Source organism: Hoplias malabaricus, chromosome 13, assembly GCF_029633855.1.
Source record: "Hoplias malabaricus isolate fHopMal1 chromosome 13, fHopMal1.hap1, whole genome shotgun sequence".
In the NCBI taxonomy this organism is placed as follows: domain Eukaryota; kingdom Metazoa; phylum Chordata; class Actinopteri; order Characiformes; family Erythrinidae; genus Hoplias; species Hoplias malabaricus.
The window spans coordinates 34,618,403-34,896,263 of NC_089812.1; the positions used below are offsets into that span (position 1 = coordinate 34,618,403).

Here is a 277,861-nt window from a genome sequence, read left to right on the forward strand (position 1 = left end):
CACTTTGCACCGTGGAACGTTTCTCAGTGCACGAGTTCCAGGCGTACAGATTATAACGACGCACAATGTGATGAACATGATGGAGAAGATGGAAGGGACTACGCTGGTGAATGGGAAATTTAAATACAAGAAACTTCCAGATGGAAGTACAAACAAAAATGTTGTTATTTGTACTTTATGCAGGAAGGAGTTTGTTTATCACAGGAGCACTTCCATCGTTCGTTACCAACTCAACGCAAAACATGTTGGGGCTAGCGCACAGGTCAGTAATGCTAACCTAGCTGCTAAATGTGATAGCGTTCCTAGTACGAGCAAAGAGTGTCGCCAGTCAACACTCGACCACATGTCGGGGTTCACATTCAGAAATGAAATGTCAAAGTCCACGTCAGACAAACTGACCAATATTTCTTAGGCTAAATATTGAACTGTGATTAAAATGTGATTAATTTTGATTAATTAACTACAAAGCTTCTAATTAATTTGGTTAATTTTTAAAATCAAGTCCCACCCCTAATATATATATATATATATATATATATATATATGTACACAGTGGAACCTCTACTAATGAACGCCTATACTAACGAACTTTCCAAGATACGAACCGGGCATTTGAATATTTTTGCCTCCACCAATGAACCACGACTCTAGAAACGAACCTGAGCCTCCTCCGAGCCGGTGGCTGGAAATGGCCACTGACCCCAATAGGAGCGTCTCCCAGCGCCCAGACTTGAGTGAGCTTTTAAGATTAGCACATTGTAGCTTTAGCAATTTAGCATTAGTGTAAATAGCAGACATGGAAATTCGTGCTAAGTTAAACCGTATCTACGCTTCGTCTCCCCACATTCACCGCCTACTCTCCGTTATTCCACCCACCCCCCACCTCCCGTCATACAGCCAGTGCCTGTGTTACTCCTCCAGCCAGTCGTCACGTCTCCAAGGTAGCGATGTGTAACCACTTACAACTTTATTATTTCTTTTTTATTACTGTTTCCACTGTATTTCTCTTTTATTTTTAGTAACGCTACATGTATTTATTTACTAATTTGAGAGTGTTGTAAACATATATCAGTGCAAAAAGGGTGACTTTCGGGGTGGGGGCTGGAACACATTAATTGCATTTCCATTATTTTAAATGGGGAAAACTGACTCGAGAATCGAACTTTCCACTTACGAATTTTATATATATATAATTTTTTAATTAATTAATTGAGTACATTATTGAAATAAAGAAAAATGAGAAAATTGGTACATTCTCTACAAAGAAGAAATTTCTATAAACTTTAGTCCAGATTTACTGTTTTTTCTGAACCAAAACACATCATAAAAAGCGATGGCACATTTTAAATGTACGACTTAATTTTTGTCCCAGTATGTTATTATTTAACAATTTTCAAATGTAGGCTAAAATGAGCAGGATGATGTCATGTTTAAATTTAAGTCTGGGGTCTTTCTTACCGTAATGACAACACACAAGTACACGTATCTACTCAAACATCATCTGTACGACCGCAAATGACTTTATTGCATTTTCCGTGAACGTTCACTCACTATTGTGGAATCCTGCCTGAGGCACCTCACCCCAGTCTGAGGCCCATCTGCCAGACTTCCCACCTCGGAGGCAGCGGTTTGAGTGGGGGTCTCGGGCCAGGGGTCTCAGGGGAGAGCTGAGCCCTCGGCACTTCTCCCAGCAGGCCCAGTAATTGGTTTAAAGCACTGCCTGCCAAGCTTTCCCATGTGGGCCACTGCTGTGCAGCTGCACAATATGGAACAGCATGATACCCAGCACTCTACACAGCACTATACACTCACTGCTCTCCCTCCACACATCAGCCTCAGACACACAAAAGCCAAATCTGATACTGCCTTCCACTGCTCTAAACCAAAAATGCCTCTTTTCTCCTCTCTCCTTCCTTTTGTAATTGAGTTTTGGTGCAACTTCACTGACACATTTTTATTCGTCCAATTCATAAGGTAATGAGGAGTGCAATTCAGCAAATAAACACAGCACAGAACGTCTGCTGTTCTTGTTGGACGCACCTGGTTCTGTTTTCAGTTACAGGGCACTGGCTCCCATGCCATTTTAGTAGCTACTTTTAATCCATCAAACACTTTAATGCCGTTATCTGAATTGATCTATTCCACAGTTTCAGACTCAGAGCATTGTCAAAGCACCCAGGCTTCAAAACCCTTTCACTCCAAACAATGTGGACAAAAGCTGAGCAGATGAATTGTAATATATGGCCCTAGCTCATCAGGATTAGCCAACAAACTCAATTAAGCTGCCTTTTCATGCTGTGAGTGTTGTGGACATCATAAGGAATAAAGCAGATGTGTGCACACACAGTTACTGCTATCGAAGCAATTGTACTCAATTGTACTTTGTGTATTGACACATCTTTCGACCAAACAGTAACCGTATAGAGCTGGTCATGCGCTTGTTTCAGGTGAAGAAATGCAGCAAATCATCCCAGACAGCCAAGAAATGATCGCGCTGTGATAGCACAGCTTGGTAAGGACTGTTTGGGGATGTGGGAATGCAAATTAGTTCCCTGCATTCCCTGGTCCCCCATTGAATAAAAGACATTTTGTTGTTTATTGTTGTTTGGTGTTGTTTTTGCTGTTTTAGTGTAGTGTGTGTAATTTAGGTATGTACTCATTCAAGACCAAAACATGAGTTTCTTAAAAACTCAAAAATAATTACATTCTTGTTAGGTACTGATCAAGACGTAAGAGCAAGTCTTTGTTAATTGATATAAAACCCAATTCAGGTTAAATCACACACACAGGAGCCACACCTTCTGATCTTCAAGCAGTTTATTAACCTTCTCTGTGCCTTTTATTCATTCATTCATTCATTATCTGTAACGCTTATCCAATTCAGGGTCGCGGTGGGTCCAGATCCTACCTGGAATCATTGGGCGCAAGGTGGGAATACACCCTGTAGGTGGCGGCAGTCCTTCACAGGGCAACACAGACCCACACACACACACACATTCGGACAATTTTGAGTCGCGAATCCACCTACCAACGTGTGTTTTTGGACTGTGGGAGGAAACCGGAGCACCCGGAGGAAACCCACGCAGACACAGGGAGAACACACCACACTCCTCACAGACAGTCACCCGGAGGAAACCCACGTGGACACGGGGAGAACACACTACACTCCTCACAGACAGTCACCCGGAGGAAACCCACGCGGACACAGGGAGAACACACCACACTCCTCACAGACAGTCACCCGGAGGAAACCCACGCGGACACAGGGAGAACACACCACACTCCTCACAGACAGTCGCCCGGAGGAAACCCACGTGGACACAGGGAGAACACCACACTCCTCACAGACAGTCGCCCGGAGGAAACCCACGTGGACACAGGGAGAACACCACACTCCTCACAGACAGTCACCCGGAGCGGGAATTAAACCCACAACCTCCTGGCCCCTGGAGCTGTGTGACTGCGACACCTACCTTGCCCTACACCGTGCCGCCCCAGTGCCTTTTATATATCAGAGAAATAAATGTTAAACAACCTGGTGATTATGACTTATATATTTGTTATTATTGTTTTTATGTTTATATATTTACCTTATTACGTTATTATGAAATACTTATGAAATGAAATCAACTCCTATAACCAATTTTGGACCATAAATAAATAACTAGATAAATATAAAATATGCATTTTTTTTGTGCAGGCCACATTTCTTTTAATTACATTTTTCCTGTATTTAATATTCAGTAAATAAGCATTAACAGAAGGTTAAAATGTGCTCTCTGATCAGTACTTATTCCTTATGAAAATGAACAAAACTGACATTTGACCTGTGACACCCAAACTATGACCAAATATATAAATAAAGAACCCAGAGAACTTATTCTGTGATAGGGTGACCAGACCAGACCTTTACCCGGACATGTCCTCTTGTTTAGACTTAAAAAAAATGTCCGGGTGGAATTTCACAAACGTCCGGCATTTTGTTTTTCTAGCGCTTACATAGAACTTCGAGAAGTTTCGTTCACAAACTAGTCCCGCCCTCCCCTACTCCGATTGGTTCGCTTGAGTGAGAAGGGGGCGTGGTGAAAGTAGCCTAAAATCTTCTGATTGGACGGTCTAACTGTAGCGCTACCGTTATTGGTCGATAACCTTCCCTGTAAACATTTAATTGGTCAGTCTGCACGTCAGTAGTCCTTGTTTACCTCAGGCAAAGCTCATGTACCCACTTTCATCTCGAGCAGCTGTGCCAAAACGCAAATGTAAGTTCTCAGATGAATTAAAAAAGAAATGCTAATGTTTTCCCATGTGTAGCAAATATAGACCTAAAAGCCTAAAAGAGACGTGTGTCCTCTTTTTCACCATCTCAGATCTGGTCACCCTATTCTGTGAGTACATTAGTACACACCAACAGCAGTACCGTGGCGATAAAGCAGGTCATTATCTCCCCAATGAGAGCTCTCAACAACTGATCATCTGACCACAAGACAGCAGACACTGCCCCTTCAGCTCAGCCGTACTTCTCTTAGCCTTCTGATAAATTAGCTCATAAGGGCTCTGAATATTTGTATTGTCTATGGCCATAACTGTGTGTTGTTCACACACATTACGCTGTGTTTTTGCCTCTTTTTCCCCTACTATCCCAGCAAGCTGTTTTAACAACAGTTACTCAGTAAATTAAAAATGAAAGGTACAGACATGTTTCATTGTAAATGTTGTCAACTGTATAATTACAGCATATGCATATATTTTGCTGTCTTATAAACATTATGGGGCGGCACCGTGGTGCAGCAGGTTCGTGTCGCAGTCACACAGCTCCAGGGGCCTGGAGGTTGTGGGTTTGATTCCCACTCCGGGTGACTGTCTGTGAGGAGTTGGTGTGTTCTCCCCGTGTCCGCGTGGGTTTCCTCCGGGTGCTCCGGTTTCCTCCCACAGTCCAAAAACACACGTTGCAGGTGGATTGGCGACTCGAAAGTGTCCGTAGGTGTGAGTGAATGTGTGTGTGTCTGTGTTGCCCTGTGAAGGACTGGCGTCCCCTCCAGGGTGTATTCCCGCCTTGCGCCCAATGATTCCAGGTGGGCTCTGGACCCCCCGCGACCCTAAATTGGATAAGCGGTTACAGATAATGGATGGATGGATGGATAAACATTATGGAAAATTCTAACAGCCAAAATGACCTCTGTGGATATTCTCTAAGTCATTGCTATTTTAGTTGCCATCACTGTTCCAAAAGTCATGCAGTTCTGGCCTTTTAAGTGTTAAGCTAATGGTAACAGATGAGTTCAGACTGGGTTTACAGAGCTTTACAAGGCTGATCATTTTCTCTTTACAGCCACGGGCTCCTCACACTGCCTCGTGCCCCTGCTCTGTTACATGGGGCTGTAATCTGTTTTATTGCTCTATTGACACAAGGAACTGAGGCTTGTGGACTCGCAGCAGTCATACAAACCCGCAGAAGTCTCACCTTTGCCATAACGGCACCAAGCATGCCTCCAGTTGCCTCCATATTTATGGACTTGTTCAGGTCTCTCACATCGTCTGTCCTGGTTTGGTTCATTGTCTCCTTGTTGCTGATCTCAGGCTTTTTCTCTGCTATTGTGTTCTAACCGTGGCAACAGTCTTAGGAACTATGGGAAAAATCAGCTGTTTTGTTTCCCTGGTGGAGAATATACAGCGCAGCAGGTTAGAGTCGCAGTCACACGGCTCCAAAGACCAGGAGGTTGTGGGTTCGAGTCCCGCTTCAGGTGACTGTCTGTGAGGAGTGTGGTGTGTTCTCCCTGTGTCTGCATGGGTTTCCTCCGGGTGACTGTCTGTGAGGAGTGTGGTGTGTTCTCCCTGTGTCTGCATGGGTTTCCTCCGGGTGACTGTCTGTGAGGAGTGTGGTGTGTTCTCCCTGTGTCTGCGTCGGTTTCCTCCGGGTGACAGTCTGTGAGGAGTGTGGTGTGTTCTCCCTGTGTCTGCGTGGGTTTCCTCCGGGTGACTGTCTGTGAGGAGTGTGGTGTGTTCTCCCTGTGTCTGCGTGGGTTTCCTCCGGGTGACTGTCTGTGAGGAGTGTGGTGTGTTCTCCCTGTGTCTGCGTCGGTTTCCTCCGGGTGACAGTCTGTGAGGAGTGTGGTGTGTTCTCCCTGTGTCTGCGTGGGTTTCCTCCGGGTGACTGTCTGTGAGGAGTGTGGTGTGTTCTCCCTGTGTCTGTGTGGGTTTCCTCCGGGTGACTGTCTGTAAGGAGTGTGGTGTGTTCTCCCTCTGTCTGTGTGGGTTTCCTCCGGGTGACAGTCTGTGAGGAGTGTGGTGTGTTCTCCCTGTGTCTGTGTAGGTTTCCTCCGGGTGACTGTCTGTGAGGAGTGTGGTGTGTTCTCCCTATGTCTGCGTGGGTTTCCTCCGGGTGACTGTCTGTGAGGAGTGTGGTGTGTTCTCCCTGTGTCTGTGTGGGTTTCCTCCGGGTGACAGTCTGTAAGGAGTGTGGTGTGTTCTCCCTGTGCCTGCGTGGGTTTCCTCCGGGTGACAGTCTGTGAGGAGTGTGGTGTGTTCTCCCTGTGTCTGCGTGGGTTTCTTCCGGGTATTCCGGTTTCCTCCCACAGTCCAAAAACACATGTTGGTAGGTGGATTGAAGACTCAAATGTGTCCTTAGGTGTGAATGTGTGAGTGTGTGTCACCCTGTGAAGGACCGGTGCCCCCACCAGAGTGTGATCGCGCCTTGCGCCCAGTGATTCCGGGTAGGCTCCGGACCCACCGCGACCCTGAAGTGGATAAGCGTTTACAAACAATGGATGATTGAATAAATGTAAGTTTGTGTGCGAATCACTGAATGGCAAATTCTCAGTATAAGGATATTATAAAAAAAAACATAACTCAAAATTTACTGACATAATGAAAAAATGACTGATCAGAAACCATCAAAAACATGAAGGCTGTGTTTATTATATACAAAAGAAGCAATATAAAAACGTCCTTAAAATAAATCTGTTACATAAGATTATAATCACAAAGTCAGTGTTCCTAATGAACCAATTCTCATTATTTATCCCACATTATAACATCGATAAAGAAGCTATAAATGTAAGGATTTAATATTGTGTTTTGTGAAGCACAAGAGGCATTAGACACTTAAACTAAAGTACGCCCACTACACCAGTCTGTATTTGACATATATAAATCTCATTCTGATTATATGCCATGTTCATAAAAGCAGATAATCATAAACTAAATGCATATTATATTTTACAAAACTGGAAGTCTTCATAATTTTAACAGTTAAATAATATGATTGTGCAAGGTGAATGGATATATCAGCAGCAAATGAACGCATGGAACATAAAAGAAAACACTGCAGGTGGCATCACATAGTGGGCAACAACCCTTATCTCCATGTAGCATTCCAGACCCAGGAAAACACACCACACTACACCAGCAAGGGTTCTTAGGCAAGACTTTCAACAAAAGATAGCTATTTCTCTCTTTAACACGATTTAAATAGCTTCTTACACATTCCATGAGATAAACCAAAGCAAAAGAGCCATAAAAGGGCTCTAGATCTGAGAATGTCATGTGCTTTCATGTACATTACCTACAATATTCACATATTACATTTTAATTTCTCACTTGAACAATGGCAAGCAGCGTCACTTCAGTAGAAGTCTAATCTTCTCATCACCTAGCATCAACCTGGACAGAACATGAGAAAATACAGTGAAATATATACTGCAGCCCTGCAATTTATTTCTTTTAATATATACTCAATCCATGAATGTATTTACCTAATGAGAGCTCCAGTGAGCAGGGCTCCAGCCATAGGCCCAACCCAGTAGATCCAGTGGTAGGTCCAGTAATGAGCCACTGCTGCTGGTCCAAACGCTCGTGCTGGGTTCATACACGCTCCAGAGATCGCGCCACTGAGCAACAAATATCAGTAAAGTCAGTCCGGGCTAGCACCGAATACTAAACCCTAATTAATGAGCAAATGCTAGCAACAATAGTTAGCATAACAGCTCTCATTAGCCGCCACTGCCCATTTGTTCCCTGCAGAAGAGGTGTTAACGTATTTCCATTTAGATAATAATTCAATCATGATTTGACTACTTTTGCTTGTGAATAAATAAACTTTCTTCTTATGAAAAGCTAAAATCAACACACCGCAATATGCACCAATAAAAAATATAAGACAAATAACCAAACCAGGCTGAATAAATAAACTGATTTAAAGCATAACAAATTGGAATGTGATTGTACCTCATAGTATATACAAGTGTATATGTACAGAGTGCCACTGTGGATGTGTGTATGTATGACATGTGGGTGTGTAAGGTCTGTGCGTGTGTGCTATAAGGGTGTAACACGACTCAGTACTCTGTATAAATGGTGGGTAAATTTAAAGATGGATTTTTTATGAGTACCTCTAATCTTATCAGTAATTGTATAATCTATAACATTATATAACTACTGAGATATTATGAGCTTACGTTTGATTTTCAGCTTTATATTATTAATATATAAGAACCGTAGGGGATAGTTGGACAGTTCAACACACTTGGAGGAGAATGCTACTACCACGTTATTTATGCTTTCTTGGGCTCCGGTCTATGGAACAATACGACTGATGTTTAGATGTTTAAAGTTCTCATGTTTGTTCAGGTTTTTGGGAAATAGAAATTGTGAACGGACACAAATTACTGAAGCTATAGTCTCGATTGACTACTGTTTTTTTTCTGGGCCAATTAAAGAATTCCAAACAAGTAAATTATTCCCTCAGTTTATCCAAGGTGTGTATCCAATAATACATCCCCTCAGGTTGTCAACCGGAATGACACAAAGTGCTAGGGCTACTGAATTTAACTGTTTTCCAGGGAGGAGAATTATAGAAAGTAATGTTAAATTGAGGGCAATGTTTATTAAACTAAAGCAGCGTTTTAAGCCATGAAATATTATTTTTTCTACACCGACAGTTTATTTTATTCCTAATCTGAGGAGCTTGCATGGCCCCTGCTTTACATTGTTCCTATTCAAACAATGCCTCTGCCATGTAAAAGACTAATAAAGCGAAGCAGAAGAAAAACAGGAGGAGGTATTATGATGCAGATGATTCGTTATGCAACATAAACATATGCATCTGTTATGCAACACTGTTAAACATTCATTCATCCATTCATTGTAACAGCTCATACAGTTCAGGGCTGCTGTGGATCTGGAATCTAACTGGGATCACTGGGCGCGAGGCAGGAAAACACCATGAGCAGGATGTCAGTACATCACAGGGCACCACACACACATTCAGACACGGTTGTATGGACAATCTAACAACCCAGTTTTTGGACTGTAGGAGGAAACCAGAGCACCAGGAGGAAACCCACACAGACACAGGGAGAACACACCACACTCCTCACAGACAGTCACCCGGAGGAAACCCACGCAGACACAGGGAGAACACACCACACTCCTCACAAACAGTCACCCGGAGGAAACCCACGCAGACACAGGGAGAACACACCACACTCCTCACAGACAGTCACCCGGAGGAAACCCACGCAGACGCAGGGAGAACACACCACACTCCTCACAGACAGTCACCCGGAGGAAACCCACGCAGACACAGGGAGAAAACACCACACTCCTCACAGACAGTCACCCGGAGGAAACCCACACAGACACAGGGAGAACACACCACACTCCTGACAGACAGTCACCCGGAGGAAACCCACGCAGACACAGGGAGAACACACCACACTCCTGACAGACAGTCACCCGGAGGAAACCCACGCAGACACAGGGAGAACACACCACACTCCTCACAGACAGTCACCCGGAGGAAACCCACGCAGACACAGGGAGAATACACCACACTCCTCACAGACAGTCACCCGGAGGAAACCCACGCAGACACGGAGAACACACCACACTCCTCACAGACAAGCCACTCGGAGCGGCAATCGAACCCACAACCTCCATGTCCCTGGAGCTGTGTGACTGAGACACTATCTGCTGCGCCACCGTGCCACCCATTTATTCTATTACCTGTTATAAATAAATTATATTTATTTTGATTAACACCTGCATAATCAAAGATGTTTAGGCGGTAGAACAGTGGAAATATATTCTGTGGAGTATTTAACACCACATTATAGTCTTTTAATCATTAAAAATATTCAGTAGTCCTCGGCCTCTTCATTTATCTCTGTACATTCAAAAATCTTATCACAACCACCGTCTCGGAGTGAAGTTCTGATAAATGTACATAGGTTCGTTGCAGTGGTGCATTTCAGCATCAGGATCCACAGCAGCCTCTCAGGCCTTTGGATAAACGGACAAAGCTATCAGTGAGTAGAACGCACGCACAGCTGATAGGGTCAAAGCCCTCAGTGCATAAAGCTATCAGCGGGTGTCGGCCTCTGCGGCCAATAGAATCAAAGCCTTTTGTGCTGGGTGTTTGTGTATTTGTATGTAGGTACAAAAGAACAACATGGCCATTTTAAACACTAAGGTCAGCCACCACCACAAAGGTGATGAGTCAGTTGTGACATGGCCATTCTCAATGCACGGAATCAACTCCCTCCGCAGTGACATAACACTTTCCCTTTTGCTCTGGGCTTGTTTCAGATACGCACTTGATGCTGATACTAAGACACTAAATGGCCACCTGCTCATGTACAGTTAGGTACAGATGAGTGTTTTTGGATCATAAACGCTGTCTGTAGTTATCTATTATGTTTCAAACCAATTCATCACCTCCTTAATGGATTTTTCAGTTCCACCTTAAATGAAGAAGCAGTTACATTCTGATGAGTCTGAGGTTGACTCTGAGGTTCTCGCTAAGTTCTTATTCCACCTTCAATGGTGCAGAAGGTGCTAAACGAAATGCAGCTGCTGCTCTATGGTTAATAAACCGATGATCAATACAAATAAGATTTTAGAATAAACACATTTTAAAGAATCATCCAGTTAAATGTTACTGAGGGAATAAAGCAAACGTACATTTGAAATGTGTGTTTTTGAGAAAGAGACTGATCTCCTGCTTGTGCCGTGCACTGATGGTGTGAGAGATAATGGAGATAATGAAATAACTATTAGTGCTGAACGGCACAGTTTATCTGATGCACTCAGTGGCTTATTTAGTCATGCACACAATGAGTCATCTGTGATTATATAACGACCATCATGTGAAACACTATCCACTTGCTTGTAGTTTAAATATTTATTCTGGCTATTTCCCATGCATTAAAATCAATAAACATCATATTAATCCAAATCTATGCTTCTGTTTATACGTTTAAATACAGAGCTGAAAAAGGATGCTGTCAATAAATTGTCACTAATTAAAGATTATTGCTTATTACAGGTGTGTAGTTATTATAAACACCTAAACACATAATTTTATGTTAGAAATAAATATATTTATCAGAATCAAATAATGCAAGTAGATGTTGAGGTGCACTGGCAATACCAAGGGCCCCATGTGAGACCAGGAGGCAAAATAAGAGCATGAATATATTGAGGTAATGGAAGAACGATAAATATACATGTGACTTGTTAGGAGTGGAAGGCTGATGTGTTTATTATACTCTATAACGCCCAAAGGGTTGTGGAAACCTACTCAACCAATATTTTGAATCTAAAATCAAGGAACTAACAGGTTTTATAAAATAGTAATATAAACGGAATACTAAAAAAATTATCAAATTAAATTGACTTTGCGACGTCATGATGCAAGAATTTCCTGTGGGTGCTTAGAGGGTGATACAGATATTTATCAGCATGTGAGCACTGGAGAGGTTACTAATCACACAGCTTTTTTGGTTTAGATATAAATCATGTGACTGCTGATTCAAGCACCAAAACACCATGGCTGACTTGTCAAGTGCTGTGTAGGTCAGAGTAGATATGAAAGCCGCCAAAAGGAACAGACGCTAGAACAAACATCCTACAAGGTGAAGTGGGTTCCACTCTGTCTCCAAATACAACACGGTTTCCTTTCAATTGAATTCAAGGACTTCATTCACTCATTCAGTCTCTGCCCCCACCCACGGCTACAACAGTCGAAACCTTTACATTACCTACTTGTTTCTACACTCACCGTCCATTTTAATCAGCTTCACTCATTCATTCATTCATTATCTGTAAGCCTTATTCAGTTCAGGGTCGCGGTGGGTCCAGAGCCTACCTGGAATCATTGGGCGCAAGGCAGGAATACACCCTGGAGGGGGCGCCAGTCCTTCACAGGGAAACACATTCAACGTGTGTTTTTGGACTATAAGAGGAAACCGGAGCACCTGGAGGAAACCCATGCAGACACAGGGAGAACACACCACACTCCTCACAGACAGTCACCCGGAGGAAACCCACGCAGGCACAGAGAGAACACGCCACACTCCTCACAGACAGTCACCCGGAGGAAACCAACGCAGACACAGGGAGAACACGCCACACTCCTCACAGACAGTCACCCGGAGGAAACCCACGCAGACACAGGGAGAACACGCCACACTCCTCACAGACAGTCACCCGGAGGAAACCCACACAGACACAGAGAGAACACACCACACTCCTCACAGACAGTCACCCGGAGGAAACCCACGCAGACACAGAGAGAACACGCCACACTCCTCACAGACAGTCACCCGGAGGAAACCCACGCAGACACAGGGAGAACACGCCACACTCCTCACAGACAGTCACCCGGAGGAAACCCACACAGACACAGGGAGAACACACCACACTCCTCACAGACAGTCACCCAGAGGAAACCCACACAGACACAGAGAGAACACACCACACTCCTCACAGACAGTCACCCGGAGGAAACCCACACAAACACAGAGAGAACACACCACACTCCTCACAGTCACCTGGAGCAGGACTCGAATCCACAACCTCCAGGTCCCTGGAGCTGTGTGACTGCGACACTAACCTGCTGCACCACCGTGCTGACCCCTTATTCAGCTTCATTTACCATATAAATGTAACTGACAATTCTACATTTACAGACTGTAGTGAATCTGTTGCCCTGCAAATTACTAGCTCCCTTTCACCCTTTTCAGGGCTTCAACAGAGCTGTAGCACTTGTAGCAGTACAACACGCACTAACACACCACCACCGCCACATCAGTGGATGTATACTGTCACTGTGCAATAAAAAAACATGCATCTCCCAAAAGAAACTTTACAGAAGATGAAAAAACCTTTGTAACTTTGAGTGGAAGTCAATATAAAAAGGAAGGAACACAGAAGAATATAGTAAAAGTACATCTTTCAATAAGGTGAATGTAAAAAGATTTAATTTCCAAGTAATTTTGGAGCATTTCTATTGGTTCATTCATCGTGAAAATGTTCGTACAATGTGAAGAACTGTTGCTGTGTTTGAATGATGTAGTTCGAATGCATGTTTTTAATTGGACTTCGACAATATGCTCATCAGAGCTAATCTAATATTGATTAGTGTGTGTCTGTGTGTGTGTGTGTGTGTGTGCGCATGTGCACATATCTTGCTGAACATACTCACCCTGCTAGGACATCGGCTGTAATGGTCAGTCCGATGCAAAATGGAGCCAGCAGGGTGCGGGTTTTGCCATTCACAGCCCCCATACACACCGACATGGTCAGGAACAGTGTCATCACCAGCTCAGCCACAATAGCAGGCCCGATCTGACTATTGTCTTTCACCGTGTTAAACGCACCCCCAGACGTGTTGTAGTAATTATGGGGCGGAGAGATAGCCTGAGAAAGTAGAGAGGGTCATGAATGCTTCAGTTCTATTACCACGTAAAGGAGGGATCTGTCATTTGTAGTGGTATTTTATCTGATGTCAACAGCACTTTAGAGAAAACAAAATGTAATGCTTTATGATGCTATTGCTACGTTTTTTTGGCAAAAATTATTTATTACTACTTCAACTCAGTCGTTGTGATATAAAAAGATGAAAAACTCAAAGCGCCGCGTGTAGTTCCATAATCTAATAAATTTCCTGTGGAACATGATGCATGCTGGAGCAGTGTGTGTGTACAGGACAAACAAATACGAGATAAATCAAAGATAAACTTAGACACACTAAGGTAAATGTTCGACAGCAGTAATGATTTGTATTTTAAAACTTAGTAACATAGTAACAATAATAATAATAACGCAGTTTTACCCACCTTGGCCAGACTTGCTCCAATGAGTCCACCACAAAGCTGCGCTGTTATATAAGGCAGCAACAGTAAGATATTGAGCCCCCCGATCAGACACACAGACACAGACACGGCAGGGTTGAAGTGGCCTCCACTGAAGAGAAGCGAAGAGTTTACATTGTAATATCATAAAACCATTTCTAAGATCAGATTGCAATAAATACGTGTATTTTATGAATAGTGGGTCGTTCTCACCGCTGCGGTGACACTGATGTCGTGGTAAAGTGGATCAGACATATCAGCGCTGCTGGAGGGTTTTATACTCTTTGCCCATTCGCTGTCCACGCTTTCAGGCACCTTTTGCTGCAAATTTGCGTTGATGTTCCTTTAGTCTGACCCTGAATCAGTAATCAGTGGCTGCTGACCACAAGTCACTGTTCACTAGATATTTCTCATTAGTGAACTATTCTCAGAACATCTCTGATACTGGGTTTAAAAACTCCAGCAGCACTGCTGTGTCTGATCCATGTGTACCAGTGCAATACACACGCACATGCCAGTACCATGTCACTGTAGCACTGGGAATGATAGACCACTCTGTAATACCGGTTCTGTCATTGTTGTGTGAGGGTCCTGAGCAAAGTGCACCTATATGGCAAGTGTAGCTGAGTACTTTAACATTATAGTAAAGCAACTAAATTAAGGAATCTGTAGCCTCTAATATGGGCTGGAGCTTCATCGCTTCTAGACAGTGTTAGGCCTAGAGTATGGCGAACTAAACCTCATTCACAGCTGCTCCTGAACGTTTGATTTCTATATGACTATCCCTGTCGTTTATTCTTGAATTATGCCTTTGACCACAACAGGCACACTTTAAAGAAGCTGAATTTATAAGGGATATACAAACCTTGATGTAGTATATATCATCTGAAGCCTTACCTGATCTCTCCAAACAGAGCGATAACGATGCCAAGGGCCAGGCCGTGTGCTAGAGCCGGCTGCAGACTACCAGTGTCCAGTGGGTTCTCGATGACAGACATGCAGCCAGTGAAGATGAAGAGTGCTGAGCCCACCAGCTCGGCCAGCCAGGGCTGGACATAGCACTGGAACACACTGACTGCTCTGTGCACCTTGGTCTCTTCCTCCTCTGTGGACTCTGTGATTGACAGACTCCGGGAGTTCCACAACCACAGCTCAGACTTCATTGAGCTCTTGGACTCGGGTGTATTCATGGTGGTTGGTGTAGGATGGAGAGTGCAGTGTGGACGAGGAGGCCCACGCAGGCTTGATAAAACTTTAGAAAGGAGGAGGAGAGAGGGAGGAAACCTCTTCTATGCTGGGGTCCATGCTGATTGGTTTGTAGCTGGACTTTCGGCATTCAACCAAAGGGAGGCAAGAAAGTTGCCTTGGAAACATATTATTAGGTCATAGTGCACCTTTGACTATTGTGAAATACTGGGGCGGCCATAATAATGGAAACCCTACTTGAGGATTTAAGTTCCTAAATATTCAAAAACCTTCATGTGCAATTGCTCCTCACCCTCATAACTACATCATGTTAATAATTCTGTAACACAAGCACAACAAGCCTTAACTACATAACCAGTTAATAACTAAATAATTAGTCTGGAGTTTACAGTATCACAAATAATTTCATAGGTACACCACTGAGTCACATAACACTGAAATGCAAATCAGAAACTTGTATAAGCTGCCAATCAATTCCCTGTTAATGGAGATTTTCAAAGCAATCATTGTGTGTTGTTTATTGGCTAAAAATCCATTTGAAATAAGTTTAGTTTTTAAGAAAAAAAAAAAAGGAGTGTGGTGTGTTCTCCCTGTGTCTGCGTGCGTTTCCTCCGGGTGACTGTCTGTGAGGAGTGTGTTGTGTTCTCCCTGTGTCTGCATGGGTTTCCTCCGGGTGACTGTCTGTGAGGAGTGTGGTGTGTTCTCTCTGTGTCTGCGTGGGTTTCCTCCGGGTGACTGTCTGTGAGGAGTGTGTTGTGTTCTCCCTGTGTCTGCGTGGGTTTCCTCCGGGTGACTGTCTATGAGGAGTGTGTTGTGTTCTCCCTGTGTCTGCGTGGGTTTCCTCCGGGTGACTGTCTGTGAGGAGTGTGGCTTGTTCTCCCTGTGTTTGCGTGGGTTTCCTCCAGGTGACTGTCTGTGAGGAGTGTGGCGTGTTCTCCCTGTGTCTGCGTGGGTTTCCTCCGGGTGACTGTCTGTGAGGAGTGTGGCGTGTTCTCCCTGTGTCCGCGTGGGTTTCCTCCGGGTGACGGTCTGTGAGGAGTGTGGTGTGTTCTCTCAGTGTCCGTGTGGGTTTCCTCCCGGTGTTTCAGTTTCCCCCACAGTCCAAAAACACACGTTAGTAGGCCGATTGGCGACTCAAATGTGCCCGTAGGTGTGAGTGAATGTTTGAGTGTGTGTCACCCTCCGAAAGACTGGCGCCCAGTCTTACAGTAATTTATTCAGTAATATACTGTAATGTGATTCTGATTCTACATACACTTCTACAAATCAGTTATTGCAAGGAATGATGATTACACAGCGACCACTCCGTGCTGAATTTTCCTATTCTTAAAGCATGTGGAACTGGTTTTTATCCCTGGATGTTTTCTGTTGTAATCTTTCAAATTACAAACCAAAGTCCATAGTTGAAACTAAAAGAATTGTAACATGATAGAGGACAAACAGAAGGGAATGAAAGAATGTTATAAAATACACGACGTATGTTTAATAGACAGCACAACACTTTAAGAAAAACCTCCAATAGCACCGTTCAAACAACCGCCTGACCCAAATGTCTGGAATAATGGATGTTTCTGTGTATGTATGCTTATAACATGTATTCAGGTGTACTTTCTTGAAGGGGGAAACTGACTTCTGTTATCATTAGATGAAGATAAGATAACTTTATTTGCCAAATACTTATCTCATTCAGACACTGCTTATGTCATTTGTAATCCATATTATGTATTAACCACGAACAAACACTAGTAGATATATGACTGCAGGCCTTTGCTGGTCATGTAGCCAGGCTTTTTGGAAGGTGACTGTTTGATTTTCCAGCTGTTTGCTTTTAAAATTCGGCTGTGTTGACATTCGGTGTATATTATGTTACGTTTGTACTTTTATTCGCTCCAATAGAACCCAGAGTGTCATATTTAAATAATAAGCTTGAGTAAATAGTTCTTTCTGCCATTTATTAACAGAGATAAATAACCTGGTTAATCCATGGACAGACAGCTGAAATAGAGAAGAGTAATAAGGACAATATCTCTTTATCATTGTGATAAATGATGTCATGATAACGCTGTCTTAGGTAGAAGGCTATCGTGAAAAGTTCAAGAACACTAATCAGCTTCAAACAAGATAAACATTCCGTGTGCTGTGCCTGCACGGTCCACCCAGGGGCAAGCAGCTCATTGGCTGTCAGGCCATTGTGACATCATATAATTTTACTAATTTTGGGAGAGGATATGCACGCTCGCACATCAAGATTCTGATGTTTTTCTGTCTTCACCAAGGTTCAGATTTTTGTCAAGTATATAATATAAACACCAGGTGATACAAAAGGTTTAATTTCAAAGGTTTATTTTGTTCTTTCTAATGAATGTCTGCCTCTATTGGATAGTCTTAAGGATATCTGCTAGGGAAACCTAGAGGAAAATACTGATCAAGATATTTGGCTTTCTACTAATTTGTATCTTATAAGTACACATGACTTATGACTTATGGGTGGCACCGTGGTGCAGCAGGTTCGTGTCGCAGTCACACAGCTCCAGGGTCCTGGAGGTTGTGGGTTCGATTCCCGCTCCGGGTGACTGTCTGTGAGGAGTGTGGTGTGTTCTCCCTGTGTCTGTGTGGGTTTCCTCCGGGTGACTGTCTGTGAGGAGTGTGGTGTGTTCTCCCTGTGTCTGCGTGGGTTTCCTCCGGGTGACTGTCTGTGAGGTGTGTGGTGTGTTCTCTCTGTGTCTGCGTGGGTTTTCTCCGGGTGACTGTCTGTGAGGAGTGTGATGTGTTCTCCCTGTGTCTGCGTGGGTTTCCTCCGTAGGTGTGAGTGTGTGAGTGAATGGGTGACTGTGTGTGTTTCCCTGTGAAGGACTGGTGCCCCCTCCAGGGTGTATTCCTGCCTTGCGCCCAATGATTCCAGGTAGGTTCTGGACCCCCGCGACCCTGAACTGGATAAGTGCTTACAGACAATGAATGAATGAATAAAACTTGAAAGGATGTTTATGCTTGTATTGGATGTCTGCTATGCCCCTATTGGATATATTATTTTGTATCGGGTTTTTTGGACGTCAATACTGATCAAAATGCCTTGCCTATAGTTTTAATGTTGTGAGCATTTTCTAATTTGTGGTAAGTACTGCAGGACCCTGTTAGAGTTTGCCTCTTTCCTGAATTAATTTTAACACTGTATTTCTCCACAAACAATACTGTCAGAGAATAAGTGATAGTGGATTTCATCAAAAACAATTGAATTTATAAAATTCTAATTTACAGCAATGTTCTGCATTTGTATTCTAACTTATGGGTTTAATTATATATTATTTTTCAGGAATGTTCTTTTGTTTCAGTGACCACTGCACTACACAAGCAGATTCTAAACTATGTGTCTGAGACAAACAGTTGATGCTGTAAAAAGTACATGACACGCCTTCATCTCAGAGCACGCCTTGCTGTTGCTCAGACCCCGCGTCAAAACAGGGTCAAAAATAACGCCCAAAGAACAATGTGTGTGAGTGCAGCAGAAAAAATAGAAAAAGCTGAAAAAAGAAGTGTATAGCAAAAATAAGTGTAAACATAAAACAAAAGTATTTTTTATATAATTTCTTACCCATATTTGGCTCCAAAGGCAGAAATATAGGTGTAGCTCCTTTTATTTTATAATCAGCAGAACCAGTGGGCTTTTAGCTCAGAAAACTACAGCTAAAGATGTAGCAACTGAAGCTAGTTTGTTGGGCTCCACTTTTACTCTGTAGTGCCCTCTCTGTCTAGTCCCCTGCAGCCTGAAAGGAAATGAAGTGTGTTAAACAACACACACACACACACACACACACACACACACACACGTAATGGACGCCACTAATCAACCAGCACCAAGTCTTTGTCTCTAGGACGTCACTCAGTCACGCACCCACTTTTAACTCAGATCACTCCTTCATTCTCTGGCATTTATATGTTTCCAAAAAAAACATTAATACCAACAGTGACATTAAAAACCTTTAATATAAACTCCATAACAATTCAACAACAGCATTCCAGACACTGACACACAACTTGCTAACAGGAAGCTACATATGTGTGGCGTTGGTTGGGGGTGTTTGAAAATAAGACAAAATGATATATAAAATTATATAAGTACTGTTAATAAAATGTAAACTAAAAAATAAATGTGACAAAATGAACAAAAAGTTGTTAATGAAAATGTTTAATGGATTCTATTTAAGTTTTTAAAACATACAGTAAACACCACAGTTGAAATATACGCAAAGAGCCATTGTTTCTTAAGAAAACAAGAGTTTCTTAAAATAGATATTTTTGAATGGTTTAGTTCCACAGAATTCCTGATGAACAATGAACTTTTATCATTGGAATGCCATAAAAATACACACACACACACACACAAACACACATATATATGTATGTATGTATGTATGTGTAAGGTTAACTAAGGGTGGTTGAAAAGTAAGGAGATCAACCTAGCATACAATGCTCATGAACCTTAATTGAACCTTCAGTGACCTTGAGGTTCTGCCATAAAAGTCCTGGTGCTCTAAATGATAACTCGTTAAGAAGCTGGAAATCTGTTAAATAAATCCATAAAAAAAATTAACTGAACGTTTAAAAAAAACACCCAAATTAATTAATGTCTAAGTGTGTCTCACTGACCTGCGTTTAGCTCTTATTTTGTGTCGAGAAGCCTGCAGGACCGACAGTGCCCACCAGGCGGAAGCATATTACACCGATTGTTATGCGCAGAGAACAGTTAGCTGAGTTTTAAAGCGAAAGTTAGCGAAATGATCATAGCTTTTTCATCAGAGGAGATTACGGAAACCTGAAACATGTTTCAACACTTGAGGTTGCCAGGTATGAGACGTGATAGCAGCAGGTAAACAATGTAATGCCCAAATTACAGGTGCATCTCAATAAATTATAATATCATCAAAATGTTTATTTATTTAAGTAATTCAATTTAAAAAAGTGAAACACATTATATAGGTTCATTACAAACAGAGTAATCTATTTCAAGTGTTTATTTATTTTAATGTTATTATGGCTTAAAGGCAGTGGAGGACAGTAATGAAGTAAATGTAATTTGTTACTGTGATTAAGTAGGTTTTTCGTGTACCTGTATTTTACTGAAGTATCTCAATTTTGGGTGACATTTTACTTTAACTCCACTACATTATGAGAATCTACAGTTGAATAAAATCATAACGTGAACAGACAGCAGACTCTTTTTTAATCAACTGTTGTGCGAATTTGAGACTGTATCACTCTTAGTTCTTAGAACCGTTATGAATTAACAATGATTTGTCCTGTTTAGTCATCGTCATCATCTTCTTTTCCATTTCAGGGTCGCAGTGGCAACAGGGCGAGTAAAGAAGCCCATCTCTGTCCCTCGCAACATCCACCAATTGCTCCTGGGGGATCCCAAGGCGTTCCTAGGCCAGCCGGGACATATAATCCCTCCAGTGTGTCCTGGGTCTACCCCAGGGCCTCCTCCCAGTTGGACGTGCCTGGTATACCTCCAGTGGGAGGCGTCCAGGAGGCATACTGAAAAGTTCCTCAATGCCAGGGGCCCCTTCGCCCCCACTCTGTGCCCAATGGGCATTGCACCGCACCCTGGATCTTGCGGTTGGTGAGCCCACATGATCCTCCCATGTTGCCATTTCAGGCTGAGCCCGGCCGGGTTACGTGGGCTGCCCGGCCACCAGGCGCTCGCCGCCGGACACTACCCCCGGGCCTGGCTCCAGGGGTAGGTCCTGGTAACCCTCTCCTGGGCAGGGTACACTGCGTTTTAATGGGTGTAAGGGATGCTCATAGGTATGCTTTTGTATCATGTTTGTCTGGATTTTCACTCCAGACTTGTTCGCCATGGGAGACCCTACTGGGAGCTAACAGCTCCCGACGACATAGCCCTGGAGGTCATGAGACCACACAAGCCCTTCCGCCACGACAAGGCCCTGATCCAGGAAGGGTACTGTTTAGTATTTGGCTATATTTAAGTCATCAGTAGCTACTATTCATAAGGTTTACTGATCTGTAGATGTCACAACTCACTGACTGAGGGCGCGAGTCAAATTTGGAAATTTATTAAACACAAAATACTGTGTTCAGAGGGATAAACAAGTCCAAAAGACAAAGAGTCAGAAAAACAAAACCGTAGCCTGTTTAAGAAACAGGTGTTTCAGATTTGCAGAAATAGCTCAAACTATACTCTGCAATTATGCAGCAAAACAGAGCTTAAAGAAGCACTATGTAATATTTCTACCTTGAAATTTACAACTTCAAAATCACTGTGATGCTTCACTGACCTGTAAGAGGAAGAATAGAGCCTCTGTCATCACTACTCTTCGCTCAGCACTGCAGAAACTGCACTATGTAATTTTGACAGATGGGAAAAAAGCACCCCTTTCCTCTCACTCCCTACCAATTTCAGTACAGTGCTATAAAAGTTAATTGCACTAGGGGGAGCCCTAGGAGCAGAAAAAAATTAATCCCAAATCTTATGTAGTGTTCCTAAATGAGTAAAAACTATGTTCTGGTGAAGAGAACTCACTAAAGGCCAATCTATAATTTTGCGTTGATATAACACAGAGCCCATGCCATAGCCTGCACAAGTGTCCTATGCCAATGTTAAAGTTTATACTTGTGCTTTGCCTTCTGTGTCGCTCTGCATTTACACCACCAAACCACTAGGGCTGAATTTCAAACATCTTCTTCACAATGTAGTGGTGTGTTATTAGTTTTAAGAACTTTTGAAATGCACAATTTAAGGTGTGTAGTGTAGAGGTGTTTATTTTTCTCGACTTATTACTTTTGTGGTCGCAATGAGTAACATTTCGGGAGAGGTGCACATCAAACCGCGCTGCCTATGGCATAAGTTCATCACAGAAGCATAAACTGGGCTTTATAGGGTGTACTTTGTCATCCACTGCCAAAACACATGCAAAGGTTTCCTAAGCCTTTAAAACGGTCCTTTAGTCTGGTTCAGTAGGCCACACAATCATGGTGAAGACTGCTGACTTGACAGAGGTCCAGAAGGCAGTCATTGACATCCTCTTGCTGTATCCAAGCACATTAATGGAGGTTTGAGTGGAAGGAAAAAGTGTGGTAGAAAAAGGTACACAAACAACAGGGCAAACCGCATCCTTGAAAGGATTGTCAAGAAAAGGCCATTCAATAGATTTGGGGGTGATTCACAAGGAGTGGACTGCTGCTGGAGTCAGGGCTTCAAGAGCCACAACACAGAGACGTGTCCAGGACATGGTCCACAACTGTCGCATTCTTTGTGTAAAGCCACTCATGACCCAAAGACAACACCAGAAGAAGTCTTACCTGGGGCCAAGGAGAAAAAGTACTGAATTGTTGCTCAGGGGTCCAAAGTCTTGTTTTTGGATGAAAGTTAATCTTGCATTTTATTTGGAAATCAAGGTCCTGGAGTCTGGAGGAAGAGTGGAGAGGCACACAATCCAAGCTGCTTGAGTCTAATGTGAGTTTTCCACAATCAGTGATGGTTTGGGGAGTCATCATCTGCTGGTGTTGGTCCACTGTGTCAAAAGCCAGCACAGCTCTCTACCATGAAATTTTAAAGAACTTCATGCTTCCATCTGCTGGCAAGCTTTGTGGAGATGTGGATTTAATTTTCTAGCAAGGCTTTGCACCTGTTCACACTACCAAAAGTACCAATACCTGGTTTAATGACCACAGTATCACTGTGCTTGATTGGCCAGCAAACTTGCCCGACCTAAACCCCATAGAGAATCTATGGAGTATTGTCGAGAGGAAGATGAGAGACACCAGACCCAACCATGCAGACGGGCTGAAGGCCGCTATCAGCAGTGCCACAGGTGGATCGCCTCCATGCCACACTGCATTGATGATGTGATAACTCCAGCACAAGTGCCTCTGAGTTCCCCTTCCCTGCCCTGCTCACATCAGAAGTGATCCACACTTCGCAAACAACTTAATGGCAACCATGTTGTGGGATATTAGACAACACAATGCAGTATTTTTAATTTGGACTGCTGTCGGTTTTACAGATTGTTCCTTTAAGTGGATGTTGCAAAGCCTTGATGTGTGTTTGTTTGGCACTTTAAAGAGTAAATACCCCCTAAGTCCTAACACTATAATTGCTTTTTGATTTACAGTAATCCCCCGTTTTTCGCGGGGGATGCGTTCCAAGACCACCCGCAAAAACGAATTTCCGCGAAGTAGAGGAAAGATATTTTTTATGTATTTAACAAGTATTTGGACTTTAAACCCCTCCCTGTTGCTGTTAACAACCCCCTCTTTGAACAGTCATTCTATAATGTTTTTCAGCTGGAACTACATGTGATATCCTACCAGTTTCTTTAATAGAGTCATTCCTAAGCTGTGATTTAGCGTCAGTAAATTTCACTCGGATGTGGACATGAACAATAAATGTACTGTACGTAAGAAACACTTGTAAATGATATACTGTGTCACCTACAGCCCTCGTCTAATACATTTAAATAATAAAAAGCCCCCTTGAAAAACCCCGCGAAGTAGCTAATCCACGAAAGATGAACCGCAAAGTAGCGAGGGATTACTGTACTATAATCTAGTCTAATTTTGTTAGTGTGTTTGTATATATAATTGTATTAGACTTGTCACTGTGAAATTTTAGTCTTCGCTACATAGCTATTTACATTCATGATTCAGTGTAATGTGATAGTTTACCCAGGGATGGGTTAAAGGAAAAGACAACTAAACAGGCAAAGATGCCAAACCAAAAGATTTCAGAAAAGAAGAAACGCAATAAGTTTAGAAACCTTTTCACAGGAAAGAGACCCAGGAGAACACTCTAGAGACTTTCCATCTAGGCTTGTGTGGCACTCTTGAAAAGAGAAACCCAAGACTGAGCACTGAGGTGTGTGTTGGTTTTCCTTAAGTAGGAGACAAACAGGTGCTGCTGATTTCCCTAAACTAAGGTGTGTTGGATCCATGTCTCCCTCTGCTGGCTGGGGTTGGCCTAGTGGGCAACTGGGCCCCTGTCTTAGGGTGACCAGACGTCTTCTTTTACCCGGACATGTCCTCTTTTTTAGACTTAAAAAATGTCCGGGCAGAATTTCACAAATGTCCGGGATTTTGTTTTTCTAGAGTTTACATAGAACTTCGAGAAGCATTTCGTTCACAAACTAGCCCCGCCCTCCCCTACTCCGATTGGTTCGCTTGAGTGAGAAGGGGGCGTGGTGAAGTAGCCTAAAATCTTCTGATTGGACGGTCTGACTGTAGAGCTACCGTTATTGGTCGATAACCTTCTCTGCAAACATTTAATTGGTCAGTCTGCACGTCAGTAGTCCTTGTTTACCTCAGGCAAAGCTCATGTACCCACCCTCATCTCAAGCAGCTATGCCGAAACGTAAATGTAAGTTCTCGGATGAATTAAAAAAGAAATTAAAGAAATAAAGGTGTAAAGGACCTAAAAGCACAGCATACAACGGCAGCGAGGGGTGAGAGCTCATCACTCCATCACCACCCCCCCACCGAGACGTGTCCACTTTGTCTGCATCTCAGATCTGGTCGCCCTACACTGTCTGAACCCTTACATTTAGTCTCTTAGGTTTTGTCTTTTGAATATATCAACATTTTGTTCTTTTATCTCTTCAAACCCTTTTTTTAACAGTTGCACACTGCCTCACTAAATCAGGCCAGTAATACTCCACCTACTCCTAACCTGCTGTGGCGTGTGTACCGCACTAGAGTGTGGTCTGAGATGCACCGAAGTCCTAGACCTGAGGGTTTTTTCATCACACATTCAGTGCAAATTTAGCACAAATGTAGGCTGCAACATTACTTCATTTTCTATTTTTAAATTCTCATCTAATTTTACATGTGGAATAAACAAGAAAACCTACTATTAAAATGATAAGAATAAACTACAACATAAAATTTGCATTTCATACTTCAGCACTTGACATTTCCTGTTTTTGTTTTTTTAATGAAATCACTAAAAGCAAAACATTTGTTAAATTACATGTTTATTTACTGTTAACCGACTAAAGCTGATGCTGAACACACAACAAAAAGGAATATTAAACCCTGGAACTAAAGCCTAGGCTATTACCTATTTTCAATTGGAAATAAACTATTAGAAGATTTAATTCACATTCGTTATTTAAATGGTTTTAAAAACAGGCTTTTGACAATACGCTTAAACAGAGACAGTGGTTAACCTGAGCTTCCCCTCCTTAAACCTCCACTCGTCCACAGGCCTGTGAGTTATGTTGGGGCTAGGATGTGGGATGGGATGAGGACACTGACTCACTCATTTGCATAACTTTAGTCTCATAGTCCTTCATTGCAGAGACACTTTATCTATGCCCGTCGAGCTAAACCTGAGCCGTGCTGCAAAAGTGGAACTGACCAAAATCTAAATAAAGTTGTTTTGGCTGTTTGAACATCCATCCATCCATCCATTATCTGTAACCGCTTATCCAATTTAGGGTCGCGGGGGGTCCAGAGCCCACCTGGAATCATTGGGCGCAAGGCGGGAATACACCCTGGAGGGGACGCCAGTCCTTCACAGGGCAACACAGACACACACACATTCACTCACACCTACGGACACTTTCGAGTCGCCAATCCACCTGCAACGTGTGTTTTTGGACTGTGGGAGGAAACCGGAGCACCCGGAGGAAACCCACGCGGACACGGGGAGAACACACCAACTGACAGACAGTCACCCGGAGCGGGAATTGAACCCACAGCCTCCAGGCCCCTGGAGCTGTGTGACCGCGACACTACCTGCTGCGTCACCGTGCCGCCCCTGTTTGAACATATATTTTCATATTTTATTAGTACAAAGCGATACAACTCCTCTGTCAATGACAAAGAAAGTTCGATATTTTTATAATTGTTTTCAGGTTCCTTACAGTCAGTGTGGTTTATATTTTTCTAATGGTATGGGCTGAGAATGAAGAACCTTTACTCCACACCCCATTGAAAAGTGGCTTTATGCTCCTCCAGACAGCCTTACACAGCTGTTACAGGTTCATGCTTTTCTGTGGAGAATGTACAAGTTGTGTGCGCATACTAATAATAATAATGTAGGTTTGTATTCTCTGACTGGGAATCTAAAGAAGTAAAAAAGAAGAAGCTATGTGGAAGTGCCCCAAAAAATTGTGTTCAATATGCTCTGAGGTAAAAGTTAAATGTAACGTTTAGAAACATATGGTGACACACGCAAAACAGGTGGAAATAAAAGTGGTGATTTTGTTGATAATGTTTAACATGCCCTGAAAACCTTTTAAGTTTTGTCGCTTCGACACCTAATACAGGCCATGATGTGCTTGATAACCCTGTAGCCCAGTGAAGCAGGGAATGGTAGACACTATGAGTCAATGAACAGAAGGAGGTCTAATAACTCACTTTGTTAATGTTCATTCATTCATTATCTGTAACCCTTATCCAGTTCAGGGTCGAGGTGGGTCCAGAGCCTACCTGGAGTCATTGGGCACAAGCCGGGAATACACCCTGGAGGGGGCGCCAGTCCTTCACAGGGCAACACACACCACACAGACAGTCACCCGGAGGAAACCTACGCAGACACAGGGAGAACACACCACACTCCTCACAGACAGTCACCCGGAGGAAACCCACGCGGACACAGGGAGAACACACCACACTCCTCACAGACAGTCACCCGGAGGAAACCCACGCAGACACAGAGAGAACACACCACACTCCTCACAGACAGTCACCCGGAGCGGGAATCGAACCCACAACCTGTGGGTGCATTTTTATACCAGTGCCATATTTTAAAAAGTATACATCCTTAAAATAAATACGTTTAATGACATTTGGTGGCCTCTAACGCATTGGAGTGTAATGTAAAGTAATGTGTACAAAGTGTACCGTTGTAAGAGTTGTAGCAGAAAGGTGTCGTTGTGGCCCTGCCCATTTCAAGAGCCGTTCACTTACAGCGGGGAAGGGAGCAGCACTTCCTCCTTCCACAGCGCTCTTCAAGCTCTGTCTGAGGCCACAGGGGAATGGAGTAGAGGAAGCCGAAGAGGGGGGCTGTAGTTGAAGCTGTTTCAGTCGTACGTTGTACTTTTCGATACGCGCAGAAGGGGAATGAGCATTCAGAGAGAGCGCGACGAGCTCCACACGGCGTAGTGGGCCACAATGGCAGCGGCATGAGGGATTTTACTGATTTTACACGGCCCTCGAAACTTCTCAAAGTTGAACACCGCGAGGAAACGGAGTAAAGGCGTCGAGATGAAGAAGCAGTTCAACCGCATGAAGCAGCTCGCCAACCAAACGGTTGGAAGGTGAGTGTGTGTTGGTGAGAGGGAAGTGTTTTGCCTGTGACTAGCTGTGATACTCACCCCTGGGAGTGCCATTCCAGTCTAAGTTCATGTGAACCGTTGATGTACAGCTCTGTGGTGACTAAAAAGTGTTCTGTGTTTCGCTTTGAAGTCATTTAATTCGCCTTTAAAGCAGCTAACGTTTTAGTATGTAATATACTGAGCTCTTGCATAGCCTTTAAATGAGGTGTGGTCTAGTTCACTGTATACAACACAGGTCCAAATACAGGCCTCTTGTATGTTTCTGTCACCTCACTTCAATGGAAATAGAGTCTTATGATGTCACAATAGAAATAAAGGCATATTGAAGACCTACAGGACATTACCGTAGAAACAATATATATGACTTTGTATTGTTACTTCCTTCATTAATAACTCCACTTTTAAAATAAACCTCATGTAAATTAGTGATTTAACCCTTCCAGAGTAGAACCACTTTGGGTTCCCTAACCATCTAATCAAGAAATGCTTTTCTAGAGAGCTCTAGATAGCTGTGCACAAGGCCTGTACATTTTTTTTCATTCCTTCATTCTAAATTCTCAAATTGTTTTTGTTCTTCTAAACAATGATTGTGACACTCCTGAAATCTCACTCTCTCAGTGTTGTGTAATGGAACTGAAGTAATAAATTCGTTACTGTGTTGCTCACACACATTAAAGTTTTCCATTTTAGTTACATCCTTTGTCTTGGACACACATCTACAATGGCTGGGTCTTGAAGTGAACGTAGACGCCTCACCTCTGACACCATGAGGTTTCTTAATGGAAACCATACCGATGTATTTCTGGTGGCTTCCACCATAAGGTGCTGCCGAACCTGTTTTTATTAGTCGCCAATGTAAAGACGCTTAGTCTTTCGAAGGGAGCCCAAATCTTGGGGGCGTACCCCCTTTTTAAGTACTCCACAAGGTCTTCCCTCAGACTCATGCACAGATCTCTTTTCATTTTGGCTCATGACAAAGGTTTTGTTCTTTTTCCTCTTGTATGCCTGGGAAGTTTTGGCTGTATGATAAATAATCTGGGAAAATGTGGAAAAGCCTGTTCTTATCTTTGCTCAAAAGTCAAGAGAACCACTAGCATACTCCGGTACATTTAAGGGACATCATGTGGTTCCTGCAAGGTTGGAATTGCCAGAAAAGCCTGATCAGAGCTTTTTATTTTTTTACAAACTGGTGTAAATGTACTTGCTAGCACTCCTCTGTTTGACAGACTGAGGATTGTGAAGAATCATAGTCAAGATTATACCATAGACACGAAATAACAGTAGGCATAAATTATGTAACAGGGCTGTATAAACAGGAAAGTGAGGTGAACAGGGTATGTGTGTGTGTGTGTGTGCACAGATGTCTGTTTGTTCGGGTTGGTATTTCCCACGGCAGATGCATGTTTGGGTGGATTAAGGAAATCTCTGAACTAGTCAATCAAAAATAGCACGGAGGAACTTGAGAAGGAAGATGACTGAAGTCTCTCTTCTGGCTTTTTGAAGCGACAGTTAGATAAACACACACCTACCTGTGTTCAAGGGAAGGAAAGGCGATTGCTGAGCTGCTGTGCTATTGACCGGCCGTAGAGCCGTGTGTTGTTGTTGTTGTTATTGTGATTAATTTCAAGACAACTGAGCTAATATATCAGATTCAGACCAACACTGTACAGAAAGCACATTTTTATGGCTAGCAGACTGTATTGTTATTGTCTTATTGTATAAACTTACTCTGATTTGTGTTTGATTATTTTCTTCCAGTTAACTTTCATCTTCAACACTTTATTATTACAAATTTTTAAATCATTGAATTTAAAAAAAGGAAAAAAAAGTGTGTATCTACACACAGTAGAACCCCGGAAGTCGACTGTAATCCATTCCGGAACTCGCGTCAACAAACTGATGCGGTCGAGTTCCGAATCGAATTTCTGAAAAATAACTAATAACCGATTAATTTGTTCTTGACCGCCAATTTTTTTACCATTAAATAAAGTCACAAAAACAGGTAAAATACGTAAAATCTTGGAGCACAACCTCAAAAAGCTTGCAACCTTGCGGAACGACGCCGTAAACTGACGTCAAGTTCAGAAACGGTCGACTTCCGAGGTTCTACTGTGTATTATTTTTAGTAATACACATTCAAAATCACCTTAAAATGTCCTGGGGCTATAAGTCAATTAGCCTTATATTATGGATAAGTATTTATTTTTTTAATTACATTCCTTTAATTTATTATAAATATTCATTTATTTTTTGTGACATTTAAGTCTAGTTCCAGTTCTAGTTTTACCCACCCTTTATTCTGTTCCAGTGCTTCAGAAAACCCCAGTCAGTCCACATTTTTGCAGCAGAAAATAACAGAGCATGTCCCTTTTTTTTTAAATTCCAACAGAAGAGCCTACTCATCACATGGTGAATAGCTCCTGTTGCTAAAGACATTCGGGGTTACTACAGGGCAGTTTACAACAGTAGATAGTGGAATGTATGTGTATATGTTCTAGTACAAACCAGAAAATTACCTTACAGGCATTAGCAGTTTTTCTAAAAACATCTAATACAGAGGTTTTTTTTCTCTCCTGGAGTTCGTCTGTAAAGCGCCTCTAATAAACGTGTGGTGGTCGAGTGACTGCTGGTAGACTCATCACATCTTTGATACAGTAAATCAGAGAGTGTAATGCAGAATGCAGACCTGGGCTGCCTTAGGGTCTTAGCTCTTACAACAGCTTCCAATGCTGGAGCTCACTGCCACGTCTCGATACGGTCAGGTGAGTTAGGTCCTGAATTAATTTACGAGGTGCTACAGGGCAAACACTGAAAGAATTTACTGTGATTATTCTTTATTTCAGGAGGTGTGGATGTTTTAATATAGATACGAATACATGTTTCTTCAACAAGTGCATGAACGAGATTTAAAGGAATAGTTTGGGGAAGCTTTGTTGGGTTGGTTTGTTTTTAAGCAGAGTTATCATGTGTGACAGTGGCGGATGCTGATCTTTCAAGGAGGGGAAGCTCAATTTCGGCCTACATCATAAAATGTGTCGGTTTATTTATACGTAAATTCTACCCTCCGTTCCTTTTTAAGAAAATGATCTGTGACCCTGTCGTACCAACAAGGCGTCTTTTCCAGGGACTTGACTAGTGTCCTCTCAATGGCCAGCAGAGCTAGGCTGCTTAAACGGCCTTGGCCCATGTGAAGTGTGTCCACCTGTGCTCCCACGGATCTTTACACCAAAGGTTCGCTGATTCGCTCATTTTGCTGTCAATCAAAAAGGGATTCAGCCTCAGACAGATCATCCAATCATCATGCAGAAGCTGAGCGTCCGGGCCAGCCGAGGCCAGCCCACTGCCCCATAGACCCCCAGAGACGCTGAGCGTCCGATGGGCGGGACAAAGCCCAGCATTTATCCAATGACTCGTCTCGTTTCACTGCACTTCGCTACTTCTCTATTGAACTCTGTGGACGCTGTTTAAAGCACTGTGAAACTGCGGGTATGATTGAGAGGAAAGCCGCGTCTTTACCAGTGATAAGAAGCTGATTCTGAACAAAAGTTGAGCGCGTTGTAGTGCATATTTATTCAATGACACGTACACACAACAGTATATATTTGATCACTTATTTTTTTACATTTTAGGGGAAGCTGAGCTTCACTTGCAGTCTTAGAGCAGTCGCCACTGATGTGTGATTAAATGGTAACAATGTTATTTGTTTGGAAATAGATGCTCACTGGAATGGCCAGAGTCCAGCATGGGTTGCTCATTTCCCTGCTCAAACACACTTACCAGGCCAGGGAATTACCACATCAGTTATGAATTAATTAAAGGGCCTTTGCTCTAAACACTTTATTCTATAAAAATGAACTTTATTAAAAATAAAAGTTTCATTGACCACTTGAGTAAAAAAAAAAAAAAAATTTTGGTGCCCACTTTTTTTTTTCTCTGCCATAGTATCACGTCTATCTTATATACACTGACAAAAACAGTGGAGGTCAAGTAAATGCTGGGCCAGTAATTCATACAAATGGACAGAGGTTAAATTAATTAGAACCTTGTGATTAGAACTCTGCGCATCTCAGACTGTTCCCTTTGTCTAGGCCAGACATGGTCTAAAAATGATTCCAAAGCTGACATGCTTTGGCCTGCCGTAGATAGTTTTAGTTTAATTCTGGTCCAGGAGCCTGGCTTGGAGATCAGTGATAAAGCTGTGAATTCGCAGCAGTTTGACAGAAGTGTTCTGCACCTCATCCAAAAGAACAGAGTGATTATTTGGCACATTTAAGGCTGGCTGCCTGTGCCCTTTCCAACACACTGATGACCATAGCATTTCCAAGCAGTAGTTTCCAATAAAAGAGGCTTTTCCAGAAACCGAGAACAAAAAAGATGTTCGAAAGCTCAATGTGTGGATCAAATGAAGGCGAGGCAGTGAGGCGCATGTCTGCAGCGCTCAATTACATTCGGTCTGACCATCAGAGCCTTGCAGCGGATCCAAGACCAGCTCTCCAGACTGTTTGTAATGAAATTAGGATTTGGAAAAGGCAAACTTGTCCCAGATTAGTGTAATGGATTCTTTTTAAGCACAGCACAATTAATTCTGCAGAAATGGCACTGTTTCTTGAAGCTTGCTTTGCTTCTTGAATTACAGTCTGTTAAACCATTATCCATCCATTTAGTCATTTATTGTAATGTTCTGAAATCTGGCTTGGAACAGACTGGCTCAACTCTTGTGTTGCTATGGGAATGAACCCTAAGAAGCACTACAGGCTGGATGTGATTTTACTGATTGGGATTAATCATACTCATATGGAATGCCCCTGTGTAAAGCAGCACTCTATGGCAGTGGCATATGTAGCTGGAGCTTTGGAATGTTTCTGAAGGCCTGCTTAAAGCCTAGCATCCATTTTGCTGTACACTAAATCAATGCTAATTTAATATTGATGGGAATCTAAAAATTCTCTCTCTCGTGAAGTGATGCTGCTTGCTGTGTAACAGGATCTTGTGGATACTTTTTTTTCTTGTTGCTCTCTACGTGTGACTATCAGTTTCAGCTTTTGTGGCTTATTGCCTTGGTGCCTATACATGGATCTTTATCTGGTAGCTTTTACCTTTTTGTCATCTTCATTTTTAGAACAGCTGTGCTCACAGAACACAGTAAAGTGCGCGTGTAATACATACACTGTGTATAAACGTAGACGTTTTGTATAAATATTTCTGTCAGTTTATTGCCCTCGATTTTAAAATTAGTTTAAAAAGATTAATATTGACAATGCCAAGAGGTTTACGTCATATTTCTTGGCAGTTTTTTCTATGGCTTTTATATTCTTCATATCAATATATGTATTATATCAAAGAGACCAAGATAAGAAATATATTGTAAGGTAAATTTTGGCCAAACTGTCACTCTAATCCAAACGGTAATTCAAAAATATTCTGGAGTTTAACCGGAGGAGCTGTATGTGTGAGCGCGACCACCTGCAACTTTGGTCGCCGAGATTATCCAGACTTCATCCTGGTAGCGTCTAGTAAAAACTCCAGGTAAACTCTGCACTTGTTTTGCTCTTGAGAACAGTGTGGGAAATGTTCCGGAGGTTCCCCTGTACATATTGCACAGGCACTGCGCCACACCTAAAGCATGTGTTTAATTATTTCTGCTGTGAGTGCGAATCTGACCCTGAAAATCTCCCGCTGTGAGCTGCATGTTTGAAAGACACTTCCAGGGCATCTCCAGACCTAATGCTCTAGAGTTTCTCTAGACGTTCTCTGGAGTTTGTGTGTGAAAGAGGCATAGCATGACTCACACAGCCGAAGGGAATTCTGAGCTGCTTCAACCTCTGTTAGTGGCGCATCATTTTGTTGGAGTTTAACCAGTTCAGTGGTGATTTAGCTACTCAACAGATAGCAAAACATAACCAATTTTGTTATGTCATATGAGAATATGTATTATTATAACCTCTATATTAGTGTTTTGTTTATACCTCTGGTCTATAGTAGTGTGAGCTGTCAGGCTCTCATTCACTCTCGACATTTCCAGGCCTTGCTCTGATCTGTTAGGTTAATATTAGATAATGGCTTTACATTGATCTGGACCACACAGGAATGTGTGCAAAAATAGAGGCCTAATGGTGAAGCTGACAGTAAGGACAAGATGTTTCAAAACTATTGCATTGCACTTACTACAGCCCTAGCACAACTCATCCAGCCCAATGTTATGCATCCAATTTACTGCCTGCCAATACAGCCAAGGCCTGCAGACAGCTCCATTATCAGACGGGGAAATTGATTGGTAATATGGGGACAGTAAAATGGAGCTGACTTTTAAACACACAAGCAGTTTCTCACACACTGGAGCCCAGAATAACAATGTACATAGGGCTGTGCGCTTGTTGTGGTGAAAACAGATATAAATGGCCCCTGTTTTTGCTGCTGTGAGTTGTGTGTTAGATGTGGTTTGTTGGCACGTCATTGGTGTGCTTAAATGTGTTCTTTGAACTGATGCAATTTCATGGAAGTTTCTTTTAAAAACATTAATATAATGGTCTTTTTAAATGTAAATTGTGCTCTGTATTAGGGTTAAACATAATACATAAATCATATATAAAGGTTTAGTTTTTCTGGTTATGCTGAAACAACAGATAACCCAGTGCTATTTTAAAATGTCTACTTTATGTCAAGAGTTTTACATTTGCAGTATTTGTTTTTTTAACATTTAAAATGTAGTTCAGTGTATTAAATGCAACTACACAGATTTAATGATACTCTTTGCCATAAAAGCTGTTGCTTTAAGTTCTGTAAGCATCCTCAATGTGGAGGAAATCCCTTTTAGGAACCATGTATCCAAACCTAGCACCTGTTAGGAGATTTATTTCAAGTGTTAAATGAGTCTGTTTATTAATACTTTTAAATTAATGTCTAAATATGTCTTCATAGTTGCACATCCCTTTACAGGCACCATGCACCTAAAGGTTCTAAAAATGTACTCAAAATGGCTCATTTAAACACTTTGTGGTGGTTTCCCATACAAGGATTAAGCCTAGTTCTAGTCCCAGGAATATTGACAGGGTGGTAGATAACCTATCTCAACCACTGTGTTTGTCAGTTGTTTACCTTATTTCTCTGTTCTTTTGTTGCTCACGGTGCTCAAATATTATTTTGTGATAGTCTTCCTTCAGATCCTCTCTAAAGTTCCCTCATTCTAATGTGAATCCTAAGACGTCCACTCTTTTTCTCCATGTTGCCATAACAAACAGTGTGGAATGCCGAAAGCAGGAAGTGATGATTATTTTTTTTTTTTTTTTTTTTTTTTGTCCCTGACAGGAGTATGTTTTAAGTGGAGTTTATCTTTGAGCTATAGTCACAAATATGGTTTGCACTGCCTAAACTGTGCAATCTAAATACCTTGCTTTGTGATCAGTTTGAAATATACCACAGAAACATTCCTATATAATTCCAAACAGTGATGTGGACAATTTGGGACATTTTGTAAAATGCAATAGACACAAGAAATTATGATTTGTTGATTCTCTTGAAGCTATATTTAAGTGATAGATGTGCAAAGAAAAATATCCAATCCATACTAGACCACTTGATATTGTAAACATAAACATTATATATTTATTTGACATCTGCATTACACTCCAAGTTCACTCCAACATGCTCAAAGTTGGGACAGAGGCATGTTTAACAGTGTTACATCACCTTTCTTTTTATTACAGTGTTTAATCATTTGGGAACTGAGGATACCAATTGTTGCAAGAGAAGTTTTGTGCATTGTTGCTTGAGACTTTAGCTGCTCAGCTGTCTGTGTTTGCCTTTACCTTATTCTCTTCTTTATTATATCTTTATTATAAACCATAGGAGACAGTTCTGAACTGCAGATAGACCAGTGAAGCACATGCATTTTGTGACTATGAAGCCATGTTGTTGTAGCACATGCAGACTGAGGCTTGGCATAATCATGTCATCTTGACTACAGCCTATGTCTCTCTGTAAAAACATCACCTCCACATCAATGGCATCTTCTCACACATGAAATTCACACATCAGATGGTCGCCGATTTAAAAACCCATGGCATCTATACCATGAGAGATGTTGGTTTTGCACTTATCGCCGATAACAGTCGAGATGATCACTTTTGTAATTAACATGGAAAACTTTTTTTTTTATGAAAACAATCTGAAACTTTGGCTGCTCTGACCACACTACACATTTTCTACTTTTTCTGGACCATATGTGATGAGCCTGGGCCCGGAGAAGTGCTTCCACATACAACTGCTGGTTTTTCAAATGCTCCCAACCCCATTTGTCTCTGTTTATCATGGTAGTATGACAGGTTCTCATGCCATGCTATCTGAGGGCTTAAAGTTCATGTACACCAACAGTGTTGCCCTACACAGATTTCTTTTTAGTACCTCAATCTATATTTGTACACTACATGAGATATATGAAAATATCTGACCATTTAATGTCACTAACTGTTGATGTCTTTTTCCCTAGGGCAGAGAAAACAGAGGTTCTTAGTGATGATCTTCTACAGGTGAGTATTCTTGTCTTTTTGCATATTGTTTTATTAACATGGCACCCTGTCACTGTGAACGAATTTCATAGAAAATCTTCTTCATTTTTTGAAGAAAAAAAATCGATAGTATGCAAACATTGTTTTCTAAGCTTACACAAAAAATATTGCATTTGCATATGTTTGCTTTAAAAATAATTTCAGCCTGGACGGCCATTTCAGTGAGGATAGTATGGTGCTATTTGATCGCTGTCACTGTCTGATGATGCTTTCTTTACTGGTGTCAGTAAATTGTCCAGATCTTTTTTCAATCCAGTCTACTCACCCCTCTCTGTAAGTCATCCGCTGATCCTCCTGCAGCTGACATTTGTCTGTAGTTTTTTTCTTTTTCACCCCTTTAGTCTTCAACGTTCAATGTGCAGATATTGTTAGAGTAGTCTAAATTCTCTTTTTCACTGCAGGGCCACGTTTAAATTATTTGTTTAAAAAAACAAACAAGATAATAAACAATTTCAGAAAATATTGTGTTAAACATAAGGCAAAATTTCATATTTTTTCTATGTGTAAAACTCAACCAAGAAAAATGAATCAGAGTTAAATTGGAAAAATTATTATTGAAACTAATGTTTAAAGGGGATGTCTATGAGTATAATGCTGTTTTCTCTGGTTTATTTATGTTCAGAAGCGCTACGTCTTTTATGGTGGAAAAGTATGTTTGAGGGAAAGAAATTACTGTTGTTTGTACCTGGCTGAAGGTTAACTTGTCTGTAAATCTAGAAGCAATCTAGAAGTCTGTCAATTGTCAAAGTGAAACTTGTACAGGGAAATTTTGTAATGGAAGGGGAAATGATCCCTACAGTGCTGGAGAGACCAGTGAAGAGTTTAGGTAGATGGTATAGTGCAGCACTAAATGATACCGACCACATTTTGGGAATAAAAGCTGATTTGGTGAAGGATATTAATAGCATAGGTAGATCATGTCTGCCAGGGAAGTTGAAATTGTGGTGTCTGCATTTTGGTTTACTGCTTCGTATTAGATGGCCGTTTACAGTTTATGATATTTCGATCACAGCAGTAGAGCGGATGGAAAGGGTTATGAACAAGGCCATAAGGAAATGCATGGCATGGTATAGGAGAGGGGTACTGTAGTTAACACTCAAGTTTAGTTGAGAAATTTAAATGCGCAAAGGCGAGTCATGATATGATTTTGTCAGAATCAAAGGATGCAGTGGTTAAAGCTGCAGTGCCAGTTACAAAAGAAGGAAGGAAGTGGAACCCACAAGTGGCAGTTAAGGTAGCCAGGAGCTCATTAGTGCTAAGGGATGTGATTGGCCAAGTGCAATGTGTGGCCTTGGGTCAGGTGATACATGGAAATCTTTTAGTAAGGCCACATCACCAGAAAGAAGGTAAATGGTGCGCAACAGCAGCATCACAGGCAAAACGAGGCCAATGGCTTCACTGGGAGAATTTAGAAAAGCGGAAGATCACAAGAACTGTGGGCAGTGGAGGCAAGTCGTATTGAGTTTTTGCTTGAAGCAACTTATGACATCCTTCCAACTCTTGGACAGTAGGTGAAGACCCTAGTTGTAGATTATGTACAGGTACAGCCTTAGTCACCAGGGAGGCCAGTGTGGATTTATGTTTGTTGATGATTAAGGGTATGAAATGACTGTAAAGCTAGCTTGGAGGGGGTTGGGCCTGGGACACCAGATTTCACTGTTGGGTCTTCTGGAGGTGTTGTGGGCTTAATTCAGCAAAACACTGAGGTGGGGAGTTCCCTACCTGATGACCCCTGTGAAGAGCTAGTGATACAGTGGGTGGTTTGGGTACTCATGTGATGAGCTCAATGATTAACCATAGATGTTAAGGGTACCTGGTTGCTGATCGGATCATAAAGGGCCATAGCAAGCATAGGGTGTAGCTGTAGGATTGGAACAATTGAAATTGTGTGGCTACTGGTAGGAAGAGACTGGGGTGGGCCCTATGAGAAACTCTTGAGTTGTTTAGTTTTGTAGGGCTTTCGGTAATGCAGTCAGCTGTCTCACAAGGCATTCCACCTTAAGTAATATGAAAAAGCAAACAAAATTCAATAGTACCCACCTATAGAGAAGAAATAGAGCGATATCCTCACCTCGGTTTGTGCTTTTCAATGTTTGAATTTCTCTCTGTTGTTTAGAAACCCCAGCTACATTATAGAGAGAGATAGAGATTTACTGTGACTGTGCAGATGTTTTAGCCACCCAAGATAATTATATATATTTTAACTAATGCCTTCTCAGTAAGTTAGGTGTTTGTATAAAGTTATACATAATCACAGTAAATACAATATATATATATATGTATATGTGTGTGTATACACACACATACACACACACACAAATAAGAAATATAATTTTCTTTCTATAAAGTAGTAGGTGTGAGTGAGTTTGAAGAAAAATGTATTGTTTAGATTCTCCTTGATTTGCATGAATTTGTTAAATCAAAGTACACATTATTTAAAGTCATTATTTATTAACCAGGGCGGCACGGTGGCGCAGCAGGTAGTGTCGCAGTCATACAGCTCCAGGGGCCTGGAGGTTGTGGGTTCGATTCCCGCTCCGGGTGACTGTCTGTGAGGAGTTGGTGTGTTCTCCCCGTGTCCGCGTGGGTTTCCTCCGGGTGCTCCGGTTTCCTCCCACAGTCCAAAAACACACGTTGCAGGTGGATTGGCGACTCGAAAGTGTCCGTAGGTGTGAGTGTGTGTGTGTCTGTGTTGCCCTGTGAAGGACTGGCGTCCCCTCCAGGGTGTATTCCCGCCTTGCGCCCAATGATTCCAGGTAGGCTCTGGACCCCCCGCGACCCTAAATTGGATAAGCGGTTACAGATAATGGATGGATAATGGATGGATTTATTAACCAGTGAAACTAGGTATTGGGTGATAACCTCAAATAATAGTCCACGAGGCGAGATTAGGAAAATGTTAAACCAACACATTCACACACAATTCCACACTTACTTACTCACTCACTTAATTGTTATTAGTTTTGTTTTTTTCTAATATTGGGCTTTGTTTGTTGTGTTTGTTTGTTTTTAGCAAATAAATGCTGCTCAGATTTAAAAAAATAAAATACCCAAGTATTTGTAAATTGTTGGAAATGTTACAGCAACTGCCATGGTTAAAGAAACGCCGTGGTTAATCTATTTCTGTAATCAAACTTTGTCATTCACCCTAGACTGTAAGACTGACTTTAAAACAAGTATTCATACCTGTCACTTCAAACCCAACAGCCTTTTTAAAAGGCCTTCAGGTTTAAACATGCCAGCTGGTAACGAAGAATGAAGGCTGTTCAGCCTTTTTTCCCCCCTCAATAAGAGGGAAAGTAACAGTTCCTGCCAAACCCCAGAGTGCAGCCAAGCCTTCTACAGCATGCTCCAGCTCAGCGTATGCATTCCATGTCAAAGGGTCAAAGTTTAACTGCCTACCGGCTCTTCGTTTCAAGTTGACTCTACTGCACCAATGACAAAAGGCAGGGCGATAATAGCCCCATAAACTTAGGCTTTCAAGACAGGTCACACAGAACAGTGGGAGTAGTAAGTTACAAACCATATTTATGAAAGTGCTTATTTATAGTTTTACTTTTATATGTGTTCTGCGAAGTGTTGCTTGCATGAGAACCAGATTGCTTTGTAGTACTTGGGAAAAAAAATCTGTGTATACTCTATGGAGCAGGTCCCCACTTGAATCTATGGGACATCCAGGATGCTAGGAGTCAGTATGATATTTCATAACTTGAAGAATCTCTGCAGAAAATGACTGGTTGCTCGTCTTAAGTAGGACCTATCACGTAGGCTAGTTTTGTCACTGATACTGTTTTAAGGAAGTAACACTAACTGATAACATCAGCTGTTGGATTTAAAATTTTAATATGATAATATGAAGAGAAACGTTTAACCAGCGTTTTACTGGCTCCTTATATTTCTTCAAATCAAATACACAGCCCAAACTCACAAAGACTTAAAGTAATATAAATTCAAAACATGCCAAGTTCAAGTAATTGTATATTGCTTACACCCCCCCCCCCCCCCAAACGTTATATTGGCATCATCTCACATTGAAGGCTTTACTGGGAAACTGACCCTAGATCAGCTTGTTTTCAGGTGTGTTCAGTAATAAATTGTCACTCTATGATGAATGTTGTGAGTTTGACCCTTGCACGGACAGTGCGGCCCCAGGCAGCTTTAGCCTCATCATCATTTCCCCTCCTTGTGGAAAATCTGCTTAGACTGGAACAATGTTCTTTCCACTTTATTTTCTTTAACATGTACACGCCCTTTTATTAGGCCATACACTGAATGCACAACACAGTTGGAAGTTTGGGTAATAACCAATTGTTCTTTCTCGCAAACAGTTTATTTAATTACATGTCCCTCAAGTGGGACATGGCTTTTAGCAGAAAGCAGAACTAGAAGCCCTGAAGAGAAAAAAAAAACAATTCACGTGTTAAGTTTCACTTCCACTACAGATTGACGGAGTCTGCTTGTACAATTACTGGGCACTGTATGGGAATTTAATGTGTGCGCCTTCAAAATGTGCAAGACATGTCCTGCTTTCTGTGCCAACTGTATTCATGAAGAGACTTTTATTGCTTTTACTGGCCGCTCACTACCAGAGCAGATTCAGACTTACGCAGCAGATCCTAGATCATGACTGAAGCCTCCTGGCAGCTGTGCACTGCACACAATAAACCACCAGACAGGAGGAAAGCCCCGGGCAAATTAGAGCCTGGGATTAATACAGATATTAAACCACAGTTCAGCCAAATAAAACCCCTCAAATATACATGTTGTTATAACCCCAAATGAAATTGATCATTTTATAAAAGCTTAATGTCTGAAGGCAGAATCTTATTATTATACCTAACCAATTGGCATGAGGCATTGTAATTGATTGGGCATGATATTTGCATCATGTTAATTTGCAATTATAACTCCATCTCACATTTTCTGTATCAACATAGAAAGGTATTAAATATATTCATTGTGTTTGTATATATGTGACAAAAGCTGAGGGGTGAACACTGACAGTTTTATTACAGATGTTACCGTGCACAAAAATTTGCTTTCAGTTGTGGTCGTAGAAAAACATCACCTTTGCACCACTACCCACCCTTTTCTTTTAGCTGTCTATCACCAGTGCAAAACCCAAGAAGCAAAACAAGTCATGTTTAATCAAAAACATTTTGGGGAAGTGGATATATGTATAAATCTTAATTTATAAGTACTCTGACTACAATCTATCACTACAGAGTGCCAGCTGAAAGCAGACAGGGTGTAGCAGCTGCTGGCTTTGAGGAACAGTCAGTTTTGCTCAAACCAAGAGTAGGAAGAACTATACTGGAGTGTATAAAACTAAAACACTGCAAGAGAAATGTGAATTGAAAATGTACCGTGCAACACCAGTCAAACTGAAACCCTTTTGCACTGTCTGCAGTAAAGGTCCTGCTTGGAGGGCATTCCCTGAGAGTATTTACATTCCAGAGAGTAAATGTCATTTATAATTCAATAACCATGAACTGGAGAGTTTATACAAAAAATGCTGTTACTACTACTACTACTACTAATAATAATAATAATAATTAATAAATTAGCAATAATAAAATGTATTGCGTATGTTTTCATTACATTTATGGTATTTTATAAAAATTAGACTGCACATTATTTTACTTACATTTTCTTTCCAGTTATAACAGCTGTTAATATACAAGTTCATATTTTGCAATTAATTTAAGGGCTAAACCTTTATTCTGTTGTTTACAGATTGAGCGCCGCCTGGAGACAGTGCGGTTTGTCTCACATAATGCGCACAAGAAGTTGGTCTCCTGTCTGCAGGGTCACGTGGGCACTGATGTGGACAAGAGACATGTAAGTAAACAGTGGTCACAAGACTGCAGGACCTTTTGGGTTTATAACTTCGTAAACCCTTTTGGGGGCCCACTCTCCTGTAGTGGTGAAAGTAATTCCGATGTCAATATGAACAATATAAGATCCACGGTAAAAACTTCCAAGAACAAATTAGAAACATGACAAATATTGGTAAATATTAATATTTTTAAACTCAATTTAAAACGGAGTGAGCTGAACTGACGGCAGTGCCCTTCGTCAATCAGTGAGAGATGTCGCAAATAATGTATATTGAAAATGTGATTAAGAATCATATCATTATTAAAACATTTTATATTGTGATATATATTGATTATTATATATTGAATTATTCTCCAGACATAGTTTTAATATAATTACCAAATCTTCCGTAGTAGTCATTCAATAATAAGTCAGAAGGTGAGTAACTAAGGCTTGGTTTATTGTGCACTTCTGTGCACTTCACTCAGACAGTGCTTATTCTATAACATGGTTCTTGTTTGTATGTTTGTTCACTTTCAGAAAAAGCTACCCTTGACAGGTCTTTCTCAGGCCATGCTGGAGGGAGGGATCCAGTTAGGAGAAGAATCTATGACTGGGTAGGTTTACCTGAAAGGTGTTTCTCTATAGTGGAGGCTGTACATATGTTCAAACATATTGGGACACAAAAATACAAGTAACTACCCTAGCCATGCCTTTATGGACCTTGCTTTGTGCACTGGGGCACAGTCTTGCTGAAAAAAGGTTTCCTTTCATTGGAGCTTAGGGGCTCTGGCTATCCCATGAAAAACAACCCTATTTCGTTACCGCTGAGTTTACAGCTGGCACAATGTTCCCCTGGTGTTCACCAAACCCCAAGTCATATGCCAGACTGCCAGAAGCGTGATTCATCACTCAACAGAACATGTTCCACTGCTCAAGAGTGCAGTGGTGGCGTGCATTAGACCACTCAATTTAATGCTTGGCAGTGCGCTTGGTGATATAAGTCTTGCATCCAGTTGCTCAGGCATGGAAACCAATTCCACAAAGCTCCTGATGAACAGATTTTGTGTTGATGTAAATGCCAGGGTTGGTTTGGAACTCTGCAGTTATTGAGCCAGCAAAGCATTGGTGACTTTTACACACGGTATGCCTCAGCACTCAGTGACCCCAATCTGTAATTTTTAAGTGGTCTACCATTTGTGGCTGAGTTGCTGTGGTTCAAAAGCACTTGCACTTTTAATACTTGTATGGTAGTACCACCAACAGTTGGTAGGATATTGAATATTAAGAATATTTTGCAAATACAAAGTACCACACTTGAATTCTTAGTTTTTAAGACTACCCATTTTTTCACAAATGTTTGTAAAGACAGACTGCATGATAGGGGTTTGATTTTTATACAGCTGTGGCAATAGGGTTGAATGAAACGCCTGTATTCTATCAGATGTATCCCAATATTTTTGTACACAGAGTGTACCTTTTGGTTTTCTAAGTGAAAAAATAAACACCACATTCTGTGAAGAGAACACACATGTATATTTTAATGGAAAATGACTTATTTGCACAATTTAAAATAGATTAAAAAAATGTAGTCTGTGGAAAAGAGCATGTTTCCAATTTAAATGTCAAGAAAACATCATCTGACAGGTATGTCCAAACATTTGCATTTGACTTATCGCGTATTCCACAGATTAAGGGAAGGTAACATATGGACTGAATTTGATTTGGCATGAAATGCTTTAGACTTGACAGTTCCACCTAAAAAAAATTGAAAGAAAGAAGCCCAGTAACACAAGAACTCTTTTTTAAATGTAAATCACTTTTAATAAATAGATATTATTTAAAACAATGCATTTCTCATTCATTTGCTTAAACAGTTTGATTAGAATCAGATGGGTCACACCACAGTTCCGTTTTCCCTCATTATTTGCATGTGGCTGAATGTCAAGCAGCCATAGCAGCAGTCTCTTGGTCCGTTTTTGAACATGATGATACGTAGTGTGATTACCTATCATTGTAAGCGGGTGGTATGTTTACTATAACACTTAACTTGCTGCACTTAACATGGGTAAATGTAATAATATGGACCAATAGAAATGCTCCTAAATAATTTGGAGTTAAAAAATATACGTTTTTAATGTAAAAAATGTAGATAATATACATTTTTAAAAAATATTTTAACGATTGGTTGGATTACCTTTTCAGGAACGGGTGTTCCAGATGATCAGGAATTATTTTTTTTTACTCTAGTTGTTGCGAGTCAAATGGGAGTCTAATATTCCACATTCCAAAAGTATTTACTTCCCATTTAATCAGCATTGTATGTACATGTTATTGTGTGTGTATATACAGGAAGATGATGGAGTTGTGTGGGGAAGCTGAAAGTAAACTTGCCTATGTGCAGAGCCAACACGAGGTCCAGCTAGAGAAAGACATCCTGGATCCACTCAATCAGCTCGCGGAGGTGAACGGCTCACAGATTAGACATAAAGAGTTTTTAGTAATTGATATGGTGCAGATTTTACATTATTTACATTTCTGCAAACAGGTTGACATTCCCAATATCCTGAAGCAGAGAAAGCAGCTAGCTAAGCTTGTACTGGATTATGATTCTGCAAGAGCAAGGTGGGCACAAGGATGAGAAGACTCAAGTTTTTGCTCAATACATTTTGTATAATGTCATTTGTGCGTTGTCACACTTCTGGATACAGCATTAAATTACATTAAATATTACCTTAAATGACCTTACATTACATTAAATACATTGTATCATGTTGTTTATTTGTTGACGGCCATTTCACATCAACCTCTGTCTAATCCAGATATCTTCAGGCCAACAAAGCTATTCTGACAGCTACAAACAATCAGGCGATGACTGCCAAAGCAGACTTACTGAAGGAAGAGATGGACGAAGCCCATAATAAAGTAGAGATATGTAAGGTATGGTGGTGGATTCTTGTGCTATCTTTCTTTTGAGGGAAGGTCTCAATATCTGAACATGAGTCACAGCACGTTCTTCTGCTGCCCTTATAATCAAGGCAAGAATATGACTGAAGTGGACCGAAGGTACCGTAGGTTTCTCCTAAAACAACAACACATACATAGGCAGGCATGCTAATACGACGATATGGCTATGTTGTTTAAAACGTGATAGTTTTACAGGAATATTTCAGTGAAATGAGTGCAGTAATGTTGAGCTTGAACTGGTTAATAAATAGCGTGCATACAGCGAACAGAAAACGGAAGTGCCAAAATAAAGAATGCTTTAATAAGTGCAATATATCTTCATATTCGTATTTTTGGCTCAGCAAACTATTGAGAGTACTATAATTGTTGAAAATATATACAATTATTACCATCGTGGACTGATTTGATCATAATAGGGTTTCAGTAAGTTCCTTAATACTATGCAGTTAAAACACACGGATTATTGTTGTTTACAGGGTCTTTTTAACTAGTTTGGATGAGTCTTGTGTTGTGTATGATGATTAATAATCACAATAACATATCAATATTGTAATAAATCACAGTGACATATCAATGTTTACAATTTATCACAATGTGTGAATATTGTTTCAAAAGGGAACATTTTCCTGAGTCAAATGGTTTCAAAATGATTAATAAGTAATGTTTTTATTAATAATATTTTTTATTACTGATTCTGCTGTGATGCTTCAAAACTTACGCGTCCAGATATATTTTGTACCGACTGTATATACAATACATTAAGTTTTGTAGTACTTTTTTTCCTGCTGAATAAGTGAGCTCATCTGTTCTGTGTAGGATCAGCTGGCTGCTGACATGTATAGTTTCTCCTCCAAAGAGGGAGAATATGCTCTGTATTATGTCATGGTGAGTTTCTTCCTGCGCTTTCTAAAGATCCGCAGTAATTTGCTTCAATCAAAAATATTCAGCTGATACTTTAACATTCTTTTGGTGACATTTGTGTGCATTGAAGCTTTATTTCACTTGTCAGTTGTTAGAGGCCCAAGCTGAATACCACAGGAGGTCTCTGGCTTCTATTGAAAGCCTTCTGCCCACCATCCGATCACAGCAAGGTATGAAATTCCTTTCGTGTCATCATCATCATCATCAGACTTCTTTCAGTCCTGAGTTGTCATTGAAGATTTTATTAACAATTGGGATGTTAAACATTTAAAACATGAAAATTATTTGTAGTTATATATTTTTAAAAGTAATTTGATTATTATGTACATCAGAGCTTGTCTTTGCTACTCCACACTTCAGAAACCACACTATGTACATTTTTGGAGGAGTGTAGGAAACCAACATTCAGTTTGTAACTGATCAGTACACACCCTTCGTGATTAGGCAGCTTTTAAATGCTTCAAATTTTGTTCCTTTTGATTCCTTTTTTACCTTTTAGTAAAAAGTAAAAAAATTCATTGTTTTCATGCAAATTTGTAATTGTAAATTTTTTTGACGGCTGTGTTTAATCTCTTTATAATGTTACTTTTCACTTTAATTCTCTACCTGAAAATATAACATGCAGAATGTCTGTTAAAAATAACAATTAAAAAGAAAATGAAAAGTGACACAGCTTGAGGAGGGAGGGAGTTATATTTTGGCAGCTGTAAACAGACACACTTTTATCCATCTGTTCCTGAAGTTTCTTTTCAGCTTGAATTACTTGGAGTCAGAGTTAAGCAGTGGTGAATGTCGTCATGGTGCTGCCATGAGTGTAACTCATTTCATTCAGTCACTGGAGGCTTGGTGAACAGTTGGCTGATCAGACTCTATTCGGGTGGTATCTGTCTCGTACTGAGTGTAAATCAGCTCACACAGTGAAGCCATTAGTATCTTTATGGATATACCTGTCTGCTTTTGATTTCTGATGGTTTCCTGTCATAACTCAAATTCCAAAACCTCTGCTGGCAGACAGTAAAACCGTACCTGATCTTGTTCTTTCTCTCTCTCTCTCCCTCGCTGTGTCTCTCTCTCTCTCTCTCTCTCTTGTACAGACACATGGATGGAGAAGCCAGCATTTGGCACAGCTTTGGAGGAGCATTTGAAACGCAGTAACAGGGAGATTGCTCTTCCTGTAGAGGCATGCGTAATGATGTTGTTGGAGACTGGTATGAAAGAGGAGGTACAGAACACTACTAAGCAATTAAAACATAGTTATATATTATAGGGCATGTACAATAAAGTTTAAAATTAGGGATTAAACATATTACCATTATGTGTAATCCCTAATTCCATGAGTTATTTAATGCCTTGTTTGAGTCGCAGCCAATAACTGGTATAAATAACTGTTTGGAATTATACAAAAAAAAAATTATATATACACATACACAGCCATCTTGACCTTTCTTTTGTATTTTCTTGCTAAAATAACTAAGTCCAAATTGTGCATGATCTGCAAAAGCATGGCACTGTAGCGCTTGACTTGTCCAAACCTGTCATCAACTGGAAAAAAAAAACTGCTGCATTTTGAAAGGAAAATCACTTACAATGGAAACCCTGATGTGTTAAACAGCTGAAATACTACAGCGAGCAAGAATGGGGAACTACAGCAATTGGTCTCCTTAGGTCCCAAATAAAACACTCCCAGAGTTTTGTTTAAAGAATAGATAATGCAACACAATGGTAAACATAATATTATTCCAAACTTGTTGGGATGTGTCGCTGGAGTCGCACACACATGGGGTATAAATAAAATAAGAGCAATACATTTGTGTTTAGGTACTGTTGAGTACAGATGGACAGTTAGCATGTCCCACCAATCTGTTGAGATGCTGTGTTCGAAAAGAAGCGGTGTTTGTCTTCATGTGTAGGAGGAAGCATGTGCTCTCAGACCCTGGTTGGGAGCATTGGTTGTGACTGAGGAGAAGTTGCTCACACGCTGCTTACCAAATTGGGTGTTAATTATGCATGGATTAAGAATTAATATTTTCTAAATAATACTGAATAATCCTTAACCACATCATAGTGAGGCTTCCCTTTTTCTTCCTGCTTATTACGATATGTAGCAATGTAAGTAATTGATGTTGTTTTTGTCTACATTCCTGTGTCACATTCCTCCAATTTCCCAATAACACCCTTCTATATTGATTTTCCTGGAAAACTTTCTTTAGATGTTAATGTATACTTCAGTTCTCCTTTAAACTTTTCAACCCAGCCACTGGGTCCAGTTATAGTACAGAAATAAGACAGCTACTCCTTTCTAGATCTTTCTTGTCTTTTAGAAAATTCCTACCATGAGAAAACAGACCCTGACACATGGTTTGACAAACGATCTCTCAGCCTTTTGCCTCGACATGCAGTTTCAGCGTGTATGCAAATATATAAAGAGTATATTTTATGATTCTCTTGTTGCAGGGATTATTCCGTATTGCTGCAGGAGCCTCCAAACTGAAGAAGCTCAAGGCAGCACTAGACTGTTCCACTTCCCAGTTGGAGGAGTTTTACTCTGACCCCCATGCTGTAGCTGGTATGTTTCTGTTCTGCTGCCGTGCTCTTTTTCAAAGAGGAAATCAAAAATCATGAGATGCCATCAGTTTGTAGATTGGTTCTTGCTTCCAAATTAGTGCAATTTAAAAAAACGGTGCAGTTTCTTCCTGGTAGGTCACTGAAAAAGGCAAAATATGAAGATAGACGTCACTTACAGTTTAAAAACGTTGAGAAATATGTCGACTGTAAGGGGGTTTCAAACTAAACTATGGAACATTACTGTGGCACGTGGTCACTTTTAATTACTAATTTGACTCGCATCTCATTTGTAATCACTTGGTCATAGTTTGGGAACTATTTGTTTGTATTAGAACATACACTCATTTATGCCATATTTGAATTTTATTTCAAATCAAACACATTTAAAAGAAAGTGTAGCTTGACACTGTCTCTCTGTTGGTGCTGTAAGATAAAGAAGTAAAGAAAAAGGGCTCTAATCACAGTATCAGTGTTTTTTTCCATTCCTTATTTACACACATCTGCTCTTTCCCCACAAAACCAGACAAACCTGATTTCACTGTTAAAACTGCAGCTTGCCATATTGCTGCGAGCACTGTTGCGTAGTTCAGTCTTGCCACGAGAATCACAGACTCCATGTTTATCTTTCTTTGTTTTCCCATCGTTAGGAGCCCTGAAGTCGTACCTGAGAGAACTGCCAGAACCTCTAATGTCATTCCTGCTTTACGACGAGTGGATTAAAGCATCAAAGTAAATATCACAATCCATGCAAAGTTTGAACACTTAAATAGTAATTCAGATATTTTTTAATGTAGAAAACACATTGAGTTTGTGTTTATTGGTGCAGACTCATACTGCAACTCTGTGTGTTTCTGTACTAAAACCTCTCTTCCCTTGTCTGTCTGTTACCCTCTGTACAGCATTTCTGACCCAGATAAACGACTGCAGGCTCTTTGGGTGACATGTGACAGTTTGCCAAAGGCCAACAAGGCTAATTTAAGGTACAGAAACTCGCCTCATTTTGTTAGATAGTTTAGCACCCGATTAGTAAATAATAATAAAGCACCCCTTATGTTCTTAAAGGTATTTGGTGAAGTTTCTTGCCAAACTAGCTCAGGAGAGTGAGGTCAATAAGATGACCCCGAGCAACATTGCCATTGTACTGGGACCCAACTTGCTGTGGGCAAAGACTGAAGGGTGAGTTAGCTGAACTGATAACTCTGAAGTTGATAATGCAGCATTAACTGACCGCCAGATTTGTGTGTTGTTATCTATAGAACACTTGCTGAAATGGCAGCTGCTACCTCTGTCCATGTGGTGGCCATAATTGAACCCATCATCCAACATGCAGATTGGTTCTTTCCAGATGGTAAGTCCGAGACCTTTATTTAAAGGCTAAGCACCACTTAATGGACCTCCATGAATATTTCACATTATTGTAGTTACTGACAGATATAAGTATGAATTAAAATGAAAATAGCAGCTTAATTTGCTTTAAAACTGACAATGTTATTAAATTGACGGAAAAACCCGAGCTCGCTACAGAAATTCTTGAACGCAACCGTGACGTCACTGGTGGACAACAGCTGAACAACGCCGCGGTAAAACACCGTTATGACTGACTGTTATGACAGTATCTAGCTAAATAACCAACATTATTCATGACAATAGCCTAGCAATAAGCTAAACTCAAATTTAGAGGTACCGTTATTCTTGTAAATGTGATCGAAGTCGAACTCGAATTCATCCGACACTAGAAACCTCCGTAATGCAGCTACGTAGCCGAGTATAATCTGAGACACCGAGTTTAGCGAGTCAAGCTAACGTTAACTAACACCAACTAAAACAGGCGAAGTGAGTGTCCTTACCCTGTTTACCTCCATGTTACAGAGGCTCTTGAACACCTTTCGTTGGTGTCCTTACATGCCCATATTGTTGGAAAAGCGCCAGTGAAATGAGCTACAGATAACGGAGTGAGCGGAGGGTCCTTTCCAAAGTGTCCGTTTAAAGTGGACAAATGTAGTCCATTTTCTGGATATTTTGGGATCTTTGGGCCATTTGTTCACAGATGTCCCACTGTACATTGAATGATTGCAGCCAAAAACAACACACCTTTTCCTCATTTTGCATTAAATTAAGTGCAGCTTCTAGAGTTGTTGTCCACCATCTACGTCACAGGCAAGACGCCTATTAGAGTTTCCCAACACCGTTGGGGGTGGGGGGGGGGACCAACGGTCTTTTAAACCTTATTCCTTGAATTAGTAAGAAATAACATGTTTTCTGACTATCAATAAACACAAGTTAGGAACTCAAACTCCACTGTATTTATTTGTTTGACACTTTCATATCGCTGGTGCTTAGCCTTTAAAGACACTTACAATGATGTTAAATTACAGGTGTAAGCAGATTTGTGTCGAGTTCTTGCCTAAGAACTTCTATTAACTTAACATGGAGTGTTAGCCAGAGTGGGGAATTTGAATGAATTATAGCAGAACATGTCAAAACAATGGTGTACAGCTCAAGACAAAACACTGTTTAGAACTAAAGCAACATTTGTGTGACGTTAGCAGTTGGAAACCTGGAAAATGGCTCAAAAAGACAAGTCAGATGTGTTGGGGAAAAAATGACAGCATAGTGGATGATCTATTTGCTTCAATTTAAGATCCGTCTCTTTTTTTGGTCATCCTTCAGATGTAGACTTCAATGTTTCCGGCATGTTTGCCATGCCCACTGCCCCCATGCACCAGCTTAGTTACCCAGGCACTCCTGAGCCTGAGCCGCCCATGATTGACAGAAGACGCCCAGGCAGCCAGAGCGGGCTGGAGGCTGAGACCCCCCGAAAAGACAGGTACCCATCCCACCCTCGCCTTCACAGACAAGACTCCAGAACCACGGCTGTGTCTGCTTTCTATGTAGTGGCCAATGAGTCTGTCACAGTCCAAGCAGACAGCCAGTCTCCGCCACAAGAGATTGTGTAGTTACTCACTCATGGTCCATTTCTAAGGGTGTTCTGTCTTATCGTCATGTGTGTGATTAATGCAATCAATAAAATTTGTTTTCCCTCCTGGTCTGACATGATAAACCGAGTGATATCATGTGGTTATTATGGGTCTTTGTGAGTAATAGTTATTTAGCAGAGGACTTACCTGAGCTGGCTCCTTGGTAACTTGTGTCTAAGTGAAGTTATCTATTAACTGTTAAATAGAATACAGCTTACAAAGTATCCCAGCGAGAGCCAGGCTTCTCAGGACTGTGTGAGGTATTTACTGGCATTGCACCACACCCTCAGGCACTCCTCTCCTGTTGACTAAATGCAAGTTCAAAGGTCGAAAAGCTATGGTTATGAGGTATTGTGCTGCAGAGTGCTCCTTTAGTAGAGCTTTAAAAGGACATTGCTAAGTTTGCTAAATGAAGCTAATGCTTCTCTGCATTTCTCGACATGAAGTGGAATATTAAGAAGTGCTCAAATTGCACAGAATTGTTTACAGACCTTTGAAATGGTTATAATATTAATAATAACAATCCAGCTTGTGTAAAGCTTTTTAATGACTAATCTATAATTTATAATGCCTTAAAACAGCCACATTCTCACATCTACACTTTTACAGTGTGCCAGTTGCTAGTGGATCCATTTCTAAGCGGCTAAGAGAGTTTGCCAGTGGTAGCATCTGGATTTAGTTAGGGGATTCTATGTAAAGAAGTTCTTAACCTCTTATAAAACATTATAAACAAACATATACAGTGTGTTGTGTGATTATGAGAGTGAAGTATTTGAGGGCTAAAGCACTGAATTATTTTTTTTCCTGGTTTAAATTGTCTAGCTGTGTTTACTGTTTTTACACTGCCCTCTATTTGCCCTGGTGTGTGTGTTTGGGGCGTGTGTCCTCTTACTTTACTCTGGGCTCTAATGGTACTCTATCACCACAGGTGGAGCTGTGTCAGGTGTATGTATTTCACCCTCTCTCCCCTCTCCCCTTCATAGCCCCACTAGCAAACAACCGGAGTACACACCTCGTAGAACGGCCACTATAAATAGAAAGCAGCACTCCTCCCCCTCCTTCCAGCCACCTCTACCTCCAGTAGAGGTGGGGGATGCCCCACCTCCATCACCCGTAGGGGGTTCAGAGGCTGGCCTGGCAGGTGCTATAGTCGCTCAGACCCAGCAGCCTTTAAACCAGCAGCAATCTGCTGAGGACAGCAGGTAAGGACCGTTCGCAAAAAAAAAAAAAGGCCCATCTTTTTGCCACACTGAAGCTGCCAAAAAATCAGGAGCATTTTCCAATTCTCCAACCTTTACCTGTCTGATGATTCTGCACTAGGATACAGTCTGTCATTGCAACTCTAATCTCAAGTTGTCCTTTATGAGTAGTTCTCTTAAATTCGTGGTCACCAGCCACCCTCCTGAAGATCTGCATTCCTGCAGGTTTCACCGTCAACATAACCACTGTCCTACAGCCTCCCAGAACACAGCCAACATCCTTGGTCTTCGGTGTCTGACGTTATCCAAGCCATAATCTAACACACAGCAGCTAAGTAATTACGTATTCCTGTAGGAAGTCTTTAGCGTGATCATATGAGCTAGAATAGTAACGTCAGACGACTGGAGGCAGGGTTGGCCATGGTCCTAAACCCCAGAAAATACGTCGAATTGATCAGAAATGAATAACTTACCAAGTAGCTACCAACCGTACTTTGGGAGAATTGACATTCTCCCAATTTAGCAGTTAGCACTTAATCTATCACGCACCATGCTAACAACCATAGATGATAAGTGTCTAGATATGAAAAAAAAATGCAATTCAGTCTTGGGGAAATGAAACCTAATAGCACTGAGCATGTGAACATGCATTCTCCCCAAATCAGTACATTTAGCTGGATCTGCTTTGATAGATAAAGGCTACAACTGGACTGGAGGCAAGTAGTCAATGTCAGATGTGGTGATAAGAGTTGAAGCTAAAGTCTGTAGAGAGGTAGATCTCTAGGAGCAGGGTTGGTGACCACTATCCAAAATCATCATTAAATCTCCTACAAGTAAGTAAAAAAATCTCTTAGGAAACAGTCATTTACCTTATGGCTTCAGAGGTCTGGTTGAAGCTTCTCAATTTAGATATTCAGGCGTATTCCGGGCTTCCAGATTCCTGTCCGAGTCTGGAAGCTTCTTAGTCAGCTGTCTGCTCAGACTGATCACGCTCTCACTGTGGCTCTTTACAGCCTTCCCTCCATCCTTCCTGGTGTTTCTTCTTTTAGTCCTCTCTGATTCACTGTCACCGCTGTTGTCTGGACTAACTGTGACTTTCCTGCACAGACAGAATGCCTTATTAATGCGTTTCTGCTTTTCAGAAGAATGTAGTGCATGGCATGTTGTGTTATGGTCTGGTCATGTTGTTAATAGAAGCTGTGATCTTTTTTTTTTATTTTTATTTATTTATTTATTTTTTTTTTGGAGAGTGTATACGTTTTTCCACTTACCACCAACCTGAAAGATGCATGTTCTTCCATAGCATGGGAAATGGAATGCAGCCTTGCGTATTTTTAAAAATGCCTCTTTTGTCCACCTGCAGAGTTGTCCAAGACCCAGCTTCCACTCCACCAACTCTGAGGAATGGGCCAGGAGGTCCACTTGGATCACCTGCACAGCTCACTGTGGGGACACCAGCGTCGGCCTCCAAAGGCCCCAGTCCAAATTTGCTACGCAGAGGTGTGTCAACGATATCTTAACTATCTTAGTAGCTTTTTTGTTATTAAAGTGATAATTTTCAAAATTTAATTTATTTCTCAAATGATTGGTTTGGTGTATTTTTGAAATCCTCAAACTTGTATTCGAAGCAAAGACTTGAAACATAGACAGTTGCTGCCTTGGTTCACTAGGTCAGTGGTAATGTTTGTGGTGTAGCATAGTGCTAACTTTGACGCCCTCCATTGGCCAGTGTAGGGTTCGGTTTCCCACTTGCACTGTAAGAGCCCCTAAGCTAAACTCCTAACAACGTTTGACCTACAACAGTGGACTGTAAGCTGCTCTATATAAGGACATCGACTGAATGCAGAAATGTAAACGAGAAGTTTGTCTATTCATCAACCGCAGCATAAATCATGAACTTTAGCTAGGTTTAGCGTTGTGGGAAATAATGTTAGACGTGATATACTTCTGTGTATTTATTACACTGAAAATATATTGTTATAAGATAATTGTCCATTTCTCCCAGCTTTAATTTTATATATAAAGTAACCCTGGGCAATGATTTGTGATCAACTATGAACCCCTGTGCTTTTATATTTTAAGGTACAAAGAAGCAGGCCCCAGCACCACCAAAAATGACAAACAGCCCCTCTGCCTCCTTAGCCCAGACCCCTAAAGCAGCACCCAGCCCCTCCACTTTGGGCCCGGTCCCAGTGTCCATTACAGCATCTCCTCAACCTACAATTGCACCACGGCGTCACTCCAACAACCAGTTACCCTTCCAAGCCCCCAGTCACCCCCCTCCACAGCCCCCTCCACCCAGCGCAACAGAACTAGAGCCATCCCCTCCCAGCACCCCGACCCCTCCAGACACACCTCCACACGACAATATCCAGACCACCCCACATCCTTCCTTTAACTCAGGCTCTCTCACTCGCCCTCGACCTGTACCCAGACCCCGACCTCGACCCAGCGTCCCCCCGCCTCCTCAGCCTGTCGGTGATGGTTCTAATGGAGTCTGCACCTCTGCATCCAAGATCATCACTGGTAAGAGCTTTTATTCTTCAAATGAACCCTCTAGCATAATTTGTATACGTTTAATGAAAAATAAGCCAATCTAAATCATTTATATATATACAGTATATATTATTTAACATGGAAGATATGGGGTAGTATGTGTCAAAATAAGAGTTCCTTCAAAAATTCTAATGTTGATAATAAGGTGCAAAAAGACATGACCACCAATATTATATACAGGAGGTCCTCGGGTTACGTCAGTCCCGAGTTACGGTGTTTCGTGGTTACGACACATCTCCCATTTTACTGTATAAAGCCTGGTTTAGACTTAAGTGGTTTTGCGCCGTAAACGTCGTACTTTGGTGTGCGCGGCGGAAGAATACTTCGTGTTTGGTGTGCGCGGCGGAAGAATACACGGTTACGCGGCTCGGGACTGAGGAGGATAGGTGTTAGGTTAGGATAAGTGCTTACCGTACGTTATTTACGTACAGTATGTACGTATGTTCCGTCTTACGCCGAAAATCGGTTTACGACGCGACGTAGGAACGGATCAACGTCGTAAGTCGAGGACCCCCTGTATACTTTAAATATTTTTGATCGTTTAAAATTATATTCTGAATAATATAAAATTGAGGAAGGCTCCCTTCTATTAATTTGAGCCACATTCAGTTGTTGAAGCCTGTGCCCATTTGCTTAAAGCATCTTAAATTAATTTTCCTTTAGGTTTTCCCTTTGCTTTTTTTGTGAGTTCTCTCCAGGATTTTTTATTTTAATTAATTTTAAGCTTTTGATAGTTACAAAGTTTATTTTTTTAATGTATAGCTTTAAATTTGATCTTTTCTGCGAGTTATTTTCCTAGTGTGTAATTCTTGATTGTGGAGCCGAGCTGTCGTCTTCACATAAATGTGGCTTGAACTAAATCCAAATAATGTATTGTTGTCCCGACCCAAAGACATCCTCTTTTCTTGATTGCCAACAAAATAAATTCAGGAAGGAAATGACTCTTAAAATAAAAAACACAGACATTCCTTTTTTTTCCTTATAGTATGAAAAAGAAAGTTAGTAACAATGAGCAAAGCAGAGAACATTGAGCTCGAATAAGAGCTGAGAGGGTTTAGTTTCTGATTATTGAAAATCATCAAGGTCATTAAATATCTCATAAGTCAGAGTGAAGCCCAACTCCAGCCCTGAATCTTTCCCCACATTGTGATGTAAATGGATGGAAAGTCGCAAATGTTGTGGAGAGAGAGTTGTTCCATCTTTATTCAGAGCAGAGCAGAACGGTTAAGATGATGTGTTACTGACTAGTGTTCGCATACTTTCACAGGTTGAGGACCGTTATGAGGTAGTAACCTGAAAACTTGTTCTAATATTAACATGAAACTCTTGGGGTCGTCTTCATCGCATCATAACCCACTTTTGATGTTCACTTTCCATCTTTCAATGCATTTTATTTCCATCTCACAATGTGATGAGTTACATAGTTTAAATCTATACTGGAGGTGTTGGACAGTTGGTTTTTTAACGTGATGTCAGTAGCAGTGGGAGCTGTAGGAAGATGCTAGACCCATCTTAAAAATGAACTCAGAAATAAAGGTGTGGAAAACAAACCTATTTCCCAAGAGAGTTCAAATGCAAATCTGTCTCACAGCTGGGACTTGACAGCTCCTTCTGCTTTTTGTTAAACGTATCTAAAGAAATCACTTGGGCTTGAAAAACCTAGTCTGGCCGTGGCACAAAAGAAGCTAAGGCCTAAATGACCTTTCATTTACTGCTGTTTAGTTCCTTTAAGGCAGAGATGATGATGGGCAAATGGAAAGACCCTTTTACAGCCTTTCACTTTATCACTCGGTGCCTGTGCCCCTTGTGGTCTCAACTGTTAAAACCATCATAACATCAGTCTAATAAAATGCATTAGACAATACGAACCACTTCTGATTAGTTGACGTTGTAATTGTTTCAAACGTCAGACAGTGGCCCTCAGCTCACTCCTTTAACAACGGTTCAACTGGAATAAGTTTTCTTGACATAATAATGCATGTAAACGGTGAAATGCAGTAGTGCAGCGATCTTCAAAGATTACATAAAGCATTGCAAAGGGAAACATTCCAGGGACTTGGCCTGGACACTTAGGCCGTTCGTTTTGAATGCAGCCAAGGCAAGGCCAGCAGCTGCAGGAAGCATATGGATTGCTGTGGCTAGTAGTAAAGAGGCACTGGAGAATTCTCGATAATGGATGGAATATTCTTGTCATTTTATAATGATCTGATGTATCATGATCCCCCAGTAACCTTTCAGCTCATGGTCTCATTTCAGTGCACGCCACGGCCATAGCGCTGATCCTATGAGAAGAAACTAGCGTATGTTTTACCGAATGGGGCCTCCTAATAATAGTAGAACCATTTACTAAATGGGGGTGTAGTAAAGCTGTAAATGTATGAGTTTGACACACGGTGTAAGCGGAGGTCAGAGTGAGCGGGGCTTGGAAATATCTTTATCTACTACAAAAAGGAGGTACTGCAGAGAAAGTTTGATAACCACTGCGTTAAAGAAGAATGGGTAGGGTGTGTTTAGCTTTGTAACCCCCGGTGAAACACTAACAAACAAGAACAAACGTCTTGGCAAAAAAAAGTTGAGGTAATATCCTATAAATTATACATTTAACCCATATTTCTTATTCAACGTAACAATCGTTAGTGGAAATGTGGTGCTCTGTGTAACTGCATGCTGCTTGAATGTGAGGATGTTCTAAGAACTGCCCAGTTGCTGCCCACCACCCAAAACTGACTTAGCATCATCACCATCGTCTCGGGCTCTCTCCGCCTGCATGTGCACAAGCTCCATGGTTCAGTTCCAGCCTCAAATCCATCACCACCTCCTCTTTGAGCTTGCATCATTTACTCTTTCACTGTTCGGGGTGCGGTCTTTTATTTTTTGAATGGTTAATTGTGAATGTTATAGTGCTTGCTGTAATAAATGACTATTCGTATGAGCCTTGCTTGAGGAACAGTTGATGAATGATTAATGACTGAATGAATTGGGTATCTTTTGATGCATGATTTGGCCTTGTGAAACTATTCCAGATGTGTGACCTCCTGCCTGTGAACTGAGTTGAAAGGCAGGCTATGGTAAGAACGCCAGGACTACAAGCTAACTTAGTTAACTATTAACCCTGTTTTCTGTTGCTAACAGCTAGCTAACCTGCATGTGGAGTAAATGTAATATTAGCATGCTTGCTTCTTAAAATGCTTCCCCACACCCACTTAGGGAATCTTTATGGGATAAATACGATTCACACCACGGATACTGTCTGAAGATGCTACGATTAGATTCACGTGTTAAGTTAATAACGCCTATGCATTGATGTCTATGGTCAAGAATTCGTATTAAATGCATCTACAGGACAGATACTTGGTGTGATCAGTGCTGACTTGCTTACAAACCAGTTCTGTGTTTTGGCTTCATATACACTGCTGGTCAAAGGTTTGTGGACTGCAAGAAATGAGCATGTTTAATTGTCCATTTGTGATCAGATTTAAATTGAGGACACGACATCCCATGAATAGCACTATATTTAAGTGTTGCATATTTTTACACCAAGACAGATCTGCAATTTCCACGTGGTAATAATAAACATTAGATCATTTCTTCATTATTTACTGTTTTATTGCAGCGATTGTTTTCCTCAAAATGAATCTGTAAGTCATTACTTCGTGTGTCAGTTTCCCAGATTTGATTCAACACTGAACCACACTTGAAACTAAGCTTTATCTGTGTCTGGGGAATTGAAAACAAGACGTTAAAAGTTGCAAATGGACAAATAAAACAAGCTAAATGTCCTGAGACCTTTGAAGGGCAGTGTTAAAAACTAGTTACTAGACTTGGTTGCAGTTTGACCCTATGTCCTTATTTCGCAGATGGGGGCGTGTCTTTGAAGGGGCCAGGGCGGGCCCTTGTCCCTGAGATTGCTGTTGAACAGCCTGAGGCCACACCCCCTGAAGCCGAGTACCATTCCGAGAGCACAATGCTGTGATGAAGCTGAAAGTCTTCCTCACTCACTCCTTCACTCTGTTTGATCACATTTTGGAGCATACAGTGACAATCTGATTTTTTTTTTATTTTCTTTTGGGACGGGACCAGACTCTTATCTTCTGTGCACTGATGGAGCTTCTTGGAGGCTGTTGCTGTTTTCCTTCTCATCAGGACAGTATCATAAATCTGTCAAAGACATGCTGTAAACTGTATACCATATAAACTCCTGACCAGAAAGAGTCACTTCTATCTTGTGCCAGATTTTCAGTGGCTTAGGCTTTTTCTTTCAAATAGAAACGTTTGTGTTCTGAATTTTTATTTTTTAAGCGCTATACCCATGTTTGTATTATTACTTGTGCCTTTAAAAGTGTTTTTACTGCACAGACTGTAAGGGAAGGGAGGAAACCAAAGCAGGCTGAGCTTTAAAGGGGATGTTAACAGAATGGTTATAGTTTATAGTTTCTGCGGACTTATATAATCAGGGTTCATTCCATGTGGTTTGATGTGCAGTGCCTCATTGTACAGAAACCTTACAGTGGTGGTGATAGGAAAACAAAAATACTCAGACTTTTATGTGGAATGATAAAGAAAATATAGAAATCTGAAGAGGGAATGGTACAAGTCTTGCTTTAAAATGCACAGCATTGAATATCACCCTTTTGTTGAACACTTCATTAAATTAATGCGAGTGGAACTAACTGTTAAAAGCCAGTTCCATGTAACCATTTCATGTACTAATTTTCCCTAAAGCTTTCAGAGGTGGACGTCTGGTTCCATTCACCACCGCTGTGGATACATCTGACGTGGCAAGTTCAGACATGTTCACGTACGAACCACCCCAGGTAACTTTTACGTTTTAGATTCAGTGACTAAACCGAAATTTTAAATTAATGGTATTTTCCCACTTTTCTAAATGTCCTTTTACACTCTAATTCTGAGTGTAGTGTATTATAGGTTACGTTTTGTTTCTCTCTTATTCCCAACTGCCAAAACATTATTTTACCACCCGAGTGCAGCATTCAAGTCTCAGTGCCTGAGAGATTATGGTGGATTGAGACTAAAGCCACACAGAAAGTGAATAACCTGATTATATGGAAACATTAGATTTCAAAAGGCAACAAACCCATACATTTTCAATGTAAAATGTATTTATGCCTGGGGTGCAATATTGCATTTAATTTGTTTATGCATTTAAGCTTTAGACAATCACTTTTATATACTTGGGTTTTAATAGGAATCATTTCAAACTATATATATATATATATATATCAGGGTTTAATTAATGGACCAAAGAATACAGCAATAAAACAAATCAAATGCAAAATAAAATGACCAAATCTTTGCTGGAATGTGTTATATAAGTGTGAATCTATTTCACCCCCCCACCCCCTTTTTTCCCTATTTTATTACCTCAGTTTGAGATGCTGTTCATCTGTTTGTTTTAAAAAGAATTTAGAAGGAAGAATGCTGCACAATTTCGTTTCCTACCAAAAAGACAATGCTACTACTAACAAAACTGTCAAGGAATACGTTTCCTCTCTATCACACTATGATGTAATTATTTAAATATAATTTGTCTTGCAGAGCAAATGGCTTCAGCTCTGAACCTAAAAATGTAGCTCCAACACAAATGTGGACGAATGCTATGGTTCAGTTAAACTCAGGAAATAGTCGGAAAACCCATTCAGCTCATTACAGTTTTAGCAGATCCCTGTTTCTGCGACATACTGCCCCCCAAAGGACCTTTACCAGGCTTGTCGTTTTTTTATTTTTTATTTTTAAAACAAACATTTCTACTTTGTTTGCACATTATTCTGCAGCAGAGCACCACACCCCTTTCCAGTGAACAAAGTTACTCAATGTATTTTACTAATCTGCTGTTGTTCTTAAACAGCAAATTTATTGATAATGCCAATAATTAATAAAATGCCAGGCAATAATACAATAAAGTTGAAATCAAAACATTTGTCTGGACAATGATGATTACACTCGGGGTTTGTGTTTTTTATATTCTGAAGGGGTTAATTTTGCCACTGTTACCATGGTAATGGTCATGACTAGGACCCAGATTTAGGTAGTTCTGTCATCTGCCATTTTAAAAGTGCTTTACAAATAAAATCTAATTAAAATATATATTTTTGAAGTAAAATCTTTCCCCAAAATCCAAGTTAAAGAACACTTCATTCTAATTAATAATCAGTTGAACACAGCATAACATTGAGTTGTTAAAAAAAAGTGGTCATTTTAAATAACTAAAACCATACGGATCCATCTTCACATTCCTGCTTCGAATTAATTCCTGAACCGAATTCAAACACGGAATCAACACGTGTGAAAGAAACTTGTGCTCGGAAATAAGTTAAAACCCTAGAATCCTCAAAGCAGCTAAAAGACCAACCGCTCATTTTCCCCAGTCAAAACGTAAATGACACTAAATGCATTTTAGAAAATGGCTGCCACCTTGTGTTCAACTAGGGTGACCAGACATCCTGTTTTCGGGACCTAAAAATGCGTCTGGCCGTCCACTGTCTTCCCCCTTGTCCCTATTCTTACAAAAAGCGCTAACCCATTTCTTGAAGTGTGCACTTCGATGATGTATGATGACGAGTTAATCCAGTTACATCTGCGCAGTTTTTCTGTTCAACATTAACTTAAGAAAACAGGCCATTCACTCATTAAAGCCAGAATATGGTACTGAATTATAGCTCTCACACGCAGCACGTTTGATCAGCTAGACCTTATAAAACATGAAATAAGTATTTTAATATAAATGCCTGGATCCTAGCGATGCTCTGGCCATTTATCAAGTCTTTATTCCTTCTGGTTGATAAAATGCGGTGCTTGCTTTTAGTAAAATTTAAAAAAACAGTTAAAAGGTAAACTCACGAGTTTTCTGGCGTAAACAAGTCGCTTTAAAAATGGGCTTCAATTTTTAAGTTTGGTATGAACAGAAAGTAACTGGTTTCAATGATAATAAAGAGTCAAGGAAATGACAAAAATATTATTTTATTGTTTTTGTTCAGGGCCAAACGTTGAATCTGTTCAAAAAGGCATTTGTTATTTATCTTGTTAAAGAATATCTGTTTGTGTATTAAATGTCAGCAGCATGGTTGCATGGTTATGGAAGCATTTGTTCTACCAACCTGCTCCATATGTCCTCCTTTTTGAAAACACAGCTAAGGTCGCCCTAGTTCAACCCACACTATGGGGAATAAACTGGTTCACTCAGTGGCTGCAAACAACCTAACTGCTCATCTCACTGTTATTGAGAGGAAAAAAAAGATAAAATAATTGCGTTCATAAACAGTGTTTGGTACTTACTGGTAGATACAACTTATATCTCCTTTAATATTAACTGATTATTTGGTCTATAACCATTAAATATTAAAGTCTTTAAAGCGCCAATCCATCAGTGCTGTTGTTCCAGTGATATAAAGGCAGTACGTTAGGACCTGTTAGGCCCAGTAAGCGAAGAGAAACACTGCAACGGACATACAGACAATAAGGTTGACATTGACCACATGCTTCATGTTGGGGTCTTCCTCCAGAGAAAACACCATAGCCTCGGGAGGAGGGGGAGGGGCTTTTTCTTCAGATCCCTGATCCATTCCACACAGCCACAGCAGTATGGACTTAAACTTCGACTGAGTCTTTTCAACAGGCCTCGTACTGTTTGTGTCTGAGAACAGAATGGCATTGTGTAATGTTCAAAGAAAATAACTGAGCAGTAAAATGAGGTGTATGTGTTTGAGATGAACAGCTAATCATCTAACATCAGACGCAGGCCTCTGTACTTTTTCTCATTCCTGAATGAATTCAAACCCACAAATGGTGGGGAGAGGGTGGTTTGGGGGGCAAAGGGCGCAGGAATACTAGGTTTAATGGGTGTATTATTTATACAATATGACACTGGCTCCCCCTGCTGGCTCAACAGCAAGTTACAAGTATTCATGTCTAAATAATCAGCACTTGTAAGCCGTGTAACAAAACATCAAGTTTGGCAAAGATCAAACCTAAAATGATTTCAGTCCTGAGTTCACTGTGCATTTGAAAGCCCACCTTTAGGGACCTCTATATGTCCGCTGCTCTTCTCGTGTTCTGGTTGTACCCTTTTGTCGAGTGAGAAGACCCCAGCTTCTTGACCGCTCTGCACAGGATCAAACCTTGTGAACCACGTCAGGCGACTTATCTGTGAAAAAAAAAAAAAAAATTATGTGCTGCACTGGATTGCACAAATATTTCATTAAAGTTTGATTTGAGGAAGTGTTAGCATTTTTATCGCATTTCACACATGCACCAAATTTCCTGCTTCAGTTCAGGCCTACACTTTCCACTAATATAGAAACACAAGACACAAAGGAAATGCTGATAATAGCTGTGGTAATCAACCCAAAATACATCATATAGATCATTCTCAAACAGAAACACCTCAGTATGTCTAAGAGAACACTGACTTCATTGTAAAGCTTGACATGGACCTCTGAATATTATTGGATTATTTTGAGTTTTAGCAAAAAAAATTAATAAACAGTGGCTCATTCTGAGGTAGCGTCGGTACCGGCTACTTGTAAATACAACATCAGAAATCTTAGCTAACTGTAAATAGAAGGACTTTAATCTACACACATTTGACTCCTGAAAAATGTTGATTTGAGTAAGTAATGTCCAAGACTTGCTTGACCTTGAAAGAAAATATGTTTTTAGATAAAAACGCTTTTGTTTAAGTAGGTGCTAATACTGCTAAGATTATTAGCGCCCCCCAACTTCGGCCACCTCCCCTGCTTGTGACAGTCAAACGAGACAGTTGCTACCACATTCAGTGGTTTTGAGAGGTTCACAATGAGATCATGTTTGTCCTGTGTTGGTATCCGTACTCTACATGTAAGGACAATGGCGGTAGATTGTCCCCTCAGAGAAAAGGAAGCTAACCGCTAAGCTAACTTTTACACTGAGGTAAATATCTGTTGTGAAATGGAAATGTGTTGTGTTCCACATGCAGTTTTGCACACAAAGAATTACAACACTGTTAGAGATACTTAAATATTGTTTAGATGTGTGATTTGTTGCAAAACTTATGTTTAAATGTCCTACTAGGGCTTGAACTTATGTTTTATTGTTTTACCCACTGCAATTGGTGAAGAGAGAGAGCGGAATTACACCATATACGGCAGTGGCCGGAAATAGGTTGAAGGCCGGAATAAGGAGGAAGACTGCTACATAACTTAAAGTTAATTTTAAGTCCTCTACATGGCATACAACGTACACTGCTTCATAGCTCATTCATTTTCTCGCTGTGTGTGTGTGTGAGGGAGAGAGAAAGAGTGTGAGACCTTTTCCTCTGTGGGTTTCTCAGTAGCCAGGCTCACACACACCACCACAGCAAGTGTGATCAGAGAGAGGATGATGGAGAAATACAGGTAATGAACGTATTTGATCACGTCAGGTCTGGTGTCTGTTTCGTAGCACTGAGGGACAGGATACACGAAATCCAGAATCATCCGCACAACTCCCACCAGCAGCCCCAGAACTAGACCCCAGAATGCTCCCTACACACACAAACAGGAAATTAAACATGGTTTAATGTCACAAAATGTAAGCCATAAATACAAGTCCCTTTACCTCAAATGTAGTCCATTTTCTGGCGTTACTGTTTCTTTTAGGCTAATGTACATAATTTATGCTTGTAGTGCACCTGTTTGTGATTGCCAATGCCAATCAATAGTGGATCAGTCTGATAATATCAGATTCATTCATTCATTGTCTGTAAGCGTTTATCCAGTTCAGGGTTGCAGTGGGTCCGGAGCCTACCCGGAATCACTGAGCGCAAGGCAGGAACACTGCCCTGTAGGGGGCACCCATCCTTCACAGGGTGACAATATCTGGTTGATATAATCAAAAATAACTTGAGATTTACAAGTTTGTGAAGAGGTTCTAATACACTTTGTAACAGTACATTCATACAAGTCAAAGCCAACAAAAAGTTTATTAAAAACACAGAGGCAACAAAATATTTTGTCATGCCACATGAGTAGTGCTGACAGAATATGAAAACTTCAGAGTGTAATACTTATTATATTAATACCTAATATAAAGGGTGAAAAAGTCGCAGGACACCTTTGAATCTGACTAACCCAGTAATGGGTGAGGGGGCCTATATTTTAATCTTATGTTTGGAAAATGGCCGCCATCTTGAAAGCCACCATATTAGATCAAGGGCAAGTTTTTCCCAATGGGAAGGTGGTCATGTAGCACATAAAAAAGAAGAAAAGATTTGACTCACCCTTTGTTGTTATTTAAAATTACATTGTTACATACCCTATTTACAGTCATGCCATGATATTAATTCTTTCTTTGTAAGCCTACCCAGAATCACTGGGCACAAGGCGGGAACACACACTGAAGGGGCACCCAAGTAGACACAGAGAGAACACACCACACTCCTCACAGACAGTCACCCGGAGAAAACCCACGCAGACACGGGGAGAACACACCACACTCCTCACAGACAGTCACCCGGAGGAAACCCACGCAGACACAGGGAGAACACACCACACTCCTCACAGTCACCCGGAGGAAACCCACGCAGACACGGGGAGAACACACCACAGTCCTCACAGACAGTCACCCGGAGGAAACCCACGCAGACACAGGGAGAACACACCACACTCCTCACAGACAGTCACCCGGAGGAAACCCACACAGACACAGGGAGAACACACCACACTCCTCACAGACAGTCACGCGGAGGAAACCCACACAGACACAGGGAGAACACACCACACTCCTCACAGACAGTCACCCGGAGGAAACCCACGCAGACACAGAGAGAACACACCACACTCCTCACAGACAGTCACCCTGAGGAAACCCACACAGACACAGGGAGAACACACCACACTCCTCACAGACAGTCACCCGGAGCGGGGCTCGAACCCACAACCTCTAGTCCCCTGGAGCTGTGTGACAGAGACACTACCTGCTGCGCCACCGTGCTGTGATATGATTGATACAAATAATGAAAATCAACACAAAAAAGTCACCGATTATATTCAGAGTACCTTTTCATTTGTTCTTCTCCAGAAGCAGCCAGCGATAAACACCACAGAGACGGGTGGCTGCAGGTAGATACTGATGGACTGTATGTATATGAAGAGCTGACCGCCCTGACTGGACTGAACCAGTGGGATCCATAACACTGACACCACCACTAATGCCAGAACAAATACTCTGAGCACAAACACACACACACACACATCGGTCACATCCGATGTTGGTCACATCGGTTAAAAAAATAAATATATGGGGTTTAGAATGGTTTCATTTACTACAAGGTGGATAGCTACCAGTCAGACAAAACATTCAAATGACCTCTTTGTTTATGCAATCATTGTCCATTTTATCAGCTCCACTTACCATAAAGTGGCACTTTATTGGTCCATAATTAATTTGGCTTGTCAAAGTCAAATTAAAGTTCTTCAAAATCTTATTACTCCGTTTTTTTTCTTCTTCTTACTATTCTATTAGCAACATGTAAAATGCTACTCCTCCTAGACCAGGGGTCGGTAACATTTACCTCTCAAAGAGCCATTTGGACCCGTTTCACACAGTAAAGAAAACACTGAGTGCCACAAAACCCCTTTGAAATTTTACATGAAATAACACTGCGCATAATTTTTTTTTTGCCTCTGTGCTGTGTTACATTTATAAAATCAATGAACGACTGCAGAGAAAATGAAATAACATTTCTGCATTCAACAAAACATTTTTAACTCTGAAAAAAGACGTTGTGTTGACGGTTAAGTATAATACTCAATGTCTATTTGAGTCCTTGTAGTAATGGGGGGAAAAAACGCTGAACTTAAATTAACAGTCAGCGGTCAGAAAGTTCCAGAAACCGCACACTGACGGGTGTCGCACGTTGGAAGTTGTGACGTGTATTAAGAGCGACAAAATATGTTAAATATTAAAATATTTTAGCTGTTACAAGATCGTCATGAACTTCATAGAATTACATTTTGAAAATGAACGAACCAAAATAAAATACATTTTAATTAAACACTCATTAATTATTTTCAAAAGCTGAGCCGCAACGGAGGGATCAAAGAGGTTGCCGACCCCTGCTCTAGGGTTTTCATGCTACAGCCGCGAAACTTCACACGGTCATAGATCCTATGCCAACTCAGGTTGCTTGTGCTTTTTGGAGCGATAGACTTCTATAAAATTAAGCAGCATATAAGCTAATGTGGCAACAATGCTAGCAATACATGACAAGCCAAATTCACCCTCTAGTTACAGACTGTAGTCCATCTGGTGCACTGCATACTTAAAAATATTTTTCAGTAGGGCCCCACAGCACTGCAGCGACTGATATAAATGGATCATATTCACAGTGTCCAAACTATTACCACATCCACATTGCTGTTCCACTTTTTAGATGTAAAGTCAGAGACAGTGGCTCATCTGTTGCTACACAGTGTGTGTTGGTCGTCCTCTAGTCCTTCATCAATGACACAGGACGCTGTCGGCTGGATGTTTAAGGGCTGACATTAAGGGGTTTAAAAACTCCAGCTGAGAACGATTTACCAGTAAAACCATTCCCGTTCTCTGGTGGTCCTTTGGAGGTACTGACTATTGAAAAACAGGATGATAGAGGGCTTGCTAAGTATGCAGAGCAACAGATGAACTGCTACCTGTTTTTGCCGAATTACAAAGGGCTCCGGTATGGTCAGTGGAGCTAACAACGTGTCTCACCGGCCCACAATCATGAGCTCCCACTCAGATGCAGCTCTGCGGAAGTGTCTCCACAGATCCATGGTGAAGAGGGTGCTGGAGCTGTTGAAGATGGATGTGAGAGATGACATAAGGGCAGCCAACATAACAGCCATCATCAGACCCCGCAAACCTGCATGTGGACGGACACACACACACACACACACAGACACACACACAGACAGACACACACACAGACGGACAGACACACAGACAGACACACACACAGACAGACACACACACAGACAGACACACACACAGACAGACACACACACAGACAGACACACACACAGACACTTTGGTTCAGTTTATGGACATTTCTCTTAACTGCAAAAATGTGGGATGGCAAAAGACCAAACTTTCAAACTTCACCTGAAGGAAGGAGCTCCATGACCAGTTTGGGGTAAGCAATGTCTGAGCAGCCCACAGAATTTCCACAAACCTCTTTACATACTGCAGGGTCCGCACACCCCACCTCATCTACGCAGTCAGACAGACGAAAATAGAGACAATTCATTACCGTCGTTAAGCCTGACATTTAATAATTCCCAGTTTTCCACATGAAAACTTGTGTCCAATACTTTTTGAAGAATACGTCCTTAACACAGACATCAGAATACCAATGTTGTTTTATATAAATACAGAAATATTTAAATCTTCTTTTTCAGGAGCTATACATCTCCAACCACTCCAATCTGAACCAGGTGAAGTCCAGATTGCACGCGTCTGATTGGTTAAATACAATACAGCAGCTGCATTAGTTTGCATGTAGTTTAACTGCTGTTTACATGTGCTATCTGTTAACAAGACAAAACAGTAAATGTAATAAACACACATCAGCACAGAATCACAGACATATGAACATATCCCCACATCTGACTACGTTAAGAAATCATCTGTTTGAGCCAGATTTCAACCTTTTAATTACAATATTTAACCCAGTAAACAGGAGAGAACATAGTTTAAAACGATTCAAATTTAAATAGAAGTATCCTAGTTATAAAACCAATGGGAAGAAGTCAGAAATGCTGCCTCGATTCCTTCAGTAGAGAATGTAGTGTTTCTGAAAACGTTGTTTAAATAAACCTTGATGTAAATTGTAAAAATGTACTAATAACAAACAAAAAGAAGTTGTGTCTGGGTCTTGGCCGATTCATTCGTCTTGATTAATGCTGGGATCAGAATACACGAATTTAGCCCGATTTTGGCCCCCTTTTTTTGTGTATCTGACAAATTTCCAATATCTGAACCAATATGAGCGGTGGAGATGGGTAACATCTAGTATCGTGTAGTGTAACTGTGTCTGTTGCAGGGTTCTGTTGCCTGACACATGGAAGCTTTTTTCGCACGACAGTTTTGCCCGTTTCATTACCATGAACCTACGAACCTTTCATTCATTCATTATCTGTAAGCGCTTATCTAGTTCAGGGTCACGGTGGGTCCAGAACCTACCTGGAATCATTGGGTGCAAGGCGGGAATACACCCTGGAGGGGGCGCCAGTCCTTCACAGGGCAACACACACTCACACACAAGGTGTGTTTTTGGACTGTGGGAGGAAACCGCAGCACCCGGAGGAAACCCACACAGACACAGGGAGAACACACGACACTCCTCACAGACAGTCACCCGGAGGAAACCCACGCAGACACAGGGAGAACACACGACACTCCTCACAGACAGTCACCCGGAGGAAACCCACGCAGACACAGGGAGAACACACCACACTCCTCACAGACAGTCACCCGGAGGAAACCCACGCAGACACAAGGAGAACACACCACACTCCTCATAGACAGTCACCCGGAGGAAACCCACGCAGACACAGAGAGAACACACCACACTCCTCACAGACAGTCACCTGGAGGAAACCCACGCAGACACAGGGAGAACACACCACACTCCTCACAGACAGTCACCCGGAGGAAACCCACGCAGACACAGGGAGAACACACCACACTCCTCACAGACAGTCACCCGGAGGAAACCCACGCAGACACAGGGAGAACACACGACACTCCTCACAGACAGTCACCCGGAGGAAACCCACGCAGACACAGGGAGAACACACCACACTCCTCACAGACAGTCACCCGGAGGAAACCCACGCAGACACAAGGAGAACACACCACACTCCTCATAGACAGTCACCCGGAGGAAACCCACGCAGACACAGAGAGAACACACCACACTCCTCACAGACAGTCACCTGGAGGAAACCCACGCAGACACAGGGAGAACACACCACACTCCTCACAGACAGTCACCCGGAGGAAACCCACGCAGACACAGAGAGAACACACCACACTCCTCACAGACAGTCACCCGGAGGAAACCCACGCAGACACAGAGAGAACACACCACACTCCTCACAGACAGTCACCCGGAGGAAACCCACGCAGACACAGAGAGAACACACCACACTCCTCACAGACAGTCACCCGGAGGAAACCCACGCAGACACAGAGAGAACACACCACACTCCTCACAGACAGTCACCCGGAGCGGGAATCGAACCCACAACCTCCAGGTACTTGGGGCTGTGTGACTGTGACACTACCTGCTGCGCCGCTCTAACCTCTGTATTTTTATTTGTTCCCTTTGTCTGGTTTTCTTTCTCCTGTCTCTCTCATGCTTTGAGACGTCCTGATGCTCTCCAGGTGTTGCCCTGATCCAGCCCCTGTGTCCTGTACAAGATCCTGGCCTTGTCTCATCTACACTATCACACCTGGCCATGCTGTTTTATCTCAAATTAACTCTGCACCTACTTTTAACTCACACAGAATCACTGATCACCTCCTCCTTCCTTAGACTCATACATCAGTAATATACTACATTCACATTACTGTAACCCCTTCATCTGTCATCAGTTCACTTTTACTTCTGTTCTGTTCTCTGTTGTGTCTCCGGTGTCGACCCGAGGAGGATGGGTTCCCCGTATGAGTCTTGGTTTCTTCCTCGTGTGCTGAGGGAGTTTTCCTTGCCACTGTTGCCCCTGGCTCGCTCATAGGAGGCTTGGACCCGGATCTCTGTAAAACTGCTTTGTGACGACTTTTTGTTGTGAAAAGCGCTATATAAATAAAATTTGATTGATTGATTGACATAATCAAAGATCAGCGATGTGGCGTCCGGGACGGCTGACGAACTTTCTAGAATGTTAGACTTTTTTGGATCTTTTCACCTAGTGTGACATGTCCTACTGCGTGTTCCTTGACAATGACCAATGAGAGGACAGAACACTGAATGGCGCACATTTAAACAGAAAAAGGGAGGCTGCTTTCGGGTGGAAAAATGAAACTGAGGAAATGCTCTTGATGTGTTAGAAACACCCAAGAATGGGTCCACAATCGTTTTTTCTTCTTCTTTTTGGAACACAAAACCACTAACATCACACACAGTGCTTCAGTAGCCACAGTTTCTTATCTGGCCTCCCTGGGGACCTCTAGAAGAATGGTCCGTGTCAAACGTGTAGTGCTGCCAGCCTCCCGACCAAATTTATAGAGCTAATCTGATAGAGTAAACATTGTGAAATATGGTGTAAGTCTGTGTAAGTCTTGACCTACCATAATCTTGGACCTTGTCCAGGACGCAACACTGGGATCTTAGCTCTACACCCGTGAGCTTGTGTTATTTCAGGATAAGATTATTACAGGAATACACTTGTTTCAGCATTTTCTGCTGAAATTAACGTCGTGGTGATTCCTGGTTTCTCTAGATGTAACAATATCCCTTGCTAAAGCAGCTTGCTGGATTTTGAATGAATACCTGGATACAGTATCCTGCTGATCATGCCTGGCAGCACCATCATGAAAAAGGGCAGGACTTTGAGATACGAAGCCAGAAGAGAGCCTCCTTTAGCATGCAGCAGGTTTTTAGCAGCCAGAGAACGCTGTACTATCACCTGTACACACACACACACACACACACACACACACAAACAATACAACAGGCTGTGAACCAAACAATATTATATTCAAAGAATGTGAACAGGGAAGAAGAAACAGTTTCGTCAAAATAATACAAATATTAAACATGTTTGGAAATCTAACTTTTAGGGAAAAAAAACTTAGCAGCGTCTTATTCGTTCCTCATTCTAATTCTAATGACATTTATTGTGTCCATGTCAAGATTCATTCATTCATTCATTATCTGTAACCCTTAACCAGTTCAGGGTCGCGGTGGGTCCAGAGCCTACCTGGAATCATTGGGCGCAAGGCGGGAATACACCCTGGAGGGGGCGCCAGTCCTTCACAGGGCAACACACACACACACACATACGGACACTTTTGAGTCGCCAATCCACCTACCAACGTGTGTTTTTGGATTGTGGGAGGAAACCGGAGCACCCGGAGGAAACCCACACAGACACAAGGAGAACACACCACACTCCTCACAGACAGTCACCCGGAGGAAACCCACGCAGACACAGGGAGAACACACCACACTCCTCACAGACAGTCACCCGGAGGAAACCCACGCAGACACAGGGAGAACACGCCACACTCCTCACAGAAAGTCACCTGGAGGAAACCCACGCAGACACAGGGAGAACACGCCACACTCCTCACAGAAAGTCACCTGGAGGAAACCCACGCAGACACAGGGAGAACACACCACACTCCTCACAGACAGTCACCCGGAGGAAACCCACACAGACACAGGGAGAACACACCACACTCCTCACAGACAGTCACCCGGAGGAAACCCACGCAGACACAGAGAGAACACACCACACTCCTCACAGACAGTCACCCGGAGGAAACCCACGCAGACACAGAGAGAACACACCACACTCCTCACAGACAGTCACCCGGAGGAAACCCACGCAGACACAGGGAGAACACACCACACTCCTCACAGAAAGTCACCCGGAGGAAACCCACACAGAGACAAGGAGAACACACCACACTCCTCACAGAAAGTCACCCGGAGGAAACCCACGCAGACACAGGGAGAACACACCACACTCCTCACAGGCAGTCACCCGGAGGAAACCCACGCAGACACAGGGAGAACACACCACACTCCTCACAGACAGTCACCCAGAGGAAACCCACGCAGACACAGAGAGAACACACCACACTCCTCACAGACAGTCACCCGGAGTGGGACTCGAACCCACAACCTCCAAGTCACTGGAGCTGTGTTACTGCGACACTAACCTGCTGCGCCACCGTGCCACCCATATCAAGATTCAGTATATTGTTCTTAAGAATGGTCCATTTCTCTGACTCACCTGGTCAGAACACCAGTACCACATGGAGGGGATGGACATACCCAGCAGCACGCCAGGCCAGGGCAAGTCAGAGGTCACAGGATCACGGAACAGGTGGAAAGCGTCCTCACGGGGGATCCCACAGGTAGTGTTCTGGTCTCGGACAGAGGGGATGGCATTACTGTAGCCATCAAAAACAGCCTGCCAACCACCAACCTCCACAAAACCTGCACAAATACAAGAGTGAGGATAACAATACATGAAAACTAAAGGGCCAGAATGCATCTTTTATTATTGTTTCATGAAAACATGCCAAAAATAAATTTAAATTACCTATGGAACAGTTTGTTCACTTTTTTCAGAAGTCTGTTCCTCCTTTGCTGCTGTAACAGCTTTAGACTAAATGTTTGAACATTGCTGTGAGCATATGATGGCATTCAGTGATCTTTTACAAGAGCATTAAGACAATGACAGGCTGAAGCTATTTCTCCAGAGAACACAGTTCTAATGCTCCACAGCAGAAGCACGGCAGGCTTTTTATCCGCTCTCACTGATAACTGGTATTGGGAATGGTATTGGATTTGGCCACTCCTCAGTGTCTTTTCCTCTTAGCATTGGTTTAATATGGAGATTACACAGGCTGTTTGTGCAATTAAACACTTATATAAGTGATGGGTGCACCTTAAAAATGAACAAATTAATAATAAAAAAAAAAAACCTAAGTTGTACTTACTGAAGCCCATGAGGGTCAGGGCTCCCATCAACATTATTAGAGTCTGAGCTGCATCAGTGTAGATGACTGCTGCAAGACCCCCTGAAACAACACGTCATTGACCTTAAGAGTGATAGCATTACCATGTTAAATACATATTACATCAACTGCATGTGTGTACTTCCATTATACAGCACAGAGTAATTCACTGTATTAATATTGTTTTGTTAATCTGACAAATGCAAAATTAACTTATACAATACACAATTAGCCAAAATGACAAATACATTTTTGCACACATCCCAACTGTCCTTGCAGCACAGAGCCATAGCAGTGTTTAGAGTAGAGCTGTACCATATCGTATCGTATCATAATATTGTAATCATTTTTAAAACTATATAAAACCTCTACATCGTGATAATAGTGATATTTTGACTTATAGTAATATAACGTTTATTTTGTTGTAATAATGTGTTTTTGAAAAGTTTTTTTCAGAATATCATTATCGCAAAACTACCCTGAAATATCATGATATTATTTTATGGCAATATCGCCCACCCCTAGTTTAGAATGAGTCCGATTCCTTCTATGAATTTTATGGGTGGATTTATTCTTCTCTGTTCTTCTTCTGCACTAGCAGCCAGAATCAATTCATAGCTTTATGAGTATTTCAAGTGATCTATGACATACTGACATGTTTTATGTGTGTTTTTAGACCGGGGGGGGGGGCTGAGCACCCGGAGGAAACCCACGCAGACACAGAGTACACACCACACTCCTCACAGACAGTCACCCGGAGGAAACCCACCCAGACACAGGGAGAACACACCACACTCCTCACAGACAGTCACCCGGAGTGGGGCTCAAACCCACAACCTCCAGAACCCTGGAGCTGTGTGACAGTGACACCTACCTGCTGCACCAGTAAACAATAAATTATTAAATAATTGAAAATACACGGTAATAATTTATATTCTGAATATTAAATGTATTATAACTTTGTATTTTTTCTAATTATGAGATGGTGAAGCACTTGCACCATATTTTAACAACTTTATACAGATATCTGCAACAGATTTGGTATTTTTGAAATAACTTTTGTTAAACATTTGAGAGACAGTGTGCATGACGGCTCTTAATTTAAAAGCACAAAGATAATGGTCTTCTCACCAGCTACTGTGTAGAGAGCAGTAATGACGAGGAGAAGAATTACAGCAAGATAAATGTCCCAGCCCAGAGCCTGCTGAATGAACACCGCTCCAGCATACATATCTACCTGCAGAAACATACCCATACAGTCTCCACACTGAGGATTAGAATGAATATGAGTTCATTTAGTTTACTCTTTTTTAACAAGGAGACCCTAAATCATTAAATAGGTACAACCCATGGACATTTTACAGCCTGTGAAAATACATCTCTGTTTTTCAAACGTTTTTTGACGACATTTCTGTGTCAAATTCAAGACAAACCTACATTTAAATTCACAGCTGATATGTAAAGGTTAATGTTTACTAAGGCTTTAACTGCACTGAGGACTGAAATCAGAGAACATCAAGTTAAACAACAAAACACTTACTGAGATTTTTGTGAATATGTAAATAAATAAATACAACACAGCAATAAATATCTGTATTCTTATCCCTCCAAATCTTCTTTGGAGATATTCAGGCATAGTCGTCACCTAGAGAAGTAATAAAAGAGCTGTGGTCAGCAAAAACCTGCAGTATGTACATAGCCTGCTATATAAAGTCAGTTATTTTGTTTTATAATGTGTCTCACCCCGGAAGCCATGTAAATGGGAAGGAAAAGCCAGCCCAGGAGCAAAACCATCAGCATGCCCTACGAGAGACAGTGAGAAGTGAGGCATTAATGATCTTCAGTAAAGTTAAATTCCCATCAATCTACAGTAAGTGTTCAATCGTGAAGGAAGCCTGACAGCATCATGTTTATTATATATAATGAATGACTCATTATTTCTTTGTCTGTATCCTGTCATCTTGTTGCTGGCTGTGCTCTTTTACCTTCAACTCTTAAGCATCACTGACTTTTCAAAAAAAACAAAGAAAAAACAAATAATGGTTCTTCTCTTAAAGTTTGTAAAATAAAAGATGGGATAAATGGGTTTCTAGTCAAAACTGAAGCTTCTTTTGGTTTCATTTAGTTGTCTTTTTTGCAGTCCAAGGTACTCTCTTCTACAACACCAAATTTCAAAGACATTGATACACTTCCTGTCCTGGTTGTTTTTTTTTTTGCTGTCCCGCGTTCACATCCATAAAGAACAACAGAAAAGACCATTGTCTGGACAGTTATGATCTTTTTTTGGAGAGAGACATTCATTCATTCATTCATTCATTATCTGTAACCCTTATCCAGTTCAGGGTCGTGGTGGGTCCAGAGCCTACCTGGAATAATTGGGCACAAGGAGGGAATACACCATGGAGGGGGCACCAGTCCTTCACAGGGCAACACACACTCTCACATTCACTCACACACACAGACAGTTTAGAGTCACCAATCAATCTACCAATGTGTGTTTTTGGAGCGTGGGTGGAAACCGGAGCACCCGGAGGAAACCCACGCGGACACAGGGAGAACACACCACACTCCTCACAGACAGTCACCCGGAGGAAACCCACGCAGACACAGGGAGAACACACCACACTCCTCACAGACAGTCACCCGGAGGAAACCCACGCAGACACAGGGAGAACACACCACACTCCTCACAGACAGTCACCCGGAGGAAACCCACGCAGACACAGAGAGAACACACCACACTCCTCACAGACAGTCACCCGCAGGAAACCCACGCAGACACAGGGAGAACACACCACACTCCTCACAGACAGTCACCCGCAGGAAACCCACGCAGACACAGGTAACGTAGTGTGGTATGGCTAAATGCCTAATAGTTCTGTATAGGAAAAGCATGGACTCTTGCAGCTTTTTAAAGACAAGTAGCGGTCTTATAGGGACACACCCACTGTAGAGTGGGTGGAACCCAGGTAGGGAGCATGTGATCCCTAGGGGAAGATAAAAGGGAGCGCAGCTTAGTTGACTTCCACTTTGTCTAAACGACGGGACGGCGGGAGTTGTCTGGTGCGTTGCGGCCGCTACTAGGAGATCTTGGTCTGAGTACATGTGCTGGTGCCTGGAGCCAATCGCTTGAGAACTAGAGAAGCGCAGGTAGCTGAATCAACGGTCGGAGGCGTTCGTGTTGCTTGACTGGGGTCTGGGGTGTGGTCCACCACCCACCATAACGTAGCGCCCTGAGAAGAGCCGACCCTGGCACAGTAGCCACAAACAGACAACATAAAGCATGCTTTAAGTAGTGCATGTAGTTTCTATGTAGTATATGCTATAGTATTTGTCCCAAAAACATTTTTTAAAATTAAACACTCCTTTACTATTGCTCTGTTTGACAGAATTTTCTTCAAATAACTATTTTACATTAAAGAAACTGAATGACAGATTGCATGTTAAAAACATTTGGTGGAATTCATCTTTAAAGGATCACTAGGTAAGATTTGGGTTTTGTGCTTCTGGGGCTCCCCCTATTGTAATTCATTTTTACATCACTGTATTGAAATCAATGGACCAGGGGAGGTAAGGGGGTGGTTTCCTACCCTCCTCCAAAAGTTACATGGTGCAGTTTCTGCAGTGCTGAGCACAAATTAGCAATGAACAAAGGCACTATTCTCCCTATTACAGGTCAGTGAAGCATCACAATGATTTTGAAGCTGTAATTCTAAGGTAAAAATATTATGTATTGTCCCTTTAAGTCTGCACAAATGTGACTTTAACTCATGCCTGCTCATTCCGTAAAATATAAAAACACAGCACAGTTTCCCAAGTTCAAAATGAAAAGAATCTTACATTCCACTCGTACGCGACGGGGCCGATTCCGGATGCAGCCCCTGACCCTGCCAGACCAATGAAGTGACCACTACCCACATTACTGGCAAACAGAGATGCCCCCACCTGCAGACAAAACACAGCAAATCAGGAACCAAAGGCCCATAGGATGAACTCCATGAAGAGATCCTGCCATCGTATTATAGTGATTAGGACTCACCGGCCACCAGGACATGTTCTTGCCTGCGAGGAAATATCCATTCACTGTGCTTCTCTTGGTTTTCCACATAGACTTTAAACATAAAAGGGATTATAAAACAAGAACGATACCCATCAGACTCTTTGTAAATGTTTAGATCTAAAATGACAAGCAAATGTAACATCTTAACGATCAAGGACTTAATAAACATGCATTTACTCAAGTTACATGAATGAATGAATATATATATATAACACAAATATAATAAACAACATTCATAAACATAAATAGAGGAATAACAACTTGCCAAAAATTATTATTATTTTATTATTATTATTATTTTAATTTGAAATGTTTTTAAGGCTTCATTAGAAAATATAGTGGGGTCACATTGAGCAGAATTGTGTGTTCATCATTAGATCAGTTCCCTGTGACAGGACAAATTCACCTATTCACTGGAATGATATGTGTATCTTGTACCTTGTAGAAACTTACCCATAATCCTACTGCTAGAATCAAAATGAAATACACAACGAGCACCGCTATATCAGCAGCAGGCAGGGTCTGTGTTGGTTTGGGAACATCAGTGGGCACAGGGGAGACACTGGGCATCTCTGTGATAGACATTATCTCAAATGTGTCGCGGTTCACGAAGCAACACACTACAGTAAAAAACAAAGTGGTTATTCTCATTTTCTCTCTCTCTTTCTCTCTCTCTCTCACACTCTCTCACACGCACGCACGCGAGAAGCAATAATGCATTAATGCCAGTCAAATATATCAGAAACGGACATGGTAAAGTTATGAAATAATATACAACTAACCAATTGTTTACAGTAATACACACACACACACACACATACACACACAGTTCCTGAAGTTACACGGAGATTAGAATGAGTCTAAATCTATGATTGCAAACTGCTTTTCTCTAGCAGTGGTGTTCCTGCTTCTGATACAGAACCAAGCTGGTTTCAGGACTGATCCAGGGATAGGGAGTGTCGAGATTTACTTCTTAAAAAAGTTAGAACTTTATTAGCAGAGCCCACATTAGATGCTCTGTAGATGCTTATGTTCAATAAGTACTTTAGAATATATTTATATAATTTACACTTAATGAAATATGTACTTAATCCAGTCCTAAATCAACAGATTACTATGAAGAATCAGATTAATGCATTAATTACAGATTTATTCATGAGTGACAGCTAGTGCCATAGAGGAAAAACTGGCCGCCTTTATTCAAAACTGAAGACTAAAAAACAAACTCAGAACAGCAGGATGTTTAAGATGAAGGCTAGGGTTAGCATTAAACATCATTAAACTGACCATCACAGAAACATTCTACACACACAATCTAAATCCTTACAAACTTCTCAGGGCTTGATTGATCACTCAAGGTGGGGTCCTCTTTGCCCCTCCCAAATATTCCATACCCCTTGATTTGAATTTGAATCTTTCCAAGTTACATAATCACATTAATTGAATACCATTACTTTCAAACCTCCCTTTAGAATGCACTGGTTCCTTCACGCCATTATTTCTGTCACTATTGTCTCACCAACATTTCTTCCATTATTTCCAAACTGCGAGGAAACCCACGCAGACACAGGGAGAACACACCACACTCCTCACAGACAGTCACCCGGAGGAAACCCACGCAGACACAGGGAGAACACACCACACTCCTCGCAGACAGTCACCCGGAGGAAACCCATGCAGACACAGGGAGAACACACCACACTCCTCACAGACAGTCACCCGGAGGAAACCCACGCAGACACAGGGAGAACACACCACACTCCTCGCAGACCCCACAACCTCCAGGTCCTTGGAGCTGTGTGACTGCGACACCTACCTGCTGCGCCACCGTGCCACCTACAAGCAAGTTGTTTCTTTAAAAAAGTCCTATAAAAGAACGTGTTCAAAAACAATACTTGATTTTTATAAACACATACTAATATTAACATGTTTACTGCAGCAAAACAATAAAATCTACTTGGCCACAATTTCCTAACAAAATAAAAACTTATAAGCCATATCTGTGAGAATATACGTCAGAATAGATCAGAAATTCAATTTTAAAATAAATCAGCATAACGACTTGGAACCATTCTGTCCCTCTGTAAAGCGTAAAGGTATTTAAAGAATATTTCTGCTGTCTTTTCACATCTACAGAATGTCAGTCTACACGCATTTACACCATGTCTTCCACGTGATATGATGATCATATCATTAATATCAAGTGTCTCCATGAGGAGAGGTGTCAGCTCGGACACTCTCTAGCCTTAAGGCAGTCTCCCAAGTGGGTTTGCACAACATGTGGCATTCATCAGTAAATTCAATGAAGGGAAAAGAAGGGATACACTCACCAGCTTTGATGGTCACAGAGGGAGAATAAATATTTCGTCCTGGGGCACACTGATGGGTCTACGCAGCAAGCGTCTTACCCTTTCGGACACTCAGAAATTACATATTATACAGCTTTCTAGAATCTGGTGAAGGGATCAAACTCCAGCTTTCTCTCGCTCCTTTTATAATACCACACACAAGCTGGTTAAAATGTAAGGAGGTTTTATTACCAAAATGTAACACAACAATGTTGCAATAGCAAATACCTACAGTTACAGACAGCAGCATAAAAATATCATAAGCAGAAACCAAATAAACCAAGGCATGAACTCTCTCAAACCAGTGGCAATGTATAAAGCTTTAGAGTGAAATGGCTATTGCTATTCTTTTGAATACCATTATCCTGTTGAAATGTCCGCGTATTGGACAGCTCTTTAAACTGCATGTTATCGCAGCACATTAATCATTGCCAGCTCCAAGGCATCAACTACTACTTATCATTCACAAATCAAAACATTCAGGTTCTCAGGGCCACGTCGACATAAACACGGCTCTCAGAAGTATCTAGAGTTTACATCCGAACAGAAAAGAAGGCCTAGATGTTACTTTCATAAACAGAAATCAAAAAAAGGGTGTGTAAACTAATTACAGATCAATGTATAAGACATTGTTTGGCAATAAATAAATATATAAATAAATAAAAAAGAGACTGAAACGGTGGCGGCACTTCAGTGTGTGCTGTGTGAGTGGATCAGACACAGCAGTGGTACCAGAGTTTTTAAACACAGTGCCCACACACTGGCTACTGCTTTATGCAAATTAACAATTAACCTGGTTAGCACAACTAGTAAAGTCAGAGACACAAGGTCATCTGTTGCTGGGCAGACCAGTAAGGACAATGAGGTGTTTAAAAACCCTAGGAGCACTGCTGTATATGATCCACTTGTGGTGGGTGATGGGGAGCCAATAAATGATATGGATTAATCGCTTGGTTACAGTCTGTAATTGTGGAACTACAACGCGCACCAACATGTTATAAGTGGAGCTGATAAAATGGACATTTAGTGCAGAAACATGGAGGTCATTCTGATCGGTGTAATATATATAACTCCAAGTAACATTTAAGAGATTGTTCTGAATATAATTAAATCACAAATGTATTATTAATAGCTAAAATAAATAATAAATGTTCTATTATTGCAACCCCCTGGGCCCCTACTTCTGGTTGTAAACAGATCCAAACAAGATCACATTTCATTATGAGATGGAGGCAAACACATTTATCTAAATGAGTCTAATAAAATAAAGACTACTGTTTTAGCAGAAATAACACTGGGAATGAATGAACAAATGTCACACAGATATAGCTACATTTGTTTTTCATATATTGGGATTTCCACGGTGGTTACGGCATTAAGGGAATCTGAGATAGACTCAGTGGGATCATGGAGGGAAAAAATACAGAATGAATTAAATAAATAAATAAATAGATTTGGATAGATGCCATTTCTCACTGCAAATCAACAACCCTTAAAACACTTGATAACCTTCATTCTCATTCATTACCCAAAGAATGCCCAAAAATTCCAGAATGAAAAAAAACTAAAAAGATGCAATCTTCTTGTGATCACACTAAAATAGATCTATACAAACTACAACCTCTTTATCATATGATTCAGAATATATTTTATTATTGTATTGCATCTAAACATCCTGCACTGGAGGAAACACTTTATTAATTAAGACGTTAATTTGAATAATCAGCAGTAAATTTCTATAACATCCTACGGTCTATCGGAAGTGTCCATATTCTACAGAAGTACATTCTAAAAGAATCTGTTTAAAGAAACAGAGCCCTCATGGATCCTCGTTGCAAAAGGAATGTCCACACTCTCAACAGTGTTCTAAAATATTATCCTCCGAAGTTTTATATACGTAAGATTTCATTCACAGTTTTGTTCATTTTCACTCCATTCACATACTGTTTACATTTTACATTTGATTTAATTATCACACTTAAATGCATATGTACATTAACACAGTTCTGTAAAATTCTTAAAAGGATTAATCGGCCATTTTCTACAATGATACTTCTTCGTGTTTTGTAACCGCCATTATACTGACACCTAGTGGTCTGGTTGTATTACAGATACTGTATTAAACATATTTGAAACGTGGCTGACCCAGTCTATAAAGCATTAATTGGTTCCTTGAAGGACTACAAAGCAATTGGAATTTTCATTCTGGTCAGTTACACCTTATATAAAATGTGTTTTAAAAAAACAAACAAACATGAATCATTTTCATAAATATTGTTTGCTACGTTTTGTTGGTATAAATGACTAACTCTAACCTTAAACCTAGCTTCTTATAATGTGTCTGTGCCACATAGGACAGGCAGTCACATGGTATCTTCAGACATGGGCCAATCATTCACACTGAACCTATACTTGACTTGTTTCTAAACGTCCATGCTTCCTGTCCTGTAGCCTCCACGTGTGCCATAGCACAGAACTGCATATTTGTGTGTACGGTATCCATTAAGAACAGTTTGTATATTGTCTGCATTGATGTGCTGTTGTTGTGAGTGTCATATTTATTTAAAATGCCATTATATGTGTATAATGTCTCCTCACCACGCCAGTGGAGAAGCCATGCGAGGGCTCCTCGGGCTGCGTGGAGGCTGCTCCAAGGCCTGATTATCAATTAGAGCTCTCTGTAAAACACACACATACATATACAGATGTTAGTATTGAAAATATTGTATGACAACATCTATACTATTTGAATCAAGAGCCTCTAAAATGATCGTAACTCAGAGCATTACCCAATGCTGACTTACAAGGATTATCACAGAAATAGATGTCTACAGAGACAACACAAGACATTGCTTTTAATCTCCATACTGTAGGAGCTACTCACGTCAAACTTGGCAATAAATTCTGCAAAAATGCCAAAGAAAGCCTCAGTCGTGGTGGCCTTGCCGTCTTCACCAAAGAAAGAGGCCACCTTACAGAACTCCTCCATAGATCTCTGCTGTAGTGACTCCAGAGACTGCACTGCAGGGTGGCTATTCTCCAGAAAACCCTACACACCACACGGTTAAGGCTAAAGACACACACACCCTGTTTAGTGGAACAAAACCATGTAACACTCCAAAACGTTTTTCTTGAAATTGTGGTGCAGCAGGTTAGTGTCGCAGTCACACAGCTCCAGGGACCTGGAGGTTGTGGGTTCGATTCCCGCTCCGGGTGACTGTCTGTGAGGAGTGTGGTGTGTTCTCCCTGTGTCTGCGTGGGTTTCCTCCGGGTGACTGTCTGTGAGGAGTTGGTGTGTTCTCCCCGTGTCTGCGTAGGTTTCCTCCGGGTGACTGTCTGTGAGGAGTTGGTGTGTTCTCCCCGTGTCTGCGTAGGTTTCCTCCGGGTGCTCCGGTTTCCTCCCACAATCCAAAAACACATGTTAGTAGGTTGATTGGTAACTCCAAAGTGTCCGTAGGTGTGTGTGTGAGTGAATGAATGTGTGTGTGTCTGTGTTGCCCTGTAAAGGACTGGCGCCCCCTCCAGGATGTTTTCCCACCATGCGCCCAATGATTCCAGGTAGGCTCTGGACCCACCGCGACCCTGAATTGGATAAGCACTTACAGATAATGAATGAATGAATGAATGAATGAAAACAGAGTTTTTGACTCCTGACTAATGAGGAGAGCCTTTCGTCTACATGCAGTGTGAAAAAAAGAAAAACTAGAAAATCAAAATCACAGGAACAGCTTCATCTTGTGAATTAAGTCAGAACTACATTTTGCAATTATTTATCTATTTATTTACTGGTCATTAGAAATGGTAAGAATATTCAATGTCCAGTGTCCCTGAACATTGATAGCGTATTTGTAACTGATATGCAGCTATGAATAAACATGTGAGCACTGCTTTACTGTAAAGTAAAACCTACTGAGGCAACAGTGCCCTTATTCTCCTACAAATTCACTACCTATGAGGTTTACTTTTGACAGCAATGATGTCCACAAACAAAAACAAGGCACTATATACACTTCTATACCACTGCTTTATGCGGTGCCTCCATTTTTTTTGTGTGTTGGAAGGATACACTCATAACCACCGCAAATCGGTCCTCAGCAGTGGCCGGCATCTTTTGGCAGGCGGAGCGGATGTCTTGGATGGTGTTGTGCAGGTCGTTCAGATCTGAGGTGATGTGCCTCTGATTCACTGCAGACAAACAGGAAAGAGAAAAACGATAAGCCTCCTCTCTGTAGCAGTGCCAAAGCCTCCTTCTCTATACTAGTGCCAGAGAGTCTGGCCATTCAGTCTCCAGATTACGTACTCATTGAGTTTGACTTAATATAGATATATTTATTAGTGAGAACAAGTTCAAGAACATGATGTACATAAACAAAAATGTTTTTATCCCCCCCCCCGCCTTCTTCCACTTGTACCTCATCCAACACTGCAGACTTACGAATACAGAAAGAGTAAAAAGGAAATAAGAATTATCGAATAATCACATATTATTTAATCAATTAACTCTTTTCTATTTGTATAAACACCACATGATTGTAACCACTTCTCCTTTCTGAACATGAGCATTTCCAATTAATTTGACTTTGATTCAGATACTTGCTCACCTTTGGCTGCAAGCGGTACAGTAGTGAGCTCTTTGGAAAAGTCCAATACCTCAGGAAAGTGCTGGCACAATGATTTGACGAGGATATGTAGGAAAGTAGATTTTCCATCCACTGTTTTGGTGGTGGCAAGCTAGAGAGTGAAAAATGTACATACACATTGGATCATTTCACTCAAGTCACTCAAGAACATAATTATCAATCTGTGCAGTGTGATTTCAGTGTGTTTCAGTGGATGAAAAGGGGCATCTCCTAGACAATGTTTTCCCACCATTTTCTTCCATTTTAATTAATCATGAGACATAAAAATAATGCATAAAAATGAATAAACACACTTACTTCCGTGAGGAAATTGATCTTGAAGCCAGTGGTTTTACTACCTTTGGGTTGGCCATTGTTCAAATAATTCCCCATGGCAAGGACAAACTGGGAAAAGAAAGATATGAAGAAAATGCAGAGTTGCTTTATCAACATATAAACTTGTAAAGGACATGATAACGAGTCTTGTGCTGTGATGAGAGTCTGAAGACTAGGGGCATTCAGCCAGGAAAGTGCAAATGAATTTTAAAGCACAGACACAAGGAAACCTTTAATCAGTCTTATCTCACTCTAATGATGTGTGAAGTGTTGTGTTTTGGTTGCCACTTCCCAACAGAGCATTAAAAGAGACTGAGATGTCTACTGAGGAGTACCTCTAGGATCTTTGCAAGCTTTTTGCTGTTCTTCAGCTCCAGTGAGGCCTTGTAGACGCAGTCATAGCCTCCTCTCATCTCTTCGGTTTTCTCCTGCAGCGTGCTCTTAAAATGTAGACTCTTCAATCTGGTCTTATACTCAGGAACTGATAGCATCTGGGATAATACACACCCACAGTATTCACTTCAGAAGTGCACTCATAAATGGAAATGTTTAAAAAAAAAAAAAAAAAAAGACAAACAAAAAAAAAACCAACAAACATAGGCAATGAAGATGGTATGCTATGAGGAATTGGTCAAAATTAGAAAATAATTCTGCAAATCTTATAAATTCATGCTGTAGATGTCAAAATAAATATAGAACAGTGGCTATGCATCAACAAAATCTCAATAAATAGATAAATTATTAAAAAATGTCTTTAATTTTTAAAAAGATATTTATAAATACATATTTTTTTGTGTAAAGGGTGGGCCATTTATATGGACACACCTTAATAAAATGGGAATGGTTGGTGATATTAACTTCCTGTTTGTGGCACATTAGTATATGGGAAACTTTTCAATATGGGAGGTGGCCATTTTGAAGTCGGCCATTTTGGATCCAACTTTTGTTTTTTCAGTTTTTTCAGAAGAGGGTCATGTGACACATCAAACTTATTGGGAATTTCACAAAAAAACAATGGTGTGCTTGTTTTTAACGTAACTTTATTCTTTCATTAGTTATTTACAAGTTTCTGACCACTTATAAAATGTGTTCAAAGTGCTGCCCATCAGTGTGCCCACTCCTCACACACTGATAGCAAAACCGCAGGAGAAATGCTAGCAAAGGCTTCCAGTATCTGTAGTTTCAGGTGCTAGCATTTCTCCTGCGGCATTGCTATCAGTGGGTGAAGAGTGGAGAAGAAGGTTGCATTGACAATCCAACACAATGGGCAGCACTTTGAACACATTTTATAAGTGGTCAGAAACTTGTAAATAACTCATGAAAGAATAATTTTTTAATTTTTGTTTTTCTTGTGAAATTCCCAATAAGTTTGATGTGTCACATGACCCTCTTCCCATTGAAAAAACAAAAGTTAGATCCAAAATGGCAGACTTCAAAATGGCCACCATGGTCACCACCCATCTTGAAAAGTTTCCCCCCTCCAATATACTAATGTGCTACAAACAGGAAGTTAATATCACCAACCATTCCCATTTTCTTAAGGTGTATCCATATAAATGGCCCACCCTGTACATTCATAGGAACAACATCAAACAAATCAAACCAATTTTGGAAAATGCATTGGAATTATATTAAATTACAAAGCAGTATACATCCAAATTAGTTCTATGTATACAGCTACCTGTAGAACGAACTGATCAGGCTCACTGAGCTTGCTTGGATCATCTCTGTACTGTTCATACTGTCTGACCTCATCCTCGTCTGGCGCGTACAGGAGCAGCTGTTTAATGTGTGCCGGCTCCAAACGGTCAGTTGACATGGTCATCAGCACCTGTCGCAACTCACCTGGAGATAGCTTCAGATGGGCAATCAGGATGGCTGCAGGAAGAGTGGTCAGAGGTGGACATGTTTCAGCATACCAGACCCGCAAGAAGAGGATAGCAGACCTTAACCTTTGCTCAAGACATTCAAGCTGGCACAACAACATTAGATGCAGAGATTACATTAGATACAGATCAGCGAAGCTAATATACACTCTCAGAATTACTATCACTGTGCTGAGGCAGTTCAGTAAGGAAAAATTAGTGTGCCATTGTCTATATTAAATATAGATTTTTTTTTTGTTATTGAACTCAAACACCCCATTTCAGCTCCAGGACTTTTATTTTGTTTTATATTATATAATTCCATAATGAAAGCTTACAAATATTCACCTTTTTCTTCTATAGAAGAGAAAGAAATGTATATTTAGGGAACACAAGTGGACTTTAAAACTACTTTTTAAGTTTTTAAAGGTACATTTAAATGATTATTTTAGTGAACATTAATATATCTGTACAGTGTCTTTTTTCCTGAGAGTTTAGCCTAGCAGGTTTATGATAATGTTGGTCATAAAGTAGAGGTAACATATAATCCGTTTCAATGCTGCTTTTAACATGCCCCTGTCAACATAACCTCACAATTTGAAGTGCATAGCGACTTGCCAAAGGACAAAATAGACAACGAGAAGAGACTTTTCTAGAACATTTTTCTGTCAGTGTTGTAGATTGGACCAGAACTATTACAGTTTCATATAAAGAGGACAAATTATGAAAATAAAATGACCCATTAATTAGGGTATCTGGAGCCTACCAACCAACAAACTGTGAAAGAAACCAACCCAGTTAAGGCTTTGTTGGCTGCCTAAGTCAGAAACCAAAGCATAGCTCAAGCATCAAGATTTTGTATTGGTCCTAACTTAGAGGGAAGACATCCTAGTCTTGTCCCATCTCCAATCACAGCGATGGACTGCTTTATGTGAGGGCGCAAAGACCAGCTAAAACGGAACAAAACAAACACAATGAGCGCAGAGAGATTAGTATACCGATTTAAAACCCCAGGGAAAGGGGTAGAATGTCCCCTTTAAGTGTGGTATTTTATGACGACAGGAAACATTTTGTCTTGTTGACCTCTAACAGTCAAAAGATACAATTTTCAAAGCACCTATTCTTAGTTTACAAGATGCTTTTTTTCATAGTTTTCATAGTCAGATAATATCAGACGTATGTTTTTGAACCCTAATATAACACATGCACACTGAACAAATGCTTTGTCTTCAGGTTTAGTATAGTGCTATACTGTCCTAATTTTGGTAGTCGTGAGCTACACAAAGCCTTGTTTAAACATAAATATAATAAACTACGGATACTGGAAGCCTGTGCGAGCATTTCTCCTGTGGTGTTGCTATCAGTGTGTGAAGAGTGGGAGAAGAGGGTTGACATTTTAAACACATTTTATAAGTGGTCAGAAACTTGTAAATAACTCATGAAAGAATAAAGTTACGTTAAAACCAAGCAAACCATTGTTTTCCTTGTGAAATTCCCAATAAGTTTGATGTGTCACATGACCCTCTTCCCATTGAAAAAAACAAAAATTGGATCCAAAATGGCTGACTTCAAAATGGCCGCCATGGTCACCATCCATCTTGAAAAGTTTCCCCCCTCCCATATACTAATGTGCCACAAACAGGAAGTAAATATCACCAACCATTCCCATTTTAATAAGGTGTATCCATATAATATAAGTCTTGTGAAAACTTGGAGGTCAAGTTGACTGGGCATGGTAAAAAACCGAACTGAAACACAGTGTGACAACCTTAAACAGATCTAACTCAAGCTCAGCACCACAAAGCACAGCTCAACACAAAAAGACGACTTCCTTATATGTTGCCTAACCTACTCACAGGCGTTGTAGGCTTTCTTATGGGAAAGTATCTCAACCACATCTTTCTTTTTGAATGTCTCAGGCTGAGGTGTGGGTTCTGGAACAGAGACTGACACACGTAATCAAAGAGTGAGGGAGTGTTCTCCATGCCAAAGAATGATGTGAATTGGTGGATGCATGGATTGAATGCGTGGGTAGATGGATGGTGCAACAGAGAAACAATGTGCCTTGCATGTAGGTGATCTGAAAAAGAAACAAAAAAACAAATCCAAAAATAAACAAGATACAGCAAATAGCATAGAAAATACCATCTAGTTATAACCCAATAACTTACAGTGGGACCAATTTACACTGTGAAACACTGAACCGTCAAGAATTAGCCAGCAGGAATATGATGAGATGATATGAAAACATGGAAAAAAAAAGTTGAAAAACAAAAGTGTGTCATGCTGTTGCCTCTAGCAGCACCAAAGCTGTGACTGGTCTCCAGCCGCATAAATCAAAGGCTTTTTAAAGCAGCATGAAGCTACACTGTACCCTAGGTGGCTCCCACAATGAGTTCATCACCAGGGGTTTTTGAGTATTGTGAATGCATTAACACATCCTCTTTTTCTTTTTTTTAAATCCCAACAAGACGGCGAAAACTTGAAATGCTTTCATAATTCATCAGATGGAGATGAAATACCTTTCTCTGTTGCATACATTCACACTATATACTCACTGGGACTCTTTTGTGTACCAAAATGCAACTCCAGGTCCAGGTATTTCACCATGTCACTCAGCTTGTCGTAATCAGAGTCCTCTCCCAGCTGCAATAAAGAAGGCAAAGCACTGCTAGCACACGCAAAACCTATATCAACGCACATGCACAGGCCTGGTGGTTAAACACAGAGTCCTGAAAGGCCTACGCTCATTAGGAGTTCTGAACTTGCTGTTGTTCTGCAGCTATTGTAGATGTAACATCGATGCAGGTGTCTCAACAGGCTCAGAACTTCACAGAATCCAAAACTCGTGAACACAGAGGAAAGATGTAGGCTCTGTTTCTCCTAGCATGACACTTTCAGTACTGACAGATCTGTGAAATTATATATTTTTTGGGCTTCTATTATCTGCTTGTTACCTCTTCAAGCAGCAAGGACCAACTGTTTTTAACTGTGAATATTCCTGTCTTTATTTTGAGTGAATAAAAAGAGGAGGGAGTTGGAACATTACATTTTTTGTATACACTCATTATTTTCAAACACCAGCTACATAGTATACAGCATTACTGCCATACTGCACAACCCCAGTCGGCTGCATTTTCCACTTTTTCCACAGTCAGGGATGTTAAAGTCTGGGCTCTGGGCCAATGCATTGTCCATTGTCTTCTCACAGTGAAGGGAAGGATCAAAATCCCCCCACTGGATCCTTACAGAACTGAAGCCAAGAATTCAACTTTGTTTTCCTCTCTCTCAGTGGTGAAAGTTTTAAGAACTGTGTATTTGACGGTAAAAGTTTTGATGGTCTACAAGGTCTTTTTCTATATCTATGTCTTTTTTCCTGCCCCATATTTTCCATGGGTTTTCCTCTACCATAGGTAACTATATAATGTTACATCCACACACTTTAGAAATATCCCTGGAGTAATCGCCAATTTAACTGGAAATGTTAGTAATAAATGAAAAGTATTGCAACATATTCCGTGTTTAAAAGGAAGTTGTTATGTTTGCTATAATAATCTCCGGTGGGTTCTCCCTGTGTCTGTGTGGGTTTCCTCCAGGTGACCGTCTGTGAGGAGTGTGGTGTGTTCTCCCTGTGTCTGCGTGGGTTTCCTCCGGGTGACTGTCTGTGAGGAGTGTGGTGTGTTCTCCCTGTGTCTGCGTGGGTTTCCTCCAGGTGACTGTCTGTGAGGAGTGTGGGGTGTTCTCCCTGTGTCTGCGTGGGTTTCCTCCGGGTGACTGTCTGTGAGGAGTGTGGTGTGTTCTCCCTGTGTCTGCGTGGGTTTCCTCCAGGTGACTGTCTGTGAGGAGTGTGGGGTGTTCTCCCTGTGTCTGCGTGGGTTTCCTCCGGGTGACTGTCTGTGAGGAGTGTGGTGTGTTCTCCCTGTGTCTGCGTGGGTTTCCTCCAGGTGACTGTCTGTGAGGAGTGTGGGGTGTTCTCCCTGTGTCTGCGTGGGTTTCCTCCGGGTGACTGTCTGTGAGGAGTGTGATGTGTTCTCTCTGTATCTGCGTGGGTTTCCTCCAGGTGACTGTCAGTGAGGAGTGTGGGGTGTTCTCCCTGTGTCTGCGAGGGTTTCCTCCGGTTGACTGTCTGTGTGGAGTGTGGTGTGTTCTCTCTGTGTCTGCGTGGGTTTCCTTCGGGTGACTGTCTGTGAGGAGTGTGGTGTGTTTTCTCTGTGTCTGCGTGGGTTTCCTCCGGGTGACTGTCTGTGAGGAGTGTGGTGTGTTCTCCCTGTGTCTGCGTGGGTTTCCTCCGGGTGACTGTCTGTGAGGAGTGTGGTGTGTTCTCCTTGTGTCTGCGTGGGTTTCCTCCGGGTGACTGTCTGTGAGGAGTGTGGTGTGTTCTCCCTGTGTCTGCATGGGTTTCCTCACACAGTCCAAAAACACACGTTGGTAGGTGGATTGGCGACTCAAAAGTGTCCATAGGTGTGAGTGAATGTGTGAGTGTGTGTTGCCCTGTGAAGGACTGGTGCCCCCTCCAGGTTGTATTCCCGCCTTGCACCCAATGATTCCAGGTAGGCTCTGGACCCACCGCCGCCCTGAACTGGATAAGGGTTACAGATAATGAATGAATGAATGATAATAATCTCCTAAATATTTGTATGTGCAGGGTTTTAATGGTTTTATTCTGTCCAATATAAATTATGTAAATACATTTATAAATGTATTTGTGTGTGTGTGAGAGAGAGAGAGTGTGAGTGTGAGAGAGAAAGTAAAAGAGAGAGAGAAAAAGAGATCATTTCCTCACCTGCCCCCAGATTGTTCCTTCAGAATTCTCCACCTGTTCCCAGCGCAGTCTCTTCACACTCATGTGGCTGGAGTCTGACTTCTGTGGTGAAGATCGGGGCAGCGGAGGAGGCACACATGGAGGAGGTAAGGGTGGAGGTGGAGGGGGCTCCACAGGGGATATATCCTCACGGTGGGTCTGAGGCTGAGATTGGGCGTGAGGAGCAGGGTGAGGCTGTGGTTGAGGTCTGGTTTCATGGTGATGCTGCTGGTGGTGGTGGTGGTGGTGGTGGTGATGCATGGGGTGAGGACTTTGCCTGGCTTGTGTAGAGGGCTGGTCCTGGTGGTGTTGCTGCTGTGAATGTTGCTGCTGTTGCTTGTGCTGCTGCTGTGATGGTTGCTGAGGTGGTGGTTGGGGTGGAGGCTGAGGCTGGAAGGTGGAGAGAATCTGGTGGGGTTGGTGAGGCTGGTGGGGTTGGTGGATGATGTGATATTGAGGGGAAGACTGCACAGGCTGGGTTTGCTGGATGTGGTGGATCTGATGGATGTGATGAGCCTGGTGAGCTGGTGGAGGAGGCTGAGTGGGAGGATACACTTGGTAAGTCTGGTGGACTTGGTGGTGCTTATGGCTGGGATGAACGTTCTGAGGCTGATTCACCTGATGGTGCTGTTGCACTTGGTGGATAGATTGAGAAGGTGGTTGAGACAGGTCAGTCTGATGCAGTTGCCTGTCACCTCTCTCCAACCTTTCAATACGCTGCAGCCTATCCATCCGTTCCAAACGCTCCAGTTTCTCAAGTCTGTCCAGCCTGTCCATTGAGCTAGAGAGGTGGGCTTGGTGGCCTTGATGATGATGAGTGTGGTGGGCCTGCTGGCCTGGATGTATGGGTTGAGGCTGATGAATTTCATAGATGTTCCTATCAGACAGTTCCATTCTTTCAATCCTATCAAGTCTGTCCATGGAACTGGAGAGCTGAGTCTGATGAGTATGGTGAGTCTGATGATGACTAGGATGCATCTGATGGCTCTGCTGAGCCTGTTGAACCTGTTGAGCCTGTGGAACGTGATGATGACCATGCTGAGATTGGTGACTTTGTTGAATCTTATAACCATGCTGAGTCTGCTGGTGAGTCTGACGAGCCTGGTGGTGCATTTGGTAGAGCATATGGCTAGTAACTGAAGATGGAGACAAGTCTGGTGATGGCAAAGGGGGCAGGGACTGGTGCATCTGCTGAAAAGGGTGTTGGCCGTGGCTAATGGGATTTGTGGGCTGAGCCGGTAGTGACTGGTGCTCCTGGAGAACCTGGTGAGCCATGACCTCCTCCCGAGTAGGAAGCACCTTGTGTATAGACTGCCGCTTAGTGGGAGGATTAGCCCTGGGAGGAGGAGGAGGAGGAGGTCCTGGGTGACGGCGGAAAGTGAGAGGTCGCGGGGCATGATCGGGGGTGAAACCGGGTGGTGGTGGAGGGTCATTAAACTGGACGGGTGGTGGGGGAGGAGGTGTGAGAGGCGGAGGAGGGATGTGCTCAGAACTGGATGAATAAGTAAGGGAACTTGCATCCTCACTGCTGCTGTGCATCTCGCTGGCACTGCTCAGTTCAGGAGGGATGTATGGGCCTTCATCTTCTTCATCATCTTCCTCTTCCACTTCCTCTTCTTCATCCTCATCCTGAAGGGTCATCTGGACGACATCCTGGTGTCACCATTAAGCACATGAGCTGTTTGTTCATACCACTGCCCTGTGTTAACCTCACACCGAGAACAATGCGTGTTTAATAAGCCCTACAGGGTTAAACTGAAACTAATATAACTCTGCGGGTGTAACTTTAACCATTCCAAACTGAGCCACTCTCAACTCTAAAAGGACAACTAGGACTGTAGGGCCCCCTCCACATGGATCTGTTTATTATTTAAAAAGGTTTTTGAATATATCTCAGTCCAGACAGATACAAAAAAGGTTGCATTATCATGCCAGCCCTCCAGTCCAGTAGGGGGCAATAGTACCTCTTTAGGAGAGACATCCAAACACCACAAAGCATGAGAGAAACAATGGTTTACAGTAATCCCTCACTACTTTGTGGTTCATCTTTCGCGGATTCGCTACTTTGCGGGTTTTTTCAAGGGGGGCTTATGGCCGCAATATCGCGGATATTGAGGGAAAACCGTGAAAGATGAATAGCCAAAATATTTCATTTATTATTTACATGTATTAGACTGGGCCTGTAGGTGACAAAATATATCGTTTACAAGTGTTTCTTACGTACAGTACATGTATTGTTCACATCCACATCCGAGTGAAATTTACTGACGCTAAATCACAGCTTAGGAATGACTCTATTAAAGAAACTGGTAGGATATCACATGTAGTTCCAGCTGAAAAACATTATAGAACGACTGTTTAATGCAAAGGGTGGGGTGTTAACAGTAACAGGGAGGGGTTTAAAAGTCCAAATACTCGTTAAATACATAAAAAAACTACTACTTCGCGGAAATTCGTTTTTCGTGGGTGGTCTTGGAACCCATCCCCCACCAAAACCGAGGGATCACTGTAATCCCAAGTCACTCCATACTCCCCTATGTAGTGCACTAAGCAAGTAATGAAATTAAGGAATCTAGATCTTAACAGTGCATTATATATTTCTAAAACAACATAATTGAGATTTATTCATATGTGGGAATTTGAAATCTAGTGATATCTGAATGTACACATTGTAGTTTTATGACTTACCTAATTCACTATATAGGGAGAGAGGAGCTGTTCGAATGTAAGCCAGAGACAGGCACGTTGTGCCGTGAGCATTTCCAAAAACCTCCATTTGCTTCTGTCCACACGAGAACACTGAAATTTTTGTTTTTAAAAATCTTTGGAAAATTTCCGATTTCAGTTATTTAAAACACCGTTTTCATGGGGACGGGAGGCCAAAATGCAGACAAAAATGTTTGTTTTTAAAAATAAACTGAACCCTGTGGATGGGGCCTTACTGTCTACCTTCTCAAGTTGGTGAAATAGGTTTCAAGTAGAATTATAAGATTTGGTATTTTAGCTCCTGGGCTCCCCCTACAGCTGCAGAATATAATTCACTTTTACCGAACTATCCTGCAATCAAAGGGGAGAGAGAGGAATTGGGGTGGTTTCCTACACTCAAAAGTCACATACCCAGTAAACAAGGAACTTCCCTGGACGTTCAAAATAGGTCTAAAAGTAGTCTGTCCGTCAAGGACATATTTTAAACTTCAATGGACGTCCAAAATACGTCTAATAGTCGTCTTTTCAATGTCGGTGTTTGGGCGTCTTTTCAACTTTCATTTTCAACCTTAAGAGAATGTTGATTAGACAGCAGTCATTACGTTATTTCAACGTTGAATCAATGGCTAATTGTTTACTGGGTAGTACAGTTTCTACAGCACTTACAGAGCCCAAAGTAGCAAAGCAGAATTTCTGTTTTCCTTATTATTAAACATCATTGATGCATCACCTTGATTTTGAAGCTGTAATTTTAAAGTCAACATATTACATAGTGTTCTTTTAATGAAACAGCCAATGAAACATGATAAACATGAATGTAAACTTAAACTTGAGTGCAAGACTGATATCTCTGATACATACCTCCTCATAGTCATTCTCGGGAGACAGGAAGTCATCCACCGACAGTTGCTGGCCCAGCTGCTCAGTTAGGGCCTCCATGAAGAGGTCTGTGTCAGCACTGCGAGGGGGACGTGAGAATGTGTAACGCTTCTTACGTAGAGGAGGGCTGGGTGGGTAGTCTGGGGGACTCGGTGGGTACTCTGGGGGAGAGGGAGGTGAGAGTGGGGGGCTGTCCACGCTCATGTACGGGTTGGATTCTGCACTCCCTTGGGATGGAAGCTCTGGAGGGTAGCAAGGGCACTGTGGACTGGGCAAGGGCTCAGCCCAGAGTACAGGCTGTGGGGGTGGGGGTGGAGGAGGAGGAGGAGGAGGGGGAGGCTGGATTGACGTAGTGATCTTACGGCTGCCTGTGAGGTGATGGAGGACAGTGTCTATGTAATTCATCCATTATGTTAAAGAAATATATTAATCAAAGAAAAATCACATTGGTGTAATTTGCCTCAACTCTCCACTCCAAATGTAGCCGTGCTTGGTGTCAAAAGGTTGTATCTTTAGGTTGGCACTGTGGTTATTTATTCTATATGCATCGTTGTGTCAGCTGCAGCATTAATTGTCAGGTTACCAACTTGTGCTTTTAAAATTGTTTGCTAGCTGCCAGCCGTGCTTTAATCTAAAAACAATTCTGTCATCACTCCAGTCGTTTGAGGTATGTGTAAGATGTGTAAAACTTTGAACCAAACTTCAGACACCAAAGTATTAATGCTTTTCCACTGCATGGTACCTACTCTGCTCAACACGGCTCTACTCGTTTTTTTCTTTTCCATTAGACAAATTTGGTACCTGGTACATTTTTTAGTACTTGCTCGCTTGTGGTTCCAAGGAGCCGAGTAGGGACTAAACCTGACGTGTAAACCTTGCAGAGACCTGTCAATAACGATAAAATGCAGACACTCAGCACACTCTAGCTGTTTGCTAGAAGCTACAGTAGTGATCACATTGGTTTTTTATCTTACTCACAATGGCAGCTCATGTCTTTTGCCGACAAAAGTATCCAGTGACGGCGCAACAAGGAATGAAAAACTGATCCATCTGAACTGATCCATGGAGTTGCGTTCAGTCCCCAAAACCAAAACGACACGGGAATACACAACGAGTAAACAACGCTTAACATTACTGCTACAATATTGTGGTTTCAAAAGCCTGCAGTTCCTGTTAGTGACTGCGACAAATTCACAAAGGAGCCATTGTAGTGGAAAACCAACCAGAGACCAACAAAGTGAGTAGAGCAGAATAGAGTCGAGTAGAGTATGTACCGTGCAGTGGAAAAGCACCATTTAACTGAAGGATAATAAGAGAGGAATTGTGTGCATATGATTTTATTCCTTTAACTATTAATACGTCCTGTATGATGGAGGGTTGGATTTTATTTGGCAGTTGAATGTACCTGAAGTAGCCCGTACAGAAGGAGAGGAGGAGTGAGCTCTGACAGACTGGCTGGACGAGTGGGGATAGGCATCCAAAAGTGTTTCGGGAGCAGGAGGAGGGCGGCTCTTCAGGGACTTGGATCTCTTCCCTGCATACACGTTCTCCAGCTCAGCATACACAGCCGACAGCTACAGAGAGGAAAGGAATGGGACATGCCAAACAAACAGGAACCCAATGAAACTAAAATCATCTCAAGAGTCAGCTTTCATCTGTGGGAAAATTTTCAAAGCAATTTCTTTTGTAAATTAATATGAGCCAAGGGTCAGTAGGATCATGTTGGAGAGGTTTCAGCTCAGTTATTTACTGGGATACGCGTCCTTATTTTTCTTCTTTTGTGCTTCTTTCCACTTAACTCACATTAGTTAGGTTGTTGGGTGTCTCCGGGAGAGAGGTCCCGTCTCCAGATTGTCTTTCTCCAGGAGCAAGTCGCATAGGGGCCACTTCCACAGGCTCAGTACGGATCCCTCATACAGACAAGAAACACTCAACTACTCAGTTCCATATAAAGATATAGCTTAGGAGTATTTTGAAGTAAGGGTTAGTGTAGTACCCATTCCGAGATGAGTGCCGATGACCAGGTCATCTGAGCTGCGTCCTCTTACACTGCTTCGGTAGGTGGTGCCTGTCACCTTCATAGAGCTACTGCGGCGGTGGGGTTCTGGAGCTGGGGGTTCTTGCTCGGCTACTGGCACTTGAGAACACACACAAATGGCGATTTAAACTTTCCAAGACAGTGACGGAGAACTTCAGAACTCCTAAAAAATGATGTAAGGAATTTTGGAATGGGCATTTTTTTGTAAGCACTTAGTCCGACAAATAAGGCGTGACTTACACGTGACTTTGTACCCAAGGAAGCGTGAAATCTTGTTCTGGCAGTGCTCCTGCTCCTCATAGGTAAGCAGCTGGTAAATAAACTGCCAGATCACCTGTTTAGCTGGAGTATCCAACACTGGGAAGACATCCACGATTAAAGTATCCACATTCCTGTAAAAAGAAAACAACACTTTCAGTATTGCTATACTATTAACTATACCATGGAGTATGCTTGTCTAGTGGATGTGCACTTGTTTCTACACTCATGTAAGCTTTTCCTCCTTAGTCAGCTATTTACGTGACACATTTGGTGCGTTACTGCAATAAAATCTAGCATAAATTGTGATTCACACAGTTTCTAGAGTCTACTAGAGTGAAGAAGACCCACCCATCTCACCTGTGCTGGAAGAAGGCCTCCAGTGCTTTGCAGATTGTGTATCTCTCTTGCAGAGTGAGCAGATGTTCCAGCTGTTGGCTGAAGGTGCGGCCCTGCACGCGAATGCTGGGAGGGAGGATCTCTGCGATCCACTGCAGGGAGCTGAGAACAGGAGAGCGAGAGCGTGGCGAAGCGTCCAGAGGCTCAGGTTCGGTCAGAGTGAAGGCCGGCGGTCCGTCCTCCACCACCAGCGAAGGCATGGCCCCACTGCCCTGTAGCATGGACACCACCTTCTCGTGGGAGCAACTCCTAAAAAGAAACAAAGAGCTTCTGTATGTCCTCCATTCAAATCCCTTGTTATAAAGTATGCTTAAAAATAGGAATATAGATTAGACTTCAATACACAGCATTTAACATACGATGAAACAGTTGCTGTGCAACAGTAAACCATAAAATACACAATGAAGAAGAAATCACTCATATTCTAGAAAAGGTGCCAAAGAAATTCTAATAAAATTGCACAGCACATTAGACATGGAGGAGAATGCTAACTGCCAGTTGTGTTATGCTAGCTAATATGTGCACCACCGGCTACCATTCTACTGAGGCGGGAAAGGAAGTTTATGCTAATAACCCTGAGAGAGCACAGACAATTAAGGTCTTACGCAAATCATCATCAAACAGTGACAACATTCAGTAGAATCTTAACTACCCACCTCATGTCCAGCCCGTTGAGAAACAGGATGCGATCTCCAGGTTTGAGGCCTGCTTTCTCAGCAGGGCTACCTGAAAACGAACATTCAAATGTTTCGCAAATGATTCAACACTGAAATAACGTACTGACTGCCATCTAATCAACGTCTTCATAAGGTTGAAAAGGAAAGTTGAAAGAATGCCATTAACTGGTCCTGACTTAGCTGACTTTTTAAGATGGATTTTAGACAGCGACTGATGTTTAAAATATGCCCTGGACGAACTATTTTTAAACCTATTTCGCACATCCAGGGATGTTCCTTGTTTACTGGGAGGTCACAGGTTATAATCACAGACAAGCCCACGTTTAATATAAACCAGTGTAAATAAGAGAGTCTTCTCTCTGAGGACAGTAAAAATGACGTGAAAATAAAGCCTGAGCTGGTAGTTGTTAAACCACTCATGCTGTACCTAGGGTGACCAGATCTGAGATGGTGAAAAAGAGCTACACAAAACATGGGAATTTCTTTTTTAATTCATCCGAGAACTTATATTTACGTTTCGGCATAGCTGCTCGAGATGAGGGTGGGTACATGAGCTTTGCCTGACGTAAACAAGGACCACTGACGTGCAGACTGACCAATTAAATGTTTACAGAGAAGGTTATCGACCAATAACGGTAGCTCTACAGTCAGACCGTCCAATCAGAAGATTTTAAGCTACTTCACCACGCCCCCTTCTCACTCAAGCGAACCAATCGGAGTAGGGGAGGGCGGGACTAGTTTGTGAAGGAAACTTCTCGAAGTTCTATGCAAGCGCTAGAAAAACAAAATGCCGGACCTTTGTGAAATTCCGCCCGGACATTTTTTTTTAAGTCTAAACAAGAGGACATGTCCGGGTAAAAGAGGACGTCTGGTCACCCTGCTGTACCTGGACACACTGTTGTGCTTAGTCTACAATCTGAGGATAAAACAGTAGCAAAATGTTCACGCAAATTTATGAATGGGTGATATTATTTATTAATTTTAAGATATAACATGTGAAGCAGCATGGTTTGTTGTGGAAAAGGGGTTACGTGCGATGGAATGGAGAAGAGAAAACCATGGTAAAATTAACACAGCAAATCTGCACAAGAACTAGGACAACACCCAGGAAATTAAGGAGGGCTAATAAGCGAACAGAATCCAGTCTATTGCCAAAAATATGGAGACGTCTAGAGCTGGCGAGGCTGACATTGACACTTTTTTACAGCTGAGATTTTTAGTTTCAAATACCAGAAAAGTATATTTTGTAGTCTGGAAAGAAACAGGAAGTGGCACAGCATTGCCAACAGAGTAGAAACGTTGCATTTGTTGTTTTTTTTGTACTTGACTGAGAAAAGAAGCAGCTGTTGTTTCTCAACATTATACTAATGTTGTGGATGTCATCTCCTATTTACATAGAACGTATGAATTTTAATGAAATGTATGAATGTTTGCATCCCGGTAAATTACTATTTAAAGACTGCATTGTAAATGACGCAAACCCTGAACAATACCAGCAACAGCATTTCCATAACGTCCCTGGTTCAGCCTGTGACAGGGACAGGAGAGAGGCGTTGGTGTCTCAGCATGAGAGCATTGCACACATCCTGTTGGCATTTCATACACTTTTTTCCTTCTTCTTACCACTCTGTCTTGTTTCCTTTTTTCTCTCCCTCCTCGTGAAGGGTGCTTATTTGAGGACTGTGGGAAGTGTAAATCGAGAAGCACTAACATTTGACGAGTTTAGAAATCCACCACCTGTGCCCCTCTGACTCAACACGGCTGTTGACTGCTCCAGGGTTTGTACTATGTTCACACCCACAAACAAAATGACAGAAGAATGCCAGGAACGGTTAACAGCCTTAATGTTCAGTTGGAACAGCACTGGGACCAGCAAGGCAAAATTCATTCACGGCTGAAGTGCCCTAACCCTCAAACTGCTCCCCGGGTGCTGGGGTGGTTGGCAGCCCCCTGCTGCAATTGTGCGTTCACTGCACCGAGTGTTTGTGAATAATTGCTCACTAGTGTGTGTTCACTACCACGGATGCAAAGAAACAATTTCCCTAAGGGGATCAATAAAGGTGCTTCTTCTTCTTATTGTTCTTCTACAAAGTCCATACCTGTTTAAAATATGATTATTAATGGTTATTAAATGTGCTGTTAACGCATTTAAAACCAGTTAGGACTCAGAGACTGAAAGGGAAACAGTGACCTGTTGTTTGCCAAATAGTGAACCCAGATCTATCTACGCTGTTAGACCTCAGATCTTGCCAGAAACTGATCTTACTTTGTCTTCCCCATCAGTCGACAGGAAGCCTGTCAGATTGATCACATAATCGTTAATATGTTTAACCTTTTAACCACCAATTTTACTAAAATAGTGTCTTTTTCTTACATTAATGATAATGTGGTTTAGATCTTAGCTTATTCCTTTTTTGTAAGTTCTGTAAGGTCACTTTTATCTCTTTTACAAATTATAATAAATGACTTTTACAGGGCGGCACGGTGGCTTAGTGGTGAGCACGTTCTCCTCCCAGCGCTGGGATCTTGGGTTCAAGTCCCATCTGGGTGGAGTTTCCATGTTCTCCCCGTGTCTGCGTGGGTTTCCTCCGGGGCTCCGGTTTCCTCCCACAGTCCAAACACATGGAGGGTAGTTGAATTGGCTTCTGTCTAATAACTGTCCTGGTGTGTATGTGAATAAATGTGTGAGTGAATGTGTGTGAGCCCAGATATGGATTGGCACTCTGTCCTGGGTTATACCCTAGTGTCCGATGCAGTCCTCCAGGTGGACGGTCGTGCCTGGTCAAGAGTACGCTGTGCAAGTTTGACTGCCACTTCTCGCCAGTGTGTGTGTGGATTGAGTGTTCTGAGCAGTGTGTGGATTGTAAAGCATCCTTGGGTGTCTAGAAAGGCGCTATATAAGCGTAACGATAGATAGACAGTGTTTAAAGCCTAATTAATAACATTAAATAAACAGATTTATGCCATTTATAAACCGTTTTGAATGTAGTCTTATTTTAAAGTGGCAGGAGTGGAGCTGGATTGTCTATTGTTTCTTTAAATTATCTGATGGTAACAGTTGGTTGTCTACCAGTCGTTTCAATTCTTTAAATTACACTTTTAACTTTAAAATTAAAGACATAAGAATTGTCAGTCAGTCATAATTTAAAACTATACAAATGATCAAAATCTATCAACACTATCCCCCCGCAAAAAAAATCAAACTGCATATCCTAGCACACTGATCTTAACTGCTAATTGAGTGTGCACTTCTATGAGATGTCTTAGATTTTGGTGACAGCGCTGCTGGAACTGATATAAATATTTAATGTCACTCCCACGCAATTCACCCAAATTTCAAAAGGAGCTGAATAATGGCCACTTTAATATTTTAAAGGAAATCTTCAGAAATTTCTCACGGTGTCATACATTAATTTGCCTTGAAATAAGCTGGTCACCTCCCAGAAAAGTATGGTATGCATCTCTCGGGGTAAACGGCAAGAACCTACCCCAAATGGAGGAGTTTCACAAGTGGTGTGAAGAGGTTTTGTGAAATCGACCATAGTTCAGATGGTGAAAATTGAGCCGAGCAAAGCTCTACATTTTCCAGTTGATCTACAGGGGTTTGACAAAGTGAAACACCTGGTTTTAGACCACAGTAATTTATTAGTGTGGTGTAGGGCCTCCTTTTGCGGCCGATACAGCGTCAGTTCGTCTTGGGAATGACATACACAAGTCCTGCACAGTGGTCAGAGGGATTTGAAGCCATTCTTCTTGCAGGATAGTGGCCAGGTCTCTACGTGATGCTGGTGGAGGAAAACGTTTCCTGACTCGCTCCCCCAAAACACCCCAAAGTGGCTCAATAATATTTAGATCTGGTGACTGTGCAGGCCATGGGAGATGTTCAACTTCACTTTCATGTTCATCAAACCAATCTTTCACCAGTCTTGCTGTGTGTATCGGTGCATTGTCGTCCTGATACACGGCACCGCCTTCAGGACACAGTGTTTGAACCATTGGATGCACATGGTCTCACTGGTGCAGTGTGGAATTAATGAAGATTGACCACCAGGCTGCTCCAGTTTAGCCCTGACACCTCCCACACTACAATGACAGGTGTTTCACATTCATTGTCTAACCCCTGTATGTCCAAACATTTACCTGGTCATGAGATTTGGGTACTGGCCGAATGAACGAAGCTGCAAATTCAAGCTTCTCCATCAGATAACTCGGCTCAAACTCTGTGACAGGGAGAGGAACACTAAGATCTGAGAGAAGCTCAGAGTATAGCCACTGCTCCCTAATGTTTAGAGGAGTCAGTTAAGGTGGATATACCTATCGGAGGCACAAATCAGGCACAAACGAGTCTCAAACAAGGGGAGGCTCCAGTGTAGACCCAGGTCTTGTTGAATGAATTATATTTCCCAGTACGCCTTGCCACACCTGGGGATATTCCAGGAACGGCTGGTGGAAAAGGCTGAAGGCACTTGTCTTATTGCCACCAATGACCACAAAATTAGACTGAACCGAAAACATGATGTTGATAATGGTAACAATGATGTTGATGATGGTAACAATGATGTTGATGATGGTGGTGACCATCAAGTCCTTCGTTAAAAAGCCTTCATTACATAATTCTGAAGCAAGATCTGCCCTAAATATCAGACAGACGTGAAAAAATAGCCTGATGATACATTTAAAATATCAGGCACAACAAACTGTACATATCTCATGAGTAAAACTAAGGAACGGAAGTGAAACTGTGGATATGTGGAAAATGAAGCAAAAAAATACAACAACAGTCCAAACAGTGACGCACTGCTGCTAGTCTGTTCCTACCTGGGATGACTGAGTCAATCCAAACAGGAGCATGGCCACGGAGAGTGAAACCAAAGCTCTGGTTCCCTTTGTAGACCCGCACTGTCCTATAAATTCACAGAAAAAGAGAGGAAGATTAGCTCCCAGATGAAACCTCAGAATGTATTTGAGGAATCATTCACATCACACACAAAGACCAAAAATCGTTTTTATCCTCATTTAATCCCCTCCTCTCTATATCTTCGTTACCACAGTAACACACATTACACAAGTAAAAAGCTATAGGTTAATGGTAATCAATACAGCCTTCTAAAGAAAATAAATGGTTTGGTCTGCAAGTGGAAAATGTTGGAAATAAATAGAAAGAACAAAAAAGAAGTCACTTTTTGACCCATATTTGGACTATAGAATAATACAAAGACCATATATTTATTTTACCTTATTCCCACCTCACTTGCATTTGGAAATATGTGCTGATTTTGAAACTGGATCGGAAATTTAAAGACTTGGAGTGTTGTAAAATGTTCAGGATGCATCTTAAAGGCTAAGCACCACTTAATGGACCTCCATGAATATTCCACATTATTGTAGTTACTGACAGATATAAGTATGAATTAAAATGAAAATAGCAGCTTAATTTGCTTTAAAACTGACAATTTTATTAAATTGACGGAAAAGCCCGAGCTCCCTACGGAAATTCTTGAACGCGACCGTGGCGTCACTGGTGGACAACAGCTGAACAACGCCGCGGTAAAACACCGTTATGACTGACTGTTATGACAGTATCTAGCTAAATAACCAACATTATTCACGACAATAGCCTAGCAATAAGCTAAACTCAAATGTAGAGGTACCGTTATTCTTGTAAATGTGATCGAAGTCCAACTCGAATTCATCCGACACTATAAACCTCCGTAATGCAGCTACGTAGCCGAGTATAATCTGAGCCACCGAGTTTAGCGAGTCAAGCTAACGTTAACTAACACCAACTAAAACAGGCGAAGTGAGTGTCCTCACCCTGTTTACCTCCATGTTACAGAGGCTCTTGAACACCTTTCGTTGGTGTCCTTACATGCCCATATTGTTGGAAAAGCGCCAGTGAAATGAGCTACAGATAACGGAGTGAGCGGATGGTCCTTTCCAAAGTGCCCGTTTAAAGTGGACAAATGTAGTCCATTTTCTGGATATTTTGGGATCTTTGGGTCATTTGTTCACAGATGTCCCACTGTACATTGAATGATTGCAGCCAAAAACAACACACCTTTTCGTCATTTTGCATTAAATTAAGTGCAGCTTCTAGAGTTGTTGTCCACCATCTACGTCACAGGCAAGACGCCTATTAGAGTTTCCCAACACCGCTGGGGGGGGGACCAACGGTCTTTTAAACCTTATTCCTTGAATTAGTAAGAAATAACATGTTTTCTGACTCTCAATAAACACAAGTTAGGAACTCAAACTCCACTGAATTTGTTTGACACTTACTTAGAGCTGCTGCTTAGCCTTTAAATAGGTAACTCAATCATTTTTGTGTGTAAAAGGAGCCTGAAGCTCTTCTGAAATGAATGAAACTGCTCCAGAGTGAAAATAGGTACTTTGGTCTGATAAGTTCCTTTAGAATTTTTATGGAAATAATGAATGTTGAGTTCTCTTGGCCAAGGAACAAAACTATCTTTCAAATTATTAGAAGCATGAAGTCAAGAGCCGGGTGCTCCAGTTTCCTCCCACAGTCCAAAATAACACACGTTGGTAGGTGGATTGGCGTCTCAAAAGTGTCCATATGTGTGTCACCCTGTGAAGGATTGGCGCCCCCTCCAGGATGGGTTCCCACTTTACTCCCAGTGATTCCGGGTAGGCTCTGGACCCACCACAACCCTGAACTGGATAAGCGCTTACAATGAATGAATGAAGTCAAGAGTCTGACAATCTGCAATTTACAAACCATCTAAACTGACCTTTAGACAACTATTCTCCAAGGATATTCAAGCTCATTCCAACATGTCAATGCCAAGACCACATGCTGTATGTGTTAGAACGGTACGTTTGATTAATAATAGATTACAGGTGCTAGACGAGCCTGCCTGCGTCCCAGACCTCTTTCCTACAGACAACGTGCATCACACACAGTGTAAAATTCAGCAATGAAGGGGCCATACAGATATGCATTTAAAGACTACTTTAAAGGAACAATGGAGGGGGGGCTTAGACCTACTCTAAAGGACTATAATAATATTTCTTCTTTTTTTAAAATTGTCATTCAATCCTGGGACTAACAGAATCCTCACTTTCCACAAATTACACAAGCACTGTAGAACAAGCTGATGTTATTTTACGTCTTTAATACTTTAACAGGGATAATTCCCTTCATTCTAGTGGTCTGTCAGAACTGAGTAATTGCATATGACACTACGAGTGTAACACTGAGAGCAATAAAACGTGTCATTTCTGAGAAAAAGATTTCAAACGAGTCTAAACGTAACACAGGGAACACACAGAACTGTCAGCTGCATTTCTGTTCACAGTGGAACAATGACAGCATTCACAGCTGTTGCTTTCCTCACCTCGCCGTTAAATTATGGTTGTTATTTAGGTTTTGTCCTTGTTTTTCCACATTTTTAATCTGTACTTGCCCGACAGACTCGTCAATCCACATTTGATGTTACATTCTGAGCATTTAGGAGCAGCGTATTTGAGGATTGTGTGTGAAATCTGGAAAGTATGCAGCACATTTTAACTTTCACTTAGAAAACAATAATCTACATAAACATGTCATCTGATTGGAGGATGCCCAAACTTTAGCATATGACTGTTTTAAGACACGCCTTCAAGTTACAAGAGAGACTAAGTAAAGTTGTGACTGGCCTGCGGTTGGTGACAGCACCGGAGTGCCCTGCGATGAGGGAGGTGGTTTTGCGGAGTCCTCTGGAGGGGGGCAGGACGTTCTCCTCGTTGGCAGCACGGGGCACGGAGCTGGCTCTGGTGGACACCAGCAGACGCTCGGGGTGGTCCTCGCTCCGGCTGCGGCGCAGACGGTTGTGCCGGTGCTCGCTGAAGCTGCGGCCCCTTAGACGACTGATCAGGCTCTGAGAAACCACCTCGTCAAAACGCTGCCGGTGCTTCTTAGGGATGAATATCCTGACAAACATGACACAAACCAAGCAGCAGAGTCAGGGACCAGGCAAGTGAGAGGAGACACCGGGGACGGAGGGAAGCACAGGCATTTTGGCTGAAGCTGAGAGAGAAAGTGTGAGCGTGAGAGAGAGAGAGAGAGACTCAGACACCCAGAGAGTGGCTTGACACATACTTTCACACACAGGAGGAGGAGCAGTAGGAGGGGTGTTGATATGATATAGTGTAGAGAAATGATAAATTCCAGCCTGTAATCAAGTCTAAACAATAGGACTAGATAATAAAGGTGAATAAATGACTAAACATGGCCGACTGATAACAAAAATGCGAGTTAAATACAAGTTTCTGTACCAATAATTATGTGTAAACAACGTCTGCTTTGACTGATCCAACTGAAGTGTAGCTCATTCAAAACGTCTGTGGAAAAACACACTTTGACTTGGTTAACGTCTACAACGTCACTCTCTAGTCTTCAGTCGTAAACAAAAACAATCATTTCAGGAGTTTTACGTGTGTACCACATAAAGACTACAGGTAACGTTATTGTCCGTGATACGTACGTCACTCCATTTCATCTGAAAAGCTCCATCCCTCACAGATATAGAGAGGGAGTCTGAGTAAGTGACTAAGCTGTGAAAAGGCACAGACTGATTAAGCGGTAGGGGGCTCTCCCCAAACCTCAGGATTAGAGTGTTCTGCATCTTCAGTGTAGGCAGATGACAAATGAAAGAAGCGTTATTCTGGTAAATCAGCACCGAGGCTAAGTGGATTTTAGCTAAAGGCTCCAGATTAAGAACAGTTTAGAGGAGGGAGAGAGATGTGGAAATGAAACAACCGGTCGCTGCACTGGAAGCAATATGTAGTCTAGGGGCTACTGAGGGAATTTGTATCACTACAAGAAAACATTATGGAACAGTTACAAAAAATAGACTTTCTCGTTATTCGTAGCCCCTAGAGTATTCGGTCAGATTGAAATTCATAATTACGTAGGTATGACGAACTAGAAGAATAAATGTATTTCATATATCATCACACTCCAATTAAAAACATGTATCTCCATTTTGTCAGTTTTTAGTTTACTACATCATTTGAACACAGCAGTTGTCCTTCACACTGTGGGAAAATTTCACGATGAATGGACCAATAAAAATGCTCCAAAGTGACTTGGAATTAAATCTTTTTATATTCATCTCATTGAAAGTTACTATATTGAGAAATATCCATTCATTCATTCATTATCCGTAACCCTTATCCAGTTCAGGGTCGCGGTGGGTCCAGAGCCTACCTGGAATCATTGGGCGCAAGGCAGGAATACACCCTGGAGGAGGCGCCAGTCCTTAACAGGGCAACACACACACTCACACCTACGGACACTTTTGAGTCGCCAGTCCACCTACCAACGTGTGTTTTTGGACTGTGGGAGGAAACTGGAGCACCCGGAGGAAACCCACACAGACACAGGAAGAACACACCACACTCCTCACAGACAGTCACCCGGAGGAAACCCACGCAGACACAGGGGGAACACACCACACTCCTCACAGACAGTCACCCGGAGGAAACCCACACAGACACAGGGAGAACACACCACACTCCTCACAGACAGTCACCTGGAGGAAACCCACGCGGACACAGAGAGAACACACCAGTCACCCGGAGGAAACCCACACAGACACAGGGAGAACACACCACACTCCTCACAGACAGTCACCTGGAGGAAACCCACGCGGACACAGAGAGAACACACCAGTCACCCGGAGGAAACCCACACAGACACAGGGAGAACACACCACACTCCTCACAGACAGTCACCCGGTGGAAACCCACGCGGACACAGAGAGAACACACCAGTCACCCGGAGGAAACCCACGCAGACACAGGGAGAACACACCACACTCCTCACAGACAGTCACCTGGAGGAAACCCACGCAGACACAGGGAGAACACACCACACTCCTCACAGACAGTCACCCAGAGGAAACCCACGCAGACACAGGGAGAACACACCACACTCCTCACAGACAGTCACCCAGAGGAAACCCACGCAGACACAGGGAGAACACACCACACTCCTCACAGACAGTCACCCAGAGGAAACCCACACAGACACAGAGAGAACACACCACACTCCTCACAGACAGTGACCCGGAGCGGAGATCGAACCCACAACCTCCAGGTCCCTGGAGCTGTGCGACTGCGACACTACCTGCTGCACCACCGTGCTGCCTCTGAATTCATATTAATTCAATGCAAATTATTTGCATGCCGTACTCCCACTAATTTTTTAGTCGTCCAATGTCATCCAGTATCAGACTTAATAATCTTGGGTATGAGAGCACCAGCACTCCTTCCACTACAGAAAACATCTGCAATGGCTCAGTCAGAGGGTGATGCTATGAAAGGAGGATACACCCGTGGCTTCATACTGAGACAAACTTCTCGCTACAGCGTACCAAAAACAAGCGTTATATCAAGTGCTGAGTTCATGATCAACCTACAAAAGTGGATGTTTCAACCTACAAGAAATCAACATCCAACTTGACAAGAACATGTTGGGGTAATAACGACGTGAGTTCATTCTGCAAAGTAATAAATGACATTTTGTAACTGAGAAAACTGTCATTAATATTGAGACTTATAATAAACAGGTTTGTAAACAGAATATTTCTGTATATAATCATCTATTCTGAGTTTAATATTCTTCTGTTTTTGCTTTCATTCCGCCTTTTCTCAGTTGCACTTCTCAGTCTCGCTGCCGCCTCCAGAAGTTTCTCGCTTCAGACGGGGGCGGGATCTAGACAGTCACTGGCTGCTGAAGTTAAGCCCCGCCCCACGCAGCCCATTCTGCACACCTCTCTAGGTCAGCGAGAGTGCACCAATCTTACCCTGTTTGGAAAATGGCCGACCGGCAAACACAGGTAAGCCAAATCAACTATATTTAACGATTACGTCTTTTAGTAATGCACAGTTCGTCGTAGAGGCTTTGAGTCAGAATACTAACTGGTTAAACTAGGATGTGTAGAATGCAGTGGCGGATGCTGGTCTTTCAAGGAGGGGAAGCTCAGTTGCAGCCTACATCATAAAATGTGTCGGTTTATTTATACGTAAATTCTACCCTCCGTTCCTTTTTAAGAAAATGATCTGTGACCCTGTCGTACCAACAAGGCGTCTTTTCCAGGGACTTGACTAGTGTCCTCTCAATGGCCAGCAGAGCTAGGCTGCTTAAACGGACTTGGCCCATGTGAAGTGTGTCCGTCTGTGAGTGCTTTGTGACGGTGGAGGGGCTCAGCAGCACCCGCTGGACAGAAACTGCGATAGAAGTCAGAAAGAGTGATAGAAGTCAGTCTCCAAACACAAGCAGCTACAAAAAACCCACCAGAAACAGAAGCTCGATTTGTCGCTAGTCGCTTTTAACAAAGAAAATGCCACTAAGAGGTTTAAGAAAGTCTGGTTCAACTCAGAAAAGAATGAAAATGTAATGCTCCCACGGATCTTTACACCAAAGGATCGCTGATTCGCTCATTTCGCTGTCAATCAAAAAGGGATTCAGCCTCAGACAGATCATCCAATCATCATGCAGAAGCTGAGCGTCCGGGCCAGCCGAGGCCAGCCCACTGCCCCATAGACCCCCAGAGATGCTGAGCGTCCGATGGGCGGGACAAAGCCCAGCATTTATCCAATGACTCGTCTCGTTTCACTGCACTTCGCTGCTTCGCTATTGAACTCTGTGGACACTGTTTAAAGCACTGTGAAGCTGCGGGAATGATTGAGAGGAAAGCCGCATCTTTACCAGTGATAAGAAGCTGATTCTGAACAAAAGTTGAGCGCGTTGTAGTGCATATTTATTCAATGACACGTACACACAACAGTATATATTTGATCACTTGTTTTTTTACATTTTAGGGGAAGCTGAGCTTCCCTTGCAGTCTTAGAGCAGTCGCCTCTGGTAGAATGGGTCAGAGAATGCCGTGGCCCTAAAATTCCGTCGTACAAAAATAGATAAAATTGTTGCGTGATTTTGTTAGTGAGGGCACACAAGCATTTTCTGTGTTTGAGCTACCGTTACTTAAATATATGACAGCAACTTTGCAGCCATGGTACACTGTAATGACAAGAAAAACACTTTATTTGAAAATGCCAGGAGCTGCTAAGGACGCGAAGATTGACCCAGCTTATAAGTTCTTCCAGTTCCTAAAAAGAGAATGTGCTGTATTCATGATGCATCCACCAAACGAATCAGAAAGAAAAGGCAATTTGCAATATACACAAGGCATTGAAAATAAAAATGTGAGGTTGTTATGTTTTGTTACAGAATGATACAATGGTTTAGTTGTACCGAGTTGGTAATTGCTGTTACCAACAAACAGAATTCTTTTTTAATGTACACTCCATAAGTGGTCATTAATTGGCCTTCACATGGACTCCTCTGATTAAACCTCTACTGTATTCTCTCCAGCTGTTCTTATGACAAGGTTGCTCACTCAGCTGCTAGTGGTACATAGGCTACAGCCCAAATATGCAACACTTTGTGGTCTTATCTTCTTAAGCTCAACCAAAAGACACCATCAGCATATTTCCTTTTGAATCAGTTAACACTTTTCCAATGGCTGTATGCCTCATAGGGCCACAAAGTCCAGCCGGACGCCAAACAGTTTAACGGTGACTCACTCTTACTGGGCACAAGTTAGAGCCAATAGCCCAGCTGGCCACTTCAGGTGCTGTTTCCATGGAAGCAGAGCAATACATTCAGAAGTGGGAGGTGGGGTTCATGTTTATGAATTGCTGCACTTCTATTGTTTTGATATTCATACACAACCAAAAAAAAAGGGGTTTCTACAAATAGACCTAATTCTAATAAAAGCAACAAAGCTCTTATGACTGCCACCTACAGGTGTCTGTGAGAAAAAAAACACTAAAACAAACCAGTACAGCTGCAAATGATTTGTGAGTGATGTGATGTGGAGCATGTCCAGTTTCAGGACAGGCAGATACTACAAGCTGATTGTATACCAGTAACTGCTTCAGAAACACAGTGCTCAGAAACATTTTTTTTAACACTAGTGCTCTCTTCAGTGATCCAAATGAAAAACCTGTAAGAGCCAACTGATCAAAACCCTATAAAGATGGAGGTGGGTCAAAGGGAACAAATGAGAAAAATCTTCAATCTGGCTCACTGTGCAACAACAAAACAACCAGTGAATATAGTTTGGTAATTTAGCATGTTTATTCATTCTAAATGTAATACACATGATGAACAAGTTTTTAAAAATTGTGACCTATATTCTTAATTTTGACTAGAAGGCCCAAGTGGCCAGTGAAACTTTCATATTTTTTTTCTAATCCTATTTTCAATGAAGATATCTTCTGAAGTTTTCATAATAGCTCACTCAGACAATAGGATAGAATCTATTGAAAGTGCAGATTGGAAAAACTGGCCATGTCTAAATTCCACTTGCCATTGTCTGAAACCGCTTATCTAGTTGGGTCCAGAGCCTGCCAGGAATACACCCTGGAGGGGGCGCCAGTCATTTGCAGGGTGACACACATTCACACAAACCTACGGACCTATTTTTGAGTCGCCAATCCACCTACCAAATTGTGTTTTTGGAGCGTGGAAGGAAACCAGAGCACCCGGAGGAAACCCACGCGGACACAGGGAAAACACACCAGCTCCTCACAGACAGTCACCTGGAGGAAACCCACGCAGACACAGGGAGAACACACCAGCTCCACACAGACAGTCACCTGGAGGAAACCCACGCAGACACAGGGAGAACACACCAGCTCCACACAGACAGTCACCTGGAGGAAACCCACACAGACACAGGGAGAACACACCACACTCCTCACAGACAGTCACCTGGAGGAAACCCACACAGACACAGGGAGAACACACCACACTCCTCACACAGTCACCCGGAGGAAACCCACGCAGACACAGGGAGAACACACCACACTCCTCACAGACAGTCAACATGATTTATTTTGTATTTTTTGGGGGTGACGTTTTTGTCATTTCTACAACTGCTGTATTTGAACTAAATTTTAAAAATAATTTTTCAAAAAAAGATGAATATCCTTAATTCTAAATTCTAATTCAGAATTCTGAAGCCTTAGAATAATACTTGGGGACTATTTCTAAGTAAAAATCATTCAAAGAGTAACGCTTATTCTACAGTAAGCATGTTCTTCATTCTGAACCATCCGTCTCACATGGATTCACGATTTCGCACTTCTTCTCACTCTGCATTCCAATTTCCTCCTGATCACAGAGCGTTAGCTTGGCTTGCTTCCAAGGAGCAGAGAGAGCCCTCACCCTCAGCAGAGTGTGAGAAGTCACATCTCAAAACTGTCACCTGGGCTCATGCGGGGCCTGCTGACGGTGTCAAAACCTGCGTTTTATTACACTGATGAAGGCAGGGAGTTTATTTAATTTTGAGAAACATCTGTTAGCTACTAACTACTTGTGGCAGTGGTCAAGAAGATGACTGTGACCCTTGGATGAAATTTCAGGTAAAAGACCTGCAGACATCAGTAAAAATCAGCAAACTTCTACTGCAAAAAATCTTCAGACAGAATATGTAAATACATTTAACAGCAAACCACAAGAATGAAAATTACTCAAGTCACCAAAGGTAAAACCCAGCGTAGCAAAAAACACAAATGAATTTGGAAAAATAGGAAAATATGCTGGGCAGCACGGTGGTGCAGCAGGTATGTGTCGCAGTCACACAGCTCCAGGGACCTGGAGGTTGTTGGTTCAATTCCCACTCCAGGTGACTGTCTGTGAGGAGTGTGGTGTGTTCTCCCTGTGTCTGCGTGGGTTTCCTCCGGGTGACTGTCTGTGAGGAGTGTGGTGTGTTCTCCCTGTGTCTTCGTGGGTTTCCTCCAGGTGACTGTCTGTGAGGAGTGTGGCGTGTTCTCTCTGTGTCTGCGTGGGTTTCCTCCGGGTGACTGTCTGTGAGGAGTGTGGTGTGTTCTCCCCGTGTCTGCGTGGGTTTCCTCCGGGTGACTGTCTGTGAGGAGTGTGGTGTGTTCTCCCTGTGTCTGCGTGGGTTTCCTCCGGGTGACTGTCTGTGACGAGTGTGGTGTGTTCTCCCCGTGTCTGCGTGGGTTTCCTCCGGGTGACTGTCTGTGAGGAGTGTGGTGTGTTCTCCCTGTGTCTGCGTGGGTTTCCTCCGGGTGACTGTCTGTGAGGAGTGTGGTGTGTTCTCCCTGTGTCTGCGTGGGTTTCCTCCGGGTGACTGTCTGTGAGGAGTGTGGTGTGTTCTCCCTGTGTCTGCGTGGGTTTCCTCCGGGTGACTGTCTGTGAGGAGAGTGGTGTGTTCTCCCTGTGTCTGCGTGGGTTTCCTCCGGGTGACTGTCTGTGAGGAGAGTGGTGTGTTCTCCATGTGTCTGCGTGGGTTTCCTCCGGGTGACTCTCTGTGAGTAGTGTGGTGTGTTCTCCCTGTGTCTGTGTGGGTTTCCTCCAGGTGACTGTCTGTGAGTAGTGTGGTGTGTTCTCCCCGTGTCTGTGTGGGTTTCCTCCGGGTGACTGTCTGTGAGGAGTGTGGTGTGATCTCCCCGTGTCTGCGTGGGTTTCCTCCGGGTGACTGTCTGTGAGGAGTGTGGTGTGTTCTCCCCGTGTCTGCGTGGGTTTCCTCCGGGTGACTGTCTGTGAGGAGTGTGGTGTGTTCTCCCCGTGTCTGCGTGGGTTTCCTCCGGGTGACTGTCTGTGAGGAGTGTGGTGTGTTCTCCCTGTGTCTGCGTGGGTTTCCTCCGGGTGACTGTCTGTGAGGAGTGTGGTGTGTTCTCCCTGTGTCTGCGTGGGTTTCCTCCGGGTGACTGTCTGTGAGGAGTGTGGTGTGTTCTCCCTGTGTCTGCGTGGGTTTCCTCCGGGTGACTGTCTGTGAGTAGTGTGGTGTGTTCTCCCTGTGTCTGTGTGGGTTTCCTCCGGGTGACTGTCTGTGAGTAGTGTGGTGTGTTCTCCCTGTGTCTGTGTGGGTTTCCTCCAGGTGACTGTCTGTGAGGAGTGTGGTGTGTTCTCCCTGTGTCTGCGTGGGTTTCCTCCGGGTGACTGTCTGTGAGTAGTGTGGTGTGTTCTCCCTGTGTCTGTGTGGGTTTCCTCCAAGTGACTGTCTGTGAGGAGTGTGGTGTGTTCTCCCTGTGTCCGCGTGGGTTTCCTCCGGGTGCTCCGGTTTCCTCCCACAGTCCAAAAACACACGTTGGTAGGTGGATTGGTGACTCAAAAGTGTCTGTAGGTGTGAGTGAATGTGAGTGTGTGTGTCTCTCTGTGAAGGACTAGCACCCCCTCCAGGGTGTATTCCTGCCTTGCGCCCAATGATTCCAGGACCCACCGTGACCCTGAATTGGATAAGCAGTTACAGATAATGGATGAATGGATGAAGGAAAGGATGTCAAAAAAAGTAGTAAATAAATAAAAAATATAAAACGAGTCTTGTGGTCGTGGGTACTTTTGCTTCAGGTCAAATTAGGTGACGTTTAAAAGGCACAGAAGTCGAGAATCTGGTCGGCCTGAGTGATCACAAAATAAGACACTGAGTTGTTTAACCTTCATTCTGAAAAATACCCAGTAGAAGGAAGTTAATGCTTATATTTCAGAATACAAACAGTGACAATATCTAAACCACTGAAAAAAAACATGCGGTATCGTTTATATTCAACAAGTAATTCATGAACCCAACAAGAGTCACCAATCAATATCATATCATTCGTTTTAACAGATAATCTGCATAATAACTCAGTTCTGCTGATGAGTGAATACCACTGGAATCTGATTCACAGATGATGACAATGTCAGATAAAGCCTTTGTAACTCAATTATTCTTTTCAGTGAAATATTCCTAAATCATTATTGAGATACGTTAAGCCCAGATTATTCTTGTTTGAGTTGGATTTAGACTGGAATGCCCTCAATTAAAAGGAGGTCGTGAGAAGACTAAAATAAAACCAGAGTGTGTGTGAGGGTGGGGGGGGGGGGGTGTTTCAGATCAAGGACACGCTACTCAAAGGAGTGAACTATGTATGTGATGTGCAACTTATTAAAGAGAAACCTCAATCTTCTTGGAGTCTTATTCGCCCAAGGAACGTGTGAAGAGTGGTTACTTATTCATAGTGTTCTGAGCTCATAAAAACAGATCACACATGGAAGAAGGTAAAAGCGGAAAACATCTGTACTGTAGACTGTATAAATATGTTCAATAAACCTAGCCATTTCAGCGAATAGGGACGGTTAGTTTTTCACGCTAATGTGTTTACTGTGGTTGTTTATCCCACGGTATCCCAATCCAGTCCACGGTTTAGCTCTATCCCAACACACTATTGATTGCTGGGTTTAAGTGTGCTGGGACAGTGCAAAAATATGGTCTAGAGGTCTCGAGGGAGTGGACTATTAAACCCTAGACTATTTACTATATCTCTAAACTATTCACGTATTCTTGTACTTTCACGTAACACGTTTTTCCTAAAATGGCTGCAGGCGGAATTGCAAAAATCAGTATGTTCACTGAAAAATAAGATAAAGCATAATGGAACAACTTACCTAAAATGCTTGGAGAAGCTCTTGTCCCTCCCCATTGCTTCTCAAATTATTGCCTAGCTCCGGACCAGAAGGACAACAGTGTTGCTGCACGTGTAGGTCTCCATTAATAATTAATTACAGAGCATAGACACCACATGAAGAGCCAGATGTTGCAAATCTCTCATGCCTAAGAGTGCCAAGAATCTTGCTCCGGGCATGAAAATCAGCAGCATGTTGACAACTGTTCGCTGGAAAATTCTTAAAGCTTCAGAGTCAAGCTCAGGTCAAGTCAACTCTGACACACATTTAAGCTCAGCCTGTCCATATCCCGCTCCTAGGGGAGTCCAAGGCATGCCGATGGTCTCCAACCCGTATTTCGCACATCATCTGCCACCCACAGACCAACGGCGGAGAGGGGTGTTTTTGCGACCGCTTTAGAAGAGGAGAGAGAGAAGAGCCGGTGAGGAGGGAGAGTGTGGAGTGTGAGGAAGTGGAGGGAACTCCCTCTGGAATTTCACAGGCAGGTCAGCACGTGGGAGATCCGAAAAACGGGACCCAAAAATAAAAAAAAAAGCTTCATAACCAAGAATGACGGACAGCTATCACTGAGAAACGTCCCACTAGCTTCGCACGGCAGATGTCCTCCTTGACGCTTGCAAGAGCTTGATGATGTGAAACAAGTGCCAGGTCTTCAGCTTCCGCAGCCAGCCAAAGCAAACAAACCCCATTCAAACCTTTCACAACCGCTGTACAGAAGCCTAGGCTGAAAATACAGGTGAGATCCACAATACTGTACCGACAGTCCTCACGCAAAACTCTAACTTCAGGTTCCATAAGTTAAGACGAGGATTTTGTGCAAACTTCTAGTGCGTCATGAACCTAAAAGCACTTATTATAAGAAGTAGGCTGCTTAAAAATAGAGTGCACCCGGAGGGAGAGCTGTGCAGATTTGCAGGGACAGAACAGAGCACAGCTGGTCAAGTTTGTAGGCGAGTTAGAGGACAGTTAACATGAAGTAATGGACTTCCAATCGCTGACTGAAATGGGCAAATGAGGACCACTGGGTCATTATTTTTACTCTGTTTCTCTTTGCAAAATGCTTTTACTCTGTTTTACACTATTTAAAAGCAGTAACAGGGTACAGTCCCCTAATTTACAGCTTGCTTGACAAAGTCCATAAGAACATGAGGGTAATCCTCCTCCTCTGGGCCACACCACACAGTCGGTGAAATGGTGGGAGGCTACAGAAAGGAGCAGATGTGGTGCCACTAAACCAATGGTGGTGACCTCTCCAATATTACAGTGTGGTCTTTGGGAAAAATCTAAGCAGAGGATGGATGGCGGCATGTTGGTTTTAAACTATTATGGTGCCTTCAAAGATTTACAAGTCACCCATGCCATGTACACAACGCACCCTCATACCATCTTGGATGCTGGCTATTGAACTTATAACAAGCCGTCCCACTCCTCCTCAGCCTAGAGGATGCCACAACTATGAATTCCAGAAAGGTTTTCAATTTTGGATTTCTCAGACCGTAGTGCGCACTTTTCCACGTCACCACAGTCCATCTCATGGCGTATCCACACTAGGCATCGGTACCATGCCCAGCAACGTTTGACCCCCAACGTCCAGTTCGTTTGAAAAGTGCGAGTGCTCCGTATTGTACCCAGGCACAGACTTTGAATGTGGTGTCAAAGCTCTGATACTCACTGTAAACACACTCATTGGCAAAAGGATCAGTCTGGCGACTACATGGTGACTGGTGGCTGTAGACATATACAGGGGTGTATACAGTTTGTTGGAGTTTCCATGTTCTCCCTGTGTCTGTGTGGGTTTCTTCCGGGTGACTGTCTGTGAGGAGTGTGGTGTGTTCTCCCTGTGTCTGCGTGGGTTTCCTCCGGGTGACTGTCTGTGAGGAGTGTGGTGTGTTCTCCCTGTGTCTGCGAGGGTTTCCTCCGGGTGACTGTCTGTGAGGAGTGTGGTGTGTTCTCCCTGTGTCTGCGAGGGTTTCCTCCGGGTGACTGTCTGTGAGGAGTGCGGTGTGTTCTCTCTGTGTCTGCGTGGGTTTCCTCCAGGTGACTGTCTGTGAGGAGTGTGGTGTGTTCTCCCTGTGTCTGCGTGGGTTTCCTCCGGGTGACTGTCTGTGAGGAGTGTGGTGTGTTCTCCCTGTGTCTGCGTGGGTTTCCTCCGGGTGACTGTCTGTGAGGAGTGTGGTGTGTTCTCCCTGTGTCTGCGTGGGTTTCCTCCGGGTGACTGTCTGTGAGGAGTGTGGTGTGTTCTCCCTGTGTCTGCGTGGGTTTCCTCCGGGTGACTGTCTGAGGAGTGTGGTGTGTTCTCCCTGTGTCTGCGTGGGTTTCCTCCGAGGTCTCCGGTTTCCTCCCACAGTCCAAAAACATAGAGGGTAGGTGAATTGGCTTCTCTAATAAATGTCCTGGTGTGTGAGTGGATGAGTGTGTATGTGAATGAATGTCTGTTTGTGTGAGTGAATGTGTGTGAGCCCAGATATGGATTGGCGCTCTGTCCCGGGTTAAACCCTAGTGCCCGATGCAGTCCTCCAGGTGGACGGTCGTTCCTGGTCAAGAGTACGCTGTGCGCGTTTGGCTGCCGCTTCTCACCAGTGAGTATGTGGATTGAGTGTTCTGAGCAGTGTGGACTGTAAAGCGTCCTTGGGTGTCTAGAAAGGCACTATATAAGTGTAAAGATCGATAGATAGTCACTGCTGAGAAAACAACTCCAAATACGCCATAAAGTACAATCCTGCAAATTTCAAATGTGCTTTTCATCCTGTAAAAAGCACATTTATTCAAAATAAAAGCAACTGTCTGATGACCCAGTCATCCTCAGGTTCCGAACATTACACAATAAGCATTACACAACATTCCTTGCCCCGTCCCACCTTTTTTTTGGAAAAAAGCACCAGCTTTTCAGCTTTCCAGCACCAACTAAAAATGGCCATTATATTTTTCCAAAAACAATGACATTTCTCACTTTCAACATTTGAAATATTGTCTTTGCACCATTTTCAATTACACAAGTTTTAAACGGTTTGCACATCACTGCACTGTGTATTTATTTACACAGTATGTTTCTGGAAATGGGGTTGGCATGAATTTGCATATTTTGTTGACTGCTGCCTGATTTAATGACTAGTGCCGTAAGCCCCTGAAGGCAAAACTGGTGGGCACACGTTCCCTGCCGTCTCTCGGGCTTTGCTAAGGTTCTGACATGACTGTGACTGTATCAAACGTTGCAGATGTGATGAACTATTTCAAGACACATGTGAGGAGTTCTAGCAGGGGTTGCTAGTCATTAAACTAATTAAAGATTGGTGACAGAAGTCAGAGCCGGGTTTGACAACACCGACTACTCATTAAAATCTCTGGAACTGTTTTTTATTTGTATTGTGTTGTGTTTTTTTGTCCTATTCTAAGCGAATCTGTTGAGTGAATACCTTGACAGTATTACATTCACTTCAAGAACCATTCTGCAGACGGGGCCTTTGTAGCTTGCAATAAAGCCGTTCCCTAGAGTGCTGCTTTCACTGCCTGGAACAACTGAAAAGAAACCGATGTAATGATAAAAGAACTGAGCATCCACAATGACAGGGCAATGAAATAAACATTCACGGCTGATAGAAACGGCATACAGCGTGGTTATGTAACACATTAGTCAAGCACTTTCAGGGGCTTAACATAAAAATCTGGATGATGAGCGTGAATCTAGGTATTTGGAGCATGCTGCTCTACTTCCTACTTTACTTGCTCTGAAGGTAAGAGACTCAGAGGTGCTTCATAAGGTGATCCATTTCTGCAGTTTTGAAGCCAACCGTATCCATGGCATCACGTTAAAGTCACCTCTTCCTCCTCCTTCGCGGGGCTTGGATAAATGCAGTTAAATACTTAATGAGACATAATGTTTTATTAATGAGACAAAATATGTCTAATTCTTCTCCCATTACCACAGGCTACTGCTCGCACCACTCTAACCGCTCTGTGGAAGATTGCCAATGCCTGCAGCAGTAAGACACCTCCAAATCCCCTGAGATCCAACCTAATCAGCAGCCATTAGACCTAGAGAGCTACGTCTGGCTGAGCAGAACTGGGGCTCCTTTTATGGAGCTTTTAAGGATGTGAGCTAAAGCTTTTAAAAATCTAATGAAAATGTATCTGCAGATGTCTCTGCATGGAAACTCCATACAGTGATTCGATTCAAATACAGTCAATGCAAAAGCTTCTGCTAAGGCCATGTTTTGTTTTGTATTTACTGTCGTTGTAGTGTGGGAGGTTTCATGGCTAAACTGGAGCAGCCTGGTGGACAATCTTCATTAACTCCACACTGCACCAGTAAGACCATGTGCATCCAATGTGTCCTGAAGGCGGTGCCGTGTATCAGGACGACAATGCACCAATACACACAGCGAGACTGGTGAAAGACTGGTTTGATGAACATGAAAGTGAAGTTGAACATCTCCCATGGCCTGCACAGTCACCAGATCTAAATATTATTGAGCCACTTTGGGGTGTTGTGGAGGAGGAGCGAGTCAGGAAACGTTTTCCTCCACCAGCATCACGTAGAGACCTGGCCACTATCCTGCAAGAAGAATGGCTTCAAATCCCTCTGACCACTGTGCAGGACTTGTGTATGTCATTCCCAAGACGAACTGACGCTGTATTGGCCACAAAAGGAGGCCCTACACCACACTAATAAACTATTGTGGTCTAAAACCAGGTGTTTCACTTTCATTGTCCAACCCCTGTATGTCAACAAGACTTTATTGCACGGTGCTATTTATACATGAGCACATACAGTGGTCACAAAACCTCCTCCTGAAGATCCACTACTTTTGCTGAATTTATTGGTTTATGTTTAATTTGACATTGAATTAGAAATGTATTAGAAACAGTAGCTCAGCTCCACCTCAGCTTCACGAAATCTAAAGGCTCTGAAGCTCCAAATAGCGTGGCCCATTTTTAAAATTATGCATTCACTATAATCCTCAGTGGACGAGGGGTTCTCAAGCGCAGCCCCTAAATCGTAATGTGCTAACACAACCCTGCTCACCCTTGTTTCAATCATATTATAATTAACTGTGTAGTTATTCAGTCTAATCTCAGTTTCCGTTCTCATCTTCTCTGCTGAGTTTGACAGGATCTGTAGAGTCATGTTTTTTTTTGGGCATTCAAAGCTGTCATGCTGGTGCTGGGTGAGGTTTCCAATTTCCACTCTGAAGAGGGGGTTCTGATATTTGCAGCACAGATGCTGCTGGGCTGAAAGCAGTTTTAATTTCCCAATTATCATGAACAAATCCTGCAATGAATTTGGAGAAGAAAAGGAAACATGTTTAATAGGCAAAGATATTTAAATCGAATGCAATCAGAGACAGCTGTAACTGGCGGCTCCATCCCACAGTGTAGATGAACACGAACGCAAAAGCGATGAAAAGAACACGGCTGCTCCGTATTGGTAACTATTTCATGCTGTAAATAAAAGCCCCATTAGAATGCCTTGTTCCACAGTGAGTAGTCAAGACTGATGGAGTGTGTGTTGTGTGATAAGCAGCTTGTTCACAGAAGCATAAGCAGCCTCTAATGAAGGCTTGATGTGGAAAACATCTTTGCTAGTTACTGGCTGGCCTCAGATGCCTGAAATGTACAAGGGACTAGAAAGTAAGCTGTAATTGATCCTTCGCTCTGCTTGTTTTAGAGTTCCAAAGTAAAGATATGAAACAGCAGTGTATTCTGATAACACTTCCATACTACGGTATTGCTACAGTGCTACTGAAATTAAACGCCATACCACTGTGACATCATAACTGCGTCTGGTCACCAGATCCACTCCAGACAACTCAACTTAAAGGAACACAAGGTACGATCTGGTACTTTTGCTCCCGGGCTCCCCCTACAGTTGCAGTTGCAGGGGGTGGAGGTGGTTTCCTACCCTCCTCCAAAAGTTACACAGTGCAGTTTCTGCAGTGCTGAGCCCAGAGTAGCAATGATAGTGGTTCTATTCTCTCTGTTACATGTCAATGGAGCATCACATTGATTTTGAAGCTGAAGGTCTTTTCAAGAACTGACAACCTGTTTAGTTTTTTCCTGCAATCATTTTTCTACTAAACATGACTCCAAAAATACAAAGGTTTTTTACCAGCGATCTTCCGCTCCTACACGCTGAATAAACATCAAATAAAGTCACCTTCTATTACACTTAAACAGGACTATGTAAGAACGTTATCTAATCAGACTGCATCTTACTGAACTACTGAATTACCACACATCTGACAATTGAGAACGATGACAAAACTATAGGGTTAGGATTATATCTAGTGTCACATCTAACGTATAGCTATCAACACCCTACATTTGATCTGATTGGTCAACACAGGGAAAAATGATCATGACCACAACCTCAACCACAGTGAACACCTCTGAGTCTCCAAACCACTGAACTAAACCGACTGGACATAACTGCACTGAACAGGACACTTTACTCACTTGCACTATGCTATTTTGCACAGCTGTACAGAAGTTCTATTTCTGTAACTTCTACAACAATATATAATATAACCTACTTTAGGAATATCTGGAAACATTTATATTCATACGCATATCTGTACAGTATAGATTTTATATTTTATGTTGTCTAATTTATGTCTTAACGCTCTTTTTTTTCTAGTACTTAACTGTATTTTTTTAGTCTATTTATTGTACCTCTTTTAAAGTTTTGTTAACAGTCTGTGTACGTGTTACATGTCATACATGTGTTGCTGTCACCAAGACAAATTCCTAGTATGTCTAACATACCTGGCGAAATAAAGAGATTCTGATTCTGATTCTGACGATGCTTCACATTATTTCAATGTATGTCCCTGGGTGCACTCACACCAGAGGGTGTATAAAACACAGAGTAGACAGTGCACCGAAAACCTGATTGCCACCTAATGTGAGCGCAATTTCTTCTGCCCAATTCTGGCAAAAACAAAAACATGACCAATGATATTCATTCATTATCTGTAGCCCTTATCCAATTCAGGGTCGCGGTGGGTCCAGAGCCTACCTGGAATCATTGGGCGCAAGGCAGGAACAAACCTTGGAGGGGGCGCCAGTCCTTCACAGGGCAACACAGTCACTCACACACGTTCACTCACACCTACGGACACTTTTGAGTCGCCAATCCACCTACCAACGTGTGTTTTTGGACTGTGGGAGGAAACCGGAGCACCCGGAGGAAACCCACGCAGACACAGAGAGAACACACCACACTCCTCACAGACAGTCACCCGGAGGAAACCCACGCAGACATAGAGAGAACACACCACACTCCTCACAGACAGTCACCCGGAGGAAACCCACGCAGACATAGAGAGAACACACCACACTCCTCACAGACAGTCACCCGGAGGAAACCCATGCAGACACAGGGAGAACACACCACACTCCTCACAGACAGTCACCCGGAGGAAACCCACGCAGACACAGGGAGAACACACCACACTCCTCACAAACAGTCACCTGGAGGAAACCCATGCAGACACAGAGAGAACACACTACACTCCTCACAAACAGTCACCTGGAGGAAACCCACGCAGACACAGGGAGAACACACCACACTTCTCACAGACAGTCACCCGGAGCAGGAATCGAACCCATAACCTCCAGGTCTCTGGGGCTGTGTGACTGCGACACTACCTGTGATATTATTTAATTAATTTAAAAGCTTTCAGGGAAATTTGGAACTGTAAATTTAACGTAACACTTAGCCACCTACTCGCTGTTCTTAAGTTAAGAACATTGTTCTACATGTATATACTCTGTCACATCTTAGATTTACTGCCTTAGTGGGAAATATCATATTCTGAGACACTTCCAAACTAATTTCTTCAATTACCAAGTGACAAAATGTACACTGGTACCAGCCTGATACAACACACCTCTACTAATAATGATCGGTTTCATCCTTCTTCACACGCTCCAGATGGTGCACCTCAATCATGTCACATTCTACTGCTCAAGGGACAGAAGGAAACAAAAAGCATTATCAAAAACACGAAAAACTCACTGCAGCTCAGTTCTGTGCATCAAAATATTCAGCTACATATCGTCGGAGATCCTGACCCAAATAACATCACAAATGAGATGCCACAGCAAAGCACCACTTTCCACAGCACACAGCTTCCAGCAGGAGAGTGAGTACAGTAAAGAATTACTCACCTACAGCAATTCATCACTCTGAGAACAGTCAGCTGTACTCCCAGACACTGAAACTTCACAGCTTTGTGCAGGAAACATAGAACACACCCCCTTCCAGTGACTCCATACAGTACAGTAAGGGTAAGCAGAGGCAGTGAGCAAAGGAGCTGGGAAGCTGTACTTCCCAACGCTGCCAGCAGCAACATTTGGAAGCGCAATAAATAAATAAATAAATAAATAACGCCAACAAGAGCTTAGAGCTGGATAAAGAGAGGGGAGGGGATGTGATAGCCAACTAAGGGAATGTGGAGGGGGTGAGGGAGAGAAGGAGAGAGGGAGAAGGTGAAAGATAAATAGATAGAGATAGAAACAAGAAGGAAAGAGATGAAGTGAGATTTAATGATTAAGAGTATTCCAGCATTTTTCAACTCCATAACATACTTATTGGATACAACTGACAATTATTTGCCGGTATTTAGAAGATTAACAATAAAAATAAGTAGAAAAAAACAATGGTAACAGAAGCTGGTCAGCAGCTGTTTATAATGTAATTCAACAAAAAGGTGAGAATCTTCCAATCCTTAAAGGATATGAAAAATATGTTTGGGCGTACTGCAATTTGAGGCATTAAATGTGGAACAGGGCGGCAGGGCAGGTAGTGTCGCTGTCACACCGGTCCAGGGTACTGAAGGTTGTGGGTTCGATCCCAACTCCGGGTGACTGTCTGTGAGGAGTGTGGTGTGTTCTCCCTGTGTCTGCGTGGGTTTCCTCTGGGTGACTGTCTGTGGGGAGTGTGGTTTTTTCTCCCTGTGTCTGCGTGGGTTTCCTCCGGGTGACTGTCTGTGAGGAGTGTGGTGTGTTCTCTCTGTGTCTGCGTGGGTTTCCTCTGGGTCACTGTCTGTGAGGAGTGTGGTGTGTTCTCCCTGTGTCCTCGTGGGTTTCCTCTGGGTCACTGTCTGTGAGGAGTGTGGTGTGTTCTCTCTGTGTCTGCGTGGGTTTCCTCCGGGTGACTGTCTGTGAGGAGTGTGGTGTGTTCTCTCTGTGTCTGCGTGGGTTTCCTCTGGGTCACTGTCTGTGAGGAGTGTGGTGTATTCTCCCTGTGTCCTCGTGGGTTTCCTCCGGGTGACTGTCTGTGAGGAGTGTGGTGTGATCTCCCTGTGTCCTCGTGGGTTTACTCCGGGTGACTGTCTGTGAGGAGTATGATGTGTTCTCCCTGTGTCTGCGTGGGTTTCCTCCGGGTGACTGTCTGTGAGGAGTGTGGTGTGTTCTCTCTGTGTCCGCGTGGGTTTCCTCTGGGTCACTGTCTGTCAGGAGTGTGGTGTGTTCTCTCTGTGTCCACGTTGGTTTCTTCTGGGTGCTCCGGTTTCCTCCCACAGTCCAAAAACACCCGTTGGTAGGTGGATTGGTGACTCAAAAGTGTCCGTAGGTGTGAGTGAGTGAGTGAGTGTGTGTCACCCTGTGAAGGACTGGCGCCCCCTCCAGGGTGTGTTCCCACCTTGCTCTCAGTGATTCCAGGCAGGCTCCGGACCCACCGCGACCCTGAATTTAATTATTAAGCGGTTACAGACAATGAACGGATGAATGAATGTTTAAGGCAGCATTTAAAACTGCACTTACTGTGTGCAGTTGTCTGGATGAGTAAAATATTACTCCATTATAATATACAATCCATTATATTGGAGATTACTGTCCAAGTTAACTAAAACTTTCTTATAAGAATTCAGTTGAAATTCCTGTAGCATTTCTTTAACTTTTTTTTTTTTTTTTAACTTAATTTATTTAATTCTCACAGATGGACAAGACGGCAGAGGAGGGGGTGGCCAATGATGACAGGGCATAAAGGGTTTGTTTTGGATGTCTGATTTCAGTGCTGAGTTTAAAGAAATGTGATATTCCCCAAAGGATTTCCAGAGTTCTATAATGTGTGAAAGTAACTGAAATATACATTATACATACCCAAGCGCTTCAGAAAGACACCTCTCCTTTTGTACAGCTGTCAGCGTCTTTCTGACCGGTCATGTACAGGTCTGATCAAAGGGATTGAGGATTTTTTTCCCCATATAAGTATACTGTTACTCCACTCAGACCAAAGAACCCAGTGAAAATGCAGAGAGAGGCTCTCTGACACTGCAAATTGATTTCTTTCCAATTAGCAAACTCAGCGGCTGCTCTTGTCAGATAGAGCCACTCAAGCTTATAATAAAATAGTTAGTGAAGGCTTCCAGAGTAGATACTTGACAAGCACGACTCATCCATTAATTTGATGAAAACAACCTCCGTCTGATTGCAGAGAGACAGAAAGCTCATTATCCTGTAAGGCCACAGAAAATAGAGTGTATTGGATAGAAAAAGAAAAACAATGCTGCAACGTGATCGCTCAATAATAACAACACTACTGTGTTCCAAGTCACAATATCATTCTCACATTTACCACAAAAATACATTTAAATGAAGCCATGTCACTGGAGTGCACAGACACTTGGCTACGTTCGAGCTATTATAGTTCCATCAGAGAACACCTGACCAGACGAGACAACAAACACCGCTGCCAACAAAGCAGAGCTCTTTTTTTTCTGCTTGCCTTTGCTGAAGGAACAAAACTCAAAACAGAATCATCTCCCCAGATCCAAATAGCAGGAGCCCCACCAGCACAATAAGAGATCCAAGGATATCTAGCTTCCATCTCATCAAATCTTCCTGCAGCTGCTGCCATTGGACTTGGCACAGCACCTAATGCTGTAAAATATTTATAGACTGGCCTGATTATGACAAGGCTGTTGACAGCTTCTGTCATCAGATACGAGTCAAGTCCTTTGTGCACTTTCAGAAAATGGCCTTTTTGTCTTTTTTTTCTTATTCACATTTTGTTGCTGGTTAGAGTTATACGCCTTCTGTTATAAAGAGATTGGAATGGGTATTGTCAGTTTGTCAGATGTGGGTTTCACATCACAGAATGACAGAGCAAATTTACTATACTATTTTCAGTGTAAGTCCTAGTAAAGTGTAAGAGGTGCTTTACAAAATCCAGAGACTAGCTTTTCATTGATTTCATTAACGCACATTAAATGTGCAACAGCCAACATTGTACCACCAGAGGTCCCTCTAGAGATCCAGCATCTCAGATACAAACAAATACTTATTTAGCCATGGACATCCCTTCAAGGTGGCTTTATTTCAATATATATATATTTACCTGAAATTAACGGTTTGATGCTGTATTGGTGTTAAAATGTCAACTAGTGCACCTTTAATGACAAGTGACTGTGAGTGTCAAAAACATATTTAGCAGCAACACACACAGAGCTCTAGCATTTTTTAAAATCATGAGTGACTGACTGCTTTATGAGCCGGTTCCAAAGTGGTGGGTCCGTGTACTTTTCTTAACTGGTTTTCCATTTCTAATCCTGCAATAGAAAAACGGAATGTTATCAACAGTAGCAGGGAATGTCCCAGTAAACAATTAGCCGTTGGTTCAACGTTGAAATAACGTAATGACTGCCGTCTAATCAACGTTCTCTTAAGGTTGAAAATGAAAGTTGAAAAGACGTCCAAACACAGACATTGAAAAGACGACTATTAGACGTATTTTGGACGTCCATTGACGTTATTAATTGGTCCCGAAATAAATTACGTATAAAACGTGATTTGGATGTCCACTGACGTTATCGATTGGTCACCACTTAACTAACTTATTAAGATGGATTTTGGACGTCCATTGACGTTTAAAATATGTCCTTGACGCACAGACTACTTTTAGACCTGTTTTGAACGTCCAGGGACGTTCCTTGTTTACTGGGTTAGGTTTTATTTGGGTTTTTTCTTTCTTTTCTTCCAACGCTTCAAAACACAAATACAGGGAATATTAGAATCGGATATATTTTGATTTTAGTTCACTATAAAATTCTATTTTGCTTCTTCATACCCAACAGGAAGATAACAGATACAGCCATGTGTCACATAAACATCGATGCTCTGTTGCGGTTTCGCAAACTTACTTATATTAGCCTTAAAATATGGAGAGAGATTAGTCTCAAAATACTTTACAAATGCGTAAATGTTAATCCACAAATTAAACACAAGTCACAAATATGTTTCACTGTTCACAAATGAACACATCCCACTCTGTGTCTCACAGTCTGCAGTTTGTACAAATACAGTTAAGTTCATAAATACATGTTTTTGGTTTTCATAGATAAAGTGGAACCTCTACTGACGAACGCCTCTACTAACGAACTGGAAATGGCCACTGACCCCAATAGGCGAGTCTCCCAGCGCCCAGACTTGAGTGAGCTTTTAAGATTAGCACATTGTAGCTTTAGCAATTTAGCATTAGTGTAAACAGCAGACAGCGAAATTCGTGCTAAGTTAAGCCTTATCTACGCTTCGTCTCCCCACATTCACCCACCTACTCTCCGTTATTCCACCCACCCCCCACCTCCCGTCATACAGCCAGTGCCTGTGTTACTCCTCCAGCCAGTCGTCACGTCTTCAAGGTAGCGATGTGTAACCACTTACAACTTTATTATTTCTTTTTTATTTCTGTTACCACTGTATTTCTCTTTTATTTTTAGTAACGCTACATGTATTTTTTTTACTAATTTGAGAGTGTTGTAAACATTTATCAGTGTAAAAAGGGTGACTTTCGGGGTGGGGGCTGGAACGCATTAATTGCTTTTCCATTATTTTAAATGAGGAAAACTGACTCGAGAAACGAACTTTTCCACTTACGAACCGGGTCATGGAACGAATCAAGTTCGTAGGTAGAGGTTCCACTGTATATCCCAATTTTATGCGAAAATAATACATTTGTTTAAACTTACATTGGAAATATTTGTAAAGTCGAAGTCTCAAATGTATTTGTAAATTGTTGAATCTGCGTTTGTGAATCGAGTCACTCTCGTGTTTTCCGTGACGTGCATTTGTCCATTTCCTCTCGCGGGTTTTTGGATTTTGAGACTTTCCTCTCGCATTTCACCCGCTTCAAATACAAATGCAGCTTGATCCACAAATGTGGCCAGCAGGCGAACAAGCCACCGCTGGGTGGCACTGTTGTTTTAGGACGTGGGGGGCAAACTTAAATAGAGAAAAATTTGCGCAGCATTTAATGTGGAAGTTTAAAAAAAAAAACCCAAGCCGCTGAATTCAGCTTCATATCACAGACAGTTAGGAGGGGGATCACTGGGGAGCACTTTTGAAGGTGCCCTAAATTTAACGACGTTAAAATCCAGCGGAACTTCCCTAATTTCGCTGCAGACTAGAGTTGTCAAAAAAAAACGTTAAAATCATCCCGTATTTGGACTAAAGCCGTGTTGCTTATTGGACTGATACGGGACGTAAATTTGAGACTGAATTGTTAAAACGGGTGATTTGTTTCACACAGATGCTCTCCTTCTGTTGGTGGGAGGAGCAGATACCCCACGGCTCCGAAACCGAATATACGCTTCTCATTGGTCATCACTTTAATTTAGCCAATCAGCAGCCAGAGTTATCTGTCTATCATTTACTGCGGCAGCCAATGGAGTCATAGTCCCGCCTACAGGGGGTTGTTTCGCTGTGGTCCTGAGAGAAACAGGTCAGTCCTGAGACACTGGGGAAAGCAACAGTGCCACCCAGCGGTGGGTTGTTCACCTGCTGGCCACATTTGTGGATCAGGCTGCATTTATATTTGGAGCGGGTGAAATGCGAGAGGAAAGTCTCAAAATCCAAAAACCCGCGAGAGGAAATGAACAAATGCATGTCACGGAAAACACGCGAGTGACTTGATCCACAAACGCAGATTCAACAATTTACAAATACATATTAAATTCGAGACTTCGACTTTATAAATATTTCCAATGTAAATTTAAACAAATGTATTTATTTTCGCATAAATTTGTGATATATCTATGAAAACCAAACACATGTTTATGAATGTAACTGTATTTGTACAAATTGCAGACTGAGACACAGAGTGTGATGTGTTCATTTGTGAACAGTGAAACACATCTGTGACTTGTGTTTAATTTGTGGATTAACATTTACGCATTTGTAAAGTATTTTGAGACTAATCTCGAAGACCCTCTCCGGACATTCATGTCCTCAATGAGCATAGAAAGCTTAGCAATGTTGCCCCGTCCTTGGCCCATTTCAAGATTTAATTAGAAATATGGTCAAGTATGTTCATCTTTAATCTACCAGCAGAATAAGTTCTTCCGTTTCAAAATATATGGCGCTATTAGAGTTAAAACTTCCGGTTCCGGCTAAAATCTGCAGCCCAACCCATAATTAACCACAAGCAAGAATGGAAAAAAAAAACTCGTTATTTCAATTTATATTTGTTCATATTCATTTTTTTGTTGCATCTGTTGTAGTTTCATTATGTTTTCAATTATATTTCGTTCAAAATAGGGAAATGGGTCGTTCTGTGTTTTTCTATTGCAGGATTACAAAATAAAACCAATTAATGAAAAGTACACGGACTGAGGGGCTTCACATCTAACAATAATTATTAGTACGACTGATAAGAAGCACCAAATAGATGCCCATCTGTGCGAGTTAGGCAGTTCTGTGAGGTGATTTGTAGCGTATATTATCCCAAGTTCCGGCCACTTTAATTACAATATTGGAAATCTTAGCTAACTTTAAATAAATAGAAGTATTTTATTAACTCAAATCAACATTTTTCAGGAGTCAAATGTGTGTAGATTAATGTCCAAGACTTGCTTGACTTTGAAAGAAAATATGTTTTTAGATAAAAACGCTTTTGTTTAAGTAGGTGCTAATACTGCTAAGATTATTAGCGCCCCCTAACTTCGGCCACCTCCCCTGCTTGTGACAGTCAAACGAGACAGTTGCTACTACATTCAGTGGTTTTGAGAGGTTTACAATGAGATTACGTTTGTCCTGTGTTGGTATCCGTACTCTACATGTAAGGATTAAAATGGTGGTAGATTTTCCCCTCAGAGAAAAGGAAGCTAACCGCGAAGCTAACTTTTACACTGAGGTAAATATCTGTCGCGAAATGGAAATGTGTTGTGTTCCACATGCAGTTTTGCACACAGAGAATTACAACACTGTTAGAGATACTTAAGTATTGTTTAGATGTGTGATTTCTTGCAAGACTGATGTTTAAATGCCCTACTAAGGCTTGAACTTACGTTTTATTGTTTTACCCAATGCGATTTGCGAAGAGAGAGAGTGGAATTGCACCATATACGGCAGTGGCCGGAAGTAGGGGACGGGCGGAGTTAGGGGAAAGACTGATATCTAAAAACATGTACACAGAATTCTGTTCAGTTTTCTTAAACAGCAACATTATTCCATACCTCCAAAGTTCTGATTTGGCAATCAGATATGTATTAGCCATTGGGAAATTTAACTGACATGTCAAGCTTAAATGATCCTGAGCAGGTTGCACAATACATACACTCTCAGAAAAAAGGTGCACAGGCAGGCCCCGAAAAAAAAAAAAAATATTGGTCACTAAATGTACAAACTGTGTAAATGTACCTTTAAAAGGTTCAACAGTGTTTAAAAGTCCAGTTTTGTTCCTTTAAGGTACATTACATTTTCTTCTCCAGAAAGAGAGATAAATGTAATCTTTCATTATAGAACTGTGTCATATCAAAAAACACCATTTTAAAATCTACAATTCTAATAAAATAAGGTACAATTATGTTCCCTAATTTAAGGTAACAATGTGTACCATTGAGGATACCACCACAGTGACAAATTTTCTGGCAGTGTAGATCATGATCAAGCAGTCGATCACAATGTGCACTTTAATCAATCTCCCCTCATTTAAATCATGTGAATCAGCCTTTTCCCACATGAACATAATTATTTAGTCCAAAAATCAGTGCACCCACGCTGATGACTGCTGAAGCCGGCTGGATAAGTGGTCCAAAGAAACCAAGCAAATGAAACGAAAGGAAAATTGGAGACATTATCCCCCACCTCCCAACTCCTGGTCAACCATGTAGCTGCCTCGCCACAACACCCGCAACCCCCACTCATATATTTAGGTACAACATTGTGACCTGTCCCTCTCAAAAAAGTGTGGGCTCCCCGTTCTACAACAAACTTTGTTCTTAATTTTCTCAACAGCTACACATTCTTTCAGACCCAAGGCATTGAATGATTGTCTCACAGTGGAAGATGGACAGAAACCCTAGTGGATATTTTGTTAGATCTGAAAATATACTGAAGCTTAGTTTTCTCTCTTTTCATGGTATGATGACAGGTCTGGAGGTCTGGTGGTTAGAAATCACATTTTAAAATTTGTAGTGTTTAATTTTAATTCATTAAATAAACCCTTTGAACTCTGGCTCTGAAAATGTCTCTTCCTACTTTGACTTTTAACTTTTCCCCTTCTATCTTCTCATACATACCTCCTGACAAATTATTCACTTGTACTTAAAGTCCTTTCTGACAGTTATTTGGCGGATGTTTGACCTCGGCGCAGTGCTGTACAATTATTTTGAACACACAGTCAAAACAGCACATTACCATCATCTTAAATGCACAGGCAGGCCCCGAAAAAAAAAAAAAAGGAAGAAAGCCTCATTAGTCATAGATATTAATTCATTTATTAATATCGGCACTGAAATATCGGACTGTCTGATTGGTACCTGATGCTGTCGATCAGTTGTTGATGCTCCTCGTTGATGAGTATCTCAGGCAGGGTGGATGCCAGCCCCTCTACATCCCTCTCTGAAGCGTATTGCTTCAACAGATCAAACAGCCTCTCCTTTACCAAAGGCTCATCCCCTAAGATCTCCTCAACCTGAAAACAGAGAAGAGAACATACAATGGAACTACATAAGTTCATCATATAAACTGTTCTTGTTCTTTCTTTGTCCTGTCACCAGGATAAATGGATGCTAGTTGCTGAGAATAGCTTCACGAGAATGGGGTCCCACCCCATAACTGGCATATTAGTTACATAGCAAATTTTTATCTATTTATTTCTATAAAATCTGACATTATTGGGGGCGGCACAGTGGTGAAGCAGGTAGGTGTCACAGTCACACAGCTCCAGGAACCTGGAGGTTGTCGGTTCAAGTCCCGCTCCGGGGGACTGTCTGTGAGGAGTGTGGTGTGTTCTCTCTGTGTCTGTGTGGGTTTCCTCCGGGGGACTGTCTGTGAGGAGTGTGGTGTGTTCTCTCTGTGTCTGTGTGGGTTTCCTCCGGGTGACTGTCTGTGAGGAGTGTGGTGTGTTCTCTCTGTGTCTGCCTGGGTTTCCTCCGGGTGACTGTCTGTGAGGAGTGTGGTGTGTTCTCTCTGTGTCTGCCTGGGTTTCCTCCGGGTGACTGTCTGAGAGGAGTGTGGTGTGTTCTCTCTGTGTCTGCGTGGGTTTCCTCCGGGTGACTGTCTGTGAGGAGTGTGGTGTGTTCTCCCTGTGTCTGCGTGGGTTTCCTCCGGGTGACTGTCTGTGAGGAGTGTGGTGTGTTCTCTCTGTGTCTGCGTGGGTTTCCTCCGGGTGACTGTCTGTGAGGAGTGTGGTGTGTTCTCTCTGTGTCTGCGTGGGTTTCCTCCGGGTGACTGTCTGTGAGGAGTGTGGTGTGTTCTCTCTGTGTCTGCGTGGGTTTCCTCCGGGTGACTGTCTGTGAGGAGTGTGGTGTGTTCTCTCTGTGTCTGCCTGGGTTTCCTCCGGGTGACTGTCTGTGAGGAGTGTGGTGTGTTCTCTCTGTGTCTGCGTGGGTTTCCTCCGGGTGACTGTCTGTGAGGAGTGTGGTGTGTTCTCTGTGTGTCTGCGTGGGTTTCCTCCGGGTGACTGTCTGTGAGGAGTGTGGTGTGTTCTCCCTGTGTCTGCGTGGGTTTCCTCCGGGTGACTGTCTGTGAGGAGTGTGGTGTGTTCTCCCTGTGTCTGCGTGGGTTTCTTCCGGGTGACTGTCTGTGAGGAGTGTGGTGTGTTCTCCCTGTGTCTGCGTGGGTTTCTTCCGGGTGACTGTCTGTGAGGAGTGTGGTGTGTTCTCCCTGTGTCTGCGTGGGTTTCCTCCGGGTGACTGTCTGTGAGGAGTGTGGTGTGGTTCTCTCTGTGCCTGCGTGGGTTTCCTTCGGGTGACTGTCTGTGAGGAGTGTGGTGTGGTTCTCTCTGTGCCTGCGTGGGTTTCCTTCGGGTGACTGTCTGTGAGGAGTGTGGTGTGTTCTCTCTGTGTCTGCGTGGGTTTCTTCCGGGTGACTGTCTGCGAGGAGTGTGGTGTGTTCTCCCTGTGTCTGCGTGGGTTTCCTCCGGGTGACTGTCTGTGAGGAGTGTGGTGTGTTCTCTCTGTGTCTGCGTGGGTTTCCTCCGGGTGACTGTCTGTGAGGAGTGTGATGTGTTCTCTCTGTGTCTGCGTGGGTTTCCTCCAGGTGACTGTCTGTGAGGAGTGTGGTGTGTTCTCCCTGTGTCTGCATGGGTTTCTTCCGGGTGACTGTCTGTGAGGAGTGTGGTGTGTTCTCTCTGTGTCTGCGTGGGTTTCATCCGGGTGACTGTCTGTGAGGAGTGTGGTGTGTTCTCTCTGTGTCTGCGTGGGTTTCCTCCGGGTGACTGTCTGTGAGGAGTGTGGTGTGTTCTCTCTGTGTCTGCGTGGGTTTCCTCCGGGTGACTGTCTGTGAGGAGTGTGGCGTGTTCTCTCTGTGTCTGTGTGGGTTTCCTCCGGGTGACTGTCTGTGAGGAGTGTGGCGTGTTCTCTCTGTGTCCGCGTGGGTTTCCTCTGGGTGACTGTCTGTGAGGAGTGTGGCGTGTTCTCTCTGTGTCTGCGTGGGTTTCTGTGTCTGCGTGTGGTTGGGAATCGAACCCCCAACCACAGGACTCTGGAACTGTGTGACAGTGACACTCCCTGTTGCTCCACTGTGCCGTCCCAGTAATATCGTTATTATTTATTTTATTTTATTTTTTACATATTTTGTTCACAGTGCCAGGTCATAGTGGTACTAAAGGCAAAAAGACTTGTGATCCTTATTGGTTCCTCCCTCCTTTCTCTTATTCTTTTCATCTGTGACTTGGCTGTGGCAGATAAATGCTCTGAAGTAGGAGGGGCCTTTATGTGAGGGACACTGTAAAAAAATAGGGAATCTGCAGAGTTTTTTTGTTCCAACAAATAACAGAGAAATATATATCCAGCAGAGGAAGCAATCCAGAAAATGAGTGAGTGGACATACAGTCATAGCACAATGGGAAGAAAGCATCATCTGGATCTGTGGGCGTGAGCAATGGTTTGAAAATTTGCATACTGTTACATGCATGCCTGCAATCACACGGCCTCATTAGCTGCCAAAGTGAGAACACAGAAAGAATACATTCTAAAAAATGTACAAATAAAGTCTAATTCAAACTGTGCCATTTGTACAGAGATCTGAGATGAAAAAGATTTGAAGCCACCAAAAAATGAAAGTGAATCTGATATTTTAAAGTTTTATACAGCTTTCTGCTGTTCAGGCTGTAGACACTCTCAAAAAATGGCTTTGTTTGACTACACATGGCCTATGCACTAATTTAAACACTAGGGATATAGCACTGACCTTCTTGTTGAACTCCAGGGCTTTGTACTTGCGGTCCTGCCGGACCATGTCTCCACTCTGGTAGGTCTCCTTCATGCTGGTGCTGATGCGCTTCTGCCAGCGGTTTATTCTGAGCACGCCCAGACGCAGTGTTCGCCCCTGAGATGCTTTGATCATTGCTGCTGCCGTCTCATGCTGCTTCACTGGAATCCCGTTGACCTCCATCACATAATCCCCTGCCCGGAGACCACTCCTGCCAGCCGGAGAGTTGGGGAGACAGTCTTCCACCAGCAGGGGGGAGTCTCCGACAATGGTGAAGCCAAAGCGCCCATCAGGCCCTGGAGTAATGTCCAGCTATGTGGTTTAAATCAAAGACACAAAGCAACGTATAAGCTTTGTAATGGAAGACAATGCAACAAGACTTATAATATTTGAACCATACCTAGTAATTTTCACGCACTCTCACAGTCACACAGTGTGAAGTCTAGCACATGCGTCCTGTGAAATATGTGATACCACTGTGTTTTCTCAAAGCGCATTGGACAGCTGTAACTACATGCTCTAAGGATTATGTTACGTACCCAGATGTTTAGTTATACACCAGACACTAGCTTTGCAATGAATTATCATAATGATTTCCAAATAAAGAACTGTACATAAGGAAATGAATAAAGACCTGTTCGATGCGGGACACAACTCCAATGCTGGGAGGAACAGTCCTGAGAGTCTGAGCCAAGGCAATGAGAGCTTTGGTGCTGAGGGAAGACACATTCTGCCCATCAATCTCCAGCACTTGGTCCCCAGGCTGGAGTCCTGCCATATAAGCACTGCTTCCCTCTACCACAGACAGGATGTAGCTGGGTCCATCTCCTCCAAGTTTGAAGCCAAAATCTTCAGGCCATCCCTGGTTATTTGCCGGCAGTGCTAACTCTGTATACGGCCAAGATGAGAGACATCACTTACAATTAGGACTGATATTTAATAGATTGTGGAATACTGTAGATAACGTGGGTTAATGTGGGAATTCTACTCAGTTACAAGTAAAGCAGGTGCCGGTTATTGACCACAGCACAGTTGCTAGCGTCACAATCGACCAGATGTCATTGGGCTGCTGTGTCATTCACGGCACAGTACTGATATTCACGTGGTGGTCTGGAGTTTTTAAGCACATCAATGTCATTTCTGAGCTGAATGTATTGCATCAAGCAACAATATCCAGCCAAAAATTAATTACATGCAAGATGTACGAATAGGGTTGTTGTTTCTAAAAAAATAATAACAAACTGGGGCTCAGCAAATCATTAAAACGCTATTGAACAGTATAAACACCCTCTACAAGGGGTATAAGGTATCATTGTTAAGAACGCAATGAGAGAACCCACACCAACAGGATTATGTGGATACATATACTTCATTTTATACACATTTGATTACTTGATATAACATCAGATTATTGCTAGATTACCCACGTACTAGCACCAAGTACTGATAGTGTCAGGACTACTGTCTGTAATTGTACACCAAGAAAGAACACCTATCTGGTAAATGTTCATAAGACATGGCCAGAGAATGTAAATATAATGCATCTGTTTCTAATAATTACTAATACACTTTCTGCTTGGCTTCTAAGTGAGGAGGTGTGGGAGCAGAACAAAGGATAAAGAGGTATATCAGCTATTTATTAATAAGGACATTACTAAGATGTTGGTGTTTAATAACATGCACCGAATTGCCCCCAAAAGCCCCTCAATGACACGTTTTGAGGACAAATTTCACCTACCGATGTTCAAGGGAAAGTCCCTGAGCACTTGAGGATTAGGGTCTGTGAAGAGAGAACACAAACGTAACACACTGTATTTTAATGAGAATAAAATTCAAATACTCCATTGCTCTGTTAACCCATGGTTTTCATAATACAACATACAAATGTAATCCAGACCCTTCTAATACTAATGCCCAGTTTCAACGAATGAAAATGATCATCAGAATGTGTTGTTCTCTTAAAACGTATAGTACGTCTCACTCCAGAGACCACAGACCTTCACAGAGCAAATGTCCTCATTCTAATACTGCAGTCAGTCTGTGCCTGGCTCCCAAACCTGAAATCTGTATCTCATCATATAATCAAAATAAGTGGCTAGACTCGTACGATTACAAACATCTTTTTTTTTCCACATATTTATAAGTGAATTAAAATAACACCTGAAGACACCCGTCCATTTGGAATTATTTCGCAGCCTGTTCCCTGGGATGATCTCATGGGTCATGGGTGGGTATTAAAATGTCTCCATCGTACATGTGTAGGTTGTGTAGATATAATATAGCCAAGAGAATATGACTTTAACTATGTGATAACGAGTTTCTCTCTCTTTCCAAAAGAAGAAGAGGAAAAAAAACCCTCTTTAGGTTGATTACTATGCAAAGTAGTGGCATTTATCTGGGGCAATAAAATGGGCTACATGTTATTTGCTGGAAATGGAGGCAAAATACACTCAAGAGGAAAAGCAACAGCACCGAAGGAAGACAAAATAATGAGCAGAATTTAACCACACGAGAAAACGACTGTGGTAGAGTGTTACAGCTGAATTGAAATGTACTTTTTAGTCATGAACATTCCTCCAATGCAGTATTTATTTATATATATATTGCTGCTGCAGTCATAAATCCAAACACACTGATATAAGGTGGACATTTGAAACAACAAGCCTGTAAATTTGTAGTGTATTATCGTATTAAATATACACATGTACCTTAAATTTACATCTACCCAAATTGTTAGATTTAATGTGAAACCAGAAAATCCAGTGCAGAAAAACTCAGTGTTCCTATGTGTTTACTTTATCCAGATGAAATGTGAAATGAAATGGGATTCAGATGAAATGATGAAATGGAGACAGAAAAAAGGCAGAGGAAAGAACTCACAGAAGTCCTTGGAGGCACTGCGCGAGCCGGAGCGGCTTTGTCGGAGAGAGAAACGGCCCTTCTGGCTCTTCAGAAATCTTCTCATCATGGTTGCGGGGCGGTTAGCTGTGGGCTACGTATGCAGGGGTAGAGTGGGAGAAACCCAAGGCCTGTAAAGATGCAGCTGAGAGACCACCTCAGCCCCTCACTTCAACAGGTCATAATAGCTCAAAAAAGAAAGTGGCAGGAGCCAAAAGCTCTTAAAGCTCCATCAGACCAGCAGGTCCAGGCCTGAAAGAGTGGAGGAGCGGAGAGAAAGAGTGCGGGAGAACATGGAGCTCTGCATCTCTGCTAAGTTTGTCCAAAACCCTGGCCCTCATGCAGAGCACTGATCAGAAAACTGGGACACACTAGCTGGGTCCCTGTAATGGTTCTTTTGCAAGGAAAAGGTACTGTAGAGCCCTATTTTTCTATAAATACATCCCTCCCTCCCTCCCTCCCTCTTTCTCTCGTTCTGGTGGCTAGGGCCCTCTCTGAGGGCTGAAAGCTGACCCAGAAAGGAGTGCTGGCTCTCTGGTGAAGGACAGCGCTTCACTGATTCACGTCAGGAACAGAGACGGAGAAAGAGAAAGAGAGAGAGAGAGAGAGAGAGAGAGCAGAACAGTGCTAGGGAAGGAGGCCTGTCCTCAGGCCAAGGTCAAGCATAGCTCACAGTTTAAACACACCTGCTTTTACAAACATTGCCAAAAACCCCACGTCTATGTTCATGGCACTTAAGCCATGGCATTGCAGTGCTCTGTGTTTGTGTTGGGGGCACACAGGGCAGTCCTGGTTGCAGGCGGCATGTTGGCGCAGAAGGGAGTGTCACAGTCACACAGCTCTAGGGACCTGGAGGTTGTGGGTTCAAGTCCCGCTCCGGGTGACTGTCTGGGAGGAGTTTAGTGGTGCTCCGGTTTCCTCCCACGGTCTAAAAAACACATGTTGGTAGGTGGATTGGTGACTCAGTGTCTGTGAGTGTGTGTTGCCCTGTGAAGCACTCCTTTTTCAGGAGGAGCTCTTTGGCTGGTTTACTCACCACTCCCCCTTCCAACCTGCAGTCTTGGAGGTTTGTCATTATATTAGTTACATGTAGAACATAACCACACCCACACCTACTGTAGACAAAAGCCTAATTAAACATGTAAATAAGGAAATATTAACCGTTTTGTTAAAACTTTTACTGTCAGCGTAGTAGGAAAGACAAATCATTATATAATACACACTGAATTTTGTTTATGTCACTTACAATAATAATAGTAATAATAATAATAATAATAATAATAGTAATAATAATAATAATAATAATAATAGTAATAATAATAATAATAATAATAATAGTAATAATAATAATAATAATAATAATAATAGTAATAATCCTGCCACCTCTAGCACATTTTTGTTAATAAAATGAACAATTTAACCAAGTGTAATAAATTAACCACAGATAGAATGTCCTTTAAGACGTTGATTAAAATATGTTGCGTAAATTAACATATGAATGACTAAATTTACATTCTACATAAATGACTATTTATAAATTTTACAAGTGTAGGTTTTTTTTTTTTAATAAATGGTATCACTATTATTCATTAAAGTTTTTCATTCATTATCTGTAACCCTTATCCAGTTCAGGGTCGCGGTGGGTCCAGAGCCTACCTGGAATCATTGGGCGCAAGGTGGGAATACACCCTGGAGAGGGCGCCAGTCCTTCACAGGGCAACACACACTCACAGCTACCTACCAACGTGTGTTTTTGTACTGTGGTAACCGGAGCACCCAGAGGAAACCCACACAGACACAGGGAGAACACACCACACTCCTCACAGACAATCACCCGGAGGAAACCCACGCAGACACAGGGAGAACACACCACATTCCTCACAGACAGTCACCCGGAGGAAACCCACGCAGACACAGGGAGAACACACCACACTCCTCACAGACAGTCACCCGGAGCGAGAATTGAACCCAAAACCTCCAGGTCCCTGGAGCTGTGTGACTGTGACACTAACCTGCTGCGCCACCGCGCCGCCAAAAAATAATAATAATAATAATAATTAAAAAAAATAAAAAATAAACGAATTATTATCTAACGTGAAAAAACATTTAAATAATGTTACGAATTTTTATTTTAAATTGACATTTTCAATTAATATTACAAATACACCCCCCCCAAAGAAATAAAAAAGATAAATAAAAAAAAATAATAATAATGCACTTCATTTGGTGAAAACATTGAAATGACACCTTGTGAATTAATCTGGGAAAGCAAGACAACACTGTGTCTAATGTTACTATGAGATGTGAATGAACAGAGCCAGTTTAAATCACTGAACTCTGAAGTACAACCCCTTACCTCTCAGAGTTCCACTTCTCAACCCCAATCCCTATCACTGTGGATTAAGGCCTGAGGGTTTCAGATGGAGTTCTAGCACTTTTTCAAAATGTCTTATTACTCCAGGTCACTCAGAACATTTTAATAAGAAATGATCCTTCTGTACAGTGATGGTGATAGGAACTTACCTCACGAGGCTCTGCATATACCTCTCTCTCAATGGCAGACTAAACGACCAAACCATATCTCGAACCTATCAAAAGACATCATCTAAATCAACAGACGTCTCAGCAGAGCGCTCACTGCACAGTTCAAAGGCGTTGTTATCTAGACACCCAGTTGTGTAGCACGGTGCTGAGTGATGGGAGCAGACGTGGCTGTGGTTGTGGCATCACTGAGGACTGGTCTCCCAGTGAGAGAAAAGCATCCCTTTGCTCCTCGTGTCCGAACCCTGAAAACTCTTATGCTTTGTAGTGAATCTCACATTTCCAGCCTGGGGTCAGATTCAAACATCTGTATCCCTCACAGGCTTCAGCTGTTGGAATGTATTACAACCACTAAATATCCCCCAAACATTGTGTTTATATGAATACTATAAATATTAAATACATCTGAATAATGGAAAATTATAATAATAAAAAGTTTATGCTCAGTGGATATATTTCAAACCTCCTGAAACCCTACGGACATTTCTCTCTTGCTCTCGTGGGAGGCGGTCGCATTTTCTCCCTCTCCGCTCCTTATCTCTCCTGCTCGCTTCTCTGGTCTTGTCTTGTCTACCCCGGGTCTCTCTAACGCCGCTCTTCGAATTAAAATTTAGAAATGGAATTGATCAGCTGGTCTCTCAACGCTATTGACACCATCTTCTCAAGAAGAAGTTTGGGCACGGGGGAGCCCTCCTGTCCTGATGGAACGACGCTGGCTGGATATGCCATGGATGGGAGAAGTGGCGCGTGGTGTGTCTGGCGCCTCTCTCCATTGAGGACATCGAAGATGTATACCTATTTGGATTTATGATCGTGGGATTTCTGCTGATTGGATTAGGTGGTGCCCTGGTTTATCGGAAAATTAGAAGAGTTGAGTCAGTTGTAAACAGCCCAAAGAAACTGACCAACATTATTGATGGGATGGGCAGAGCCGTTGGCGCACAGACTGGGACTGTGAGTAGAAGCTTGGATTCCATCAAGGAGCAACTAACGGCTTTGAACGCCAAGACTGAACGTCTGGAAGACCAGTGAAAAAATTGGAACTTTGAATCAGAGGGACCATAGCAAAAAATTCAGCTCACATCTCTGATTCTAACAAGCTGAACTTTATCTGTTTTGGCTGCCCCTGCTATCAGTGGCCTTGGCTGCTGATAGTCTCAACTCCTCCAGAAGGAACGGTCGTCATGGAGATCTGCTGCACCTCCCTTGTCTGAGCTGGGGCTCAAGGACACGTGACTGCTACTACATCTGGACATTTTCACGAACTGAACCTGGTCCCCCCCCCTTCCCCGTTGAACACGCCTCCTACTGCTTTTTGTCTACGTCACTGAAACTACTTGTGTGTACTGCTTTGTGTGCTAAAGGTGTTGTTTTTTTTCAAGATCACACACTGTGCTTCTTAGGCACAGTCTGGGACCTTCATTTTTTTTACCACCACTTCCCCAATGTTAATCTAGCTGTTTCTTCTAACTATACGATGGCGCGGGTAACCTGCTGCGGTCGCGTCTGTTGCACTCACCTAACCCCTGTTTATGTGAGTGTACAGACGGAAGCTAATTTCGCTGCAATGTTGTACTTGTATAACTTTGTATGTGACAATAAAGATCTATCTATCTATCTATCTATCTATCTAGATGACCTGGCTACTGCTAGTTCTTACAAGTGGAGGGCTACTTACAAATTAAAAGCATAATTTCCCAGTGCACGTTCTTTCAGCTTTCTTACTATAACACTACTTGATGCACTCCTGGTGGGCTGCACGTACTGGGGCATCATTTGATTTCCTCCTCCAAAAAGCACTGAAATACAAGAGCACATGTAAGGACCCTGAGGGGTTAGGAACTGTGCAACTGTCCACAGTATCCTTGGCTACAGCCTGGGCATTAATGACCTGACAGGAGGGAAGACAGGAGGGGGAGTGTTAAGGTGAGCTAGGTGGTGTTGTGGCCCAGATCTGCCAGGTGAGGGATCCTACACTCATCTACCACCTGCTGCTAGCAAAGCTGTGACATAGAAAACGCATCAAATGAATGACACACGCTCTCCGTGTTTCACATGTCACTACACACTCTGCTGGAAGACGGAAGTCATGCTGCCTAAGTATGCGTCAGTATCATCTCATCGGCTGCAAACACAAAAACGACAAAAGAACACAGTTTATAGAAACCAGGGAGGCAGTGTATTGAAATCAATCAGTAAAACGTGAGCTGATGCTTGTTTGGCTTGTCATGCCTGTCCTCATTGGCTGCATAGAAAGAGTACTTTGAGAGAAGAGCATTTCCTGTGCAACTTCAGCTTAATTACTGAAAGAAAACAGCAATAATAAACTTACAAATTAAATATATACGAAGCGGTGTTATTTAACCATGCACTGTAACACTCAGTGTTTAATACCACGTTCAAGTCTGAATCACTAGAGCTGTGATGAGAGCACTTTAGCTCTGAGAACCTTAAAGAAATGTGACCAGCACATTGGCCATGAAAGACATAGGAGATTGATGACTGAAAGGCAAACTTAATTATTCTGACAAACTTGGTGTCACTGTCCGCGGGTAACTAGACACATCACAGTTATTATAAAAATATCCTTGTGCCTAATGGTATGTAAATGATCATTTTTGCAACTGATTAAGTCAAAATAGACTAATGTTCCTTTTAAGTGCAAATGTGAAATATCGAAGATAATAAGGCAAACTGGGAGAACAAACTGCTACCACAGGTGATACAGTAAAAATATTCTTCAGTCAAGTCTACAAGCAAGACCTCCATGGGAGACTGCATTTCCCAGGGTTAACACAGGCTGGGCTTAGACCACAACCACAGTCTGAATCTCCATGTCTTCAGACGACGCCAGGACATACTGATCCTCCTGCGGCATGAACTCCACGTCTTCAGCTGAAACCACTGTGACGTTTTGCCTCTCCGTGTCTCCCTCCGTAGCAGCAGTGGTGAGGATGGTGCCATCGCTAATGGCATTGGCCAGGGTCATCGCAACCTGTTCTGTCAGGCTCTCGGGTGTAGCGATGGTGATGGTGTCACCACAGTCGGAGACACTGGGGGTCTCGTCGGCACCCACGTTTCTAACGATGATCTGATGGTTGCCGTGCGACTGACTCATGATCTGCTGCACCACCTTCACGATGTGGCTGTCCATCTAAGGGTGATTAACGAGAATGAGTTCTTTAGCAGGTAACTTCACTACAATGTAGGCATGTTAATAAAAGAAATAAAGGTCTGGGTTTAAGGCTTTCAGGAAACCCATTTACTAAGCAATTCAATTTGATTTCACAACGCAGCACGGTTTAGGACAAGTGTGTAATTATTTAAGCTTGCATGAGAAATGTCTATCACTTTTTAGCTGCAAGTTGTGTGACTCCAGCCCATAATTAAGAAGCCAATTTCAGACAAAGTCATTGAGGATAAGACCAATATACACAGATACAGTGGAACCTCGAGTTACGAAGTAATCCGAATACGTACAAATCGAGTTACGAGTAGAGGTGCGAGCAATATTACGAATGTTTTCCCGAGTTTTTGGGATCCGACTGATTGTTGGCGTGGTGTTCGCTCACAGATTCCTCTTGCATCCAGCCACGTTCTTCTCACGTGTGACTGCGCAGTATCAGGTTTTATCTCGTTCGTTATAACGTTTTACAAGTGTTTTTAGTTGTTTTTACAAACTTTATTGTGCACCATGGCCTCCAAGAAGACCACAAAAGCAAAGGACATCAGTGTTAAAAAGAAGCAGTGTATCAATTGAGTTGAAACAAGAAATTACAAAAAAAAAACATGAGCGAGGCGTGCGTGTGAACGCACTGAGTAAGCTGTATGACTGAAATGCATCGACATGCATTTTTTCATGATGTAGGACATTTTGAGGACTTGTCAGAGGGCGGGAACCGATAAATCCAATTTCCATTATTTTAAATAGGGAAAATTCGTTCGTTAAGAACTCGGTTCTGGAACAAAATAAATTCGTAACTCGAGGTCCCACTGTATTTGCATTTTATTGGATATCTAAGACACTTATATAGGGCAGAATATAAACATGGGCTTCTGTGATAAAATTACTGCGTTTTATTTATTGCCTTCATAGGACAACAGAAATTTATATTTGTGTAAAATACTCATCCAGGTAGATATTGATATTCCTACATCCATCCATCCATTCATTATCTGTAACCCTTATCCAGTTCAGGGTCGCGGTGGGTCCAGAGCCTACCTGGAATCATTGGGCGCAAGGCAGGAATACACCCTGGAGGGGGCGCCAGTCCTTCACAGGGCAACACACACATTCACACACCTATGGACACTTTTGAGTCGCCAATCCACCTACCAACGTGTGTTTTTGGACTGTGGGAGGAAACCGGAGCACCCGGAGGAAACCCACGCGGACACGGGGAGAACACACCACACTCCTCACAGACAGTAACCCAGAGGAAACCCACGCGGACACGGGGAGAACACACCAACTCCTCACAGACAGTCACCTGGAGCGGGAATCGAACCCACAATCTCCAGGTCCCTGGAGCTGTGTTACTGCGACACTACCTGCTATATGCGGAGTATTACAACATTACATAAATAAATCCAGCAACTGGTAAAATCCTGGAAATACAGCTCTCTTTCTGAATTTTTGGAAGGAGGATGCAGGTTATATCTGTAAAAACATTAAAATCAAATGTGGCCAGCCCCAAAGTAGCACACTATTTATATAACTACATACAAAAGAAATACTGCTCAGTGTGGCCTACGTGAACCCTCGGAAGAATAAGATAACGTTACCTGGTTATGACTCTCTTGAATAATAGACACCTCCTCCCCATGGACCGTTTCTTCTGCAGGTGCCTGGAGAGTGAGCATTTATCTTAAGCAATGTACAAAGGGCAGATATTCCTGTATGCCACTATGAGCATTTGTATTCCATTCCTCATCAATCAGAACTGACTCATCTCATTAAAAAGTCTCCTCTTGTTTAGTATTATGCGAATTAGGGCAGTGGCACAGACTTAAACAAAACCCATGCAGAACACAATGTCCTTAAAGTCTTGGTAAATGTTCAATGCAGAAAACTCACTCCTATTATGTATTCCTGAGTATCAGCCACAACAGATGAGAACTCCACCAGCACTGTGTGCGGGTCTTCAGCGATGACGGCGGCTGCCACATGCCTGTCTGAACATTCCTGCTGCTCCTCAGAAATGGACACCTGTTCTGGCTCCTTCTGCTGAACTGCGTAACAGCCCCCTGAAGCACACAAGCACACGTTTTACAACACTGATCTGTTTTAATCTTTACCGCACTGTATTTTGTGGCTGGATACATCTCTTACCTTTAGACCGTAAATGGCGGTTGAGAGTACCATGCTCAGCAAAGCCCCGGCCACATTTGGAGCATTTGAAGGGTTTCTCTCCAGTGTGGTGGCGAATATGTCGCACTAGAGCACCTTTTTCCCGAAAACCTCTGGAGCAGTGTGGACACGCGTAAGGTTTGTCCTCGCCATGTGTGCGGTGGTGAACCTGCAGAGCATTCTGAAGCAGATCTGGACATTACAAAATGGCTTATAACTGATCATAACTAACTTTGTGATAAAATTAATTTGCCTGTCTGTAACTGTTGATCTACAAAGCACAACTGTAATGAAAGCCGAGCCGTTAAAATGGACGATTTAATGTTATGGCTGATCAGTGTGTGTCTGTATGTACATTTTTAATAGTCCATGTCACCTGATCATAATTGCCCCTAGACTGAGTTAGCATGCTCCATTTACTAACAACACAGTGCTGTGAAGTAGTCTTCTCGCTCACCTTTGTCTTGTAACTCTTGTCGCAGAGGTTGCAGTGGTGCGGCCGCTCGCTGGAATGCGCCCGCATATGCTCCCGCACGTGTCCGATGGCTTTAAACAGCTTTCCGCACTCGCCACATTTGTATCTGCGCTCACTCGCATGCACCTCCATGTGCTTCTTTAGCATGTAGCCGGTCTGGAAGTCCTTCTGACACATGAGGCACTTAAATGGCTTGTAGCCTATTGGGAAAGCAAATTACTTTTTTGTTTCTGAAACCCACAAAGCCTGGCCTAATTTACAGAACAGACTAAGGAATAAAGACTATAAAGGATATGGAACAGGACACTGAAGGAACAGAGGCTGCAACCAGAAGGATTCTTAATCCCTTAAATATTTTAACATATAGGGGAGATAGAGGGATTTGAACATTTGTTATCATGTTTAAAAAAATAAATAAAATCCTGGTCCATGAAGTTATTAAAGTAACCTACTGTTCTCAGTCAAGGTCTCTGCTAAATAATGTTTCTTTGTTGTTCAGTGGTACTACATTAATTCATTCATTCATTCATTATCTGTAACCCTTATCCAGTTCAGGGTCACGGTGGGTCCAGAGCCTACCTGAAATCATTGGGCGCAAGGCGGGAATACACCCTGGAGGGGGCGCCAGTCCTTCACAGGGCAACACACACTCACACATTCACTCACACCTACGGACACTTGAGTTGCCAATCCACCTACCAATGTGTGTTTTTGGACTGTGGGAGGAAACAGGAGCACTCAGAGGAAACCCACACAGACACTGCGAGAACACACCACACTCCTCACAGACAGTCACCCGGAGAAAACCCACGCAGACACAGGGAGAACACACCACACTCCTCACAGACAGTCACCCGGAGGAAACCCACACAGACACAGAGAGAACACACCACACTCCTCACAGACGGTCACCCGGAGGAAACCCACGCAGACACAGTGAGAACACACCACACTCCTCACAGACAGTCACCCGGAGCGGGAATTGAACCCACAACCCCAGGCCCCTGGAGCTGTGTGACTGCGACACTTCCTGCTGCGCCACCATAGTGGTACTACATTGTTTTTGTAATATTTCTCAAGAGAATGAGAGTTCAAAAGAGGTATGTTTCATTTCCAATGTCTCTGCAGCCTTAGTTAATTGTTAGTTAATGTCCCTTTGTCTCTTGCTAAGACATGTTTACTAAAAATGACTAATCCATTAAAGAAGAATGTAATTCCATTTCATTTTGCTATGTGGACAAAGAGGAAAATAGCTGATGTATTTAAAAACCTAAAATACAGATGCATTTCGACCAATAGCAGAGTGTTCTGGAGGTGTGAGTGGAGCTTACCATCATGGCCTTTGATGTGAACGCACAGATGAGGTACCGTCCTGAACGCTCGATTGCAGTGAGGACATTTGTGGGCTTTCAATGATACTGCTTCCCCTTCATTCTCTGAGGATTCCTTAAGCAAAACATGCAACACAATGCATATAGCAACAACACAAAACTGTGATAAAGTAATGTGCTTCTGTGTCATTTTCTAAACACTTTCTCCACTCACCACAGTCTCCTCTTCCACCTCCACACATTCCTCAGACACCTGAATCTCCGAGACCCTGGCCTCAGTCTCAAGACCTTGCAGGACTCCTTTAGGTGACCGTGCCTCTGCCTGCACTGCTGCTTCAGTTTCCAAGGCAATGCCAGAATTGATGATGGCTTGGCAGATTAAACTGTCTGCTTCTATCACAGCTTTATCCTGAGGTTGAGAAACCACCTGTGCACAAGAGTAAAGCATCTCATCTTTACTTGAATTGAACATGTTTTAATTAATCCCACCCCCCCACATAAAAAAAGGAAAGAAAAATAATGGACTTGGGCCACTTCCATACGGTGGAAACGAACACTGATATGTATCCCATACGAGGCAATGCGACTCTGAAAAGCCAGATCAGAATGCATAAATACTCTTTAAAGCCTGTTGTAATTTCTTCTTCTGAGAGCAACGTGGAGAGAGAAGACCAGTCTAGTAGTAAATGGTACTTCATTGAACTCTCATGTTTCTGAATGAGGTCTGACAAGCACACACCTAAAAACACGACTTTATGACCTTACGTGGATTAACCGTTATCTACTAGAGCTCCAACAGATTCAGCTGTCATAAAACATAGGATGTTCTAGAGTTGAACATGTTTGTCTAAAGGAGTAAATTTAGACATGAGCTCTAGTTGGGGAATGTATGACCCTCCCAACTGTGTTAAACGTTAAAGTCAATTTACAGCAGGCCTTAAAATTCATGTCAGATTTTCATAGCTGCCTGGCTATATGTCAAATCAAAGAGGCTAATCTTCCTTGAGCCTTGCGCCCCGTGATTCCGGGTAGGCTCTGGTCCCACCGCGACCCTGAACTGGATAAGGGTTACAGATAATGAATGAATGAATAACCTTCCTTGAGGGAAACTGCAAACCAGAAGCTGCAGATTTGCGTTTTGCAATGCACTGCAGCGCATTCTATGTTTGTTTTTATTATTCTTTATTTTATTACAGAACTACACCCATTTCATTTATGTTTTCATATGTATTTTGTTAGGAATTTAGGGAGATTGCATTATTAAATTCAGCAGAAGCATGTAACCCAAGCACCCTCTCTAGACGTTTTCAATAAATTGGCTCTATCCTCTAGATCAGTGGTTGGCTAACGAGTCTCTCAACGGGTCGATCTCCAATACCATGCAATTCAATCGGGATAGATCATATGGATTTATGAATTTGCATTCCCCAAACAACCGTGCTGCTACCCTAACTGTGTGACCTCTGACGTACTCCATACTGTCTCTGCTGGACGTTCTCAGTAATGCTCATATTAAGATGGGAGAGATACAAAGCATTAGAATATATACCAGTTCAGAGACATGTAGGAGTGAAGTGCAACATGAAATTGAACATGAAAGAAGAAAACAATCTGAATACCTGATGGACTTCCACATCCTCCACCACCTGTATGTGAATGCCGTGTTGGCCAGCCTCCACCACACTGACAACAGGCATGGGCTGCTCTTTTTGAGGAAGTACAGAAGGCTGCTGCACTTCTGGAATACAATAAACCCACCACAAAATAAACACCAAGCAACACGGGCTCTAGGATGAGAAGAGCACTCAATTCCCAAAAGCATTACAGGTACACTGAAGCTCACCAGTACGAACACCATCTTTGCTGACAAGAATCTCCTTACACTGGCTGTAACGGATTTTTTCCGTACAGGGAGTGAGAGATTTCAGGTGTCTTGTAAGTGCGCCAGACTCTCTGAAGGAGAGGCCGCACTGACTGCACTGGTAAGGCCGTTCGTCTGAGAAATAAAGTAGAGTGAGTGTTGATAGGGAGATCAAGACGGCTTTGCCCCTAAACTTCATGGAACCTTTAACTGAAATGACATGTTAACCTGAAATGAATAACCATTAAGTGAATTTGAATGACAAACAAAATTTTAAATTCAAAGTGGTTTGATGTAAACCCCTAATTGATTTACTGTGGTTGTGATTGAAACCAAAGTTACAATGTCTACAATGTAATTTTTGAAGAAACCTTTCACTCATTATCTGTAATCCGTATCCAGTTGGGTCCAGAGCCTACCTGGAATCATTGGGCACAAGGTGGGAATACACCCTGGAGGGGGCGCCATTCCTTCACAGGGCAACACACGCTCACACATTCACTCACACCTACGGACACTTTTGAGTCACCAATCCACCTACCAACGTGTGTTTTTGGACTGTGGGAGAAAACGGGAACACCCGGAGGAAACCCACACAGACACAGGGAGAACACACCACACTCCTCACAGACAGTCACCCGGAAGAAACCCACACAGACACAGGGAGAACACACCACACTCCTCACAGACAGTCACCCGGAGGAAACCCACACAGACACAGGGAGAACACACCACACTCCTCACAGACAGTCACCCGGAGGAAACCCACGCAGACACAGGGAGAACACACCACACTCCTCACAGACAGTCACCCGGAGGAAACCCACGCAGACACAGAGAGAACACACCACACTCCTCACAGACAGTCACCCAGAGCGGGAATCGAACCCACAACCTCCAGGTCCCTGGAGCTGTGTGACTGCGACACTAACCTGCTGCGCCACCATGGCACCCTACTGGCAAAATGGAAAATATATTTAAAAATATAAAAAAAATCAAAAGTCTCACATAGATTCATCACTATTCCATGTTTTGATTTTGAGTCCTATCACTGGCCCTGAGAGCAATTTTGACTGAAGTGTTTCTCTTGAAGCATGCATTTCAAACCACTCTGAATTACTCAGTTTAAATCCAAAATATATTAAAGTCCCTTTAACAACACGACTAGGTCAGAGCCCACCTTAGGCAGGGAATATATATTTGTTTTAAGTTCAAAAATCTTTCCACACCTCATCCTCCCTCTGTACCTGTGTGCCGCCGATTGTGGCGAATCAGAGAGCCCTTGGTTCTGAAAGCAGTCCCACACAGTTCACATTTAAAATCCTTCCTGTCTGTGTGAGTGAACAAGTGTGTCCTCAAGATATTCATCTACAGAAATATATAGAGAGAGACACGTAAAACAGGACGGCTTCAAAACTGAACCAGGCCAAAGATGCCAAAAGAAAGCTTTTAATCTTTGATTCTATAAAGACTGATATATAAATGCAACATACCGTTTTGAAAGTCTTTTCACATAAATGACAAATGTAGCGTCCATCTGCAGTGAGCTTCACCACAAGTTTAGTATCTGAACTCTCAAACTCTTCATCTTCTGACTTCCCAGTGTCCTTTACTGAGCGACTTCTCCTTCTACGGGTGCTGCTTACGTCATCATCCCCTTCATCTAAGTGCCAACAAAGAAGAGCATCATTACCTTCACAGTAGGTTTAAAGTTGACCTACTTTTCACCTTTTCTTATGTGTTTGTAAACAACAAACAGAAACATTAAATGGTATTAAAAGCAGGATGTTGTTTCTCCTTCTTTGGAGGTGTTGATGTTTTCCATATTCAGTAAATGAAGGAGAATTAAATTATGCCTGGATCAGACTACACTATATATATATATATTTCTATATCATGCTATAAATTTGTACCATGTTTTGGTTTTGTGTTCCAAAAAGAAAAAGAAGAAAACACAATTGTGGACCCGTTCCTGTGTGTTTTGTGGAGGAGAGAACAGACTGTCTCCTGTAAAGAGAACTTCATGTGTTCTCAGGTTAGCACAGGTCATGTGTTAACCTGTCAAGAGCATTTCCTCAGTTTCGACAGCTGCAGTAGCAGCCTCCCTCTTTCTCTTCTCTGTGTTTGCATATGTGCTCCAGACAGGGCTCTGTCCTCCTATTGGTCATCAACAAGGAACATGCCATAGGATAGGTCAGACTGGGCGAGAAGATCTAAAACATTCGAACAGGCTAAAATTTTCATGTAGTGTCGTGGGGCGCCCCAAATGCCACATAGCTGATCTTTGATTATGTCACACTACATGACCGTTATTCGCCCCCAATTTGGTTTAGACACATGCCGAAATCTGGCTAAATTGGTCCAGTCTGATCCCGGTATAAGGAACAGTGAATGGAGTCACCAACCATGTTTTCTGGTCTTGACAGTGAGTGCTCTTGAAATTTTATGGCAGTTGCAAAACCATCCTGAGGCAGAACAATGTGAGAATACTGACTGTTTGGCTCATAAATGTGCTAATGATAAAATAAGCAAACGAACAAAAGCAACAATCAAGCCAATAGAGATTAATTATTTTAAGATTGAAAAAATAATGTATTTACATTCTCATGATCCATGATCATAACTGTATTACCATCATATGAACTTATATGGAGTTCCTCTGGGATATCTAGCAGCTGTTACTACATAAATAAAACTGGCCTCTGTCATTTTTTTTACCTGAGAACACTACGTTGTTAAGAGTTTACATCGTAATCAAATTTCCCAGAGTTTCATTTACTGCCACTAAAGCTTCTGTTGATGGTTATCATGTGATAAAATCTGATCCACACACAATCAAATCACACGTTTCTTCCATTATACCACATAATCTGATGTATCAGCTGCATATTATGGTCATGGAAATATAGAGATCTCATGTTTTGAATATGTTCAACAGTGGTGAGGGGCAACAGAACTTATTTTCTTCCTGTCGGGAGTTCTTCTTTCTTTTTCTTTTTTTCATAGTTTACAATGTTTTTTGGGTGAGGCTCTCTCAGTAAAGTTTTATGACACCAGCTGTGTCCTGTATCTTTCATGGGAAACATCTGGCACTGTTTACTCTAATGACCTTCAAGCCTATAAGAATGCCTGGTTTGATAAGAGGTGTTTGGGGAAACAGGGTGAAACCGGCCATGTCACAGCTTTCAAATCAGAATGGGCTGTTGTAAACGAAACATTTCTTTTGTGCCAGTTCCACATACCGGATATTATCACAACTCCACTGTACTAGAATTAATCTCCGGTGAAACCTACCAGTTTTAGCTCTCTCTCTCTCATCTGAAGGTTGTCCAGCATCACTGACATTCACCTCGGAAACGGCATGTTCACTGAGACCATTGGTCTAATGTAAAACACAAAACATAATTAAATTAAAGCATCCACTTTCCCATTCTTTCCTTTTACAATTACTTCAAATAATACAAGTGTTATTTTGATATCCACAGAAATAAATGTATTTACTAAAATAAGAACTATTCATTCATTATCTGTAACCCTTATCCAATTCAGGGTAGCGGTGGGTCCATGGCCTACCTGGAGTCATTGGGCACAAGGCGGGAATACACCCTGGAGGGGGCGCCAGTCCTTCACAGGGCAACACACACACACACATTCACTCACACCTACGGACACTTTTGAGTCGCCAATCCACCTACCAACGTGTGTTTTTGGACTGTGGGAAGAAACCAGAGCACCCGGAGGAAACCCACACAGACACAGGGAGAACACACCACACTCCTCACAGACAGTCACCCGGAGGAAACCCACGCAGACACAGGGAGAACACACCACACTCCTCACAGACATTCACCCGGAGGAAACCCACGCAGACACAGGGAGAACACACCACACTCCTCACAGACAGTCACCCGGAGGAAACCCACGCAGACACAGGGAGAACACACCACACTCCTCACAGACATTCACCCGGAGGAAACCCACGCAGACACAGGGAGAACACACCACACTCCTCACAGACAGTCACCCGGAGGAAACCCACACAGACCATTCACCCGGAGGAAACTCACGCAGACACAGGGAGAACACACCACACTCCTCACAGAGGAGTGTTCCCGGAGGAAACCCACGCAGACACAGGGAGAACACACCACACTCCTCACAGACATTCACCCGGAGGAAACCCTCGCAGACACAGGGAGAACACACCACACTCCTCACAGACAGTCACCCAGAGGAAACCCACGCAGACACCGGGAGAACACACCACACTCCTCACAGACAGTCACGTGGAGCAGGAATCGAACCCACAACCTCCAGGTCCCTGGAGCTGTTTGACTGCGACACTACCTGCTGCACCACCGTGCCGCCCAAAATAAGAACTAATTTAGTAAAAAAAACCTACCTGCGTATCCTGTAGAGGACGCTGGCAGCTGCGACTGAGCTTGTGCTGGATAAATGTATCCAAAGTAAAAAACTCCCCTCCACAACGCCCACATTTGTGAATATCTTCATCTGTGGAGAAGAGTGTGAAAATGTGTCAAACCAGGACCAAGACTCCTCAAACAGCAACCCAATAAATATATAAATAAATAGTCTAGAGCAGCCCTGCTTTGTCTGATCCACTCGTATCAGTTCAGCACACAGCAGCGTTGAGAACAAGCCACCACCGAAAGGATACCTGTCCTGTGGTGTTCCTTACAATTTAAGAACAGGGTGTTAGGAGGCTAATCATTTATGCAGAGCAACAGACTACAGTCTGTAATTGTAAAAGTACAAAGAGCTCCTGTGCACTGACCACCAAGGAGGCGGTCGTAATGTTATTAATGTAATACTGGTAGGTGGGTTGGGAATGCAGAAGTGTTCATAGCTGTGAATGTGTAGGTGTGCGATGCCCTGTGATGGACCGGCACCCTGTCCAGGGTGTGATCCTCCCTTGCATCCAGTAATTCCAGATAGGTTCTGGACCCACTGACATTGAAGGAATGAAATAGTTATTTTCAGCACTGAAGTGACTCACATGTGAGGGCGCCATGTTAGTGTGTGGCACTGGTACGAGTGGATCGGACACAGCAAAGCTGCTGGACAGCAAAACAACTACAGTCTGTCACTGCAGAAACAAACAAATGCACTTGTATTGTAAGTGGAGCTCATAGCTAAATGGGTGACCGTTGTTTTGGCCGAGCAGTGCACAATACATAGATAGGGAAAGGTAATATTAACGGGTCCTTTAGAGAAAATGATACCAGTAACAATAACACCAGAGGAAAAAAGCTAACAAACCTCGTAAGGATTTCTATCAACTCTTATGAACTGTCCCAGACCCCAGTGTGTCAACAGTATGAATTTCTGGGCAAATAACGTTACATTTGAACTGAGCCGAACAACTACTCTGACCTGAGAAGTAGGAACTGAATGGACAGTAACCCCAAAGGCTCGTTGTGGCTGTTTATTCGATGCTAATTCGGCTAATGCTAGCTTTAAGATATAAGTGTAGAAAGCGTATGTAAACTCTGCACTAAGATAGCAAAACGCTGTTAAATTCACAAGTCGCCCGTTGTCGTGAAGGCGAAGCGCTGTTCTCCAGGTGAAGTGAACCGCTCGTTGGTTTGAGTAAAGCTCGAATTAGCAGCGTTAGCTCCGCCGCGTTCAGAGTCCGCCGCCCCCCGTTAGCGACTGTGTGCTACAGTGAAGTGCGAATAAACAAGACGAGAGAGCACAGTGCGAGGGTAAAGAGCCCTCCGCGAGATTCAGGCGCGTTCTCCCGGTGTCTCCCAGTGTCTCATTTACCTTCGTCTCCTAGCGCCGTGTGGATGCCGATGATCTCGCTTTGCTCGCCCTCTCTCTCTGCCGTATTATTATTATTTTTGTCTCCGCTCATGTCGCTCGAGCTTCCCGTCTCTGTCGCAACGCTACAACACCGGAGAACATGGCGGATTTACGACCTCGTCGTCATAACAACTGGGAAAGGCCGAGCCGCGCAAGGGGCCGCTGTGACGCCGTCAGTTACATATTCACTGAAGTAACCTCAACACAAACACTTTATTTCTGAACTAGAACTTCATCTACACGCAAATGTATGATAGAAAATAAAAAGAAACGCCAATTTAAAAAGATGGTGATTCAATTTTAGACACAAGCTGTGGGACAAGTGGGTTTTGCCCTTTCCTTGTTTTGTGTCTAAAATTCGTTCATTCATTCATTCATTCATTATCTGTAACCCTTATCCAGTTCAGGGTCGCGGTGGGTCCAGAGCCTACCTGGAGTCATTGGGCACAAGAATACACCCTGGAGGGGGCGCCAGTCCTTCACAGGGCAACACACACACACACATTCACTCACAGCTACGGACACTTTTGAGTCGCCAATCCACCTGCAACGTGTGTTTTTGGACTGTGGGAGGAAACCGGAGCACCCAGAGGAAACCCACGCAGACACGGGGAGAACACACCACACTCCTCACAGACAGTCACCCGGAGGAAAGCCACACAGACACGGGGAGAACACACCACACTCCTCACAGACAGTCACCCGGAGGAAACCCACACAGACACGGAGAGAACACACCACACTCCTCACAGACAGTCACCCGGAGGAAACCCACACAGACACAGGGAGAACACACCACACTCCTCACAGACAGTCACCCGGAGGAAACCCACACAGACACGGAGAGAACACACCACACTCCTCACAGACAGTCACCCGGAGGAAACCCACACAGACACAGAGAGAACACACCACACTCCTCACAGACAGTCACCCGGAGGAAACCCACACAGACACAGAGAGAACACACCACACTCCTCACAGACAGTCACCCGGAGGAAACCCACACAGACACAGGGAGAACACACCACACTCCTCACAGACAGTCACCCGGAGGAAACCCACACAGACACAGGGAGAACACAACACACTCCTCACAGACAGTCACCCGGAGGAAACCCACGCAGACACAAGGAGAACACACCAACTCCTCACAGACAGTCACCCAGAGGAAACCCACGCAGACACGTGGAGAACACACCACACTCCTCACAGACAGTCACCCGGAGGAAAGCCACACAGACACGGAGAGAACACACCACACTCCTCACAGACAGTCACCCGGAGGAAACCCACACAGACACGGGGAGAACACACCACACTCCTCACAGACAGTCACCCGGAGGAAACCCACACAGACACGGAGAGAACACACCACACTCCTCACAGACAGTCACCCGGAGGAAACCCACACAGACACGGGGAGAACACACCACACTCCTCACAGACAGTCACCCGGAGGAAACCCACACAGACACGGAGAGAACACACCACACTCCTCACAGACAGTCACCCGGAGGAAACCCACACAGACACGGGGAGAACACACCACACTCCTCACAGATAGTCACCCGGAGGAAACCCACACAGACACAGAGAGAACACACCACACTCCTCACAGACAGTCACCCGGAGGAAACCCACACAGACACAGAGAGAACACACCACACTCCTCACAGACAGTCACCCGGAGGAAACCCAAACAGACACAGAGAGAACACACCACACTCCTCACAGACAGTCACCCGGAGGAAACCCACACAGACACAGGGAGAACACACCACACTCCTCACAGACAGTCACCCGGAGGAAACCCACACAGACACAGGGAGAACACAACACACTCCTCACAGACAGTCACCCGGAGGAAACCCACGCAGACACAGGGAGAACACACCAACTCCTCACAGACAGTCACCCGGAGGAAACCCACACAGACACAGGGAGAACACACCACACTCCTCACAGACAGTCATCCAGAGGAAACCCACGCAGACACAGGGAGATCACACCACACTCCTCACAGACAGTCACCCGGAGGAAACCCACGCAGACACAGGGAGAACACACCACACTCCTCACAGACAGTCACCTGGAGCGGGAATCGAACCCACAACCTCCAGGCCCCAGGAGCTGTGTGACTGCAACACCTGCTGCACCCCGTGCCACCCCTAAATCCAGTATGTGAATTAATAATAAATGTATTCGTCATTTATGCTCCATAGAGCAGTAATGTCTAAATAAAAATGAGTACCGAATGTGACATCCACACCATGTGTCAATATGCCATCAGCTGAAGAATGATCTGTGTAATGCATTTGTGCCAAAATAAACATTTCTCAGTCCTGTTACCTGTTGACTTTTAAATGTTAGTTCCAGGCACATAGACAAACCTACGTGTGTGTGTGAGAGAGACAGAGTGTGTAGTTCATGAGTGTTCCATAAAAGTATTAGCCCAATTTATCATTATTGTAGCCAGGTGATAAATAGACTCTATGAGTTTAATCTACAGCATCTTAATAAGGACGCGTCAATGGTGTCCCTCCCTTCAAGACCATGTGGGGGCGGTATTTTCCCATAGCACAGGAAGGGCCCATGCATTCAGAGAAAATAGAAGAGTCTGATTACAGCTCTGTGTGCTAGCTGTGAGAAATGGTGAAAATACTTTGTTTTGTAATATAAACCCAAACAATAGGCTTCTCTAATGTGAGTTTTTAGTTGTTGTGAGTGTTTAATGATGGGATGTTGAATATTCCACGGTTTAAAGCACAAGATGGGAAGTTTGCATTCGAGGAGAATCTCAGCAGATTCCGTGATTTAGGTCACATGTGTACAGTTGTTTTACACACAAGCAAACCACTACCGTATTATTTGTAGTCATCTCCTGTTTGTGTGCTGTATATGCATGAGGGAACACTGAAATGTGGGTTTCATGTCTGTTCTAATCCTTTGTTTTGCCAAATGCCCAGAAATGACTGGGAGCTAAAATCTCATCACTAAAGTAAAATATGTGAAATTCAGAAATATAATAAAGAGACCCAATCATTTATAAGTTGTACTGTGCGTACTTACCCAGCCAACATTATTATTTTTACTGTTTAATTACATTTCATACAAGTGTGTGCACCCAGTGTTTCCAAGTCTCCAGACCCACCCCAACCCTGATTAATGTGAACCAGTTCAAATTCATTCATTATCTGTAAGCCTTATCCAGTTCAGGGTCGCGGTGGGTCTGGAGCCTACCCAGAATCATTGGGCGCAAGGTAGGAGTACATCCTGGAGGGGGCGCCAGTTCTTCACAGGGCAGGCAAAAGAACTGAAAACTGAAAAACTGTCAGTGATTGTCTTTTGCTCTAAGTTTAAATATATTGTGTACATTGATGTATTACAAGTTTAGCTCAGTCATATTAGTCAACTTCAAAGCACATTTAATGTATCACACTGACTTTATTGCAGAAATTACAGAAATTCTTTAGTGTTGTTCAGGAAACGAAAAACATTGCCGTTTAAGAGTGAATCACATGATCATAATGAAATCCTCACAGATGTAGCTCCCACATATTCCCCAAATAATGCTTCTACTTCACAATGAGTAACAACAGTAACAAACACACACACCTGGGAGAAAAGTAACACAATATATAACAACCACACACACGGCTACCAACACAGTTATATACAATATGATATTAATCATTGTTTAAACATCACAGTGATCACATCAATTTAAACCCAAACACTCTCACTCTGTTACAAAACCCAACTCAATACACAACAACATCAGTGTATACTGACTATATTCCACCATGCTAGACATGTCCTAATGGTTAGAGGTCCGGGCTCGGTACTGGAAGGTTGCCAGTTCGATCCCCAGGACCGGTAGGAACACCCATGGCTGAAGTGCCCTTGAGCAAGGCACTGAACCCCTTAAATGCTCCCCAGGTGCTGCCTGCCGCTCTGGGTGTGTGTTCACAGCCCCTAGTGCACTAGTGAGTGTGTGTTCACTGCCACAGATGGGTTAAATGCGGAAGACACATTTCCTTGTACATTGTACAATGACAGATAATTGCACATTTCACGTATTGTTTTCATGTCGTTTCAGACACAGGAACTTCAAATATTAGTTTACAGAATAAATTCACGGTATCAAAAGAATAAAAGCCTTAACATCAGTAACTGAAAAATAACTTAATGATATAAATCAACGTACAACAACATGTTGTTAAAGGGCAATAAGGGCCTATGTTTTTAAGATGTTCCAATGCTTCTCTTGAAAATGTAAACGTGTTCTGCAAGTTACATTTCTATCACACCCTCTTTTGTCTTTTTTCTGACATTACCAATATTTAAACAGATGATTAAGGCATTATTTGATGACGGATCACAAGGAACTTTACTGTTAGAAGTGTGTTGCAAGACTATTATTTGTATTATAACTCCAAATATCAAGTTCGGCCCAGAGGACGGCAGGTTCACATTGGTCCTTCACAGTGTCTCCTTGTCATGCTCTTCACAACTGTCAGTTTTAGGCTTGATCTTGGAAGGCGTTCTAGATCTGGTTCTCACTGAAGCTGCTTTGTATGTTCTGAACAGCAGTAGACAAACAAAACATCTGAACTGAATTGACATCAGTTCAAAAACACGAACAAAGCTTAACTGAAATGCTTTAGTCATTTCACAACTACTTAGCAGTCAGAGTTTATTTGTTGTTCTTGGTGTGTCCTTCTGCTTCTTTACTTTGACTTCTGAGTTTTGGAAGTCTGTACAGGACAAACTACTGACCATATTTTCTGTATGCAGCCAGAGCTAGCTTCGTGGTGTAGTGGATGCAATGTGGTATTTCATGTTATTTTCCTCCCAAAAGAAGCCTTTATGAACTTACATTTTTTCAAATGTAATATTATTATTAATGTTAATGTAATATTAATGTCTTATATTGGATAAAAGACAAATAGGCTATGAGTGAATATGAGTGTTGGTTTCTTCCTCGAGCCTTGTGGGAGTTTTTCTTTGCCACTAGCGCATTCAGCTCGCACTGGGCCTTTTTGATCGCCATATCTGTTCTGACACTATTTCTGTAAAGCTGCTTCGTGACAATATCAGTTGTAAAAAGCGGTAAATAAATACATTTTGATTGATTGACTGATTGAAAATCTGTAAAGATGATTGAAGGATATAATTCAGAATGCCATGCTACTACTTTTCATTCATTGTCTGTAACCCTTATCCAGTTCAGGGTCACGGTGGGTCCAGAGCCTACCTGGAATCATTGGGCGCAAGGCGGGAATACACCCTGGAGGGGGCGCCAGTCCTTCACAGGGCAACAAAACAGGACACTTTTTGAGTCGCCAATCCACCTACCAACATGTGTTTTTCGACTGTGGGAAGAAAACCGGAGCACCCGGAGGAAACCCACACAGACACAGAGAGAACACACCACACTCCTCACAGACAGTCACCCGGAGGAAACCCACGCAGACACAGAGAGAACACACCACACTCCTCACAGACAGTCACCCGGAGGAAACCCACGCAGACACAGGGAGAACACACCACACTCCTCACAGACAGTCACCCGGAGGAAACCCACGCAGACACAGAGAGAACACACCACACTCCTCACAGTCAGTCACCCGGAGGAAACCCACGCAGACACAGAGAGAACACACCACACTCCTCACAGACAGTCACCCGGAGGAAACCCACGCAGACACAGAGAGAACACACCACACTCCTCACAGACAGTCACCCGGAGGAAACCCACGCAGACACAGGGAGAACACACCACACTCCTCACAGACAGTCACCCGGAGTAGGACTCAAACCCACAACCTCCAGGCCCCTGGAGCTGTGACTGAGACACTACCTGCTTCACCACCGTGCCGCCCGTGCTACTACTTCCCTGTTCTTATTAGTATTTGACGGCTACAAGGTACAGTATTTGTTAGACTTTGAACTGCAAATGAAGAAATCTACCGTGGGTAATTTTACTACACTGAGGCAAATGTAGAAGCTAAGGCAGTGGTTCTCAAACATTTTAGCGCACGTACCACCTATTATTAAACCAAACCAAAACCTCCAATGACCACGTATAATGTATGTGCTTTACCAGGCTGTATGTTAAAACCTCACGGCGCTTGCAGCAGGTGCTCCCAGTACTTGTATTAGTAGGAGAAGGAGGCGCGGCGCTGTTAAACAGTGTTTAAGGACTCGGATGATGAGCTTAGGAGTATTTCGCTGGGTTGGTCTCTGTTTGTTTTCTCATTCATTTAGCTCTTTTTGTAATAGTCCAAATTGCTCTGTCTTTAACCTTTGCGTACATTCTGTAAGAAGCTGAAACTGCGCTTTATTTACATGGATTTCACAAAATACTGGGAGATTGTGTTCCCTCCCTGGAAACAAAGAAGCAGGGGAATGCTGCTCAACTCATCCCTTACAGACTGAACTACTGTTTATTCATAGCCTATGTTGTATTTTTTTGTAGTTATTAATTAATTGTTTAATTAAGTAGTAATTTTTTCGAGGTCATCTGGCGCACCACCACTTCTTGTTTCACGTTCCACCAGTGGTACGTGCGCCACAGTTTGAGAACCACTGAGCTAAGGTAACTGGTCATGTGACTCTGTAGTACCTTACAAGGTAAAGGTCTGTCTATTACATACTACTATAGGAATCAATACGCAGCAAATGAAAGTATGATAGTGTACCATTTTGAATATGCCCAGTGTAACACTAGTAGATTCAAACCTAAAAGTAATAGACTTTTTCATATTATTCTTCAATTTAGTTACACACAGAACCACATGAGATCACAGTAATAATTTAGGATTTACAAAAGTGAAAAATTTGCATAAAATGAGCTTATATTACAACGCAGGAGTGTACTGGCCGTGCTGCATTCTGCCCTGTTCCACATGCCAATGAGTGGGTGTGGATAAAGAATACAGGATAAGCCACTTTAGTGAATTCCTTCCTTCTGGTCAAACCTTTAAACCGTAAGAGTCTTTGGCCGGCCATTGAGGTCGTATATTCTCTCAACGTCTTCCACCATTCCTCTGAGTTTATCCATCTGTTCATTGACATTCTCCTCAAACCACTCCTCCACAGTGTCTGGGAAGAAGATGGTCTCCATTTCTGTCCGAAAGTTGCCCAGAAACGACTCCCAATCAACTAGCATTCTGCAAATAAACAATTGTTTATTATATAACTGTCTATGAATGTGTGGATAATTCAGTTTCTAAATTCAACACCCCTTAAAACATTTTCTGTACTAAAAAACAAACAATTCTGTATTAAATCTAATACATTTAATAATAAAGACAATCACAGCCTGCTTTTTAGTACGTTACACTGTTACACTGTTTGGTTTCTTTCCCAAGAGCTTGTGATTTTCACTTTACATAAAATATTTTACTGATAAGCTACTTTTTTTGGTTTGCACTAAACTTTTTGTAGTTTTAACCTGCTTCCTTTTATTTAAACCTGTATTTCAAGCAGTGCTTTAGTATCTCGAGTGTAAAGTTATTTAAACAAAAGCACACACTGCTATAACAGGTTTTGAAAACAGAGGCATGTGTTTTTTACAAATCACTCTAGTTCTCACCGTTTAAACTCGAGATACCAGTTTCCAAGTGTACCGTATAAAAATATGTTAATATGTGGGTAGACGGCCTGTAATATACACACTGACCTTGGTTAAAACGTGGTGGTGTTGGAACTCTTTGGGAATCCAAAGGTTAGAGCTCTTTGCATTCTGCCGTATATCAGAGTGTAAGAAAAAAACTTACTTTTTCATTCTGTTTTTAAAATGATTTAGATTCCGTGGGTTTGCAAAGTTGTACTTCCGTTGGTAATTGCTGAAGGAACCACGTAGGAAACTGCAGGGTGTCAATCAAACAAGACCAGTGTTAAGAACCCTGGCGAGTTCTTATGCATGTCAACAGTATATTTATCAATTATTTTATTTAAAAGAATACGTACTGATCTGTCATCAAGTTTTCAATAGAGCTCTGTAGCTCAGTGTGGATTTTGTAAATCATGTGGTAAACTTCAGCACCTGCAAAAGCCCCACTGCCTTCACTGTTGGTCAAGGGTAGAGCATTAAAAGACACTCATCAGTATATTTACATATTATCACTGTAACAACAAAACATTGCACATTTTTCCAACGTTTTTCTGACAGCGACTTTATTCATTACTTAAACACCCCCATCATGGATGTATCTTTAGCGCTAGCTGATTCAATTTTAATGGATTAAAAATGGAAAACACTGCTTACCACACTCCAGCTTCCAACTGAATTTTGCAGCCCAAAATATTATGTACTGTCTTTTCAAGCTCTTCATCATACGAACCTGTTTCAAAAAATGTTAACTGTTGATGTTTATGGAGTCTTAGAGTCACAGGTACATTTCCATTCAATAATTTCCTGAAGGCCTCAGTTATGTGTAGCGTGTCCACGTTTTCATATTTGTAGTACTTACCATGTTTCAGCGCCTGTAGACATATGGCCAATGAAGGGATGGCCACAGGCAACAGTTCACACAGACGTATAAAATGTTCAAATCTAAAAAAGACAGTCATACAACATTAGGTACATGGGGCAATTATTGAGCAGCTTAACGGTTAAGGTCTGAATCCATTCATTATGCATTAATTGTCTTCTGGGGCGGCACAGTGGAGCAGCAGGTAGTGTCGCAGTCACACAGCTCCAGGGACTGGAGGTTGTGGGTTTGATTCCCGCTCCAGGTGACAGTGAGGAGTGTAGTGTGTTCTCCCTGTGTCTGTGTGGGTGTCCTCCGGGTGACTGTCTGTGAGGAGTGTGGTGTGTTCTCCCTGTGTCCGCGTGGGTTTCCTCCGAGTGACTGTCTGTGAGGAGTGTGGTGTGTTCTCCCCGTGTCCGCGTGGGTTTCCTCCGGGTGCTCCGGGTTTCCTCCCACAGTCCAAAAACACACGTTGGAAGGTGGATTGGCGAATCAAAAGTGTCCATAGGTGTGAGCGTGTGAGTAAAGTGTGAGTGTGTGGGTTGCCCTGTGAAGGACTGGCGCCCCCTCCAGGGTGTATTCCTTGCGCCCAATGATTCCATGTAGGCTCTGGACCCACTGTTACAGATAATGAATGAATGAATAATTGTCTTCTCTAACCACATCTTAACTATCTACATGGAATCTTTGGACACAAGACAGAAACAGCAAGAAAAGGGCATCACACACTCGCCCTGTCACTCAAACGCTCACATCTCTGGATAGGTTTTTGGATTGTGGGAGGAGACCAGAGGAAAACCTGCTGCACCACTTTGCATTCCATTGGACACAGTGGAGACAGGTTGTTGGAGAGTTCTAGAAAATGTTAACTTAATTTTATCATTATGTTACGGTCCTTTAAAATTTAACACGGTCTTAGTTAAATCTATTCTGCTGTTATTGTTTTTATTGTATTTATAATAATGCTAACAAAATTAGCTTACAAGTAAATATTTCGTAATGACAGTAAAATAATGATAACAACTGTTTAAAAAATATAAGGAAAAACAGTTTACAAACCTCTGCCAGCCTGTCAGAGTGATGCCTAGAAATGGTAGATTGGGGTATTCATTCATGGAGTTGATTACTTTAACCCAGGCTAGATGATTTTCTAATTGGTGTTTAAGAGGAGTCCACCTCTGGTCTACCGCTGACGATCCTTTAAATGCACTTGCAAACCAAACGCCAGAAAATCCAGATTCCTGGTATTTAGTCAGTAACAGTGCTGCAAATTAGACAGATATTTGATTAGTTAAAAAGTCTCTCTCACACTCTCTGTCATATTAAACATATTTACAAAGCTGAGCTCACACAGTCTCACCTATGTCTTTCAAATTCATGGTTGGACTGTAGCTCCATATCATGGGGAACGCATATTTTTTCAAGTCTGAATCTAGAGAATAAACAATGTACATGTTACTAAATATACATCAGATCAGGATTGAACAATACAGATGATTAATTTATATACAGGTGCATATCAATAATTAGAATGTCATCAAAAATTGAAAGTCATATATAGATGCATTAAAAACAGAGTGATCTATTTCACGCGTTTATTTCTTTTAATGTTGATGACTATGGTTTACAGCCAATGAAAACCCAGAAGTCATTATCTCAGAAAATTTGAATATTGAATATGAGCAATTAAAAAAATAAAAATAATACAACAATTTGGGCCTAATGAAAAATGTGTTTTGGGTTTTCATTGGCTGTAAGCCATAATAATCAACATTAAAAATGTAACGTATTTAGTTCTGTTCCCTGTCTTGCTTTGATTTATGGTTGATCCATTGTGACCTCCCTAGTCATGTGATCAGCCTGCCTTGTGTGTTACACGTCTTGATTGGACACATCTTTGTCACTCCCTGGCCCTGTCCTGTCTGTTTTTCCCATCATGTGCTTATTTAGCACATGACTCTGTTGTTGTTGTCTCCGCCCTAGTCCTGCCTTCGCTCCACTCTCTCATCAGTGTCTCCATCTGTGTCTCCTTTGTAATCCTACCCCCTCATTATCTGTCTCGGGTGTCCTTGTGTGTATTTAAGTTCCTTTGTGTCTGTGCCTGGGGGTTGGACATTAGTGACTCTTTCTCTAGTCCGTGGGTCGGCAACCCGCGGCTCTTTGATCCCTCTGATGCGGCTCAGCTTTTGAAAATAATTAATGAGTGTTTAATTAAAATGTATTCTATTTTAGTTCGATCATTTTCAAAATATAATTCTATGAAGATTATGGTGATCTTGTAACATCTAAAATATTTTAATATTTAACATATTTTGTCGCTCTTAATACACGTCACAACTTCCAATGTGCGACACCCGTCAGTGTGCGGCTTCTGGAACTTTGTGACCGCTGACTGCACGGCGCCAGTAAAATAATGACAGCACGCAGAGAGAGGACAGCGTTGTTGTTTGCTGCCAGTGGATAATTTAAGTTCAGTGTTTTTCCCCCATTACTACAAGGACTCAAATAGACATTGAGTATTTTACTTAACCGTCAACACAACGTCTTTTTTTCAGAGTTAAAAATGTTTTGTTGAATGCAGAAATGTTATTTCATTTTCTCTGCAGTCGTTCATTGATTTTATAAATGTAACACAGTGTAGTTTGTTTATACACAGCACAGAGGCAAAAAAAACCCTGTTATGCGCAGTGTTATTTCATTTAAAATTTCAAAGGGGTTTTGTGGCTCCCAGTGTTTTCTTTACTGTGTGAAACGGGTCCAAATGGCTCTGAGTGGTAAAGGTTGCTGACCCCTGCTCTAGTCTGTATGTCTTGTCTGTTCCTCTTTTCTGTTACATGCTATTCCGTTGTCTCTAGTCTGTTTCTCTTTCCGTTTTTAGAGCTGTCTGTTTCCTTCATTGTGCTTCGTGTGTTTGTTTGGTTTGTCTGTTTGTATCTCTCATCTTAACTCAGTTCTCTCTGTATCTGTCTCTAGTTTAGGTTTCTCTGTCCAGTTCCCTTTGTCTAAGTCTCTTTGTCTGGTCTGGGTCTACCCCTGTCAAGTTTGTTGTATCATTGTCCCTGTCTACACCTTCCTGTATTAGTATCTAGGTCTTTGTCTAAGCATCCTGTCCTGTTATCCAAGTCTGTCTGTTTTATTTTGTGTTTAAACAAAGTTACTGTGTTTATAGTGTGTGCATCCGCCTCCATCAGTCCGCCAGGTCCTGACAATCTGGTTTTGTGTATGCTTTTATAGTCGGTGTTGTAACCCTTTGGAACACAAGTTTGTCTTGTGTTCTAATCTGGTTTGTTCTTTTACAGTCTTTATATTAGTCTTATTTTAGGTATCTTCTGTCTCGTGTTTTAGTGCTTATATCTTTTGTTTAGCTTTGCTCAATGTGTTCCCTTGTTTGGTCTTCCGCGAGAACCTTACGTTTCCCTAGTGTTTAGTTGTTTTTGTCTTTTTGTAGTGGTATCTAACTATTTTGTCTGTGTCTGATAATTCCTTAGCATTCAGATTCCTTAGTTCTTTATTAAAGTCCCCTTTTTATCTCTGTACCCGTTAGTCCTTAGTTATTCTTGTCTGCCCTTTGTTATTGTCTTGGTTTGCCTCAGCATAATTTGGCTAGTGTTTTTGTCTTAGCTCATTCTTTGTGTCTAATTTTTGTTGATGATACTGCATCTCTGCGGTCACTTCCATTTCCTTTGTTCCTCACACTACACCCACTTCGTGACAAAATGAAATAAATGTATTTAATAGATCACTGTTTGTAATGAATGTATGTAATGAGTTTCACTTTTTGAATTGAATTACTGAAGTAAAGTAACTTAGATATTTTAATGTATTGACATGTAACAGAGGGAAAAAAACAGCTAAGAAATGTTTGGTGTAAAAGTTATGGTTCTTTAGTTTTGCAGTTGAGGTACAATCCTAATATAATTAATAAATGATGTAAGCTACTTTCCAAACTGTAAGCCTAAATCACAAAGTAATTTCCCGTAGACCTGTGTGGTTTGTAACTGGTGACTTGTATAGTAGCCATCCCTAAGCCAGATTCCAATAACTTTTAAGATAAAAATAAATCACACTGTTTTAGTAACAACATACACAGGTCTATAGTCAGTTTAGCAAGTGTAAGACGTGTGATGACACAGGAAAACTACAAGACTGCACATATTTAAAGAAGAATTGGCGAACATACTTTGCATGGTGGAAACACTGATCTTTCTTAGCATATCTTCCCAAAACAACATTTTCAGTCCAGGTCTCATCTCAGCCAGCATGCGGCACACTTCAGTCACATGAGCGAGGTACAAGGCTCCCACGTCTCCGTTCTTCTCTAACCAGCGTTTTGAGTCCTCACTCTCACCGAGCTCATAAACCTGAGTGTTTAGTGCAAACATTTTCGCATTATGCATGAGTTGCTTAATGGGCAGTTCAACCAAACAGATTAACAGAGATACAACATGCTGGGTAAAATATCCCTGCAATAATGGGATATTATGGGATGGAATAATGGGATACAAATAATACCTTTTTTTCAGATAAACCTCTGAAACAAGTGATTATCTCAAATCAATTATTACAACACTGAGGCATTAATGGTAGCAAGGCAATGGGTGCATTTAGAGGTATGATTAAATGACAATAGAATACCAGGTGGAATGTAGATTTCAGATCATAGAGTCTATAGGGAATAGAATTGCAGGTGGAATATTTGCCCAGTCTTGCTTGATACAAGGCTTCAGATGTGGTCACCATTATCTTATTGTGTTCTTTATACTATTAATGCTCCAAAGAAACAGACTTTGAGGTCTATGAAGTTAAGTAGTAGCACATTTGGAATGATACTTGATATTGTTTAGGTGAAATATCAACAGACTTTCCATTAAAAAATATCGCTCCTCAAACTTCCAATGTACACCTCCACCTCAGTGGAGTTCCTCAAGTCTTAGGCATTGATGGACCTCCCTGAATCAATGGATTGTTTTTGAAACACTTACACTGCCATAGCCATGACATATTATTCCTCTAATGATATGTTTCTGCCGTATAAACACGTCAAAACTGCAGAATATGTGACTTTTGATACAGAAAAAGAGCTGAGGAACAATCAACTTCAGGCTTAATTTATGTGGCTAACTTAGAAATCCATTTCTGTTGGTACCCACATGGTTTGTGAAATTAAGAAATTTCTTTTTCAAATTTAATAGGGCCCTACAGGTATCACACACACACACACACATACATTAGTAAATAAATAAAAGTGTCCATGGGGAATCATAGCAATTTTATGAACCTTAAACCATGTCTGGGAAACGAACGATAACTTCAATATCTTCAGACAAAATGGTTGCTGGTCAAAATAAATCCATTCAGTACCTGGTTGGACAGTTATTTATATATTACATGCTTCTGCATTCATTATCACCTACTGCAAGGTAAAAATATCCTAAGTTTTCTTTCATCTTATTTATTCCTTTTGCATCCACTTGTGATTTTGGATTTTTAAAAACAAGCTTTTGTTGCTGTGCCTTTAGAAATAATATGTGAATGACGTCTGTTCTGATTGTGTGTCTTGTGCCATGTTCAAAAACAGTCCATGGAGTAAATACAAAACTAATACTGGAACAATATAAAGGCTGGTTTAATAACGTTTAGCTAAAAAAAGAGTTTATTCTTTCTCCATCAATATAATCAGTGTCGCAGTCACACAGCTCCAGGGACCTGGAGGTTGTGGGTTCGATTCCCGCTCCGGGTAACTGTCTGTGAGGAGTGTGGTGTGTTCTCTCTGTGTCTGAGTGGGTTTCCTCTGGGTGACTGTCTGTGAGGAGTGTGGTGTGTTCTCTCTGTGTCTGCGTGGGTTTCCTCCGGGTGCTCCGGTTTCCTCCCACAGTCCAAAAACACACATTGGTAGGTGGATTGGCGACTCAAAAGTGACCGTAGGTGTGAGTGAATGTGTGAGTGTGTGTGTTGCCCTGTGAATGACTGGCGCCCCCTCCAGGGTGTATTCCTGCCTTGCGCCTAATGATTCCAGGTAGACTCTGGACCCACTGCAACCCTGAACTGGATAAGGGTTACAGATAATGAATGAATGAATGAAACTAATAATATTTACTCAAAATTCTCTCACAGAGTCAATGTTGAAATTTAATTTCCAGATCCACTCCATCACAACTCCAATGTAAAGAGGTTGAGCAAAACTGCTTTAAAGTGCATATGATATTTATATATGTTGTGTTTTGTGATATTACAAAAGAAAGTGCTGCATAGGCTTTTTTGCAGATTTCATTTAGAAACTATACTTGTTTACGTCATTAATACTATATTAAGCTTGATTAAACAAACTGTGCAGCCTCATTCCAGTGACAAATCCATGAGCATGAAAAAAAAACCATCCAATATCACAATCTTGTTTTCTATGATGTTAATTATTATAACAATATTGTGATCTCACATAGACAAAATTAGACTTCACAAACCTCATCAGCTCCAATATGGAACCATCGCACCTCTTGGTGTTGCTTCAAGATCTGCTTTACCATGCTTTTAATGAGTTTCAGGCTGCCAGGGGCCATAGGATTGAGGCTGTTGGGATATTGTGCCACTTCCCTCAAATGGTGAAATTTCTCATGCTTCAAGACAAACTGACCATGAAGGAAAAAACACAGGGAGTTAGACATACACTATCTGACTACATCTGCAGCTACTTAAAATTATTTTCATCTCCTTCTATGAAAGGACAATATCTGTATTATGAAGGAAGGCTATATTGTCTGGACAAAAGCCATCGTTTCCATCAAACGTTTACCATAATCACATATTGGGGGGACAAACTGTTGGGCCTACGTTTTGTTGATAACAAAGTTTACTTCACATATCCTGCTACTAATTAAATGTGTTTATTTTATAGTTCAAGAGTCCCTATTTCTCTATACAGACCTCTTTGAGTACTTTCCGTTTAGAAAAAGTGTCATCCTCTTCGTGTCTCAATGTAAATGCTAAAAAGTGTCAACACTCCTTTAATAAACATTCTTATGTCAATTTTAGGTCAGTTATACCTCTCTCCTCTGCTTTATATTTGTTCAGCCAAGCCTCTAGTGGTGCAACATACACAAATTTCACAATACAATACATACTGCTGTTATTGTTCCACGATGCGATACATTTTCGAAACAACGTGGAGAAAGAACATGATTTTAATTTCTCATTTACTTTTTGATGAAGAGGTCAAAGAGGCCAATACAAACACAACAGTATATTCGGGAAGAATGGCTGGTACCAGAAATGTTCATAGAAAAATAAAAGTTTTATTTTTTTTAAAAATGGGGACATGGTGCTAACATAAGTTCAATATAAAAACAGAGTTTTAAGTTCCCAGTTTTACAGAAGTGACCTCCTGCCCTCAACGTCGCAGCAAGACAACCCCCTAGTAGGAAGGACTGTGACTCCATTGGCTGCTGATTGGCTAGATAAAGGTGACGACCAATGAGAAGCGCGTTCTCTGTTTAGGAGTCGAGGAGAATCTGCCTCTCACTTTGGCTGAGAGAGAGTGCTGCTTGTTTCTGACTCAAACCATCGCCATAAAAGTGTGACCTCAAAAATACGGAACAAAACGTGTCCCGTATCGGTTACAAACAGGATGAATCTTTTGGTATCCAAATACAGGACAATTACGTATTTCACCGGAGGCTAACCAAAACAATAGCATGGCGTTGTTTCCCCAGTAACTCTAAACACTTCTCCAGCGTCGTCAAACATTCCAATTACACAGCGTGCCACTAGTACTCGCATGAAACTACAGCACACCTCAGAAGTACGTTCTGCACTGTAGATGGCTGGAACTCATTAACGTGGGTTGACAAACGGCTGAGAATGGTTTTCTTAATGTTTTCAAACATTGTATCGAAAAAAATGAATATTACTATGTGTATCGTGACACCCCTACCAGCTTCCAATGACACTTAGCCCTATGGATGACCTAAACCCTATGGTCCTCCTCAAGTCCATAACCTTCGTAAAAATCAACAGTGCGCCGACCACAAGGAACTAACTGTGCTTGTTTAAATGTGTGCATTTGGGAAAGAAAAACTTTAATCTCAATTTTTGTCGATTTTTAATTTACTACATCATTTGAACACGGCAGAGGCCTTTCGTATCTCGATAATTTCATAAGAAATGTTGCAGTAGAAATGCTCCAAAATTAGTTAAATTTGATTTATTTATTTATTTATTTAAATTCTGTTGAAAGCTACAAAGGTTTTTCCTTTTCCAAATTACTATTTTGGAGATACTTGTTTTTCTTTGGACAGAGACGTTATTTGAGATCTTGTGAATAGGTGAATATGTCATATGTGTCAAGCTAATTTCCTTTATGTACAGTGATTACTCACTTTGATTTGATTTCTTAAAGGTGAATACGTCTATAGTGTACTCAGTTTTGACTGTTATATATACACAGGAGCACTAGCACCTGGGAGAGATCACAAGAGGGCAGGACCACAAAGGATGCACAGGTGGGAACTATAAGGACAAGGCAGTGCTAAGGCTGAGGAGGAACAGAGCTGCAAGTGTGACGGTTCACTTACTTCTAGATGTCCGAACACTTGGACTAGAGGTATCAGTTCAAGGTTGCTGAGGTTTGCTAGAGCCTTAATTTCCTTTATGTCCTCCATGCTGTTGCAGGTAATAAAAAAAAATATCTAGTTACTCATTCCTAAACACGACACAATATGAACTATGACCCTGAAGAACAGACATAACGCAAGCTTACCTGTAAGCAAAAGGTGATTTTAGAAGCTCAAGTTCTCCTTCATAAGGAAACATATCCTCATACTCCATCAAAACACCATCAGCACCCAATGAGGAGAACAGTGGGAAGATCTGCAATGACCAGATACCACAAAATGAGCCAAACCACTTATCTGAATTAAACAACAAGCATTTAAATACTCCCTTACCTGCTTTAAATAGCTGACTTTGGGTGCAGCCCCCTTAAGGTCTAAGTGTACTATACGTAGAGGGCCTGTGAATGGTTTCTCTGGTACTCTAATGATTTCAATATCCTCATCCTGTGTATCCTTTGAATCTGGTTCTGGTTGCTTCTTGTTGTTTTCTTCCACAGGCTTCTCTTCAGCTTTATTTTCTTGGGGTTTTAGGATTTCTTGAAATTCTTGAACTTTTGGGAGTTCTTCTTCTGAATCCAATCTATTGTCTTTAAAGTCATTGTTCTCATTCCAGAAATTCCCGGTTTTCTGTACATTTCCATTACTTGAACTACAAACAAAAAGATCATAATTTCAAACAAGATACAACAACATATAGGTGGATGATGAAATGGTTATTTAGAATTGTTTTAACTTGACATTTCTTGACATAAAATATCAAGCTTTTTGACACTGATTTTTACTGTTACTTCATTTTAATATTAATGTTAAACAAACATCATTCTGGCCTCATTTTACCCGTTTATACCGTTTATTACTCAAATCCTACAAAATTGTACAAGCATCATATTATAAGCAATGGTTGCAAATGATGAAATGTTAGTGACATCCATATACATTTGGTAATCAAAATATCTCTTGTCAAATTTAAAAATGCCATGTATCTATTACATAATATACAAAGTCAACTTCAAACCTGACAACCATTATTCTGTGTTGTTCCTTGTTTTTTTCTGAACAGATATTCATTATCATCATCTTCTTTTGGCAACAAGGCAAGCATATAAGCATCTCTGTCCCCCAAAATCTCTGATCTGTGAATTCAGACCTCTGCTTAATGGTCCAGCCCCCTATTTAACACTACAGTTTGGTACAATGACCACGTTACTGCCACACCTATCCTAAAGTCAAGCACTCCTCCTCTCTCAAAACAAGATATCTGAACCACTCTGTGGTAGGTTCTCATTCCCCACCTGAAGGAAGCATGCCATCTTATTCCAGGAGATAACGATGGCCTCAGATTTGGAGGTGAAGATGAGCATTTCAACCACTTTACTGTCAGCTGCAAACTGCCCATGTGGATGCTGGAGGCCTCTAACTGAAGAAGCCAGAAGGACAGCATCATCCCCCTTTTCAAAAGTAGGCTAAAAAAGTAGTATGTCCCGATAATTGGCACATGGCCAAGGAGTTTTCCCACTACCTCAGCCCCAGTGATAGATGAGCCCTCCCCAGGATCCCCAAACACTACTTCCTCTGCGGAAGACATGCTGGTGGGATTGAGAAGATCCTCAAAGTATTCCTTCCACGACCTAATGACGTCCCCAGTCGAGGTCAACAACTCCCCGCCCCAACTACAGGTGCTGGTCTTAAAATTAGAATGCCATGAAAAAGTTGATTTATTTCAGTAATTCCATGCAAAAAGTGAGACTTGTGTATTATACTCATTCATTACACACAGACTGATATATTTCAAGTGTTTATTTCTTTAATTTGATGATTATAACTGACAACTAATGAGAACCCCAAATTCAGTCTCTCAGAAAATTTGAATATTTTGAAAAGGTCCAGGATTGAAGACACCTGGTGCCACACTCTAATCAGATAATTAACTCAAAACACCTGCAAAGGCCTTTAAATGGTCTCTCAGTCTAGTTCTGACGGCTACACACTCATGGGGAAGACCGCTGACGACAGTTGTCCAAAAGACAACCATTGACACCTTACACAAGCAGAGCAAGACACAAAAGGACATTGTAAAGAAGCTGGCTGTTCACAGAGCTCTGTGTCCAAGCTCATTAATAGAGAGGTGAAGGGAAGGAAAAGATGTGGTAGAAAAAAGTATAAAAGCAATAGGGATAACCACACCCCGGAGAGGACTGTGAAACAAAACCCATTCAAAAATGTGGGGAAGATTCACAAAGACTGGACTGCAGCTGGAGTCAGTGCTTCAAGAACCACCACCACACAGACGTATGCAAGACATGGATTTCAGCGTCGCATTCCTTGTGTTAAGCCACTCTTGAACAACAGACAGCGTCAGAAGCGTCTCGCTTCCAAAAAGGACTGGACTGCTGCTGAGTGGTCCACAGTTATGTTCCCTGATGAAAGTAAATTTTGCATTTCCTTTGGAAATCAAGGTTCCAGAGTCTGGAAGTAAAGAGGAGAGGCACTGAATCCACGTTGCTTGAGGTCCAGTGTAAAATTTCCACAGTCAGTGATGGTTTGGGGCACCATGTCATCTGCTGGTGTTGGTCCACTGTGTTTTCTGAGGTCCAAGGTCAACACAGCTGTCTCCCAGGAAGTTTTAGAGCACTTCATGCTTCCTGCTGCTGACCAACTTTATGGAGATGCAGATTTCATTTTCCAACAGGACTCGGCACCTACACACAGTGCCAAGGCTACCAGTACCTGGTTTAAGGACCATGGTCTCCCTGTTCTTAATTGTGGGGATTTTCCGTCATCGCTGATCTGCCGCCTTGTGAGAGACACTTCCATGCAGGACTCTCCTGGGCCTCATCTCAGAAAGTCATTCTGAGGGCGCATGTGGCCTTCTCCATCACTGGTCCAGAAGCTTTTGTCATCACTTTGAAGATCAGAGGTCTGAGGTCTCCTTCATGCTCTGGGTGGTATTGAATTTTGCTGAAGTTAAACTATAGCTTTTCTTAAACTATAGTTTTCTACTAGAGATAAAATTAAAATAGAACTTCTCTTCTATCTGGACCTCTGCAGAGCTGGAGAGCTCTCTGACTACCCTATCTGAGAAGCATTGTCTGCTGGAAGCAGGAGAGAGACGTTCTTCAGGAAAACGTTTTCCTCTCCAAAAATTCTCAAAAGGTGTGTAAAGAGTGCATTTCGCAAAAATGGAGCGAGTGAAGAGAAGAAGAGCGTCATTTGGTGCCACTGGGTTTTTAACCAGAGTTTAGAAAACCCGCCTTGAATACCTGATTGCTCGTCAGAGATTGAGGATTGGAGCGTCTCTTGCTCCTGATTGGCTGTTTCCTGTACCTAGGTAGTGACATCACATAAAATGTATGACACTTGACAAGACAAAGACTAGAAGACCATCCTGTTGAATGACCATCCCAAGATTTTGAATCATACTTTTGCAATATAAAAGATTATATGTTACACAAAGTAATATCATTCAGACAAACCATGTTTTACATAATTCTTAACCAAATAACACACAATATGGCTACCTTGTTTCCTACATAAGTTCATATAATAAAAAGACTTTAAACACTTTTTTAAATTAATCCCACAACATTTTGATTGTCCAAATGGAATTAATTTCAAACAGTTCATCAGGTAAACCAAGGAATTAAGGAATGTGTGATTACTTGAGAAGAGTTGCATGACCCTCCAAGACCATGTGTCGTAAACTGTCATTAAAAGGGCCTGTAGTGTCAGTTTTATGACTCTCTGACACAGACCTTCAGGCACCAATTTGGAGCCAGTTCTTGCTGAAAAGCTTATCTTAGTTTCCAATCTTGGCTTGGGGATGTCTCTGAGCTAAGAGAGGTCTTTCAACATACTAAGATAACTTTGGCATATTAAGTCCCCAAAGAGTATAATATCTTTTATTAAAAGATCCACTACAACAGTGAAGTATACACTAATGGCCAATGACCTTTTACACAGTAAAATGAACATGAGCTACTACTGGGCAGACCATGTACTTTTTACTTTTTTTTTCAGCATTTACTAATTGACAAAATTAATATTTACACAGTACACATTTGTTAATGGACACAGTGATGGTTAATTTGGTCAAAGTTGAACGAATATTTTGTGAAGTAAAGTGATAGATGGCACTTTTACTAAATAAATGAGTTTCATTTTAGAATTTCTTTGCACATTTATACAGTATTTAATTCACACAGTCTCCTTTTTTTGTGACACTAAGACTCTAAACCCATTTCAATCATGAAAACAATTTGTCCATTCCAGGTAGGCTCTGGACCCACCATGACCCTGAACTGGATAAACGGTTACAGATAACGGATGGATGGAATCAATGTGTCCAAATGTCTAATGGTATGTTTTGACAAGAAATGTGAAAATGTTCTAAAATCTGAATAAAATTTTCAATGTTTGAGCCAGATTTTGGAATTTTAAGAACATATCAAGTTCATCAGGGCGGCACGGTGGCGCAGCAGGTAGTCACACAGCTCCAGGGGCCTGGAGGTTGTGGGTTCGATTCCAGCTACGGGTGACTGTCTGTGAGGAGTGTGGTGTGTTCTCCCTGTGTCCGCGTGGGTTTCCTCCGGGTGCTCCGGTTTCCTCCCACAGTCCAAAAACACGACTCGAAAGTGTCCGTAGGTGTGTGAGTGAATGTGTCTGTGTTGCCCTGTGAAGGACTGGCGCCCCCTCCAGGGTGTATTCCCGCCTTGCGCCCGATGATTCCAGGTAGGCTCTGGATCCCCCGCGACCCTAAATTGGATAAGCGGTTACAGATAATGGATGGATGGATCAAGTTCATCCAACTGTAAGTAAAGTACATTGGATAAACAAAAATAACCTTAAGTTTAAAGAAAGCAATTATAATGTGTGGAAAGAAGTCCATGCTTAGATTCTCTGCTCTCATCAGCAACTACCTGCTTTCAATGCCTTGGTTTTTGTAATCTCTGCTGCCTTTTTTGGCATGCAAATGAGAAATACATGCAAATAGAAAATGGAAACGGTCTCGCTTGCTTCGTGAACATAGTCAATAGTTTGACTGTTTGAGCGCACCATGAGTAAACAACAAATGTACCTGTCTGCCCAAGCCTTGGCTGTTTGCCCACAGTGACTACAATTGGATCCTGCCTGTCATTTAATGCAGGGATCATGCAGGACATTCAAACAGACCTAAATTTGTGCAGATCTGTACTCCCATGCTCTGTAACAGCTAACCTACGATCTTTTGACTACAGTTATATGTAGCTGCTTCCTCCATGGAGGTCTTCCTCTAGAATATGCAAAAATTTCTCTCAGGCGTTAGACGTTAGAGTTTTCCCAGCCATCTGATCCAACTCGCTACAAGATGATGATCAGCTGACCTTGTGTCCTAACATGGTGTTCGTTATGGACAAACCATGGCTAGCTAAGATTCAAATCAGGCAGGCCCTTCCTCCTAATCACTCCTCCTCAAATTTCCCAGTCATTGCCAACATGAGAATTGAAGTCCACCAGCGGAACAATGGAGTCAGTGCATGCAATCCTCTCCAGAAATCTACCAACTGTCACCAAGAATCCATAATACTCTGAACTACTGTTGGACCCATGCACACACGGTAGTCAGACTTTTCCTCTCTGCAAGCTGAAGACATTTTGAGGTGGTGCTTCTCATCCTGTGCACTTCATAAATAGGAGGGAGACCACTCCTTACCCAGGAATCTGGTTCCAGAGTCCCCACTGTGCATAGAGCTGAGCCCAGCAATATCTAGCTGGTATCTATAAAAAGCTCCTGCACCAGCTCTATCACTTTTCCCCACAGAGAGGTTTCATTCCATATGCCAACAGCCAATTTCCATTGCCAAGATTCGTTCTGCCAGGGGCCCCCCCCCCGCCCTCGCTTTGTGGTCAACGGGCTTTGCACACATGTCCCTCTACAAACCAATCCGTATCAAGTATGGAGTGACACATCCCATGTAGGTGATGATGATGACAAGATACAGGTAAACTTACCAAACTTAATGTATAAAATGTATCAAAACATTCTGATATTTCTAGCCAACAGACTGAAACACCTGTCAAGTTATAGGTTACATACTGGAGTATACTGTCTTTTGTTTTAGTTCAGTCATGAAAATTCATGAGAATATATAACAATAGAAAAGAAGTGAATTTGCATAAAATAAATTGTCCTAATTTAAATCAAACAAATGTATTTTACATTTTATAAACCAAGCGCACTTCACGAAACATGAGGCCAAATATCAGCTTGTATTTCAAATACCAAATTAGGTCAAAAGTACAGTGAGATAAGTTTAAAAATCTATAAAGATTAGAATCCTTCACAGCGCCCTAAGAAATGACCCTGGGTTATTTCATACCTGTGAAAAACACTAAACGAACAGAACTATGCAGCGTCACACTATTAGAGCAGACATGGGAAATTATAGACTCACCTGGAGAAAAACTTTATAAAGGCAAGAACCACCAAGAAGATGACCATCAGCCTCAGCACCCTGAACCGGTCCATTCCTTTCCCCCTAAAGAGGCTAAAAAAATCAAACAATGACAGCAACAAGATAAACCATCATTCCCAGTGCTTGAAGTGATGAGTTGTGTAGCATAAAGTGTGACTTTCAGTGCGTTCCTATTCAGCACACTGAACTGAACATTATGACATATTCGACAGTCTTAACAGACTTTAACAGAACAGTGGAGGACGTGAGTCAAATGCCCAACAAAACTGTTTAAAGACCACTTAGAAATGATTCTCTAAGTCAACTGGTTCATATCACAGAAAACTAGAACATTATCCTCAGTGGTTTTTAAATAGAAGACTTTGCAGCAGTATTTTAACACGGGTAATATCTCAAAGCATGGCATTCACTCAGTGGCCCGTAGACAGACATGAAGCTGCAGAAACAAGTTCTTGTTTCTGTGATGTCATAGAAACAAATGCATCTAAATATAGCCAAATAGTCAACATACCTCGACCTGAACTTGATAAGATGTTACAGACAACTATTGAATGGATGGATAATCAAGCTGTCATCAGAGTTAGCATAATTAGAAGTGATTGACATATTTCAGTCCTGAATGCACAGTAAAATTGAACTGTGAAATATTAAGAGGGCTTGGGAATATGTTTTGTTGTATTAATACCATACTGTTTCAGAAAAAAAAAAAAAAGATTTTCCTGATTAACCTGTTTGTTGACATGTCTTTATTTGAAGTCCACGCCTCGGAGTGGCATTTCAGGCAAGGCAAGTTTTTAAAGAATAAGTTCATTTTTTAATTTTATATTTAAAAAGAAATAAAAATGGATCTTGGGATCATTTGCAGCTGCTCCAGAGCATCCCATTCTATATATGCTGCTTTTTCATGGAGTCCATACAAGCTGTGGTTGAATGCAGGTCAGCAAGTTGCAAATTAGCTGAATTAACTGAATTTAAATTTGGGGATCTGGGTTGAAGTATATGCTATTCTTATTTCATAATATACTCTTTGGACAAACGTGTTGGGACACATTATACCTACAGGAGCATTTACGACACCCCATTCGAAATACATAGGCATCAAAGTGGAACTGGCTATGTCCACCAATTAAAGGTACAGTGTATTTACTCTTGAGGGTACCACCACAGTTACAGTTTAAATCCCAAAGATGTTAAACGAAGCTGAGGTCAGGGCTCTGTGCGTCAAGTTCTTCCACACCAAACGGACCTAACCCTGCCTTTGCATTGCGCACTGGGATACAGTCATTCTGGAACAAAAAAAAAAGGCCGTCCCCAAATATATGTTCCACAAATTTTGTAACACAAATCTGTCCCAATACTTTTGTCCATATCACGCAGGTTCAAACCTCCCCTGCATGGAACACACACCACAGCATACTGCGGCAAAACGTGTTGACAGCTCCAAAATATATAGTACATTTTATATTTTAAGCTTTGCTTTATTGATCATTTTAACTCAGCCACATTCAAAAAGAATTATGCTCCAAATGTGCAGAAAATTACAGTTACATTTCCCTGTACAAGGGACGAAGGAAGCATTTTGAAGATGTATGCATTTATTTTGTTTACGTGGTTATGTTGGAAATGTTTGTATGTTCTCTACGTTTGTACCAGTTTTGCACAGTTTACAATTTTCATATAAAGCACTATTCATTTAATTTATAGCTTCATTTCAAATAACCTGCTTTTTCTAATTGAATATTCCTGTCCATCTTAAATGGAGAATCAGTATTTTTCTGCCAACTGTAGACAGAGCAGCTTACCACAGAAAAACGTTTGTTCTACGTCTATGAAATGTTGTGCGAAGGTTCTGTATGTAACGTTTAATAAACATAAACAGACTTTCCCATTTGAAAATTCAGGGAAATGTTTTTCGCAAAACATTCTGTAACGTAAAGAATCACGTTGTGTTTATTTTCCGTACCGTAGCATAGTATCGTTTCCTCATGGCACTTACAAACTTTTGCTAGTTTAATTGTGTATTATAAACTGTGACCAATAGACCAGTGCTGGATTAAAATAAAGTACTTTTATATCGTCACCAACCTTAATGCAGTCCTGACGTCAAACTAAGTTAACAATATGTTGAATCTGACGCTAGGGTACGGTGCAAAAAATATGAAAACACCTGCAGTGTAGGAACATTTAACAAACGTGTTCAAGTCTTTTCAATGTAATTATAGACCGTGACATCCGGGCTACTGCATACAAAATGTACACTTTTAAATAAATTCATCTAATTACAGATTAATTACCTATAAGAGTGAGATTGTGGATTTCACTCATCAGCCGTAAAGGAGCGGTGTTGTAGGACGGCACTCTGTGAGCAGCACTTAACGACGCTGTTGACTTTCGGTTTCTGAGGGCGGTTGAACTGTAACATTATAAATGAAGCTCCGGTCCAAAGGTTACATTTCAACTGGCACGGTTCGACTTCGTTTCGATGACAATGCTGTTAGTTAATGACCTGCAGTGGCGCTGATGTTATAACTGTTATCGCTGTTAAAACCGAACTTACCTCAGTGAAGGAGAGAGTCTGCTGCGGAGCCCCGTCCACATTCAGCCGAGAGATAACGAGTATTACTGCAGTTTCCGTGTGTGACGCTCATTTCTCTTTGTGAAAGAAAGGCGGAAGATCGTTGTCATTCTTTTTAATTAGTTCTGCCCCTCCTGAACCTAGGATGAACTTATTTGTATAGGCTGGGCTCTGCCGTGAAAGCCCATGCTTTAAAAAAAAAACGTGTACCTGGGATTCACTAACTTTTCCACTAAATACACTTCACTTCATGCCACATCCTTAATTACCATAATACGTAGTTATCAGGACTAGTGCACTTGTTTATGTTGCGCATATTTTAGACTTCCAATACGGCACAAAAAAAAAAGTATGTGACTCTCTGAAGCTAAGGTCACTGTGCTGAAGTTAGGAGCAGAGCCCTGTGCTGGGCAGTGGATCAGTGTGGGTTCTGAAGGTATGCTGCTCCATTCATTACCTTTGGGATGAACTGGTGTGGCATTTCTGATCCAGAACGTATCCTCGAAAATATGTAGTGTACTTATTCAATTGTATATATCTTCAACTCATCAGGGAAAGTGAAACATAATATTTAAACATGCAAGTTCCCCCCAAAAGCATCTTAACACATTACACTATCCGATTCACGTACTGCTGCCTGGTTTGATTGATTGTTTTTTGTTTGTTTGTTTATGTCAGACTAATAATCCGGTGCGACATGATGTAACGTCTGTAGCTCCATACAAATAAGCATTGTGTGTTTTTTAATTGTCTCCAAAAAATGACATTTTTCGATCTTTTAAAAAGAGATTTGATCAAAATTAATGCCCCACTTCAAAACTTCACTGTAAAGAACTGAGGCATGGCAGGATCTATGTGCCCACAGTTTTAGCCCACAGCACTACGACAGGCAGAAAGCTATTTAAATGTTGAATTTGAGACAGATTGTTTTGTTTTTAAAACATTCATTCATTCATTATCTGTAACCCTTATCCAGTTCGGGGTCGCGGTGGGTCCAGAGCCTACCTGGAATCATTGGGCGCAAGGCGGGAATACACCCTGGAGGGGGCGCCAGTCCTTCACAGGGCAACACACACACTCACACATTCACTCACACCTACGGACACTTTTGAGTCGCCAATCCACCTACCAACGTGTGTTTTTGGACTGTGGGAGGAAACCGGAGCACCCGGAGGAAACCCACGCAGACACAGGGAGAACACACCACACTCCTCACAGACAGTCACCCGGAGCAGGACTCAAACCCACAACCTCCAGGCCCCTGGAGCTGTGTGACTGCGACACAACCTGCTGCGCCACCGTGCCGTCCGTTTTTAAAACAATACATGCACATTTGATATAATATAATAGTCAATTTGGGTAATGCTTAAAATAAAAAGAAAATAAATTGTTAATTGGTTACAGTGACATCAATGGGTGTAAAAAGAACATCTCAGAAAGGCTGCGTGTTTCAGAAAAAGTAAAGACTGGGAGGTGTTCACCACTCTGGATGTCTGTGTGGGCAAATAGTTCAACAATTCACGAATCACATTTCTCAGTTTCAAATAAAAAAGAACCTGGGTATTTCTTCATCTCAAGAACATAATATCATTAAAAGATTCAGAGAATGGAAAGAAATCTCTCTGTATGCAAGGGACCAAAACTAAAACTGGCCAAAGATTCCTCAGGTGACATGAATCTGTATTGGAAATCACTGCAAATCACTTTTTATTGCTGCCTCCATAGATGCAAATTAAAATTGTCATGCAAAGAAGAACCCATATTAACAGGATCAATGAATATTCCCTGAAGCAAAGTGGAAGAGTGATTATCTGGCTTGTTATCAAAGCACAGTTCAAAAGCCAGTATCTGTGTTGCAATGGGGGTGCATTCATACACATGGTCTGGGTGACATCTGTGAAGGCACTGTTAATGCTGAACAATATATACAGGTTTTGTAGAAGCTGCCTTCCAGATCTTGTCAATCCACATTGCCAATTGATTACAACAGGCTCCTTAGAGAACTTGTTCATACCAGTATAACATTGATTACATCATTACAGTGGTACAGTGGGATGTATACATTAAGTAAACAGAAGTTTTTTGACATTTGAAACTGATATTGGAATCAGGTAAAAAAAAAAAAAAAAGAGGTGGGGGAGGGATGGGGTGTAAGGATCTGAGCGAATTTAACAGGGCAAAATTTTGAAATCCCCAATTATTTTGGTTAGAGCCTCACCAAAACTGCAGAACTGGGGGGGTACCCACCAAAAATGGGCCAAAGATGGACAACTTTTGAACTTGCAACAATATCATAGGTAGCCCAAGGCTCATTGATGTGCAGGGTGTTTGAGGCTAGCCCATCTAATCCAGTTCCACCGAAGGGATGCTGTAGCACAAATTGCTGAAAAGATTGTTGAGGGCAAAGACTGAAACAGTGCATTGCAGCTTGCTGCATATGATTCTGCACACTATGCGGCCAAAATTGACCCTCACATGATCATCAAGCCTGGACCATGAGACAATGAAAGAAGATGGCCTGGTCAGATCAGTCAAGTTTCCTTTACATCATGGGAATAGACGGGTCGGTGTGCATCACTTAACTGGTGAAGAGATGCCAGTAGGATGCACAGTTAGAAGAAGGCAAGCCAACAGAGCCAGTATTATGCTCTGGGCATCAAATTAAGGTTTGAAAACTTGGAATCCTTGAATTTATAGATGTTGGTTTCACACATAGCCCCTTAATACAAATTGCTAAAATGAAGAACACCCATTCATGGGAACAGTGTTCCCTAATGACAGTGGCTTTTTTCAAGGAACACTATGTAGTATTTCTACCTTAAAATTACAGCTTCTAAATTACTGTGATGTCCCACAGAGCTGTAGTAGGGAGAATAGAGCCTTTGTGGCTGCTATGCCGGGTCCAAACTGGTGAAACTTTTGAATCACGGGTTGGCTTTCACGAGAAATGCATCATGCTTTATGGCACAGATCTCACAGGTGGTTACCTAGCTACAAGAAAAACTAGCTCGGTACTCCCGATATGGACATTATTGCAGAGAGAGCAAGGAGGAGAAAGAGAGAGAGAATGAGCAGCTGTACAAGGGTTAATACTGGACTGAATTTACACAGTAGATTGAGCTGAAATAGACATGAGGACACACCTTGGAGTAATATGTATTTTTGCATCGTAACTTCCTTCATGTGTTGCAGTGCTAGTGATACATTTTGTTTAAGAAAATGTGATAATCATGTTTTGAGAGTTACTGATGAACAAGGGCCAGTGCTAGCCCCTGCTAACTTTAAAGTGGGATTAGCCAACTTTATAGCACTGGACACTGATACTGGTAATGAGTGCTTTTCTGTAGGTTGCTGTGGTTATAATGGCTAGAGTACCTCCAAAGTTACACTTTATGGTTGTAATAACACTGTTTAGTGTGTATTATGAAAGATATATGGATTTTATCATGTAATCAGCATAATTTTATTCAATTACACACATGCTCCTGGCTCAACACCAGCTGAAGACCTGAGGGCCATTCGCAACCTATGTAAGTATCACTCAGTGTGTGTGTGTGTGTGTGTGAGAGAGAGAGAGAGGGAGAGAGGGAGAGAGAGATGGGTGTAGCAACACAGAAATTTGTGCTGCCATTTATGGATACACTTTATTCATCTTCTAATGACAATGTACGGCATGAAGAATGTATCTTATGAACACATCAATAAGGTCGCTGTACACCTATACAATTGCTTTGTCAGGGCTCTTTATTAAAGGCAATGCAAGGGTGTAGTCCTAAAATTAAATGTCAGAAATTGGCAAATCATAAATATTTAGGTACATGGTGTGTGTTAAACCACATGAATGCCAGGATCAATTGTTTCCCAGACACATGGACAATTCATTTTCAAATGCCAAGCTTCCTGCAGTCTGTGCTATACTCATAACCATGAATGAGTCTTGAGCACATGACCCTGTAACTGGTTCACCAGTTGTCCTTCTTTGGATCACTTTAGATAGGTACTAATCATTGAATATCAGTAACATAGCACAAGACCTGCTGTACAGGTGACACTTTGACCTAGTCATCTAGCCATCAGTTACTAACACCCTTATGCCTGCCTGTATTTCCTGGTTCCAACAGATCAACTGCCTAATATTTCCAAACCCTTAACAGGTGCCATTGTGATAAGATAACTGATGTTATTCATCTATTGGTGGCTTTAATGTTTTGGTTATTTGGTAACATTTTGGAATACACACATTTCTTTGCATATTTAACTAGTTTTTCTCTGTGCTGGAATCCTTGGGCTTTATCATCTTTGTCAGAACAGAATTAACTTGATGTAAATTGAAAATAACAATGGTCCTTTAAACTGTGTGAAAATTTTGTGATGGATAGAATGAACTACATAGTCTTGAATTGCTTGAAATAAAATATCTCATATAAACATACACCCAGAGAGCAATCCCAGTAAACATTTAGCCGTTGATTCAACGTTGAAATAACGTAATGACTGCCGTCTAATCAACGTTCTCTTAAGGTTGAAAATGAAAGTTGAAAAGACGTCCAAACACAGACATTGAAAAGACGACTATTAGACATATTTTGGACGTCCACTGGCGTTATCGACTGGTCACCACTTAACTAACTTATTAAGATGGATTTTGGACGTCCATTGACGTTCAAAATATGTCCTTGACGGGCAGACTACTTTTAGACCTATTTTGAACGTCCAGGGACGTTCCTTGTTTACTGGGATGCATATTTGGCCCAAATGTGGCCCACATTTACAGTTCCCTTATGGCCTACTTTTGGCCTTAATGCCTCGGGGTGAGTCTGGTTGCCTCAACTCAGCCACAGGACCAGATATCAGGCGTTTTGTAGAACAAACCTTCTCACTTCTGGCCCACACAGCACGTGGTGTAACCAACATCAAGCCTGGCTCATGACATTAGGCCCACACAACACTTGCTAGGGCCGTAACTTCGCTATAAGTGCTAAAAGCAGATTAGCATCAAATGTGTCCTCAATCTGAACAATAAATGTAAAGACATTTTTCGTTTAGTTTCCATTTTGTACTAATAGAAAAAATATTACCATTTCTATATTTTGGCAATTTTGTTCTTTTGTTTTTATTTTTATAAAAAATTTAATTAATTTTGTCTTATGACTTTTTTTCAATCCGGCATTAATGCCTGACAATAAAATCCAATTCTTACAGAAATGTCCCAACTGCCTTAAAAAAGATGTGACTGTTGCAAAGGTTAATTCTTGCAATTTTAGAAGAAATTCTGGCATGGATTAATGTGGACTACAGAACTGGAGCGGAAGAACTACAAAACCACAGCGCGGCAGCGTCGAGCTTCTCTGAGGCTAATCAGATTTACGACAGTGTGTCGTGTGGCGGTAGTGTTGTTGTCGCAGGAGGTCGGTCAGAATGGCCTCTCCGTTCAGTGGAGTCTTGCAGTTAACAGACCTGGATGATTTTATCACTCCCTCTCAGGTAACAACGTGACAATCTCGCTCCGTCTGGTGTTACTCTTCGCCTGTTTCCCTCAGCAGTTTACTGTATTGTAGTTAGCATGTTAGCCACTAGCCCAGAGCCCCTCAGCTCGTCGGTGGTCAGCTGACTTCAGCAAAGAGGAGTCGGTTCACCAGAGAGCGCCGAGGTCACAAACAGACCTTATCCGTTGATCAGTGTACATTTATTAAATTGAATATTGAAATTATAATGAAATATATGTATAATGAAATTCTGTATATTCTGAAGTGTACAATATACTAAACACATTCGGCTTAAATATATCATTCAACTTCCTAGTTTTTCTCTACCCAGAAGAAAAGCATATATTTTATTATTTTATAATGCAGCTATATGATCACCACAGTGTGTGATGACTTCTGATTAGAGGCTTTGTTTAATTATCATATTGTTTGATTAGGAATGTGTGAAGCCAGTGAAGGTGGAGAAGAAGCAGGGAAAATCAGTGGCCAAAATCCAAATTGAAGATGATGGCAGTTATTTTCAGGTCAATCAGGTTTGTGAAGTATCTTTTCCTTTTATTCTTTCATTGAACGTATCTAAACAGCACTCGCAGATTTTGAGCTTGGTACAGAAATGGAGTCCAAGCTTTAATTCAGTCACTGAAATGATGAATTATTCATAATGTTTCTAAAATAAATATTATAAATATGTTGTAGCATAACCACGTCCATTCGCTAAAACCAGTATCACTTTGGAAAGTGTCATAATGTTTCAGAGATTTTAGGAAGCTAATATATTGGATTAGTCTTTGGGATAAAAGGATACTTTTCTGAGCGTGTATAATTAAGCTATGAGATTATGATATGGTTTTATTATTATTACTTTTATCATCTCTAGGATGGCCAAAAGCAGAAGCTGGAGAAAGCTAAGATCACACTGAATGATTGTCTGGCCTGCAGTGGCTGCATCACCTCTGCCGAGAGTATCCTGATCACCCAGCAGAGCCATGAAGAGCTGTACAGAGTACTACACCTCAATAAGGTGCTGCTGTTCAATCGGTACTTACAATGAGCTGGTTTGATCCCAGTGCTATGTGAGCCATCCGAGGTTAGGAGTTGGAAAAAAAAAACCTCCAAGCTTCGTAACGTTATTTAATAGGGGAGCCCTAGTTAAAGGGTGGAATTGGTAATGACTAATTTGGGAAGAAAACTGGATTTAAGGAAGTTACACTGTTTGTAAAGATATATTTATATGACAGTGATGTTAAGATGTGCAGTGGGAGTATGAAAATGTAAACGATATGTGCTTCACTATTCAGCAGACTGGCAGCAGTGGCGAACAGAAAGTTGTGGTCGTGTCCGTGTCTCCTCAGTCCCGAGCCTCGCTAGCTGCACGCTACAGTCTCAGCAGCAGTGACTTGGCCAGGAGACTTACCGCCTTCTTTAAGAACCTCGGTGAGTGGCCAAAGCAGGGATGGTAGTTTTGGTTCCATTTTACAAAGATATATTTTTTCAGCCTGGATTTATTAGTGTTGATTTTCTGTTCTTTATATAAGCATTTCTTGCTAATAACAATAACTATTGTATTTCAGGTGTCCATTATGTGTTTGACACTGGCTTTAGCCGCACCTTCAGTTTGCTGGAGAGCCAGAAAGAGTTTCTGGAAAGATTTGCTCGGAAAGAAGAGGACAAAAAAGCTTTGCCGATGCTGGCATCTGCCTGCCCCGGTAATCCTTTCACACTTCTGCATGCAAACATTTTTTATCACGTCAGACATAAGCATTAGATATGAATAACATAAAGCAGTTGCATCTGGGGCTTGCAATTTGGGGAAGTCAGGATTGTGAATGCAGATTTAAGGGTATTCATTGTTTTTAATACATTTGATAAAAATCTAGGCCTTTTCCTTTGGCCACGAAGACTGGCATATCCTCTTAATATTTCACTTCAAAGTCAAATTAGTTGTGGCTTTGTTATTACAGACGCATCATGTGGGTGTTTAGTTATTTCATTTTAGCTCCTTTCCAAGCAGTTCACAGCATCACAGCAGCACATACGAAACATATAAACGGTTTCTATGTTTTTGACTTGAAAACAGGTTGGATTTGCTATGCTGAGAAGACTCATGGTGATTTCATCCTGCCTTATATAAGTTCAACCCGCTCCCCTCAACAGATTATGGGCTCCCTGGTCAAGGACTTCTTTGCCAGGCAGCAGGTAACACAGAGCTTTAATTATGCATAGATGATGGTCAACTTCTTAATACACTCCACTTAAACTGGAGGGGGTGCCAGTCCTTCACAGGGCAACACAGACACACATACCTTCACTCCTACACACTCACACCTATGGACACTTTTGTGTCGCCAATCCACCTACCAACGTGTGTTTTTGGACAGTGGGAGGAAACCGGAGCACCCGGAGGAAACCCACGCAGACACAGGGAGAACACACCACACTCCTCACAGACAGTCACCCGGAGGAAACCCACGCAGACACAGGGAGAACACACCACACTCCTCACAGACAGTCACCCGGAGGAAACCCACGCAGACACAGGGAGAACACACCACACTCCTCACAGACAGTCACCCGGAGGAAACCCACGCAGACACAGGGAGAACACACCACACCCATCACAGACAGTCACCCGGAGGAAACCCACGCAGACACAGGGAGAACACACCACACCCATCACAGACAGTCACCCGGAGGAAACCCACGCAGACACAGGGAGAACACACCACACCCATCACAGACAGTCACCCGGAGGAAACCCACGCAGACACAGGGAGAACACACCACACCCATCACAGACAGTCACCCGGAGGAAACCCACGCAGACACAGGGAGAACACACCACACTCCTCACAGACAGTCACCCGGAGGAAACCCACGCAGACACAGGGAGAACACACCACACTCCTCACAGACAGTCACCTGGAGGAAACCCACGCAGACACAGGGAGAACACACCACACTCCTCACAGACAGTCACCTGGAGGAAACCCACGCAGACACAGGGAGAACACACCACACTCCTCACAGACAGTCACCCGGAGGAAACCCACGCAGACACGGAGAGAACACACCACACTCCTCACAGTCATCCAGAGGAAACCCATGCAGACACAGAGAGAACACACCACACTCCTCACAGACAGTCACCCGGAGGAAACCCACGCAGACACGGAGAGAACACACCACACTCCTCACAGTCATCCAGAGGAAACCCATGCAGACACAGGGAGAACACACCACACTCCTCACAGACAGTCACCTGGAGGAAACCCATGCAGACACGGAGAGAACACACCACACTCCTCACAGTCACCCGGAGGAAACCCATGCAGACACGGAGAGAACACACCACACTCCTCACAGTCATCCAGAGGAAACCCATGCAGACACAGAGAGAACACACCACACTCCTCACAGACAGTCACCCGGAGGAAACCCACGCAGACACAGAGAGAACACACCACACTCATCACAGACAGTCACCCGGAGGAAACCCACGCAGACACGGGGAGAACACACCACACTCGTCACAGACAGTCACCCGGAGGAAACCCACGCAGACACGGGGAGAACACACCACACTCCTCACAGACAGTCACCCGGAGGAAACCCACGCAGACACGGGGAGAACACACCACACTCCTCACAGACAGTCACCCGGAGGAAACCCACGCAGACACAGGGAGAACACACCACACTCCTCACAGACAGTCACCCGGAGGAAACCCACGCAGACACAGGGAGAACACACCACACTCCTCACAGACAGTCACCCGGAGGAAACCCACGCAGACACAGGGAGAACACACCACACTCCTCACAGACAGTCACCCGGAGGAAACCCACGCAGACACAGGGAGAACACACCACACTCCTCACAGACAGTCACCCGGAGGAAACCCACGCAGACACAGGGAGAACACACCACACTCCTCACAGACAGTCACCCGGAGGAAACCCACGCAGACACAGGGAGAACACACCACACTCCTCACAGACAGTCACCCGGAGGAAACCCACGCAGACACAGGGAGAACACACCACACTCCTCACAGACAGTCACCCGGAGGAAACCCACGCAGACACAGGGAGAACACACCACACTCCTCACAGACAGTCACCCGGAGGAAACCCACGCAGACACAGGGAGAACACACCACACTCCTCACAGACAGTCACCCGGAGGAAACCCACGCAGACACAGGGAGAACACACCACACTCCTCACAGACAGTCACCCGGAGGAAACCCACGCAGACACAGGGAGAACACACCACACTCCTCACAGACAGTCACCCGGAGGAAACCCACGCAGACACAGGGAGAACACACCACACTCCTCACAGACAGTCACCCGGAGGAAACCCACGCAGACACAGGGAGAACACACCACACTCCTCACAGACAGTCACCCGGAGGAAACCCACGCAGACACAGGGAGAACACACCACACTCCTCACAGACAGTCACCCGGAGGAAACCCACGCAGACACAGGGAGAACACACCACACTCCTCACAGACAGTCACCCGGAGGAAACCCACGCAGACACAGGGAGAACACACCACACTCCTCACAGACAGTCACCCGGAGGAAACCCACGCAGACACAGGGAGAACACACCACACTCCTCACAGACAGTCACCCGGAGGAAACCCACGCAGACACAGGGAGAACACACCACACTCCTCACAGACAGTCACCCGGAGGAAACCCACGCAGACACAGGGAGAACACACCACACTCCTCACAGACAGTCACCCGGAGGAAACCCACGCAGACACAGGGAGAACACACCACACCCATCACAGACAGTCACCCGGAGGAAACCCACGCAGACACAGGGAGAACACACCACACTCCTCACAGACAGTCACCCGGAGGAAACCCACGCAGACACAGGGAGAACACACCACACCCATCACAGACAGTCACCCGGAGGAAACCCACGCAGACACAGGGAGAACACACCACACCCATCACAGACAGTCACCCGGAGGAAACCCACGCAGACACAGGGAGAACACACCACACCCATCACAGACAGTCACCCGGAGGAAACCCACGCAGACACAGGGAGAACACACCACACTCCTCACAGACAGTCACCCGGAGGAAACCCACGCAGACACAGGGAGAACACACCACACTCCTCACAGACAGTCACCTGGAGGAAACCCACGCAGACACAGGGAGAACACACCACACTCCTCACAGACAGTCACCTGGAGGAAACCCACGCAGACACAGGGAGAACACACCACACTCCTCACAGACAGTCATCCAGAGGAAACCCATGCAGACACAGGGAGAACACACCACACTCCTCACAGACAGTCACCTGGAGGAAACCCATGCAGACACGGAGAGAACACACCACACTCCTCACAGTCACCCGGAGGAAACCCATGCAGACACGGAGAGAACACACCACACTCCTCACAGTCATCCAGAGGAAACCCATGCAGACACAGAGAGAACACACCACACTCCTCACAGACAGTCACCCGGAGGAAACCCACGCAGACACAGAGAGAACACACCACACTCCTCACAGACAGTCACCCGGAGGAAACCCACGCAGACACAGAGAGAACACGGGAATCGAACCCACACCACTGTTAAATAACTGTGCATATACAGTTACAGCTGGCCTTATATCATAAATAAATAAAAGATGGGACTTGTGCCAATGTGTTTTGTGTTTTAATTCATTTAAATCTTATGGTTACACAGGGTCTTGATCCTCAAAAGATCTACCACGTGACTGTGATGCCTTGTTATGACAAGAAACTTGAAGCCTCCAGACCAGATTTCTACCTCTCTGAGTTTGAGACTAGAGAAGTTGACTGTGTCATTACCTCCGGTGAGAAAACTGGAAATATATAACTAGCTGAAGCCTATTTTAGTCCAGAAACAATTTCTTTATATACTGTTTTTATTATCATTTCTGTTTTCCACAGGAGAAGTACTGAAGATGTTGGAAGAGGAAGGTGTGTCTCTGAGTGATCTAGACCCAGCACCTTTAGACACAATGTACGTTTATATTTGTATTAACAAAAACACAGTGATAAATAACTGCAGTTAAAGGCTGAGTCCAATAGCTTCCTCGTAAACATGATTTCAGTAATAACACGCTAAAGTTCCAGATGTATTTTGTATTTATTGTTTGTTTGTATCACATACAACTCTATATGTTTTATATATATATGTGTGTGTGTGTGTGTGTGTGTGTGGTGGGGTCCTAGGTTCAGCAATGTGTGTGGGGATGAGTTACTGTGCCATGCTGGGAGTGGTTCAGGGGGCTATCTACACCATGTCTACACCCATGCTGCCAGGCAGCTCTTTGGAGTCAAAATTGAGGATATCACATACAAGACACTGAAGTAAGTGCATAGTCCTGTTTGCATGCAAAGCTCCAACTGTAGTCTGTACGTTATGTATTTATTTCCTCAATGGTTTGCGTATAATTTACATATCTCCTTTAGTCTTAGATTGATATGATATTTTGTTCCTAAACCTTGTTTCTTAATTTTCTCTACAACAGAAATAAGGACTTCCAGGAGGTCACCCTAGAGAAAGATGGCGTAGTACTTTTACGCTTTGCTGCCACTAATGGCTTCCGTAATATTCAGAACCTTGTGCAGAAACTGAAGAGAGGAAAGTCACCATACCATTTTGTAGAAGTTATGGCTTGTCCATCCGGTAAGAAGCGTTAGATTTGCTTTAAAAAAAAAAAGAAAAATACTAAATATTTGGAGTGACTTGTAAACATTAGGGTCGTCCAATAGGACTCAATGGCGTAGAACAATATGGCCGCCCACACTGGAAACTAAAGCCAAGCTTGCTGTGTGGAGAGCATCAATATTAGCCAGAACTGGTCTCTGGTTCAAGGCTCTGCAGATATCCCTCAGAGCTTGTTTCTGGTTGACAAGATTGCTACAGATTTGCAGCTTCACATTCATGCTGTTCCACCACATTCACAAATGTCCACAAATGTTGATGGACTACAGCAATACTTGGATAGGCTGTGACATTCAATCAGGCATTACGGGCTCCGTATGTCCCAGCTTTACCCTTAACACAAGGCAGGCTGTTCATGGATTCATATTATTTATATATTATACATTATTTATACAGTGAGCCTGTCTTCAGATACCTGTTCTAGGCTGTTGTAGCATGTCCACTTAAAATTGGCCATGTGTCCAGAGGCTATTCTGATAGTTCAGAGTTACTAATGTAACGCTCAGCTTAAAGAAGTGTGCACTGTTTGACCTAAACTCTTAAGTATAGTCACCTGTGAGAATTCCAAGAGACTTAAAACTTCTCAGATTCCATTTATTTCCCCATCCTGATGCTTGACATTACCATTAACAGAGTCTCTAATGTTTATATATAGGGTGCCTTAATGGAGGAGGGCAGTTGAAGCCTGTAGCAGATCAGTCCAACAAGGAGCTGCTGCAGCAAGTGGAGGATCTATACCGGTCCGAACATCCTTTGGCACCTGAGGAGGACATGCGTGTGGCTGAACTTTACCACGCCTGGATTGAAAGTCTAGGAGAGGAGAGAGCACGACAGTTGCTTCACACACAGTACCACGCCGTGGAGAAGAGCACCAACGGACTCGCCATCAAGTGGTGAGAGGAGCCAAGAACCCACTGTGCCACAGGAAATCTCATTCCTGTGTTTCGTCAAGTCTAATGTCAATGAACAAAGCATGACCTAGGTGATGTATCGCAAACACAAAGTCAGTTGAACTGTTTGGTGTTCTCTTATAGAAGCATTTAAGGTTCAGGCTCGGTGACAGTGGCCAGTATCTAAACGCATACAAACAACAAAGAGAACTGTAGCTGGTATTCAAGATCAATAAGACTTGAACATTAAAAGACTACTATTTCAAACTGAATATGTATTTTAGGTCCAACAGACTCTCTGGTTCCAGTGTGTGGTTCTAACACTTGACGAATCTGTCTTTTGCTGTAGAAATACAAACACATACCAATGTAAAGACATTTTCTTAAACAAGTCTGTACTTGTATAAATCAATGGCTGTCAATACATCTGATACAACAAACATCCTAAAGTGCTACTCTGTAGTAAGGCCCACCAGCTTTTAACTCATAAGAACCCATCCATCCATCATCCACCGCTTATCCGGGTCCTGGTCGCAGGGGAAGCAGTCGGAGCAAAGAAACCCAGACCTCCCTCTCCCCAGCCACCGTCTCCAGCTCCTCCGGGGGTATACCGAGGTGTTCCCAGGCCAGTCGAGACATGTAGTCTCTCCAGCGTGTTCTTGGTCTGCCCCGGGGCCTCCTCCTCGTTGGACATGCTCAGAACACCTCACCAGGAAGGTGTCCAGGGGGCATCCGAACCAGATGCCCGAACCACCTCAACTGGCTCCTTTCGACGTGGAGGAGCAGCGGCTCCACTCTGAGTCTCTCCCGGACGTCCAAGCTCCTAACCCTGTCTCTAAGGGAGAGTCCAGACACCTTGCGGAGAAAACTCACCTCAGCCGCTTGTACCGCGATCTCGTTCTTTCGGTCACTACCCAAAGCTTGTGACCATAGGTGAGGGTTGGGACGTAGATCGAACGGTAAATCGAGAGCTTTGCTTTTCTGCTCAGCTCTCTCTTCACCACAACGGACCGGTACAGAGCCTGCATTACTGCTGACGCTGCACCGATCCGCCTGTCAATCTCACGCTCCATCTTTCCCTCACTCGTGAACAAGACCCCAAGGTATTTAAACTCCTCCACTTGAGGCAGGATCTCACTTCCAACCTGGAGAGAGCCACCCTTTTCCGACTGAGTACCATGGACATCCCTACCGCTTCACACTCGGCTGCAAATTATAAGATCCCATGGTGACATATGTGTCTCAAACCATTTATAAGGGTCTGGAAAGTTCCCTACACACTTTTATCCTTCACTTTAAACCATGTAGTCCATAACTGACATTCACTGAACATCCAGCATGCCGTCACAAGCCAGTTTCTGTACGTGTGTCCATTTGACCTCATTTACAGAGTGACAGTGAACACATAGATACCATAGAAATGCTTATTTTGTTTCTAAAAGATGTTTGAACATTTTTAACCATTCCAATGTTACATACAACCCATTCTGATCCCATTTCAAAAACAAAATGTTGGAATACACATTATAAAACAGTTGTGATGTCTATTTGACACTGGGATTTTAGCCCAAAATATTTACGGTATGTGGCATGAAATGTTGCTTTTTGGTCTCATAGTTTGGCTTTATGATGAACTGGTTCTGGGCTCTTATGGGTTAAATTAGACCTCTAAATATGGACGTGCCTTCATAATTAGATGTGATACCTTTTCAGATGCATCCAAAGTGTCATTCGTATTTATATAAAGCTTAAAGGATCTAGTCTCGAGCGAACAATGAAAATGTCAGTGAGACAGTTTTAAATGTTTTATTTTTAATATGTTATACTCGTTATCATTCACTTAATAAAGAGGTTACCAGATAGAAGTGCATGCTACACATTTCTAGGCTTCCACAAAGGAGAAACTGCCCCCTACTGTCCAAGTCCTTCAATGAAGTGAATGAACTGATACCAAACCAAAGCATAACTTGCTTTAAGCAACTGGTAATGTCGTATTTGCACTTAATTTATATTCATATTGTTTGATGACATATACAATCTGTTATAATATACGTAGTAGACGTTGTGTGTGTATATAACCATTCCTGCAATCTTTAATGAGGAAAAAATAAACTCAAACCATTCAATATGAAATTAATTGACCAAAGTATCTCAGTCCATTACAGTCAACAATCTGTTTTGGTTTAAAGATCGTTTTAAAGTACTGTTGCCTTTGAAAATATCAGAAAATAACAAAGGAGTTATATTTATATTAAGCATTTTTGTATTATTTACATCATTTAATGTAATAAAAAAATGAATTTTAAATGAATGCTTCATCCAGAAATGTGCGTTGTGTTCTGCGAAGTAAGAAGTACAGTTCTCAATGTGCAAAGTACTGATGGGTAATGTGCAATTTTTCATGGCCGAGGACATCATTAGTTAGCCCTTGCACTAACATTTTAAGTCTGTACCCCAAAGACACCAGTTCAGTCGTAACACCACCACAGCCAGTAAGTGCTCTTCACCTCTGTTGTAGCGTCAATTCGGTTGGTGTCCGCTGTAGTCGTCCAGTGCTTCATTGAGAGTGTTTAAGGTCTGAGCAGACCCCACTCCAACGCTAGCATGGCATGTGGGAGGACCCTCTCTTTGGGTTTCTTGAAGTTATCCTTTTCTTTGCGTAGTACCCGGAGAACTTCAATAGGGTTTGTCTTCCCTGTGAACTTCTGCACGCTCTCCTCACTGGACAGGATGAAAAGCACACTTCACAATTTTGGAATTAACAGTATAATAGTACTTGTAGTAATTTACATTTTAAACTAGCATTTAAGAATTTAACATTTCAAAACCAGTGCTGTCGACTGGGCCAGTAATAATCAGATTCTGACGTTAAGAGGAATGAAGTTACCTGAGACGAAGAAATGGATTGTATTCAAATTCTTCCAGTAATGTTGATGGTACTGTGGGTTTGTCATCATCATCCCTTGCCTAAAAATGAATTAATAGATGAACCAGTACATTAATGAAATAATCCATCCATTATCTGTAACCGCTTATCCAATTCAGGGTCACTGGTGGGGGCACCAGTCCTTCACAGACACACACACTCACACATTCACACCTATGGACACTTTGGAGTCGCTAATCCACCTACCAACGTGTGTTTTTGGACTGTGGGAGGAAACCCACACAGACACGGGGAGAACACACCACACTCCTCACAGACAGTCACCCGGAGGAAACCCACGCAGACACGGGGAGAACACACCACACTCCTCACAGACAGTCACCTGGAGGAAACCCACGCAGACACGGGGAGAACACACCACACTCCTCACAGACAGTCACCCGGAGGAAACCCACGCAGACACAGAGAGAACACACCACACTCCTCACAGACAGTCACCCGGAGGAAACCCACGCAAACACAGGGAGAACACACCACACTCCTCACAGACAGTCACCTGGAGCAGGAATTGAACCCACAACCTCCAGGTCCCTGGAGCTGTGTTACTGCGACACCTACCTGCTGCACCACGGTGCCGCCCATGAAATAATCTCATGCATTAAAAAATATCAGAACCAAAATGAGCTGCTTAGCTGAATTAAGTGGACTTTGTGTGGCTTCCATGAAGGCGAAATACAGGATCAGAACATGTGTTCTCTATAATAAAATGTGCAGTGTATACAGGTAAAGCCTTGTATTACTGTACCTTTGCCCAGCTGAGCATCTCCTTCACTTTCTCATTCTCTGGTTCCACGAGCAGTGCAAACTTTAGGTTCTTTATGGTGTACTCATGGCCACAGAACACCTTCTAAAAGAAACACAGCAATTCATAGAGGTAAGTTATTGGGTCAAAATATTCTTTTAGAAATGTCTTCAATATTTTCCTTTTCGGCAAAAAAAAAATAAAAAAATAAATAAATGTATTGGCTCATCCAGACTGGAAATGTGGCAGTAACTTACCGTGTCGAGGGGCAGAGTCCCCAGCACCTCAGTCAGGTTGTGATACATCTGCTCTGCAGTACCTTCAAAAAATCTCCCACATCCTCCAACAAACAGTGTATCCCCTGTAAACGAGGACATGTAACACACACTCAGGTGTTGTTGCATATCGTCAGTGTCCGAACAAAACCTTTACGGAAGAGTAAAAACCTTTTTTTTTTTTTTTCGAATGGGCGTCAAACTATTTTTATGACTGATGTATTGTACCAGAAATAATTGCGATAATTCATTTTAAGACCATTATATGACACAGATATATTTATATAAGAACATAATAACGCTGTTACATCCCTTTAAAGAGTGAACTGTGATGAGCAAATACTTACCGTCATAGCTGAAGTGTTGATACCCCTGCAATTTTTCCAGAAATAAATGGACTCAGTATTTGCGTTGTGTATCTGTGTGTGCCACATTAAGCATGGAGAACAGAAAGAGGAGAAAGAAGAGAACTGTCTGAGGACTTGAGATTGTTGATATTTTTCCACAAGTCCATCTCCAGAGATACTGATGTTCCTTTGTCCACGGTGCGCAACATAATCAAGATGTTTACAACCCATGGCACTGTAGCGAATCTCCCTGGACGTGGACGGAAGAGAAAAATGATGAAAGGTTGCAAAGCAGGACAGTCTGGGCGGTGGATAAACAGCTCCGATCAAGTTCCAAAGAAATTCAAGCTGTCCTTCTTACTCAGGGTGAATCAGTGTCTGCGCAAACTATCAGTCGACATTTGAATGAAATGAAATGCTATGGCAGGAGACCCAGGAGGAGAAAGAGTCATAAAGCTAGACTGCAGACGTCACGAAAACGGAACGAGGCCTACCAAGAGAAGAACACACTACCTACAGTCAAATATGGTGGAGGTTCAAATATGTTTTGGGGTAGTTTTGCTGCCTCTGGCTCTTGGTGCCTTCACTGTGTGTAAAGCATCATGAAATCTGAAGATTACCAAAGGATTTTGGGCCTCGATGTAGGGCCCAGTGTCAGAAAGCTGGGTTTGTGTAGCATGGGTCTTCCAGCAGGACAATGACCCCAAACATACTTCAAAAAGCACCCAGAAACGGATGGAAACAAAGCGCTGGAGAGTCAGGATCTAAATCCCACTGAACACCTGTGGAGAGATGTTAAAATTGTTGTTGGGAGAAGGCACCCTCCAAATATGAGACACCCGGAGCCGTTTGCAAAACAAGGGTGATCCAAAATTTCAGTTGAGAAATGTAAGAAGCCTGTTGATGGTGTTAGAAAGTGGTTGATTTCAGTTAATCTTTCCAAAGAGTGTGCAACCAAAAATTAAGTTGAGTGTGTCAAACATTTTGTCTGGTCCATGGGAGTTTTGCATGATATTACATCTATTTTTGCACTTTTTTCTCTGTTTTTTGAGTTCCAATACACACAAAGGAAATAGATGTGTATAACAAAACGTGTAATTGCAATCATTTTCTGGGAGAAATACTTTATTTTCTGGACAAATCCCAGGGGTGCCAACACTTTTGGCCATGATTGTACTTAGAATATTAAGATGCTGGAAGTGGAATATATCAAATGTTTAAATATCCTAAATAAATAACAAATTTTACTGAAAAATAAACAAATAAATAAACCCTGCTGTTTTTAAACAATGAACATAACTGTCCCAAAATAGAGAGACTAGCGAATCCTAGAAAAAAAGGACAGATAATGTTCACTCCTGGGGCGGCACGGTGGCGCAGCAGGTAGTGTCGCAGTCACGCGAATGTGGGTTCGATTCCCGCTCCGGGTGACTGTCTGTGAGGAGTGTGGTGTGTTCTCCCTGTGTCTGCGTGGGTTTCCTCTGGGTGACTGTCTGCGAGGAGTGTGGTGTGTTCTCCCTGTGTCTGCGTGGGTTTCCTCCGGGTGACTGTCTGTGAGGAGTGTGGTGTGTTCTCCCTGTGTCTGCGTGGGTTTCCTCCGGGTGACTGTCTGTGAGGAGTGTGGTGTGTTCTCCCTGTGTCTGCGTGGGTTTCCTCCAGGTGACTGTCTTTGAGGAGTGTGGTGTGTTCTCCCTGTGTCTGCGTGGGTTTCCTCCGGGTGCTCCGGTTTCCTCCCACAGCCCAAAAACACGCGTTGGTAGGTGGACTGGCAACTCAAAAGTGTCCGTAGGTGTGAGTGTGTAGGAGTGAATGTGTGTGTGTGTCTGTGTTGCCCTGTGAAGGACTGGCGTCCCCTCCAGGGTGTATTCCCGCCTTGCGCCCAATGATTCCAGGTAGGCTCTGGACCCCCCGCGACCCTAAAATTGGATAAGCGGTTACAGATAATGGATGGATGGATAATGAATGGATGTTCACTGCTATGTAAACAAACACACCATTAAACTCAATTGGTGTATTGAGGTCAGCAAAAATTACAGAAGAAATGTCCATACATTGTAACAGGTTTAACATGTGATTTTGCCCAGACAAAAGCAACATTCTGGCTACAGTTGTGATGTAAAATAAATAATATATTTAAAATAAATAAATAAATAAAATAAATACTCATTAAACATATGCGTCTTGTCTGATTATAGTTATACTTCATCCAAGAGTTACATGGATATAATTTACCCAAAATATTTCAGGTTTGAAGTTTATTTATATTTTGATATTATGATTTCTGGTTCTTATGTTTGTTAGAATCATTTAGATATCACCAAAGTATCACTGTAAACAAAAGGCACAAACCAGTGAAAACAGCAGGGGAATCATTGCAGTCATCCTCCCACAAGAAGTAGCACATGTGTCCTGACGTGTGGCAAGGGGTGAAGAGACATCTCGCATTTATAGTGTTAAACTGAAACACAGACAGCTGAAATCACCACAAAATCCATAACAGTTACTCAAATGATAAACATAACTCTCACACTCTTGATCAAACCTTGAGCTCTTGGCCATGTGTGACTTTGTGGGTCAGTGCTGTGATGCGATCGTCTCCTCCGTACACTCTGAGGTTAGGAATCTCTTTCACCAGAGCTTCATTACCCCGGGCATGATCCCTGTGCAAAGAACACAACAGCTAAAGACGACGTGACGGTCTTAAGTGTGTTGACGTTTTGGAAAAAGCCAAGTGTTTGTGGTGTAAATATCACATACCAGTGATGATGAGTAGTTAACACTGCAGTCAACTTCACTCCTTCTCTTCTCACAATCTCAAGCAACTAAAAATGGGAGGAATCCTTATTAAAGCGCATTCAGTGACACAAACATAGAGCTGAAATTGTTCCAACTATAAACTGATTTTCGTACCCGATGAGGAACAGCAGGATCTATAGCAATGGCTTCTTTACTTTCTTCTTCTATCACTAAGTACATGTAGTTGTCCTCTAAAATTGAGATAACTTTCACCTTCATTGCTCTCTGCAAACTCGCAGTCTCAAGGCACTGAGAAACACAAAAGCAAAGCAGGCGACGAGGTTCTGAGTCAGTCCAGTCATTACATTTAACTACAAATGTTTGTGGACACCCACTGCAGACAGTGCAGGAATGGATGAAATTACAACTGTTACAATAAACTTAATACATTTAAAGCAGTGTTATTGAAAAATGAGTAATTAATATCTGAACATGCCATTTGTAACAGATATATATATATACACGTCATACGTAATCCTTCTCTTACACCACAAACAGTTCATTATCCATTATCTGTAAGCACTTATCCAGTTCCAGTTCACGGTGGGTCCAGAGCCTATCTGGAATCATTGGGAGCAAGACGGGAATACACCCTGGAGGGGGCGCCAGTCCTTCACAGGGCAACACACACAGTCACACATTCACTCACACCTACAGACACTTTTGAGTCACCAATCCACCTACCAACGTGTGTTTTTGGACTGTGGGAGGAAACCCACACAGACACAGAGAGAACACACCACACTCCTCACAGACAGTCACCCGGAGGAAACCCAAACAGACACAGGGAGAACACACCACACTCCTCACAGACAGTCACCCGGAGGAAACCCACACAGACACAGAGAGAACACACCACACTCCTCACAGACAGTCACCCGAAGGAAACCCACACAGACACAGGGAGAACACACCACACTCCTCACAGACAGTCACCCGGAGGAAACCCACACAGACACAGAGAGAACACACCACACTCCTCACTGACAGTCACCTGAAGGAAACCCACGCAGACACAGGGAGAACACACCACACTCCTCACAGACAGTCACCCGGAGGAAACCCACGCGGACACAGGGAGAACACACCACACTCCTCACAGACAGTCACCCAAAGGAAACCCACACAGACACAGGGAGAACACACCACACTCCTCACAGACAGTCACCCGAAAGAAAACCCGCACAGACACAGGGAGAACACACCACACTCCTCACAGACAGTCACCTGGAGGAAACCCACGCGGACACAGGGAGAACACACCACACTCCTCACAGACAGTCACCCGAAGGAAACCCGCACAGACACAGGGAGAACACACCACACTCCTCACAGACAGTCACCCGGAGGAAACCCACACAGACACAGAGAGAACACACCACACTCCTCACAGACAGTCACCCGAAGGAAACCCGCACAGACACAGGGAGAACACACCACACTCCTCACAGACAGTCACCCGGAGGAAACCCACGCAGACACAGGGAGAACACACCACACTCCTCACAGACAGTCACCCGGAGGAAACCCACGCAGACACAGGGAGAACATACCACACTCCTCACAGACAGTCACCCGAAGGAAACCCACGCAGACACAGAGAGAACACACCACACTCCTTAAAGGAATCAAACCCACAACCTCCAGGTCCCTGGAGCTGTGTGACTGCAACACCTACCTGCTGCACCACCGTGCCACCACAAAAACAGTTCAATTTTCCTTCAATTTACAAAATAAAACATTGCACATTAAGACAAATTTAGTCATGAATAATCCCTGCTCGCAAAACCACAACAAAAATATGGCTATCCAACATTCCACTGGCAGGTTTTTGATTTAAATCAATTTCACCTGATACACACCACAGTGATTCAGCTGAAACAAAAACAGAGTTCTGAAATTTGCCAAACTGAACACTATCAAAAACACTACATTCCTTACCACCGTGCAGGTGCCAGTACATAGTACCATTTACAGTCATGTACCAATATGGAAAGATAGCTTTCTTGCAATATATAGTTGAAAACACAGCTTCTATAATATTTACACTAATCAATGTTCAATTCCAGTTGTAAGGGCCAGAGCTGTGCTGGGTTTAGTGTTTTTTTTCTGTTGTAACATTTCTAGTAATGCTTATTGTTCGTTTTCAGCACCATTTACCTTAAAGGATCATACAGTTTGACAATTACAGAATGTTGCTCATCTGTTGCTCTGCATACATTATTAGCCCTCTTTCACCCTGTTCTTCAATCCCTGAGATCAAGGAGACGGCGGACCACTGTTGACCCACTGAGGGCACAGTTGGAGGTCCACTAGTGTTTTACACAGTGTTTTCTGGGCGGACCGCTGCTGATTAAACAGAATTTTAGACAAAATGCCACATTTTAGCACTTTTCCATTCACAGTCCAATTTACATTTTTCTCCTTCATTAGGTTCTTTTTGTTATTCTTTATAAATAAGATTAGTAAATAATTTTAATCAGCACAGCGTCTACATTTTTATCATTTAATCATTTTATATCAGTCTTACACTCATTATTATATCTCTCAGAGTTGTTGGTAATATTTGTATTAGTGTGTTTTCCAGAATAAAAGTCTCTGTGAATGTAAACTCTGTGTGAGGAGATTATAAATGAGTTCTATCCGGTACAGGACAGTAATCTGAGGGGTCCGATGGTGGACCAGCAGTGGTCTACAGTCAGTGGTGTGCCAGCTTTTTATGACAGTGAACCGGTATATGCTCGCTGTGTGGGTCATTAAATACTGTTCACTCTATTAGACACACCCACATTATTAGTCCACCTTGTAGATGTCAAGTCGGAGACAGTAGCTCATCTGTTAATGCATGTTAATGCATCTGTTAATATTTTTGATTAGTGGCCTCCTCTCAGTGGCAGCGACACAGCTCTGTCTGATCCACTCACCAGCACCACACACATTAACAAGCCACCACCATGACAGCATCACTACAGCAGTGAGAACACTCCTTCTCCCAAATAATGACTGCTCTATGTGAGTCCTAATGAAGAACAAAGTAAGAAGGGACACAAAATGTAAGCAAAGCAACACATTAATTACAACCTGAACTACAAAGTGCAGCAAGTGGAGCTGATAAAATCCACAATTAGTGCAGAAACAATGAGGCCATTGTAATGTTGTGGCTGACTGTTGTATGACGTGTATAAAAGGAGAATGACCGTTTTACAATTGAGAGGTAAACTTGTCCCTTTGTTCGCAGAAGTTTTAGAACCTACTCTTATAGAGCAAAATGATATATTTCCTGAATAATAGTAAATTAGGCAACAAATACAACATCTGTAATTTCAAAATCTAAAATAAGCAGGAGCCAACTTGAATTATGAAGTAAAATGTTTATTAAACAAATACATGGTTGTGTCTAATGATGCCCTCACACTGACAACACCGCGTTGCTAAAATAATAATAATAATGCTTTAAAAAGCAAAAGCGATGAGATTTGAGTTAACACATCACATGCCTGCATGTCTGTACTGCCTGTCGTGTGTTAAAACGCGCAGAAAATCATGCACAAAAAGAGTTTTATCTTACCTTTGAGCAGACTTATCCGTGATTTTAGTGGGAGTGTGTTTGTTGCTGCACCAGGCCGACGAATCGAGTTCTAGTGCTCAGACACGACCAATCGACACCGCACAATCAACCGGTTCACTGCAATAATGAGCTCATTCTGAAGCTTGGATTTCAAACACCCACACAGCGAGCATATACCGGTTCACTGTCATAAAAAGCTGGCACACCACTGACTGTAGACCACTGCTGGTCCACCTTCGGACCCCTCAGATTACTGTCCTGTACCGGATAGAACTCATTTATAATCTCCTCACACAGATTTTACATTCACAGAGACTTTTATTCTGGAAAACACACTAATACAAATATTACCAACAACTCTGAGAGATATAATAATGAGTGTAAGACTGATATAAAATGATTAAATGATAAAAATGTAGACGCTGTGCTGATTAAAATTATTTACTAATCTTAATTATAAAGAATAACAAAAAGAACCTAATGAAGGAGAAAAATGTAAATTGGACTGTGAATGGAAAAGTGCTAAAATGTGGCATTTTGTCTAAAATTCTGTTTAATCAGCAGCGGTCCGCCCAGAAAACACTGTGTAAAACACTAGTGGACCTCCAACTGTGCCCTCAGTGGGTCAACAGTGGTCCGCCGTCTCCTTGCTCTCAGGGACTTTTTACATAATTAAGAGTTAGAGAAAAGCAGTTAATAGCTGTTCCATAAGAAACAGTTTGTTTAAAAAATATTGAGAGGAAATTTGATTTCTTCACGTGACGGTGATAGGAACCATAACCCATCTACACCACACACACACACACACACACACAAAGTCCCTTCATCAGAGAATGCTTACCATAAACAACAGCTTGTTTGCTCAGATAGACAAAAAAAAAAATAAATGAGGAAAGACAGAGATGCACTTTTGGACAGTGTATGTTAAAGAGGGGCGGCACGGTGGTGCAGCAGGTAGGTGTCGCAGTCACACAGCTTCAATTCCCGCTCTGGGTGACTGTCTGTGATATAACTCATTCTCCCCGTGTCCACGTGGGTTTGATCCGGGTGACTGTCTGTGAGGAGTGTGCTGTGTTCTCTCTGTGTCTGCGTGGGTTTCCTCCGGGTGACTGTCTGTGAGGAGTGCGGTGTGTTCTCTCTGTGTCTGCGTGGGTTTCCTCCGGGTGACTGTCTGTGAGGAGTGTGGTGTGTTCTCCCTGTGTCTACGTGGGTTTCCTTCGGGTGACTGTCTGTGACGAGTGTGGTGTGTTCTCTCCGTGTCTACGTGGGTTTCCTCTGGGTGACTGTCTGTGAGGAGTGTGGTGTGTTCTCTCTGTGTTTGTGTGGGTTTCCTCCGGGTGACTGTCTGTGACGAGTGTGGTGTGTTCTCTCCGTGTCTACGTGGGTTTCCTCTGGGTGACTGTCTGTGAGGAGTGTGGTGTGTTCTCTCTGTGTTTGTGTGGGTTTCCTCCGGGTGACTATCTGTGAGGAGTGTGGTGTGTTCTCCCTGTGTCTGCGTGGGTTTCCTCCGGGTGACTGTCTGTGAGGAGTGTGGTGTGTTCTCCCCGTGTCTACGTGGGTTTCCTCTGGGTGACTGTCTGTGAGGAGTGTGCTGTGTTCTCTCTGTGTTTGTGTGGGTTTCCTCCGGGTGACTATCTGTAAGGAGTGTGGTGTGTTCTCCCTGTGTCTGCGTGGGTTTCCTCCAGGTGACTGTCTGTGAGGAGTGTGGTGTGTTCTCCCTGTGTCTGCGTGGGTTTCCTCCGGGTGACTGTCTGTGAGGAGTGTGCTGTGTTTTCTCTGTGTCTGCGTGGGTTTCCTCCGGGTGACTGTCTGTAAGGAGTGTGGTGTGTTCTCCCTGTGTCTGCGTGGGTTTCCTCCGGGTGACTGTCTGTGAGGAGTGTGGTGTGTTCTCCCCGTGTGTTTCCTCCGGGTGACTGTCTTGTGAGGAGTGTGGTGTGTTCTCCCTGTGTCTGCGTGGGTTTCCTCCGGGTGACTGTCTGTGAGGAGTGTGGTGTGTTCTCTCTGTGTCTACGTGGGTTTCCTCCGGGTGCTCCGGTTTCCTCCCACAGTCCAAAAACACACATTGGTAGGTTGATTGGCGACTCAAAAGTGACTGTAGGTGTGAGTGTGTCTGTGTTTCCCTGTGAAGGACTGGCGCCCCCTCCAGGGTGTATTCCCGCCTTCTGCCCAATGATTCCAGGTAGGCTCTGGACCCACCGTGACCCTGAATTGGATAAGCGCTTACAGATAATGGATGGATGGAATGATATGTTAAAGAAAAAATGTAGTTCATTTATTTATTATTTGACTTTGTTCAAATGTCCATGTGGTGTTTTTAGATGCTAGACAACTGATGCCAGTCAAAACCATGGCTGAACATTACCACTTTGAAACTGCTTCAGACATATAGAGTTTCATGTTCAGCACCATTTAACAAAAAGAATGCACATTTCTCAGGGTACTAAATGAAACTTTTTTTTTTTCCTGGAAATAGTAGACTTAAGTAATGATCAAATAGAACTTGAAAACATGTTTTCATTGGGGACAATCTTTCTACAACAGTCTTGAATGAATATATATTTTAAATGTTTTAGCCTAAGATCTTAACTTGGTACTATCTTAAAACATCTCAGGGTTTTCATAAATTTTCATGCCCAGTTTACAATTTTGACTCAGTAGGTACCCCAGAATGGAACAGTCAACACCAAACTAATCTGAATTACTTTATATACTTTTTATTGTCTTATTTTGACATTTTGAAAAATGTGTGGAATCCTCATTTAACAGTAAATTACTAGCCAATAACAAGTGAGTGGACAAAAATGACACATTCAAATTTCCCGTGTGATTTATTGAACACTTTGAATTACAATCATTAGCTCGTTGCTTTTGAGTGCAGAAAGTGCAGGATTGGCTGAAATGATTACTGGAGCAAATGTCCGTATAACGAAAATGGCTCAAAGAAATGTGCAGTGCTGGAAATGAAAGAATCAAACATAATACATTTAAAGCAGTATTATTGAAAAATGAGTAATTAATATCTGAACATGCTCTTTGTAACAGATATATATACGTCATATATAATCTTTCTCTTACACCACAAACAGTTCAACATTCACATGTTCTTAAAAATATTTTCCTTCAATTTACAAAATAAAACATTGCACATTAAGACAAATTTAGTCATGAATAATCCCTGCTCGCAAAACCACAACAAAAATATGGCTATCGAACATTCCACTGGCAGGTTTTTGATTTAAATCAATTTCACCTGATACACACCACAGTGATTCAGCTGAAACAAAAACAGAGTTCTGAAATTTGCCAAACTGAACACTATCAAAAACACTACATTCCTTACCACCGTGCAGGTGCCAGTACATAGTACCATTTACAGTCATGTACCAATATGGAAAGATAGCTTTCTTGCAATATATAGTTGAAAACACAGCTTCTATAATATTTACACTAATCAATGTTCAATTCCAGTTGTAAGGGGCCAGAGCTGTGCTGGGTTTAGTGTTTTTTTTTCCTTAGAAGTGTGATGTTGACTCATTTTTTCTGTACATTGCTAGAAATGTGTTTACCTTTGTGACAATACGCATTGCTAGCATTGAACCTACCAGCTAACGTAGGTGAGGTACATAAACACTTTAACTCCTGTGTTATAGGTTTAACCAACTACCGTGTTTGTATGTTGTCTGATCTAAATCAATTATTTATAGAAAAAAAAGATTCCACATTACTATTGACTGCTGTGACCGTGTGGATTTCATATCAAACTCTAAACCTGGAGAGAACAGCTGTCCTGATTTTCAAAATCCCGCGCTAAAAAGGCATTTTCTTTCATATTTCTAATAGGACAGAATAATTGCGTTTAAAATTTCTAAGCAAATACACATCCAGCAATGATGAGTAGCCAGTTAGAGGAATCAGCTGAGTTAGAGGACTAAAAAGACCCAAAATGCACTGCTGTGGCCTACAGGACTGGAATGTTGTCAATCCTTATCATGTAGGAGTGTTTGCAAACGTTGGTTTAACATTAATGTATCTCTTGTCTGTGTTCAGCCTGGTTTTTGCTAGTTTTTTTTTTTAGCTAGAGCATGAAGTGCACTAAGACACACAGAACACACAGTAGCGGTGGATATCCTAAAGTTAAAGCTCAGTCTTTGGGCACCTTGAAGCCATCTTTCTCTTTCCGGATGATCCTCATGGCCTCTATTGGGTCACCTGTCCCAGCATGCTCCTGTACTGACTTCTCCCTACAGCAGAAACAAATAACAATATTAGTAGTTTAAACCGCGTGCGAAGGTGGCATTGCAACTGCATCTTTCTTGGAATGTTAAAACATACTACAATTTATTACAAAGGGATACAAGAATTTCTTAATACCACATTTTCTTTTCCAGTACCAAACACACGTATTGCAACTGTGCAGCCTTTACCTCACTCTCATGAACGGGTTGAATGTTAACTCATCAGCTATGGTGGAAGGAATGGTAGGCACTCCATTGTCATAATTCTCCTAATTAAAATAATATCATGTTAGAGAAATGCAATTAAAGTATAAATGACATGAAATCAACATGATAAAGTACCTTAGCCCATGCCAGTTTTTTCCTGATGGCCTCATTGTCTGGTTCAACATGGCGTGCAAATTTCAGATTGTTGATTGTGTACTCATGACCACAGTAGACACGCTGAAACACAAACAGAAAGTGAATACGCCGCTCAAAGTGTCTTTAAAGGCTAAGCAGCAGCTCTATGAAAGTGTCAAACAAATAAATACAGTTGAATTTGAGTTCCTAACTTGTGTTTATTGATAGTCAGAAAACATGTTATTTCTTACTAATTCAAGGAATAAGGTTTAAAAGACCGTTGGTCCCCCCCCCAGCGGTGTTGGGAAACTCTAATAGGCGTCTTGCCTGTGACGTAGATGGTGGACAACACTCTAGAAGCTGCACTTAATTTAATGCAAAATGAGGAAAAGGTGTGTTGTTTTTGGCTGCAATCATTCAATGTACAGTGGGACATCTGTGAACAAATGACCCAAAGATCCCAAAATATCCAGAAAATGGACTAAATCTGTCAACTTTAAATGAGCACTTTGGAAAGGACCATCCGCTCACTCCGTTATCTGTAGCTCATTTCACTGGCGCTTTTCCAACAATATGGGCATGTAAGGACACCAACGAAAGGTGTTCAAGAGCCTCTGTAACATGGAGGTAAACAGGGTAAGGACACTCACTTCGCCTGTTTTAGTTGGTGTTAGTTAACGTTAGCTTGACTCGCTAAACTCTGTGTCTCAGATTATACTCGGCTACGTAGCTGCATTACGGAGGTTTATAGTGTCGGATGAATTCGAGTTCGATCACATTTACAAGAATAACGGTACCTCTACATTTGAGTTTAGCTTATTGCTAGGCTATTGTCATGAATAATGTTGGTTATTTAGCTAGATACTGTCATAACAGTCAGTCATAACGGTGTTTTACCACGGCGTTGTTCAGCTGTTGTCCACCAGTGACGTCACGGTCGCGTTCAAGAATTTCCGTAGCGAGCTCGGGCTTTTCCGTCAATTTAATAAAATTGTCAGTTTTAAAGCAAATTAAGCTGCTATTTTCATTTTAATTCATACTTATATCTGTCAGTAACTACAATAATGTGGAATATTCATGGAGGTCCATTAAGTGGTGCTTAGCCTTTAATAAAAATTGTTGGTTTCTGATTGAAAGATATATAAGTAAAATGTAAACTGAACAGCGTACATGTATTTAAAAGTACTACATTCAAAACTCATGCACAGATTGTTTGATAGAAAGTCTGACAGAACAGTTAGTGTTTAAACATGGTTAAATATTTACAGTTTCTGGAGGAAGTCGACCTAGAATGTCTATCAGAGCTTTGTACATCTCTTCTGCAGTCCCCTCAAAAAACTTCCCACAGCCCGCCACAAACAGCGTGTCTCCTACACAGATTCAAAAACACACAGAAACACAGCAACATAAAAAAAAATCTATAAACAATGCAAAAAAGTCAACTAATGAAATACGTGACTACAACTAAGACAAGCATTATACACTCGTCTCGTTCAGTCGTAAGATTGAGTCGTGCCTGTGAACACTGCAGGGGGTTCAGAGCTTTTCTCTTTGGTCACAAAGTAGCAGATGTGTCCAGTGGTGTGACATGGTGTAAACAGGCATTTCACATTGAGTGACCCCACCTATAAAGTGCAGCATGAAATAAAACAATATTAGAAATATAAAACATGTAAATGCATTATGATTTAAACGGCTCATATTGACACCAGAAAAGATCTCAAGAAAGGAATGTACACTGAATGGAAAATGATTGAGTGTAACGTATATGCAATTAACAGGATTAGACTTTAAAATCATTATAAAACAAATGTTTAAAATCTAGTTCTATGGGCACAAAACTCATGAACTGCATCAGGTACCGCCCTGCTTTGTTTTGTATTAAGTTCTATAATACTACATACATACCCTGTGTACAGTGATCCCTCATTTTTGCCGGGGGATGTGTTCCAAGACCATCCGTGAAAAACGAATTTCCGCGAAGTAGAGGAAAAATATATATTTTTAAATGTATTTAACAAGTACTTGGACTTTTAAACCCCTCTCTGTTGCTGTTAACAACCCACTATTTGCATTAAACAGTCGTTTTATAATATTTTTCAGCTGGAACTACATGTGATGTCCTACCAGTTTTTTTAATAGAGTCATTCCTAAGCTGTGATTTAGCGTCAGTAAATTTCACTCGGATGTGGACGTGAACAATACATGTACTGTACGTAAGAAACACTTGTAAATGATATATTGTGTCACCTACAGGCTCAGTCTAATACATGTAAATAATAAAAAAAAAACCCGCAAAGTAGCGAATCCGCGAAAGATGAACCGCGAAGTAGCGAGGGACTGTATATTGTCACTGTCCAAAGAAAATCATGTATCTCCAAAACAGTAACTTTCCAGGAGACGTAAATACATATTATTCCAAGTAACTTGGGGGCATTTTACATTTCCAATCTTTATGAAATATTTACACAATATGAAGGAAGTTAAAAATCAACAACAAAATGGAGATAAATGTTTTTCTTTGGTAAACAAAGATGTTTTCTACCATTTACAGTAATCCCTCGCTACTTCACGGTTCATCTTTCGCGGATTCGCTACTTTACGGGTTTCTTCAAGGGGGCTTATGGCTGCTATATCGTGGATATTGAGGGGAAAATTTAGGAAAACCGTGAAAGATGAATAGCCAAAATATTTAATTAATATTTCCATGTATTAGACTGAGCCTGTAGGGGACAAAATATATCATTTACAAGTATTTCTTACGTACAGCACATGTGTTGTTCACGTCCACATCCGAGTGAACTTTACTTCCCAGTAAACAATTAGCCGTTGATTCAACGTTGAAATAACGTAATGACTGCTGTCTAATCAACGTTCTCTTAAGGTTGAAAATGAAAGTTGAAAAGACGTCCAAACACAGACATTGAAAAGACGACTATTAGACGTATTTTGGACGTTCATTGACGTTATTAATTGGTCTCGAAATAAATTACGTATAAAACGCGTTTTGGACGTCCACTGACGTTATCGATTGGTCACCACTTAACTAACTTATTAAGATGGAATTTGGACGTCCATTGACGTTTTTAGTAGTTTTTAGACGTTTTAGTAGTTTTTAGACTACTTTTAGACCTATTTTGAGCGTCCAGGGACGTTCCTTGTTTACTGGGTTACGCTAAATCACAGCTTAGGAATGACTCTATTAAAGAAACTGGTAGGATATCACATGTAGTTCCAGCTGAAAAACATTATAGAATGACTGTTTAATGCAAAGTGTGGGTTGTTAACAGCAACAGGGAGGGGTTTAAAAGTCCAAATACATAAAAAAATATCTTTCCTGTACTTCGCGGAAATTCTTTTTTCTCGGGTGGTCTTGGAACGCATCCCCTGCGAAAAATGAGGGATCACTGTAAATATAGTAAATCTAGTAACCGGTTCATCACATCAAGACAACCAAGCTGACGCATGGAAACTTACTTTGAAAGTGTTGTAGTGTGTCACTTTTTTGGACAAAGCTCCGACCCTGTCATCACCTCCATACACTGTTAGCCCTGGAATCAACTTCACCAATTTCTCATTGCCACCAGCATGGTCCCTATCAACAAAGTTCAAGGCAAACAGCTAGAATATCACTGTGTACAGCTGAATCGCATTAGATTATTGTGCAGAATGATCAGCATTGTCCTAGTTTATCAGTAAAACAAAGCCTCTCCCACCAGTGATGATGTGTCGTTAGGACAGTTCTGAGCTTCACACCGTACTTCTTTACTGCTTCTACAACCTGGTAACAGAGAAAGGACAATTCAGCAATGATATGAAAAATGAAACACCTATTTTTCAGAAATTGTGACCTACTTTTACCTTATTAGGTTCAACTGGGTCAACAATGGCAGCTTCTTTCGTGTCCTCATCAATGAGAAGGTACATGTAGTTATCAGTGAGAGCGGGAATAAGTTCTATCTTCATATTGGACTGCTCCACAAGGGAGGACTTCCTCACAGGGGAATGAAAGAAAGCTGCTTCGACCTTGGAAAGAGCTGTAAACAAAAACATAACTGTTTAAGGTGAAGTTCAAGGGTAGCCTTTTTTTAAAAACACATTAGCATGCTCAAATCAGAGACTGTTTTATTTGGACTATTTACATTTCCTGGTTTTGGTCATTTTCAGTTTTTCACAGAAAAGTCAGTTGTTTTGAGAACATCAGCAGTTCCTTTATTTATTTGTTTTTTTACTTAAACTTGTTATTTATGTCTATTTCCTTTGTTTTCAGTAATGGCTTTTGGCTTTGGGGCTGCTACACGTCCTTTCAGACCCACGTGGTCTTTTCACAGCTTAAGGATTGGGCAGAAACATTTCTTCCTTTTCTGAAGCAGAGGTGGATACTGATTGATTGGCCTATGGCTAAGAGTCCCTCTCTCTCTCTCTTGCTTCAGACAATGAAAAGTTGGATATTCACGTGTTGACATTTTCTTTTAACTGTCTTTCCATATGGAAACTGGATAAATGATCCAAAAATGCAAATAAACTGGCAAAAGAAAATAAATGACCTTTTTTAATTAAATAAATGGTGGGTGGTCTCTTAATTTTACCCAACAGCGGTGATTAGTTTTGTCGGCGATAGTCAATTATGCGCGTTATGAATTTGTAGCGTTTATAACAAGCGTATGACGCCTGCAGTTATATATTTTTAAATATTATTTGTAACTAGGCCAATATAACAGCCTCCAAAATATCAAAAATAAACACTGGAGATTGAAGTAAACGAGGAAGTACCCAAGTTCATACCGTTGCATCATCCAAAGAAAACTTGCTAAATTTAATTTGTGATACTGTAAATTAGGTTATTGTTAAAAAAAAACCGTTATGCCTCTTGGGATTGTACAACTGCTTGGTCCCTTGTTACTAACAAAATATAACTCCAAATTAAGTTTACAAGGGGCTTAAGTCTCAAAACAACAGCACAGTGTCTACAAAATGTCTGGGGCGCCCTCGCTGTTCGTCTGTTTGGGACAAATCCTCTCAGTCCGACCAAAACATTGGCCAAATGAAGACGAAATGCCTCGTGTCAGCGCTGACTGGTGAAAATAGCTTATTTATTGGGGTACTGTGAGCTCGTAAAACAAAACTCAATGTTGATTTAGCAAAAACGTACCGAATTTATACGCTGTAGCTCCGAATACCCCGAGAGTGCAGGCACTCGCTACCAGTGACCTGAATATCATATCAACTACACAGCTGTGCGCAGGAGACTGGACAGAACACGGAGGAAGTGGAAGGCTCGGTTTGAGACACAGCCCGTCCCACTTTTTAACCCTAACCCCGCACTGTCCAATCACAGACGGGGGAGTGTCTCGCGTAATCAATGAAGTCATCTGCATTTATAATAGGGTCTGTTCCAAATATGTCATGTTCACTCTCATTGTGCCCTAGGTGAAAGCATACGTTGCTTAAGAACACTTTGAATCGCCATTCGTTTCCTTTTAGAGAAATGTTACAAATGAATTGGAAACATTTGTAAAACTCGTTTTCGCTTCATGGTTAAATGAATTTATGGTCAGACATGACGGGTTAAAACTGAGATATTAAGCTAATTTGCTTGATATGAAAGCACTGACAAAAACGGGAAAATTTGATGACTCAACAGCATTGTTATCTTTTAATGAATGGCGCCAGCTAGTAAAATTAAAATATCATTATAATATAGCATATAATTTTAATATGTTTCGTGTTATTATGTTAGTTCTCAGTGAGTTTTTATTCAGGTGTCTGAGGCACTGAGGTAGTGCGGTGAGGTGGAACGTTGAGAATTGGAGCACCGCCACAAAATGGTGGACAGGGGGTCAAAATATAACCGTATTTCTTGTGGATTTTAATTCAAAACCAAAGTCCTAAAAACAAACGCCTGGCAAATCCGTCTTAACATCCCAGAATTACCGACTAAAGTCCATGGTTCAGTTGGGATGAAAGGTCGTTAAACTCTAACGGTTGTGAAACTTTTGTCAGTTACTCGGAGGCTGAAAATGTCAGCGAGGAGCATTACTCGATTTTGGGAATGGGGCAGAAAGATTGTCTGTGTGGGGAGGAACTACGCGGACCACGCAAAAGAACTGAAGAACCCCGTTCCCACCGAGCCAGTGCTCTTCCTCAAGCCGCCCTCCGCCTACGTTAGAGAGGGCTGTCCGATAGTGGTGCCCCGCTACTGCTCCAGCCTTCACCATGAAGTGGAACTGGGGGTCGTTATCGGTAAAGGAGGGTCTTGTATCACGGAGAGCTCGGCAATGGAGCACGTCGCCGGGTACGCGCTGTGTCTGGACATGACGGCGAGGGACGTGCAGGACGACTGTAAATCCAGGGGGCTGCCCTGGACCCTCGCCAAGGCCTTCGACACCTCCTGCCCTGTCAGCGACTTCATCCCGAAGGAGCGCGTGCCCGAGCCGGCTGACGTCACGCTGTGGCTGAAAGTGAACGGCGCGCTGCGACAGAGCGGCAGCCCCTCACAGATGATCTTCTCCATCCCCTTCCTCATCAGCTACATCAGCGCCGTCATGTCTCTGGAGGAGGGGGACCTCATACTCACTGGGACGCCCCGAGGAGTGTCCGCCGTCCAGGAGCACGATCAAATACAGGCTTCCATTGACGGACTGGTGACCATGAATTTCACCGTCGCCAAAACCTAGTGACACCAACAGACCAGCAATTAATCAGCTGCATGGTTCACACAGAGAAACAGACCCGCTTTTGACCCCCTCAGGGTTATTCAGAATTACTGTGCAGTTTTGTTACTGTATTCTGGATTTTTATTCACTTTTAATTTTTACATTAAAAGTTTGTTTTTGACTCAAAACCAGTGCTTTTTGGATGTCTTTTTTAAATGTAGTTAAAACTACTGCCCTCCAAATGGCATTGTTCACTTCCCAGCTCATACAGGAGCACCACGCTAAACCAATAACACAGCACAGCACATAAACAAAGAGCAGTATATACATCAAGTACAGTATGACTAAGAGTTAGAGTGAGTGTACAGTAGTCTGAGCAGTTCTACTGAGCAGACACTTGAGGCAAAAAATAAGTTTGAATATATTCTCAGTAAGTCATAAATGATTAAATTATATTTAACGTTATGTTAGGGGGCGGCACGGTGGCGCAGCAGGTAGTGTTGCAGTCACACAGCCTCAGGGACCTGTCTGTGAGGAGTGTGGTGTGTTCTCCCTGTGTTTGCGTGGGTTTCCTCCGTGTGACTGTCTGTGAGGAGTGTGGTGTGTTCTCCCTGTGTCTGCGTGGGTTTCGTCCAGGTGATTGTCTGTGAGGAGTGTGGTGTGTTCTCCCTGTGTTTGCGTGGGTTTCCTCCGTGTGACTGTCTGTGAGGAGTGTGGTGTGTTCTCCCTGTGTCTGTGTGGGTTTCCTCCGTGTGACTGTCTGTGAGGAGTGTGGTGTGTTCTCCCTGTGTCTGCGTGGGTTTCCTCCGTGTGACTGTCTGTGAGGAGTGTGGTGTGTTCTCCCTGTGTCTGCGTGGGTTTCCTCCGGGTTACTGTCTGTGAGGAGTGTGGTGTGTTCTCCCCGTGTCTGCGTGGGTTTCCTCCGGGTGCTCCCTGGAGAAACACCCATTAAATTAGAAAATCAGAAGCACCCATTAAATTAGTTATATACAGAGAAACATCAAATAAAACTCATCTGAATGGTTTGTGTTGAATTAATTCTTAACATATCAATGATTTAATGATACAGATGCAGAAACAATTCCATAGAATTCCTGTTAAACCTCTACTCAGGACACATTGCCGTGCACTGCATTGATAATCTGTGCCTTGCAAGTTTGCAGTGTGTTGGATTGATCGAGACTGTTGGACCTGGCCACAAGATGGCAGTGCCATCAAATATTAACAGTTACCAGGAGTTCAATTCCAAGAAGAAAGGACAGAGTTAAGACATCCACACATTTTTACAGTTTGAAACTGTTAGTGGATTGACAGTCTTTGTGGTGTGTAAGTTATCTCGGAATTTACAAGCATTCTAAAGTGGTGCCAGGTTTTAAGACCCATATTAACAAAAGTTATGTCTGTCCCAGTGCTTGAAGGTCTTGTTGCCTTTTTTTGGCCTCAGCTGGTTTTGCTTCATACACATTTTCATCCCAATACTTAATTTAAACCATGGACTTTAGCTGTGGGAGGAACTCCAGGAATCTATGAAGTTTTATACTCATTTTTTTTGTAACTCAATAACAGTTCTTGGCTCAGGCTAAAAAACTTGGAACAATATATTTATTGCATTGTCTTGTGTAAAATCTAGGCCTTATATCACATGCAGTTTCTCAAAGACTCTATTCGTGGTCATTCTGGTCATACCTTCAGCTCCAAGCCTAGTCTTACTTGGTGGACGTAGCTTTTATACCGGAGATTAAATTTACACGGTTGTACGTCTCCCAATGGTGTGTTTTCTCCTTGATGTGGTAAACATCTACTCCAGGTTCAGTTACATGTCTTTACTCACGTCTTCGCTTCATGTCTGTCTCCAGGATCCTCCTCCCTAAAGTTGGGCTGTATGTCAGTGGAGCCATGTGTAATTCAATGATCCCAATGAGCTTTTTCTCTGGCTTTCAAGTTCCCTACTATTTGCAAAAGCTTTTAAAACGGCTTCATCCGAGGAAACTTAATTTGACCAAACACAGTCCTGATTCTGCAGCACGGTGGAGCAGCAGGTAGTGTCGCAGTCACACAGCTCCAGGGACCTGGAGGTTGTGGGTTAGAGTCCCACTCCAGGTGACTGTCTGTGAGGAGTGTGGTGTGTTCTCCCTGTGTCTGCATGGGTTTCCTTCCATAGTCCACAAACACAAGTTGGTAGGTGGATTGGCAACTCAAAAGTGTGAGTGTGTTTCACCCTGTGAACGACTGGCGCCCCCTCCAGGGTGTGTTCCAGCCTTGCACCCAGTGATTCCGGGTAGGCTCCGGCCCCCTCCGTGACCCTGAATTGGATAAGCGGTTTCAGAGAATGAATGAATCCTGATTGTGGTCACTCTCGTTGATATTTGTTAATTATGGATGTCTGTTTCATATTCGGTTAGAGTCATGAATTGTACAGTGAAGATCCATTCAAGATTGAGTTTTGTTTCTATTTATCTGACACTTGATAAACCTGGTGGTGTTCTCCTTTGTTAGTAATTCTACATGAGTTTTCCATAGTGTTGTGTTGTGTTCTGCAAGGTGTTATTTCCCCTCAATCACAGTGAGAGTTTTATAAACGTTGAATTATTTTACACTTGATTTTCAGTGGTTATAATGAACGAGGTGGTGCCATTTTCAAAAACAAGTTGGGGCACCATGAGAAATGACCTTTTTTTCATATTTTGCTCCTGACATTTAAATACAGAGATCTGCAGAGTTTACCTGAATCCTTTGCTAATGTTGTATGATGACAGGCTGAAATACCTCAAATCCCTGCAACTACTCATTGCAATTACACTGCTGGATTATTCTGTTGTGCATTGTTTGGCAAATGGGTGAGGCACAATTCATTCTTGCTCATCAGGTACAAGGCCTTTTATACCGTATCATGTTCATATCACTTATTTAGAATTGTTGGAGAATTCTTCATTATTTCTTGTCAATTATTACAGTCAGATAAACAGTTAGAGTCAAAGCAGGTGGCACAGAATCACTGCCACACAGCTCCAGGGCCTCAGGGTCCTACGTGTGAGCATTGCCTTGGGTCACTGTCCGTTACGAGTTTGGTGTTTTCTCCCCGTGTCTGTGGGGGTTTTCCAAGCAATACAAACAACACAGTTTAATACGTGGATTAGTTGTGCAAAGCTGTCCACAGGTGTGAGCATGTGAGTGACGGGTCTAAGTGGACTTACAAATCCCGTTTCTGTTTGGATTTGCATTGCTATTGTATACTGTCCCAGTTTTTTTGGGTGTATTTCTAATAACAGTTGGACTTAGTTCAGTTTTATGGCCAGTCATCAAAGAGAAACTCAGTGCCCCCCCTAAAATAATTTATTAATGTACAATGGTTGGACTGTGATTCATACATTTAGACCTAAAGATGTACCATGCATTTTCACTGACCTCCAAAAGCCTGTTCTATGAGATAAAAGAAGTCCAATTCACTCCAGCGGTGCTTCAAGTGTGATTTGTTTGAATCCACACAGAGAAACGTGTGGCTTTTTGACAGAGTGGATTGCTGAGCAACTGTCAATACCAATCAAACTAAAAGTCTGACATGAAAGAATGTATTAGATATTTGGCCAACGATGTGTGTGGTGCATTCATTCTATTTCACAATCTGACAGTATCTGTGGTGGATGGGAACGCTGATCCAAATTGCAGCTCTGTTCCAGACTTCACAGGGTCAAAGTGTGCCAACAGAAGCACTGTTGTTTTTCTATATTTATTGAAATATTGTGGGAATAAAACTCATTTTTACAAAGAAAAAAATACATTCATCTTTGTTTCAATAAGATAAAAAACACAAAGTTCAGTTGAGGGTGGTGCAGCAGGTAGGTGTCGCAGTCACACAGCTCCAGGGGCCTGGAGGTTGTGGGTTCGATTCCCGCTCCGGGTGACTGTCTGTGAGGAGTGTGGTGTGTTCTCTCGGTGTCTGCGTGGGTTTCCTCCGGGTGCTGTGGTTTCCTCCCACAGTCCAAAAACACATAATGGTAGGTGGATTGGTGACTTAAAAGTGTCCGTAGGTGTGAGTGTGTGTGTTGGACTGTGGGAGGAAACCGGAGCACTCAGAGGAAACCCACGCAGACACAGAGAGAACACACCACACAGACAGTCACCCGGAGGAAACCCACGCAGACACAGAGAGAACACACCACACTCCTCACAGACAGTCACCTGGAGGAAACCCACGCAGACACAGGGAGAACACACCACATTCCTCACAGACAGTCACCCGGAGCGTGAATCGAACCCACAACCTCCAGGCCCCTGGAACCGTGTGACTGCGACACCTACCTGCTGCGCCACCGTGCCGCCCTTAATGCATCTTATTGTAAAGACACTTGTTTGTGTTTTTTGAGACTCACTCAGACGATCACCATCTAGTTTGTCAAATATAGCCTCATCCATAGTGAACTATATGATGCATTCTCTCCCGCTTGGGCTCTTTAATTAAAGTCAGCCTTGATTGGAGCTTCTCCAAACATGTGACGATGATTAACATGTCGTCAAGTAAACCCATCATTTCTTCTGAAATTAGGGGTATAAAAGGAGTCTGCCCACTTTGCTGCAATAGCAGCTTCTTCTTTCCTTGTAAAGCTCTTACTCTGAAAATTAGAACATGGCTGTGAGGCTTTGTTGGAGATTGAGGGGGAGATTATTCAAGCTGCGTGTGCCTCTTAATTCACTGACTATAAAGGAGTGGGGGTGTCTTCTTATATTTGGACATGTTGTGTATAAATAAATGGAAAAGAAACATGCCTCACAGTGAAATATAGAAAGAAAAGTAAGATGGAAAATCAGAGCAGCTCTAGAAAAGTAGGTAAGTCGTTTATTGATTACGTTCACTCTGAATAATATGAGGGGATGTGTTCTATATACGAAATGAGTCTTTGGGAAACTTACGTCATCAGAGCATTATTTTACTGATTGCTAATGTATGGAGCATTTCAGAAAATGTAACAAAAAAGTATTCAAGTAAAAGACCTGCCCAGGCTTTAAGTGTGGCTTGGTGTTTGTGGTGGTTATTTATTTACAGTGCACCGTGTCCTGAGTCAGCCATTTTATTTTCTGGAAACAGTTATTCCACTCATCCTATATTTATTGGCTCAGTGAGGAAGAGCCTCTTTAACGCAGTAATCTCACAAATCAAGCTTTTCCCTCCAGCAGATCCCTGAGTGGTCTTCCTTCCTCTTGTATGGCCCTGATTAGTCTGCCATATGCCTAGAGAACCATCCCCATCGTCCTACCCCATATCCCCCATCACCTCCCCCCAACAAGCTCAATACTCCATCTGTAACCGAACACATCTCGGGGCTGTATTTTTAAGGGCTGGAATCCTGCAGTGGGAGGAACTGATGGCATGAATTAACTTGTGGGCAATGCTCCCTCTGAACAGAAAAAATAGGATCAGTCGGATCACTTGCCTAATCAAGCCCTAATTGCACATACTGTAAAGCGTGGTGTAGTGGTTTAATATCCAGTAAACATTTATGGGTTGCTTTCCCAGATGGGGATTAAGCTTAGTCTTGATCTACATCTGCCTCTCAATGAAGAATCCCCATTCACAATACTGTGTACAGTCCAGGACGGTGTTTAATCCTAGTAAAGGCCTCAATTCTTCTGGGAAAGCTTCACTCTAGATGTGAAGTTTTAATTGCATCACACAGCAGTATTAGTGATGTCAGGTACTGATGTCTGATGACCCCAACTCATCCAATCCCTCAACAGTCCATGCTGGGTGGGGGGGATTATACAAGCTGTGCAGACATATAAATATGTAGATATATAAAGACAAAGGTGTTATTGTCTCAAGAAATAAAACACAATGAACCACAAACACTGAAAAACATCTTATATAGGGAGTCGGGTTGGGTGATATTGCAATGAAATAATATCACAATATTTCAGGGTATTTGGCAATAATGATATTCTGAAAAAAACACAGGGAGAACACACCGAATTCCTCACCGACAGTCACCCGGAGGAAACCCACACAGACACAGGGAGAACACACCACACTCCTCACAGGCAGTCACCTGGAGGAAACCCACGCAGACACAGGGAAAACACACCACACTCCTCACGGACAGTCACCCGGAGGAAACCCACGCAGACACAGGGAAAACACATCACACTCCTCACGGACAGTCACCCGGAGGAAACCCACGCAGACATGGGGACAACACACCAACTCCTCACAGACAGTCACCCGGAGGAAACCCACACAGACACAGGGAGAACACACCACACTCCTCACAGACAGTCACCCGGAGGAAACCCACACAGACACAGGGAGAACACACCACACTCCTCACAGACAGTCACCCGGAGGAAACCCACACAGACACAGGGAGAACACACCACACTCCTCACAGACAGTCATCTGGAGGAAACCCACGCAGACACAGAGAGAACACACCACACTCCTCACAGACAGTGACCTGGAGGAAACCCACACAGACACAGGGAGAACACACCACACTCCTCACAGACAGTCACCCGGAGAAAACCCACACAGACACAGGGAGAACACACCACACTCCTCACAGACAGTCACCCGGAGGAAACCCACACAGACACAGGGAGAACACACCACACTCCTCACAGACAGTCACCCGGAGGAAACCCACGCAGACACAGAGAGAACACACCACACTCCTCACAGACAGTGACCTGGAGGAAACCCACGCAGACACAGAGAGAACACACAACACTCCTCACAGACAGTCACACGGAGGAAACCCACACAGACTCAGAGAGAATACATCACACTCCTCACAGACAGTCACTCGGAGGAAACCCACGTAGACACAGAGAGAACACACCACACTCCTCACAGACAGTCACCCGGAGGAAACCCACGCAGACACAGGGAGAACACACCACACTCCTCACAGACAGTCACCCGGAGGAAACCCACGGAGACACAGGGAGAACACACCACACTCCTCACAGACAGTCACCCGGAGGAAACCCACGCAGACACAGGGAGAACACACCACAGGTTTCTAGAGTATATTCCTACATATAAAAACAAATGTAAGAACAGGGTGAATGCTTATGAGACGTTCCCTGGAAAATTCATCCCGCAAGGTCATTAAACTTGGAAAATTTAAGGCATAATGGCCTTGTCATCCTCCTTCACCACCTTAATCATTCTATGTTCACCCCATCCATATTCCCATTTTTATTGCCCCTGCTATTGATTTTGTCATAGGTCTCTGACTGATACAAAGATAACAAGGCACACAAGAAAATGCCCTTTACATGTGTTTAAAATCACAACACAGATTCTGTCATTAAAGACAAATGCAAGTTGAGGGAGTCACCACTGGCGATGTGATAACATCAAAGCTTCCTTAATGAATAACTAAGTCAGAGGAGCTGAATGTAAATCACCCACTAAGAAAAAACTTTGTTATTGAACCCTTACATTGATGTGGAAGCACTTTAAACTAAAGTGTTTCTTCACCTTCAGAGTTCACTGACAAAGATGGTTCTTTAAAGGAGCAGTCCATGAAAAGTTGCTATTTTAGTGTCTTTAGTACAGATGTTGTAGTTTCCACATGTATTTCACTACACATTCTGTTATTTCTTGAATGTGTTGCTGGTGTTATAAATTATGGATTGATTATAAAACTGCTGGACTTGATTAGAAGATATATTTGACTTTCATAACAATCTTTGGGGCGGCACGGTGGAGCAGCAGGTAGTGCCACAGTCACACAGCTCCAGGGACCTGGAGGTTGTGGGTTTAAGTCCCACTCCGGGTGACTGTCTGTGAGGAGTGTGGTGTGTTCTCTCTGTGTCTGCGTGGGTTTCCTCCGGGTGACTGTCTGTGAGGAGTGTGGTGTGTTCTCTCTGTGTCTGCATGGGTTTCCTCCAGGTGACTGTCTGTGAGGAGTGTGGTGTGTTCTCCCTGTGTCTGCGTGGGTTTCCTCCGGGTGACTGTCTGTGAGGAGTGTGGTGTGTTCTCCGTGTGTCCGCATGTGTTTCCTCCGGGTGACTGTCTGTGAGGAATTGGTGTGTTCTCCGTGTGTCCGCATGGGTTTCCTCCGGGTGACTGTCTGTGAGGAATTGGTGTGTTCTCCGTGTGTCCGCATGGGTTTCCTCCGGGTGACTTCTTGTAGTGTATGGTTCCTGCTTATGTGGTTGCACCTAGTTTGTATCATTACAAAAGCACAAACCTATGATCATTATGCCCTACTCTGAACTTGGAGCAGTGGAAATGTGTTCTCTTGAGTGCTGGCGTGCTATCTCATACCTTTGCGTTGAGCTGGAGTATTTTATCTTGTGTAAATCTTTCCTAGAGGAGCAGAGGCTGTTACGGCAACAAAGGAATGAAGAATGATGGAACGAGTGGGTGTCTACAAACGAGTGATCACAGTGTATCAATCCCTGTTTGACTGGGGCAAGTCATTAAACTGATATTTTAAGTTACAGTTCAGCAGATGCTTATATTGGTGAGAGACATATTATGGTGGCACTTTTTTTGAGACATGGTGAAGTGCACACAGCACACCCAGACAAACGAGCACAGAGAGCTGAAAAGGGGAAGAGAAGAAGAAGAGTGAAAAAAAGAAGAGAAATGTGGTGCAGAAACAGAAAACCATAAAAAAGCAGCGCGTTTGGCACAGGCAGACATATTTTATAATTAAAGGCCTAAGCACACTGCACACATGGTATCAGTATGCTGGTGGAGAGGAGAGGAGGGGGACTTGATGGGGGAAGAGGGAGATGCTCAGTCATAAATGGCCTGCATAAGCTCTATAATTCAGCCTGAGGCTGCCACTGGGTTTCCCCTATCCCCCATACCAGCACATGCACTCTATGATATAGGGCCAGACACAGACAGGTGACAAATTAAAAACCTGCAAAGAGGAGTGGAGATACATAATGAGTGCAGATATTTCCAGACAGGTGTACAGAAGGAGCTTATATCACAAAGGCTGCTCAGCAGGCTAGTGTTCCAATAGCAACCAGCAGCGACTAAACTGACATCTGCATGTCCAGGATTTCGTAGAAAAGCCTTAGAGCTAGTGAATTCTGCTATTTTAAGGTTCACTGATTGTAACAAAGTTGTTCAGTGGTGCACACACACACAACACTTATAATCATCACAGGAATGTATGACATTACTTCATCAGCAAGAGGTGCAAGGAACTGTGTTTTTTTGGAGTAATGGAGTCTCGTCTAATACTTTTGGAATGAGGTAGAGTAGGTGGGCCAAAACAAATCATCCAAGTAACTGACCTCACTCGCGTTCTCATAACACCACGCTCCTCACAGACAGTCACCCGGAGGAAACCCACGCAGACACAGGGAGAACACACCACGCTCCTCACAGACAGTCACCCGGAGGAAACCCACGCAGACACAGGGAGAACACACCACGCTCCTCACAGACAGTCACCCGGAGGAAACCCACGCAGACACAGGGAGAACACACCACGCTCCTCACAGACAGTCACCCGGAGGAAACCCACGCAGACACAGGGAGAACACACCACGCTCCTCACAGACAGTCACCCGGAGGAAACCCACGCAGACACAAGGAGAACACACCACACTCCTCACAGACAGTCACCCGGAGGAATCCCACGCAGACACAGGGAGAACACAACACACTCCTCACAGACAGTCACCCGGAGGAAACCCACGCAGACACAGGGAGAACACAACACACTCCTCACAGACAGTCACCCGGAGGAAACTCACGCAGACACAGGGAGAACACACCACACTCCTCACAGACAGTCACCCGGAGGAAACCCACGCAGACACAGGGAGAACACACCACACTCCTCATAGACAGTCACCCTGAGGAAACCCACGCAGACACAGGGAGAACACACCACACTCCTCACAGACAGTCACCCAGAGGAAACCCACGCAGACACAGGGAGAACACACCACACTCCTCACAGACGGTCACCCGGAGGAAACCCACGCAGACACAGGGAGAACACAACACACTCCTCACAGACAGTCACCCGGAGGAAACCAACGCAGACACAGGGAGAACACACCACATTCCTCACAGACAGTCACCTGGAGGAAACCCACGCAGACACAGGGAGAACACACCACACTCCTCACAGACAGTCACCCGGAGGAAACCCACGCAGACAGAAGGAGAACACACCACACTCCTCACAGACAGTCACCCGGAGGAAACCCACGCAGACAGAAGGAGAACACGCCACACTCCTCACAGACAGTCACCCGGAGGAAACCCACGCAGACAGAAGGAGAACACAACACACTCCTCACAGACAGTCACCCGGAGGAAACCCACGCAGACACAGGGAGAACACAACACACTCCTCACAGACAGTCACCCGGAGGAAACCCACGCAGACACAGGGAGAACACACCACACTCCTCACAGACAGTCACCCGGAGGAAACCCACGCAGACACAGGGAGAACACTCCTCACAGACAGTCACCCGGAGGAAACCCACGCAGACACAGGGAGAACACACCACACTCCTCATAGACAGTCACCCTGAGGAAACCCACGCAGACACAGGGAGAACACACCACACTCCTCACAGACAGTCACCCGGAGGAAACCCACGCAGACACAGGGAGAACACACCACACTCCTCACAGACAGTCACCCTGAGGAAACCCACGCAGACACAGGGAGAACACACCACACTCCTCACAGACACCTACCTGTTGCACCACCGTGCCACCCATGAGGGATATTTGAATAGAAAATAAAAGAATCAATGTATAATCAGCACCTTTGAATTTTACTTATTAGTAGTGTCTCTTTAAAAATAGAATCACAACAATAAACTTTAAATGCTAGTATTTCCTTGTATTAATGGGGGGGAGATAAATGTATGATCAACTAGTTTCTACATCATAGAGCAGGTCTCCCATAGGTGGCAGCCATGTTGAAAATACGTTTAGTATTAAATATCTGGTACAAACGGGTCGCTAGGTGTCAGAATAATGGCTGATTCGTAATGTGAAGCAGAATCATTGAAGAAAATGACACACGTGTAAGTAATAATGTATTCAAAGAACATTTAATCTCATATTCAGTTTCAAGCAATTCTCCAGTCGAAAATACTGAAAATACTTTGTTAGGCAGCATGGAGAATTAGACTTGCAGGGCCTTCTCAATCCTCTACACACAATGTAACAAAATCTCATTAAATAGTTTAGTGTATTGATCAAATTCCTCAGAAAATCCTACAGTCCTGTGGTAAAAACGAAATCTGCCAGCCTTATCCATGATTACACATGGACCAAATGTTGTCAAACATTAGAAATGTAGCTTGGAATGTCTGAAAACTTACAGAGGACCTCGTTGTGCGTCTTTTAACCCTAAAAAGAGCTTAGCATTATAATAGTGGTTGTTTGACATGAAATAAACACTCACTTGAAGAATTCTCATGCAATACTAGCTTATCATAGCAATGGATACACATACAACTTTAAATATACAGTACAATGGAACAGATTCAGAACTCAAATATGTGTGTTTCTTAAAGTCCCTACTGTCGTATACTGTATGTAGTATCACATAATATTCTAACTCATCAACCATAGACTATGTACAGTGTCCATGTACACCAAACTGAACCTGGGCTGATGTTCACATGGATCATTCCCCCTCGACTCACTCTCTTTTGAAGAGTGTGTAAAAGTACTTAGGCTAGTCTATCCATATTTACACCACTATTTGAAATCACTAGTAAAATCAGACAAACGTTGCATAAATTATTTGTGGTCTTTGGCTCAATAACATTAAATTTAAGATTGTTCAACCTCAGTCATGTGACTACTGTATCTCCACATCAAGTCCTTTTGAAAAGGTTTTCGGTACACTATGTGTTCCACATTGGTTCATATACACCCTCTTGTTTGTAAATTTAGTACTGGGGCAATACTAAATAAAATCCTCACATCTAGTGTAAAGTTTCCCCAAAGGGCGTAAGATTTTACAGGAGCATAGTAAGGCTGGATGACCATGTGTTTACCAACTTTAGGCCGTAGTGTATAAGAACTTCTCTAACATTCAGCAACAGCTCGTCAGGACTGCTGCAAAAAGACAGCAGTTGCAGATTTGGCTTATGTCAAAGCCAAGGATGCATTCATGTACGATGCATTTCAAGGCCTTTATGTCACTGAAGAATGTCCTGTTTTGTAAGACACTTACAGAAGAATGTTAAGAAAGCACCTTTGTTTCTGATTTGTAATGCGAGTCTGATTTAATGTAAGTTTCAGTGGAACAGTTGGAAAATTTGAAAAGTGTGACATAGCTTACGTCAGTTTGCTTTGACATGTCGATATATCATAATATGACAGAGCACTGAAGAAGAGCTTTGGTAAACCAGTGCTTTCCTACCTCCCCCTGACTTTGAGACAAGGCTGATATGATACGCCTTGCCTTTTGCTGGTTACACTTTTACCAACAAAGTGACTGGTTATTTGTATCAATAGTTGGGGCTTCTTGTAATACATCTGCTATACTGTGTGCTACAAGCGTTCCCACTCATATTGCAACCAGAGGAGTACATCCCCTCCACTGGTAATGTCTGTAATGTACATGGGGACATACATCTCACAATGTATATGTCAGTATTGTAACACTTCTAGTGTCAGAAAAGGTTTAGAGTGATTTCAAAGAGTAACCACTTTAGCTGATTAAACTTTCCATGGTCCACCCACAAAGTTGTAGTTGTGTAGCTCCTGTTGCTAAGTTAGACAGGTTTTACTCGACCAAAGGACGTTTTTGGCATTTGTTTCAATGCTATTTCTTTGTTGTATATATAAACATTAGTATTATGTCAGTTGTGTTCTTGGTGTTGACTAGTTTTGATCACCTTCTTCAACGTAGTCAATAGCTGTGCTAGCATAGCATTTCTGAAACTCAATGAAGTAAACTAAATCTTCAAACTAAATTCTAAACGATTGAAGGGATTGAAACAAACCTTGCCAAACCTCCAAACAATTGATTTGAAAAAATGTTATGGAGCATGGTTAGCTCATTTGAAAGATACATTAAAGTACAAAATGTTGTTGTACCATCCCCTCAGAGAACCGTTTTTTTTTTTTTTTTGGGACCACATTTTAAAGAGTGTGCTCAGTCCCAGCCGAAGTCCTGATGGCTCAGTTGATAAAACCTGAGGTTGAAGGGTCTATAGAAGTCTCTGAGCTTCTGGAGCACTTCGTTAGGGATGGGTGGGTGTGTCCGGCCTTTGGACTTGCCCAGGCAGCGAGGCCTGCTGCTCCCCTCAGGCTTCTTCAGGCAGGGGAAGCCCTTTGTTCGGTTGAAGTAGAAATGCTTGTCACCCACAATGCGTTTCAGGCCCAAAAAGTCCTGCACACGACCCACTTCACCAGCTGGATCACTAACCAGTCTTTCACCACTCACAAACAGGAAGCTGGACAGAGGGAAGTGTCTTAGCCAGTTCTCTAGATGTTGAGCATACAGACCGATGCGTATGGCACTCCACGATGTGTCCACAGCTCCGGAGCTGGAGTTCTTGAAAGCCAGATTCTGGAAGGAGGGCAGCCCTGGTGTTTTGGTCAGGGTTTGTGTGAAGTCAGACACGGCCCTGGTCACAGGGTCCCGGACCACCACGATCAGCTTGGTGTTGCAGTTCATGGCACGTAGTCTGGAAGGGGTCTCCTTGGTCACAAAGTAACTGGGTGTTTTCTCCATGGTGATCTGGCCATCCAGAGTCCTCGGCATCAGGTTTCTGCCAAACACAAATAATAATAAATACTTTAAATGAGTTTAAATGTACCTTCATGAGGAGTCTGAAGTTGGCATTTACCTTAAATTTTTTGGCATTTTAATCTCCAAGAAAGTTCACATGCTAAACCAGATTTTAGATTGTTGGATGGTTACATTGTATTTTTCTGATCCAGTTCAGGGTCATGGTGGGGCACAGAGCCTCCCCGGAATCACTGGGCGCACAAGGAAGGAACATTACTTAATATTTGTTTTATTTTAAACTTTTTTTTAAAATAATGTTACTACTCAGATAAATACTTTTTTAATTCTCAGGTGCATAAAATCTTTACAGTGGCGCAGCAGGTAGTGTCGCAGTCACACAGTTCCAGGGGCCTGGAGGTTGTGGGTTCGACTCCTGCTCCGGGTGACTGTCTGTGAGGAGTGTGGTGTGTTCTCTCTGTGTCTGCGTGGGTTTCCTCCGGGTGACTGTCTGTGAGGAGTGTGGTGTGTTCTCTCTGTGTCTGCGTGGGTTTCCTCCGGGTGACTGTCTGTGAGGAGTGTGGTGTGTTCTCTCTGTGTCTGCGTGGGTTTCCTCCGGGTGACTGTCTGTGAGGAGTGTGGTGTGTTCTCTCTGTGTCTGCGTGGGTTTCCTCCGGGTGACTGTCTGTGAGGAGTGTGGTGTGTTCTCTCTGTGTCTGCGTGGGTTTCCTCCGGGTGACTGTCTGTGAGGAGTGTGGTGTGTCCTCCCCGTGTCTGCGTGGGTTTCCTCCGGGTGCTCCGGTTTCCTCCCACAGTCCAAAAACACACGTTGGTAGGTGGATTGGCGACTCAAAAGTGTCCGTAGGTGTGAGTGTGTGAGTGTCTGTGCTGCCCTGTGAAGGACTGGCGCCCCCTGCAGGGTGTATTCCCGCCTTGCGCCCAATGATTCCAGGTAGGCTCTGGACCCACCGCGACCCTGAACTGGATAAGGGTAACAGATAATGAATGAATGAATAAAACCTTTACAGAGTACTGTAAACCACATTTTAGGTCGCTTTTTAAAAAACAAATGATATGTTCTGAATGACACACATCAGACACTGACTAATGCTGAGTTCTTTAAAAAAATCAGCTATGTTCAGATCACGTGACTCCTTTTCACAATACTTTTACAAACATAGCTGGAACATCTTAGATTATACAAATAGTGTATCCTCCTGCAACAACCAACACTATGAGTATGATGATTTACAGATGATTAATTATGTGGCCCTATCAGATAATTCTGCATGACGTTATAAGACAGAATGTAAGTGTATAAGGATAAATTGTTCACAGAAGAGTCATGAGAAAAGCTTGCTGAAGGCACATACCACATCTGAGACCTGCAAGGCCAGAGAAGGTCCAAGTGGCTCCAAAACTAAGATTGGGAACATCTTGTGTAAGCACTTGAATAGTTTTCTCTTCATTTCATTTGCACCAACTGCGAAGAACGAATATGGCTCGCTCTTGCCAGCAGATTACATTGGAAATGTTCACAGCAGCTCTTCGTCTGAGCCAAACCGCCAATGGCTTCAAGCCTTTGTTTTTGTACATGTGAGGGAAATCAAATGGAGGAGGCTGTCTTTGTCATTCACCATGTATAGGCCTAGCTCTGCGAAAGTGCTGTAATTAAAGAAGCCTTATGGACCTCATGTGAAACAGGATGCCACTCAATAAGGATCTGATCAGCAAAAGCCACAAAGCCACAAGAACCACTTAACAGTAATTTGCCCCAAAGACTTCCTCCTCCCTTTTCCCCACCGTCTGAGTGCCTCCTCTGTGTGCGTGTTTACGCATGTGCGTGTTTGTTGTAGAGGTGATGTGCCGTTATCCAGGTCTCTAGGACGAGCCATCTCGCCTTAAACACCACGGCTAATTCCTCAGTTACGTTAGATGTGGTCTGGGGTCCACGGTTAATGATGTAGAGCTAATAGATGTGGCTTGGGTCTGATTAAAAATACATGTGTTTTGAACACTTAAGAGACAACTTTATCTTCATACACTTGTCAAAGGCAGTGTAAGCAGTGTGAAAGAGACATATTTTTTTTATCACATCTAAGGTTTTCAAGCTATGTTTTTTTTTTTAAAAAAAGCATTTTTTACAGTGATAACAAGTCAGAAAACTGCAGAGATTCAGAATTGTCTGAATATTTTCAAACAAAGCACCAGACATGCATTTGTGTGACAGTGCAAGTATGAGTTTGAATGGCTTGGAGCTTGGAGAAATAAATGGCTAATACAATAACAGAGAGGAAAGAAAACCAACCAAAAATGCTAAAAATCAGAGCTTCTGTTCCTCACCGCTCACTTCTGTGCACTTGTGTTGGCGTGGGCAGTGGCTCATTGCCATTTGAAGGTACAAGTGCTCAAACCAGCTTATCTAAAGAGGGCTGTTTAGGAGTGTGCGAAGGGTGGTGTGGTATTTCTACCAGTATGTCACAGATATATTAAGACCACAGGTACATTTTGGCATGCCCAATGTCAGGTGTTGACTACAGGGATATAAATGTACCCAATATTAGACAGTGCAGTAGTGGAACTGTGATTTCTGGAGAGATGGAGTTTCATTCAGTATCTCTGAGTGGTGTCTGTGATCCAGAACTAATATTCTTGTTGCTGAAAACAACAGGATCCTCACAGCAATGTGTCATTTATGAGCAGAGGCTGTTACTGGAGCTAAGAGATATATAGACAAAGCTTAAGGTTAAACTTACTTGATTTTTCCAAAGAAAGTGTATCATGAGCTGGGATAAACTGTTACAACCCAAATATTAAATAAATATGCGCTGTCAACTTGCTACTTAATTCACTTCCACCACATTCAGTTACCAGACTGATATTTACCACATGGCCCTGTTTGTCAGAAGACTCCAATTCTGCACTTTGAATGGATTTCACATGTGGTTTAATGGCACGGCTCTGGGAATGGCCCTGATGACAATTTAGCATTAGAATCTCGTAAGGGCGGTTAAAAGGGAGGGACGTTCCTGTGCTTCACATGTCAAATCAGGGGCATCCATAAGCAAACACAGACCGTTGGCGTAAATAAAAGTTGGTTTTGGAAAGTGACCACGGAAGATATGTCTGATTCAATCTACAGCGAGTGCAGTTCGACACTGACATACTTTGACAGCGCTGGGGTGAGTTGTTCAACAGGACTGTCCATTAAGCCACAAATAACTATCCATTTAAACTAGCTTAAACTCACAAATAAAACAAAGACAATAACATTCAAAGAGGCTGGATGATGACATCCAGAATGTGGCACAGTTACTTAGTAATATCTAAGATACATAATATATAGAACAAGGTAGACACAACCCTAATTATACCATTAACTACAACACAGTGGGATGAAAGAACTATTCTCACATGACCACTAGCATGAATCTAAAACTACAAAACCATTCATAGAACACATTACACTGGGCATGGGTTATATACAATTGGGAACAGCAACATGAGCTTTGGTACACAATGCACACTAATCACAGCAGAAAAATAAATAAATAAATATATATAAGCAGCCAATTTAGAATTGGATTTGGATAAAAACATGTAGGTTCCAGGAATCCCTATTCATTCGTAAGAGCCCTAATACACTAAGTATAATGTAGTGGGCCATTTGTGAAGGACCTAGTGTATGGTTTTCTCAATCTGTAAAAAGAAAATCTATTAATTTTTGTGAGTGGAGTAGAGCTCAGGCTCATTGCTGTATCGTATATCCACACATATCCATGTTTCTGCCACTCTGCACCACAATTACTGCAGATCAATGTGTCTGTCTCCGAGGTGTGATCTACCACTGAGGAGGACAGAAGGAGATCCAGGTTATATCTGACTGTGTGTGTGTGTGTGTGTCTATGTGTCTGTGTTCTGCCGCCTCAGTGACCCTGGAAAGTCTCTCTGATAAGTATTGTTTATCATGGAATGACTGAAAGCTGTCTAGCTGAATTCATCCATACTTAATGTGGTCATGGCACCAAACAAAATCATTAATTGTTCTCTCACAGGATTAAAAATAACCCTTCAGCTCCCAGACCGAGGAATTAATTGAATACGACTGTAGGGTTCTGTCTTCTGGACTCGCTAGAGTTCAAAATACACCTTCAGTGAAAAAAGGTGTAATATTACAGGGTTGGAACACTGTCAGAAAAAAAGCTACTGTAACAAGTGCATTATTGTTACTAAAAGTACAAACCTTTAAAGGTACCACAGTGATTTTAGAGTCAGTTGTGTTCCTTAATATTATATTCTCTTCTCTAGAAGGAGAGGTGAATATTTGTAGGCTTTCACTGCAGAACTGGGTGAATGTGAATGTGTGTGTGTGTGTGTGTCGCCTTGTGAAGCTCACCATTGTTTTTCTTGTGAAATTCCCCATAAGTTTGATGTGTCACATGACACTTTTCCCATAGAAAAAACAAAAATTGAATCCAAAATGGCCGACTTCAAAATGGCCACTATGGTCACCACCCATCTTGAAAAGTTTCCCCCCTCCCATATACTAATGTGCCACAAACAAAGTTAATATCACCAACCATTCCCATTTTATTAAGGTGTATCCATATAAATGGCCCACCCTGTATAGTGATTTTTTTTGTTGAGAGCTTTAAGCCACAGACACAGAAGCTTTAAAGGGAACATCTAAGATTGTCTTTTAAGGTGGAATGTTACGTTTGAAAAAAACTGTTTGTATATGGATGAAGTTTGACTGGTTTGTAAGTTTTATTTACTGTTTGAACTACCACAGAAACTCATTTGTAACTCGAGTTGTTTAGCATTGTAGCACTTTTGGTAATGCAGCTAGCCATCTCTCGAGTTTGGAGACATTTCCACCTTAAAGGATCAGAAACAGCAAAAATAAGTCAGTATGAAGCAGCAATAGAGCAATCCTCATTTTGGTTTGTGCTTTTCAATATTTGGAGTCTCTTCGTTGTCTAAAAACACCCCAGATGCCTCTGCCATGAGCAGAGAAAGAGTACAAAGACTAGCATACCAGACCGAGACAGTTTGTTTTTTTTACTAATGTCCAGACACTGGGGCTTCGTAAACACATTAGATCGAGTTTGAGCATGCAAACAGACTGGAGAACTAGCAAAGGGTGAGGAAACGTAAAATTTATAAAAGGGACCCACCACGACCCTGAACTGGATAAGGGTTACAGACAATGAATGAATGAATGTTCCTACTTGAGCAATTTTTCAAGAGATAAATGGAGGGTTTAAATGAAGAAACTGGAGTTCTCTCTCAAAGTTTCTAAGTGAGACACAGAGAGTGAGAGAGAGACACACACAGAGAGAGTGAGACACACAGAGAGAGTGAGACACACAGAGAGAGTGAGAGACACAGAGAGAGTGAGAGACACAGAGAGAGTGAGAGACAGAGAGTGAGAGACAGAGAGAGAGTGAGAGAGAGTGAGAGACAGAGGGAGTGAGAGACAGAGAGAGAGAGACACAGAATGAGACAGAGAGAGAGAGAGAGACACACAGAGAGAGACAGATTGAGAGAGAAGAAAGTATAAGAAAGTTAGTTATGACATTGAATACGTATTTTAAAATAAATAAAATGTAATCAAACTTCTCAATCAACAGTAACAATGCTGTGGTTACTTCACTAAGTAAACCTCACTGTGAAGACGTTTTATATTAATGTATATGTAATGAATAAATGAAATGGATCCCATAGGCTCTTATGAATATAAATGACTATATGATGCAAATTTATATACATTTACATAACGTATTGTATATAGTACATATTACACGCCACACACTCTTCTCCAGAGCAAATTAAAACAGTGCTTTCTCATCTACTCAGAGAATGCATCCTGATTTTCATATTTTTCTTTTAAATGTATTGCACAGCTTCACTTCCTGTCAGTTCTGATCTATTATGGGATTCCTTTAAACATCAGTTACTAATGGCTGGGTAATTGTCCAGGAGTTCAAGTTCAGCGGTCATGCGTTTGATCATTCTTGAAGTCTGGTGACATGTTATCTCACAGCTTAAGATATAACTGACAAAATGAAGACATGGTGTTTCTGAAACATTAGTGGGGAGTAGCAGACTGTCACTATTTAACAGACATCTCCCTGCTGTTTAGAGAATCCACTCAGTAGTAGTAATTTGCTGCTGATTATACATGTGCATTTCACTCCAACACAATCATACAACCTCTCCACACCATTTATTTCCTTGTACTCATTTTAGCCGTACTCATTTAACACACCTAAATCATACACTTCCATTTCCAGCCTCCCCACGGCCAAATAAACTGGGTACTAATTCTGTGACTCAGAGCGGGAGAATTTTAAGGGGGCGTTATTTGACATCAGGATAAAAAAGCTTGTAAAATGAACAAAATCATTGAATATCTACTGGATATTGTGTGTAAGCAGGGTATAAACCAATGTCTTAAAGAAAAGAAAGGGTTAAATCAGCATGGACGCTCCAGCCACAATCTTGAACCACGTTCAGTTGCAGTACATAACAACTTCCGCTTGTGATAAAGGTTATAAAATGTCAGAAAGGAGACTATTGTGGAAAGATATCATTATAGGGACAAAAGTGGCTTGATAAGCGTGGGGTCTTGGGTCGCACTGATATCTGAACGTTCATGTGAAACCAGCCACTGTCTCTTTACTAACCTCTGCCAAAAATGATTAAACAGCTTTGTATTGTGCTGCGTAACACGACCTGCAGGCATTCTGGAGGACCGATCTAGCTACTAAGAAATGTCCACAGTCTACAACAAAACCTTGAAATATGACAATAAACATAACGAAAGATCAAAGACTTCAGCACAGCAAAGTATTTCCGATTTCAAACAGCGTGTGTAAGAGAGCGGAGTTTGAAAGTACTAATAGTTCTTAATGTCACTAAGGTGAACACCTAAATGGAATACTATGGACAGTCAGCAGTGCTTTTTTTAAAGCTGTCACACACCAAATTTCAGACCATAAAGTCTTCTCTGTAAACATCTCAGCCCACACTGAAGGAGCTCCCATTGAGCCACTAAGAGCTTTATAAAAGCTGAAGATACATCAATGAATGAACGACCAACTTTATCAGGCCACTGCTTTTAACATTCGCACACAAAAAACACACAGATACACACTTTTTCATTTTCTTTCAGCGGGTCTTGACCTATGTATTAAGAGTTTTTTTTTTATCTCACCCACCACTGATCCAATATTACATCTGTGTGTATAGTCCAAGGAGTCACTATCAAGGAGTCACTGGAATCATTTATCCCCAGTAGCTATAGCTACAAACTATTACATTTTTTTCTGAAGTGAGGCATATTATCTCTTTAGAAGGTGTTTTAAAAAAAACATGGTGTTTCATTAAGTTTTATTAGAATTAGTTATGGGCGGCACGGTGGCGCAGCAGGTAGGTGTCGCAGTCACACAGCTCCAGGGACCTGGAGGTTGTGGGTTTGATTCCCGCTCTGGGTGGCTATCTGTGAGGAGTGTGGTGTGTTCTCTCTGTGTCTGCGTGGGTTTCCTCCGGGTGACTGTCTGTGAGGAGTGTGGTGTGTTCTCCCTGTGTCCGCGTGGGTTTCCTCCGGGTGACTGTCTGTGAGGAGTGTGGTGTGTTCTCCCTGTGTTCGCGTGGGTTTCCTCCGGGTGACTGTCTGTGAGGAGTGTGGTGTGTTCTCCGTGTCCGCGTGGGTTTCCTCCGGGTGACTGTCTGTGAGGAGTGTGGTGTGTTCTCCCTGTGTTCGCGTGGGTTTCCTCCGGGTGACTGTCTGTGAGGAGTGTGGTGTGTTCTCTCTGTGTCTGTGTGGGTTTCCTCCGGGTGACTGTCTGTGAGGAGTGTGGTGTGTTCTCCCTGTGTCTGCGTGTGTTTGCTCCGGGTGACTGTCTGTGAGGAGTGTGGTGTGTTCTCCCTGTGTCTGCGTGGGTTTCCTCCGGGTGACTGTCTGTGAGGAGTGTAGTGTGTTCTCTCTGTGTCTGCGTGGGTTTCCTCCCGGTGACTGTCTGTAAGGAGTGTGGTGTGTTCTCCCTGTGTCTGCGTGGGTTTCCTCCGGGTGACTGTCTGTGAGGAGTGTAGTGTGTTCTCTCTGTGTCTGCGTGGGTTTCCTCCCGGTGACTGTCTGTAAGGAGTGTGGTGTGTTCTCCCTGTGTCTGCGTGGGTTTCCTCCGGGTGCTCCGGTTTCCTCCCACAGTCCAAAAACACACGTTGGTAGGTGGATTAGTGACTTAAAAGTGTGGTGTGTGTGTGTGAGTGAATGTGTGAGTGTGTGTTTGTGTTGCCCTGTGAAGGACTGGCGCCCCCTCCAGGGTGTGTTCCCGCCTTGCGCCCAATGATTCCAGGTAGGCTCTGGACCCACCGCGACCCTGAACTGGATAAGGGTGAATGAATGAATGAAATAGAATTACTTAACATTCAAGTTTTGTTGGAAATACAGATAAACAGTGACCAAATATTTTTGAGGTTTTAGAGGGCTGGATAAATGATACGCAATTCCCTCCTAAACAATCCTAAGAGTTGCACTTATGTGTGTATATGATGTGTGAGATCATGTACAGACCCTCGCACTTTACAATGTTCGTTCTTATGAACCAAAAAAAAAGTAGAACTCTACAAAGTTGACAAATCTGAGAGAAGAGTGTTCATTCAAACTGGGCCAGAAGTGGACACTGTAGCTGCGTGGTTTTCCATGTCTATCAGCCTCTCTTCAGGGGACAGAAGATGGCATGTTGGACAGTGGGGGCTGACAAGGTGCCAGGTTTACACACACAGACAAGACTGTGCAGTGAGGGGTAGAAACATGGCCTCAGGATGCAGCAGTGTTACAAGAAATGGGCTCAGATCTCTGTGAGAACCATCCACAACATTCCACATCCTGCCAGAATTCCTCAACCTCTGAGTATGAGGCAGAGGAGGTTTAGAACTTAACTGTAGGTCAAATAAAGTATGTGCCAAAGTCTTTAGCCAGCCAAGAGCACTGTTTGAAGTTATTTTTCTGGGCAGTGTGATTGTTACTGCTCCTTAAAACACTGTATAATATTACAATATATGTAAATAAACACTAATACAATGAAAAGTAAGAAGAAAGCTGTTTAGGTGAAGCATCTTGTTCTGCTCAATTCGGCTCTGTGGTAAACTGTGGTAAACGGATGGGCAGTCAACCACTATGCTGTCATTTCACCCTAGACCTTACCACTACTGTCTTAATCTGTCAAGACACAATTTCGGCAAACCTGAAGAGCTTTTCCTTCATAAAAAAAATACCCATGAATCTCTAAAAATAACAGTAGTATGTTTTTACATGTTCTGGCATTCTGACATCAAAATAATAATAAAGAAAGTGAGAATATTATTATGTGTGGGTTGTATGATGTGGAAACTAGACCTTGAGCTGTTTGATTTGGTTTAACAAAGCAATTGCCATTTTTTACTGTTTCTTTTTATCAAACGGTTTCCTTCAGTTTGGCTTAACGTTATTCTTGGTGGGGACAGCAAAGCAGCAGAGCATGACAACCCAGCGTCATAGAAATCTCATGTTGGCCAGTGGTTCAGTGCTGTTTCCTCCCAGCAATGAGCCTTTCTTCCTGTGCGACTTGGAGCGGTGAGAAGCGCCACGACTGAAGTCTCTTCAGGATTAAATGGGATTTCCAAACTATGAGCCACAGTGCACCTCAAATTATGCTAATTCTGACCACATGTGTTTCAGAAGGATTGGCCCCTGTGGTGTTTCCCCCATAAAGCCGACACTTTTTTAATACCACGTGCAAGCATTCCCAACAGAAACCCACTTCCCCTGCAGTTAAACCCATTCATGGCCAATAATACCTATTAACCCTATACAGAACACTCAGATGAAGACTCATGGGTGTTGGAGTCCTTTTAAAAGGTAATAAAACTCTATATAATAAGACAATCACCTCACTGAGCTTTACTACTCTTCCTGGACATGACTGAGACACCTTCGGTAAGATAATAATTCCAGTAAGCTGGCTTAGGGAACTCAAAAGGCCTCCTAAAGACTAATATATATTTATATACTAAGGGCCTATGGCTGAAAAAAATATTTATTCATTTGCCAAATTCATATTATACCTATTTTAAACGCAAACCCCAGCTCTTGCCGACAGAAAGGTTAATGTAAAAACACTGTCGCTCTAATTGTTCATGAAAAGGCTAAAAACATCTAGCATAAGCTGCTATGTGTTACGTCTCTAAAGTCCAGTTCAGACAGGATTAGTTTTACCTGTTGAATTGGGGTACTGGTTTTAGTCCCATCCAAATAAACCAGTTTAGTCATTTTTCAACAGTGCGCACTCGTGTTTCAGAAAAGATTCCCAAAGCTTTTACCTACTGTAAAGCAATCTGCAAAAATAACCCAAGGTTATATTAGTCCTGTGTGAATTGACATGTGGGTAAATATTTCATATCCCACTTTAAAGGAATTTTTCATGGGTTTTCCAAAGAATGGGACAGGTGCATTTAGTGATGTTAAATATGGTTAAAATCATTCAAGTACAAGCTAACCTCCAGTGCTCAGGTGCTGCAAAACACATCTCAAAACTGGATGTATTTAAATATGAATGTGTTTAGAAAAAGTCAGGAAGAAATGATAAAATTATGTGATTTCTGATTCTAAATTCAGACCGGCATGGTGGAGCAGGTAGTGTCGCAGTTACACAGCTCCAGGGGCCTGGAGGTTGTGGGTTCGATACCCGCTCCGGGTGACTGTCTGTGAGGAGTGTGTTCTCCCTGTGTCTGCGTGGGTTTCCTCCGGTGACTGTCTGTGAGGAATGTGGTGTGTTCTCTCTGTGTCTGCGTGGGTTTCCTCCGGTGACTGTCTGTGAGGAGTGTGGTGTGTTCTCTGTGTGTCTGTGTGGGTTTCCTCCGGGTGAATGTCTGTGAGGAGTGTGGTGTGTTCTCTCTGTGTCTGTGTGGGTTTCCTCCGGGTGACTGTCTGTGAGGAGTGTGGTGTGTTTTCTCTGTGTCTGCGTGGGTTTCCTCCGGTGACTGTCTGTGAGGAGTGTGGTGTGTTCTCCCTGTGTCTGCGTGGGTTTCCTCCGGGTGACTGTCTGTGAGGAGTGTGGTGTGTTCTCTCTGTGTCTGTGTGAGTTTCCTCCGGGTGACTGTCTGTGAGGAGTGTGGTGTGTTCTCCCTGTGTCTGCGTGGGTTTCCTCCGGGTGACTGTCTGTGAGGAGTGTGGTGTGTTCTCTCTGTGTCTGTGTGGGTTTCCTCCGGATGACTGTCTGTGAGGAGTGTGGTGTGTTCTCCCTGTGTCTGCGTGGGTTTCCTCCGGGTGACTGTCTGTGAGGAGTGTGGTGTGTTCTCTCTGTGTCTGTGTGGGTTTCCTCCGGGTGACTGTCTGTGAGGAGTGTGGTGTGTTTTCTCTGTGTCTGCGTGGGTTTCCTCCGGTGACTGTCTGTGAGGAGTGTGGTGTGTTCTCTCTGTGTCTGCGTGGGTTTCCTCCGGTGACTGTCTGTGAGGAGTGTAGTGTGTTTTCTCTGTGTCTGTGTGGGTTTCCTCCGGTGACTGTCTGTGAGGAGTGTGGTGTGTTCTCCCCGTGTCCGCCTGGGTTTCCTCCGGGTGCTCCAGTTTCCTCCCACAGTCCAAAAACACACGTTGGTAGGTGGATTGGCGACTCAAAAGTGTTCGTAGGTGTGAGTGTGTGAATGTATGAGTGTGTGTTGCCCTGTGAAGGACTGGCGCCCCCTCCAGGTTGTATTCCCGCCTTGCGCCCAATGATTCCAGGTAGGCTCTGGACCCACCGCGACCCTGAACTGGACAAGGGTTACAGATAATGAATGAATGAATGATTCAAAATTCTTAAATAAACAAATGTAAATAGCTTTAGAATAAGATAAAAAATAATGTTGTAAAAATAAGTGAATCGTCTACATTCCCACTTGAACATACTTCCAGTGCTGTTGAGGTTTCCATATACCTTCTGCTGCATCAAATGCATGTAGAAGTGTTTGAATGGAGTCTGTAATAAGAAACCATTGCTGACTCCACACATCGCTTCTATAATCTCCATAGAAAACCACCAATCAATTGAATAGGATTTGCTGAAGCAGAGGTTAAGGTCACCATGCCCAAAGTACCTGTTAGAGGAGTATAAAGCCTTCCAGCATTCGGGTACGAAGCAGTGGACCTATTCATTTGAAAGTTGTTGCTCCATCCGCAACCTTTGAGACGAATTGGAATTGTGTTTGTGATCCAGAACCAATGATCAAACACCAACTCCTGACCTCACTAATGTTCTCACGGCCACACGTAATAAAATCCTCACAGCAATGTTCCAACATCTAGTGTATCACATTCCCAGAAGAATAGAGGCTGTGGCTACTGCAAACTGGAGACCACCTCGTCAATATTCAATAATATTCTTGCTCTCAAAAGACGTTAATAAGCAAACATTTGTCCACGCAGTATATTAAGTATCACTTTATACAGATGTAAATCTCTATGGATACACTACGGTTGGTAAATGTGTAAATCACGGCTACAATATTATCAAGTCAGATTCAAGGGCAAAACTGAATTAATGCTACCATAAAGATTCAAACTTATCATCAATCAATGTGAGGTTTATATTCGAATCAAAGTGAGGGAGAGTGAGATTAAACTCCTCTGATCAATACTCAAGTCATGCATGATCAATGCATATTAAATGCATTTTTTATGCTTGAGGATGACCCCTCTGTGGAGAGAGGATGGATGGCTTTTTAATGTCTAGCAATGTTTCCATTTTAAGGTGTGGATGTTATATGTACATACACTACATATATTTCCATTGGAAGAACCTTGTCAGGGAAAGGGATTAGATTTTCATCAGGGAGCTTTAAGAAGCAGATTTAACACTTCCCGCCAATGACTATATGGGCCAAAGAGTAAATCTGGTTCCAGATAACAGATGTTGGTTCAAACATAGAGATCAACACCGATAATTGGCATATACGGAACGTTCCTCTAATGGTAGGATATGGTTTTTCCTTTTGGGGTTTTTGTTTGGAAACCATTCCGTAATATTCTATTACTGTTAACCAAGTCAGTGCTCTCACCAAATGTTCTGGGGGGGGGAAAACCCATAATGTTCTCCTTTGGTTTTATCAGAACATTGCTTTTACATTTTTTTTGTTCACAACTGTGTTCTGTTGAGTGTTGTTTGTAATCCAGACTCATCCCAATGTCTTTGGGATGAGCAGGAATGGGTTGTGGTGAAGGGGTGGTCCAGGACTAGATCCTCAAGGATAAAAGCTGCCAAACTATTACAGCAGTGGAAGGACAAATGAGGTCAAATTCAACATTAATATCTTTGATATCTGAATAAATGTCTATGTGATGGTGTCAACAAAACAATGGGCAAATAATGTATGTAGGTGGATGTAATTTTGGATGCTGACATATTATGAAAAGCTCTGAGGGCCTATTGTTCAATGCTCTATGTTTAATGCCTGAATTACACAGTATAGTAGTTAGCATTTAATGCATACATCTGATGTCATGCTGGATGATGAATGTCTCTTTATATATATAAATATCTCAGGGGTGAGAGGTCAGCTCATTGGCAAGCTGTCAACATATTAATGACACGGTTTGCCACCAGAGTTTTCCTCTGACTGCCACTTTGACCTTCTGGCCTGTCGCTACATTACTCTACTTTGATGTCATCCTCATTCAATAACATCCTAGGTATGAAACATCAATAACTACCACAATTTTGCTGACTCTTTCAGCGAATAGGTAAGGAATCACATAACTAGGATTTACATACACACAAATAATCATATGGGCCTTTCGCTTTATTAAGCACAGATATCAAACTGCATTTAACGCACGGGAACAAGCAAAGTATGTTGTATAATACTATTCATTCATTCACTGTCTGTAACCGCTTATCCAGTTCGATTCCAGAGCCTACCTGGAATCATTGGGCGCAAGGCGGGAATACACACACAGACACACAAATACACGGACACTTTTGAGTCACCAATCCACCTACCAACTTGTGTTTTTGGACTGTGGGAGGAAACCGGAGCACCCGGAGGAAACCCACGCAGACACAGGGAGAACACACCACACTCCTCACAGACAGTCACCCGGAGGAAACCCACACAGACAGTCACCCGGAGGAAACCCACACAGACACAGGGAGAACACACCACACTCCTCACAGACAGTCACCCGGAGGAAACCCACGCAGACACAGGGAGAACACACCACACTCCTCACAGACAGTCACCCGGAGGAAACCCACGCAGACACAGGGAGAACACACCACACTCCTCACAGACAGTCACCCGGAGCGGGAATCGAACCCACAACCTCCAGATCCCTGGAGTTGTGCGACACTAACCTGCTGCGCCACCGTGCCGCCCATGTATAATACTAGTATAATATAATTAAAATGAACAAAGTATTGTAAAAAGTAAGCAATCAAACCGACAACGAGGTCAGATCCTCCCTCTTTTGAAATTATTTCTACCTCTTTACCTCAATAATGATAAAGTGCATTCACTGTAGGCATATAACCTGAAAATGGGAAATATATAGACCCATATTAACATAAATATTCAAGCATTCTTTATTTCTTGCTGTGTCAAACATACGACCAGTGCATCATATCAAATGGAATCAAGGATTCTGGGAAACACTGCCCTTATTTTAGAATATTTAGATTAAATTTGAGTCACACTCATTTACACAAATGGTTAAAGGAGGAGGTACATGTCTCTGCTCAGTCTTTTTTAATTTTGTCAGATTATGAAGTGTGCTTGGGTGATATCTAAAACCGTGGCACTTGTTTATCAAAGGTGAACCCTTTTAAATATCATGGTAAGGGGTATACCACAGGCCATCCAGCGCTATTTAATGAGTTAGAGTTCTTTTGTGTCATTGCTCCAGTTTAAGCCAATTATAACTGGACGCTGTGAAATCTGGACTACAGCTATTCCTCTGCCCAATGCTTCGCAAAAGGAGTCCATTTCAACTCAAAACAAAAAGGACCTTCTTTTGGTCTGAGGATAAGTTCTAACAGTTTGTGAAGGTAGATCTATCAGGATTGACAAGTGTTTTATGACATAAGTTGCACCATCAAACCTTTCGTGTGCATGTATTTTGACAAGAGGGATTCTTGTCAAAGGCATTGCACATCTTGAAGCCAGATTTCTGATTTTTTACAAGCATGGAACTAATCTGAAGCATAAGAAATATCCGTGTGCACCATGAGAATGTTCCTGTAAGTCATTTGGGTGTGAGGCCTTTTTTTTAAAAAATGGCCTCAATTACCTCTCCAGCTGTAACATATAGAATTTGCAGCAGCTATTCATTTTCTATCAGTAAAACAGTAGTTGAGCTACTTCTAAACGGTTGTTTCTCCATGCTGATGATCTGTGTGGGTTGAAACCACTTTTTAATCCATTGAGGACCTGTTTCCAGTCAAACGGGGAAAACAAATGATTTAATTACCAACTCCGCACAGAGCTGTGGCTGAGCCTTAAATGCCAGCTAAATGCACAGCTTCCCTGAAGTCAGGTTTGTTGTGGCCCCAGTGCGCTCAGCCACACGATAATGCCATGATAGGCGGTGGTTTCCCTGTTTGAGTGCATGTGCTGCTTTCCGTAGTCCATGAAAAGCATTGTTCCAAAACCCTCTAAAACCGAATGTATCAACACTGAAAAACCATTAAGCCTTTTGTTTGGGGTTTTTTTCTTGACAGGACTGTTATGCGGGTATCCTAAAGCCTTCAGATTGGCATATATGAGCCTCTAGAAAAGTGAACCCAGGGACTTGGCAGCAACTGAGAACCCGTTTCAAAAAAACAGATGTCAAGAAACGCATTTGCGCATGTCCCCCCTGCTTTTTTTTTGATAAATTTTTTTCCCTTCCTGGCAACACTATAATTGTCCACACCCATTTACTTTTATGTTCTGTGAAAAATCTCTACGCGCCAGTTTTTGAGGTTTATTGTTTGACCAGTGACGAATTGTCCAAGATATACTGGCTTCACTGATCATTTACATACTAATAGTCTGGTCTGGCCTCTGACTTTCAAAGGAAGTTTTGTTCAGCAATGATAATCAACACAATCCAACTCAAGTCACCAGGCTCACACACACACTTACAAAATCCAGAGCATTAGTGAACAATCGAACCCATTTAACATCCTGTTCACTTCTGTTGTAGGCAATTATGTTTCTAGGTAAGTTTGCTTATTTACAAACAAGGGAGTGTGTTCTCCCTGTGTCTGCGTGGGTTTCCTCCGGGTGACTGTCTGTGAGGAGTGTGGTGTGTTCTCCCTGTGTCTGCGTGGGTTTCCTCCGGGTGACTGTCTGTGAGGAGTGTGGTGTGTTCTCTTTGTGTCTGCGTGGGTTTCCTCCGGGTGACTGTCTGTGAGGAGTGTGGTGTGTTCTCCCTGTGTCTGCGTGGGTTTCCTCCGGGTGACTGTCTGTGAGGAGTGTGTTGTGTTCTCCCTGTGTCTGCGTGGGTTTCCTCCGGGTGACTGTCTGTGAGGAGTGTGTTGTGTTCTCCCTGTGTCTGCGTGGGATTCCTCCGGGTGACTGTCTGTGAGGAGTGTGGTGTGTTCTCCCTGTGTCTGCGTGGGTTTCCTCCGGGTGACTGTCTGTGAGGAGTGTGGTGTGTTCTCTCTGTGTCTGCGTGGGTTTCCTCCGGGTGACTGTCTGTGAGGAGTGTGGTGTGTTCTCCCTTTGTCTGCGTGGGTTTCCTCCGGGTGCTCCAGTTTCCTCCCACGCTCCAAAAACACAAGTTGGTAGATGGATTGGGGACTCAAAAGTGTCCATAGGTGTGAGTGAACCCCTGCCCCCTCCAGGGTGTGTTCCTGCCTTGTGCCCAGTGCTTCCAGGTAGGCTCCGGACCCACCGCGACCCTGAACTGGATAAGGGCTTACAGATAATGGATGAATGAATGAATGAATGGGGCTCTGGTGTATTCTATTCACAAAGTAGATTATTATGTCACCATACCTAAGTATAAAGTTGTATATTTAACTATAATGATAAAAGAGGTCCAATGGGGTTGTTAGTAAAACATAACAATATGCCCCCTGCATTTGCCTAGTTATCACACTGGAACAAACAACAAAAAAACCACAAAACAATGTAACGTTTATCACGTTGCCAAGCAAGCACTGTACCGAAGGGGTCTAAAGCCTCCCTCCCTTTGTCCTCAGACTGTATATGTATATATTTCTTTACGTGAAACATGTATAATCACTGTGTTTTAAATTGCTGTAGTCATTGTTCAAGATCCATTTCAACGAGGACTGATGGGTCAGCTCAGGCTGCATAAACTTCACTTTTGCACCCCCGCCCTGCCCCGTTGTGCATTGAGCACCGTTTATAGAAGTTTCTTTAGTTCCAACTTTTCACACATCTTTTAAGTTTAAATTAAATCATTGTACTCTGACAGAACAGGAAGATAGCAATACTCCACCATACAACTGAGAAAGAGCATTCAATGCTTTGCTCTTTTCACATTATGGGCCTTCTACCCAGTCTGCAGAAACAGCTCTTTCAGTGATCCTCTCATTGCAGCAGTAGAAATTGTATGTTTCAATATCTCATAGAATCCTCTTCTGAACTACAAAAGACAGCCTTTATACTGAACCCTCAGATGAATTCTTTGACAACGTGACCACACGCCACGGCAGAAAAAAAAGCTGCTGTCAGGAAAAATCTAGTGGTTGGGGGGGGGGACGCTTCCCACTAAGTGGAGACTCCCACCACAGGTGGATCAGAGAAGTATCTGACACTTCTGCTCTGAAGAAGAATGTAGAAGTACGCACTGTGAGCTTGAGGCAGTGTATGCGCAGCCAACTGTGTCGGCGAGACAGGAGAAACCTCTTGGGCTGCTGAAGGCTGGGCAGGGAGCCATGGTGCTGAGTTTGTTTGACACTCCATGTATGACCTGTGGCCTGGGGGTCACTCAACCCAGTTTCCCCCTGGGGGCAATGGTGACGGAATACTGTCAGTCGTCGGCATAAATGGGTGGAAAGGTAAAAGCAAAAATGCTTACTTTGGACTTTAAAGAGAGTATGTGTTGACCTTTGAAACTCTGTCTACTACATTCATAATAAAGGTGTCAAGACTGTTTTTGGGGTGATATCATAGAAAAAATACTTTCAGATCCTTCCAGAAACCTCCAATGGATGTGTTTAGAGATACTGGGTTCTCTTCTGCAGGGCTGGCCTGAACAACATGTGAATACTCAGTCATAACATAGAGTTTTACACATTTATAGATGCCTTGTCACAATAGACGTCCCAAAGACACAAAGAAAAATGTATTGTATAACTTGATGTCAGATAAAGATACAGAAGAATCCGACTGGAAAGAGTGGGGTGCGGTTATGTTGAAGGCAGTGTCGCAGTCACACAGCTCTGTGTCTGCGTGGGTTTCCTCAGGTGACTGTCTGTGAGAAGTGTGGTGTGTTCTCCCTGTGTCTGCGTGGGTTTCCTCCGGGTGACTGTCTGTGAGGAGTGTGGTGTGTTCTCCCTGTGTCTGCGTGGGTTTCCTCCGGGTGACTGTCTGTGAGGAGTGTGGTGTGTTCTCCCTGTGTCTGCGAGGGTTTCCTCCGGGTGACTGTCTGTGAGGAGTGTGGTGTGTTCTCCCTGTGTTTTGCGTGGGTTTCCTCCGGGTGACTGTCTGTGAGGAGTGTGGTGTGTTCTTCCTGTGTCTGCGTGGGTTTCCTCTGGGTGACTGTCTGTGAGGAGTGTGGTGTGTTCTCCCTGTGTCTGCATGGGTTTCCTCCCACAGTCCAAAAACACACGGTGAATTGGTGACTCAAAAGTGTCCATAGGTGTGAATGTGTGTGTACTGCAAGGTTCTTTCCAAAGCAGTACATCCAAAATAAAAATTCTTTAGGGAACTGAAGACGAAATAGATATTCTGAAAAAGTCTTTACAAAGTTTTATGTCACAGAAAGTTATTTTTAGGCAAAAGAAGTGTTTATTTCTTTGTTGTCACTTCAATAGACCATTTTGTGAAGCATATTTTTAAGAGTGCAAGGACTGAAGGTGCCTTTAATCGCTAACAATCACCTCCTTTTCATCTGTTCCAATTGATTCAGCGTGAATGTGACTCTCACACATGCTGAAGGTTTCTCAGATGGCGCTCGACTGCCTTCATTTCTGATGCCATACTGAGTTATGCTTGGGTTGAAGAGGGGCTTTCAACATAGTCATGAGTGTGATTATTGTAGTCAGTCACCACACTGTCAGCTCGAGTCTGTGCTGGACTGGCCTACTGTGGCCTGCCACTTAGCGGGCTTTCACAGGAAGCGACCGTAGATCTGTAGTCTTTGATGAAAAGAGGGCTATAGTCAGTTTGAGGAACATGCGCTTTCAGACATCATCACCATGAAACATATGGTTTGTATGGCTGCCATGGACACATCTGTATGTAATAAGGTTGCCATATGAGAGAGACATAGAGAGAGAGAAAGAAAGAGAGAGAGAGAGAGAGAGAGAGAGAGTCTGGGTGTTTTTAAGGCAAAGACTCCAAGTGGCATGCCCACTTCTGTAGCCCAACTCCCTCCAAGCAATTAAAACACACATAGTGCCCAACTTTGGCTTCTGGAGGCAAGGTCTGCCACAGGAATTCGCACACAAACACTTCCTCTCCTCCTATAGCGAGCATCTGAGAGCACGGGAAGAGGTGTGGGAGAATGGAAAGGAGGGTTAGAGCTCGCTAAAATTATCAGTGACAAAAATGCTACCATGTGTTCTTCCTAAGTTCAGTTTCTGAAGCTGGTAAATGTGTTAGGAGAAGCATCCTGAGACCAACGTTCTCCTGCGAATGTTGGATTTGTTAGCGAAACTTTTTTATTCCCCTCTCTCTCTGCTCTTCCTCATCCTCTCTCGCCCACACCCCACACGCCTCCTCTCCCACAGGAGACAGTTTAGAGTAATGAGAAGACTCTTCTTAGCTAAAGAATTCTCAAGAATCCTCCTGACATCTGGAGACCATCAAGAGCGGGTTCCATTCACTGCACTTGGCAGCCGAGCAGAACTACAGCAAAATTACAGCTTTGGTCATCCAGGTCATCTTTTCCATTAGAATTTATCACTTATACAGTAGTCACAACTCTTTACAGTCGAGCTCATTTGGTTGCCATGTTTTAGACAAACACTCCGTTATATAACCCTACTCTTAACGTATGTTTAACACCAGGGGGGGGGGTAGGCTTACTACAGTTACTACATAATCTCCTGCCTGCAACTATCTATTATTATACATAGTTGTTAGCTTTCACGTACGCATGTTTACATGAATGTGTTTTCATCAGCTGGGCGAAGCAAATGTTTGTAAATAAAGAAAATCGGGAAACAATTTACTGAATTAAATGCCATTATCATTATATAACACCTTTATAAGGCAGCAGTGAATCGTGTTACTCTATTTGAGCCCATTCATACTAAATTTCCCCATGCTAATCAAGCAAACTGACCACTTTAAAGTTTAATAGCTGCCTAAAAAAACAGAAAAACATATCATTCACAATTATTTATTTGAAACACATAGTTAAACATTATGGAATATTTTTCCCTTAAAATTACCTCTTCAAAATCATTGAGATGCTACACTGATCTGTCATAGGAAGTAGGGGTGGACGATATAGCCCTAAAATAATATCACAATATTTCAGAGTGATAATGATATTATTGGCGATGAGACAAAACATGGAAAACTACTTTTATTAATTTCAAGAATACACTATTGCAACAAAGTACATGTTATTAATTGTGGAAACCCACACAGACACGAGGAGAACACACCAGACAGTCACCCGGAGGAAACCCACGCAGACACAGAGAGAACACACCACACTCCTCACAGACAGTCACCCGGAGGAAACCCACGCAGACACAGGGAGAACACACCACACTCCTCACAGACAGTCACCCGGAGGAAACCCACGCAGACACAGGGAGAACACACCACACTCCTCACAGACAGTCACCTGGAGGAAACCCACGCAGACACAGGGAGAACACACCACACTCCTCACAGACAGTCACCTGGAGGAAACCCACGCAGACACAGGGAGAACACACCACACTCCTCACAGACAGTCACCTGGAGGAAACCCACGCAGACACAGGGAGAACACACCACACTCCTCACAGACAGTCACCTGGAGGAAACCCACGCAGACACAGAGAGAACACACCACACTCCTCACAGACAGTCACCCGGATGAAACCCACGCAGAGACAGAGAGAACACACCACACTCCTCACAGACAGTCACCCGGAGTGGGAATCGAACCACAACCTCCAGGTCCCTGGAGCTGTGTTACTGCGACACCTACCTGCTGCCCTACAACAATTTTTAGAAGACTAATTGTGCACGTTAAATATACATCTGGTGCATTTCAGTGCATAACATTTAAGATAAAAGTCAGGAGAAAAGACATGCTGTTCTGAATCAATGCGACATATAAATACACAGTTGCAAAGGAAAACGATAAAATTACGTTCTCTAACTAAAAGTACTAAAGGCATATCTTTGAGGCACACCCGGAGCCGTGAAGGGTACCTTTTTTTCTGAGAGTGTATAATGGCAAGCAAGAAAAGCACTGAACTGTCAGCACAGCACTGCTCACTTTGCTGAGTTTTATCTATGAATGCCATTCCTTCTCTTTCATGCATGATAAATTCTGTTGCACATTTCATCATGAAGCATAAGGACATATCGACATCAGCGCTGCGACGAAGACATATTGTACTCGAGGGATCTGAAGTCTTAGACAGCAGTAGAAATCTGAAGATTGAACATCAGCCAATACACTTGTTATACGCTGACAAGTAGCTGAGAAACAGGTGAGATATTATCCCCTGAGATATCCTGTCTAAACGGCTGGCTGGAATATTCATCACTGAGGGAGAAACTTTGAAAAGATTAGGGGCCATGTAAGTCAGACCTATTGGATAATGTGTATGGAATGTTGACCTTATCTACATCTTCAGCGGTTATTTGTGCACTACATGGATTTTACTGTAATTTATCATATTGAATTAAGTAGCTAATTCCCACTGAATATCCTTTTAAAGGCTAAGCACCAGCTCTATGAAAGTGTCAGACAAATAAAAACAGTGGAATTTGAGTTCCTAACTTGTGTTTATTGATAGTCAGAAAACATGTTATTTCTTACTAATTCAAGGAATAAGGTTTACAAGACCGTTGGTCACCCCCCCAACGGTGTTGGGAAACTCTAATAGGCGTCTTGCCTGTGACGTAGATGGTGGACAACAACTCTAGAAGCTGCACTTAATTTAATGCAAAATGACGAAAAGGTGTGTTGTTTTTGGCTGCAATCATTCAATGTACAGTGGGACATCTGTGCACAAATGGCCCAAAGATCCCAAAATATCCAGAAAATGGACTAAATTTGTCAACTTTAAACGGACACTTTGGAAAGGACCATCCGCTCACTCCGTTATCTGTAGCTCATTTCACTGGCGCTTTTCCAACAATATGGGCATGTAAGGACACCAACGAAAGGTGTTGAAGAGCCTCTGTAACATGGAGGTAAACAGGGTAAGGACACTCACTTCGCCTGTTTTAGTTGGTGTTAGTTAACGTTAGCTTGACTCGCTAAACTCGGTGGCTCAGATTATACTCGGCTACGTAGCTGCATTACGGAGGTTTAAAGTTTTGGATGAATTCGAATTCGACTTCGATCACATTTACAAAAATAAAGGTAGCGTAAATACCCCAAGTTCCGGCCACTTTAATTACAATATTAGAAATCTTAGCTAACTGTAAATAAATAGAAGTATTTTATTAACTCAAATCAACATTTTTCAGGAGTCATACGTGTGTAGATTAATGTCCAAGACTTGCTTGACTTTGAAAGTAAATATGTTTTTAGATAAAAACGCTTTTGTTTAAGTAGGTGCTAATACTGCTAAGATTATTAACGCCCCCCAACTTCGGCCACCTCCCCTGCTTGTGACAGTCAAACGAGACAGTTGCTACCACATTCAGTGGTTTTGAGAGGTTCACAATGAGATTACGTTTGTCCTGTGTTGGTATCCGTACTCTACATGTAAGGATTACAGTGGGGGTAGATTTTCCCCTCAGAGAAAAGGAAGCTAACCGATAAGCTAACTTTTACACTGAGGGAAATATCTGTCGCAAAATGGAAATGTGTTGTGTTCCACATGCAGTTTTGCACACAAAGAATTACAACACTGTTAGAGACTTAAATGTTGTTTAAATGTGTGATTTCTTGCAAAACCTATGTTTAAATGCCCTACTGGGGCTTGAACTTATGTTTTATTGTTTTACCCAATGCGATTGGCGAAGAGAGAGAGCGGAATTGCACCATATACGGCAGTGGCCAGAGTTAGGGGACGGCCCGAAATAGGAGGAATACTGATACCTCTACATTTGAGTTTAGCTTATTGCTAGGCTATTGTCATGAATAATGTTGGTTATTTAGCTAGATACTGTCATAACAGTCAGTCATAACGGTGTTTAACCGCGGCGTTGTTCAGCTGTTGTCCACCAGTGACGTCACGGTCGCGTTCAAGAATTTCCGTAGCGAGCTCGGGTTTTTCCGTCAATTTAATAAAATTGTCAGTTTTAAAGCAAATTAAGCTGCTATTTTCATTTTAATTCATACTTATATCTGTCAGTAACTACAATAATGTGGAATATTCATGGAGGGCCATTAAGTGGTGCTTAGCCTTTAAGAGCTATAATAGTTTACACAAACACACACCGATGTTTAGAGGTGCTTTACGTCAGCATTTTTCTGATTTATTTACTTTGAATCCATTTGGTTGGAGAAAGGACTCCTCTTTTCACTCAGCTGTGTCTCTCTCACTGTTTGATTTCTTTTTGGCTCAGTTCAAACCTGTAATGTAGGTTCAGCACCTGAGCACCTAGGCTGTCTCTTACTTGGGAGCTCTGGCCTTACATTTTACACTAAAATGGTCCCAGAAGGAAAGAACAGCACATAAATAAATGGCCACACCTGTGCTAATATACTGTCTGGAAAAGAGCATTGCACTCATGCATTTTTGCCCTGCCATCAGCGTACAACACTGTCTTTAGAGTCACTTTCATAGTACTTTCCTTTTTCATACCATTTAAACCTGTACAGAACAGAACCACAGGCTTCCCTTCGTAGAGAAGAACCATTTAACCAACAAAGATCCCTTTATATTTAAAAAATAATTCAACACGTTTTATCTGGAAACAGTTTTGCCGTCGTCTCTGAAAAAATCAACAGCGGCGGGAGTCTTCACTGTCACTGTGGTGGTCCCTTCAAGGGAAGGTCTTTACTACTTTTTTACTTTTTTAACTATTTTAAATGATTGCACTCCCAGTCTTTTTATATATATTATTTCTACTTAAACAGCTGTTTTGAAAAATTACAAATATTGACTTTTCTGGGACGAGAGAGTGCAGTGATTTTTAAAGTCCAACTACTATAGGGTGTACAGTAAAACTTGTAGAGCACCTTTTTTCATTAGAGTGTAATAATGTATATTATTTACTAGTCATTATCTTTCAAAACGTCATAAACACTGTCTGTCATAATACAGAATATTCACTAGTTTTCTGACACATTTTGTGATGTGTTTTTTAGTGAAGTCATTAAGGTTTGAGGATGTTTGCTGTGAACAAGTCTCTAAATGTTTCTCCACAGAGCATTTCAAATGAAACCACTCTCAATGACTTTGTTTGCCTCGTAACCATTTAATGTTGTAGAATCCCTTTATTACGTAGGATTTCCACATTGACGATTTGTGTGGTACATTTCATATTTATTTATTTTTTTACTGTTTCTTTCCCAGTAAACAAGGAACGTCCCTGGACGTTCAAAATATGTCTAAAAGTAGTTGTCCGTCAAGGACATATTTTAAACGTCAATAGACGTCCAAAATCCATCTTAATAAGTTCGTTAAGTGGTGACCAATCGATAACGTCAGTGGACGTCCAAAACGCGTTTTATACGAGTAATTTATTTCGGGACCAATTAATAACGTCAATGGACGTCCAAAATACGTCTAACAGTCGTCTTTTCAATGTCTGTGTTTGGACGTCTTTTCAACTTTCATTTTCAACCTTAAGAGAACGTTGATTAGACGGCAGTCATTACGTTATTTCAACGTTGAATCAACGGCTAAATGTTTACTGGGTTTAATTCTGTAAAGCAGTTTGCTTTAATATTGTGGTGCGCTAAAAATAATAAAAATAAACTTGTCTTGCTCTGCCTTTTAAAGACACCCTTTGAAAGACACAGAGACTATATTTTGCAGGAAGGTTCTATTATTTTACTATGAATATCAACGAGAAACGTCATTTCACCAGGGAAGTTCTAACGTTTACCCACATTTATTCTCTCTCTCTCTCTCTCTCTCTCTCTCTCTCTCTCACCCACCTGTACCACTCGAGCCCCTTGTCGTAGAAACGGTCGAAAAAGTGCGGCTCCGCGCCAAGCGCACGCACGTCTGGGTGCACGCGCAGGAACTCGAGGAGCGCGCGCGTGCCTCCCTTCTTCACTCCAATGATGATGGCCTGCGGAAGCTTCTTAGTCCCGAATGTGCTCGAAACCGGGATGCTGTCTGAGTCCAGCGGTTCTCGCGCGGAAGGTGCAGTAAGGTTCCGCGGGAGCTGCGGCTGCGAGGAGAGAGGCGCGGTGACGGACGGGTGGGCGACTCTGGGCGCAGACTCGCTCCAGCCGGTGAGGCAGTAGGAAAGATAGGCGCAGAGCAGCAGCATGGCGAGGGGCAGCGCTCTGCTCGGGTTCAGCTTAGTCCTCAACACGCTGCATCCCATGAGCGCCTTACACACTCCGCCGGAAACATAGCTCTTAACGGTCCAGCGCGCGCTGTCCCCTCGTGCGTTTATTTAAAAACAGAAGTCTGTCAGTAGCCCGAGTCCTAGCTCCATTTCAGGTACTCTTTCCCGCGCCTGTTACACCTGTTCCCACGCTAATTTACACTCCTGCTATGTTTACCTGCTAACTTCCACATACTTATGACACCTTTACGCTATTTCCGACCTCCACCTCTATCTCTCCTCAGCATGAGAGAGCGTCACTGTTTCTCCGTGAATTCGGCATCAAACTTCCACCGCTCAAGTCTCTCTCTCCACGCCCTTTGAGTGGAGACTCCACCCTTGAGGCGTTTCAGATTCACACAAGAGCCACAAGCCACCAAAAAACTGGAGGACATTCTTCTCTCTGGAAGCCAAAGACCTTTCAGTGCAACAACGCCAATGTTCAGCACAATGGATTACCCTTCCTGTGCCATACTCACTGCTCTTAACTCCAAATGTTCCCCCTTGTTCCTTAAACAGAGCCAAACTATTTTCTCTCACTTATACAGGTATAACATTGACTTGTTTACTGCTTAAATATTGTAGCAAATTAATTGAAATGTATCAAGGACAACTGTCCCCTTAACGGTTCATGCAAAGTCTTTACCAACGCCTAAAATAGGCTAGTATCTCTGCACCACAAAGCAGGCATCATATGCAGACGTTTGCACAGTGACAACCAAGTACTTGTTTGTGTTTAACACCCAGTGTGGCTTCCCCAACAACCTGTCATATTTATACATCTCCTGATGATAGAAAATATCTTGTTAACACATCCGTTCTGTGTGTCTTAAAGCAGCTGGAGAGCTTAAAACGACAAGACACTGTTAACATCTATTTTGTACATCTCACTCTGTGTTCACACGGGAAGGTGACAGATCACTTAAAATGTCAACATATGTCACTTGTGGGTGTGCTGAAGTCTGCTGGTGATGTCACTTGTGGGCGTCTACGGTGTGGGGACCTAGGACCGGGTCCCTGTGATTGGCTCATGGAATTGTAGGAATCAGTCATAACTCATTTACATAAAATAGAGAAAAAAGTCATTTGGACGATAGCGCTGCAGGTAGAATCACGGTCTTGGGATTGTGGCTTTAAACCCTGTGTCAGGTCAGGGTTCTCACTGTGACTGTGTGGGTTTCCCCCGGGTGCTCCGGTTTCCTCCCACTGTGCAGAAAAACATGTTGTGGTGGACCGTGTGCTCAAAAGTGACCATACGAGAGTGTGTGAGAATGACTGGATGAGTGTGTGAAGCCCTGTGATGGTTCCTGCTTGGACCCTGTGGTTCCGGGTAAACACCGGACCCACTCCAGCCGTGAACTGGATGAATGAATGAATAAATGAATGGCCTGCTGCCGAACTACTGCTACACGTCACCAGCTTGTATAGGAAATGACAAGGGTTCTTTAGTAAAGAAAATGGTTCTGTATAGAACCCTGAACCCTCAATTAAAGAATGTGCTATAAATGGTTCTATACATCACCTTTTAAAGAACGGTTCTATACAGCACCAAAAATGATTCTACTATTGTCATGATGTCAAGCTTGTTACAGTTTTTGGTTCCACTGAGAACACATCTCTTAAAGGTGCTATATATAACCATACAACCCTAACCCTAACCATATAGGCACCTGTCACCTGTCAATCATGACGCAATGAACCCTTTAATCATGCAAAAGGTTCTTCAAATGTTCAGGGCTCTATAGAGCGCCATTTTCTTTAATAAAGAACCCGTGTAGAACTGTCATTTTAAAGATACACGGTGTGTCTCATTGTCACTGCCAAGCTCAGGAGTTCTTTGAACTTGTTTTTAAGTCCCTGCAGTCTCTCCATTAGGAATATGAGGCGTGTAATGGTGAACATCACCTGTCTGGGAAGCGCACTGAGCTGCCCTGGGGGAGCAGAGAGAAGAAGCTGGGGACATGTCCCTCAGAAACCGTGTTCATCATCATCATGTTGAGGTACACAGCACATCCACAAACGTTCCCAGGTGCTGAGGTGACAGATGGCCAAAGGGATTAGCCAGCCTGTGTTTTGAGAAGGAGACAGATAAACTCTGGATTTTTCTTCAAATTGGACCTAGGACCAGCTACAATTTCTGCTTTAACAATAGCAAAGGATTCGTGACCTAAGTATGGAGAATATAAAGTAACCTAGAACCTAATCCTTTTTTAAAAAAAAGAAGATATTTATTATATATAAAGAAGACATTAGTTATTCATCTTAAATACAGAATCAATAACGTTAGTGTAAAAAATGTAAAACGTAAAATGTATAATACACCATTAGCAGCTTATGACGCACTTAAAATGATGCCCCAAATATTCTGAGAATGCTAAACTGTGAGCTCATTGCTACAAATTGAACTGTGAGATGAATGTATCACTGCCTCCTTATCTCAATGTTTCATGGCAGGTTACATTTTCAAAACAGTGTAATAAGTTCATGACCAATAGAAATGGTCTGTATCAACATAATCTAGTAATCTTTGAGGCAATTTTATAATGGTTCTAAGTGACTCTTTCTGAGGTTATATAAAGAAAACATTAGCGCAATTCAGTCATTAATATTGTTGCAGTCTCTATGAAAACCATTTTGAGCAACACAAGTATGTTGACGAAAATTGAGCACAGTTCTCAGAGTTGATTCCAAGACATTAGTCCTCTACTCTACAGCCTGAACTTTACTGAACCTGAGTGATTTTTTACCTGTTCCGGCACGGTGGAGCAGTAGGTAGTGTTGCAGTCACACAGCTCCAGGGACCTGGAGGTTGTGGGTTCAATTCTCGCTCCAGGTGACTGTCTGTGAGGAGTGTGGTGTGTTCTCTCTGTGTCTGTGTGGGTTTCCTCCAGGTGACTGTCTGTGAGGAGTGTGGTGTGTTCTCCCTGTGTCCGCGTGGGTTTCCTCCGGGTGCTCCGGTTTCCTCCGGGTGCTCCGGTTTCCTCCCATAGTCCAAAAACACACGTTGGTAGGTGGAATGGCGACTCAAAAGTGTCCGTAGGTGTGTGTGTGTGGCACTGTGAAGGACTGGCGCCCCCTCCAGGGTGTGCTCCCGCCTTGCACCCAATGATTCCAGGTAGGCTCTGGACCCACCGTGACCCTGAACTGGATAAGGGTTACAGATAATGAATGGATGGATGGACATGAAATGTTTTTTTTTCCCATGAATTGAAAAGCTAATTTCTAGATGTAACATATATATAGAAGAGTGATTACAGTGAAAAATAAAAATATAATAAAATTCTTTCCTACAACAAGAATTATTTACACTGTTGTGGAATTGTTTTGGGGTTATTCCTGTGTTTATTGCATGTTAGGTGCATAATTGGAGATATGCTCTTGGTGTATCGTAAGCGTATGTGTTGTTCTTGGCAACTCACCATCAGCATGAGGTGTGTGTACTGGCGTGTTGAATCCCCTACTCTAACACTTTTATATATTTCTCGTCTCTAAACATGTACTGTACACGCCTTGCAGGTACAGTGAAAATATGCAGTCAGCTCAGACTAATTGTTTTTATGTTTGGGTTTCTGACACTTTCTGAAATTTGCTTTAGAACACTATGAAGTGAACACAGAAAAGCACTCCACAGCTGTCAACAAGCTGTCAAACAAAGTGCATTGATGAATAATGAAAATGGGGTCAAATACTGGCCTTTTTTCCATCAGTTAGTTTTATTTGCTTTCGTTCTTTCATAACCCAACTGTTTAGCCCAAGTATAACAGATAGGAATGCATAATTGTAGACTACATTATTCAACAAAAAGATGTTGAAAGAAACCACCGCTTGGAGCTGTGAAAAACACGTGTACGGTGGATGGGAGTTTCATCTGAAAACCCATCGACACATTTCCTCTGCTGGAGGCCCACAGATGGTGAGCCCATGTGTCTGCCATTACAGCAAATTACAAGTCCTCTCCACCAAAAAGAGAATGCTCCACTCTCATTTTGTCATATCCAGGCCCAACGAGAAGATCGCACTAATTTTCGATAGCCACAGGATCCACACGAGCTAAATCTATCGTAAGGGGCTGAAGAAAACCACCACCATTCAGAGGGCAAAAAGGAGGTGCTCTGTACCCCCAAGGCCACTCTCATCCATTGTAACCTGAGGTGTTCAAAGACTCTGAGTGTCCAGGCGGCTCCACGAAATCAGTCCCAGACCAAAGGCATCATCACATTTGCATGTCTTGGCTTCCTCGTTGTTATTCTCAACCAAAAGAAATTTCAGCAAAATAATACAACACCAAATATAATTGACATTGATCAATAAATGCTTGCAGTTGCTGGCTAAAAAAATGGAACTGCTACACTCACTAAAGTTCCTAAATGGTACTTGGATGAACTGCATTTTAAGAAAACCCTTGAGGACCATTATGCTGAAGTTCTTTCAGCGTTAAACTCTTTCCAAGGCAAGTAGAAATAGAGGCAGGCACCGATAATTAATTTTATAAAATTAGATATAGCGTGGCGGTGTCGCAGGTGTCGCAGTCACACAGCTCCAGGGGCCTGGAGGTTGTGGGTTCGATCCCTGTTCTGGGTGACTGTCTGTGAGGAGTGTGGTGTGTTCTCCCTGTGTCTGCGTGGGTTTCCTCCGGGTGACTGTCTGTGAGGAGTGTGGTGTGTTCTCCCTGTGTCTGCGTGGGTTTCCTCCGGGTGACTGTCTGTGAGGAGTGTGGTGTGTTCTCTCTGTGTCTGTGTGGGTTTCCTCCGGGTGCTCCGGTTTCCTCCCACAGTCCAAAAACACACGTTGGTAGGTGGATTGGCGACTCAAAAGTGTCCGTAGGTGTGAATGTGTGAGTGAATGTATGAGTGTGTGTGTTGCCCTGTGAAGGACTGGCGCCCCCTCCAGGGTGTATTCCTGCCTTGCGCCCAATGATTCCAGGTAGGCTCTGGACCCACCGCGACCCTGAACTGGATAAGTGTTACAGATAATGAATGAATGATTGAAATTAGATATATATTCATTTTTTCAGATTAATGAGGACACATGGTTGTCTGTGATGTGATCCTAGTGAGTAGTGAGAAGTAAAAAAAGTAGGGGGTGAAGATTAAAACTGCATTGTGGAAATGGCGTTTTACAGCTTCTGTAAAAAGGGGCTTAAAAGGTCTTCACACTCTCTGCCGTATTTACAAACATCAGCCATCAAACAACAGTCAATAGCAAGGTTCTTTAAAGGAACCAGGAGTAATTCTTCAATGTTTAAGATTGTTCACGGGAATAGGATCTTCCTGACAGATGATTCCTGCAGACAGCCCACATCGCTTTTGTTGTAGGAGAGGTCTGCTTACTTTAACCATTGTAAATGAAACAAAACCGATCAACAACGAATAGCAGCTTCAAACAACACCTGCAGCTAGCTGTCAGAGTGGATCAAACAGAGGAACAAAGCAGACAGGGAGCAGATTGGCCAAGCTTTACTCCTGCTCATAAGCCCTGCTGGCTTTCATCCTCAAAGCACATGAAAATTCCAGGTTAACAGGAACAAGGTAATTGAAAGAGGGAAGGAACATTTGGTTCCTTCTCTTAGGATCCCTCCACCATACACTTTTCTGGAGTATTTCTTAGGCATGCCCTCCACAACCTACCAGCTCCATATTCAATAGCAGAAGTAATGAATTAGCAGTAAGCTGTCTGTGACTGAATTCACACACTATCAAATACTGGCTGATTTTAAATAAAGTGTTAATTTCCTATATGAAAGAAATATAAAAACCAGTCTAATTTAGCATCTGCTAAATAAACAGTCCAAGGGGGCTCCCAAGTGGAGCAACATCCTGCATCCCATCACGGGTGATGCCACCATCGTCTGCGGGGTGGGAGTCCACAGGAGTACACTCTGAGAAAGAAAAAAAAAAAGGTACGGTAGAGTTACGTTATGGATCAACATATCTTTTAAACTACAACAGTGGTGTGTTTTCATTAAAGGTACACTGCATTCTCTTCTCCAGAGAGGTGGTTATACAGAACTGTGTATAACAAAAGAACCTCCTGGAGATGAAAAGGGACATATGAAATCAACACAATTACAGTTATAATAGAAGTTACAACTACATTCCCTAACTAAAGGTACAGAGTATGTACACTTGAGTGCACCACAACAGTGACAGCAAAAGGTATCACCACAATTTTTCTTACAGTGTAGTGACACAGATGTTTGCACGACGATGCAAAAGAACTGGGCGAGTGTTTTTGGGATTCCAATAATAGGTAGCTGCCTTTACATACTTCAGAGGAAGTAACAGAGAAATTCACTTCTGTAGTCCTCCATGAGTACGTCTGCAAGCGTCAAACCGGTCTACACATGTAAAGGGCAGAGTATGTGACAAGGCTTTAATTTCAGTTTGAAGAAGGCAGATGTTCTTCGGTTGTTTGCTGACTACACACTCACTAGTGTCATACGTGCAGGAGTTGCTGGACCTAAAGCAAAACAACAAATGGACAAAAGAGCCAACAGAATCACTGCTGTGTTTGCTGAGCGTCAGTAGAATATGAAATATGAGTCGGAGAGCATTAATATCTGTACATATCTAAATGTATCGTGCCAGTGACCTGGCAGTGCTAAGGTTGTTTTATCAGCTGGGAGTTCAGGACAAAAGGTCTTCAGCTGCTTTCGGTGCAGGGAAAGCTTGTACAGGCCAGTTCTGTGTATGTAAGTGAATCATATACAGTAAAGTATGGATAAAAAGATTTGACTGAGTGGCATTTGTGTCAATAGAAGAGACTGAAAGATTAAGCTGGGCTTTATGTTAATGTTTACTGTACAAAATGGTGCTGAAAGCAGTAGAGCCTCGATAAAAATGTTCTCTCTCTCTCTCTCTCTCTCTCTCTCTCTCTGTGTGTGTGTGTGTTCATATATTTTCAGGAATCTACAGGGTGGGCCATTTATATGGATACACCTTAATAAAATGGGAATGTTTGGTGATATTAACTTCCTGTTTGTGGTACATTAGTATATGGGAGGGGGGGGGGGGGGGGGGGGTGATGGGTGGTGACCATTGTGGCCATTTTGAAGGTGGTCATTTTGGATCCAACTTTTGTTTTTTCAATGGGAAGAGGGTCATGTGACACATCAAACTTATTGGGAATTAACTACGGATACTGGAAGCCTGTGCTAGCATTTCTCCTGTGGTGTTGCTATCTCTGTGTTAAGAGTGGGAGAAGAGGATTGCATTAGACAGACACAGGGAGAACACACCACACTCCTCACAGACAGTCACCCGGAGGAAACCCACGCAGACACAGGGAGAACACACCACACTCCTCACAGACAGTCACCCGGAAGAAACCCACGCAGACACAGGGAGAACACACCACACTCTTCACAGACAGTCACCCAGAGGAAACCAACCCAGACACAGGGAGAACACACCACACTCCTCACAGACAGTCACCCAGAGGAAACCCACGCAGACCCAGAGAGAACACACCACACTCCTCACAGACAGTCACCCGGAGGAAACCCACACAGACACAGGGAGAACACACCACACTCTTCACAGACAGTCACCCAGAGGAAACCAACCCAGACACAGGGAGAACACACCACACTCCTCACAGACAGTCACCCGCAGGAAACCCACGCAGACCCAGAGAGAACACACCACACTCCTCACAGACAGTCACCCGGAGGAAACCCACACAGACACAGGGAGAACACACCACACTCTTCACAGACAGTCACCCAGAGGAAACGTACACAGACAGTGTCTCTCTGCTCACACCAAACAAAAGGCGTCTGTAGTTTTTTAGACAATGGAGAGAACTTCAATCCTTGAAGAGCACGAACCGAGATGAGGATATTGTTCTATTCCTGCTTCAAAGGTGGGTAACACTGACTTATTTTTGCGGTTTCAGATCACTTAAAGGAGCAATATATCATACTGACACCACGCATTTAGAAATTGGAATTATAATACAGTTTCAAAACAGTGGAGAGAACAGCGTTTCACCAGAGTCACAGACATCCCCTTTAAACCAGAAGCTGTGTTGGTAGGAGGCTGTTGGTGAACATTCACTAAGTGAGATGATTTTATATTTTTTGCCAGGGGTAATTCTCACACTGTGCTCAGATTTCCTGAGATAATATCACTCTATCTGCAACTGAACCAGAGGCAGAAACTCAAACATATTTCACCCAGCTAAACAGAACCTTTAGGACATCCTTTCTTAAGGACGTTATTTGGTATAGTTCCACAAACTTTTTAAATAACTAACATGAGACATTCTTTATGTAACTTTAATGTTATTTATGTAATTGATGACTCCTTAACGTCTTGCACATACTGAAATACAGTTGATATGAACAAATATTAGGGGGCTCCAATTATTAGCTGCGTCCCCAGAGTTGTGATCCAGTTAATAAACGGATCAGATGCTTCAGAAATAAGTTTGTTTTGATGTAATAAGAACATCTATAACTTGTGTATTATATGATCACATACAAAAACAAGTGAGTTTTTGCACATTTGCAAAAGAGCAAGAGACACAAGTGTGTGTCCGTGTGAACGGAGCAAGAAAAGACAAGAAAGGGAGGAAGAAAAGACGCGCTTATGATAGGTTCAGGATAAAGTTTCATGCCTGCCGGCTCACCCGAGGATTAACACTTGAATCGTGGCTGTTAAGTTGACAGCCCTGAGAGGCTGATGTGTGTGTGTAGCAGGGGTGTGTCTGTGGAGGTAATTTTGTGCCAAAATGTTTGAGAGAAGATTATTAAATGTTGAGGGGAGTGATGGTGCCCTGAGCTGGGCAGGATCCTTTCAAAGCTTAAAATTCTGCTCTTTAAAGACCTTTCTATTTCAAACATGTTTTTAAAACACTCTGAGTCTTCTATGAAAAATAATGATGAAAGTTATTCTGCAAATAAAATAATACATTTTAATTTCCTCATTATATTTGCACAGAAATAACATTAAAAATTGATTTTCTTGTTCTACACTGTCTCCCTTTACCATTCTGCTTTGTAGGTCAGGACTGATTGACAGGCTGTGTCTAAAAGAGAAGGTAGCTTCCTCAGTGTCTTACTGCCTGTGCTGTCTTATTATGTTCTGTCAGTGCCTGAGAATGTATTCAATGTAATTTGGTCCATTGCGTTTAGTTAGGCGTCCATGTTAACTCTTCATATTTGAACATTTTAAGATGACAGAAATTCCTCTGTTAAAGGAGCAATTGGGGCTGCAACAACTAATCAATTAAATCGATTAAAATCGTTTGTTAAAATAGTTGGCAACTAATTTAATAATCGATTAGTTGGGTCTAAGTTATACACATTTATATAACACAAGTTATACACATCACAGTTGCTACACGTGACAAACTCTGGAAGAAGGGTTTGAAAAATGGCGGAGGCGGTCACAGCAGAGGATAAGGTTAGCACAAGCAGAGAGAAAAATGTACGACCCAAGTCATCAAACGTATGGGAACACTTTAAAAACAGACAGGAAACCGCATTTGTCTTGTCTTCCTTTTTATCTGATTAATAATCGATTAATTGAAAAAATAATCGACAGATTAATCGATTATCAAAATAATCATTAGTTGCAGCCCTAGGAGCAATCTGTAATAACACCGACGCCAAGTGTTTAAAAGTCTAATACAGTTTCAAAACTGTGGAGAAAGCTGTCTGCTGTTACTTATCGATATTCACTTCCGCTATAAATGTTGTTTAGGGGCAGATCCTTGCTTCTTATTCACAATTTTCATAGTCAAACATTTCATTCTGTTTACGAGTCTTATTGTCGTTATTCGAGCCAAAGCTAGCGCTATACCTTTAGAAACGTTTTGAAGCAACTGTTATTTCAGTTTATCTTTTTAAATCACACAGTCCATTTGTGTGTGATGTCAGTAAACATTTATCTACTTAAGTGAAAGGCATAAAAGGAAAGAGCTGCCACCATTTTCCCTCCATTAACAAGAATGTACTGTCTAAGCCACATTTAAATCCTAGACGATACAAGGCTGGCGGTATTTTCCCTTCAATCATATATGTAATTTTAGGAGGCAGATTCTAGCTTCTTATTCATAATTTTCAAATTCAAGCATTAGTTCCATCTTAAATGAGTCAATTTACGCGCCTTATTTGCATTATTCTCCAGCTTCTTATTTCCATCTTCAACAGCTATTCGAAGCTAAAGCTAGCGCAAGGTTTAATATACAAAACTCGTTTTAAAACACGTCTTATCCATTCAAAACACATGACCAAATGTACGTCATGTCACTAAAACATCTACCTACCAGTGAAACGCTACCTACTAGTGCTGTTAATTTAACAAATCCATGCAATCAAGGAGAATCTGAACTAATCATTGTACTTCAAACTCACTCACACCTACAACCTTTTACAAAAATATGTATCTTATATTTTAGTATTTACTGTGATTATATTTAACTTTATACAAGCAACACACTGACTGAGAATGCATTAGTTTACATTTATATATTTATCTTATGTGCCTAAGACTTCTACACAGTACTGCATACACACACACACACACACACACACACAGGTGCATCATGTCAATAAATTACAATATCATCAAAAATGTCATTTATTTCAGTTATTCAATTCAGAAAGTTTATTTCTTATTTATTTCTTATTTATATATTATATAGATTCATTACAAACAGAGTGGTCTATTTCAAGTGTTTATTTCTTTTAATGGTGATGATGGGCTATGGAGGGCGGCACGGTGGCGCAGCAGGTAGTGTCGCAGTCACACAGCTCCAGGGGCCTGGAGGTTGTGGGTTCGATTCCAGCTCCGGGTGACTGCGAGGAGTGTGGTGTGTTCTCCCTGTGTCTGCGTGGGTTTCCTCCGGGTGACTGTCTGTGAGGAGTGTGGTGTGTTCTCCCTGTGTCTGCGTGGGTTTCCCCCGGGTGACTGTCTGTGAGGAGTTGGTGTGTTCTCCCCGTGTCCGCGTGGGTTTCCTCCGGGTGCTCCGGTTTCCTCCCACAGTCCAAAAACACATGTTGGTAGGTGTGAGTGAATGTGAATGTGTGTGTGTGTGTGTGTTGCCCTGTGAAGGACTGGCGCCCCCTCCAGGGTGTATTCCCGCCTTACGATACGATATGACGGTAGTGACGTTATAACAGTTTGGATGCAATGGTCTCTGGAGCTTCAGTGAAGAAAAGACTGTAGCGGCAATTTGTTTTACGGTAATCTCTACAGTGGGAGGCAATATATACTGGCAGCAACACCTCTGTGTTGTACAATGGCTATACGGCTAATGGCGGTCCGGCTAAACTAGGCTTGCTTAGTTTCTCTTTGCTCTTATTGTACTTGTCACCCCATATTTTACACAGTATATGTGCAAGAATATTTTGCTGCAGTATATGACACACAGGCTATAATTTTATAGTTGCTTGTAATGTTGTCGGGATTATCTTCATTTGAGGCTTCATTTAAACCCTTTTTTCCACATAATTACGATAAAATTTTACACATTAATGCACAAAATACTGAATATCATGTTAAGTAGCCAATACATAGCTTACGGCTTATCACTTGGAACAAAAATGTTAAAAGAAAAATGCTAAAAAGTGGTATATTAGTACTATACTCTACACTCAAATCTTAGCTCAAAAAAAATCTTAAGTTAAAAAACATAAAATCGCCATATTCACTGCACTTGATGTTAATTTAACATGTTGTAACTTTAGACAGGAAAATTTTAAATCAGACAGTTTTACAGAAACTTGGCTGCGTCCAAATTACTGTTTACATTGGCCATTGTTTTAGGCTGAGTGCTGTTGGCTGTGCAAAACTGCAAAACAGAGCTACCTCAGCAGGCAGCATTGTATACAAACACTTGATTCAGACATGACTTGCAGCCTACCTACTTCAGAATACTGTCTAAGTAGATTAGTAGCTTCAGCATTTCAGATGTTCCAGACACAGCCACAGCTTCTGCATTAAATGTATCCACTCAAACGTGGTGAAGCTTCTAAGTGGTTACTGTTTATGGACAGATACGTTAGTCTTATTTGTTTTTTCTTTACAATATTTACTACATACTAATGCAACATTTTGAGTAAAGTGGGAAAATACTAAGCAGGGGTTTTAAAACATACTCAGCAGCACTCTTTACTTTTAAAACCTATAGTTGCTTCACTCTAATGCTGCATTCGGATGCTGCTGGTTGTATAAACTTGTGTATCATCTGGAATCCTGAGTTTACCAGTGGTAAATACGGATTTGTCCCCCGTCGGGTACAGTTTACAAGTCGAAATAAATGGTATTTTCCAGTTTCCGACATCTCTCGAATGCAGCATAAACTCCCTAAATTTCCCCAAGTTTCACATCTGTTGTTCTGACCAGTTACAACACAAATGACTAAAACAATGCTTAAGGGCTGGTAAAATGGATTTCTTCTTGAAGTCAATTTACTCAAATGTAGATTTATTAAGTACCCATTTGATCCACCAGTATGATCTCCAGAACAAATCATGTAGTAGGGCTGGGCAATGAATCGAAATGTAATTTAAAAAAAATTCAGAACTTCTAATCGACATAATCTTTTCTAAATTGATTATATCGATTATTTTTATTCTGTTATGTCCCCACTGTGCGTTCATGTACTGTCGCTTTAAGACAATGCTGCCAAGCAGTAGTCACGTGATTCTGCCCCTGTCTGCCACATGGAAGCTACCTAAATGCAGAGGGTGACCAAGTGACTTGAGTGGCTTGGACTAGTGTGGTTTGGACGTGCTGTGTTTTGACTATGATTAAGACGACGGCGCTCAAAAAACAAGAGAGGAACAAGCTCCCAGCAACATTAGAGAAATATCCCGTTTTTAATATTTGAGCAAATTTACAGTCCAAGCTTCATCACTGAATGTCAGAAATACAAAATCAAAATAATCATTCATTAATCATAATCATGTTAAAATGTACAATAAATCGTGATATTGATTTGCGCTCATATCGCCCAGAACTATCATGTAGCCTTAAAAACTTTTAGGCACCTGAGAAAATGAGATTTAAAAAGCTGTTTATCAGAGTAGTTAGAGTTTATTTGCTTAAAAAATTAGTAAGTAGTTACAAGTAAGTAGTGACTTTCAAGATCTCTTCTTGTGCCAGTGCGTTATTATTTAATCCATTATTATTTATTCCAATACCTAGTTTTACCAGTTGATTGTAATTATTTATTATTTTGTCCAAGCAACTCATTTATTGAGAAGATAAATTATTTTAAATAATAATATAATCTTAGGTCCCTATGATTTTTCCATAGTACTATAAACCATATGTCAATGCTTGAACTGTACTCGCTCATTGTGTATGTGGTAATTGGTTAAAACAATAGGATATCACTGACTAGCTGGAATTTGACAGAAACATTTAAATAATTTCCTTTCTTCTCTCAAATAATAACACTGGCACAAAATTAACTCCATATCCACCCCCACCCACCCATGTGGGGCCAAAAATAAGGGTAGCTAGGTATGCGGGTTAAATGTTGACCTCATGGATGGATGTGTTCCAGGGTCAGTGATGGGACCAGGATGGTTTAAGCATAGGGTCCATATGGGCAGCCCACTGGCAAACACAAAATCTCTCTAAATTAAAACACTCTGTCTGGTGTGATAGGGTTTCTCCCTCCCTCTGCTCATGGTTGAAGCATCTGGGGTTTTTTCCAAACATTGAAAACCAAGAACCAATAGGAGGATATTGTTCTATTTCTGCTCAATAGGTGGGTATTATTTACTTAATTTTTTGGACAAAACTAAACATCTCAAGTTACAAATGAGTTTCTGCGGTAATTCAAACAGTGAATAAAAACTTATAGACAAAATAATCAGCCATGTACAAACAACAGTCTTTCCCCCCCCACAAACACACCCTTCCACATTAAAAGACACAGAGCTTCTGAATGTAAACAACCAGAGAGAACTGTGTTTCCCCACAATTGTAGGTGCCCCCTTTCACTTATTTAGAAAAACCAAAACATTGGTTGTTGCCCACCCAAATAATCTAAATGCCCACCAAAAAAATGGCATCATACCAACACCTAGTGGGCTATGGACTATGTTTGGGTGTGTGGGAGATGAAACCAGACGTTTCAGACCAGAGGCTTGCTGCATTCCTGTTTACACATACTCAGGCCATGGTTGGCCTTGCTTAGCAGAGACACTCCAGGGAGAGGCTGTGGCTTTAGCTCATTCATGCTTTTTAATCTCTAACTGCACTGCCATGACGTCAAGGCCAAAACCACAACCGTCTCATTTATACATTACTGTCAGAATGCATTTTTTGTTCACTGTGTGAAAAAACAGTGCTAACCTCTATTCTGTGCATTGCTACGACAAATAGAAATCTATAGAGAAGCCCAGCAAACAAATACCAGTGGCTTTTCAGCTGCTTCGAATGCAAAGACAAAATCCTCTAACAAAGCAAAGCAAAAGTGATTTCAAAAGACTGCTCCTTCTTACTCCACTAAAGTGCAGGAATACAGCATCATTACAGCAGCTCCTTCTGCTGCAGGGGCTCAACTCTAATACCAGTGGTGGGCAATATGGCAAAATAAATTAGACTGTCTTTGTGACTGGTTGTACATAGTTCAATTTGCTCTCCCTTTGTCTGCAATGGGTTTTAAAATCACACGTTGGTAAGTCAATTAGCTGTGTAAAAATGTTTATAGGCATGAGTGTGTAATGCCATGTCCAAGGTGTGTGTATTTGTGAGGAAAACAGCATCAGGGTCCTGGGGTTTTGAATTCAGTCCCCACCTTAAGTCACTGATTGTTAGGAGTGCAGTGTGTTTTCCCTGTGTCTCTATGGGTTTCCTCTAGGTGCTTTACTTTTCTCCCGCATTCCAAAAACATATCTGGATAGGTGGATTGGCAGTGTGAAATTGCCCACAGGTGTGTGTTGGGGAGTGACTGGGTGAGTGTGTGAAGCACTGCAGTGGACGGATGTCTTTTATTAAGACAACTAAGACAACTGACCAGTACTGTCATATATCCTATCCAATAAACTGATAATTCAGCATTGTTCTATTGGGCTGCAACAACAAAATGTATTCGTGTTTGATATCTACAACATCCATTTTTTGGATGCGTGGGTTTCCTCCGGGTGACTGTCTGCGAGGAGTGTGGTGTGTTCTCCCTGTGTCTGCGTGGGTTTCCTCCGGGAGACTGTCTGTGAGGAGTGTGGTGTGTTCTCCCCGCGTCTGCGTGGGTTTCCTCTGGGTGACTGTCTGTGAGGAGTGTGGTGTGTTCTCTCTGTGTCTGCATGGGTTTTCTCCGGGTGACTGTCTGTGAGGAGTGTGGTGTGTTCTCCCTGTGTCTGTGTGGGTTTCCTCCGGGTGCTCCGGTTTCCTCCCACAGTCCAAAAACATACATTGGTAGGTGGATTGGCGACTCAAAAAGTGTCTGTAGGTGTGAGTGTGTGAGTGAATGTGTGTGTGTCTGTGTTGCCCTGTGAAGGACTGGCGCCCCCTCCAGGGTGTATTCCCGCCTTGCGACCAATGATTCCAGGTAGGCTCTGGACCCACCGCGACCCTGAACTGGATAAGGGTTACAGATAATGAATGAATAGTGAAATCTCATGCTTTTTCATATTCTCATTTGTTATATAATATGTATAAGAATCTGAAATCAGACTTTATTTATTCAGGACTACAATGTCCCTCTCATCATTAATTGGCCACAAGGCCTTCCACCTTTTAAACCATGAATGGAATTTCATATTAATGAAAGAACACCCACAGTTTTTGGCCAGCCGTCAGCTATAGAGATACAAAAGCTCTTAAAAGGGTACAGATGCTTGCTGGGGGCAGTGGCAATTAGAGCAGGGAAGATGGGGTCACTGTGAATGGGCAGATTCCCACAAGACTACTCCCAGTGTGTGTGTGTGTGTGTGTGTGTTTTCCCAGGCCTATGAGCAATCCTCTTCAGATCTTTCTTGTGATCTGACCACAAGGCTAACCATAGAGCGGGAGAAGAGCACACATCCTCTGTTCCTCAGGGTATAGTCTGGAGCACTAGAAGCACAGGGGTCCCACCACAGTGTAATGTCCCTCGCTCATTCTTACAATGCTGGCACAGCCACACACAGCCAAGCCATCATACAGCAGAGTTCCGAGCACGAGAGGAGTGTTTGAATGTGTCTGTGAGAAAGAGAGCGTGCATCTGGAAGATGTTGTGTTACTAACAGAAGCTGTGGCATTCAGCAGAGAAGAGGTTAAATCCTAAAGAAGTGAAAAATAAAAAAGAAAGAGTATAAACCAGTTCTGTGGACATATCTCACAGGGTTTTTTTTATTTTGTTTTTTTTTTAATTGACAAAACTACCATAAAATTGAAATGAGATATTGTTTGCAGAGCAGTTGCTTTAAACCCCACTTAAGTCAAATTCAACCATGAAAGTTTTTTTTTTGACAACTAATGCTTGTTGGAATGAGCTTTTATAGATATTTATTTAGGTTTATGTCCATTTTCAGAAAAGGCTTATGCAGAAGTAACAAAAGTAAAATATTTGTATCATAGTTGTCAGAGCTGTTAAAACATAACTCAGGGAATGGTTTTTTGTACCTCCTGGATTGAATGGATCAATGAATTTGCCACCTCCGGGCTTACGCTCGTTTCATGCACTCTTACCATCCGTGACCTAGTGTAAATTCTTACCATTATACGTCAGTCAATTAACAGAAACACAATATATTTCTATATATATATTTTAGTATGTTATGTTTTCTTAAGGATAGAGCTTGTGTAAATGGTTTTTATTGTTCACTACATTCCCCACAGGCCTCAAGCTTAAACTAACCCTCTCACACTGTTCCCTGATCTGAGTTGTTTCTATTGATATTCTAGTAGATGTGTGTGAAAACATCCACTGGGACTTTACTTGAGTCATTCCTCTAAGGTGATGTTATGGGTATAAAATATCCAGGTAAAGATGGCATAAATATGAGCAGCTTCTACTGTTTCAAAACAAAAAGTGCCACTGGAGCCACTGACAAAGGCCTTCACACACATGCTTTCATGTTTGAACAGTAGTAGAAGGTAGGAACGTGCAATACGATGTTATTGTTGTCATTATATATTACGTCATGATTTTTACGTATATGCTTTTCTGGGAATACTGTGGGTATTGTTAGTTGTTCTAGGTTTTTCCATTCTTTCTAAAACACAGCTCATACCGCCATCATGCCAACACTGGATTTTCAACCATTCATTCATTGTCTGTAACTCTTATCCAGTTCAGGGTTGCGGTGGGTCCAGAGCCTACCTGGAATCATTGGGCGCAAGGCAGGAATACACCCTGGAGAGGGCGCCAGTCCGTCAAAGTGCAACACACACACATACACTCACACATTCACATCTACGGACACTTTTGAGTCGCCAATCCACCTACGTGTGTTTTTGGACTGTGGAAGGAAACTGGAGCACCCGGAGGAAACCCACACAGACACAGGGAGAACACACCACACTCCTCACAGACAGTCACCCGGAGGAAACCCACGCCGACACAGGGAGAACACACCACACTCCTCACAGACAGTCACCCGGAGGAAACCCACGCAGACACAGGGAGAACACACCACACTCCTCACAGACGGTCACCCGGAGGAAACCCACGCAGACACAGGGAGAACACACCACACTCCTCACAGACAGTCACCCGGAGCGGGACTCGAACCCACAACCTCCAGGTCCCTGGAGCTGTGTGACATTGACGCCACCGTTTAATTTTTATAATATCTACTGCAAAACAGTAAATACTGATCTACTCTGTTCTGAAGTATACCCGATTAGCTGCTATGATCACTTAAACACATTTGAAAAAGAGGACAGAGCAAAGCAGGTAAAAGCCTATCGCACTGATATATCACATACTGACACTGGACACATTTTTCCTGTCCACTGAGCATATGTATCCTCCAGCAACTTGGAAAGCAAGCAGCACAGCTGAGATTCAACCCCAACGCAGTGCTTTTACCTGTGAGAACATTACACATCTGCACACATCTGTAACTTTTCAACAACAGCCCATTGTTATGCACAAGGGCATTTGAGGCAAGCAGAGAATTCAAAAGATTCAAAGTTGGCCTCATTTAAACATTTCATGGGTGAAATCTCTGAAAAACACACAAAAACCTGCCAGAAAGCAGTGTAAATGCTGTGGGGCATAAACCTGTGAAGGATGAAAACCTGGAATTCCCCCTTTCCCCACATGATGAAAGAATGCCTCCTCATCTCACTCAGCCTCGGGCTTCTTCACCTGCGTAAAAGCCCATGTTCGCTGATCTTACATCAGTTCTGTGACTGATCTTGTTACATATATGGGTGAGTTCGGGGAAACGAAAGATACTTCTAGGCCTAAAGGAACTAATTCTGTTCATAGTTTTAATAGGTCCATAGTCTACATATATTTGCATTTTATTTTAAGTTTTTTAACACTTAAATCACTTTAGGAAGTTTTTATGGATTTGTATGGAAACCCATACAGAAACGATGACAATATACCACACGTGTCACAGGATCAAAACCAGGAGCATGGCCACATTACGTCTAATGCCACTGGGTCCCACATCATAATCATTTGTTTTGTTTTTCATAATATTTTAATAACGCTTTTCATTACTTGAACGTATGCAGGACGTTTATTCTCATAGTAATAGCTTCTTCTACAGATATCGACATACTATAGACATATATAAATGAACATCTTTATCAGAGAGAAACCAATAGTGATAGAGCGTCTAATGGAATTCTGGGAATGCTGGGAAATCATGCTAGGTGCTGATAGAGATTATAGAGTTAGAGAGAGCAGGACGACCCATGGGCCCAGGCTGAATCTCTGCAGCACTGCAGAAGTTTAGAAAGGATGCATATTGTTTATGGGCCACATGGTAGTCCTTTACATATAGTATCCTCATGGAAATGGATGAAGGGCAATTAGAGTGGATTTCCTAAACATACATTTGCGGGGTCATTGTTCTTGTGCCATTAAGTGAGAACATGTTCATGCAATTCAGGCGAGTGTGATGTGTGTTTATATTTCACGTCAAGACAGCCTTATGGTTTTGCTTCATTGGATCCAGCATATGAACCGTTTCTGAAAGTTTCCAAACTCACGACCAGAATTTACCCAAGAATTTCTTGAGATTTGAGCAGGATGTGTAAATTATTTGGGCTCATTTCCAGTGACGAAATATGCTGTTTAATTTTACCCTACTCTGTTCTATGCTATTCATTGTACTGTCTACATTTTAAAGATAAAATTGTATGATACAAAAGACAGTCTACCCAGGATCACTGGGTGCAAGGATCCTAGAGGTGGCACCTGTCCATCACAAGGCAACACACACTCACAAATTCACTCACACACTCGCACAAAATTAGTTTACATATAGTAATCAGTTCATGTTAATAATATTTTTGAAATATTTCTTATGAGATTAGTTATAAGATCATTCACTGGCATAAACATGTGGAAAGAATTGTTTAAAACAACATAAACATTACCATAAGAACATACAGAAAAACTGCAATCATCAGATGAACAGTACTTAAACTTGTCGTATTTGCAAGACACAAGATGCTCAAACTCTTTGAGTTCTTTCTTCTGATTTGAAATAATCCACAGCTGTTTCTGTCCACCCTTCCACTTAGAGAAGACAACTCAAGCTAATGAGTCTGAAAGGCTGTGTAGTGTTGAAAAGCTGCTACTGGGAAAAACAAAAATAGGATCAAATAAAGAACTTACTGTTATTCTCAGATCAATCCAGAGAACATCTTAACATCCCTTAACATCACTTTTATTGAGTTTTCAAAAGTAAATCTTGATCATAAATACTGAACCGAATAATATGTTCATATATTTACTGATGATTCTGTATAAAGTTGTGGTCAAAACTCTCCTTAAAGGAATAGCTTGTATTTAAAGGTGTTGTTCACAAATGTAATCAAAAGACAAGTTTTTTTTAATAAAATTCAGAAAATGTTTCCTTCTCATTCACTAGCGCTCAAGTCTGTTTGTGTGCTTGAAACCGGTCTAATGTGTTTAACGAAGCCCCAGTGTTTGAAAATCAAAGAAAAAACAAACTATTTCAGTCCAGTATGCTAGTCTTCCTATCTCTTACTCTGCTCATGGCAGGAGGCATCTGGAGTTGCCTCTCACAAATGTTTGAAAATCATGAAATGTGGATATTGTTCTATTTAGGTGGTGTAGTGCAGTGCTTAATGACACTGACCAAGTTGTGGGAATAAAGGCTGATTTGGTGAAGGCTATTAATCGTATTGATAGATCATGTCTGCCAGGGAAGTTGAAATTGTTGTGTCTGCAGTTTGGCTTACTTGGACATTGACAGTAGACACTGACGTTGAGGTTTTGATCACAGGAACAGAGACAATGGAAAGGGTTACGAACAAGGCCATAAGGAAGTGGCTAGGGGTGACACAGTGATGAAGTAGCATGGCATGGTATGGGAGAGGGGTACTGGAGTTACCACTCACAAGTTTAGTTGAGGAATTTAAATGCGCAAAGGTGAGTCGCAAGATGATTTTGGCAGGATCGAAGGATGCAGTGATTAAAACAGTAGAGCCAGTCACAAAAGCAGGAAGGAAGTGGAACCCACACGTGGCAGTGCAGGTAGCCAGGAGCTCATTAGAACTAAGGGATGTTATTGGCCAAGTATAATGTGGAAGAGCAGGTCTTGGTTCGGGTGATTCATGGAAAGCTTTTAGTAAAGCCACATCACCAGAGATAAGGCAAATGGTGACTAAATTCATTCGTGATCAGGTAGAGGAGGCATGGTGTGCAACAGCAGCATCACAGGCAATACAAGGCCAGTGGGGGGAATCTAGAGAAGTGAAAGATGACTTGGTAAGAATTGTGGGAAATGGAG

General features: G+C 42.4%; 11 protein-coding genes across 19 annotated transcripts; 3 read left to right on the forward strand and 8 right to left on the reverse strand.

Moving 5' to 3' along the window:
• Positions 1–7,269: 7,269 nt before the first annotated feature.
• On the reverse strand, positions 7,270–15,520 carry LOC136664981 (aquaporin-8-like). Its single transcript, XM_066642516.1, has 5 exons — positions 15,030–15,520; positions 14,118–14,244; positions 13,484–13,698; positions 7,752–7,886; positions 7,270–7,659 (listed from the first exon to the last, which is right to left on the reverse strand). The coding sequence occupies exons 1-5, from the start codon at positions 15,320–15,322 to the stop codon at positions 7,617–7,619; spliced, it is 813 nt and encodes a 270-aa protein (XP_066498613.1). The 5' UTR covers positions 15,323–15,520; the 3' UTR covers positions 7,270–7,616.
• An 11,751-nt stretch (positions 15,521–27,271) lies between these two features.
• On the forward strand, positions 27,272–60,964 carry arhgap17b (Rho GTPase activating protein 17b). Of its 4 annotated transcripts, XR_010795156.1 has the most exons (22): positions 27,272–27,613; positions 36,117–36,156; positions 41,932–42,036; positions 42,556–42,632; positions 44,368–44,479; positions 44,564–44,640; positions 44,838–44,955; positions 45,799–45,867; positions 45,992–46,073; positions 46,998–47,125; positions 48,358–48,469; positions 49,116–49,197; positions 49,368–49,448; positions 49,531–49,644; positions 49,725–49,816; positions 51,139–51,295; positions 52,430–52,648; positions 54,009–54,145; positions 54,728–55,171; positions 56,469–56,486; positions 58,225–58,269; positions 59,059–60,964. XR_010795156.1 is itself a non-coding variant. In XM_066641800.1 (21 exons), the coding sequence occupies exons 1-20, from the start codon at positions 27,561–27,563 to the stop codon at positions 58,230–58,232; spliced, it is 2,307 nt and encodes a 768-aa protein (XP_066497897.1). In that variant the 5' UTR covers positions 27,272–27,560; the 3' UTR covers positions 58,233–58,269; positions 59,059–60,964. The 4 variants fall into 4 exon arrangements, 3 of the variants coding, with proteins under 3 accessions (XP_066497897.1, XP_066497896.1, XP_066497898.1); XM_066641800.1 differs by lacking the exon at positions 56,469–56,486; XM_066641799.1 differs by lacking the exons at positions 56,469–56,486; positions 58,225–58,269.
• Positions 60,965–62,424: 1,460 nt separating this feature from the next.
• slc5a11 (solute carrier family 5 member 11) lies at positions 62,425–78,576 on the reverse strand. Its single transcript, XM_066641802.1, has 15 exons — positions 78,420–78,576; positions 77,946–78,017; positions 77,747–77,851; positions 75,650–75,709; positions 75,447–75,551; positions 75,038–75,143; positions 73,889–73,969; positions 73,177–73,382; positions 71,706–71,841; positions 68,315–68,422; positions 67,925–68,075; positions 66,232–66,400; positions 64,504–64,719; positions 63,233–63,362; positions 62,425–62,852 (listed from the first exon to the last, which is right to left on the reverse strand). Exons 1-15 carry the CDS (start codon positions 78,549–78,551, stop codon positions 62,629–62,631), a joined length of 2,001 nt encoding a protein of 666 aa, XP_066497899.1. The 5' UTR covers positions 78,552–78,576; the 3' UTR covers positions 62,425–62,628.
• A 1,926-nt stretch (positions 78,577–80,502) lies between these two features.
• grid2ipa (glutamate receptor, ionotropic, delta 2 (Grid2) interacting protein, a) lies at positions 80,503–138,995 on the reverse strand. The gene is made up of 24 exons (XM_066641798.1): positions 138,908–138,995; positions 137,766–137,807; positions 136,662–136,915; positions 136,007–136,339; positions 133,132–133,286; positions 106,549–106,821; positions 103,711–103,796; positions 98,872–98,941; positions 98,177–98,464; positions 97,799–97,950; positions 97,517–97,657; positions 97,324–97,430; positions 96,926–97,094; positions 95,503–95,888; positions 91,918–93,588; positions 89,693–89,780; positions 88,991–89,080; positions 86,951–87,147; positions 85,605–85,760; positions 85,252–85,338; positions 84,916–85,045; positions 84,381–84,499; positions 83,199–83,363; positions 80,503–82,992 (listed from the first exon to the last, which is right to left on the reverse strand). The coding sequence occupies exons 1-24, from the start codon at positions 138,993–138,995 to the stop codon at positions 82,909–82,911; spliced, it is 5,331 nt and encodes a 1,776-aa protein (XP_066497895.1). The 3' UTR covers positions 80,503–82,908.
• Positions 138,996–143,416: 4,421 nt separating this feature from the next.
• On the reverse strand, positions 143,417–156,438 carry e4f1 (E4F transcription factor 1). Of its 3 annotated transcripts, XM_066642798.1 has the most exons (14): positions 156,271–156,438; positions 154,886–154,995; positions 153,778–153,865; positions 151,977–152,146; positions 151,731–151,851; positions 150,466–150,618; positions 150,242–150,360; positions 148,837–149,049; positions 148,623–148,737; positions 147,274–147,491; positions 146,799–146,997; positions 146,544–146,713; positions 146,252–146,314; positions 143,417–144,620 (listed from the first exon to the last, which is right to left on the reverse strand). In XM_066642798.1, exons 1-14 carry the CDS (start codon positions 156,359–156,361, stop codon positions 144,273–144,275), a joined length of 2,178 nt encoding a protein of 725 aa, XP_066498895.1. In that variant the 5' UTR covers positions 156,362–156,438; the 3' UTR covers positions 143,417–144,272. The 3 variants fall into 3 exon arrangements, with proteins under 3 accessions (XP_066498895.1, XP_066498897.1, XP_066498898.1); XM_066642800.1 differs by lacking the exon at positions 153,778–153,865 and having other exon boundaries at positions 156,271–156,397; XM_066642801.1 differs by lacking the exons at positions 153,778–153,865; positions 156,271–156,438 and adding an exon at positions 155,764–156,081.
• Positions 156,439–159,745: 3,307 nt separating this feature from the next.
• zgc:113333 (beta-N-acetylhexosaminidase) lies at positions 159,746–182,531 on the reverse strand. Of its 2 annotated transcripts, none has more exons than XM_066642824.1 (14): positions 182,408–182,531; positions 179,830–179,922; positions 173,732–174,047; positions 173,545–173,654; positions 173,360–173,447; positions 171,254–171,418; positions 168,973–169,153; positions 166,153–166,224; positions 165,852–166,056; positions 164,793–164,875; positions 164,588–164,663; positions 164,290–164,388; positions 164,097–164,186; positions 159,746–163,487 (listed from the first exon to the last, which is right to left on the reverse strand). In XM_066642824.1, the coding sequence occupies exons 1-14, from the start codon at positions 182,446–182,448 to the stop codon at positions 163,298–163,300; spliced, it is 1,809 nt and encodes a 602-aa protein (XP_066498921.1). In that variant the 5' UTR covers positions 182,449–182,531; the 3' UTR covers positions 159,746–163,297. The 2 variants fall into 2 exon arrangements, with proteins under 2 accessions (XP_066498921.1, XP_066498922.1); XM_066642825.1 differs by lacking the exon at positions 182,408–182,531 and adding an exon at positions 182,145–182,271.
• Positions 182,532–187,793: 5,262 nt separating this feature from the next.
• On the forward strand, positions 187,794–196,699 carry narfl (nuclear prelamin A recognition factor-like). 2 transcript variants are annotated; one of them, XM_066642216.1, is made up of 11 exons: positions 187,794–187,909; positions 188,349–188,444; positions 188,789–188,932; positions 189,210–189,345; positions 189,483–189,617; positions 189,989–190,107; positions 193,646–193,775; positions 193,873–193,945; positions 194,158–194,295; positions 194,457–194,614; positions 195,309–196,699. In XM_066642216.1, exons 1-11 carry the CDS (start codon positions 187,844–187,846, stop codon positions 195,548–195,550), a joined length of 1,437 nt encoding a protein of 478 aa, XP_066498313.1. In that variant the 5' UTR covers positions 187,794–187,843; the 3' UTR covers positions 195,551–196,699. The 2 variants fall into 2 exon arrangements, with proteins under 2 accessions (XP_066498313.1, XP_066498316.1); XM_066642219.1 differs by having other exon boundaries at positions 189,213–189,345.
• An 11-nt stretch (positions 196,700–196,710) lies between these two features.
• On the reverse strand, positions 196,711–206,447 carry LOC136664805 (hydroxyacylglutathione hydrolase-like protein). Its single transcript, XM_066642220.1, has 9 exons — positions 206,219–206,447; positions 202,765–202,899; positions 202,612–202,676; positions 202,397–202,514; positions 202,204–202,312; positions 199,490–199,593; positions 199,236–199,337; positions 198,431–198,510; positions 196,711–198,264 (listed from the first exon to the last, which is right to left on the reverse strand). The coding sequence occupies exons 2-9, from the start codon at positions 202,867–202,869 to the stop codon at positions 198,114–198,116; spliced, it is 834 nt and encodes a 277-aa protein (XP_066498317.1). The 5' UTR covers positions 202,870–202,899; positions 206,219–206,447; the 3' UTR covers positions 196,711–198,113.
• A 2,497-nt stretch (positions 206,448–208,944) lies between these two features.
• Positions 208,945–216,060, reverse strand: LOC136664623 (hydroxyacylglutathione hydrolase, mitochondrial). 2 transcript variants are annotated; one of them, XM_066641911.1, is made up of 9 exons: positions 215,948–216,060; positions 214,657–214,832; positions 214,512–214,576; positions 214,273–214,390; positions 212,312–212,420; positions 212,062–212,165; positions 210,796–210,897; positions 210,643–210,722; positions 208,946–210,459 (listed from the first exon to the last, which is right to left on the reverse strand). In XM_066641911.1, exons 1-9 carry the CDS (start codon positions 216,015–216,017, stop codon positions 210,360–210,362), a joined length of 924 nt encoding a protein of 307 aa, XP_066498008.1. In that variant the 5' UTR covers positions 216,018–216,060; the 3' UTR covers positions 208,946–210,359. The 2 variants fall into 2 exon arrangements, with proteins under 2 accessions (XP_066498009.1, XP_066498008.1); XM_066641912.1 differs by lacking the exon at positions 210,643–210,722 and having other exon boundaries at positions 208,945–210,459.
• Positions 216,061–216,482: 422 nt separating this feature from the next.
• On the forward strand, positions 216,483–217,630 carry fahd1 (fumarylacetoacetate hydrolase domain containing 1). The gene has a single exon (XM_066642653.1). It carries the CDS (start codon positions 216,816–216,818, stop codon positions 217,470–217,472), a length of 657 nt encoding a protein of 218 aa, XP_066498750.1. The 5' UTR covers positions 216,483–216,815; the 3' UTR covers positions 217,473–217,630.
• Positions 217,631–230,563: 12,933 nt separating this feature from the next.
• LOC136665160 (heparan sulfate glucosamine 3-O-sulfotransferase 3B1-like) lies at positions 230,564–256,968 on the reverse strand. Its single transcript, XM_066642750.1, has 2 exons — positions 256,571–256,968; positions 230,564–231,182 (listed from the first exon to the last, which is right to left on the reverse strand). The coding sequence occupies exons 1-2, from the start codon at positions 256,966–256,968 to the stop codon at positions 230,564–230,566; spliced, it is 1,017 nt and encodes a 338-aa protein (XP_066498847.1).
• Positions 256,969–277,861: the final 20,893 nt, after the last annotated feature.

What these genes read in the sequence shown, in the direction of transcription:
- LOC136664981 (XM_066642516.1), bottom strand. Translation starts at nt 15,322, where the DNA reads ATGAATACACCCGAGTCCAAGAGCTCAATGAAGTCTGAGCTGTGGTTG. An exon ending in GCTCTGTTTGGAGAGATCAG is followed by an intron (nt 14,245 to 15,029) that starts GTAAGGCTTCAG and finishes GCTTCTCTTCAG; the next exon opens with TGGAGGCCACTTCAACCCTG. An exon ending in CTCACTGGAGCTCTCATTAG is followed by an intron (nt 7,660 to 7,751) that starts GTAAATACATTC and finishes TGTTCTGTCCAG; the next exon opens with GTTGATGCTAGGTGATGAGA.
- arhgap17b (XM_066641799.1), top strand. Translation starts at nt 27,561, where the DNA reads ATGAAGAAGCAGTTCAACCGCATGAAGCAGCTCGCCAACCAAACGGTT. An exon ending in ATAAAGTAGAGATATGTAAG is followed by an intron (nt 44,956 to 45,798) that starts GTATGGTGGTGG and finishes TGTTCTGTGTAG; the next exon opens with GATCAGCTGGCTGCTGACAT. An exon ending in TGCATCCAAGATCATCACTG is followed by an intron (nt 55,172 to 59,058) that starts GTAAGAGCTTTT and finishes CTTATTTCGCAG; the next exon opens with ATGGGGGCGTGTCTTTGAAG.
- slc5a11 (XM_066641802.1), bottom strand. Translation starts at nt 78,551, where the DNA reads ATGTCTATCACAGAGATGCCCAGTGTCTCCCCTGTGCCCACTGATGTT. An exon ending in CCATTTACATGGCTTCCGGG is followed by an intron (nt 75,552 to 75,649) that starts GTGAGACACATT and finishes TTACTTCTCTAG; the next exon opens with GTGACGACTATGCCTGAATA. An exon ending in GGAGAAGAACAAATGAAAAG is followed by an intron (nt 64,720 to 66,231) that starts GTACTCTGAATA and finishes TTGTGTGTGTAG; the next exon opens with GGAGCATTCTGGGGTCTAGT.
- grid2ipa (XM_066641798.1), bottom strand. Translation starts at nt 138,995, where the DNA reads ATGATGAGAAGATTTCTGAAGAGCCAGAAGGGCCGTTTCTCTCTCCGA. An exon ending in TTGTGTCCCGCATCGAACAG is followed by an intron (nt 136,340 to 136,661) that starts GTCTTTATTCAT and finishes TAAACCACATAG; the next exon opens with CTGGACATTACTCCAGGGCC. An exon ending in CCCTGGAGTTCAACAAGAAG is followed by an intron (nt 133,287 to 136,006) that starts GTCAGTGCTATA and finishes CTCTGTTTTCAG; the next exon opens with GTTGAGGAGATCTTAGGGGA.
- e4f1 (XM_066642798.1), bottom strand. Translation starts at nt 156,361, where the DNA reads ATGAGCGGAGACAAAAATAATAATAATACGGCAGAGAGAGAGGGCGAG. An exon ending in AGGATGTGGAAGTCCATCAG is followed by an intron (nt 149,050 to 150,241) that starts GTATTCAGATTG and finishes TCTTGTGCACAG; the next exon opens with GTGGTTTCTCAACCTCAGGA. An exon ending in TTCAAGAGAGTCATAACCAG is followed by an intron (nt 144,621 to 146,251) that starts GTAACGTTATCT and finishes AATCACCCTTAG; the next exon opens with ATGGACAGCCACATCGTGAA.
- zgc:113333 (XM_066642824.1), bottom strand. Translation starts at nt 182,448, where the DNA reads ATGTGGACGGGGCTCCGCAGCAGACTCTCTCCTTCACTGAG. An exon ending in AAATCACCTTTTGCTTACAG is followed by an intron (nt 173,448 to 173,544) that starts GTAAGCTTGCGT and finishes TACCTGCAACAG; the next exon opens with CATGGAGGACATAAAGGAAA. An exon ending in TCCATATTGGAGCTGATGAG is followed by an intron (nt 169,154 to 171,253) that starts GTTTGTGAAGTC and finishes CTAAACACTCAG; the next exon opens with GTTTATGAGCTCGGTGAGAG.
- narfl (XM_066642216.1), top strand. Translation starts at nt 187,844, where the DNA reads ATGGCCTCTCCGTTCAGTGGAGTCTTGCAGTTAACAGACCTGGATGAT. An exon ending in GCTGGCATCTGCCTGCCCCG is followed by an intron (nt 189,618 to 189,988) that starts GTAATCCTTTCA and finishes ACTTGAAAACAG; the next exon opens with GTTGGATTTGCTATGCTGAG. An exon ending in ACTTCTTTGCCAGGCAGCAG is followed by an intron (nt 190,108 to 193,645) that starts GTAACACAGAGC and finishes ATGGTTACACAG; the next exon opens with GGTCTTGATCCTCAAAAGAT.
- LOC136664805 (XM_066642220.1), bottom strand. Translation starts at nt 202,869, where the DNA reads ATGAAGGTGAAAGTTATCTCAATTTTAGAGGACAACTACATGTACTTA. An exon ending in CACATGGCCAAGAGCTCAAG is followed by an intron (nt 202,313 to 202,396) that starts GTTTGATCAAGA and finishes TCTGTGTTTCAG; the next exon opens with TTTAACACTATAAATGCGAG. An exon ending in AATCCATTTCTTCGTCTCAG is followed by an intron (nt 198,265 to 198,430) that starts GTAACTTCATTC and finishes CATCCTGTCCAG; the next exon opens with TGAGGAGAGCGTGCAGAAGT.
- LOC136664623 (XM_066641911.1), bottom strand. Translation starts at nt 216,017, where the DNA reads ATGATATTCAGGTCACTGGTAGCGAGTGCCTGCACTCTCGGGGTATTC. An exon ending in ACCCAGTTGAACCTAATAAG is followed by an intron (nt 214,577 to 214,656) that starts GTAAAAGTAGGT and finishes CTCTGTTACCAG; the next exon opens with GTTGTAGAAGCAGTAAAGAA. An exon ending in CTAACGACACATCATCACTG is followed by an intron (nt 214,391 to 214,511) that starts GTGGGAGAGGCT and finishes CTTTGTTGATAG; the next exon opens with GGACCATGCTGGTGGCAATG.
- fahd1 (XM_066642653.1), top strand. Translation starts at nt 216,816, where the DNA reads ATGTCAGCGAGGAGCATTACTCGATTTTGGGAATGGGGCAGAAAGATT.
- LOC136665160 (XM_066642750.1), bottom strand. Translation starts at nt 256,968, where the DNA reads ATGGGATGCAGCGTGTTGAGGACTAAGCTGAACCCGAGCAGAGCGCTG. An exon ending in AAGGGGCTCGAGTGGTACAG is followed by an intron (nt 231,183 to 256,570) that starts GTGGGTGAGAGA and finishes TGTGTTTGGCAG; the next exon opens with AAACCTGATGCCGAGGACTC.